This window comes from Lutjanus erythropterus, chromosome 5 (assembly GCF_056507025.1).
Source record: "Lutjanus erythropterus isolate fLutEry1 chromosome 5, fLutEry1.hap2, whole genome shotgun sequence".
NCBI lineage: Eukaryota > Metazoa > Chordata > Actinopteri > Lutjaniformes > Lutjanidae > Lutjanus > Lutjanus erythropterus.
In genome coordinates, this window is record NC_139321.1 from 41,795,081 (window position 1) to 42,058,205 (window position 263,125).

General features: G+C 38.5%; 3 protein-coding genes, 1 long non-coding RNA gene and 1 pseudogene across 5 annotated transcripts; 1 reads left to right on the forward strand and 4 right to left on the reverse strand.

Annotated features, from left to right (window-relative positions):
* Nucleotides 1–18,089: 18,089 nt before the first annotated feature.
* Nucleotides 18,090–18,907, reverse strand: LOC146327297 (uncharacterized). Its single transcript, XR_014770589.1, has 2 exons — nucleotides 18,833–18,907; nucleotides 18,090–18,505 (listed from the first exon to the last, which is right to left on the reverse strand). It is a non-coding gene; the product is annotated as an uncharacterized LOC146327297 (long non-coding RNA).
* A 124-nt stretch (nucleotides 18,908–19,031) lies between these two features.
* Nucleotides 19,032–20,691, reverse strand: LOC146327298 (uncharacterized; annotated as a pseudogene). The gene is made up of 3 exons (XR_014770567.1): nucleotides 19,601–20,691; nucleotides 19,229–19,384; nucleotides 19,032–19,097 (listed from the first exon to the last, which is right to left on the reverse strand). The product of XR_014770567.1 is annotated as an uncharacterized LOC146327298 (transcript).
* LOC146327299 (E3 SUMO-protein ligase ZBED1-like) lies at nucleotides 20,528–27,867 on the reverse strand. Its single transcript, XM_084718304.1, has 3 exons — nucleotides 27,030–27,867; nucleotides 25,746–26,545; nucleotides 20,528–20,623 (listed from the first exon to the last, which is right to left on the reverse strand). The coding sequence occupies exons 1-3, from the start codon at nucleotides 27,865–27,867 to the stop codon at nucleotides 20,528–20,530; spliced, it is 1,734 nt and encodes a 577-aa protein (XP_084574430.1).
* Nucleotides 27,868–44,693: 16,826 nt separating this feature from the next.
* Nucleotides 44,694–226,833, forward strand: LOC146327300 (5-hydroxytryptamine receptor 4-like). The gene is made up of 5 exons (XM_084718306.1): nucleotides 44,694–45,599; nucleotides 148,104–148,182; nucleotides 213,086–213,199; nucleotides 226,499–226,699; nucleotides 226,818–226,833. The coding sequence occupies exons 2-5, from the start codon at nucleotides 148,127–148,129 to the stop codon at nucleotides 226,831–226,833; spliced, it is 387 nt and encodes a 128-aa protein (XP_084574432.1). The 5' UTR covers nucleotides 44,694–45,599; nucleotides 148,104–148,126.
* On the reverse strand, nucleotides 130,687–132,286 carry LOC146327301 (E3 SUMO-protein ligase ZBED1-like). The gene is made up of 3 exons (XM_084718305.1): nucleotides 132,221–132,286; nucleotides 130,962–131,763; nucleotides 130,687–130,898 (listed from the first exon to the last, which is right to left on the reverse strand). Exons 1-3 carry the CDS (start codon nucleotides 132,284–132,286, stop codon nucleotides 130,687–130,689), a joined length of 1,080 nt encoding a protein of 359 aa, XP_084574431.1.
* Nucleotides 226,834–263,125: the final 36,292 nt, after the last annotated feature.

A 263,125-nucleotide genomic window follows, 5' to 3' on the forward strand; every position in this document is an offset into this window, starting at 1 on the left:
TTTAGTCAATGGTATATGTGTAGTGCTAGAGCCAAGACCGCAGTCTTTATTCTAGGGACCTCCCTTGCTATATTCATTTAAGAGGCCTTGGTGCAGCTTCCCTTGGTAAGTATGGAGGAGGAGGTGCAGCAGCTCAGGGACCTAGTGTCACAGCTTAAGGTGGATAATGAGCGGCTCCTGCGGGAGCAGGCTGCTTCCCTGATGGACATGGATAGGGCAGCTCCTGCTTCCTCTGCCTCAGCTAGTCGTGCTTCTGTTGCTGGTGGAACTGCTGTTGTCACAGAGCGGCTGGTTGTCATTCCCAGGGACCGTAGAGGCGAAGGAAGAGATCAGGTTTCGGCCTAGTGGTAAGCGAGGAGACCTAGGCAAAGTTTTGCCATCTTAAAGAAGCTATATGGTTGTGTTCAATCATATGTCACCCTACAGTCTAGCTGAGTTGCTACATCTGTTGAAGCGGCAACAGGAGCAGCTCAATGGTAGCATCCTTGCAGGCCCCTCGCTCCCAAGGTCGGACTGCTCGTAATGGCCCTTTAATCTGTAGGAGGTGCCAGCAGCTCGGGATTGCGATGCCGGGCGGGTCCCACTTCGTGGCCGTGCTAACATGAATGCTGGCATGAACTCAAACACTGCCAGTTGTCCTGATTCCCTCCATCAGTCGGAAAACTGAAGCCCACTGAGTTGCTGAGCCACAGCTCAGTTGGGGAGTCTACAGGCTCACAAGAAGGTGCAGTGGCTGGATTAATTGCCCCTTGTTCAAACATTGATGTCTCAATTGGTGGGGTTACTGTTTCATGCTTGGTGGACACTGGTTCCATGGTGTCCACCATTACTGAAAGCTTCTTTCTTGCACAGTTTGCACCTTGGGGCCATGATCACCTACAGTCTTGTTATTGGCTACAATGCGAGCTGCTAATGGATTAGCTATTCCATACATTTGCATTTGCAAATTTGGCAGGCCCCCTACATCAGTTGGTAGCAAAGGTGGTAGGCACCTCCCAAGAAGGGATCAGGTCAGGCCCTTGGTGCTGCATGGACACCTCAGTGTGAAGGCAGTTTCGAGGCTTTGAAGTTGAAGTTGGTCTCGGCTGGCCTATGCTGACTTCTCGCAGCCATTCATCTTGGAGAGTGATGTGAGCCATAGCGGCCTGGGTGCCGTCCTTTCACAGGAGACTGGTACTGGTGTTAGTCCTGTGGCTTATGCCAGCAGAGGCCTTAGGCCCACCGAGTGTGACATGTCCAGCTACAGCTCTATGAAGCTGGAACTCCTTGCGCTAAAATGGGCCATGACAGAGAAATTCCGTGAGTACTTGCTGGGACACAAATGTACAGTCTACACAGACAATAACCTGTTGAGTTACAATCAGTCTGCCAAACTTGGGGCTACTGAACACCGCTGGGCTGCCCAGCTTGCTGCTTTCGATATCAAGTATCGTTCTGGTCATAGCAATAGGAATGCTGATGCACTTTCACGGCAGCGTGTACCTGGTTCTGACGTAGTTGTACGATCCTTGCTTGGCAACTCTGTGCCCACCAGCCTCCAGAAAGAGTCACAGCCTGATCCGGTGGTGACAGCTAGTCAGGCTATGATCTCCGTGTTTCCATCCCACTCTGTTCCTGACATCGGTTTGTGGCAGGAGGCTGATCCTCTCCTGCGTGAAGTCTTGGGGTTTTGGCGGTGGAAGGCCCTGCCTACTCCAGATGAAAGGCAACATCTTTCCAGGCCAGCTATGGCGCTATTGCGTCAATGGGACCGCCTTGTGGAGAAGGATGCCGTTCTCTTCCATAAGGTTTTCTGCCCAGATGGGGGAGAAGAGTCTCTCAGCACATTTTGCCTGCAGCTCTAATGCAGGAGACTTTGAAGCAGATACACCAAAAGCATGGCCATCAGGGCATTGAGCAGACCACTGAACTGGTCCGGCAGTGCTGCTACTGGCTGGGAATGTCTTCCGACATAAAGAAACGGGTCCAAGAGTGTGGGCATTGTCAAGTCTCCAAGAACTCTGCACCTGTGCCACATAGTTTTATGGGCCACTTGCTTGCTTCCAAGCCCAGCGAGATCCTGGCCATAGACTTTACGCTACTTGAGCCTTCCCAGGGCAGGTTTGAGAATGTCTTGGTCATGACTGATGTTTTCAGTAAGTTTGCTGTAGCTGTCCCTACATGGGATCAACGGGCCTCTACTGTGGCTCAGATCCTGGTTTCCGAGTGGTTTTATAAGTTTGGTGTCCCAAGTCGTCTTCACTCGGATCAAGGGAGGAGCTTTGAGAGCTCCTTGATCCACCAGCTTTGCTGCTTGTATAACGTTGCAAAATCTTGCACTACCCCTTACCATCCTGCGGGCAATGGTCAGTGTGAGCAGTTCAATCTAACACTCCACAACCTGTTACATACTCTTCCCGCATCGAAGAAACAAGACTGGGCCTCCTGTTTGCCACAGGTGCTCTTTTGTTACAACACCACACCTCATTAGGCCACTGGTGAGTCGCCTTTTTACTTGATGTTTGGGCAGGAACCTCGGCTTCCTGTGGACTTTCTCTTGGTTGGGTCCAGGACCCTGTACCAGGTGAGGTACAGGACTGGGTGGTTGAACATCAAGCCAGACTCAAGGTAGCTTTTGAGGGTGCTTGAGAGAGGTTGTTGGCTGTGGCTGGCCGCCAGAAAGAGCAGCATGATCAGTGGGTCCGTGATGCACCTCTGCCGGTGGGTCAGTTGGTGTATCTGCAGGACCATAGTGCTAGGGGCCACCAGAAGATCCAGGATCTCTGGAGCTCCATGGTCTACCAGGTTGTGAAGGCTCCTCCTTGTGATGGGGCAGTGTACACTGTTGCTCCAGTGAATGACCTGCACAAGGTCCGGAATGTGCATTGAAACATGCTGAAGGCCGTAGTTAGGCCAGAGGCTCCTGCTTTATCGCAGGGTGAGTCATCTGCACCTGCACTGGCTGTACCAGATAGTGACTCCTCCAGTGACAGTGATGTTGACTTGTGGCTTGTGGTTCCTGAAACCCACTTGGAACCTGCTGAGGCGCCAAGTTCCTCTCATCTTGCGGGTCCCCTTGTTGCGACCCCATTGGAGACAAAGCCTGGTCAGGGAACATCTCCGGCACAGGGAGCTTCTACAGCCTCTTCACGGTCCCCTACAGACCAGCCCAGTACTAGTCAGCAGGTGCTTGCTCCGCACAGCTCGTTCCACAGCTGGTCATAATCCTAATGTCTTCCTTGGCCTGCTGCTCGCCTGGACAATGTAGTTGCTGCACCCCAGGGGCCTGTGGCTAATGTCCAATTGGCTATATTTAGGCCTTGGTGTTAGCATTGTTTCTTCATTGTTGGGTCAATGATGCAAAAGTGGGGAACAGAGATGTAGCCAGATGGCTTCTCCCTCCTGGCCACTGCATGGCACTGTGCCAAGTTTACCGGCGCAGTGGCTGCAGGGCACCACCTAGTGCTGGTGCATCTATATATACCAGTACCTGTAATTTCCTGGAGTTGAAATTCCCCTGGGTGGCGTTGTCGCAACACCCTTCTATCCAGATTGCGTCACATATCCAACAGAAAAAGTTTGTAAAATAATAGAAAAACACCTATCAGGAAACAATATCAGACAATTATACAGAGAAAAAAAACTAACAAAAGAGTAAAATATCATGAACAAAATATCATCAATACATCTGTAAAATATCCTAAAATATCCTGAAAGATACTGTAATAGTATCCAAAATAAAATAGTAATAAAATGGCTAAATATTTTATTATTAAAAAAATATCCAAATCATTATCAATAAAATATCCATCCACCCATCCATTTTCTTCTGCTCATCTGGGGCAGGGTCGCAGGGGCAGGGACGCCCAGACTTCTCTCTCCCTGGACACTTCCTCCAGGTCTTCCGGGAGGATCCCAAGGCGTTCCCAGGCCAGCTGAGTGACATAGTCACTCCAGCGTGTCCTGGGTCTTCCCCGGGGCCTCCTCCCAGTGGGGCATGCCTGGAACACCTCCCCAGGGAAGCGTCCAGGAGGCATCCAATATAGATGCCCGAGCCACCTCAGCTGGCTCCTCTCGACGTGGAGGAGCAGCAGCTCTACTCCAAGCTCCTCCCAGTTGACAGAGCTCCTCACCCTATCGCTAAGGGAGCGCCCCGCCACCCTGTGGAGGAAACTCATTTTAGCTGCTTGTATCTGACCCAAAGTTCATGACCATAGGTGAGGGTAGGAACATAGATTGACCAGAAAATCGAGAGCTTTGCCTTTCGGCTCACTGATCGTTAACTAATTTTTCTTCTGATTTTTTTTCCCTCTCATCTTGAAAATATGACAAAAATCTGTAAAACAGTCAACCAAAAAAAATTAGTACATGTGACAAGAATTCGTAAATATCTGAGGAAAATCTCAGTAAAATATCAGAAAAAAAGAGCAGACTGTATTGATAAAATGTATTTGATAACACAGAACAGTGGATTATTCCAGGTGCTGGCCCCCCTGGGGCCATGCAGAGCCAACTAACTGAACATTCAAACATGTCCTATTATGATAAACACAGGTGTCATTCATTAACGATGGTTGCCACACATCTGGCTGAACTGCTTCCAGCTGCTGTTGTTCATGCCAGCTCAGGAATCATTAATGTTATTAGTTGATAAGTTACATGGTCTGCTGTCAAATAAAAGTACTGATATCAACCTTTGTATTGTTAGAGTTGTACAATTTAGCATTTTTCACATTTTGTCCATTCATAATCCACCTGAATGATGAATGCAGCAGCTTTTTCAAAAAAGACTGACATTTTCAGGCATGTGAGTATTGTTACCTGGTTCCAAGTCATTCTGCCTGGTGCCAGTCATTAATAGATTAAGCATGACAATCAACTTTACTTCGTCATTATTTGATAACCTCTAATAAATTAAACAATTTGCTGGGGCAAGTTGAGAAAAAATGGGTGATGTCAATTTTAACTTGCCCCAAGGAAATTAAAAGGAAAAAACAATGTTGAACCTTGCCACCTCCTGGGCAAGATAAGCTGGTGCCCCTCACATGGTAGCCAACTGCCATCACACACCAATCACTGTTTTAACATAAAAACTTCTGAACTGTGACACAGACTACACCGCTTTTTATAAAATGTCAGGAGCAAAAATAGTTGGAAACCACTGGTTTCATCTTTATGAACACAATAAATGTGACTCCCTTTGAAGTCAGCAAATAATCATGAACAGTCGTGTTTCGATGCACTGTCTACAGCCTGTGCTACCAACATGGAGAAGGGTGTTCTGAATCTGAAATGATGACAGGCTAAATGAGCAGGGAGGTCATCTATGTTAGAGCAGTGTTTCCCAGACGTTTTTTGTTTTTAATGACAAACCATCATGAACCAATTCACAACAGGCCCTATCAATAAAGAAATAGTTCATTTGTGCATAAATGAGTGATTCTGAACATTTTTACTGCCATTTCCACATCTCCTCATATTATCTGGATGCATGTACAAATGCTAAATTCAAGACAAAACAAGAGTTTTGAGCTGAAGTCAGACTTTTAAGTTTTGCCAACATATCATCTTTAGTTGAAATAATTTACTATTCTTTAGATAAACTTGAATTTTTGAATTTTTGATACTCAAAATAATTGTATTTCAAAAACTGGTGACGTGAGCTGGCAGCCTGATTTGTCATTATTTTGGTACTTGAAAATCGAAATGAAAATTTTAACCAGTGTTCACTTTCACTTTAGTCAATTGTTGTTTGTTTGTTTGTTTTGTTTTTTTTTTTTAAAAACATTTCTGGGGATTTCTAAAACTCAAAGATTTAAATATATCTCAAATTCTCTAAATATATACATACATATATATATATATATATATATATATATATATATATATATATATATATATATATATATTTTAGTGTGTAAACCTTTTTTCAAACTTTTTCAAAAACTCTATTGAGGTATGCTTACTTTAAAATTTTGAGTTTTCTGAATTTATACGTTTTTACAGTACAAGACACATTTTACACATGCTTCATAAAATGTTTACTGCAGATATAAATCTTACATTTGCAGAATTTTTTCTACAGTCTTCTATTTATTTGGTGGCCCAAATAAAATCTCCTTTGACCCACCTGTGGGTCCTGACCCAGTCTTTGGGAATGACTGTGTCAGAACAATCACTTTTTCTTACAGCATTAAAAATCCCATAAAATGAATTCAGATATAACCATGAACACTGATCCAACAGAGAGCCTTCATGTACTGTAAGCAGTAATGAATGTAGTGTGTTCTCTAATGGCTCACAGTGTCCTTTCACACTTAATATGATGTGGATGTGTGATGAGTACCTGTTTGCTGCTGCATTAATTGTGTCCCTGCATTAACCTTATGAATTTCTGTAATTGCATTGCACCAGGTTCATAAAATCAACCTGATGTTTCCTTGAAATTGTAGCTTAGTAGTTGCTGAGTACTTTAAAGGCACTTCAACAAGGTTTCTTTTTCCATTTTTTAACTGAAGGTGAGTTATTTGAGTGCAGACTCTAATTCAAATGTATTAACCTGGTTTTATTATCAGGACCAATGCCATAGCAGAATAGCATAATAGCATTATTCTGCACTAGAGTCATGAAGAATATATTCTACAATATTCCTTCTGCACATGTTGAAACCTTGTAGTGCTACAAAAACACTTGGAGAAAACTGATTACTGCCCCAAGGCCACCAAAAAAATGTATAGTATGTATGCTGGTGCACCTGCTGAGCATAAATACTATTATAGAGGCAGAGCTGGAAGGTCAGAAGACACATAATGTATCATTAAAAATAAAATAGTGGTTCAGATTATTATTTGCCAAAATGTGGAACAGGTTATTTCATTCTGTTTTACTTATTTTCCCATAAAAAAGTTACCTCAGACAAACAGTTCATTTCTCCACCTGATATACAGAACATTGTATATTACTGCAAACCAATGAAAATTATTTGAGTGGTATAGGCTACAGGATGTCACAATGAACTGAAGTAAAAATGGGAAACATACATTACATATAATGATTCTGTGAAAGGAGAGGACAGAAGGAAAATGGTGAGGCAGCAAAGCTCATCACAGGGAGACATTACACCAGACCACAGAGATCCAGGGAGCCCAAAACCATTTGGGGACATCAGAAAAGATGAAAGTTTGGTCACGCTTTCTCTGCACAACTATTCCTATAACTTCTAATGCACCTCACACAGGAGTTGTTAGGATGGAATATGATACTGTTTATCCAAGGGAAGTTAAGTTTATAGGCCAGTACAAAACAACTGTGCACGACAGGAAGCATCCGTATATTTAAACAGCCATACTGTCTGTACTGTACTGTTAAAAACAATGTTCATTTCAATCAAACTGTCAACCCTGAGAGCTCAAGAAGGAAGGATTTCCAAACCAAAGCTGGGGGTGTGGGGATCCTCCCCCAGAACAGCTGGAGTTTCATAGACTTTGTTTCCTGCTGTATCTGTCTGAAAGACATTGAGACGTTGAGATAATTATTTCCTATTTATTTTGATAGTACATGAGGCTTAAGAGCTTTAATTGACCTTAAACTGGAATGAAGGGGTTTTTGGGTTTGATGTCTTAAGGTAGATACCATCAAGGTTTACCTGTTTTGGGTGAAACTTATTTGACCCTTGTAATGAAACTGTAAAACTTTATCCATATTCACTAAGTATTCACTATTTTAAATAACTGACCACAGAGAACTCTTGTGAATTAAAAGAAATATAAATTTATTTAAAAGATTTGTCTTGCTAAGTTATAAAATTACCCTTTAACTTATATGAAACAAAAAAGAAAATTATACATTTAAAAATAATAAATGTACCTTGTAAAAATGTTATTAAACCAAAATTATCTTTACAAAAATTAGCAAATTACTTAAGTACCTTCAAAGTATGCAAAACTGAATGAGCAATACCAAAATATTACACTGTCAAACTCAAATTCCCTATAGTAGTTGGCAATTGCTGCTATTCCCTATAGCAGTTAGCAAATTTGGATACAATTTACTAAATTTAATCATAACACAGCCGTGGGCGCGCACACACTCTCACACAAAAATGTGTCTTTAATGTACAGTGTGGCTGTTTGAATCCTTCTCTTCAGCAGGGTGAAAACAAAGAAGGTTGAAACTCACAGTTTGGGGTAAGTCCTGGTCCTGGAGACACAGTAGGTGGTCTGAAGGATGAAACCAGACAGGAGCGGCAGTGAAATCCTCTGCAGAAATCCTGAGCAGTCCTCAGGAAGCACAAAACAGTCCTCTCTGGTCGGCAATGGCGTCCTCTGCTCCCATGACTCCTCAGCAGTGGTGTCCTCTCACCAAGCATCTTCACTGACCTTAGCTTAAATCCTCCTAGGATTATTAAAGAAACAAACTGAATTTTAACTGCATTTGGAAGAATAAGCACCACTACGCTAAAAAAGGAGATGTGCTCAAAAATTCTGAAAATGGTGGAACTGAAGCGATTGATTTTGAAATTGTGAACAGAGTATTAAAAATCAAATGGCTTTAAACCTTCCTAAGAAAGTAATATAAAAAGAAATATGATAAAAGTAAATGTTAAAGAAATATGATTCTCATTATCGTCACTTGTGTTCAATAAATTGGAAAGTATTGAGTTTCTATCTCAGTCATGCATCTAATGGATGAAAACGGTAATATACTCAAACTGGAGGAGTTTAATGATGATAATAATTTGAATTGCTTTGAAAACTATATTAAGGTTACACAAAACATCCCAACAGCACTTGTTCAATCAATTAAAACCAAATCTAGATAATACCCCAATGCCTAAATTACAAAATATTACTGTAAACTAGATTGATTCGTCTTACTTAGAAAATGCAGTAATACATTTCTGAGACAACATCTGGTAAATACAATGTATCCTGGACCAACAAAGATGACACTTAGACTCAAAGATATAAAGATAGAAATATTACAACCTGTGTTTAATTCCTACATATCAGTGAGTTGAATTAGTGACAACAAATGTTAATGCAAAACACAGATGTGTGTAAAGATTGTATGTATAAAATTATATTAACACATTCAGGTGTTGCTCATTACTACATTGATCCAACACAAGCATGTGTTACTCTACAGAAAAGGTTGAATACATCAAAATTGAAAAGCATCTAATTATTTTTTTTAATTGAAGAAAGTATTTAAACATTTTAAGATGTTAAGCATTTCATGTACATTTCATTAAAGTGAAAAAAGTTTGTTTTTTCAAAACTTACATCTAGGATGAAGGCATTTAAATGACATTTGATGTTCAGTTCATGAAACTGAAAAGTTTTAGGTGTGGTACAGTGTCTTCACCTGTGTGAGGAGATGAGTCATTTCACCAAAGCTGGAACTTCAGTATCTGCTGTAATCACAATATCTCTCTTCTGTTCATCCACACAAAGCCACAGGACAAGAAACACACAGTGTTTCTGAAATGTCCCCTTCAAGGGTGGACCTGGTTTGGCCAAAGCCTGAAGCTTGCCAAGTGAGCTCCACACTCTGGTGTGCTTGGCTGGTCAGATGGTTGATGCACATTAGCTGTGACTGATGGGTCCTCAAGGATCCCTCATCACTGAGGCCAGAAGAGGGGATGCTGGTTTCCTGCTTGAGAAAAGAAAAACATTTTTTTAACGCTGGTTTCAAACCCAAAATATTCCAAATATTGACTGTACTTCACAAACAGCGAATCACACACATCAGACATCAGATGTCAATGCAAACTGGATTTCTGAAAAAGGGCTTCTGCTGATATTGACATGCAGATTGTATTCAGGGATGGGTACTAACCACTTACATTTACATGTACTCAAATAACTTCGAGAGATGGTACTTGTCAGAGTAATTTTAATGTTGCATACTTTTCCAAGTAGATTTTTAGATAAAAATTACTTTTACTGTTACGTTATAGTTGTATCTGGATACATTCACATCGCTACTTTTGATAGATAGCTGAACATTATAATGTTACAGTGAGGTTGACCTTTTTGATAGAAAATTTCATCAGCTCATCATTTTATCTTATTAGACATTGTTTATAATTTTGTCATAATAAGCGTATGAAATCTTGAATTATGGCCAAATGTGTTTAGTAAGGTCACTGTGACCTTGACCTTTGACCACCAAAATCTAATCAGTTCATCCTCAAGTTTGTAGAAATTTCCTCAAGTTGTTCTTGAGATACCAGGTTTATGTTTTTATGGCCTAAGCCATATATTTCCTGGTTAACCCATAAACGAGATAAGGCATAAAGGTCATTTAAAGAAGATTTTTCAAGAATTCAGAATCTCAGGTCCTTCAGCATACAGTTATGAATGTACAATAAAGGTTAGGCTCATCAGTCCAGTAGGATTTGAGACACACACACAGACAAGCAATTACATGATCATGGAAAATTGATGATAATTGACAGTATGATTATAATCAACAGTAGTTAAAATGTCACTATATACACAACCAGCATTTCCCAAACTTTATACTCCATGTACCACCTCAGTAAATATCTCATCAAAATTTTCTCACCAAGTACCACCATTATGACTAAGTACCACAGGCCGAACCTATTCTGCTGCAGACAGTTCACACAGGAGGCAGGTTTAATCCTAATTTATTTATCATTGATGGTTGTCAGCCAGAGCTGCACTGTCTTCACAGTAAGGCTGCTTAGCTCCAAACTAATCATGGTTGATGTATGCACACGCTATGTGCCTGGAGGTTACTTCATAGCAGGCTGATATTGAGCTATAGAAATGACAGGAACTCATTTTAAATTAAAATGCAGTGATCTAAGTTTTTTTCCATTTTAAATTTTGTAGTATTATGATTCTGTGTTTTTGATTGAAGTTTTTCATTTTTAAAATATTAGGAGATTCCTTCAGTGTATCACCAGATGGAGCTGGAGTACAATCAGCAGGGCTGTGTATCGTGTTAAAAACATTACGATAGCAGTACCAATACCAGTACCCTTAATGTGATACCAAATATAAATGAAGTACTTCATTTGATACCAGTTTTTGGAAGTTCCTCTTTATTTAGAACACCTGTGGTGATTGGCCATGTGCAAAACCATGTGAATAGTTTTTTGTTTTTTTTTTTAAATCTGGATACCAAAAGGATCAAACGAAGGGATCATTTGACCAGAGAAGTGTCCATACTACTAACTACTTTAGTACCGAATTATTTCAATCAATACCAAAAAGTTTTTGAGTTCTGATATCCATTTCTAACCACTAGTGGTACTGTTACCGTAGTTTGAGACTCTGCAGTATACAAGAACCCTTGCTGTTGTTTAATTGGGGTTTCATAACAATCAGAGAATTAATTAAATGTGGTAAAAACAAACAAACAACAAAAAAAAAACTTCCGCAATCATATGGAAAAGAATACTTTGTCACATCAGTAGAATTTTTAACACGAAAGAGAAATTCAAACATTTGATAATCAAAATTAAAGATGGATAAAAAAAAGACTTCAAACCAACATATTCAGCGTCATGCTTTGTAGTGCAGTTGTTTTGTGAGAACTGCACTAAATTGAAATTAAAGATGAAAAATGTGTATTTTGTGGCTCTCAACTGCTCATTAATAAAACATCCCTGCTGTGTGGAGTTCTTACATTAGACCTATCAATCAGTCTGCAATTAATAACAGATTTTAAAGCCTGTTTTGAGTGTTGTTAGTTTGGCAGCCATTGATACAAATGTAAGCATTTGCATGTTTGTATTCAAAAATCACAGACTGGGATATTTTAAATGTTAACATACAGAAAAAAAATGGAACTGTACAGATAAAATAAAAAAAAATTAAATTCAAAGATCAAAGGAAACATTCCATTCTCTGCCTCAGATCATTCGGGACCTGCAGGTGACACACTGAGAAAAAGTGAAAGAAACCCCAAAATCTTCAAGAGGCAGACAACTGATTCAGACACATCTGTTCGGAGACAAACTGCAACTGTAAACAATAGCATTTCTTTGAGACTGATTCTACCAGCTAAAGAAAATGAGGTATCCAAGGTATTCAAGAGGTAACCAGCAGAGGACCTCTGGATCGCAGGTCACAGCCTTTAATCAGAGGGAAACTGTGTTCAGCACCAACCGGCAGGAATGCCAAGCAAACCTGCACAGGACCCAGCAGGAAAACCGAGCAGAGATTGACCAGGCCCAAGAGGAATGCAATGAACTTCGTCAAGAAGTTTTAGAACTAAACAATCAGTTGGGTTGGGACAAGGCCAAAGCTGTCTGTCAGGAGAACAAGAGAATCTACTATGGTTAACAGTTGGATGAGACAAGACAGCAGTTGGAAAGGCAGAAAACCCTGAAAGAAATGTTCATCAACGGGGGAAAGAAACAAAGGCAGAGCTGGAGAGCCTGAGAAAGTACAGTGATCCAGAAAGTGTCAAGAATGGCCTCCATGGTGGGGAATAAAATCAAGAGGGAGAAGAAGAAGAAACATCTTCAAGTTGATAATGAGGAGCTCCAAAAAGGAAAAGTTCATAGCTGAACTTCAGGAGAAGAAAAACAACAACAAACTTCTCCATGACGTACTGGCAAGGATCAAATCACACAAGGTTCACGAATCTGAGGTCTTCACTGCCAGACAGCAGGTTGATGCCCCTCAGCATGAGCTTGAAAATAAAAGGATGCAGAAGACAGTTCTGCAGAAAAAGTATGAGGAGCTGCATAAGGCACATACTGACAGCTAGGAGCAGTTCACAACTGATCTGCAGGAAGAGAGACTCAGGAGCAAACTTCTTCAACAAGAACTGGAAAAGTTGAGAGCTTTACACCATGAGATCAGCTGGAAGTATGAAGCTGATGTCATCAGTCAGACAGCAGGCTGAAACCCTACAGTGTGGGCTTCAGAAAGAAATAATGCAGAAGACACTCCTTCAGAAAGAGCATGAGGAGCTGCATAAGGCTCGGAGCAGGTCACAGCTGAGCTGCAGGAGCAGAATGTCAACAACAAACTTCTCCAAGAAGAACTTGACAAAATCAGAGTTTCAGACCACGAGATGTGCCAAAGACATGAAGCTGATGTCATCACAGTCAGACATCAGGCTGACACCCTTCAGTGCGAGCTTCAGAGAGATAAAGAGGCTCACACAGCCATGATTGCAGAGGGGTGGGATGCTTCACAGCTGAGCAGGACTGCCTTCATCAAGAGATGGAGCAGCAGATGAATATTCTGCAGCAAAACACCTTTGAGAAGGAAACACAGCTGGAGGAACTGAAAGCTCAGCTCAACTCAACAATCAGATCTCACTCAACCTAGAGCTGTCCGTTGAGCTTGAAGCTGATCCGCCTCCCCGAAAAAGATCCTGGCGTGAGGAGAAGAGCAAGGGTGAGCCATGTCAGCAGCAACAATCCATCTTTAATGTACTGGCCATCAAAGACTTGAAGGAGGCTCAAATCAGAGAGAGTGAGCTGTGCAAGCAGAAGGAATCCATCCTGACTGAAGCGTCCATTGAATCCCAGGAGCAGGCAGAGGCCTCAGAGGAGAGGCTCCCTCTGACGACAAAGACATCTGGAAAAGAACACGTCACTTCCTGGGGCTGAGGAAACCAGGAAAGTGGAAGAAGAAGAAGGACAAGGAGTAGGAAGATTCGGATCAAAAAAATAAAATTCCTACAGTTTAGTTTCTTGTAGTATTTATGTAGTGAGAACCTATTGTAAAATGTCCGACCATGTCTCAAATTTTTTTTTTTTTTCACATGGTCAGCAAGGTGTGTGGCTGATCCTGATCAACAGGGACATAACATTCATTCACTGATTGAAACTAAGGGACAATAAGACTAAGGGTCTACAGTCATGCCAGCAGCTCTGTTTTTGCTCTGTATGTAGGATCAGCTGTATTATACTAAATGTTAGTGCACCTTGTCACAAAAACAAAGCTATATGCCTAGCTAACATTTTTACTGTATTCACTGTCTTAGTTTACTGTGTTAGCATGCTAACTACTCACTGCACAAGTCCCTCCAATCCGAGTCCCAAGCAAGTATCAAGTAATTCGGTCCAAGTCTCAAGCAAGTCCCAAGTTTTTTTGTCATGGGCAAGTCAAGTCAAGTCAAGTCAAGTCACAAGGTTATGTCGAGTCAAGTCGAGTCAAGTCACAAGGTTGTCAAGTCACAAGGTTGTCGAGTCAAGTCAAGTCACAAGGTTGTCGAGTCAAGGCAAGTCAAGTCGCAGATTATGTCAAGTCAAGTCTCTCACTATTGTTCCTCATCCAAAAAAGAGCATGCAGTCTAGTCTGCATGGATTAAAGCATAAAGCTGTTAATTTGATCTATTCTTACATGTTTGATCATTTAGACCAAGGTAGATGGAGAAAGGTTACATTCAAATAACGATTTGACATGTTTCAAACAAACTTGTAGTTTTTGTATCCAAAGTTGACCATTTTTGGGACACTCGCCGTTGCCATGATTCCCGCCGAAGGGGGGAGACTAACAGTAGTCAGGTCTGTTGTCCTGGGCCCAGGTTGGAGGGTGCAGGGGGTGCCAGGACCATAGATAAAGAAACTATATACTTCTATTTCTATATCTATGGGTGGGACCTCATTAAATTATGGAGTAATTATTTAAAATATTTCAAAACAGGCCTATTTGTGGAAAAAAAAATCCAATATTTGAGTTATCATAATAGCTTTTTCCCTCCTAGTTGTCCTTAATATAGAGAAGACCCCCCCCCAAAACACACACAAATGGTTTGGCCATCAAACTTTGACGTTGTCTTTTTTTTGTTCAGTATGCTCTATGTGCGGTCGGTAGAAGTCCGATGCACAGAGAAGAAAATAAAGGAGAAGAAGAGAAGAAGAAAATAGAGGCTTTAGAGATTTATTAAATATTTTTTAAAAAGGTGATGACCATAAAGCTGAGACCTTTACAGTCTATGGCTGAGACGAGCAAAGTCAACGTAGCGCAGGGTAAAAAAAAACTAACAAAACAAAAACAAACAGCGAAGCTATATGTTTACCAGCCTTGTAACGTAATACTGTCCAGCTCTAATGTTAACATCCACAGGTATAAAAGCCATGACACGTCATGTTTTTGACAGGAACAGCTGACTGACTGTCAGAGAGGAGGCAGAGAGAGGAGGAGAGCAGAGCGCTGCGGTCAGGTGAAGGAGGGGCTCGTTGCACCGTGGCGAAGCGGGCGCGTGGGGGGGAGGAGAGAGAGGAGAGAGCAGCAGTCAGGTGAAAGAGTGATGTGGGAGGGACTCGTTTGTCGTTTCCCCGTTGCGGAGTGGGGGTTGGGGGCGGCAGTCATCTTGTCTCAAGTCGAGTCGAGTCTCGAGTCTCTGACCCTCCAAGTCCGAGTCGAGTTGCAAGTCGTCAAATTTGCGACTCGAGTCGACTCAAGTCCGAGTCCCTATGACTCGAGTCCAATTGTCTGCTGATGGGAATGTCATTAGCTTTTCAAGTATTTAATAACAACTTTTACTTAGAAACAGGTTTGAAGTACTAACTGATAATGATTGTAAACAACAGGGCTGATATGAATTTAGGGTTGTTTAATGTAGTCAGATGAAAAATAAAGCTTAGAATATTTTTAATCATATAGTTGTCTGTAGCAGTATAGCAGGTCTATTCAATCAGCAGCCCGCGTGCTGAATCTATCTCAGTCCAACCCTCTGATCATTCAGAAACATGAAAATCAAGTGAATCATTGTGATTTTTTTAGCATTCTAAATTTATGGACATTTACGTTGTCTATTAGGATATCAGAATTTTATTAGTAAGCTAATTACCCCATTCATTTGTTATGTCTGTTATGTCTGTCTGTCAAGTGCATTACCTGAAGTCTTGTTGCATACCACTGAAACATGCTGTTCAATCCAGAAACTGTAGCAAAACAGACAACATTTTCAGCTTTAACATGTACTGTGCATGCTGCAGCATTTTGGGGTATTTTTGTCCACATATCCTGGTTTTCTTTGGCCCATTTGTGATCAAATCATCTTATTGGCTACAAAAATATAGATGAAAGCTTCGGATATTAATTAAAATTTTACTCAGTACTCAATTGTAATTGTAAAAGTAACAAAGTAGATTACAGTGTAGTGAAGACTAAGGAGAAATGAAAGAAGTACAAAGATACTGCTTAACTACAGTAACTTGAATATTTGTAATTAGTTACTTCCACCACTGGACTGGGTCCCTGTTAAAATTCATGTGGTTCTCCACCTATACTGAAAAGAGTTTGATGCTTTCTATTACAATTTTGTCTCAGACTTGTTGCTGCACCAGTATGTTACCTAAAACCACTAAAGGATTGCTTTACATTATCCAAGTTAATGCTAATAAATAACTTTTCAAACTAATCTGGGTTATTCTATGTCAGTGGTCAGCAACCTCTAAAGAGACATTTTTGGCCAAAAAAGAAATCTGTCTGGAACCACAACTATTAAATTCTCTATTTTCCTGAGACTTTACTTGGATTTAGTAGCTAGCCCAGTTATACTTGAGACTAGCCACCAGCAAAACTTAGAGGAAAGGCTGCTGAGCCAGAAGTGGGCTATGATGCACATTTAAGCTGACGATTTTATTTATTTCTTTATTTTAATTTGGTGTAGGGTACACATTTTATAATTGAAGAATGTTTCAGTTTGATTCCACTGGGAACAGCTGTGTTGCATTACAGCTGTCACAACCGAACTAGGACTGAACCCAAATGCACGACTCTAGAGACGAGGTTCAAATATACAATCTTTTAATATCAAAGTATCGAAGGAAAATCACTCAATCGAGGAAGATCTCAAACTAGCAAAAAAAAAAAAAACTCTGATGAGGAAAAAATACTATGAACACAGAAGAAATCAAAATCACTCTTTCGAGGAAAATAGCTATGGCTGAGAAAAATAACAAGACAAAGTATCAAAATAACATAAGGCAAGTCTAAGGCAAAACAAAGTATCAAAGAATACGAAACCTGAATTGACAAGGGTAGTGGTGCAAACAGGCGTGGGTTCTCTGGCACACAAGACAAGACGAACTGGCACAGGACAAAGGGAAACACAGACTATATACCCACACACATGAGGTAATGGGAAACAGGTGGAAACAATCAGGGCAGGGCAGACAATCAGACCAGTGGGATCACACAAGGGGGAAGGAGCAAGTTACCTGACTTCTTGGACATGACAACAGCTGTGCCGTGGCCCCTCACTTGGGAGAGAATCCAGTAAATTATCAAAGTAAAACACTATGCACAGCAACCATAAAAACAGACACAAAAGAAACTATTTAACTACATACACTGAAAAAAGAAAATAGTTGGACCAACTTAATTGAATTGTTTCAATTGGTAACACCTAAATGAATTAAGTTTGCTGAAATTAAGTTAATAAGTTAGAATAACACAACTGATTTAAGTCACATGTACTTAATAATTTAATTGTTCTCAAATCAACGTTTTGCATTAATCCAACTTAAGTCAACTTAAAGTTTTCAGTTTTTCCAGCTCAATAATTTGCATTACCCCAAAGTAAAATACTGCTTCTTTCTAACCTAATACTATAGTTTCATGTAAATTACTTTTTGTAGTAACCTTAAAATGAAATTTTAGTTTGTTAAATATAACTGAAATTACAATTTTAAGTTGAAAATATATATAACCCCCCCCCTCAAAATCTCATGTTTGTTTTATACTTTATTTTATCAATGTCAGCAAAGTGCAAAATAGTTAAAGTATTACACAAATATGGCTAACAATCTCAACACATACAGTGTTATCACAAATATGAAAAACTGCGAAGAGTATACAAAAACCTTTTAACCAGCTATAGCCATTGAATATTATGCATCTGAACAGTGTTACTGAACAATGGGGATGAAAAAATATGAACACTTATTGTGGAGTTTTAAATCACACTGTTACACACTTTCACAAGTGTTTGTTGTGTAACTGAACACATCAAAACTGAAATGCGACCTTTCCCTACAAACGGGAGGAAATATGTCTGGAGAAAACAACAATAAACTTCTGCCTAAATCTGTGTAAAAGCATTTCAAATTGTGGTTTGAGTTGTTGACTCCCTTCATTGTCTCTTTGTCTCAATTTTTTTTACATGCTAGATGTCCAAACACCATTGTTCTTTCACAATATGGCACTGGGCAATTTGTTGGCCCAGAGGTGGAATACATTGTAGTGTGTCGTTACTGCGAGTTTTGAAGTTTGCTATACAGATTATGGACTTTGGGGGACATCTTCTGCTGATCAAGCTGCATGATGACCTTTTGGAGCACTTCAAAAGTGAAGCGAAGGGGTTTTGGATAAGCTAGGTTGAGTGCATAAATCAAACCTAGAAGCAGGGCACAAGCTGAGGCAACCGAGGTCAGTTCATGCAACACTTCCACGCCCTCAATGACAATCCCAATGTCTTCAGGTGGCTGCTGCAGTCCTTCCCCCTCCTTCCGAATGACAAACACTGCCATGGTGAGCTGCTCCATGTCCCTCTGAGCATCATCTGCTCCAGAGTCCTACAGAGGGGTACAGGACACAAACACAAATCATCATTGGCCTCACTTCTTACTGTGATGGTGTTTTTCGGTGATGTACCAATATGTGTTATGTGCTGGGCTATTTCTTGGCTGGGTGTCATCACACACCACAACCAGCAGAGAGGTTTATCAATCTGACCATCTAACTGTAAGCAAGAAAGATAAGATTTCCCAAAATGTCAAACCATTTCTTTGAACTTGTATAATCATCTATGCCACTTATGACAGTTGAGAAAATCTCTCTTATAGTACACTAAATCTAGGATATTTTGTGTGTCCCTTTGACAAGTAACTGTTGAAACTTACAAGATACTCCTTGATCAGGTCATCTGCATCTTCTCCCAGGAAGATGGTGAGAGCTTTCAGCACACATTCCCTCCAAAGATTAATGTCCACAGTTTAGAACAACAAATGTTGATTTATTTTATTGTTCTAAATCTCATAAGACAGACATCATTACTCTTAAAGCTTATCACTTACACTTACTTTATTTAAAAACAGTCATTTACAAGCCCAGAAATTCATTATAGAAAGAAAAAGTGATGAGCTCGGTGGTGTAGTTTTTGAGTCGCTAAAAACATTCATGCATATGAAATCCATGATGAGCATTGGCCTGCCCATATTAATGTATTTATGAAGGATACAGATATATTGTGACACCCTATTAGTTATGAAGGGTCTCGTTTGATGGTACAGATTTACCTGGTCCAAAATGTCCATGATATCTGCAGTCTTTTGGCGTATTGCCCCTCCTTTGGCACGGATGACTTTGATCAGCGGACTTGAGTGCATGTCTAATTGAGCCATGAACTTCTCCTCAAGAGGAACAGTCATGAGCCTCTGGAACTCTGTATTAATCTAAAAACAAAACACAAAGGACAGTACACAAAGTCAGAAGACACAAAGTAACCACTGAAGCATACCTGCCAAAAGGTCAATACCCCAAAAAGTATAACATATATGGAAATTACAGTTATACAATCTCAACCACATCAAATTATGACCAATTCATGAAAGCTGAATGTAATAAATCCTGAAGCATACAGACTTTGATCACTTCAGTTCCATTCTTACCTCTTTCTGTGAGAAGAGTGCAGGCCATCTGTCCTTGAAGTCCTGAATGCTTGGTTCTTGGTTTACCACCTCATGTCATCTGTAGGCAAACGTGTTAGCCATTTTGTCTGCAATGACCCTTTCGTTGTTCCTTATCCCGATCTCTGTCAGAAGTTCCAGTCTCACTTTTTCCAAGCTATCCAGAGTCTCACCAGTATGAAAGGATGGATAAAAGTTAGCTTCAGACCGTTTTGGCTTCTTCACTTTTTTAGCAGGGAAAGCATCTGTAGTAGCTTTAGATTTCAGGGAGTTCACACAGAGCTCTGGACACCCCTGCAATTTGAGCTGAGTCCTGTACTTTGCCATTTTGTACTTAAGTCGCTGTTTCCAACCGTAGCAGCCATTGAATGAGCCAGGTTCTTTCAAACATGGGTGCTTTTTTATTAGGGCCTCTGCAGCTGCGCAGAAATGTGCTTCCTCTGGGTAGGCCTTGTATCGGTAAATTTCTTCTGCTACTCTTTTCAGGATATCAGACAGCATTCAGGAGCTCACAGTCAACATTTTTTGGCTCACATGGTACTCAGCATTCCCCTTCTCTAGCTGTAGCTCTGTGTCATATGAAAAATGGGGAATTGCAAAGTCCTCTGGCCACTGTTGTTTTCGAGATGACACATACTCAGGGGATGACAGGATTGTTGTATCATTTGAGGCCAATGAAGCAGCGTCATCGGACTCAAATGAAAGAGACAGAGATGAAGAGGACTCAGTGGCACTGATCAAAGTTGGATTTGTTTGCTGGTGGATCACCTTGATTGTCCCCAAATCCTGAAGTTCAGTGGTAGAATTCAGATTGAAGAAGTCGTTGCCAAAATCTTGGTCCATGTATTGCAGTCTCAGGTTACCCTTTAACCCAAAGGTAGTCTTTATCTCGCTGAGAAGGTTATCAAGTCACTCTGGGATGCCATTTGGAAGAGTCAGTTTTTCAGTGTTGTTCTCCCCTAAAATCACCTTCAGTCTTGCAGCTGTCAAACCAGCCATGGTGGTCTGAGAAGAAAGCACAAGCACAATTAGTAAGGATCAACATGTAAAGCAAATTCCTTCTACTACTGACTTATTTCAGATAAGGAGAATTTGGAGAAGAGAAGAGGAGAGAAGAGAGGAGAAGAGGGGAGACAAGAAAAGGAGAAGAAAGAAGGCAATGAGAGGAGAAGGAGAGGGGAGGAGGAGAAGAGAAGGCAGAGAGGAGGGGAGGGGAGGAGACAGGGAGAAGAGAGAAGACAAAGAGAGGAGAAGGAAAGGGAAGGAGAAGAAGAAGAGATGAGGAGGAGAAAAGAGAAGGCAGAGAGGAGAAGGAGAGGGGAGGAGAGCAGAGGATTAGCATTCACTGACTGGAGTCCAGCAACCTACATAAAAAAAAACCAACAACATTATGCCTATGCAAGAGTTGCAACAACTTGGTGAGTAACTGATTAGCTGCCAATCACATCGTCACACCATTTTGGCTTACAGTATGAAATAAATATTTTTTGAGAACACAATAGTATTGTTTGAGTCTGGCTTTTGTTTTCCCACTTAATAAAGTAATTTACACATTCAGAGGCCTCACCCTTTAAACATGGACATATCTTTTCAAAGTGACAAGACGCATCCCTCTAATTCTGTAGTAATTGTCCATATCTGGAGACTTCTGTCTCAGTGCATTTGAGACGTCCTTGTTAAGAACATTCATGTGAACAGTGGAAACATCTGTCACTTCCAATGGTGGTTTGGTAAAGCTACTTGCGTGCAAATGATATGCAATCTGATACTGATGTCTCTGTGAAAGGGAAAGAAGCACATTTTTGAAGCGTCTGATATTCCTCGCAACTCCCCAAACTTACAGATCAAGTATGGATAATGCTCCAAGAAATGGTGCTTTGGTTTAAGCTCACAGTCCGAGAAAACCTCTTGAAATCTAATTCTGTGCTCAGAGATCTTAAAACCAAGATATGCAATGGAGTCCTTAGTATGAACAGGACTGACAACAAGATCAACAATGTCCTTCAGGTCTGTTAAGATCTGCCAAGCAGGTTCCTCACAGGGAACACTCTGCCCAATTAACAAAGGCAAAAATCTGATTAGACTCCAGTTCTCATGTGCATTTCCCCCAACAATTTTTTTGGATACAAAACTGAGAGGCACAGGATGAGGTCGATTTGTTCTGTCAGCCCACTTAAAGTTGAAAGATGATATTGCTTCATTCAATGTACATAATGTGAAATACTTTTTTTGATTAACAAACTGAGACAAAGTGCAAGTTCAAAAGGAACAATTCCTTCAAAAAGATCATGTACAATATCTGGTGGAAACCCAGTGGTAACATCAAAATATGAGAGGTGCTTTGACAAAATACACTTTGATTTCACACCATAATAACTGGGCAATTTGTTTTCCTCAAGGATTCGTAAATGATCTGCATGGATGTCTTTTGTTCTCAAAGTAAAGACTTCACTTCTGACTTCTTTAGTCTGGAACTCTGATCTTTCTGCAGTGCAAAATCTACACACATATGTCCCTGAGAAATTTTCAACAAATCCAGCAATACTGTGCGCACCAAGGTTGTCGGCGACCACACACTGAACTGTTCCTTTTACTGTTCTGCCCAACTTTGACAGAAATATCCCAGTCTGTTCCAAAATTACAAGATCATTAATTACAGGTTTTAACACTTTCTCATACCCATAGCACTTCAGATGATTACTTTTGATTAAAGCAGCCAAATAAGATGGAGCATAAAGCAGAATTACATCCTGGTGGCAAATTACCCAGAATCCAATACAAACCACAAATTTTATGCTTCCTCCTGGATGTGCCAAGGGGATTACATATTTCAAACTCATCAATGTATAATATCAATGAAATGCTTTCCTGCTTAGACAACAGTCCATTTTCACTGAAGAAGGCACCATCGAAGATAGTTTTGTATAAGTGCACACAAGTTCTCTGAGGATGATTATCTACAGTATTCAAATTAACAGCCTGATCCAAGATTGTCTGGCAATGAAGAATATGCTGCAAAGACTTTAAAATTGAAATATATTGGAATGACTTATGATTTTTTCGGTCAAGTATATATTCCACTGGTTCCACTACATTAAAGTGGCTCTTATAGTAAGCTTTTCGCCTCCAAGCACTGGAAAGTGGACCTTTATCTCCAATAGCTTTTTTCACAGGGTTTGTCTCACAGAGAACACTGGCTAGCTTTTCAACAACTGACTGGTCAACCTGGCATCCACTATTTTGTAATACTTGGCTAATAGTCCTTTGGGTGATCGGCAGAGAAAGAGAACCAATCAAATAGTTTAACTCCTGCAAAAGCTTGTCTACAGCTGCATTAGACACAAGAAAGATGTGTTCCAACTTAAGGAGCACTGAAGCAATTTTAAGCTCAACATCCTTCTCCAAGTTTTCAGAATCCCCATTGTCAAAAGCAGAATTTAAATTGATATTACTCTCTGTATTTTCCCCATATAAAATATCACTGGCAACACTGGCACAAGATTCTTCAACAGAACTTATCCCGGGCTTAAAGGTGTTCACTGTACCAGAGTGTTTTCTGTATTTGTGACTCTTGAAGTTCTCATAGACATTGGTTTTATATTCACAGTTTTGGAACACACATGTTACAGTCTCCTTATTTTTAAGATGCTGATAGATATGTTGAAAATATTCCCTTTCTGTGGAGAGTTGATTATGGCCACAAATATGGCATGTGAACGTGGATACAGCTGTGGTGACTGCTTGTTGGGCAGGGTGATTTCTTGATAGATGGCTCAGTAGGGCATTCCAAGTCTTGAACCTACATGCACAATTTAAATAAGTGCATGGATATGAGTAGCCCCGTCCGTAATGCCTATGAATCAGTTTGTAGTGCTTGAGCAGTTCAGATCTTTTTGTTAATGCTGTCCCACAGTCCTTGCATCTCCACATGAAGCACAACACTGGAAAAACAAAGAGATGGGCTTTATTGGCTGTATATAAATAATTTGGGAAAAACGCAGAGTAGGGTTGGGCAATATTACAATACATCAATATGGTGATATGAGACTAGGACAAAGCGAATCATTTATCGTTTAGTCATCAAATGTAGTCAGCCCTCTCTAATTTGATTTTAAGGGACACGTTCACAAGTCTGTCTTAAAGCAAAACCCAAATGCCCATATGTACATTGAAAACCATTTTGTTGCAGTTGTTTCCTCTGTCAATACTAGTTGCTAATCGATCTATTTCCTAAGGCAATTTCACTATAAATAAATACATATAAATACATAAAGCTGATCCTTGTTCTGTGTAAAACTGAATTAAGATAGTTAAACTGAGACATTACTATTTTTACTATTTTGGGCTTACATACCTTTGTTGTTGATGAAGTGAAAGTATGCAGGAGATAAAACAAGCTGCCTCGCACGCCTCCACACAGGACTGTCCCTCTTGAGGTACAAGTAGTCAGAGAGCTGAGAATACAGTAGGCCAGGTGGGGGGAGCTATCACATTGGACACCAAGCCAAAGGTTGTGGAACTGATCAGGGTCCCAACCACAGGTCGTGTAATCCTGCTGCCATCAGCAACCTGGAGAGGTTGACAGGAATGAAAGGAAGCTCTGGAGTACAGAAGTCCTGAGGGTTAGTTTGTGCGATCATCTTATGACAGTGTGTCTTTCACCATGTTTACAGTGTTGATCTGCATCTTTGTACTTAAATATATGTATTCAGACTCATACTGGAAGTGTGCTTGGCCTACACAAAATCTGACAGCTCTATTTTCTGTGTTAAATAGTGTCATACTTTTTTCTATAATTTCTAATTTTGATTTACAGACATTTGTCCTCCATTCTACAAAGACTGAGTTGTGCTGATTATAACAGTATGTGTGTATGTGCTTATCAATTTGTTTCTGTATATTTTCAATTGTTGTGATAATTAGAAAACCATTAATATTAAGGAAAAGGGCATTTTTATTCCAGTGTTAAGTTTTATTTGTGTATGGTTAAGAGTGTAATACAGAACTGTCACTGTTCATGACCACGCCTGATAACTGATTCAGGACAGGGAAGACAGGAGTCTGCAGCAGCAGACACAAACTAACACAGGTGCTTATTAACACACTGGCCCAACAACACAGTAGGGCTGGGCGATATAGCCTAAAAAAGAAATCTCCGATTTTTTCACAAAAAATCCCGATTCACGATTGAAATCGATTTTTTTCACCCCCTACCTAAAATCAATTTGCAGATGACAAAGAAATTGTTCAAAACAAGTTTCAATTTTATTTTGTTTAAATTTTCCCTTTTGGGGTTTAAGTTACATAAACAAACCACAAAAAAAAGAGATGGCAAGCCTTGCCTGCCATTGTAAACTGCCAATGTAACTTTTCAGTAAGCTTTATCTAGTTTCAAAATGACACAATGCACTCTAAAACTAACTTAAAAAAATAAGTAAAACATAAAATTATAAGACCCTTTTTTGAGGTTGATAAAATAAAGTGCAAACAAAACTCAGTTACCTGAACATGTTTTGCATAATAAAGAGGTGCTTGTGTGGTAAACAAAAAGTATTTGGTCACTATTTTAATTCCCTGAATCATGTTAACTAAATTAAACATCTGCATCAAATAAAATTAAAAATTAAATTAAAAATGAAATAGTAGCCTTCCATTGTAAACAACTGTGAAAATGTAACTTTTCAGTAAGCTTTTCTAACTGACAGTGACATAAACATAACATGAAATAAAATGTATGTGACCCTTTTTGACAAAACATTTACAAAAGTTTAACAACTTGCTATTCAGTATTCAGTTACCTTCACATATTTTGCATAATAAAAAAGTGCCTGTTAACAAAATTAAACATCTGCATTCACAGCATTATCAACTGCATCAAATAGTAGTGCATGAGGTGCTTCTTTGCTGTTTCTAAACATTTTTCGCCAGGAAGACAAGCCTGTCCACTACCTCAGGCTTGAGGCATGCACGGTGGCATGTAACAATGCCCCCCCCCAACACTGAAAACCCTCTCAGAGGGGGCACTTGTAGCTGGGACTGAGAGGTATTTCTTTGCCAAATTACTTAGCCTTGGAAAGTTAGGTTGGTGGCGCTTCCACCAGTCAAGTGGATCTGTGTCTGGGTCAACCTCAGGGGTCAATAAGTACGATGTCAGCTCAGTCTCTATTTTCACTGCCTCTGGCTGGTCAGGAGATGACACTGGTGCATTCTTCTTGAAGAAGGCAGCTAAAGTCATTTTTGTCTTGGGCAGAGGCTGTTCTTCTTCACACACCTGCACAGGTGGACCAGGCTGCTGTGGTGTACTCTTGTCAGCAGGAGCAAGAGACATGAGTTCAGTGACAGCTCTTTTTTTGACTTGTTCCACCTTGTCTGGGTCAATGTAGGTTGTACGGAATCTTGGGTCCATCAGTGAGGAAATGTCCAACAGTTCATCCTGCACAGCATTGCTGTATTTGTCATCGAGGTACTGCATTATGTTTCCTTTTATTGTTGCAGTGAGCTCTGTGTCTTCTGCCTCTCGCTGTAGGAGACTGGTTCTGAACAAATGGAGCACTGGTTTAATGCATGAAACGCTGACATATGACTCGCCAGAGAGTGCGTCAGTAAAGTCTTGGAGTGGTTTCACAGCTTTATTTATGGATTCTAAGACTTCAAGATCTTGCCAAGTGGGTACAAGATGGCGACTTCTCTTGTCCGAACCCAGGACACGGACTATGGCCTTCTCCTGTTCGAGAAACCTCTCAATCATCTTTTGGCGTGAGCCCCATCTGGTTGGGGACTCTGTTACTAGCTGATGAGTGGGTAGACCCAGCTCAGCCTGCACTTCAGCCATCTCTTTTCTTTTTTTCCAGCTGTAAGAAAAGGCAGACACAGCCTTTTTACAAACCCCAACTGCACGTTCGACTCGTGGGTCCTTCACACCGTTCTCTGTGATAGATAAAGAATAAACAAGCAAAACAAATTTTAGTGGAACATGACCTACATTCACAAACTTGTCTGTCTTCACATATCTGCGTTTTATTAATGCACACAAAGAGCATGCACACAAGTTATTATAGTTTTGTATTTTTCCATTAGTTTTCTTTTTGTTTTAGTATTTATTTTTTGTTTTCAATTCAGTTTAGTTTCAGTTAGTTTCCAGAGTCTGTTTCCTTGTTTCAGTTTAGTTTTTTATTGTTTAAAAGTATTTAGTAGTTTCAGTGTTTTTATTATGCACACAAATGTATGCATGTGCACAGACACACACACACATACACACACAGTAGCATGTACTGTGTATACCATTATATTTAATCATGCAGATTTTGTGAAAGTATATGTTGGTTTGATCTAATGCATCACTCACATCATGCATTAATTAGGCTTTCCATGTCGTTTTCGAATGGGAAAATAGATATCACTTGATTCTTACCTATAGCACAGTTCAATCTGTGTCCAAAGCACTGAAGGCTGGGCCACTCATTGTCTTTCAGAGCTTTGATCATGTTGGTACCGCTGTCAGTGGTCATACAGGTGAGTCGGTCCTCAGCAAGATTCCACGAGCTCAGAACGTCTTTTAGTCCCTGGGCAATTATTTCCCCTTTGTGATCATCGGGAAAGTAAGCCGTTTGGAGGCAGACGCTTCGCAGAGTCCAGTTGTCGCTTACGAAGTGCACCGTTAAACTTAGGTAGGGCTGCATCACTCTGCTGGACCACAGATCGGTTGTTGCAGAGTAGAACGACACTCCTTCGAGCTCCGTAGCGATCCTTTGGCGTGTACTGTTATACAGCTGAGGCAAGGCAACTTCAGAAAAATGTTTGCGGCCTGGTAGCACGTACCTGGGATCCAAAACTTTCAGCAGGTGAATAAACCCCGGCTTTTCCACGGTGTATATGGGCACCATATCTCTTGCAATATACATCGCGACTGCATCCGTGACAGCTTTCCACCGGGCTCCTTTCTTATCATACGGGATACAGTTTGTCAATGTTTCCAAGACGGTAGGTTGTTTTTTGGTGGCGGTGCTTGGGCTGCCGCGGTCTTGTTCATTTCGTAGGGAGCAACACCTCTCCCACTCGGCAGCATGCCTCTGTTTGAGGTGCTGCAGTAAATTGGTAGTACTGCTACCTTTGGTAGCAACAGCCTTTAAACAGACTTTGCAGCGAGGTGCTGTTTGTTCTGTGTCTGACGCCACAAACCCGAACCAATTCCAAATAACTGAGGATACGTTTCCTTTCTTCGGAGTGAGCTCTGCACCGCATGCGGCCATGTTGTTTGTATATCAAGCATAGGTATCAAGCGCGGAGGGGGGAGGGGAGGGGAGGGGGGGATGCGCAGTCCGCGCTCTCTGAACTACGGGAGCCCAGCAGGCAGGCGCTGGTGGCGGATGTTGATGAGAAAATCGATTTTCATTAAAACAAATCGACATTAAGTACAAATTCGAATTAATCGATAAAATCGATTTATCGCCCAGCCCTACAACACAGAGCCGGGAAACTCTTCACACAGCAAACGTTCATCACCGCTTCTTCGATAATATACAACATAAATACAAGGGCAGCCCTGCCACCGAGGTACCGCGCACCATCAACTCCCTCTCCCAAAGCCGATTTGTACGTGTACTAACGCTGCGCACACCCTCTCTCCTCTCCTCCTCGCCCGCTTAACGTTAAGTACATTGAAAACAACGCAGGTGGCAGTAAATGTAGCTCCCTGGAAGCACCACAGTTAAAGCATAATTAACCTTACCTCCCACATCACCCGTGGCCGTGAGGACAATACAAAAAGTGTGACCATGAACTGTGGGCGCCGACAGGCATATTGCGCAATATCTTGCATATTGCGCTGGAGTAATCCGAAGAGAACCGTGGGCCCAGCTTGCTGTTGTAATGTGCTAATGCTAATGAATAACTAACACTAAGCCAGTACCAACACTCTGCATGAATACACAACTTTTAGCTAACGTTACGATATCAAACCAAAAGAGTCCCGCACGCAAACGACTAACCTACCTGTCCAAAAGCAAACTACCAACTGGTCTGATATTTAAGAGCTAACGTTAACATAGCGTTAGTTCGTTAACAGGACTGAATGATAGCTGGTTTGGTTCAGTTAGTTTACTAAAAATTTAACAATACAATATGACCATTTTATATCTAACATATTAAATTATTTGTTTTACCTTTGACTTACCTTCAAGACGATGGAGAAATTCAGTATATCGGTATCCTTGTTACCATTCCCAAGTTGTTGGCACCAAGAAAATGGCGGCTCAAGTGCAGGTAGAAAATTCTGGAGAAGGCGGAGACGTCATGACGTCAGGCGCACAGCACGAAAAACCTAATTGATGCAGGTTCACTCAAATGAGAATAGCAGGTTAGATGTGTACTGAGGGAACAACATGTAATTCCAAGTTCATATACTCCACAAATGTAGACTGCCTTGACTAAAGCAGAAATCTGAATGAAACTCACTCAGAAGTCTATGTTACTTCAACTACTGCTGAAATACACTATTTAGAGTGTAGCCTACTTACCTATGGTAGAAGCACAAAAATCATAGAAAAATGACCACGTCAGCAAAACCTGAGCAAGTCAACATAAGAAGTGATAGAAATGATGTTCCCAGTGGAATCAATGGGTTAGAATTTCAGTCAACAACAATGATGAATAAAAATGAGAATATTAAAAAAGAAAAATCATATAATTTTTGACCAGAGCCACGGGTTGCAGACTCCTGTTCTAGAGGTTGAGATCTGTGTCCAAACGTGACAGGTTTGGGTCGGGTCAGGTCGGGCCATATATCATATATATTACATGGGCTTACATCAGGTTTGGGCTGTATTATTATTATTATTATTATTATTATTATTATTATTATTATTATCATTATTATTGTAATAGTATTATATATGTCAGTAGTGTTGATCTTTTATTTATTTTTTTATTTTTTTCTATTTTCCTCCCAAATTTAGTCATTGCTGATTCAAATTCCCCCATGTATTGTCCCTGTCACTGCCAACTCCTACAGAAAATGTCAGGCTGTAATCAAGTTTGGACTGAAAAATGCTAATGAGTTTGGACAGAATGTTGTCCGGCTAGGGCCTTTTGGTGCTCAACTTTTCAGGCTGGATTAAAGTTCTACTCTGGTCTATGTGGACACATACTAACAGTTACAACAAACACAGATGATGAAATTACAAAGTGCTTTAATGATGGAATCCCAAATTTGTAAATTTTTGCAGACAAATTTTAGGTTAATTAATAATAAAAAAATATGAATTGCTATTTTATTAAATATCAGGTACCAGTTGGTACTATGTGCCATCCATCTATGATGGACATGCATGCCTTTGTAACTGGTCTAGTCGAACACTTCAGTTTGCTACAAGCTCTACGTTGTGTTGTGGATGATGAGGAAGGAGACGAGGACAACTTCTGCCTTGAACCGGGGGGGATATAATCTGTGCAAAACACATTAAAATCAGTACAGCAATTTCTCATGACCAGTTTTCCACAGCCACACCTCTCCTCACAGCGTCCAGACAACAAGTGAGCTGTCACAATTACCACATTATTCTCTACTTGATAAATAAAACAACAAAATCATCAAAACTGTTAAATAAAATAAAATACGTCTTTCAAACTATATAGTTACAATAACAATGTGCAATTTAAGAGACATTTTCCACCCCATCAACGGCAATGTTTTTTTAATATTTCATAAGAACAAATTTACATGAAAATGACACAAAGAGAGCTCACATACCTCTGTAAAACACATTAAAATCAGTACAGCAATTTCTCATGACCAGTTTTCCACAGCCACACCTTTAAAAACAAGGGAACAACACAACAACCTGAGTGAAAAACTGCTGTCATGCTCCATTAGCTTAACTTGAGATCGTTAACTTAGCATGCTACATAAAAGTTCTGGATTGATAAAAGAAATAAATAAATACAAATGCCAAAATAAATGTGCAGTAGCAAGTAACATGTGTGACCTGTACCATGTGAAGTTTGGACATCTGCTCAGTGTTTTTCCCATATTTTGACACTTTACAAACAGGAACACCCGTAACACTTACGTCCAGAAAATGAGTGAGGAGAATAGTGCGAATCTCCAGGAAGTGATGTCACCGAAGGGTCGGAGGTCACACAACAAAAACACAATTTACCAAAACATAAGCTCCCTAAAATAAATGAAACAGAAACAAGTATAAACACATAAAATAACAACAACAAAACATCTGCAAACACGAACAATGGATTTGGTGAAATGTGAAGCTATTACAATTATACATCGGTTACACTTTCTAATCATAAAGCATCACTTCAGTTTATTGCAGATTTGTACTGGTTCTCTACACAAGCTTTTAACAGGAGCAGAGACTCTGCAGATGAGCCATAAATCCCCACCATCATGGAGATCCAAATCTTTGTATCAAAAGCAGAGATTGTTAATAAGACACCGTGGTTAGCTAGCTAAGAAATTGACATCCGGACATAAAATCTCAAAAGAGGTTAAATGGAAAGTTAATGTTCACAAACCAAGCCTCCACAACACTATTTTTAGAAACACAAACAATAATATTTTTTCTTACTGGAGTTCAAATTCAGTTATGTAGGAGTCAGTCTGCTTTTATGAAATCTCCTCCTGACTGAAATGATCAAATTAACTCACTCAGAAAGAATCATGTATTGTTTTTTTTAGGCTTTTTTAAGAAGCTTGTTAATGGCTGATTAGGATGATTATGGTGAGTTATGAAGAAATGATCTGTGGTCTGACCTGGAAAATGAGAGAGGGAGACAGGAGAAGCTTACAGGCTGCATGCAACTTGTAAATTTCAATGTTTGCCTTTTCTGACTGTACAGTCTGCTACAGAAAGCTGTACTGAGGACTTTCATTTTTCATTTTAGCTGCATTTACTCCTTTGTTATTAAACAACCAAGGAGCCTGAGGGGTGTACTACGAAGTGAGATTAATGTGTTAGCGAGCTATGTTGAGTCTAAATCCAGGATTTTCAGTTTCACGAAGGCGGCTCTCTCTTTATCCTGGCTAGATCACCATGGTAACTGATGCTAAACTCATAACCTGCTCGGGAGCAGGTTATGTTCAGAGTTTATGATTAAATCGTCTGTAAAACGCGCCGTTCTTTAACTAATTATTGTCCTAACAAGGTTGTTTATGAGCGATATAGCTTTTAAACTGAGGGAGGACGTTAACATTGAAAAATTACTGAGCTGTATGTTCGTAATATCACCGAATGAATTCATATAATGTAAAAATGTAATAGCAGCACAAACTGTATACATCACGCTGTCATGCTAACCTCCATTTGGTGATGCAGAGTCATTTTTCCCGTTTGCTCCAGATCATATTAACACTTTAAATTGACATGGTATATAATCCACACAGTAAAATAATGATGAAGCAACTACAGACACTTTGAATACTTTTTACTGTTATCTGTTTTGTCTTTGTGATATTGCAGCTCAGATCACTGATTAGAAAATTCATCATCATTTATCACGGACAATCTTAAATCAGTTACACTCATTTTACGTTGGTTTGGTCAAAAACTTCAGTGATGTCCATGTCTCTGTCATCATAGGACAGTGTCAGACAGACTTCATCATGTTTAAATCTGCTGTATGGAGTTTTATTGTTTAATGTGCAGTTTTCATGTTAGAATAAACAGCAGCATTAAGACCGCATTTAGTCCATCAGTAATTTTCTGACATCATTCTTCTTCTCCTGCTTTATTTGCAGCAACAATGTTGCTTTTTGCCGTAATGTATTTTGTATGTTTTCCACAGCTCTCCCCAGTTTTGTTGTTGCTATCATTGTTATCGTCCCTGTCATTGCTAACTCTGACTGTTTGGTAGAGAACAGAGGGAAGCTTGTTAAATGAAATATGCTAATGAGAGATGGGTTCAGGTTAGGCTGAGGTTAGAGAATTGGTACCTACACTAATGTAGAGTAACTGACTGTTTTTGGAGTTAAACACTTTGTTACACTAACCAGTGTTAGTTTTTCTCAGCTCTTGTGTATAGAGTTGGGCATTAACTCTCTCATGGAGTAACTTAAAATTATAAAGTGTTACCCCACTATTAACACTGGTGTAAATATAGCTTTTCTTAACTTCTAAAAATTACTTGAAAAATAAAATTTGCTAAAATAAAAGAGGTCAAGTTGGGTTAAAACATGTGCACCACATAAACATTTTAAAACATAACTATATGGATCAATACGTACTCTCTCACTTATTTAGGGAGTAAAATAAGTGAGCCTGTCAGAATGGAACAGCATGTTCATTATTTATGTTGAAACACTGCTTAAGTTCACATTAGCTTTCTTAGCTTATTTTACACTCAGTAGTCTCAACCTTTACAATGCAACATTAATGATGGCTCACCACTGAAAAAAGACCAGGTTACGGAAGAGAAATATTGATATATCTACACATAACATTAACTGACAACACCTCATATTACATACTTACTGAAGCTCAGTCAGCAGGTTTAATGAGAAACTCTGGCTTAAGTTGAAGAAGGTGTAGGTAAGACAACGGGGTGTGGTTAATTGAGCATTTTAGGTTATTTGGAGTGAAGTGTATAATATATACTTCCTTGTTAATGTTACTACAATGACACTTACAGTTTTGATTGAAAAACGCTTAATTTTGACTCTCGGTTTTGACACCCACACTATAAGTAGAATTATTTTACTATTTACAGTATGCAACTGTTGACTGCTTTCTGTATAATTATTCATTCTATATTATATCTTTGTACTGAGTATTTCACTTTAGTATTGTATATTTTATTAACAAGTACACTTTTTATTCTGTTACTGTATAATTTATCTTATTATTGTTCTTTTATTACAAAACTTACTGTGCTTTATTTGCTACTTAACCCGTTCTTTTTCTATGGAGCCTGTTAAATTGTGTTAAGTGAAGTGGCGAAACAAAGTATTAAAAAATGCAGACAAAGCAAAGGAAACAATGTATGATGCAAACGTCTGGGGATGTTATATTTTAGCCTGCTGGATGCTAAGATTAGAAGAGCAATCGGACAAAGAAGGCAACTGACCAGGGGCCCAAACTGTCAGGGCACCCAAAGACCCCAGCTTAAGTGTGTTGCAATTTCTTTTTTGCCACTCTCATATCTCCTGCATACAAACTGAAATGGAAAGGGCTTTAAGACAGATTCTGCATATTTATCCAATCTGGACAGCGTGTATTGTACAGGGGTTAAAATCTAATTTAATGCTGACAGTGTCTTAGTTATTATAATGCTTACATGGTACATGTACATAAATAAAATTGCATTTAATCAACTTATAACCAAACTAAGTCCTGTCAATGTTTGAACTGTTTCACTTTGCTTTCAGTCAACACTTGCCCTGCTTAAATGCCCCCCTTCTTGCTTCATGACAGCAAGCAAGTCATTTATTAACAAATGCTGTATTCGCAATGCTATTTTCACTCCACCTGCAGGGTGACAAAGATCCATGCATTCAATTCTGTCGCATAATAGCCTTCATATTTACTGTGCAGGGCCAAGTGCTACATGTTCAGTCTGCACATTTTCATTCAGAAAAATCATGAATTACCATTTGTATTGTATTTATACCATGCTACTCTGCACAAACTAATATTGACCATATGCACTGTATGAGAACAGTTTTATTTATGTATTTTTAGCCTATGCTTTCTCTTTACCTGACAGTATATTTATTTTCATGTCCTTGTGTTAAAGCGAGGAGCAAATACCAATTTAAACTCTCATGTGGACATACAGTTTTTGGCAGATAAATCAGACTGTGACTCAGAGTGAGAGGAGGTTTGTAGCCTCTTCACTGTTCTGTAGCTAGTTCTGCTCAGTGTTTGCTTTCTCTGATGAACAGATCGTGGGCGGGACAATAGATCGGCCTTGAGCCATCTGTCCAGCCGTCACAAACTGGACACCACTGATGAAATTTTGACAAAACTTCAGGGAATAATGTGTCATTGATGTGTTTTATCACTCCTAAAATGACAATTTGGCCTAAAGGATGGAAATTAATTAATCACAGACAATCGGTTTTTCATTCAACATGAATAATGGAGGATTTCATTGCTCTATTGTAGCTCTGAGAGGAGCACAACATTCACTCATTGAATTTTGTCTATATTTCCATACATCATATCTGTTGCATGACACTACCAACTGTATTTGTTCCTTCATGGAGTTTCATGAGCCTCACACACCACTGACTGAATCTGAAAACAAACTTTTGAAAGTCTAAATGCTGCATCTCACTGCTGCAGTCAAGCATTGAAAATGAGGCCGAGAGGCCCGAGGCAGAATTTTAGCTGTGGCTCAAACTAAGGTGACATATTCATTCCCAACCAGCCTGGACACTTAGAAGGGGAGAACCTGATGGGAAAAAGAGCAGAAACAGAGACAGGGGGAGAAAAATAAAAAAGAGTTTCAATCATTTAAAAGATGAGTCAAAGCTGGAGTTTAACACCAGAGCTGTTCTAATGATGACAGAGTAATATCTTGACCTTAAGCAGTGATGCTTTTATCCACTCACTGATATACAGAAAATTGGATTAATGGAAGCATAACATTCATGCTTTATATGTCCAGCTGTAGAAAACAAGTAGAAACTAAGGATGTCACTATAAAAAGAAAATTGATTTGATACCAATACCAGAGAAAATGATTATCAATGATTATCAATCCCTAATTTGATAACACAGAAAAGAACAAAAATTATTAAAGTTGCAAGCAGCATTGAATGGGCCTTCGAACAGACTGGGATGTGCACCCGCTAGGACCCCATCACCAGACCAGACAACAAGAGCTTTAATTGTCATGTGTTTTGTAAGCCGCAGGAAGGAGTTTGATGCCACTTCCTGTCTCCACTGAGTGGCACTACAGAACAGCCACTCATTATGTGTTATGTAGGTAATACTGAAAATTTCATGTATATCAGATGATGACTGTCACAGGAGGCTTGCTACCTGTTGCCAGTAGGTGGCGTAATGAGTATAACTCCTGATTGGATCATTTATACTCAAATTACAGTAACTTCCTGTTTCATGGCGAGACAGCAAAACCCAACACCATGCCACACCCTTCAACAACAGTGCCTACTAATTTTTATACGTGTTGATGAAACGTACCACGGCGGCTGCTTCATTGAAATATGGAAGGGGGCACTGAATATCTGATCAAACAGAGAGAGAGAGATGAACATTATGATGTCACAGTGAAGATGACCTGAAAAACTGCAGTGAGGGGGACACCCTCCTCCCAGCAGCCACCTCAAGATACGCTCTTGAGCTACTTGACTGGCTGCTTCCAACATGGTGGCCAGGCTCAGTTCTTCACTCCAGAATCTTTCACAGCAACTGACACAAGTTGGATGATATTTCTGATGTCAGTGAAACAGACAGTGAGCAGTAGAGATACTTATGCAAATAATTTTGATTACAGTTATTTTCCAATTGTTATGTGAAGTTTTAAATCTGTTATTTTCCACTTCCCCTCAATTTAATTTAATTATACATGATCCAAGACTCAAAAGTGAAGTTATACGTTTGAGTTAATTTGCTAAAGATAAATTTACAATCTTTAGAGCTAACTATTAATAATTTTATGTTCACAACAGTGTCTTTAAAAACATTTAAATTTGCTGAATCTGCCTCAAACATTTACCTCAGTCAACCTCAGTTACTACAGAATTCAAATGAAAGTCAGAGAAACAAGAGAAATCAGTAGAAGCAGAAAGGAGGACATTTGGTCTCACTGGTTTCTAGAGGACATTAATGAAGAAACCTGCTACAAGTGATGTGGACATTGTGGACTACAGGAAATGGTGGGACATGTCTTTTTATATTGTCCAAGATAAACATGAGACACTTAAAACTACACTTCAAACTAAAGGACACTAGACATTAGAGTATGACAAAGTTCGCCTTGTACAGGCCGACAAAACAGCAACAAAACAACAACAAAGCAACTGACAAAAGCTCCTCTAACATTAACACTCAAAAACATTCATACACTTCATTCATTATTCTCTGCATCTCCAGCTGTGTACAGACATGAACCAAAAATCAATTAAAGGGACATTCATCCCCAAATCCCCAACCTCTTTCCTCTCATTTGTTTCTCCATCTAGACCTTTTTGGTGAGTTGCAGTGTTGTGAAAATGTCTGTCTTCTCTTGAATATAATGGAACTAAGTGTCACTCGACTTTTAGTAAAAAATAAGTTTAACAGCAGTGTCTCTTGTTTTCTTTCTGCAGTCATATCTATAGGTTTTGGGAGGATTACTTTAAAAATGTATTTCAAGTTACTAATTACCTATCACAATACTAAATTAATGCAATTACTTTATGTTACTTTTGGATTGCCTCAATATAAAATAGGGTGAAATTGTTTAGTTTGCTGTTTAAAGGGAAATGAAAGTCATATCATATGTTCAGGCCTGGACTGTTATCAACCATGTGAAGTTTCAGGGAGATTTGATCATGTACACTGAAGTTAATACAACTTCCTGTGTTTTGGCAAAACATTGATGTTCGCCATGCCCTCATGGAAGGCCAATATGTCACAGTCTTCACAATATAGCATTTACAAGGTCTTAAGGCCTTTCTGATTAGATTTGAGTTGCTGCTATGAAGAGTGTGTCAAACTCTACAACATTTAATTTCCTGTTGCCAGTGGGTGGTGCTATGACTATCACAGAATATTGTCATGTAGATTTGTTCAGGGCAGGACTCTTATCAAATATGATGTTTAGTGTGCATTGGATCATTTATCCTAAAGGTATAGCAATTTCATATTTCATGATGAGACATCAAAATTCAAAGGCATGCCATGGCCATGCCCTTCAGTGGTAGGTAAATCTTTTAATAACTTTTGATCACAAACTAGTCTAGATGGCACACACCGATTTTGAAATCATTAAATTGAATTCTGTTGGAGGAGTTTGTTAAAATAAAATGCATGGAAAACACCAAAATTGACCACTAAATTCAAAATGGCCGACTTCCTGTTGGGTTTAGACTGTGGGTCCCTACAGACTTTTTTGTGTGTCTGGATACATGCATGTTCTCATTTCCGTGCATGTTGGTGGAACTTGCTGCAGGGGTTAAAAGCTATATCAGACAACATTTTTCACCATGACTGATGTGTTTGCCAAGTTTCATGCCACATCAAGCATGTTTAGCTCCTGAAAAATGAAGAGGACAAAAAAAAGAAGAATCCGAGTAAATCCAATAGGGTCCTTGCACCATTAAGTTTTTATATATAATTATATTATTTTACTTTAACATGTTGCACAATATAGGCTTATTTATTGCAACACTTATGATTAAAAGTTTTGGCATATAGATTTAACAACACACAGGCTTTTGGCTATCGACTTGGTGTTACAATCCCTGAAGATTCAGCACTATGATGATTTTTTTCTTGGAGGTGACCACTACATTGAGCTACCAGTATGACACATAATCAGTTGTGGACCTCACAAGGAGCATAGCCAAGGTCTCTTTTCTTCAGTTGTAGCCATGTCATATGTAGCTCTGATGGTGGAGCTCAGCATACACACATATACATATATATATATATGTATACAAAGCACCTTTGTAGGTTGAGGAAAAGGTCATAGTTAGCAATGTTGGTTTTCACATGGGATACAAACCACAGTGTCCTGGGTGAAAGTTTCTTTGACTCATTCACTTCCTCCATACAGACTTTCTTGCTCTTTATACTGTGTCACCTGACTTTGACATATTAGAACACTACAGCCTCCAGACATGATGCTACAGGATATCTACAGCACTGTAGTCTGAAGCATATATATATACATATACATATATATATATATATATATATATATATATATATGTATATATATGTACCGTCAAGCTGTGCTGCTAATTCAGGTTTTACTGAAGTTAAGAGATCTTCACTGTGGCATGTCCGCTGCCACCCAAATACAATTTCGTCTTAAAACCTTCCAAAAAAACCCCAAAAACATTAAAAATGTTTATTTTTAGATAAAATAGATGATCCACATCCATATATGGACCCGGTGTGCATATAGAATCCAACAGTGTAAAAATTTTCAGAAGTTTTTTTTTTTTTTTTTTTTTCAAGAATCCACTGTAGTGAGATCTGTGGTGCAGCAACAATTCTGAAAATAAATGAAAAGCAAGAGAACATCATGAGCCGTAATCCACACTGACATTTCATACAAATACATTTCTGACATAGATGTCAAAAGAATGATGTCCTAACCCCATGATGTTGACACAAAGAGACAGGACCTGACCAGACAAGCAGACCAAAGAACAAGGAATATTTTTTGAACACTGAGAGCTGTGCCTTCCTCCAGGGGATGCTATCAATCTCTGAATTTTCAAAATGAGTGAAAAAAAATATATATATATATATTCTCGGAACTTAAGATGCAACTAAAAGTGGTGATAATGTATCTTTGCACATAATAATAACAACCTTTATTTATATAGCACTTTTTTGTGTGTTTACACAACAGAGTAATACAAAAAAAGATAAAAAGATAAGACAATAAGTTAAACTGAATAAAACAAAGCCATCAGACAAAGAGATTCTTCAGTTAAAAGCTATCCTGTAAAAGTAACTTTAAAAGACTTTTAAAGGATGACACTGAGGTAGTTTGCCTGATTCTTAAAAGAAGCGTATTCAACAGCCGTGAAGCCCTCATAACAAATGCCCTCTCTGTAAGCCTTGGTCTGGGGAAGGAGAGCAACAGCTGGTCAGTAGGCAAAATCAATTCTGAACACCACAAGTAACCATTGCAGTGAGGCGAGAACAGGAGAAATGTGCATTAATTTTCGGTTTCTAGTTAGGACTCGCACTGCAGTGTTCTGAACAAGTTGGAGGTGATTAATTGTTTTTTGTGGAAGTCAGGCAAATAAGGAGGTGCAGTAGTCTAAGTATCTGGAAACAAAAACATGGATTAAAGTGTCACAAAATGGGAGAAATTATCTAATTTTTGCAATGTTCCTGATTTGCCTGATAGCCGACTTGGTAATAATGTTAAAATGCGTCAAAAAGTAAAGATTACTCTGAGGTTTCTAGACTCATGGGTAAACTGTAGACCTTTGGTAATTAAGGACAGAGTGACAGAATGCCTGTGTATTTTGGGACCAAACACCATTACTCATTGTCCTCAATTCCCATTGTACTCAATTCAACATTTAGACAAGGCAGGGTGTGAGTGTTCTCAGTGAGGTGAGGTCTGAAGATTCTTCGATAAATAGATCTGGGAATCATCAGCGTAAAAATGGAAGGAGATGTCAAAACTGCGGCAAAAACCAGCTTTGTGTGTTCCTCCACTACTGTGATGGCATGTTGTGTCCATGACTCTCTGTGTCTGCTGGTTGGGTCTAGAAGGGAACCCCAAATTTGTGAGAGTCTTGCAAGATTTTTCATGGTTTTGGTCAAAATGTTCATTCTCATGAGATCTTGTGGATCTGGGGTTCCCGTCTAGACACCGTGTCTGATGTTACTTATAGTAATAGTGACAGAACAGTTAATTAGATTGACAGTGGCCCTCAGTAACTGGTGAAGTTTCCTTTTATTAACGTTATTCAAATTTTACATCGTAGTTAGACATTGGTTGTGAGTAGGGAGGGGAATTGATAAGATTTCTGCAATTCCAATTCCATTTTCGATTCCGCTTAACGATTCGGTTCTTTATTGATTCTCTTATCGATTCTCATTTGGAAAAAAGGAGAACAAACAGGAAGCTGGACGTGAACTGGAGCGAGTACTGCCAGCCTCTGAGCCAGTCAGACTCTGTCTCTTGTCATGGTCATCTAAATGTAATGCATGAGAATGCATTCATTTAAGTTAGTAATAGCAGGTTTTACAATGAGGCAAATGGTGCTAACATGATAGGCAGTGTTAGTTGTAATAATAATGACAATAATAATGATAATGGTAATAATATTAAAAACTTCAAACTTATACATTGCTGTACTATGTATATATTATACATATATTAGATCATTATATACTGTACAGTATAATACATAACTACACTCTGTAGTCTGGCTCAATGTCCCGCCTACAGCACATCTGATTGGTTAGAAGTCACGATCAATCAGCAGACACACTGTGTCACAGACGGGGTGAGACAGAGCTGCACTGGTGAGCAGAGAGGAGCTGTGTAGAAGTTAAGACAGCTGATATCACCAAAGTTTCAATGAACATCACAGTTTTATGATCTGTTTCTTTGGTGATAGCAGAGTTACATCAGTGAAAAAAGTTATGGTCTGGATTTCACTCAAGGTGACGTGACGGCTTTTAAATCAGTCGCTCTTCACAGAGATGAGCTGCACACAGCAGCATCTGTCCTGTCCGTTCACTGCAACTCTGCATTGAGATTTCGGGTTTAATAACTTATACAAAAGTAACAGTGACAGTAAAACTATGATGCTCACATGTGGTCTGTGGATCACATGCATGCCGAACCGTAGAGGGCGATCCGTACGGAACACGGATCAACTGCGATCCATTGCACCCCTAGTATTAACAGCAGAGGACATGCTAATGTTGCTGCTGCTGCTGGGTTGAGATTCACTCCGGAACGGATCGAAAACGCGATATTCATTCAAAGTTATCACATGCTGTGTGTGAAAATGTTTCTACATATTGGTAGTATTTCCTCCCTTTGATGAAATATCCACTTTGCAAGTATTGCAAGTTGCCCTGTTGTCATCCCTTCTCTTGAAATGTTACCAAACTTTCAAGCGTTTGTGCCACTTGGGCGCCATGTTTCCTGCTGGCTGCACTGGTGCGTGGTGACGTCATTTGCGCCCACGGGAATTGATAAGGGAATTGTTTGCAAAATTGGGAAATGATTCCAAAGAACTGAAACACTGGGAACCAGTTGTCAACAAGAACCGGTTTTCGATTCCCATCCCTAGTTGTGACAGTAGCCAGAAATGGATAACGGAGAAGAGACTTCTGGTACTTTGCTGGATTTGTCTACAGATAGTGAATAATAAAGGGCCAAGAACCAACACCACATGTGACTTTATTTTTAATTAGAGAGGACATTGTTAATAGATAGAGAAGGTCCTGTCACTCAGGTATGAGGTAAAATAGTCCAGCACGGACCCAGTACCACCTACCAAATTCTCTAGTTGAACAGTTAATATGCCATGACAGTATCAAAATGTAGCAGAGAGGTCCAATAACACCAAGACAGCACAACGCCAGCATCCATGTTCATCCTGATGTCATTAACGACCTGGAAAAGTACAGTTTCTGTGCTGTGATGGATACAAAAACTGGACCGAAATTTTTAAAAAAGTGAGTAACCATTCATGAAGAATAAAAGCTGAGAATACACCATTTTATCCAGCACTGAAGCAAGGAAGGGTAATGTGGATATGGGTCTAAAATTGCTTAAATTGCACATTTGAGATTTAGTATTTTCAGCGATGGTTCAACAACATCTGATTTAAAAATTGAAGGGAAAACCCCTGAAGATGAAGACTTGCAGACAGAACGGAAGAAACCTCTTCTAAGAATCTCGTGGGTAAAACATTTAAAGGAGAGGAGGAAAGTTTTCATGCAACTGATCATCCTCAGTCAACTCTGACTGGGATATTGGATAAAATGAATAAAAAGTCTGATGAACCTCTCTTTGTGGAGATAGAAACAAAGAAGGTACAATCTGGGCTCTAATGCCAAACACCTTATTAACAAAAAAGGATAAAAATGACTCACATCCCTCTAAAGATGTAACTCAATTGGTAACAGGAGGACGGTTGATTAGGAAGTAAATGATCCTAAATAGCAGCTTGGGGTTGTGAGGAAATAACCAAAATTGCCTGCCGTACACAATAAATGTCAGTTGTACACTTGTGAATGATGAATAGTACCAAAAAACTTAAAGCTTTTAAATCACAATGTTACGACTGTAGACGGTTCAGTAGGAGATGACTGTTAACTGTCGCGATGGATGATGGGATTATCTATTGGCACAACCCTTTTTCTTTTGTGTAAATCTAACCAAACTGCGACCATTAACGATTGTGACTTTGGATCTGGTCTCCACAGGAGTAAATAGGAAGAACTGATGTATCAATTACATGCAGAATTTAAAGTGTGAATTCGTGAGGAGACACGTTAAAGCTGATCACAATTTAAATTGGAATTGTTATTTTTTTAAAGGAACAGTTCATTACAAAATAATAATAAAAAAAACAGTTTTGGTGTGAGTTGCAGAGTTGTGTAGCTATTAGCTGTAGAGATGTCTGCCTTCTCTCCAGTATAATGGAACTAGATGGCACTTGACTCGTGGTGCTTAAAGCACCAAAAAATGCATTAAAATAAATTCAAAACCAGTGTCTCTTTCCAAAAATCATGACCCAGTTATTCAATATAATCCACAGACTTTGTTGTGAGCAGTTCTATGTAGGAACTACTTTCTTTCTACTGGAAATAACACAACAGGACCTGAAGGTCATTATAAGTAACTGAGTCATGATTTCTGGAAAGAGACATTATTGTTGAATTTTTCAAATATATTGTTTTGGCAGAAATCTCCATGGCTGAGCTCTCCAAAATAGACAAAGCACTCCAAAACAGTATAGATGGATAAACAGCAGTAAAGGCCAGAATCTGTTTTTGATTTTTGGGTAAACTTTCCCTCTAATCTTTATTAAGCCATCTAGTAATGCAGTGGTACTATTATTTTGCCTCAGACTGCCCAAGGTATTGGGCCGGAGGCATACTGTTCTCCGGTTGTCCGGCTGTACGTAAGTCTGTGCGTCCGTCCTTCCATCCGTCCGTCACAGATTTTTGTTTGCGCGATAACTTTTGAACAGGTGGACGGATTTGCACCAAATCTTGTGTGCTAAGACTCTATAACAGGTACATGAACTGATTAAATTTTGGAGACCAACACTTTCGAGATGGCCGCAAAATGGCCGTCTGACAGACCTGTCTCTAAAAATACACTTATGCCAATAACTCGGTCAATTTTAAAGCTTTTTTATATTTGACTTTGATATATTTTTGAATAACTATGTTGGATACTATTAGGTAATAAAGGTAATAGCTCTTTCCTTGCAATCTTTTCTCATTAACTGTATACTGTATCAATAGAGCCATACTTCTCAAACTCCTGGGACACTTGCAAATAGGATTTATAATGAATCAATGGTTTCAATCAGGTGTAGGGAACACAAAAAGTCACAGTTGTATGAAACTGTTGCAGGTGGAGGCATCAGAATCGACGCTTTAGCGTCGACTTCTACCCATTTTCATTTAAACTGGATCATGGATCATTCAAGCATTTTTCGACAAAAATGACAAAAATGACTGGTTCTGGATTGACTGAACTGTTCAGTATAACCTGATGACTAAAAGAACAAAACAACAGGATAAAAAACATGGTGGAGATGACGTTTTTCAAGTCAACTTGGTATGTTGAGGATTTAGGGGACTTACACCAGATGAGCAGTATGGAGGCACATTTTTTTCCGTTTAAAAACTGCTTACCATTCACTTCCATTATTTTTGAGATTTTCCAATGTTGTTTGTAGACTAGCAAAATAAACCTGACCTGTCAGTCGTTATGAGGGTGAGGAGATAATGATTGAATTTTCATTTATGGGTGAACTATCCCTTAAACAAGGGGGCTGCATTTTTGGTCATTTTGCTAACAAGGGGAATCCCCGCCATACAAATCACTGACTGGTTGCTTTGCACTTCAATAACTCAGCTAGGGCTGAATGTCAAGCAAAGAAATGGAATAGCCTGCAGCTGTCTGTTTGTATGCAACTAAAGATCATTTTCATAGTCCTGTAATCTGTTCATTATTTTCTTGATTAATTGATTGATAGTTGTTTGTCTATAAAATGGTAAATCAGTGTTTCCCAATGCCCAAGATGACGTCCTCAAATACCTTGCTTTGCCCACAGCCCAAAAAGTATTCCTTTACTTTCATAAAGAAGTAAAGAAACCAGAAAATATTCATGTTTAAAGCTGCAATAAGAGAATTTTTACTGTTTCTTAAAAAATGACTCAAACGAGTAATCGATTATCAAAACTGTTGACAATTGATTTATTAATCCATTTAAACTGATTGTTCAATTAATCATCACAGCTCTAAACTAAATGAATCAATTGTCACTTAAAAATTGCCAGTAGCCATAAATGAACAAAGCCACAAAGACCGTCTGCATTCAAGGTCAAATTCAGGTTCAACAGTCAAAGTTAAGGGCAAACTTCATCTTACATCTACTTAAGTAAAGCTTAGGTTTGTTTTAATCTTTCACTGCAGAATCAAAAAGAAGATCACAGCACATCTGTCTCTGCGCCCCTTTGACCTACAGAATCACATCTCTCCTTTCACTCCAGCGCGCACATAAGCAGCGACATAACCACAACCAAATGAACTGTGTTGGACAAATGTAGAGTGACAATGACAGGAGAGAGAAAGAGGGAGGGAGAGATGCTTCCTTCACTTCAGGGCTGAAGAGGAGGGACTACACCACCAGAGCGGGTAAATGTCCTCTGTGAGTTCAGAGAGTGAAGCGGCGTAGCGCAACATCTCCGCTGCTCATTCAGTCCGGTGCTGTCTCTCCAAATATCCACAGGGTCTCCTCCTCACCTCTCCTCGAACCCGCCACACAGCATCCACGAGGTCTCCCCACTCGTGCCCCGGCGCTCCGTCTCCCTTCTGCACCGGCTGTCTCCGGCGTCTCCAGGCGCGCACCGAGCGTGTGCGCACGGACACTTCTCCACATTCCCTGTGGAAGACTCCGGAGCGTCAGCCTCGACCCCGCGCTGCTGCCGTACTTTCCCTCTCAAGGTTCAGTCATTAGTTTCGCGCTGAGCTCGGACTGGAGGACGATGTGACTGTGGCTCATGGGGATTTAGTGTCGTGATATGCTTGCAGGACCCGGTGGCGTCTCAACAAGGAAATGGTGAGTCCAGTCCGTCTTTATTCTCGCAGATTATCAGTCTGTCGTACTGTATGTCCACGATTCTGGCTCGACTGTCTCAGTATGATTGTTTGACCTCTGGACATGAAGTGACGCTCACAGAAAATGTGACCTTCCTCAAAGGAAAATCTATATTAATATCCTGATATTCCTGCTGTAATCTGAAGTTTGTGGAGCTCACATGTGAGTTTGAAGTCACCTCGGAGGTTTCTGGAAATCTCCAAATAGGTAACGGTGCAGTCAGGGTCCAGTACATTCAAATTCTGTCCTCAGTCGGGAGCTTATTCTAAAATTCCCGGCATCCTGACATTACTGTAATATTGTTACATGAACTTGTGGAAATGCCAGAGGATGAGAGTCGGAGTGATGGTATGTCTATGTTCAAACATTATGCAGCGTCCAATCAAAGATTCTAGTTACCAAAGTTTTCAGAGTAAAGCATATAAAGTAAAAGTTCAAGCCTACAGTTATCATGGATTTAGTCTTTTGACCTCCACGTGTAGAAACTCTCATTTCCGCGCTTCATATCGACCTGTTCTAATGTCAGTTTTCCATAGGCTACATGTGATTCCGCTTCGCCTATCTGTTCCGATCATTAATCCATCGATAACGAGGGCTATAGATCCACAGAGTGGACTGACTGTTAGCTGTCACATGTTGTGTGCGTGAAGCAGGAGGCTGCAGGGAGCCGCTGGATGCTGGAAGTGAACAGTCACTGGTGGAAAATCACTGATATGATGGATTACTGGGAGTTACTGTGCTTCTGAGGTTTTCACTTTAGACTAAGCTCGATTTGAGGCTTTTTATGGGCTTTACTCTCATTTTTGCTCTTTTATATGAATATGTGGTTTTATTCCACCCCTCTGCTCTTTTGTGAGGATACTCCTAGCTGTTTTGTGACTGATCTTAAATGGAAATAGTTTCTAAATGAGCTTTTTATTCGAGTTTGCAATAGTAAACTGATATTTCCACTGTCTGAGTCAAAAGAGACCCTGACAACGCCTGCTTTTTGGTTTTTTATTCTATCTCTCTGTTCTTTTGAGAGGCTTCACCTCACTGTTCTTAAATTTAAAGTTCTATGCTTTTTTATTAGAATTTCCACTGGTGTTCAACTGTTTTGTTTTATCTGAAGCTGAGATTTCCACTGTTTGATTCAAGAGACTCTGACAGTGCCCAGGATACTTTTACTGAATGACTTATGTCGTGCAATGAAACATTCTGCAAGATGTTTTAAGACAGTAAAGATTGTAAGACTTCATATTTTTATGTTTGAGGTATGAATTACTGAATGAATCAGCGAGTCTCGCGTCACTATTGACTGCACTCTACTGTCAAATCCGTCTAAAATCTGTCTTGTTGCTTCTTATTTGTTAAATATTTAAATGCGATAAATAGTGATGCAATGATTAATCAGATTTATCAATTGTTAAAATAATTGACAGCTATTTTTTTCAGAAATGCTTAACCAGTTTTAATAATTAAAAAAAAAAAAGTAAAATTCACAGATTCCATAAATGTTGTGAATATTTTCTGATTTCTTTACTCCTTTATGAAACTGAACTGAATATCTCTGGATTGTGGACAAAACAAGACATTTGAGGACGTTATTTTGGGCTTTGGGAAACACTGATTGACACTTTTCATAATTTATTGACCATAAAGCAAATTGATTAATTAATAATCAACAGATTACAATGAAAATGATTATTAGTTGCATACAAAGAGACAGCTGCAGGTTATTTCATTTCTGTGCTTGACATTCAGTGTTTGACAAATCACCAGTCATATAAAATCTCTGAAGTATTTTCAAGCCATTTGTCACAACAACTATTGACTTGTACTTCAAGCTTTGATTATTATGGTTGTGTAATATTTATGGAGCAGATCGATGTGCCTCGATCAAAGGTGCAGGTACAAGGTGCCGCTGCATTGACTGATATGATGATCAGAGGCTCACAGCTGTATCATTCACAGTTCACACTTGCACACTTCAGCTCGCCCACAACCGCTCAGAGCCTGGAGATAAAGAGCCATGTGAGATGGGTTGGAACGCAGCCAGAGTGCTCGCAATTTTACAGTCAATGCAAATCACCTCAGGTGTAAGTTATGGCCTGCATCGATGTGGGCGATGAGGCAACTCAGACTGACTCTGAAACTGGCTTCAAAACACGGCTAAAATCTGTTTTTAAAGTTTTATTTCTGCTTGTGTAAGACATGCAGATGTGCGCATACGCAAGCACACAGCCGTTATATACACTTGAACAATGCACTCAGAGTCAGGAGTGCACACAGGGGCATCAGGAAAACAACATGTCTTATTGTTGAAGGCATAAATAAGAACTAGTAGCTGAGCAGCAGCTCTCCAGTTTTTCTTGAATTGACTTGTGGATGTGAATCTCTCCTCCTACACAATATCAAGGAGAAGTTCTGCCACAGACGTGCCTTTGATTATGTTGATTTTTATCACTTTGCTTTCCTGCACTGAAAAAAAATAGTACTTTGGGCCAGCTTAAAAAAGAATACTGCTGTTTGTTTCACTTGAATTTGTAAGTTTTTCTCAATTATGTTTACAATTTGGTTGAAACCTTTTTTTAGTCACAAGTCAGAATGTTACTAGGAGGTCAATATAAATATCAATATTTTTTTTTTAACAACTTGAATTTGACCAGATTTGACCGAAAACAACTCCAGTTGTGCTGCTGCATTTTGAAAGCTCTGTGTTCAGTGTGTGTTCTTTGTATATTAACCATGAATGTCTTTAAAATATGCTTGGCTGTGTGTATGCATTAATTTGTGTGTCAGTATTTGCATGTGGACTGAGGCTGTGTTTGCACAGGATTTTGAAAAATGCCTTTAAGAAAAAGTATTGACTTTTGAGCCATGAAGTTCCTCATTCGAACTCATATTGTTTAGCTAATTGGCAGAATTTAATTTAAAGCTACACAAGGAATTTTCATGTTTTTTTGATTTTGGAGGCCTCTGCACAAAAGTGGTCATGTTTCCACCATAATAACCACAAAATAGGATGATATATATATGTATATGAAAATTAAATGATCTACTGTAGATGAAAATCTCTTCCTGCTTCCTTTTAACTAAATTCACTGTAACTTTGGCTGGAAAAATGTTAAACAGGCTCATTTCATCTGATTTCAAGGAGAATCTAAGCAGGTGGGAGACACAGACATTAATAATAATAATAGCAGAAATAGCAGATCTCTTCATGACTGGTCTCCTGTAGGTCATATAAAGGCATCAGCATTAAATTAATACTGTTTCATAAGTCATTTAAAACGCCACACAACTTAAACTGAGATAACTGATCATTTATCAGTAAAATACCAAACATTTGTCTGTTAAAGCTTCACTTTTTTTTTTATCTTAGTTTGTATTCAGTACTTTTTCTTTGGCAGCTGATCACAGAGAAATCTTGATGTGAAATATTTGACGCTGGCAACTCTCTAGAGAATCTGTCATTAGTGTGTTGACCTGGGAGGAAACCCCCCAAGGGAAGACCCAGAGCACACTGGACAGATTATATATCTCGTCAGGCCTGGGAATGCCTCAGGATCCCCCAGGAAGATCTGGGAGGACAAGTTATCTAACTGTGTGACCCACATGTAGTGAAGTGGAGGACATATCAAAACATTTTTAAGGTGAAATTCTGTTATTTGAAGAAAAGATATAGTGATATAGTGATAATAATTGAATCACCCTTACCTGGAGTACCATATTTTGCTGGATTAGGCACACACCCCACAATTACCAGTGACCCACAGCTTATAAAGGAGTGTTAGGTGTTAGGTGGATTCATGGATGCACGATTGGTTGGACAGTATCCAACTTTCATTTTCAGCCGATCAGCTGCTCCAATTTATTCTTTTTAGATTTTTTCTTCAATAATAAGCTTAATTTTTGTCCACTAGAGGGCTAAATGTAGAATTTGAAGCAGACTCACCTTGACTATACTTGTCAAGATGTTATAACAGCTTAACAAACAGATTTTCTCGCCACTGTTTCTTGCTGGACAGATTGTGCACCACCAGGTTGTGTATATGCATAAAGTTGTGTGTCAGTGTTTGCACATGGACTGTGGCTGCATCTGCACTGGGTTCTGAAATAAGCTTTTAATTTGTTTTTAGGCCGTAGAGTTTGTCCAGTTGAGTTTGTTTCTGTGGAAGGAAACATGTGAGAAAACAGCATTCTCATAAAGTACTGTAGTGCTGCAAAGATGCCCTTGTTCTCCAGACATAAAAAAATATATTTGTTTGGTACAGACTAGGGGTGGGTGACATAACTTAAAATTTATGCTGCTGAAGTTTGTGATCACTTATTAGGCCAACTGTATCTGACGTGCACGGTGCAGCTGTCTGCTGACTCACGTGCCTGTGGCTCTGACTCTGTCTCAGTTTAATAGAATGACTTTTAAAACACCAAATGACTTGTTTTAACAAAGATCATTAGTATGTAATATGAAGAACTGTAAAGTATCACTGCCATGAGGCTGTTCTGTCAGACAGCGACAAAAACGCAGGTGATAAACTGGGCAGCTGCAGTGAAGTTGAAGTTGTTCATTCTAAAGTTGATTAACATAAATGTCACCAACACACTAAATGTCAGGTTGAACCCACATTTCTCCTTGTTGAATTTAGTGTTACTTGAAATATGACCAGCGTGCTTTGAGTGTAGTTGAGGTTTTACCTTTGGGTTCGGGGTAGAAAATGTCTCATTTTCATCAAGAATATTAATCCCTAGTGTGCAGCCCGTAACCTGCATGTCATAGTAAAGCATGCTAATTTTGTATGCTAAAACATTTATCATGGTAATGATGGTATAACAAAATCTGTGTGGAAACAGTATACTGCCCGCCCCTCGTACAAAACACACGATCATGATCATGATCATGATTTCATTTTTCATTAATTTTTTTCATTTTTCATTTCATTTTTAAGTGAAAATGAAAATCATTATACAAAAATGATCATTCCCATCAATCTTTGATTGATCGATACTTGATTCTTACTTTAATCCCACAGTTCAATTATTTAATCTAAATATTTCTGAGAACATTTAAAGAACGGGCTCACAGTAGCAAACCTTGATTGTAACTTAGGTTATAGAGCTAATGTCTTAGCAAACAGATTTTCTCCACACTGTTTTTTCAAAGATAGGTCATGTGTACCACCAGGTCGTATACATGCATTAATCTGCGCATCAGTGTTTGCATGCAGAGTTTAGTAAAAGCTGTTGGACTTTAACCTGATGGATCAGCACACCACAACACTGTGATGAAATTGGTTGAGAACTCTGAAAAGCTGTGAACTGGGGGCGGGGTGGTCATGAGTAATGTATGTCTCTTGGGAGCTTAAAGCTGAGTGCTGACTCACACTGTTTGGGGATAATTCAAGGTTATCTGAACAGTGAAGTGAATTGATTGGTGTGCTCTTTACACTGACACGAGCCCTTTATCACTCCTCTTTAACATCCCATTTATGAGCTGTATTTGGAGTCTGTTAATGTGTTAGTGCTGTATAGAACAGTCAATACGGTCATCAAAGACAGTGATTCCAGGATTGATCAGAGTGGTAACACACTGGCTGGGACAGAGCAGCTGACATGCAGGACAGTACATCACTGAACATGTTGACACTCATCACTTGGTCACTACGTACTGTCAGGGACTTGATGCACACATATATATGTATATATATATATATATATATATATATATATATATATATATATACATACATATATATATATATACGAGGGGCATTCAAAAAGTTCTAAGACAAATGACATAAATTCAAACTGAGTCAAAATAGTGTAACAAAATGACCTTGAATCGTACCACTGATGACTTATAAACAAATTTGACAAGTTACAGCATTCTAACTTTGTTATTCAATGTTCAAGGTTACATATTACAAAACCAACTTTTTTGACCGTCCAAAATGAGCCAATTTGAAGTTCGAGCAAACATCAAATTTCTAACAAAACTTCAATGGAAAACTACAGAAATCATTGAAGCTTTGCAAAATGTTTATGGAGACTCTTCACCTTCTAGAGCCGTATTTCCAAAGTTGAAGGAACGTTTGAAAGGAACAAGATTTCAGTCCATACTTGAAGCGAAGAGGGAGGTTGTGACCTGGTTGACTAGACAAGCTCCAGAATTCTATCAAGAAGGAATTTCTCGGTTGAAACATCGCTTGCAGAAGTGTATTGAGTTAGGTGGATCTTATGTTGAAAAATAATTTTGTATCTTTCATAAATAAAGTTTTTTTTCAATTTGTCTCAGAACTTTGTATATATATATATGTATGTATATATATATATATATATATATATATATATATATATATATATATATATATATATATATATATATATATATATATATATAAATATACACACACATATGTCCATTTTCTGTAAAATAACACACTGTCTCTCAAATAGTACAGACATATGTTGGTCATACATGTAGATATGTATATGCACAATATTGTAGGGATGACTACTACTACTACTATGAGAGTTTTGATAATCATAATATGGATATAATAATTAAGTGGGTAAGGCAAATAATAGAACAACTAGCACCATCTGATTAGTTCATCACTGTAATATACTGCCGTTAAAACCAGGAAAAGAGAACACCTCATATCATGATATGATATTAATGAACTGAATCCAAAATCTTAGATGATATCAAGACTCACAACACAATATCAATATAATATTGATACATTACCCAGTCTGAAGTTAAATTAACACTTTTCACAATGGTTGAAGAAATGTGTTAAGTGAAGAGTTCCTCTGTCTCCATCAGCTGGTTCACACTACATGTTTGAGCAGTGTGTGTGTGTGTGTGTGTGTGTGTGTGTGTGTGTGGTGTTTCATTTTGATGCCCACATTAACCGGTTACAGCGTCCTCACAGCCTGCTTGAACAGTGCAACTCATGCTGCTGTCAGGCACTGCTCTTGCCACTCTTCATCTAGAGATTTGGAGGCTCACCTAATTTTTCTGCGAGATACACCTCTTGATATCAGCAACAGGACACCTCTCACTGCAGTTTCATGGTCTACATCTATGCAATATGTCACAGACATGAAAACATCGGGTGCAGGGCAGTGTGTTTCTTTTCTTTCTCTCTTTTCTCTTCTCCCTCTATCCCTTCATCCCTCCCTGCCTCCATCTCTGAATGAGGGGGGAAATCACTGATTGTGTTCAGGAGAGAACTATTTTCTTCTCTTCAAACTCTTCTCCAAACTCTGTGTAGAAAGACAGAACTTTTGGCAGCTGCCTTGCAGCAGAAACGCAGCCTTTGTGGACACCACAGTATGGGTGGTGTCCACAATGGGCCACAGACGGAAGTTGAAGCAGCGGCTGCTGCAGAGGACTGACAACCTCAATACACACTCTACCAGCTGAGCTACAGGGGGGTGCCCCTGAATTCTTCTTTCAACTGTATGGGATGTTATAAACATTGTCCAAAATTTAATTGTTCTCTTTTTTTAATTCTGAATTTTTTCAGGCGAGACAATAACCATTTAAATTCCAAATATGTGGTCAGTTTATCCAAATAACCCTTGTAATGACATGTTCCTCTACTGTCCCAGAATTGTCACACCATAACACCATATCTTTGTGCTTTTTTTATTGCCCACACTTTTCAGCCATATGGCCCAGGACAAGCTAATGCAAACAGGTCTGAAATGGCTTACATAGACAATTACTGTAAATGTATTCAATGTATGTATAGACCCACACTGAATCTGCAAGTATTGTGGAAGGTGAGTCAGAAAACAGCCTTGTGCTGCTTGGTGATCATTTATTCTTGACTTTATCCTGACGTGTCTTCATCCACATTTATACAGAGACCATAAAAAGAAAAAAAGTACACGTTTACGCAGCTGAAGAGGACTAAAGGTTAAGATGTGAGGTTGCAAGGTTTTCATATGACAATGTGCTTACACAAGCATCTGCTGAGAATCAATAGCCACCTCTCTCTCTCTGTCTGCTGTAGTCTTCACACCTGGCAGTAATGTGTTTAAGCTGCCAAACTAATTGTATTAAAATCACAAGTTTAATCAATTACAGCATTTGCATTTACATAACCTGCACTAAAATCAAACAGACTCCAGCAGTAACCAGTGACAGCAGATGAACATGAGGCAGCAAAGTGGAGGGGGAACAAAACTGTAGGGAAGGTTACATTAATGCATCCATAATATATTCATGATGTGATTAAAAATGAATAATCAGAGATGAGGAAACCGATTTGCTTAAACGGCCTGCTGTTGTGTTAGCACCAATAATTTGCAACAAACATTAGCAAAAGTAACGAGGGCTCTGTTATATGAACATATTGCTAAAGTCACCAGTGAAGCAGTGATGTTGAATCATAAATGAAAGTGCTGCGCGATGATCAGCAGGTGTGTATTTATGCTTGTAACACTGGCCGCTGAAGAATAGATGCTCCCCACACTGATGTTCTGCAGAGCCTTGACATTATATCCGGGGGATAATATCAATAAAATTGAGTTTGTTTTTTTAAAATCACAAGGTCCTCTGTTAATACTAGTCCTGTGCTAGCAGGGCTTTAGTCTGTATGACCTGTAGTTTTGTGCAGTGGGATTATTACCCACATTTCAGCCGTCCTCACTTCACTTTCAGTTTCATCCTCAAATAACATGGTTTAGATCATCTGCATGAACTGTTTACGACCTGTCTGATAATGTTTCCTTGGACTTTGGACTTTATTGTAGGCATGTCACCATGTTTTCAAGACTTTAGTTACTTACTAAGCTAGTTAGTACTGGAATGGGCAAAACTCTACAAAATAAGACCCAGCCTCTAAATCCAAAACTTTCCTTTAAGCCTCATTTGGTGTTTGGGTCTGTGGCAACAGTTTCACTGTTTACTAAAAGAAAAAATATGTTATAAATTATTTTTTTCAACTGAAACTCATTGGCCTTGGATCATATAAAAGAACACATTTTTATGTATATGTTTGTGTATAAATAAGACAAGTATTGTTTTTCTTTCAATTATTGAAAAATGTGATCTAACAGAGGTAAATATTAGCCGTATATGCAGTGTATACTGCTTGTAATTGAGATGAAGTAAACATCTGTTAAATATTTTTATGTAAATTGTAATGGCTGTAGTGGTCAGCCCAATAATGCAGTGGGTCCACCAGACCCACAAACATTGGCTGAGTAACAAAAAACATGTATGCCACACAAGGGTTAAAGGGATAGTTCACTCAAAAATGAAAACTCAGTCATTATCTACTCCCCCTCATGCCAACTGAAGCTCAGGTTTATTTTGTTAGTCCACAAAACACTGCTGGAGTTTCACAGGAAAACAGTGTTGCAGAATCTCCCAAACAATGGAAGTGAATGGTGACCATTCAAATGTTAAAAACAGTCCCAACATTCCATTTACACACTGACACAAAACACACACCCAGTTCAGACAGTGTGCATGTGCACATGGATGTGGCTCCAAGCTAAGGATCTACAGTGAAGATTCAGGCTAAAAATATGGTGTGTGTTGGTGTTGGTGCTGTAGAAGACTTGATTACACCATGGGAGCAGTATGGAGGCATTTTATGTTTATGAACATTTGAAAACTGGTCACCATTCATTTCCATTGTTTGGGAGATTCTGTGGCACTGTTTTGCGGTGAAACTCCAGCAATATTTTGTGACTGACTAAATTTTCATTTTTGGATGAACTATCTCTTTAAAAAAAACTATAAGCAAATGACTGTTATTGCTACTTCTGATCATTATCATGAGAGATAAGCACCCGGGGGCACTGAAAAAGTTTGTCCATCAAATTTGGGCCCAAATAAGTTCCAGTGGTTTATTTTGTTGATGTACTGATGGAAATAATGCTCTGGAAATCTAGTACAATATGGTGCAGGTATTTGTATTTACAATGCAATATACACCCTGCCCATATTTCTTCTCTCATCTTGAAGGTTGATGTGAACAAAGCAGGTATTATTTGAATGCTGCTGGAATACCAGCTTTTATATGAGAATTTATAAGTTATAATAAATCTGTTCCACATGGGTTAACTGCCTGAAATGCTCAGCCAGCACTTGACTTCATATGAGGCAGTATTTTGTATAGAGAAATAAACCATGCATACATCGACACATAGCGACCAATTCAAACACGAGAATGTGGTGTTGGAGCAAAAGATGTGATTTGCATATTGTTCAGCAGCGTCAGACTCTCACGATCCTCTCAGCCCGTTGTGTGCAGACGAGCTGCTGAATAGAAGTAATTTCCTACAGTCCTTGATGCACTCCGCTGTCAGATCTGCTCCTGAGCGAAGCTTCAGCTGAACACAGCAAGGCTCTGATATCACGCCAACCTCGCAGGATTCGGGGTGGTGAGAGCTGACAGGGTGGGAGGAATCAGGACGTCTCCAGAGATGATGAGGATAAAAAGAAAAGAAAAAAACAGAATTAGGTGTGAGGAGGAGTCTGTCTGTGATGAAGTCAGTTTGATTTTTAATGATCAGCCTCAGTATCACTGTGAATTTCAGTACTTTGTGTGTGCAGTAGTAGAATCTGTTGATACGGGCTAAATTCATAAATTTAACGCAATACAGACCATAGAGAGAGACGAGATGGAAATTCAAGATTAAAGAGATTTATTGTCATGACATTGACATGCGTTGTGCAAATTCAATCAGGTGCCATGAGCTGGGCAGGGCTGCAGAGAATGCCATTATCATTATAATCTTGAAATTAATTATTCAAAATCAAGTCAAGCGTTAAAGGGGCAGTTCACCCAAAATCAAAAGTTCAAAATCAAAAATGAGTTTTGGAGATATTGGCCATGAAGATGTCCAGCTAAAAAATGTACAAAGTGTCAAAAAATGCATTTGAAAAACTCAACAGCAATGGCTCTTTCAAAAAGATAAACCACAGACCTTGTTTTGAGCAGTGTCATGTAGGACCTGCTTTTTTTCAGTGGTAGCATCACCCAAAACTACTTCCTTTTACTGCAGCAGAATTAACTGCAACTTCTTTCTTTCTACTAAATAAAGTAGTTCTGCCATGAAACTGCTCACCATCAGGTCTGTGGATTGTCTTGACTAGAGAGAGAGACTACAGAATTATTCAACTGTCTTTTTTGACGCTGTGATTACCACAAGCCATTTAGTCCCATTATATTAGAAGGCAGGCATCTCTATGGTTGAAACTCTGCAACTCACACAAAAAACAATCTAGATGAATATATAGCACTACAGGCCAGGGGAAAAATATGTATTTTGCAACTTTGGGGTGAACTGTCCCTTTAAATCCAAGAGATATAGGAAAATAATTATGGCTGGCTGAAATGCTTTTAAGTTTTTACAATTGCCATGATAATCAGTGTCCTAATCAGTATTCAAATGCTTGATATGGAGCTCTTTTATGGTGTTAAAGGAGTCTCAAAGCCCTCACACATTAAAAACAGCCTCCTGCATGTTATACGAGCACACAATAAAAGTATCCACTTCTGCTCCACATGCTCGAATGTGTGAGGTTAAGCCTCAGTATGTGCTGTGGCTGATGTCTGTCTTAAGTCTCATAATTACAGTAATAGCAAAGGATATAAGTACATAAGTGTGTCCAAAGTATGATAGATTGGGCTGTGGGAACCATTTCTTATTACTAAACACAAAATCTTTTCCCCTATATTAACCAAGTCCCTTTAGTAGCCTAAAGGGAGTCAGCGGGTAAATCATAAGGAACTCTTGAGACATGTTACTGAAGATTTTGGAAGAAAAAAAATTTGCATTATTGTCCCAAACAACCACCCTTGGAGGCTTGCTGAAAAACCTGCAATCACAGTCTTTCATGCAGGGCATTAAGGCTGTACAACATAAAATCATCAGAAAAACATCATATTGCATTTTTTGACAGACACTGCGATTGTGATATAATTCACAATAAGTGGGAATAATTTTTTTTGCATTACAACTTTAATAAATATATAAAAACACCTAGTGAAAGCATGATTATGTGAGATTTGTTTGGATCTCTACCAAAAAACGTGCTTCTTGCATCAGAAAAATAAAGATTTGTTGGTCAGGGCATCTCTGCAGCACTACAGTCTACAGTACTTCACAAGAAAGTGTTGTGTTACACATTTTACCATTATCAAAAACATACAGATTTGGATATTGTACCCGGCCAAGTGCAATTTTTTTAATATCATCGTGCAGCCCAAGAAAACATTCATAGTTGTACAAAGAACACTTGCTTCCTCACTTCCACACACCTTCCCAATCGCTGCATAAAGTTAGTGTAAATCTTGGCTTGTCGGTTTCGGAAAGTTACTGAAAATGTCAGAGCCCCCAATTTTGAATTCAGAGAATTTTGCGGTATCAAGGTATTTTTGCCCATAATGTTGTGCCTTAAAAGGCCCAAGCCTGACAAAACCCTGTCTGAACCCGACTCGAACCTGTCCTTCATTAGCATATTTCAGCCCAAAACCGATTACAGCCTGACATTCTTCTTCACAAGCTTCCCTCTCTGTACCAAACAGTAGGCGCTGACAGTGACAGGGAGAATACATGGGGGGAATCTGAATTTGCAACGACTAAATTGGGGTCTTAAAAAAAAAAAAAGAGAGAGATACAGCCCAACCCGACCCAAACCTGTCAGGTCCCATCAGGTTTGGGCACAGATCTCAAGCTCCATATCAGGATATTTAGAAATCCCAAAGGTATGATTTTTGATACTGTCATTGTCAAGTTATCTGAAACACAGAAGTTGCTGTTTTTTTACTAATGGAAAATAACAATATAAAGCAAAATTAATTTATCACAATGGACTTAACCAGCAGAATGATGAAAATATTGCCACATATGACTTTATTTTGACATGACTTCTTCCAACTATATACAACTATATCTATAAATCATCTCTATTCAGACAAATGATGTGTTGTATCCACAGCAGTAAGTGTCATCAGGTCCTTTAGCAACAATCTATGGAATACAGGTGTTTAAGTCCTGTGTAGTCATTTATCTATGGGCTGTACATATTTACACCCAGTAAGAGCTGTTTATAAAGACTACTGCATATCAAACACAAACCATTGTAAGCTAGACAATGTCATATATATTACGATGACCTCTTTCACCAGCTTTTAATAATTTGTTTTTTCACACAAATACTGTCATATACCGTACACCCTGGTGAAATGCAGGCTTAAGTCTTTTTGGGTCCAGTGTGCCTGCAGGGAATTACTGCCATGACATGTTAAAGTGTTATACCTTCAGAGACAACAAAAGAACATACAGAAGAGGAAAGAAGAGAAAGTAGGCGGATAATAAATAGGCATTATGGAGCAGTCAGAAGGGAGACAAAGATGAGCTGAGGGCAGTGAGAGTTCATGAACAAGAAAGAAGGATGTGAGAGAGTGCAAGAACTGAGGACAGAAAAAGGAAACAAAGAGTGAGAGAAAGGGTTGAAGAGAGACAGTGGATTTATTTTTGGTGTTCTCCCTCCGGCAGTCAGTCTGAGAACACAGGGACGTTCTGTGTGAGTAGTGACAACTTCATTCAGCCAAAACTCTACAGAGAGGCTTCATGACAGCATGTTAGAAAATGTCAAAACTCCATTAATGGATGGGCTTTCGTCCTCTCTAATACATTTCTGCTGCTGTTATCTTTATGTGTAAAAATATATTTGTCTTTATTTGTGTGTGTTCTTGTACCTAACTGTGAGGACAAATTTAAGTTTGACACCTTGTTCACACCAGCAGTGTAATGTCAGCAGTTTATCTGAACTGTCACAAAACAGAGTCCAGTGTGAGATCGATGACTGAAAAATGCAGTGGAAAGACACGTCCAGCATAGACAGGGTGCCTGACCCCTGTGGTGAACTCCACTGTCATCCTGCTGGGTGCAGTTAGCACATTTCTGACTGACTTTGTTGATTCTGGTTTCTGTTTTTTTTTTTTTAAATCTGACCTACTGGTTCACACTTTTGGCAGATTGTTATTTTTAACATTCTTATAACCTTTTGTAACAGTAATTAAAAGTAACCAGGTAAAAAGGAAGAAAGGAAAACTGAGACAAAAATGTAAACAAAGGTTCTTTTTTGAATAAATTAAGTCCAAACAAAATTATGGTCAAATTAGGTCAAATACTAATCAAACAACTAGTAGTGCTAGCCAGTGAGGCTAGCACTACTAGTTGGAATTACTTTTTAACATTTTGATTTTTATTTCATGACCTGTAAGGAGTAGAAAAAAGTTTTTTCCACAGTAGCTTCCTTGGATGAAACAGATTCACGCTCATTTTCACCTTTTTTTCCCTGCCATTTTGAATTTTTCTGTAAAAATAGTTTTTGCTTCTTTTTGCACATATCTCATCCAATTTTCACCAAGTTCGGTACAAATCATATTTAGACCACCCCCAAAAACTTTGTTATCAAAATTTTGGAGGTGTGGCCTAATGCACTTGACATATCATAACTCTTCAATGCTAAATTGGATTGTGACCAAATTTGACATACAACCACACCGAACAATTCTAGCCACAGGGGGCGCTACAGTAAAATGTGAACTTTCTTCAATTCTGAATGCAGAATTGTCTTTAATGAGATGAAACTTGATACACAACTACTCCATAAGCATGTCCACAACATATCGAAGCATGGCACGTGCCACTTTCAGCCCCATTACTGAAATACTATCATATCTCTTGAACGGATTACTCAGTTACCACCAATTGTGAATCACCAACACTTCTTACTGGGACTCTTCAGAAAATGCAAATATTCTAGTTTTAATATGCACACAAAAAATGCATAGTGTTTGTAATTGTGTGTGTGAGATCACCAGAACAGGTGAGGTAGTGGTGGTGGTGGGGGTGCTTGTGTTTTTCCTCCAATGCCAGTATAGAGTGTTGACAGAAAAGACGATGCTGAGCAAGCTGAATAAAGGCTCAGTAATAATCTCCTTTTCATCAACACAAAATATTAACCCATTCTGTTGCAAACCTCCTGCACACTCTCTATCCCAGCATGGCTGTAAGAGCGTAAACATGGTTATGGATATATAATTAAAATATGAGCTGTCCACCCAAATGTTCTGGAGTTACTATGAACAGGTGAAATCTGGTGCTGAACTACAATCTCATAATGTCAGAGAAAATTGAATAATGTTAATAATTGTCCTCACAAGTATAGATGTGAATATGGATGTTTTACTTGTCTAAGCATGGACACAAAACCATGAACGCACTTTGTGATTTATAATTTTTGGTGAGACTGTCAGAGCTGTTGATTCTGTTAAGTGTTTGGATGCATCACAGGTTTGTATCTGTCTGTATCTTCTTTTATTGTGTGTATGTATGTGTGTGGTTGTGTGTCCCTAAAAGGCTGCGATAATGAATCCAGCAGAGCTTAACTTCTAAAATGACTTTCAGATGCAGATTAATTGGATCTTTCCGCCTAAACGTTTTCATGCTCTCCTCTGGCAGTAAATTAGCCGGCGATAATTTTTTTTCTTTTAAAGCTGTTTACATCAAACTCTACACACAGATTTGATTTAGTAATGCAGATAGTTCTCGGAGGCAGAGCTGCTCTGGAGGCAGAAATAATCTCATCGGTTCTGGTAATCTTCAGTGGGCGGAGCCAAATAAAGGTCTTTCGGCAAAGCAACATCAAACTGGAACTCAATGTACTGTTAAAGACCGAATTTACAGGGATGGAGATTAGGGGTGTTTTTACTGTTGTAGTTCATTCCTAATCTCAAAGTTTGTTATATGAACAGTTTTTCCGCATGTGGTTCACCTGAATGAGTTGATCTGAAATCAGAACTTTGGTACAGTTACTGTGCAGTAGGAAGACAGTTTGTATTCCCACGTCATGATATCATTAATGGCATTTTTGCATTGTTAGAAAAAGGATGGGACAGAAAAAATGCTTCAGAGATCATTGTTCCTCTATGAGCACTGGAGCAGCTGCTCTCATTTTTAATTCTTTAGCACCTGTCTATTTATTTTATTTTCTGCCTGCCTTTTCTATGTATCTGCATCTATTCTATCTGCAAATGCCAAAACAGGCACCAACATCATGTCCTAGCAGTCAACACTTATACTTTAATACAGTGGTTCACAACAATTTTTCCTCTGAGCCCCCTTGTGTGTAAGGAAAGCTGACCCCCCCAGTCAGAACACAAGCATGCTACAAGAATAAGTGATTCATTCCAAAACTTTACTGTCCAGAATAAAGCCCCAGTAGGCAACACTGTTTTAGAATAATTGAGAAATAATTTCATAAAAACCTTTCAGCATATTGTAAATCAGGTGTTCTGAGAGAGCTACACTCCTGCACCTCCTCTATGCCTCTGTTTTCAGCATTTAGAGAATCTGCCCCGTGACGGTAGACTCTAGCCAATCACAAGTCTTTTAGCACCTGGGGGACTCCTCCTACTGGTGCAGCTGCGCGTGCACGTTCCCTCGGTGAGACTCTGAATCAGTGATGGAAACTACAGCAGGAAAAGTTGCTTGAAAACGGCATGATAATAAAGAGAAAAGAGCCTAATGAGCAACATGCTCAACCCAGGAGTTAGTCAGCTCACTCAGTTACTTGTGAGTTCACCCTCTGTTGTGTTCATTCACGTGTGTCATGGAGCTTTGCTGAGTGCCGAGAGGACCGGACGGAGCTGAGACATAGAGCCTACAGACAACTGCTCAGAGCCGGGGAGCTCTTCAGAGGAGGGTCAGCAGCAGACTGGTGCTTCTGGAGGAAAAAAACACCAGAGTTGTTTTTGATACCACTGTGATACTACTTTACTGGCAGGAGAGGAGCTCAGGGTGAGCATTTCAAACTTTTGGGATTAAAAAGAGGACTTATCCTCACTGCTACTTCAACCTTCTGCGGCAGCAATGAAGAAGTCATGGAGCCGCAGATCAGCCAGAGGAGCCATCAGCGTTTGTTTTTGAAACGTTTTAGATGAAAAAGCAGATTTATTTTTACTCCTGTCTCTCAGTCCCTCTGCAGCAGCGATTCACGAAACGTTATGGATGTGCTGACCAACCAGATGAGAGCTCAGAGTTTGTTTTTTAAAGTTTGGGATTAAAAATGGATTTACCTTCATGTTTGCTTGTAAATATGTGTGCAGCAGCACCATGGAGGAGCTAGCTGCGCCATTTACAGGTAAATTCCACACAATTGTAGATACCGTGCTTTTGTGCTGACATTTTTGGCTGTGCCAGTCAAACCACGTTGCCACCGAGTTGCATTTTCATGGCCACTTATATCGCAGCAAGCTGCGCCCGACATGACCCGCCAGCCCAACTCACCTCTAACCCTGCATTTACACCAGGCGCAGCTACGCCGCGGAACGGCTGCGCTGCGGCACGCAAGCAAATAGATCCCATTCTAGTCAATGCTGTAATTTACACCAGAAGTGCCACGGTGCGTCTCAGCAGCGTCCCAGAAGCGTCTCGGCGCTCCGCTCCGCGGAGAATACACAGCTAGTCTATTTTCGACGGATGGCGCATCAATTGACACAGAGCTGGTCGAACGGGCAGGAAGTCAGGCACGGAAAACAGGGGAGAAATCCGGTTGAACGTGCAGATTCGCGATCATAAAGACAGGCAGAAAATAAACAATTTAACTACGTAGCCTGCTTATCCATGGTAGAAGCACAAAGAGCAAGGAAAGAGGACTTAATGAACAAAATCAGAGCAAGTAAACATAATCAGATGGGCAAAACGCTCCGCTGCTGAAACGCTTCTGAAACGCTGCTGGTGTAAATTGAAGTCGTGTGCGTGACGGAGCAAAACTGCGGCGCAGCCGTTCCGCGGCGCAGGCGCGCCTGGTGTAAATCCCGGGTAAGCGTTGGCGAGCCTCCTTTCCCCCACCAACAAGCGAGTGTTGTGATACTGAGCTCCTGTGTGCAGGAGAGCAGAGAGAAAGACATTTTTAAAAATCTGTTCAGTCATGTTCAGCTCTCAGTACTTTTTTATCTTCACCCTGAATCTTTATGTTTGTGTAGTTTCTCTCCTCTGTTGGTGTTTTATACTCTCAGTTGTCTGTTTATTACACTCAGTTGATGTCTGTCGGTCTGTGCTCGCTCACAATAGCCTCCATAAACTGTTACTTTTGCTCATGAAGGTTGTGCTGCTCATCTAGTGGGAGGGGCTCAGGACACAGAAAACGAAACCTAACTCAGATGAGACTCAAAAACCAACTGTTTTCAGCCTGTCTACCTACTGCAGCTTAGAACCATTACCTTTGGTACATGTGTCTGTTGAAACTGCTTGAAACTGTAATCACATTATTTTCATAATAAATTGCTGCCTGACTGAATTAGTTTAACTTTTTAGATAAAGAAATAAAACAAGTCAGATATTTGCTGAGCCAGATTGTACAGGAACTTAATTATTAATTGATTAACTGCCAAATAAGAATTTAACCAATTAAACTCATATTAATCAATAATTAACACATAGTCTAGAAATGGCATTGACTGTGTCAAAGAAATGTCTGCTTACAGACAGGTGACACAGTTGTTGCATTAATTTGTCTCCCGTCTGTAGAAGTCGCCAAACATAAATTTGGTTGATAACAGCACAACAACATCTGATTTGATTTGATTTAATAGGAAGAAGAGGTGAAATAATCACTTTTTATTAGGGGTGGTTAGTCTGTCTGATTTCCTGATCCGATTCGATTTCGATTATTGAGGTCCCAATTTGATTACCAACTGATTTTCGATTATTAACGATTCTTGATTCGGGATTATTGATTTTCCATTTCACAACAGTAACCCAAAATACACCATAAAGTTATTGCACCGTTTAAAAAAACAGTCAGTTGCTGAATTACTTAACTCTTTTATTGAGTAACAACTCAAAGCACTTCCTGTGAAAAAAGTGGTGGGATTAGTAAATTATTTTAAAAATGCACTTGTCTTTGATCTTTGTCTGTCTGTAATTATCACCATAGTTATGTAATGTAATAATAATGATAATAGTAATGATAATGGTAATATATTAAAAACTTTAAACTTATACACTGGTGTACTTTGTATACACTATACATATATTAGATCATTATACACTGTACAGTATAACACACAACTATGCTCTGTAGTCTGGTTCAATGTCCCGCCTACAGCACATCTGATTGGTTAGAAGTCATGATCAATCAATCAGCAGCCACACTGTCACAGACGGGGTGAGACAGAGCTGCTCTGGTGAGCAGAGAGGAGCTGTGTAGAAGTTAAGACAGTTGATATAACCAAAGTTTCAATGAACATCACAGTTTTATGATCTGTTTCTTTGGTGATAGCATAGTTACATCAGTGAAAAAAGTTATGGTCTGGATTTCACTCAAGGTGATGTGACGGATTTCAAATCAGTTACTCTTCACAGAGATGAGCTGCATACAGCAGCATCAGTCCTCTCTGTTCACTGCAACTCTGCATTGAGATTATGGGTATTATAACTTATACAAAAGTAAAAGTGACAGTAAAACTATGATGCTCACATGTGGTCCACGGATCACATGCGTGCCGAACCGTAGAGGACGAGGACACGGGTCAACTGCGATCCGTTGCAGCCCTAGTTGGTTGCTCGTTGCTGGTTGATCCTCGTCCATTTTACACACCTGCTTGTACGGCTCACTTGCTCTGGCCGCTGCACGCACTTGCGAATTGGAACTGGGCGCACTCGCGTGATGTTCAACTTCCATTGACCGCATTTTTGCAAAATAAAATAATGCGAAAAATAATCGATTTTTGAAAATTTTATAATCGATTCATACTCGTCCATCACATAATCGTGATTAATTAATAATCAATTTTTTTCACCGCCCCTAGTTTTTATATAAATATGTCATTTACCAGCTGTATGCTGCTGGAAAATACATGAAAAATGCTTGAATTTCATTCTGGAAAAGGTGGACAAACCCTGAAAACTGTGATTTTAGATTTTAGTTAACATGCAAATCTGAGTTTGAGGATGTCAGAGCAGACAAATTTTCCGGGGCCCCCTGTGATTTCTGACACCTCAAGGGGGGCCCGGAGCCCAGGTTGGGAACCAATGGTTTCATAAATGAAATCCTGTTATCTTTTGTTATGCTTAACATTTGTTTTATAGTTTTTCTCAGTCCCTTTGGCTTAATTTTCAAATGAGAATTACATTTTTCAGAAGTGCAGTAACTTTAATGTGGTTAAAAAGTGGGATAGTCAAACTCAGGTTCAGACTGAAACACACCCAGTTTGAAAATAGTTTAATATTATCATTGCTGTTGCTGTGAAAAATACATTATACTGATAATAAGCCTAACTTATTTTAAAGGGACAGTTCACACCAAAATCAAAAATACATATTTTTCCTCTGGCCTGTAGTGCACTTATCAATCTAGATATTTTTACTTTTTTACTTAGTTTTGGAGATATCAACTAAATGGCACGAAAAATACACAGAAATAAATTCCAATCTGTGTCTCCTTCCAAAAATCAGGATCCAGTTACTCAAGATAATCCATAAACATTGTTTTGAGCAGTTTCACATAATAACTATTTTCGTTCTATTAGAAAGTAGTTCTGGTAGATTCTATTTCAGAGAGAAAGTAGTTCCTACATGAAACTGCTCACAACATTGTCTGTGGATTATCTTGAGTAACCAGGTAATGATCTTTGGAAAGAGAGTTTTTCAAATGTATTTTTTGGTGCTTTTCATTTAGTCCCATTATATTGGAGAGAAGGGAGACATCTCTATGCTCTATAGCTCCCACCCCAAAAAACTACAGGCCAGAGGCAAATGTATGCAGGAAAATAATGTATTTTTGATTTTGGGTCGAACTGTCTCTTTAAATCTAATCTAGACAGCCACCTTGCCTAACTTCCAAATATTATAATACTATATTATAATAGTTTAAGCGACAGTATGAGTTTGCCAGTTAGCTAACTTTTACTGTCAACAGCTGTTGTTCCAAATCAAATTATGTGGAGATGACGTGAAAAATGCCTTTTTCAACCCTCTTAGATCACATCGTCAGTCAGATCATGCAGGTTTGACAATATATTGCAAAAATATTAAAAATCAATAAAGTTTTGTTTTCATGTAAAACAAAATATGGCGTGTGCTTATGTAGGCCAAACAGTTTCGACCAGTATTATCATGACATTAACCCATCAGTTGATCTGTAGCTAGCTGACAATAACAAGTTCTGACGCCCACTTTTCAACATTCAAATCAGATTCCTCCTAATGTTATGTCCTGCTTGCCTGTCCTGTTTCACTCGGAAATACGTCACAAAATGGAAGCTAGATACTCTTGAAATACTCTTTCATCTGAACTATAATCCAACCAATCAGATCAATTCTACCTCTACAGCAGCTCTGGTATGGTATAAGATTAATGATAAATTAAAAATGATGTAGTTTAGTCTTTGTTCCAACAATAACTCTATTTGTATAAAAATCCTTTCAATTGAAGCAAAACTTTTCAGATAAAATATGATAAATCAAAAAGCAAGTTTGTACTTGTTTTTATGTTTTAAGGTAAAATCTTACAGCCACAAACCCACTTCTCTGGCAGCATCTTCTGAGTATAAATAATGAATGGTGCAGTTCAACTTTTAACTTCTCATCCTGTTCAAATTACCAGATAAACTATCTTTTACCTCAGGAAAATGAACTCTCCCACCCCGTGAAGGTCCTACAGCCTGGAACCTTTCTTCGTTGTCCATATTCTCAGCTTTTGCAAGAATATTATTATTATTGTTGTTGTTGTTGTTGTTGTTGTTGTTATTATTATTGTTATCATCATTATTATTATTATTATTACCACTTTAATCTCTGACGTGAGCACACTTTGACCTTGTTTTGGCATTATTGGAGTTGAATTCATAGTGCACTATAAGTCACTCCAGATAAGAGCGTCAGCTAAATTCCCAAAATGTGAGAAAGCAAAATGTATTCTCTCATTATTTATGCATGCAGGCTGCAGGCTGGTGGAGTCTGCCTTCATCTTCAATAAGACTCAGACGCTTTCTTCAAACTGAAACACAGACAACAATACCTCTTAAGTCTTTGTGTTTGCTCTTCCCAACTTGTTCTTTTTTAGAAGGTCTACAACCTCTTTTTATTTTACTGTGTTTTTTCTCTTTTGGGACATAAGAGACAGGCCTCTGTAGTGTCACTTCATTTTTGGTTTACACCATCTCTGTCTTTGAATGTCAATAACATGAAGTTGCAGATCATGTTGGAAATTCTTAGTTTGTAGCAGATCGTGAGGGACTTATTTTAGTCACCTTGTACTGTGTGGTTGTGCAAGTGCTATTGGAAGTGCAAGTGCTAATGTTCTTGTGCACACAAAATAAGTTCCCATGTACACTCACCATCTGATTCATGAAACATGCATACCAGCCAAGTTTGTTCTTACCACCTTGTGTATGTTTGTGAATTAGAATCATTCTAAACTGACAGGCCCCCTCCCCCTGCCTGTAATCTGCATACTGATACACAACCTTTTCTCTATATAAAGAAATATGTTTACATAGAGAAGTATCATAGAGGAAGCGGTGAAGTCGTTCTGACTTCACATGCAGACAGAATCAGGTATTGCTACAGTGTACAGGGGTGTGTATTTGTAATAAGAGCTTAATTGCAGTGAAAGAATCAGGAAATAACTTTTATTTCTCTGATTTACCTGCTTCCTACCAGCGCTGAGCCCTGCCTCGCCACATTCTCCTCAGACACGCTGCTGCCCTGCCGTGTATGAGGAGGAAGACAGGAAAGGCACTTTTTGCGACTCATTATAATTTCTTGGGCTGCAATAACTGGAGCAGTTCATGTTGTGTCCAAGGGGAAACGGACTGTGTCTCAGGTGAAAAAGAAATAGTTTAACATTAAGGTTCATGCGGAAAAAAGAAAAACAGACCAGGAGAAAAATAAGGAAACTAGTGAAGGAGCATGTGATCTGTCAGGCCAAGGTGAGAAATTATTCTAAATATTCATAAGTGAAATAAGAAATTAAGGTGAAAGTGATGATATCCAGCAACGATATTCATCAATTAATAATAATACTGATAATAATAATAATAATAATAATGATACTAATAATAATAATAATAATAATAATAATAATAATAATAATAATAATAATAATGATAATAATAGTAATAATAATAATAATAATAATAATAATAATAATTAGGGATGCACCGATCGACTGGCCAGAGACTGGAACTGTTCTGTTTTCAGCGTGACTGGTGACCGGTCGGTCAGCGTCACATATCCGATTCTGTGCCTGTCATTGTCACACACATGTTCTGCACGATGGTCACATCATGCACGCAGCAGACAAACTGACTGTGATATCAACACAGCACTGATAACAGCTACACACTCTGACACATGCTTGCATGAAGTTGGTGTCAGCAACAGATTCCAAGAACAGGATAAAGAGAAGACAGACAGTCTACAACGAGACAGAGCAGCTGACAATGTTACAGAACAGCCGTAAACTTTGTAGCTCTTCATGCTAATGTTAGCCAGCAGCAGACTGCTGTTCACAGACTGACAGTTAAAATCTCACCTCCTGTTCTGTCTGAAGAATAAACAACCTGTGTTGATGTGTCTCCTCAGATATTTTCTCATCCGGACTCGTTTAACTTCTGCGTCTGTTTTTTTTATGACAACGTTTTACTGCAGCAAACTGTTGCACCATGTCTGTCTGGGGTTTGTTTACATCTGCTTCCACAGGAGATCACGTGAAATCGCAAGATGACCATGATCTTGCGAGATCGAGTTCGCCCGATTCATAATCTTAATATAAAACTATAATAAGGCCTGGCTGTAACCTGGAGGACTTTGGAGAAAATTTAAATAGTATTTAATGAATATTTAATAGTCAGTGTTTTATTATGAACATCCAATTTAATTTTTACAAGAAAAGTTGCAAAAATGTTGCACAGAACAGCGATGTTATACAACTATTTATTCATTTAATAACTTTAAATGTTTGGCTTAAGACAGATCTGACTAATCCCTCTGCACCCCAGACAGACAAACGTCTCAGATGATGGCTGCGCTGTGCTTATCCATGTCTGATTAAATCACAGAGCATTTTGAGGAGGATCTGTGCATTAGGGGGACTTGGACTGATGACCTCACATCTGAAATCATTGCTATGACCAGACTGCCAGCATAAAAGACATGTTAGTTTCAAAACAGAAGTTTTTTTGGAAACAGTCTGGTGGCTTTTCAGAGTTTTGGTATTCATTGTTTGTTTCTGAGACTCCAGCTAAATCATCAATGCAACAGCCTCAAATGTGGCAGTGATAAGTAGGCTATGTATAATAGGGACAGACTGAAGAACAGACTGAGGCAGGATCAAGTCAGAGCAGCTTTATTGACTGGACCTGTGACTCAGCCTTTCTGTTTGTCAAAACCTGCCTCATTATTCAAGTTATGCTGATGAAGGGAATCACAGCACTGAAGGCGTGGACACGAGATTGATTTTGATGTGATTTCCAAGGTTTTTTTCCAGCTGGAACACCGATTTACAAACCCAGACTGCTGCTGCTGACCTTATCTCTCTCTCATTTAGTAAAAATATGCAAACAAACACACATTTCCATTTTACTGCCACCTCAGTCTGCTCACTTACATTTGCATTTTACCCATTTAGCTGTTGCTCTCATCCTCAATTTGCATTTAGATTCTGTAATGTGTTATTATCTAAAGTTACTTACGATGGCTGTAACTCCAAAGTCAATATGTTCAGCAGACCCATTCTGAAAAGGTTAAGAGTCCTTTTAGGCTGTGAACCAAAAATGTTGTAGACGTGTGACTCTGATGTGTTTTATGAAGTCAGACTTGAGCAGTTTGCTTCAGTCACAGAGTAAATGTTACTCGGTGACGTGACCTGAGCAATGATCCGTGATCCCCACTCCATTTCCAAGAAGATGTTCACCCAGGGGAGCAGAAGCTGAGGTACACTTTGACGTTAACAAGCTTCTAACATCAAACCCAAAAATCGTACAGAGCAGGATGGAGCCACAGGGGGAGAAAGGTTGAAAAATGTCAGCAAGACGAGCACAAGTTATATCTTGAAGCTGTGAAAATGTTCTTTGCTCTTAAATCTCATAAAATCTTTACAAACACAAAAAAACAGAACCTGCTCGATGCAGAGAGGTTATTAAATGTCTACAGTAGGATATTGACAGTTAGTCACCAGAATGCAACTTGATGATATTGACTGCAGGGTTGTGTTCAAAGTATATAGTATATAGTAATATGTTGAATTGTTTGCTTGTCTCTAGATTAATTTCACAATTCTAAATGCGAGTAATGCTGGAGGCTGAAGAAACTTAGAAACAAGTGGGGGATTCTGTCACAACTTCACTTACTTACAAGATGCAAGGAGAAAAGGAAAAGGACTAAACAAAGGCAAAACAGCTGCAGTACTTTGAACAACTTTATTTGTAGATCAATGCATTTTGCTGCTGACTTTCATCAGAGTCAACATGAAACACATTAAAATGATAGTTCACCCTAAATGAAAATTCAGTCATTATCTTGTCACCCTCAAGCTGACTGAAGGTCAGGTTTAGTTTTTTAGTCGACAAAACACTGCTTGAGTTTCACAGGAAAACAGTTGCAGAATCTTCCAAACAATAGACATGAATGATGACTAGTTTTCAAATTTAAAAAAACAAAAAAAATAATAATAAAATGCCTCCATACTGCTTGTCTGGTGTAATCCAAGTCCCCACATTCCAAGTAGACTAAAAAAATGTTATTTACACCATGTTTTATCCTGAATCTTCACTGTTGATCCTTAGCTTGGAGCCACGTTCACATACACATTCACACTGTCTGAACTGAGTGTATGTGGTATGATGGTGTGCAAATGGTATGTCAGGATTTAAGGAAGAAATTTTATGATTTTTTTTTTTTTGTTTGTTTGTTTGAAAACTGGTCACCATTCACCTCCATTGTTTGGGAGATTCTACAACACAGTTTTCCTGTGAAAGTCCAGCAGACTTTTGTGCACTAACAAAATAAACAGGACCTGACTCGGCCTGAGGGTGAGTAGATAATAACTGAATGTTTTTTTGGATGGACTATCACTTTATAAATGGTATGAAGGAGAGAAAGGAATTCAAAAGAATAAAAAACTATATGTATATAAAAGACATTCATTGTAAATCCAAACACAAATCAGCCAATAGGGCATTTTTAAAGATAGGTTTTGCATAGTGTCATGTGGCTTCAGGCCAGTCATCACCCCAGACTACCAGAGAAGCCAGGGAAGTCCAATTATGGACATGAGTGATGCCATATTTGGTCCATAAGCTGAAAAAGTGCAGCCAAGGGGTTTTCATCTAAAAGACTTTAACCCAAATTGTGTCTATTCAATGTGGCATACTTAAAAAACACTGTAATTTACAGACTTTTATACAGTGTTATATACAGAATAGAGAAAGTTGCAAGATACATCACAAACATAATGAATGCATTAAAAATGAATGAGTCAAAATATCCATAATAAAGATTAATCACTATAAAATCTCCTGAATGCAGGAGACTCTATTAAAACTCATTAATTGAGATGTCCTTATTCATGCCCCCTGAAAATAAACTTTTGAGACAGAAAATGCTTCTCTCTTTATCCTGAGAAAATTGAAAATTGAATGCCCTCTTTAGATCCAGTGTTTGGTTTGTCCACTCTGGGCTACTGTACAAACATGGCAGTGCAAGAGTAGCTCTGCCCCTGTAGATCTAAACAGCTCTTTTTTTACGTAACTAAAAAATGATCATATTCAGGTGACTAATGAAAACATACTTATGTAATATTTAATTTTTGCCTTATTCTGCCAATAGAGCCCCCTAAATGTTACACACTGGACCATTTCAAATTATGAAACTTTACTTCTTTTGGTACCTCAGATTTGGAATTTTTGGCTTAAATTGGAAAATGTTTCCTGTTTCATGCAAGCATGTACCAGAACAAACCCTTACAATTTGTAATCATATGTTTGATCTTGATCCTTATGCATGTTTCAGGGAATTAACCCAAGGAATCAAAGTTGTTGCCAGGGTAACCGCTCATCAACATCAACCATGATAAAGAAACAGATTAGAGTATAAAGAGACAGAATTGAAAATGAAATGTAGATGTACGTAAGATCTAACGTGTGTGTGTGTGTGTGTGTGCGTGTGTGTTGTAAAGCAAGAGCCCTCTGGCCAAATGAAATATCAGTGTAATCCTTAAGTGTGTTTCACAGCTGCTCTACATCAAAGCTCACTTCAAAGAGACTGAAGAGTGTGTGAACATTGTTCTGAAGGCTGCCCACCTGCAGTCAACACTCAGGGAACACACACACACTGATAGTGGTAAGATAGCATTCAAACACACTGTGATTCAAACTCACAAAATAAGCACAGATCTCACACATAAAGTGTCTTTTGGAAATGTTTGATAGGCTGCTTAAATCTGTAACAAGCAATTTATGTTATGTTGAGTGGGTGGTGTGTGTGTGTGTAAAGGAATCTGGATTTATTCTTTTGACCTGATGACCCCTGACACTGTTTAATCCTGTGGCTCTCAAATGTGTTCTGCCATGCCCCTTTAGAAGCTAGTTCACTCCTCCTCCCACTCCACAATTATTATCAATCATTAACAATAACTGGGGAAGCAACTGATAAAAAAGGACCCCCCCTCCCCACAGAGGCTCTAGCCCCCCCACTGTTTTATTTCGTTTGCAGTTACAAGCACACATGCAGGCACATCAGTCAAAAATGTTAAGCAAACAATGTAAAAAAAACAAAAAAACAACTGCATCCATACTGATCCTCTGGCATAATCCAAGTCTCCAAAATCCCCAACATGCCATTTGTACACTCGCACACCACACACATCCAATTCAGAGAGTGTGCATGTGAACGTGGCCTTAAGATAAGGATCTACAGTGAAGATTCAGGCTAAAAACATTGTGTAAATAACATTTTTTAGTCAACTTGGCATATTTTAACAATACTGAGCCCTATTAACCTACTAAATCAGTGTGTGGTTTCTCAAGCTAGGGGGTGCATGGCCTAAAAAACAAGAAGGACCATGGCTCTAAATACTTATAGGGCTGTACATCAGTTTTGTAATGAAACGCAAAAGTGAACACTACATAAATACATTTACTGAAGTACTGTCTGCAAGTACAGTTCTTATGTTCTTGTTCTGTATTTTAAACTATTTTACTATTTTACTACTTTTATTTTAGAGCTTTACTCAAATTACAATTTAACACACAAATATATGATCAGTTTACAAACCATAACAGATTAAGTACCAAACATTTGAGGACACAGTTAAATGAGCAAAAATGATCTCAATAAAATGGATAATAATGACATAATAACATGAAAAACACTGAAAGGGGCCATTTTGCAAAACAGTGCTTTTACTTTTGATACTTCTTGATATTGTGAGCTAATACTTAAGTACTTATTAAAATATTGACTAGAGCACAAGGGAGGAATTTCACAGTGGCCATGACAGCCACGGCCGCTGTGCCTCTCCAGTTTGGCCTGATGCTTCTCCTCAAAAAATGATCTGCCCTGCAGCCACAGTGACCTTGATACCCCGCCCACACCGCCCCAATTGATTTCACAGTTTTGTCCACTGATTCTTTCCTTTCAATACAGGTTTTAGACAACAGTGGTTTTTGTTGAGATTTGGGTTGGTCAACATCAAGTGAAACGTTGCACACATAACTAATTGTGGGTTAGATTTTGAGCCTGGTATAAACTGCTGGAAAACTGAGATATTTAACTGTGAGAACTTGCAGTAAAGAAACAGTGGGAGAAACGGAGCGTGTGAATATGAAAAGGAGTGTGATATAAACTGTCTTTGATGTCAGGGCTTTAGGAGACACCACACGAGCAATATGGAGGCATTTTACTCTGGTGTTTTTTTCCATTTAAAAACTGGTCACCATTCACTTCCATTGTTCCATTGTTCCATTCTGCAACACTGTTTTCCTGTCAAACTCCAGCAGTGTTTTTTGTAGACTCACTGGACTTAAAATCATTTATTTGTTTGATGGCCTTGTTGCTCTGGCACTTGGCCTTTGTGCATCACTTGCCATGGTGTATTTTCATACTGTTTGCATATGAAGAAGAATCATCTGGGATGCAGTGTTGTTTTTGGCAGCCATTTTTGATTTAGTTTAAGTCTTAGTCTTGTGGATGAAATGCTTATTAGTTTTAGTTACATTTTAGTCATTTCTATTCTTGATAGTTTTAGTCGACAATAACTAAAAGGGTTTTAGTCTAGTTTTAGTCATTAATTGTAGTCCAAAAAAAAAAAAAAGACTTTAAAACAGGGGTGTCAAACTCAGAAGGGGCCAAAATTTAAAACATAGTCGAAGTCGTGGGCCAAACAGGATTAACATTTATTCAACAGTCTAAAACTGACTATGTTTTATTCAGAAATATGAATTTGAACAGCCAGACTGCAACAACTTTGTCCTCAATAAAATAAATAAGATTTAAAATATTTTTTTTTCTTCAACAATAACAAAGGAAAACGAGAATATTTCAGCTCAGAATATTTCAGCTCACATATCCAGGTGGGGGTTACATTTGAAAATGCTTGCTTTTTGTTTGGACACAAGATATCGCAAACTTTAATCATGCAAACCCTCAATGGCACTGCATTTGACATAAAAATATATGCTCATATAATATTACAAACCCATCAGCCCATCAGGTACAGATGAACATATTGACCTGCTCAATTTAACATTAAGGTCAAAACGCACTGAGAACTTCAATAGAAAAGTCAACTGTAGCTTCTCTGGTGCACTGCAGGCTTCAGATTTAAAATTTAACACCACAGAACCAGCAGTGTTTTAGGAAAAGGTTAAACTGCACACTGACACACACTGAGGAGATGAAGAGGAGAGGCAGAGTCTGGACTCTTCATCATGACTTACAATAATGCAGAAATTAAGTATTTAAAAGTACACAAATCAGACTTGGAGTAAAAAAAATCAGGCACCACAGAAGTGTACATTAATATTATGATTCATTATCATAAAAAGTTTTTTATATCAAGTCGACAGGTGAAGCTGCAGCTCCATCAGCAGTCGCTGATCTCCCTCCTCATATACTTGTGTTTCTTTGCACTGAGCCAGTTGCCTAAACAGATAAGCCTGTTTACATTGTTGTTTGACAGAAGCTTGTGTCTTCGCGACTGCGACATGATTTATTTCTCGAGTTGCGCGGCAGCTGTCGCAGTGCGTTGTGGGACTTGTAGTATGAGTGATGGGAGCGCTATTTACCGACGGGCCATTCATGATAGGCACATGAAATTATCTCACGGGCCGTATATAATTTGAATTGCGGGCCGCGGGTCATCACTCCTTTTCCACCCACCAAGCCCTTGTGCTGACATTGCCACCATGGTCCATGAACTGTGTGTGACTGCCCCGGTGTGCACTGTGCCCGGTGGTGGGTGTGATCAAACAAGGACAGGAGGTGCAGGTGCACTGCTGATATCTTCAGCATTTGACAGATTGCATGTACAATTGGAGGAAATGCCATACATTTTGATAGTCCTAAAGCCAACCCACTAACATTTTCGTCTCGTCTCGTCAACAAAAACAACAGATATGTCTCGTCATATTTTTGTCATCACAGAACTATGTTTAGCTCGTCACCATCTCGCTTTAGTAATGAAAAAAAGGTGAGTTAACGAAAACATTTCGTCATCGTCATCATTAACAAAAACACTGCTGGGATGAGCCCCCCTAAATGATTTACTTGATCTTTAGTTGACTTGACCAGCTTAGTTGTTGTACTGGTCCTCCCCTATAAAACATGTAACCTTTACAGGATAGGTAAAGGTTTAGAAACCAAAATGTGTTGTCTCAGAGTCGTCAATCGGTCGGAAAAGTGCAGAAGTGCCACACTGTCTGAAGAACTGTTGGACATATTTGGTCTATACTGGACTGACTGTTTACCCAGACGCTTTAAAGAGGCCGGGAGTCAAGCGCTAAGCCCTGCACTGTTTATTTTTCATAAACGTCTGACCAGTGCAGATAGATGGATGAGAACATGTTGAAGAACCAAGGCGGTTCACATTGAGTCTGAGTACTTCTATTTTCATTCAGATAAGATGAGGTAGGGTTGGGGGTGTTGGAGTTACGAGTTACAGTTGTTGTACTTGTAGGTTTTCAGTGTTTTTTCCAATTTTAATGTGTGTAAGCAGCGCAGACAGGGATTTTAGTGTGAAACTCAAGCCGGTGTTAAAACGCCTCCCTGAGAGCTGTTTATACCAGACTGATTTAACCAGCACAGACTAGGGCTCTTACTGGGAGAGAGGAAGACAGAAGGTGAAGGCAAAGAGTAAATAAAACACTGGCACCTCTCTTTTCCTTTTTAACAAACTTTCCAGGAATAGGGTGGTAGCTTAGTTCTGTGGAAAAGGAAATGCTGATCAGATTTGTGTTTTCTTTCAGGGGAAATTTTTTTTTTTTTTTCATGATTAACCATTTAACTCCAATTTAGATTTTCCTTTGAAGATATCAAGGTAGAAAACAACAAGACAAGTAAATGAAAGTTTTGGGAAGTTCTAATGATTCACATTCATGTATTCTGTGATTGTCCATCAAAATGCATTTTGTCACAGATCTGGATGCAGATGCAAAAAAACCCACTGCAAATCGGGCAACACAGTCTGCTAAATAAGAAATGTAGTGGAGTGTGTGGTCATGGCAGAGAAATGCACTCTGAGTGCTCTCTAATTTAGCTGTAGAGGGGCTTCAAGGAAAATGATACAATACTCATCAAAAGTCATTTAAACTGAACATAAAAAACTGAGAAAGAGCCAAGGAGAACCTGTAACATATTTTCAGATACATACACAAAAGAACAGGAATATACACCAATCAGGCATAATATTATGACCACCTCCCTAATATGTGTTGGTCTCCCTTATGCTGCCAAAACAGCGCTGACTGTTAAGGCATGGACTCCGCTAGACCCCTGAAAGTGTGCTGTGGTATCTGGCACCAAGATGTTAGCAGCAGATCTTTTAAGTCCTGTAAGTTACGAGGTGGGGCCTCCATGGATCAGACTTGTTTGTCCAGCACATCCAACAGATACTCGATTGGATTGAGATCTGGGCAATTTGGAGGCCAAGTCAACCCCTCAAACTCCTCAAACCATTCCTGAACCATTTTTGCTTTGTGGCACAGTGCATTATCCTGCTAAAAGAGACCACAGCCATCAGGGAATACTGTTTCCATGAAAGGATGTTCATGGTTCATGTTTCCCAGCAGAACATTGCCCAAAGCATCACAGTGCCTCCGCCTGCTTGCCTTCTTCCCATAGTGCATCCTGGTGCCATGTGCTCCACAGGTAAGCAACACACACACACATGGCCATCCATGTGATGTAAAAGAAAACATGTTTCATCAGACCAGGCCACCTTCTTCCATTGCTCCGTGGTCCAGTTCTGATGCTCACGTGCCCATTGTTGGAGCTTTCTGCGGTTCACAAGGGTCAGCATGGGCACCCTGACTGGTCTGCAGCTATGCAGCCCCATATGTAACAAACTGTGATACAGTGTTTATTCTGACACCTTTCTATCAGAACCAGCATTAAGTAAACAGCATTATTTGAGCAACAGTAGCTCATCTGTTGGATTGGACCACACGGTCCAGCCTTCACTCCTCACGTGCATCAGTGAGTCTTGGCTGCCCATGACCCTGTTACTGGTTCACCACTGATCCTTCCTTGGACCACTTTTGATAGATACTGACCACTGCAGACCAGGAACACCCCACAAGAGCTGCAGTTTTGGAGATGCTCTGAACCAGTTGTCTAGTCATCACAGTTTGGTCCTTGTCAAACTCACTCAAATCCTTACACTAGCCCATTTTTCCTGCTTCTAACACATCAGCTTTGAGGACAAAATGTTGACTTGCTACCTAATATATCCCACCCACTAACAGGAGCCATGATGAAGAGATAATCGGTGTTATTCACTTCACCTGTCAGTGGTCAGAATGTTATGCCTGATCAGTGTAGAGATTAATGATAGAAAGAGAGCTTGTGTGTGTGTGTGTGTGTGTGTGTGTGTGTGTGTGTGTGTGTGTGTGTGTGTAGTGAGTGTTCAACAACTATAAACCTAAAACTCTGTCCTGTTTGCACCTGCTGTCATGCAGCTATGCACACAAGACCCATCAAGGATTATAATCAAATCAATCTAACCAGCTGTAGAAGCAACCAAGGATTCATTTGGTCCTTGTTTTTTTTTTGGAACAATATTTTTATTGTCTTTTTTCACACTGTTCACACATACAAACACACATATTTAAAGAGAAAAAAAAAGAAATCATTGAATAACAACAAAACAGACTAAATTAAATAAAACATACTGGATTTAAATTAAAAAGAAACGGAAAAAAAGGCAAAATGAAGAATTTTAGCAGCAAATACACTCCACACACAACTATTTCATAGTGATTATGTAGCCCAATGTCAAAAAGTCCAATAAAGGTTCCCATATTTTTCCAAATTCTCCCATCCTTCCTCTGGTTATGTAAGTTAGCTTTTCTAATACAACATAAAGTGCCATCTCCCTCACCCACATGCCTCTCGAAGGTATATCTATTTTTCTCCAGGATAGAGCGATCATTCTCCTGGCCTGCAGGAGTCCAAAGTCTAGTAATGTTGTTTGTTGTGAACTAGTAACAAAGTTCTTTGGATATATGCCGAGCACACACAATTTTGCCTCGTACGGTATCTTCATTCCAACTATCTCAGATATGGTCTCAACAACTGTTTCCCAGTATTCTTGCAATTTTGAACACTCCCATACACAGTGGAACAGAGTCCCCTTTACTTCTGAACATTTCACACAAGTGTCTGGGATGTCAGGGGACCAACGGTTCAATTTAACCGGGGTAACTTGTCTTTAACCTTTCAGGTTTTGAATTATGAGATTTTCAAGATGTGATGAAGGTGGTTCAGATGTTAAATTCTTACACTTAGATAATATGAAATGCTTCAACTGTAAATATTTAAAAAAGTGTTTTTTAGGGATATGGTATTTCTGACACAGTTTATCAAAAGAAAGACGATTACCATTCATGTAAATGTCCCCTATTTTCTGTACTCCTTTGTCTGCCCAGATTCTGAACCCACCGTCCGCCTTATACCAAATGTCAATAGTATTTTTGAGGAAAGTGTTCTCTGTTGTTCTTGTCAGAGTTCTTGGGTCTGCAGAGTATAGATCCAGTTTTAGTGGGAGGCTTAGTATTGATGCCTGTTCAATATTAACCCAAGCTGGAGGGTTCTCCATTAAAAAATAAAACATTGCAGAATGTAACTGAGCATAGCAGTAGTACAATTTTAAGTTTGGAAGTCATAGCCCTCCTCTTTCATAAGGCAGGTAAAGCAACCTACGTCTCAGTCTGGATTTTTTATTATTTCATATGAATTTATTAAAAATGCTGTTAAGTTTATCAAAGTACGATTGGGGTAGTGGTAGAGGGAGTGATTGAAAGAGATATAAAAATTTAGGTAATATGTTCATTTTGATCAAATTTATATGGCCAATCATTGATATAGGCATTGCCATCCATTGATCTAATGTATCCTTCACCCACAAGTGGGTCATAATTTGTTGGGATGATAGTTTAAATTTTGGGGGTAATTTTGACACCAAGGTAGGTAAATCCTTCCTTTGCATTAATAAATGGAGTTTTTATGACTGGCTGCAGTCTGTCTTCTCTATTCAAAAATAATGTTGATGATTTTGAATTATTGATACTGTAACCTGAAAACCGACCAAACAATTCAACCTGTTGGATTAAGTTTGGAATGCTGACAGACAGTTTTGTTAAAAAAAGAATCACGTCGTCAGCATATAAGGATATTCTATGTTCCTCTTCTCCTATCTGGATGCCCAACAGGCCTGTCTTTGTTCTTACTGCCATAGCCAGGGGCTCTATAGCTAACAAAAATAATATTGGTGACAGAGGGCATCCCTGGCGAGTAGATCGTTCCAAGATTATTGGTCTAGAGACCACACCATTTGTTAAGACAGTGGCTGTTGGGTTTGTATATAAAATCTTAATCCATTTAAGAAAGTTATTTCCTAATGCAAATCTAGGCAAAACATTAAATAAGTATGGCCAATCTATTCTGTCAAAGGCCTGCCAGGCATCCAGCGATAATATTGCTGTATCTTTAGTGTCAGATTTTTTATAAATTATGTTAAGGACTCTTCTTATATTATGAAACCCTTGACATTTTTGCACAAAACCATTCTGATCATTATGAACTAAATGTGGCGTATAAGGATCTAATCTTTTTGCTAGGACTTTACAGAGTATTTTTATATCAGATCCAAGTAAACTTATTGGTCTAAATGATGAACATTCTACTTTGTCAGGATTCTGTTCTCTCCATACTTCAACCAAATTTATATCCACCATGAACTGTTTTAATAGGTTTCTAGTTTGTACCTTATAGGTATCACAACCTGTAGAATGATCTAATGTTGGATTTAAAGTGCAATTAAAGTCTCCTCCAATTATATAAAAGCCGCATAAGGTGGACATGGTGAGAAATAAATTAAAAAAAAAATTTGGATTATCCTCATTTGGACCATATATACTGACTAGGTTTAATGTCAGAGAAAGGACACTACCCTGAATAACAACATACCTACTTGTTATATGATGCATATATCACTTGGCCAGGCCATCTGTTTTGAACTGATTTTATATCTGAAGCTATCATGTGGGTTTCTTGAAGAAAAATTATTTTAGATTTAAGCTGTTTAATCCTGTTGATAACCTGTTTTAGTTTGGTCAACTTCCTTAGTCCCCTGACATTCCAACTAGTGACTTTTATATTAAAGACATTCTGAGTGTTGCTTTGTTCCATACGTATTTGATATACATATTAGTTATATAGGAGTAAGGAGTAAGAGATAGATGTGGTGAGTGTAAGAGATACATAAAGAAGAAGAAGAAGAGATAAAGAAAAAACCCCAAAAAAACATACATTTATACATATAAACATTTAAACACTTCAGTTCCCCCTCCCTTACTTACAAGAACTGGAGGGCTTTTACTGATCCGCCCTAAGGGGGAGCAACTGAACTATGCGAACCTAGCTCAACAAGCAACCAGTGATGTCTATCAACCCTACACATTGTTACATCTTGAAATATTATATGCTCAACCCAAAATAAAATCCCCCAAAAGCCACCAAGGTGTACTGCCTAGGTCTGTTCTCATCACATTAGGATTAAGGTGTCAAAAGAATTCAAACTAACCATAAATCAATAAATAAACAATTATTTATATAAAAATAAAATCTGGTGGCATTCTAAAATACAGTGTGTTTTCAAAAAATAAAATTAGAGAAGAAAACAAGAAAAAGGAAGAAAACACATTAAGATTATAATAATCTTCTTGGACCGTTTAGTGAAGCTGTACTGGCCTGAGTGTCACTGATATAGTCAAAGTAAGTTGCATGCCAATATTGTGTCTTGCAAATGTTCATTCAGGTCCATGGAGTCCCAGCTCAGTACAGTTTTCTGATTTTAGAAGTAACAACAATAACAACAATGAAAGAAAAAAAAAAAAAAAAAACTTCTGGGACCCACTTAGCAAAAGCTTATTGGCTAATCAGACCATCATCTAATTCTCAAGGGTAAGAAAGTAAACATTTCTCACCATTATCTTCTGACCTGTCACACCTGACTATGGTGAAAATCCTCCGCTTCTTTTGGTGATGAGAGCAGATGTATTTTTCCATTATGGAGGACCCTCATCTTGCAGGGATTATACTGAAATCCACGGAAAGTTCCTTTTTCGACAAACACCTTCTTGATCGTATTAAACTCGTACCGCTGATGCATGGTCTCAGCCGAGAGGTCCTGGACGAAGAAGAGCTTCTTTCCATCATGCGTGGTGGTACGCTGTTTCATAGAGCGGAAAACAAACTCCCGGTCTTGAAAGTTCAGGAATCGAATGAGAACCGCTCTGTCCTGACCTGGCTTCGGCTGTGCTAGAGTTCGATGAACTCTCTCTAGGACGAAGGATCTGTCAGTGCCCAACTCCAGCCAGCGCGGCAGCACCTCTTGAATGTAATGACCGGCCACCTTCAGCTCCCTCCCAGAGACCGAACAGCCTCAGATTTTTCCTTCGACCTCGGTTCTCCAGGTCTTCAGTCTTGGACTCCAAGTAAGCGATTCGTTTCATAGCGGTAATTAGCTCAAGCTGGCTCCTTTCCAAGTGCTCCTCTGTTGACATTATCCTGTTCTCAGCTTCTTCCATCCATGTGCTATTTGTAGCCACATTGCGCTTCACCTCGGACATATTTTCCAAGGTAGCAACAGAGCTGGCCATCTTACTCAGACAGTCATCTATGCTGTCCAGTTTGGATCCGAATCCCCCGAACTCTGAATGAAGCGACTTTAGTCCAGTTAACACCACCGTTAGGTCCACCATGCTGCTGGCAGTGTTTGCTTCTTCGTGGTTCGCCGTCAGCGTAGTGTTGTTTTTTGGCTTTTGGGAGCTACGTTTTCGGGTGAAGAGTTCACACTCCTTGATTGCGGTCGTTTCTGACATAGTTTCACTTAAATTGGAGCAGGCGACATGGGTTTTTTAAAGTCTTTTAGTGCAGGGCTGTATAGAGCTTACACACTAAGCTGCCATCTTGGTCCGTGGCTCCATAGCGCCCCGTCCTTGTTAACACTGAATTATACCACGGTCTCTCTTTGTTGATTGGCCAGCAGGTGTGCGTTACAACCATTAAACACAGTCATCCCCAACACTGGGTCGTGACACACACACACACACACACACACACACACACACACACACACACACACACACATATATATGTATGTATGCACTTATTTGGTCTCATTTATGAACTAGCTAAAAATGTCCTGTATTGGTTTCCTGATGAGGGGAAATAAAAACAGTGAGATGGCCTGTTAATACTACAGCTCCAGCAATTATTCAATTATGAATCAAGTATTAAATTAATCAGATTTCAGATTCTTAAATGTGAATATTTCCTGGTTTCTTTACTCCTCTCTGACTGTAAACTGAATATCTTGAGTTGTGAACAAAACAACTCAACCACTCGCCTCCATATTATTCCTTAAAACTGTTTAACACACACCTACAAGATGATTATCCCCTACATGTAAATCAACGAGGAATGCTATTGGAAATGTTTACATAAACACACTTAGATACTGTATCCGTCCAGCACAGCAGGCAGAAGGCAGCACAGACAAAGTTTTCTCTTGTTGCAGAATGGTAGATGCTTTCATTTCCATTTTTCTGAGCACATTAGTGACTTTTCATTTATGTTTGAAATTTATCTGAAATTTATCTGACTCTCCACTGTCTGTGATTTGTGATCACGGAGAACCTTGGAGACAACAAAATGCTTTCTTAACTTCAGGCCACACAGCTCACCACCTTGACTCGGCAGTCAAAGCCCAGCTACTCTGCTGAGTTTCAGCTTGTTAAACCTCCATTCAGTCACCCCTGCTCTCTGTCATCATATCTAATGCAGCAAATCATTTTTTGTTCTTATTGGCATATAGAAAAAATAAAGTTATCACAATGACTAAATTCTACAGATTAATCAGGAAGTCATCATTTTGCAGAAGTTCTCTTTTTTCATTGCATTAAGGAAAAGTTCATTTTTAGGGAGAAAAACACTGGCCGAGTCAGGATGGAAGATAAAACACAAACAAAACAAGATGCAATTGAGTATTTAGCCAGTTTAATATGGACATGCTCTAATATAAACTATTTAGACCAGTGGTCCCCAACCCTGGTCCTCAGGGACCCCTGTCCTACATGTTTTAGATGTTTCCCCGCTCCAACACGCATGATTCAAATGATCAGGCTGTTGTCAGGCTTCTACAGAGGCTTGATGATTTGAATCATGTGTGTTGGAGCAGGGAAACATCTAAAACATGTAGGACAGGGGTCCCTGAGGACCATGGTTGGGCACCACTGATTTAGACAATATGATTATGGGACATTGTTGGGTAGGACAGTAATTGAATTGAGTGAAGTACAACCACAGTGTATTTATTACTACATCTAAATCCACTGCAAACAACTCTAAACTTTATCAGAAACATTTATGCTGTGACAGAAATAGGACAGAGTTACCAGAAAGCATCAGCTGTGACCACATCCAGAGAACAACTGGGGTTGGATGTCAGCTTATTTTCGATCTTGCTGCTCAATGCATAAAGCAGAGCAAAATGTTGATGATTGTAGTGACTTGACTTCTTTGGTACCTGGACTTCTGGACTCATGGAAGAGAATGAGATTAATGTGACATGTGTTGGGAGAAGAGCAGGGATGTACCGATTGATTGGCCAGAGACTGGAACTGTCTGGTTTTCAGCATGACTGGCCATGACGGGTGTCCAGTCGCTCAGAGTCAAATATCAGATTCTTCACATTCATATTCACATACATGTTCTGCACAATGACCACAACATCACAGCCAACAGCACTGATCACAGCCACACACACTCAGACACATGTTTGCATGAAGTCAGAGTTAGCGACAGAGAAGACAGACAGTCTACACCGAGACAGAGCAGCTGACGGAGTCACCAAACAACAATAAACTTTGTAGCTCTTCAGGCTAATGTTAGCCAGCAGCAGACTGCTGTTCACAGAGGGACAGTTAAAATCTCTTAAAATCCAGCTCTGACTGAGCAATAAACAACCTGTGTTGATGTGTCTCCTCAAACATTTTCTCATTCATACTAGTTTAACTTCTGCTTCTGGTTTTCTCACTGCAAAGTTTTACTACAGCAAACTGTTTGCGCCACGTCTATCTGGGGTCTGTTTACATCTACTTCCACATGAGATCACATGAAATTTGAATCTCACTTCCCCCTGCACTAACTTTTTGTCTTATTTAGAACACATTGAACTGCCACCTAATTTGTACATGTTAAATAATTAAAAGAATCTTTAAACTGCGGTGGAGATGCTGCAGTGCAGGATTATAAGTCGGTCAGCTCTCCTGCAGATAAACACGTAAATCTTCGGGAAGCTCAGCAGTGGGAATGAGATGTAGCTGAGTGATACAATCGCTGTGGGAGCCACTGCAGAGTAAACACACCACAAGTGGTGGAGTAGAGAGAGAGAGAGAGAGAGAGAGAGAGAGAGAGAGAGAGAGAGAGAGAGAGTGTGTGTGTGTGGCTTTGTATGAGTGTGGTCCGTACTCACAAAAATGGATTTATAATTTTTTCTTCATGAAGATTTGCACTTCACTTAACTTCAGGAACATGTTGATAAGTGGGCTGTTTGTGTCTTATGAGTGTGAACTTTACAGCATGTGGTTGTCAGTTTTTAAGGCCTACATGTGTGTCTGTTCGCATGTTTCAGTTGTGTTCCGATGCATCGACTGTGTTTATTGTATTGTTGACAGATTTGAGTTTATTAACCAGTCTTTTGCTGAAGCTGTGGCTGGTGATAAGCAGCTCTGAGGAGACGCTGTAAAGTTTAGATCTCCCAGCTGATCTCAGATATGTTCCTCTAAACAAAAACACTTGTGCTGCAGTAGGCGCTGCTGTATGATGACCCTCGTCTCCTCTCAAGCTGCACATAATGACTTGTTTCTAGTGATATATTCTTTAACACCTGATTATTTTATTTGGACACCAAACTCTCACAGTTTTTAGCTAGTTCCCTAACATTTCCACCCCAATTTCTTTTTTTTCCCCAAATAATTTCCTCTATAGCTATATTTCCAGCAAGTGCAACTCAGCCTGATAGTAATATTATTCTTTTTGTGTATGTAATATGTATTATGTAAGTATTGGAGAAATTAAAATTTTAATCTGATGATAGTGCTAGAGTTAAGGGACCACCAAAGTTATTGCAGTTGATTTAATTATTTTGAAGATTTAAAAAAGTAAAATGTACAGGTATTTCTTCACCCAAATGACCTTACAAACATGATCTGCACATGCTTTTTTGAGTGGTGCGAAAACGTTTTTTCAAATTTAATTTTTTAATATAATTTAATTAAACCCCCCTTCTCTCCATTAATTCTGCCTGCTAAATTCTGTTTTGGTCTTCACCATCAGCAGGAAACATCATTAGAATAAGTGAAAATGTTGGCCTGTTGTTGGTTCCAAAGGAAAAGTCAAAAGTATGGCATAATATGGCATATAAGTGTTGTCTTTTCCTGGTTTTAAAGACTGCATTACAGTAAAATTATGACATTTTCTGAATTTACCAGACTGTGAAAGCACCAATAGATATCCTGAAAATATTGATATTTAGGTATTTGATCAAAAATATTGTGATATTTGATTTTATCTATAACACCCAGCCCCACTGTCAGTGTTTTGTGATTACTGGATATTGCTGCCTTTAATGTTGCATTTTTCTGCTATAGATGTAGGTTGTGCTAATTTTAAGTACTTTATATTCTTCTTGGGTAATTTACCACAATGCACCGTATTCTGATCATCATATGTTTGCCCCATTTGAGCATTTATGGTATATTATTTTAGAGAAAATGTGTATATTATATTGTTTTTAAACCGTATCACCAGCTCTAGTCAGGGTGTTTTATCCCTAAAACTGACTGGATGCTGTATGCCATTCCTGCCTGGCTCGATCTGCTCTGTGCAGCTTGATTTAGCTTCCATCAAAAATAGAGTAGACCTGTATTTGAAGTGGAGCTGAGCAGAGAACCACTCCTGGGATGCTTCTGAAAAGCACGGCAGCACTTCTGATATCACCAGCATCATCTTGAATGGTCATTTTTCAGAATAATTAGAAACAATATACTTGTATATGCCTGTCCTACATTCTTATTTTAACCTGCCCTCCAGAAATACAAATAAAGATTAAACATAAATAAAGAAAAAAAATCATGCCCACGTATAACCCTTGTAACACAACCTCTTGAAACATTCTTATGAAAACCAAGAGTTACACATTTTTAAATTTACATTAGCTTTGTTTCATAATTAAACCCAAACAAAAGTATATTTTTTAATTCATTTGTTTAGCTTTTTGTGCAGTGAACTTACAAAGATCTCTCAAATCAGTTTTGTCAACCAGGAACAAGAACAGGTCAATGATATTTAATAAGAAAACCAAACACAAAAAACTTACAGAGATGGCAAAAAGGTGAAACAAAGGCAACCAACAAAACCAAAAGGAAAGTCTAGAATCCAGAACAGTCCACATTCAAAAGCACACAGGAAAAACACTGAGATTTCAGACAAACTGATAAGGATGAACTAACAACTAAGGAGGTAAAGACACAGGACTGAATACACGGGGAGGGGAGGATAACAAGACACAGGTGAGAGAAACCAAGAACAGATGAAAATAATAAGTCATCAAAAAGAGCAGAAAAACAGACAAAGACAGGAAGTAAAAACAACCAAGACACATAAAGGAAAACCTACCAAAATAAAACAGGAAGTGATGAAGAAAAACATAAACTGTGACAATATATAACTTTGTGTGCAGTCAAGGAGTGACTTTAATTCATCTCTTAACATTATTTGCATTGTTTTATAATAAACCAAATCATTCAATTCTATAACAGCATTTTATAAACAAGGGCATTAGTGTGATCATAGTAACCAGTCTTGTCAGTAATACATATTGCTCATTTTTGTACACAGCTATTGAATTAAAAGTCTTTTTAAAAGTTGACCCCCCCAGTTTGACACAATAAGATGGATAACGTAACATCAGTCATAAACAAAGGGGGATGAACAATCTAGTTCCTTTTTGTTCCATGTAGAAGTCATATCCTTAATACATTAAATTCTTCTCTTCTGCTTTAGAACCACCAGGGCTCTTGAATCTTTAGAAGCATTTTCAGATGAGTAGATTTTAATGTCAACAGTCTGTGGTTATCAGCTGAAAATAGACCCTTGAATTTTCCAAACAGCTCCTCTTGTGGTTGGAGCCAAAGTACATGAGCAGGTAGAGGAGCAGTACAAAGTCTGCCTCTCACTTACTGTTTGGATTCAGGCTTTAATGTCAGTGTCTGATGGGAGATGTTAAATAAAGATTAAAATTTAGACTATAATGAATGTGAAATTTATCATTCATCATAGACATGCTGTAATTTAATATCTGTAACTTAATTTAATGAAAGCTTAATCAAGAACAGCATTTTATGAATAGATAACACTACCTGGCAGACGTTCTTCACTGCCTGGGGAACGTTAGCTTATGGAGTTTTACACGTTTTAATTCACTGCTGCTGTTCCTGATGCAATATATGTCATTTCTGTGCATGCTGATGAATGACTTTGATTATTTCAATCTCTGCAAGGTGACAGATACTCACCCACACTAACCATCAGCTCCCCAGGTGAACATTGACTCAGATGAAGTAAAATCAACTTTTAATTAGGAAATTTACAGTTTTGCTGAAGCCTAATTGGATTTTTGTCCAGGGAGAGATAAACGTGGACAAAAAATCTCACATCAGCCCAAACAGCCACCACAGCCTTTTCCTTCCTGTTGAAAACAGCTAAATGGACATATTATAACCTCACATCTGCTCCTGATGCACCATCAGGATATAAATGTGTGTGTAGGCGACTGCAAGCACTTTGTTCTCAGAAAAAAAAAAATAATATAAATGTGACCCATCCAGTGAAACTACCACATAAAAGCTCAAAAATATATAAGTTTCCTCTGGCCTGTTGTGCTACTTATCCAGGGTTTATCAGCCTTTTAGATGTCTACCTTTTCTTTAGTATAAAACTTTTGAAGACTTTTGAAGGATGTTGTTGCTTATATTTGAAAATAAAATAACAGGAAACCCCAGAATCTTATTTTGTTATGTTCCTCTTTGTTTCATGATACTCCCTACCAAATTTTATAATTGTAGGAGTATCTATGCAATTGTGGTATCTTAATATTTGTATATACATAATTTCGCTAGAAACCTGTCCCAAGAAAGAGGTTTTGGACTCTTTGGACCAAACAGTTCCCAGTTGAGGGTGTTGGTTCTGAACTTGTGTATTATTTCCAACAGGAAATACAAGTGAAAAAAGGTAGCAGAAAACATCTAGAGGGGTGGACCTGGCTTACAGACTAATTTAAGACAGAACTGTGTCAGACAAATCAGAATGCGTGCAGGATGTGCGTCTCCTTCAGCAGCTGCTGCTTCAGGGATTTGCAGATACAAACTCATCCGGCTGTGCACATACAGAATATTTGCCAAACTCCTGGTTTGGAGAGGCTGGCGGGGCAGGCAGACTGGCATGTTGTGCAGGGGCTCAGCCCTGTGCCACCTGGCTCCATTCTTCACCAATCCTCCAAACTGTTCTGGCCCCGTTGAACAGAAACCCTGTCCAAGTGTTTGCTTTTCTGAGTTGGTGTGAAGGAGCCTGGAAAGTAAGGCAGAAAGATAAGTGGTTTCAAACAGAGCAAGCAAAGAGGGACTGACATTTTATCATGGAGATGTTAGTCTGATTTGCCTTGTTTTTTTCAGATGGTTCTTTTTTGTCTGCTCCAAAAATTTAAAAAAGTCCCAATATACCTGTGAAACCTGTGTATGCCTGGACGGAGAACAGAACTGGGCCGCGTTTCCCAGTTTCGATGTATCTTAGCGTTCTACGAAGGTCTCTAAGATATACCTTAGCAAAGGAACTTCTTTTCCTACAAGTGTTTCCCAAACTGTCCCTTAGCGGGTGCTCTTACGAGGAGCTGTTAAGGTACATCATAAGTTGGAGCTGTTCTTCGCCACAGTGCTGAAAGTGTATTAATCGATGCTGCACGCATGGATTGATCACTTTTAAAGGTAAATAAATGATGTTGTAATATTTCAAGCCTTGCCATAATAATTTTATTTCCATCAAATATTAAATCATAAATGCGGCTATGCCTCCGAGCGATCATCTGCTCAATTATATGAAACCTAGTCCACACGTACGCGGGTATTTTTAAAAACAGTGTTTTAGAAACAAATCTCCGTCCAGATGAGTGTGTTGGCACCGTTTCATGCAAAATCCCCATCCTACTTATGTCCTACATCATGTTGTCCTCTCTCTATATGTATGGTAAAACTGATAACAGTGAGCTTGTTGTGGGGAGAAATGAGGTTGCCTGTGCAGTAGGGCAAACATTTGGGGTCAAACTCTTGAAGTTACAGTAAAACCATGCTGCTTTTCATTATTAAAATGAAGGACAACACTTGATATGTGATTACATCTTTGCAACTTTTCATTTATTTAAAACTTAACTTTAGAGAATGGGAACAAAGGCTATGGAGAGTCTTTTGAGCGCACTTCTGTAGCTCAGCTTTTTCTTCAAGAGACAAAGTTGAGCTGCAGAAGCGTGCCAAGTGCGCTCACTCATGTCCATATAAGGAAAGGTCCGTCACACAGCAGGTGGAGTTGACTCCCCTTATTATAGCTAATAACAGACGTATCCCCTTAGCCAACATGTTGTCTGTCTCCCTCAGATATGTCGAATACAAGTTTTGCCTATCTTGGCCGCCCTACATTTTATTGTAATTGTTTTTAAAAATGAATTTAAATAAATTAAAAAATTGTGATGCTTTGGTGAGTGTGGGACATGGACTGTTTGCACAGGAAAAGTGGAGGAGAAAAAAATCAGGAACTTCAGGCAAAGGTGTTGATGTTTTGTCTTGTTTGAAAACTTGTTGTACAATGCTGCATGATGTTCGGGCGGGGGGTTGACACCATCGTCGTCGTCATCATCTTCTTCTTCATTCTCCTCCGGAGGAAGACGTGCTCGTGCACGCACAGCAATGTTGTGTCACAACGATGACAGCACAGCATTTTGCAACATTTTGCATTTTGAACTTCAGTCCTCCTGTCGACTGATGGATGAATCGGAACCAGAGCTTCCAATGGCCAGTGGTGAGTTCAACCAAGCCCTTAGTGAGGATGTGGGCAGAGTTGTACTCCTGCTCAGAGTGCGTTACAGGAACCGCCACTGGTGTCAGCAGGTAGCTTCGGAGCAGGTATCCCCAAGGAAAAAACCTCGAAGCATGTTGTTCTACAGCCGAGTCGGCCCAGATGTAACTGTTGTGCGTGCTGCCAGGCCACTTGGCAACGACATCCACAAAGAAACTACCCACTGCGTAAAAACACAAAGCTGCCAGAAGCTGTACCTCTGGGCTGAGAGTGAAGTTGCACTTGGTAGCTCTGGAAATGTACAGGGACACAAGTGCAAGCAGATTCAGGATCTCCTCACGTGGCAGCGGCGGACAGCAAGGCCTTTGGTTCATTTGATTGAGCGCATTGATACACTGTATTACAGCCATAATATAGTCTACAATGAAGCAAGCAGAGGCAGTGCGCACGGTCTCTTATATAGCTGGTGTTGCCCGCTTGATTAGTTTCTGGCTGTTCTTATCAGACGAATCAATTTGTCAAGTATCTGTCAGATATCCAGTATAAAGTGGTGGGGAACAGGCTGTAGCCTAGTCAGAAAAAAACATACAGTCAGTTAGTCAGCTCAATTAAATGAATAAATGAATGAATTTTTCATATTATTATATATTGATTATTATTTTTCATGAGGTTAATTTTAAACTAATGATGTAATTTGCACAAGGAGTCTAAATGTGAATTATACTGAAACTGTCCCTTTAAAAAGCATCATTTTGGCCTAATAAAGGTAAAACTCTGTTAGGATGAACGGAGCGCATCACTAAGATACAGCATACGAGTGGTTCAGACCGCCCTTCTTAAGATATACCTTCAGAAGATATATCTTAGCTAAGGAGACTCTGGGAAACAGCCCGTAAGCTTAAGGGAGACCTTAAGATACAACCTACAATGCACGTAGTGCTACGAAGGCTCTGGGAAACAGGGCCCTGATCAATAGGAAGGCACACATCTATCCAGTCTGTGTATGTGCTGGACACTGCAATATCTTTCCCAAATTGTATTTTATTCTACATGGATATAACAACATTTCAACTTTTGCAAAAAAAATCTAGTTAAAAGGGCCATATTATGCTTTTTGCATTTTTTCCCTTTCCCTCTAACTTCAAAATTACAAAAGTGAACACGGTTTACACAAAATTGAGGTACTCACTCCCACAGAAAACACTGCCGCTGAAGTTCCTCATAGTTTTCATTTGTAATCCATCCGTTTTTCCTGCTCCTTGTCTGTGTCAATATCTCAAGAACGCCTTGAGGAAATTTCTTCAAACTTGTTACAAATTTTGGACTCAAGAAAGAACTGGTTTGATTTTGGTGACTGAAAATCAAGGGTCAAGGTTACTGTGACCTCAAGTCCATCCCATTCTCATGAACATAGTATCTGAAGAACACCTTGAAGGACTTTTTTCAAACTTGGTACAAACATCATTGGGTCTTGTGGATAAACTGATTAGAATTAGGATGTCAAAGGTCAAGTTTTTTTTTTATTTTTTTTTTTTTTCAATAGCTCAAGAATTAATTTGCTACTTTATCACAAAATTTCACAGAAATATCTAATTGGATAAAATGGTCAAGTGATGACATTTTATATTATGACATTTTAAGGTCAGCTTCAATCTGATAATCACCTCTCTATCATTCTGCTTCCCTCCTCTGTAAAAGTAGTCTTGAAGTGAAGACAGCATACGTCTCACTTGAAATTACTCACTGGAATCATACAAATCAATACAGTGATAACTTCCATTTTGCCAAAATTTCCCCTAACTTTTAATAAATTCCATCTAAAACTGTATTATATATACTATATGACTCAGGACAGACATGGATATTAACAGCACTTGACTGGTTAACAGAGGCCTTGCAGGCATGGCAAATAAGCATTATATGGTTGTTTTAACTTTTCTGATATTTGCTTGTTTTTGTGCTGATTACTTGAACCTCTTTTGGCCTCTAAAAATTATTCAGATGAACTGCGCCTGCAATCAAAGTTTATAAGTTGACAATACTGTGATATAATAATAATAAGGGATCACATGCAAAAGAATGTTGTAAGTCACAGATTTAATCAACAAAAGGCCAACCTTAATCAAGCTCTTTATCAATCTCTTTGTTTTACTTTTTTCTATCTCTTTGGTCCCCTTGTTCAGCTCAGCTTTAGTAGTCATGCATGCCACAGGAAATGTAGAGGGAGTAGAGGGAAAGAAGGGGTGGAGACGGAGAAAAGGAGAAAACTTTTCAGATGGATTTGGGCAAAACAGAAGAAGTAGAATTAGGGCTGAAAAAGTAGGCAGATGGAAGGCAAAGGTTAAAAGTTGAAAGGAAAGTGTGATAGAGGGAAGAGAAAAGAATCTGGTGTCCTAGTTGTGTGTAGTACCAATGCACTTTGCCTGGAAGGGCCATCTATTTGCCTGGATGCACCAGCTGGATTTCCGCTCCATCTGAGAGGAAGGCGGACAGTCATCACCACCCACAGACAACTCTCTGCTCTCACATGTAAAAGAAGGGGATTTGAGAGAACGAATCAGTCCAAGGAGTGAGTTAGCTCATCTCTCAGCTCTGTAGGACCCTGGAAAGGAGAGAGACAGTCAAACAGAAAAAGAGCACAACATGGAGCTGACACTTGAACATCAGTCAACGGACTCCCGTCTGCAAACTGCCCGACTATTTACCTTAGGTTGTGAGGTTGGTGAGAACTCATCAGTTTATCCTGGCAGGGTTGCCTCAGCAGTCAATAACAGCAGGCTGAGATGGCACCAATGAGACCTCAGGACCTGACTCCCTGGAAATAACACACTGCCTGAAATCACAAGATGTCTTCAGTTTTATGTACTTCACTTGAACTCTCACTTAGCTAGACTAACAAGGACTGTAGCAGTTAGATAAACATAAGTTCCAAAATCATCAGCATTAAAAAGGGCCTGACAGCATAAAGCTTAAGATCACATCAGAGTCAAGACAAAATAAAAAGTCAGAGTCATTTTTATCACAGGTTTTTACCTAAATATACCTTAAGGTTTTAACCACCCATATTTTATATTTGTATTTTATATACTGTAATGCCATCACATTCCATTGATAATTCTGGTTAATTTTATAATGTTTCAAACTAAAATTCTTACATAAAGCACCTTTAAGATTATATGTTAATATCAGGTATGAGTGGGCTCTCAGTTGTTAGACACCACTGTTTAAATCAATATACAATAGATGAATTACAGTAAGAATTAAAAATAGATGCAAAAATGTAATTTGTTGAAGTGAAGACACTGACGTGCCTGAAAAATGTCAAAGTGTTTTGTAGTTTGCTCAGAGTGAGAACATAAAACCAACCAACCAAACGAATAAACCAACCAACCAAACGAATAAACCAACCAAATGAATAAAAACAACCAACCAACCAGTCAAATAAGCCAACCAAACAACCAATCCACCAACCCAACCAGCCAACCAGTATCTACTGAAACAGAAGTCTGGACTGTTGCTCAGATTCTCCTCCATTCTCTCTTAACTGTTGAACTAACAATCTAGATTGATTTAGACCCCATTCTGTTCCTGTATGACATCACAGTTCTATTCGTAGTAAATATTTTTCCTTCAACCAGCACATGTTGTTCCTCAACAGCGTCCCGTCTGCATCCTGCTGTACGTGAACCAGACTGAGGCGCTGTGTGGGAGGGCTTATTTTTAGCAGTGCTCCAATAGGAGATGATTGAAGAGGACATAGTTCCCATCACACACTGCTCCCTGGGAGAGCTAACTGTCGTCTGCTAATATATTAGCAACTATCTGGTGAATTAGTCCTCTGATTTAATAGTGGGATATCTGCGACCTGAGAGCCTGTTTGGTTGTAAATAATGAGTGACCTGTTTTGTTTTCTTTGAAATTATACTCATTACTGGTGAGAAACTAAAAAGGAGACAACTTTCTTTGTTATTTTAATCCTGTGAAGCCATTCCTTTCTAAAATTAGAGTTTATTTCCCCTTAGTGAGGAACTCCATGAAGCAGTACTTGGATTTATGACTGTTTGCTTGTTTCCAAAGCCTGCAGAAGCAGTAAAACATTTTGTCTGGAAAAAGACGCCAGACAAACAGGACTAAGTACTGCTTTAACTGACATGCATTATAAAAAGTGTAGGATAACAAAAATGCATGATATATATTTATTTATTACATACCTAATAGCAGAAGGAGGAGCTGGAAATATCCAATACTCTGCATACACTTGAATTAGAAGCTGACAAAAAAAAAAAAAGAAAAGAAAACATTTGAAAGCATTTGACTTTTCTTATGTAACCAGATGAATGTACCCTCATTTGTGGTTATTTACTGATTGAAGTTTGTAACACTGCAGGATCCCACAGATACCCATCAATTATAATCAAGTACAATTTGTATCATTTGGAAAACAGTGCTGGGAAAGTGACTTTTTGGAAGTTTTATTCACAATAAAGACGGACATCTTCATAACGAAGCTCAACCTCTTGCCTCTTCCTCTCCTTTTGCAGTCTTGCAAGCTATAGTTTTTTGAGATCAAATATTTTTTCAAGCTCTAATTATGCATGGCAAATAGTAATATAATTTACAATGATGTGATCTTAACGTTAACATAACATTATAATGTTACAGTTTTCCTCATTCGCTTTGGCTCAACTCTGAAATGAGAATTGTGTTTTTCAAAACATTAAGTTCAAGTCTCTGAACAAATAGTATTTTGTTCACAAAAACTATTTGCACGTTTCATTCATGTGTTGAAAAGAGTCAGGCGACTCTCAACAAATTTGCATAATAAACACATGGCTTATTGATTAAAACTGATGAGTTGATTCTCACTGAAACTATCTGACTCTTCACAACTTCTAAACATTCTTTCATCATTGTGCCGTCACACACAAAATGATCCCTCCAACTATTAAAATCTATCAGACATACATCTATATCCCATAAATATCTATGACATAATAATGTTTGTGATGGCAAATGAGCTGGCAGGTGACAGAAATGAACTCGGAATCACATGGAGGTCATTTTGTGGCACCAATTCAACAGACATCACCAACATTATATGTCATTGATGTTTATGGAATAAACATGTCTGTATGAAAGATTTTGATAACTGAATGGATCACTTTGCATGTGACGGCTCAAATGATGATAAAACATTTAGAAGTAGTGGAGAGTCTGACCGTTTCAGCTCATCAATTTTGATCAGCAGTCATGTGCAGGTGGTTTATTGTGCAAATTGTAGACAATTGTACTTAGTCTTTTGCACACGTGCCAAGACGTGCAGTTTGCAATTTATTCACTCTGTTGTGAACAACAAACTAACTGTTCTGAGAATCGAACTTATACTTTTGAAAAATGTAATTCTCATTTGAAAATTAAGCTAAAGGGAATGAGAAAAATTGGGGGGGTTCCATATATACAAGTAGAGGGGGCTCCAAGGAAAACAGGCTGGGAGTCACTGCACTAAACAACATATATTCTGCAGTTTTGCTTGAGCATTTTGTAAAAAAAAAAAAAGACCCACCTTAAGTCCTTCAAAATATCCCTCTTCATCCTGTTACATATTAGTTGGACATGCAGATACATAGCTGGTGGCACATTTGTATCCTGCTTGAATTAGGTTGTACAAGGATGTTTTCAAGGTTCCCCCTCCCAGAGAAGAAGTGTAGCTACAGACAGATGTCATTTCCTGCTTACTTACTGCTTTCATTGTGAGTGACACTAACAACATCTGCCAGCCGTCATCCTGCTCAGCTCCGAGCGCATAACAGTCAAGTCAGAGATGGGACATTAGCATAAAAATAGGATATTCTTGCCAGAAAATAACAGAAATTCCATGTTTTGCTTTGTAGGTCAACTTATCCCTCTGCATGCCTTCTAATGTGTTTTCCCATTAAGTGCACATATTAGACAGGTTAAATCTAAATTTTATTGGGCCACCACAATATGCTGATGCTTAAAGATGTTTTTTTTTTTATTGTAAATTTTTAAAATTACATTTTATTTCAGCTGTCAGTCTTTAATATGTCTTTGTCTTGTCCTGTTTTGACCTTTTTATCCTTTACTGGTGAAATCCTACTTAGGTTTTCACAGATCTGGTATTTTTCTAATATATACATTATTATAATGTACAGAATGACACACTGAATTAAATTTAAATCTTAAACTCACTGATTTCAGCCAGTCACCACTCAATACATACAAAAAACAAAAAAAACAGGTTGATCTTTTTATTGCACTTGTTAATCTATTAATTTTTTTAACAAGCGGTTATTTATTTTATGATTATTCAACCATGATTTTATAAGCCAGAAAACATTTCTTTTTCCTCCTTTTTTAATAATTTAGCTGAGTTGTTCCTGTATTAGTCTGTAATCTGATGCAGCTAGTGTGTTTTGAATAAGAGAAGAAACCTGTTTTCCTTCCTCTGGTAACACTCTTCCTCATTTGGTCAATATTGTTCTTGATCTTTTGACCTCCTTGTAAAACAGAGAACATGATGCAACAAATTGACGCAAGCTCTCTGGATGTTGTTGTAATTCTTGAAAATGTAGGTAATTGACAAATGGAGTTTAAATAGACAACAGCAGGTTTAAGGTGTCTGTAATGATGAGATAAATTACACCGTTTTATCATAGCAAAAGTCCTGGAATGTCTTGAACATAACAGTGTGAGAGCGTCTGCGGGTGATATTTACTTAAAGTGTGCAGGATGGAGTTTTAGTTATGCAAACTTCCCTCCGAGGCATAGCTGCTCTGGAGGCATATTTAATCTCTGGTGGAGTTAAACCTCAACGAGTGAAGCTGAAGAATCAACCTTTCAAAACATTGGGATGAAGACTAATAAGAGAGCAGTTTGTAGGTAGAGCTGCGTCCCTACGACTTCGCTTTGCTTTGCTGAGTGTGCGTTTGATTCAAGGCCCAGCGAGTTGTGTCTCATTACTGACCCGAATGAGTCAGCCTGCCAGCCCAGCCCAGTCACTGCACTTGTGATGAGCTAATGTAATGGATCCTATTTTTAGCTGAGCCCCCACTGTGTTGACTAGTCTACTTTAAAGACTGTTTCCTCCTACAAACATCTGAGCTGGTTCAGGTTATGACAGAAAAGGCCCTTGTTTTGTTTGACCAGGGGCAAAAATCAATGTGTTAACACTTATGCTGGATTCCACAACCAAAGATTAATTTTTAAACCTGATTAAATGATGGCTTAACTTTAAATTATGTTGCACAAAACATTAAAACTGAATGAAATTTAAAGCTGTCTTGAAACCTTAGTTTAGTTCTACCCCAAACCTAGATTAAATTTCATTCTGTCGGCCACAACTTTAAAATGTGACACAGAATAAATTTTAAACTTACATTTGTGTAGGTTTAATTTATGAAATAGCTACCTTTCAAAACAGATTGAACAAAATTATGAATTTTCTCAAGTTCAGGCACAGACTCAATTGAGTTTTATGATGCATCTCTTCTTTATTTCACTCCAGTTGATCTGTAATCAGTCTGACAGCTTTTGTTAAAGGAGGATAGATTACCTTAGCTTCTCTGCTGAACAATCATGAGGCTAACTAGGCTAACTGACTTTTGAGCTAGCTAACAAACAGTATGACAGTTGAACTGTAAGCCCAGTTAGCAAACAATGTAAGGTTTTGTTAACTTTTTAGCTAACTAGCAAACAATGCAGTGTTTTCTTAAGAAATATCAGGCAGCTGAAATTTAGGTTTTCCCCCCTCTTTTATTCTTCCTTGGTCCCAACAACACTCAAATTAGTATATATTTATTTGAATTTTGGGAAACATGAATCACCATATTGATTGAACTCTTGTGCAATGGAGTTCTGCTTAATTTTAAATCTGCATTCACTTACTTTAAGCCCAGATTTTGCTAAATTAATCTTAGAACTAATCTTGCTTTAAATTAATCTTTTAATTAATCTCTGGATACACAATGTTCTAAAGTACAATTTTAGACAAGTAAGGAAACCAATCATTCAGATGCTAATTTTGAGCCAAAATAGTTTGTCCTACAGCATATTTTGATGTGTTGGGGAAAAATGATGAATGTTAAACATATGTCACACTACCATTAAAATTGTATGTAAAGTCATGGGAAACTACAATTGCTAATATCTTCCACTAAAATGTCATCGAAACAGATTATTGTACTTGTACTTGGCAGTTGAACTTCTGCATTGGACACCAAACAGGAGCAAGTTGTGTTTTTTTATGGTGCCTGCAAATTTATCTAGGACATAACAATGTGTTGTATTAGAGCTCCATAAATTAGCAATAAATAAGATGAGGTGTAATTTCAAAGGGTTCAGTATCAAACCCTACAGAAAATCATTAGCCCATTTTACAGTTCCAACTTTTGTAGTTTTGGGTTTGTGGCATGTTTACTGTATGTTTATGAAGAGATCTGCAAGTCATAATACACTCTTCAGAAAGTGTAATACTGTTTTAACAGCAGAGTCTTGATTTTCCATTCTGTGTGAAATTAAGTGATGAATTTGGAACACTGAAAAAAAAAGAGAAAAGTCACAATTTCAAGGTAACTGCCTTTACTAGATTTTTGAGTTTTGAAACTCAGTTTGGAAATAAGCTAAACAAACTTTTACTGACTTATAATCTTCTCATGAGATGATTTACTTTTCTGTTTAGATTAACCTGAATCTTTGAGTTTTAGAAAGAACCCAAAATTTGTATTTCAGAAATTGTTACGAGTGTGCTTTGAACCTGATTCATCGCTCTTTGGGTGCTTTGAAATTAAACAGTTGTGAGTGAAAATATTAAATAATTAACCATCATTCACTTCCACTTCAATGAGTTTACTCAGTACTTTTTAAATGCATTTTTGTGGGTTTCTAAAATTCAACGATTCAAACTTAAATAACTCAACATAATTTTACCAGCTGGTTAAACTTTTTCAAAATTTTGTTTGAATTGGGCACAAATTCTATTGAAGTAAGTTGTCTTGAAATTTTCAGATTTCTCAACTTAAGTTGCATCTCCATCTGTAGTTTTGGACCTGCACAGTATTTGAAGGCAGATAAAATTGTCTTTGGTATCTTTTCACAGCTGGAGCTCAGTAACATTAGTTTTTCATGATTCTCTTCTGCAGCTTGACTGGATGCTACTGGATTGGTTCAGATTGAATCTGGGGAATTAACTTGCAGAGAATGAATAGCATTATGTTTCCAAAATGAACTTTTTAGTGAATGACCAAGCGGACTGGTAAACAAAAAACAAAAAAACAAAACAAAAAAATATTTAAAATATTTTTACATGCAATGTTAAAAAGCAATGTTAAATCTAAAGTTCAAAACTGCATAACTGCATATTTTAAATTTAACGTCTAGAGTCATTTTCTTAAAGTGGGCTTTTATCATTTTTGTTCAAGAGCTAGAACTTTATTTATTATGATAAGACACTTCTTGAATTATCTTTGCTGGTTTTCTTTAAGCTATCAGAGTTGCGATAAGGTCAAGGTTTGTCCTCAGTTGATGATCAACTTGTCACATGAACATTATGACCAGTTGTGGCTTCCAGCTCAGTCTGAAAGTGTTCGCCTCCCTGCAGTTCATTAAAGCTTTCCTGGCAAGTATGAGAAGAGCCGCATAACATTTTTTTTTTTATCTTTTTATTGTTCCAAGTTTCCAGCTCTCAGCAGAATAAAGCATCTAATCTGGTAGATAGATGAGAGTTGCTTTGTAGATATGTAGTTTATAATACTGCTGCGGTGGACTCTGAGGTCAAGTCAGTTCATCAACTGTGTGGTGCCACTGAGCCAGGAACTGCCTTACTACCAGGATTATGGCATGGCCATAAAAAGCCATACACACACACACACACACACACACACACACACACACACACACACACCCATTTCCATTTGATTGTCAGTATCCCTGAATTTAGAAAATTAACTTTCTTCTACTGACAGGTAGCACAGATAGATAGTGTAATTTCTATCATAAGAGTTTCATTTCATCAAAGTGAGTGACCAAAGTTTTTTAAGATAATATTTGGACATCATGATGCTTGTGGTCTACTTGAACTTGCATGGTTATGCAGGCTTGGGTGACATTTCCTGCAGACCTTACATAAATCATTCATTTTCACTTCCATTTTTGGTTAACAGAAGCTAGACACCTTATTCCCATCCATGAAGGAGTGTGAATATCGCCACACAGTATTCAACAGTGGACCTGTATTGTTTCATTCAAGCAAAGAGGGAACTTCTTTTTTGTTTATAGCGAGGGTTTTAGACATTACTTAAGCATGGTTTAAAGCAGTGTTTCTCAACCCTGGTCCTCAGAGCTCACTGCCCTGGGCCCCGTTTCCCAGAGCCTTCGTAGCGCTACGTGCATCGTAAGTTGTATCTTAAGGTCTCCCTTAAGCTTGCGGGAGACCTTAAAATAAAACTTGTGACACGCATAGTGCTATGAAGGCTCTGGGAAACTGGGCCCTGATCATTTGAATTAGGTGTGTTGGAGCAGGGAAACATCTAAAACATGCAGGACAGTGAGCTCTGAGGACCAGGGTTGAGAAACACTGGTTAAAAGCATGACCAACAAGGACTTAAAAAATGTCCCCTGGTAGGTGAAGAGTCTCCTGTTGGTGGTGTAAGTAGATACACAAGTGTGTACACACACACATATATATATATACACACATACACAGCGTGTCTGTTAAACAATCCTGCAAAGAAGCACACACAGAGAGATTAATCTAAATACATACATCCATGCACAGATAAATATCCACACATATAAATCTACACAGACGCTATTATTATTAAATGATACACGATTTGTCATGCGTGGGAATGTGTACACACATGCACTTAGACATATGCGCATACACACAGAGGGCAAACAAGGGGATCACGATTTGACAGATATATAGTTTAAATATATTTCTTTAAAGCCCATATGAACACAAATAATGGGCGGCACAGTGGTGCAGTGTTTAGCACTGCTGCCTCACAGCAAGAAGGTCCTGAGTTCGATCTCCAGCTTGCTCGGGGAGCTTTCTGTGCGGAGTTTGCATGTTCTCCCCATGTCTGTGTGGGTTCTCTCCGGGTTCTACGGCTTCCTCCCAAAGACATGCATGCTAGGTTAATTGGTGACTCTAAATTGCCCGTACGTGTGAATGTGAGTGTGAGTGGGTGTCAGACCTGCGATGAACTGGCGACTTGTCCAGGGTGAACCCTGCCTCTCACCCAATGTTAGCTGGGATAGACTCCAGCAGCCCGCGACTCTTACGGAATAAGTGGTTACAGAAAATGAGTGAATGAATGGATGAACACAAATATCTCCTGAATAATCTTGAATTACTTGAAGCTGCCAAGAAATAATTTAGTGGCCTTAAAAACATATTTTCTTAACCAGTTTTTGACCGAAAGCAATGTAGGAATAAGAAACTGTTGACAGTTTATATATCATCACTGTTCAAAGAAAATATCTCCGAATTTGGTGATTTTGAATTTATCAAGTACTGCAAACTGAGGAATGAAGTGTTGCTCTCTATTTGAGAAACTTCCTCAAAACCATATGTAGGCCTATATGTAGAAATGCATTAGCGCTACAATGATCAATCAGTTATTAATCGATTATTAAATAATAGCCAACTATTTTGATAACTGTAATGTAATGTAATTAGTTTGAGCAATTTTTGAAGAAAAAAAGTCCAAATTCTCTGATTTCAGCTTCTTAAATGTGATTATTTTCTGGTTTCTTTACTCCTCTCTGGCAGTAAACTGAATATCTTTGAGTTGTGGACAAAACAAGACATTTGAAGATGTCACCCTGGGCTTTGGGAAACTTTTTCATCAGTTTCTGACTAACACACACCCACTCACATTACCACAATAATCTTGGTCTATGTGGGTAATGAGTTATGCGTGTTGTGTTTGCAGAAGTGCACTGCAGGAATTTCCTCTGCTGTGTTTGCTGTCAGCTTCTTATCTCTGTCTGTTTTGCAGAGAACAGGTAGCAACGTCCACTGATTAATGAGCTGCTACAGTGATGTACAGCCACGTCTGTGACCTACATGCTCGTAGCTCATATTGATGCTGCTTAGCAGAAACAACCATTAAGGTTAATGGGACTGGGGACACATGCTGGCTCTGGTGGAGTCATCCCCGCTGCTCCGCCATGTCTCTGAGAGTTCACTTTGTGTTTAGAGGACTTAACGTCATTTTTAATGACCACCTTTAATAAAGTCTTTATTGGATTTTCAGTTTACAAACAAATCCTCTGAGGCAGAGCTGCTCTGGAGACAGAATTTATCTTACTGGTTGGGTAAAGCCTGTATTCACACTCAAGGGGCCTTCACATGATAAGAAATTTGTCCTGGACTCACCGTGAGCTGGGTGCAGAGAGGCAAAGCACAGCGGTACAACAACTACATCCTGTCTGCCTGGTATACAAACAGCTATAGCTCTGGATGTAGCTAATTTCATAAGTTCATGTACAAGTTAACTAGGCCTTAACCAATGAGGTGCCAGGTTCAAAATGCTCACAATGTGTTATGGAAGGCAATGGCAAATGATGTAATTTGTTGTCTAGTTATGATTGCTGTTTGTTTGTGTGGTGTCATGGTTTTTATTGCATTATATTTCACTTGCACTGTCAGTGCATCTTTTCCAGATGTTATTTGTGTTAAAAGGGAAGAGGTTCTTTGCCAGTTGGCAGTCACAGGTGTTCATGCACTGGTCAAGGCTGAACACTGTTTCCTGATCATTCACAACACACCCAAGTCTGGTGCCATCAAGACACTTGGTGAACACAGTGTACCTGATTTTGCCATCAAACTAAAACTTAAGTTTTGTTTATCTCTCCTGTACTGGAAGCAGCTCTGATTATAAAAACTGGTAATAAAAATCCAGTGACTGTTAACTGTGTATTCATACATTACAGCCTAAAGTGTTTGCAAATGAATGGTTTGGGAAAGCAGCTCTGGCCTTGGACTTTGCCCTAGACAACCTGAATGAGAGGAATCAGGGCTGTCAGCCAGGACGTGTAAATTGTTGGGGGTGTTAGGTTGTAAAAATATGGCTTATGTTAAATAATGCAACAAGAGGTTGCATTGTTCACAGTTGAGAGAAATAGTTGTGTTCAGATGGTGACCTGACTAGAAGTTGTTGCTTTATTATGTTATAAACTAGGGCTGCACGATATTGGAAATAACTGACATTGCGAATTTTTTAACCCTGCGATATATATTGCGATATGAAAAAATACAGGATTTTTTTTTTTTCGGATCGTATCACGGTTTTGAGTCACGGATCGGATCATTTTTCGGATCAGCAAAAAAGAAAAAAGTGGTGGGATTAGGGTTAAATTATTTTAAAAATGCACTTGTCTTTGATCTTTGTCTGTCTGTAATTATCACCATAGTTATGTAATGTAATAATAATGATAATAGTAATGATAATGGTAATAATATTAAAACTTCAAACTTATACAGTGCTGTACTATGTATATACTATACATATATTAGATCATTATACACTGTACAGTATAATACACAACTATGCTCTGTAGTCTGGCTCAATGTCCCGCCTACAGCAGCACATCTGATTGGTTAGAAGTCATGAGTCAGACACACTGTGTCACAGACGGGGCGAGACAGAGCTGCACCGGTGAACAGAGAGGAGCTGTGTAGAAGTTAAGACAGCTGATATCACCGAAGTTTCAATGAACATCACAGTTTTATGATCTGTTTCTTTGGTGATAGCATAGTTACATCAGTGAAAAAAGTTATGGTCTGGATTTCACTCAAGGCGATGTGACGGCTTTTAAATCAGAGATGAGCTGCACACAGCAGCATCTGTCCTGTCTGTTCACTGCAACTCTGCATTGAGATGTCGAGTATTATAACTTATACAAAAGTAACAGTGACAGTAAAACTATGATGCTCACTTGTGGTCCGATTCAGATCTGGCTTTGCATTTGTCGTACTGAGCTGTGTGGTGCCAACGTATATGGTCAAACAAATTAGTTGTGTTACCTCTCGTTGTGGCAACAGGTGCAAGGCACTGTCGACACAGAACACGTGTTTGGTCAATATCATCCTTCTTGTAGCCGAAATAACTCCAGATAACTGACGTTGCTTTTCTTTTGGCACCAAGTCTTCGTTTTCGGCGATTTTCTCTTGTTCGTTGCTCATTTTTCAATGTTGTTACCAGCGACTCACTCCATATGCAGGGGCGTGGTCCGCTTTGGCAAACTGATTAAGAACGATTGTGATTGGTGGATCGCTGTGCGCAGTGTGTGTCAGGTACCCTTGAAATTAGATGAGAACACGTTTGCCTCCCACATCGCAGGACCTGCGATGTGACTATTGCGCACACGTACATTGCGATGACGATGCTCAAACGATATATCGTGCGGTTCTATTATAAACTGTAAATTGTATTCTACTTTAAAATCCCTTCTTTAAACTGAACATGGATATTTGGTTGCATCTTATAAGTCAAATTCTTTTGGACACTACAGTTTAAAATCAAAGTGTGATTTATCTGAAACATTGGACAAATCAACCTCTTGTTTGAATCAAACATTTGATCATTTCAGTCCTGCATAAATTCTCATAATCTTTTAGCTACATGATTTCCATGTTCCTGTTGAGTTGAGAACTTTAAAGAAGCTTCAGTTCAGTTGACACATGACAGCATCATCAAAATTGGTTGGGACTTAAATGAACTAGATCTTATAACACAATGACAACTAAATAACACTCTTTTAGTGATTAGCTAGTGTAAATTACAGTGTGGAGAATTAGCTCTCAGGGCAACACGCTCAATTTTTACCTCACTGTGACTCATTACATGAAGCTCCAACATAATGAAACAGAGCTAAAGACTTAAAGTTGTTTCATCTGAACAGTACATCTATGTTTTTTAAATTACTTGGTATCAGAACTACTCACAAGGTTCATTAGGGTTTAATTATGCATTTGCTATTGGGACCCACAAACCTTGGCACAACCCCAGCGAATTCCTTCAAATCTCTCCTGAGAAGTCATTTTTATTAGAAATGCTAGTGGCATGGGTCTCGGGATTGCAGTGTGTGGCTGTCAGCTGTTCAGTCCACAACTTTGTTCCACACTAAAATATGTCAACTGTTGGATGGATTGCCATTAGTTTTTCTTCAGAAATTGGTCCCCTGATGTTTCTTTGCTAGGCAGTAGTAGTTCGCAGAATCCATCTTGCCAGGCTCCAAGCTATCAATTTGTGTCTGCAACCGGAAGTGGTGTGAGCCAATCAGTGTCCTCAGAGGGACTACTGGCAGCTTCGGGCATGGTTTTAGGTGCACTGACCCCTGGAAACGACTCGTCTCGAACAAACACTGGTGGCTCCTGAAGAGGGTAGCGTATATACTGTTATAGCATCAGTTCTATCAGAACTGGAGAGGATTTCTTCACTGAAAGAAGAGCAAAGAATGACACTAAAGGCCTTTATTGATGATAAACATGTGTGTGCTCTTCTTCTGGGTTGCTTCAGCTTCGGTTCAGTGAGTTTATCTGATTGGTTGAAGTTAGATGTTAATGTGTTAATGTTAAATGTGACAGATGGTTCATCCAATCACCTGCCAAGTGTTTTTTTCTTTTGAAAACGCCTGCCTTTTTTAACCAGCCTCTATAGATGGCTTCCCAGATGGTCCTGTGCAACAAACCATCTGGTGTATGATGTGATTCTGATGTGTTTGATATGTAGTTTTTGCTGTCAATCATCAAGATTAATGGTCTGCTAAATGGTTTAGGGAAATGTTGCCTGTCAATAGGACGTAGACTATTGTAGGAATAAAAGCTACCGTGAGAGTTCGAGGTTACTGAACTTGTTATATTTCCATAATTGAGAAATGCTGCTGTGTTGTCCTTTCTGTCCCCTGCAGGCCTGAAACCTGCAGAAATGACACAGTTTTCAGGGAAGAAGGCACAGAGGCAATATGAGGTTACTGACACAAGTGTAATAAGTAATAAACTGTGTGTGTTTGCATTTGAACTCAAGGAGACTTATTACATAATCAAGAGTTTTAGGAGTGCTTTATTAAATTATCATCAGTGCTCTTCCCATTTGTCCTCCGTCTGATGTTTTCTTCTTCTTCTTCTTCTTCTTCTTCTCTTTTCTGTTCCTCATTAAACTCTGTACCAACTTTGCTTTTAAGCAGTGGCTGTTCCTGACATTTATATCTTTGGCCTGATATTTTAAAGGTGTGTGTGTGTGTGAGGTCTTTGGCCATAGATTTTACTATCATTGTGTGTGTGTGTGTGTGTGTGTGTGTGTGTGTGTGTGTGTGTGTGTGTGTGTGTGTGTGTGTGTGTGTGTTTGTGACCAGGTTTATACAGTTGTGAGTCACTTTCTCTCCAGGTGCTCTTTGGACAGTCCAGCAGGTTTTTATGGCTTTTTCCATTGAATTCTCCACTGAGTCACCCTCAAAGGCTCCTGTGGACATATAGAGAAAGGACAGACATACATACAGACAGACAGGACATTCAGCATCGAAAGGTCAGTTTTTGATGACTACTCAGAGTGCAGAGACCAGTCCTGATTGCTTGTTTTTGAGTGTTCTGACATTCGGTGGACGTTTAATTATCTACTCAGACGTTTGCTCTGTGGCCTGTGTACTGACATTATTGAGTATTTAGGTGGGTTTCTTTCCTTAAGAATGGCATCTACTTAAGGCTGCACTGTAAATTCTAACAAGTTTACTTAAAAAAAGAAACTAATTACCGTTGGAAAACTAAGTAAAAGAACTGTGCCAAGTTGTGATTGTTGCTACCAACTTACTCAGAAAAAGAAAGTAAATATTAAAGAATGAAACAAGTATGAAGGCAAAAACTGGAAACTTAAAATTAAAAGATTAGTATAGATTAAGTGAGGACAATGTTTGCATTTACAATGTGCAACTAACAATGTTCTGCATTCATTAACCTGCTGATTATTTTTATAATTAATCAAGTAATTATTCTATATAAATGAAAAATGATAGTCAGTCCCTCCAGAAGTTGCCATTGCAACAGTTCATGGAAATTCAACTGATCCCTGTGAATTCTGTGTGACCTTACAATTCTGCCTAAAGTCCGCTTCTTTTCTGCAAATTTGACCAATCATGGTAGCTCCCCATGAGCTCTGCCAATCACAGCAGTGAATCAACCGAGTTTTTTTGTTTTATTACTCACTATTGTCTTGTATTTTTATATTTTTAATTTTGTCATGGGTACTGAAAAGAACACATTTGTTCTTGTAAGTGACATTTATCAGTGCTTTGGGTACTCTTATTTGTATAATTTATAATTTTGAGTAGGGCTGGGCGGTATACCGTTTCGTACCAAAAACCGGTCTTTTTTTTCGTTATGATATTAATTTTTCATATACCGCCATACTGGTGAATAGCCCAAACAACGTCCGGAATGTGCGCAGCGGGAAAGTGTTTCAGCGGGGACCCATTTCACTGCTGCACACCAACACTACAGGCGTGCTGGCTTGAGCGTGTGCACTAGGGATGTTCCTGGCAACTAATTTCTCTGTTGATTAAATGCAAAATTTAATTTAGACTAGTCACTAAGAAAATACAAGGCAGAATTTATTAATTTATAATGTTAAACACTGTCAGAAAAAATACTGTGTGTATTAAGAGCCAATTGAAGACGTTAATCACAGTCTACAATTGCCAAATTGTACTTGAAATGCCGCTGAAATGCACGCTACTTCGCGCTGTGCAATACAAACCTTACACACTTACGCTTCACCTTTTCAGACTGAAGAGGGTCACAGTGTCTGCGGGTAAAGGACCCAGAGCTAAACGTTAGCTTCCAGCCTGACACACAGTGTGGCTAATGTTAGCTGCCAGCCTGACACACAGTGTGGCTAACGTTAGCTGCCAGCCTGACACACAGTGTGGCTAAGGTTAGCTGCTAGTAGTAGTAGCAGAATCTCCACCTGCAAGTTTATGTCTGTGTCTGTGCTTAATGTGGTCATGTTTCTCCAGTCGAGTGAATATATATCAGCTTATTCTGTCACAGTTTACGTTCATCTGTCCGACTTCGCTGATGTAAACATCTGGTGTTACCACGGCGATCGGTTCATACCCGCTGGGTGAGAGGGGCTGCCGTCTGACAGAGCCGCAGCCCCGACTAGTGCTGTGCGGCAACAGATAACTGGCATCATGCATGAATAAAATATTGACAAATATTTCATTTTTTAAATATTTCAAACAACTAGTATTTCTGGTGCCGACTAGCGTGGATGGGGACGTTTAATTGTATAGTCGTCCATGTGATGGTAACCATACTTTGAAGGGGTCATGCTTTGCTGTGTCTGGACATGAAAAAAACATGATACAGTCCTTATGACAGTAAAATAGGCTATTTAAAGACAATCAACTGCAGTAATTCTGTTCTCAGTAGAAGAAAATGTGGGTAAGAACACTGTTGCATGAAAAAAAAATAATACCGTCAAATACCGTGAAACCGATATGATTTTTAAAAAAAAACGTGATATGAAAATTTTGTCATACCGCCCAGCCCTAATTTTGAGCTGTTTTTGAGTTTGAGCTCCAAAAACATTTTTGGTGAGGTTACTTTGATCAGTGCAGTTTTGTTCTCCCTGGAACATGTTACCTTTGATTTTTAATGAAATAGAAAAGCTGCCATGAAATCAGGCATTTTAGGCCACAACAATCCAAAAAAAGGCCTGCAAAATCCCGGAGGGACTGAATAGTGCAAAAACACCCATCGCAACTTCCCAGCTTATCTTGTTTACACTGAAATATAACAAAGAAGAGCAGCAAATCCTCTCCTTTGAGAGCCTTGTTGAGAGAATGAGAATGTTTGACATTTTTTAAAAATAATTAAAATGTTTTATCAATTATCAAAATAATTGACAATTATTTTTCTGTTGCTTGAATATTCTAATCGACAAATCATTTTAAATCTCTACTTTTTTGTGAATATGAATAGTAAAAGCTTGAGTCTATATCAATACCTTATGAAGAGATAAAAATAAGGTGTGGCTTATCCTTTGCAAATAACGATCTCTAGTAAAAAGCCAAAAGATAAAACTGGACTTCTACCTCACCTTCTAATTTTGGGATCCAGGTTTTATTTTCATTCCATTTCATGCAAGTTTAATTTACTGGGAGTGCTTTTGTCTTTCCAAACAGAATAAAAGCTTTTCTAAATGTGACCTTGGAAAGATCCAGGCACACCTGCCATGTTCTTTTAATCAGTTTCAGTGCAAGAACTGTAGCTTAAACATAACCTCACAAATACTGGTGGACCTGTGTTGTGGCCACAGCTAGTCCCAAATAATACTTGACTGAGCAAACTAATTTTTGTGCACATTCATAACTGTATGCTGAAGGCCACTGTGATTCACAATTTTTGAAAAAAACTCAAAATTCTACTTAATGGCTCCACAGTGGTAACAGCCTTAGCCTGAGGCTTCATGATTTCAGTTCATCCCACTGTTCTGAATGCAATTTCTCAAGAGCACCTAAAGGGGATTTCTTCAGACTTAGTATAAATGACCACTTAGATTCAAGGATGAACTGAGGGAATCAAAGGTCAAAGGGGAAAATCACAGTGAACTTACAAAATGAGTTTTTGGCAATAATTTGAGAATTATATTCTAATTCTGACAAAATTACACAAAAATATCTAACAGGATAAAATGATGAGGTGATGACATTTTACATCCAAAAGGTCAAAGGTCAACTTCACTGTGTCATAATGTTTAGCTCTCTATCAGTCTTCTGTACTCTGTACTGGACACAGATCTAAAGTGTAACTTGACTGGTTGGTTGGTGGAGATTGACACCATTGACAGCTGATTCTCACTCTTCTCAACCGGCCGCAAGTGATCAACGACTGCTTCAGTTTGAAATTTTATTTTAGCTCGGGACAACATATATGGAGTTCATGCTAATGAGAGCATAACTCTCCGCTGGGTGCATTCAGCAGTTGCAGTTGTTTTGCAGTAGGTGCTTCATCATCTGGCGGTTGCACCAAGCAGACTTATGCCTAGTCTTAACCACGCCCAGCGATGTCCCTGTGAATCCTCACATTACTGCAGCTACTCCCTAGCAGCGTGTGTTGCCATGATACAGTTTAATAATCTCTCGCTGACTCTCTACTTCATAATCATGAGGTGCAACTTGACTTTACGCCTGCTCCTGACTTTATGCCCATTCTTAGCAGGACAAAGCCTTAGGCCTATTTTGTGCAACAGGCATAAATATGAGGTAATGACCGGCTTAGCTTAAGACCAGATGTAAGTCCTGTCGGTGCAACCTGCTCCTGTTGCCTGGTGGGGATCTGTATTCTACTGTCTGTACTGTGGTACAAATAGTGAATGATCCATTGCACTAATCAGTTACTGTAGTGATAAGCACATGCAAAAATGTAGTCACAACACAAAAATGTGGTATTTTGAGAGCACCCTGCCCCCTTACTTTGGAACATTTTGCATTGAAACAGGATGTTGATAGACTTTGGAGGGATCATTCAAAGGTTTAACCAACTTATGAAATCACTTATGAGGAAATGAAAGTGAAGACCCAAACTGTCTGTTCTCAAACATTCATTTGATCCTGCAGAGCTACTTCCTTCTTTATCTTTGACCCACTGTATTCACTGTGTCTACACATGCAGTTTCATAGTGCGAAGGAGACTCAAACTGATTTATCAGGCACGCTGCCCTTTGGTTTCTCTACACATTCATAGTTCAGCTTATTGGATTAAACTTGACTTGTCTGAACTTCTGCTGGTTGCTTGACTTGTTGGAGTGTTGTTCAGCTACGTCGAGTGACGTCGTCACATCGGCAGTTCTCAGCAATGAAACCAGTAAGTAAAATGTTACATAACTAAGAGGAGAGGGATCAAGATCCATGTGGGTAATAAGCAAAAAGAACAGAATGACAGAATTCACCTTTCAGGAGTTGTGTCTTAAGATTCCTTCCACTCTTCTTTACCAGTATTTATAGGGTTTATTTTCAGGCGGAGGCCTTGAACTGAGACCATACTGACATTTAGCAGGGCAAATGTACAAGAAATACCATCCTGTGTCAGTTGGTATTAGGAATCAATAACATGATGAGACACAGAGTCAAATAACCCACAGTATGGTCCAAAGAGCTTCTTTCTTTCTGTCTCTTCATTTTGTTCTTTATTTCTTATTCTTTTTCATCTCTTACTCTTTTTCTAAATCTGTCTATAATTGAGGATCAGTGACGTAGTTAAAGTGAGGCGCCTGCACAGAGCCCAAAGGATACTAAAAGACAATACCCACCCCAGTTACAGCCTCCTCACTCTGTTGCTGTCTGGCAGCAGATACAGAAGTATAGTAAATAGTATAGTAAATATCACCAGAATGAAGAGCAGCTTCTTTCCTCAGGCTAGGAGACTTTTAAACTCATTCCTTTATGGCTGTCCCATGAAAGTTGAAGATTTGAATGATCTATCAGAGACCGACCCCTCGGTCAACTGATCAAAGTTGAGTTTGTTTTAATTTAATTATTATTATTTATTTTTTTTTGCAAAGAATAGAGTAGGAAACAATAATTATTGTTAGGGTTGCCCGACTATGTCACCTACATTTGTAAGAGCCAAAGAACTCTCAAGCTTCAGTTTACTAATTCAAGAATGCAGTAATTCAGTAAATGAGGTTCAACAAGGGAGAGCAGTGTGTAGTAATCCAGGACATAGACTGGAGCAGAGTAGCAGGAAAAGGCAATTTATTTCTCTTCATTTTCTTTTTTCCTTGGGCAGTCAGTGATGGACAGTCAGAAAGATAAAGTAGCTTAAAACCCGAAGTAAACAAATTACTTCAAAGCCAGGATACTAAACAGTTAATGGGGATAAAATGACTTCAGACCGAGGGGAATTAAGTCATTCTAAAACCAGGCAATAAAAAAAATTAACAAATAGAAAGCCTAAAATCTAATAGAACTGAAATATTTTAAGCTAGACAAACAAAACACAGTTAACTAGTAAAATACATGAAAACCGATCATAAAAAGATATTTTACAGTCAGGGAATAAAGTCTCAAGAGTGTCAAAAATTAAAAATACACAATAAAAAGAAAGTGCTGAGAAGCCAGAATGCAGTACCCCACACTCCAGTGTTTGTGATAAAGCACACTAATAAATATACATGCATAACAAAATGGTAAGCAAGGCACAACAATAGTAAGTATGCATGCAAAAACAAAAAACATTCTGCCATGTGACAAACAAGTTTTGTTAGCACATAGCCATGAAACAGCTTGACAGGCCTGATGGTTTGTTACACAGAACCATCTGAGAAGCTGTCCTGACAAACTGTTTGGAAAAGGGCAGCCACTTTCAAAAAAAACACTTTGCAGGTGATTGGATGAACCATCTGTCACATGTAACACGGGCTAATTTCACACAATCATATCAACTCACTGAAGCCAAAGCTGGCCAAAATAAGAGCGAAAACAATGAAAGCCTTCAGTGTCATTCTTGCTCTTCTTTCAATGAAGTATGAACGAATGCCAGTGGTCTTTACAAACTGGATCTCAAAATCACCACAAACAACAAAATTTACTGATTGTACAGCCAGTGCATCACCTGCTCTGCATGCTTGGTTGTTTTGTACCTGAACTATGAACAGGGACAGGGACACACACTCTTACTTTCTACAACTGTGTGGATATTTGATGTTTTCACATCACAGATGATGAAGAGAGATATTAAAATGAGTCATATTGGTAGAACATACTCATATACTCAAACGAGTATTGCCCTATATCTCCTTCACTTCACCAACATTAATAGCTTTTGTTATTGTTTGCTGTGTTATGTGTAGCTATATAACCTTGTGTAAAATGACTTTTAAATGAACCCTTGAACCATAATTCCCTCCCTTTGCTTCTTTTTTAAAATTTCTCTTAATTTTTCATGCTCCTTTCGTAGCACCTTTTTTGCTGTTCTCTCCACCATTACAGCACACATGAATGATTCAAGGCATCATCCCAGATCCTCAGTTGATATCTTGATGGGGCTGCAATATCAGTTTGGGTGAAGTATGCAAATGAAAACTGCCAAAAAGCCTTGGTGGGTTTCAGCAATGGAGAGTAAATAGACTATCTTAGCTGCGCAGCGTTCTTGCATGTGTACTCAGAAACCAAAGGATGTTCATTATCATCAGTTAAGCAAATTGGGCGTAACATTCTGACTGCTGGATTAGCTGAGCCCTCCATGTGTTGGAGCCATACTGAAACAGTCATAAGAATGCACAGGAGCTTACAGAGGCTATATGCAACACGGGAACTAAAGGAGAGGCATCCAGCTTGCTATTGAGAGAGAAGAGCCCCGAGACTGCCATCAAACTTAAATTAGCATTTAAATTAAATTGGAAAATTCATCAAGAAGTACAGAGTGTGTCCTCGTCTGGTGGGTGCAGGAAAATGTAGTCCTCTCTGCCAGAATGACGATGGTTTTTCCCTCACCCACCTCGAGTCACGGGAGCTCCACTCTCTCACAGTGAAGTATTTCCTCTGCCTGGAGATCCACACAGTTGGCAGCTGGATTGTACCTCACCAACAGACAGGCAAATTTGATTACAGCTGTCAAATAAAACCAAACAGAGTCATCTGTGTGCCTGCACTTGGAAAGAAACTCAAGACCGAGTCTGTCCAGATGTCTAAAGGGTAATTTCTGTTGCTCCTTAAAACACAGCGAAGGGGAAACTTATGAGTAATGAGGGGTTTGCTGAGGGGCCCTCGGAACACAGGAGCAGGCAGATAATTGGAGTGAATTGAAACAGAAGGGGGGAATTCAAGGTAGGACGGCAGCTGGTGTGAAGATAGAGGCTGGCAAGGACAAACTTTAATCCCCCTTGAGCAGAGACAGTGGAGTAAAGATTTAAATCAGCGTGTTCTAAATTAGGAACATGCATTTACCCCCTAACCCTGAATGATAATTAGCAATGTTAAACTCCTTTAAGTGAAATGAAGCAGGATAATTCATATATTATGTCAAGGTTTTAGATCTTCCTCTGAAGTGCTTTAAGATACTGAAAATAAGATGAATTAAAGGACATCTCTTAATTTGACAAAATAATCTTAAATCATGGTTGAATTACTCGCTCTTTCCAGTGTTTCCCTTAAATCTTAAGTGTGAGCAAACTCCATCCACTGATGAAGATGATGAGCTGTTCATTTGTAATCTCATCGCAAACTCTTACAAATGATGATCATGAGATGCTGTTAAGAGGTTTGGAAAATGATAGTAATTTGACCTTGATTTGAGATTTTGTTAAACTGTTCTTTGTCAAGAACTTTCCTGCTCATTATCAAGTTTGAAGAACTTTAATCTGGGATTTCTGTACTTTCATTATGATGATTTGAGATTTTTTCAGTTCAGTGCACCATGCTAACCTTATATATCAGTCTACAGTAAAACATCTTAATACCTTTTTTCTTCATATGTGATGTGAAAATATCAGATTTTCACACAGCCAGAGAAAGTAAAAGTGTGCGTCCTCCAGCTTATCACTCAGGTATATAATCCCATCGCACTGCTGAGCATCACTCTCCTGTCAGGTTGCTGACAGCGCTCTTAGCCACTGCAGTGCAGCTCTTGCCCTCCTTTTCTATCACTGTACAATGACACAAACTTGTTTACCAACCACTCATTTCACCTTCTCTCATCAGTTTACCAGCCAATATAAAACTAGATTTATGATTCCCCTTATTTGCAATTCCTTATCAAAATGTTATTGCATCTTCTATATCTACATCTTTCAGGGAGCAGCCCTAATAAAAAAAAAGTTTTTGTTTTACTAGGTATAGGGGTTGTGTCTATTAACACATGTTTTTCTCTGCTGAAAATGCCAGGAAGTCTTTCCAAAATGCTCAGCAAAGAGTGCTTGAAAGCACTTTGATTCATTCAGCGGAAGCACTTTTGTTGCTACGATACAGAGTATCCATGCACATAATGGTTGATTTTTGTATTTCAAGTACCTAATTTTTGCAGATATTTTGTGTTAACAACAGGGGTGGCAATAACTAATTACAAATACTAAAACTACTGTCAATAAATAGTTGGTACTTATAATCAGAGCTGAGTACTGAGTACAATTTGAGTTAATATCAAAACCTTTCATCTGCCTTTTTGAAGCCAATAAGGCGATCTGATCACAAATACAAATAAAGATTACAGATCCTGCCTAGTTTGCGGGAGAGTCTTAAGTCTTTTGGAAAACATGCCAAAGGATTCCATATAGTAGGGAATTTTTCTGTTGATCCTCTGATTTACTATTTAATCTTTTCTAATTTAAGGAATAACATCAAGTCATTCCTCTGAGCAGAAACTTTGCGTGTATATTTTGACTTCCATTCCAACAAAATCCTTTTCTGTGCCAAGAGTGTAGCGAAGACAAAGAAAACTTTTATTTTATTCATTGCTAATATACCCTCCCCAGGGACTCCAAACATTGCCAGTCCAACAATGGGTTGAATGTCCTTGTGAAATGCTTCAGATAAAGTCTGAAATACAGTAGCCCAATAGTTGTTCAGCCTATGACAAGACCAGATCATATGGATTAGGTCTGCCTTTTCTCTGTAGGGTAGATCTTAGACAGTCTGGCCTTATTGATAATGAGTTTGATGAAGAACCTTTGGACATTGAACCCTAATGCTTGCAGTGTATACTCTGCTCCACCTGCTGAGCTTTAATTACTGTTATAAAGCACTGGTAACATAATACAGTATATACAGTATTTGGTCATTTTGCACAGAAGGGGTAGAAAGTGTTGTGGGACACATCAGCAGGTTTCTAAATTGCTTGCACAGGATTTCGGTGGGCTTCTTTGGCATCCTTAAAGCATAATGCAGCAAAACAGCCTTAATTTATGTAAGTGATGGCAGTTGTGGACTGTGCCCAAATGGAGAATGTCATTAGCTTATCTATACGAAAAATAACATTAAATAAAGTGTGGTTGGGGTCTAATCAAATCATCTTGACTCAGACGGTGGAGTAGTTAGAAATAGTTGGCAGGTGACTTCAGGTGTTTTGTCCCTCTGCTGCATCTTTGTCCCTCTTACTCCGTGGGGTCTCCATAGTACAGGTTCACAGTGTGGGGGTCATACTCACTGTCAGAGGTCCTGATTGAGGTCTTTGGTTGCCCGGCTCAGGTCGCCTCCCTCAACAGTGTGTTCTGAACTAAAGCTTAATGGGCCTCTAAGTGGGGAGACAGACAACAGATGGTGTGGAAACAAAACCACACAGCTGGATCATTACAATCACACACTGCACTCACTCATCTGGCTAATATTGGAGAGACTTTCAACATTAGAAGTGAGGGTGTGTAGGGGTGGGCACATTCACATCTTTTTTGGTACTTTACTCTCTCTGTAGTAACAAAAATTGCATTTTTGTAAAAAAAAACAAGTAAAAACTTCCTAAATTCAACATTGTTATTTATTTCAAAGATTTTGTTATTGATTTAGAGCATTTGTTCTTTATTTCAAGCATTAGAGCACAAAATAAAATCGCTCCCTCTCCTCTCCCAAACCCATCCCTACAACCTGCAGCCTGTCAGTCTATCCCCAGGGCATTTAACACAGTGACTGTGGGTAATGTAAATCAGCACTTCAAAGTACCAACATAATTCTGAGTGTGTGTGTTTATGCATTCTTCAGTATTTGCAGAATCTGGCTTTGCTCCTTCTTCTTTTGGCCAGTTATCCATTAGTTTGTCAACACTTTATATGCCGAGAGGAAATTGATACCAGTTTCTTCTTGTATTTTTCATTTTTGCTGCATTTGATTTGCCATAAAAAGAAAAATCATGAAAATTCACAGAGTACCAAAATGCACCAGTGTCATTCTACCATAATCCAAATTGCCCTTTCACAGTAAGACTGACATTTTACATATTATATACACCTGTGATGTAATTTCATTTAAGTATGTTGTCCAATCTCTTCTATCTACACGCTTGTGAGTCTTCTTCTTTTGGCTGCTCCACGATTGGTGTCCCAACAGCAGACCATCTGTCCACAGTGGATCATCTGTGTCTCCCTGGCAATGTGGAATGTGAATCTGACTTTATGATCTGCATATGTGATTTGGTATAGGCTTTTTACGCTGGATGCCCTTCCTGATGCAAATCTCCCCATTTATCTGGATTTGGGACAGGCACTTAGGAATGCACTCGCCTGTGCATCTCCTGTGGCTGGGAAGCCTAGAAGTTTGTATTTGTAACTTTCTCTACTGACAGAAATTTTAAAGCTAAACCCCTTTAAAACAAACACCCTTAGTGCTGATACACCATGGCCAACATGTAACACAGCCAAACTAACAGTTGACTGTTTACACATTCAGCAGACACAGACCAACATTATCATCCTGGTAAGTCATGTTTATAAGCACTCTATAGGGCTTTTCACACTGCATTTTCATAACCCTGAGCCAGGGTTAACCTAAGCACAGGGCTATGTGATTGACACTGCACTTTATCTAACCCTGGGTTACATGTCTGTTGGTACACCAAAGGGCTTTTCACACTGCATTTAGCCCCTGATTAAGAAAGCAGTTAGCTCCAGGGTAAGGGAGCTATTAGCTTAAAGGCTTAAAGAGCTTTCACACTGGCACAATCCTGGTATGTTTCATAGTGGGCGTCGCCTAGGGCTAGTTGGACCTGCTCTGGAGCAGGGTTAGCTCTGAGTCTGTGGGGTCATCGTTTTTGTTTTTGTTTTTTTTTTGTTTTTTTTATGATGAAAAACAAAAACAAAAAAAAAAGACTAAACCAGGGCTAAAAAGTGCTGGTATGAAAAAGGGATAAAAGATTAGAAGACAATGATAATCAGCCAGGTACACCTGTGTGGGTGTACAGAGGCTTTGACCTGCAGCTAAAAGAAGGGCAGTGTGAACCATATAGCCTTGGGCTTAGATTAACCCAGGGTTAACAATATGTGTGTGAAAAGGGGCTAAGTTAGCCCAGGGCTAAGGATAGCCCTCGGCTAAGAATATGCAATGTGAAAAGCCCTCAACCAATATGAAAATTTTGGAATGTTCCATGACTATTCTGCTCTTTTAGCCATGGGTTTAGTGGGATTTTCAGTGGATAACCCCACAGACTCAGGGCTAACCCTGTGCTGGACCATGGCCAGCAAACCCTAAATTAAAGTTATAGTTAGCCAATTTTGGAATGGGCCAGGATTGTGCCAGTGTGAAAGCTTTCCTAGCTTCAGGCTAAGAGAGTTCTAAGAGAGTTCTTAACCTGGGGCCAGCTATTTTAGCCTGTAGCTAAGTGCAGTGTGAAAAGTCCTAATGACTTAAAGTCCAGTATTCACTCTGTTTTTTGTTCCCATTTGGTCTCCACCAACTCCTGAGAAAAATATCTTCTCTTTAGTTGCTACATGTTCCACTTTGTTCACCAGCTCTTCAGTCTTACACAACCAAAGAACCAAACCAGTTAGATCAACAAGATAAAAATCTCAATGCTGATTCACAGTCTGTTTAATGCTAGAGACCTTTTCACATTATCTTGAGTTCAATCTATGTTAACATCAAAATATCCCAGAATTGAGCAGCACCCGCTTCAACAGTATTTCCAATGAACAAGATTTGAAATGTGGCCCTGTATGTGTTTTAAACTGAATCTAAAATGTAAACTTTTCATGCACTGTGTTAAATTTACACATCAGAGTTGTTGCTGTACTAAATGAAAGCAGAATCAGTTTGTGTCCTTGGTTCTATTCTGTGTTTGCCTATTGCACAATGCTAAAAAATGCATGAGAGCGGTAGAGAGCAGAGAAAATGAAGAAAGGGAGCATTTCCATGGCCTAAATGTCATTTGACTCATCTCATTAATGCAGTTTGACACCCATTGCACATGAAAGTAGCAGAGCTGTGCCATGTCTCAGTCATGCCGCTTGACTCTGAAGCATCCGAACTGCAGGACTCCCTGCTGGTGTGAGGAAATTTAAAACGATACGGTCAGGTCAGCAGGTTACTGGATGGGAGATAAAAATTTACCAAGAACAGTATTTTATTTTCTTCTGTCACAAAGTTCACACTCTAAATCTCAAAAACACTTAATGAAAGACAAGTTAATTTGAAGTTTGTTAACTGAAGTTTGGTATTGAGTTCCTTTGGAAATGGAAAGAATACTTAAAGGTCTAGTGTTTGATTTAGGGGGATCCGTTGGCAGAATATGGCAGCAGTGGAATGATATTCATAAGTACTGTATGTTTTTATTCATGTTAAACCACCTTTTTAAACCATCTGTTTTCGTTACCTTAGATTGGGACATTTATATCTACAGAAAGTACAGGTCCTTTTCCATGGAGGCTGCCATGTTGCACCATCTTGTTTCTACAGTAGTCCAGAACAGATAAACCAAAGACTGGTTGTAGAGAGGGCCTTTGATGTTTTTGTGCGAGGTTTGCACCCACTTTAGGTTCTCTTATACACTTTTGGAAGGGGAAGGTGAGGTGGGCCTGGCCAATATAGCTGAAAGGTCTATCACAAAAGTGAAGTTTCACATTGGTCAGTATTGTTAATTATCAATCATAATCTACATCGTCTGAATTTGAATGCACATCAAAACATAACACTAGATGGGCGCCTCTGGAAATGACACCTAAAGGTATAACTATAGCATCAGAGTTTGAGAGTTTGTCACTAAGTCAGAACCAACAGATTATTTTCATTTTCAAACCAGTATTCTTCAGCCCCAAATGATGCTGACTGAAGTGAAATCACTTGAGGACATTTATCTTTCTTCACACAGCATTTTGTGCAGTCATACTCTCCAGCACCTTTAATCAGACTTTGATGTGTAAAGTTGATGCAGTTCACTGAAAATAGGAGCCACTGAGCAAGTTTTTTTTTCTTGTGTTTACCTAATTGAAAGAATGGATCTCAGATTCACTTTCTCAGCTAACTTTCATAAATAATTACATTTAAAATATTAATTGATTATTAACATTAGACTAATCATGACCTAAATGAAATCTAATTGACATTGCGCTGCTTTGTCTGTGCTAAGTAGTTAAATTTCCCTTCCTGGTTAATTAACGTGCGTCTGACTCTGAGAGGCTGAAGAATGACCTTCAGATCCACAGATCCATGGAGTATTGATCACAGATGCTCTTCTCACATCCTCCTCTCCCTCTGTGGCTCAGTGAAGGCTGATGTTATCATCAGACTGAAGATGGAAAGAGTAACATTCTTTATGTACACGACTGAACAATAAAAATCATTTATATTTTCTTGTATTGTCACTGAAGAGAATTTGCCGAAACAGGAGTTAGCCGCCATCAAAAACTCCTCAGTAAAAAATTAAAATTATTTATTATTATTATTATTATTATTATTATTATTATTATTATTATTATTAATAATAATAATAATAATAATAATAATAATAATAATAATAATAATATATATTAATATTATTATATTATTTAAGTTTACATTTTAAAGGGATAGTAGGGATTTATTTGAAGTGGGGTTGGTATGAGGGACTTATCCAGAGTCAGTCAGCACGCCCCCAGTTTGGAGAAGCAGTGTAGGAAGTTAAGCAATCTACTACTGTGGTCAATAAGAAAATGTATTTTAGCAACCTTAAAAAGACCTGCTTAAAAAATAATTTAAGTGTATGTTATATTTTGAATTTTATCACATTTTAGCCTTGCTGTTAGACAGCCTTATCTGGCAAGAAACTGTTATCACTGTTATGTAGTCATAATATAAGTCAAATATTTCTCTCTCTTGCTCTTGCACTCCATTGATAAAATAAGCAATTTTACCTCACAGAACATGGACTTTGTGGTCTCAGGCTGCCTCAGTTGGTTAGTTTGTTTGTGTTAAAATTAGTTATTTCACCAGTGAAGATTGTTTGGAGAGAAGGATATTTGGCTTCTGCAGCAGTGATTTCCTGTAAGAAAAAACTGTCTGATGACAAAATAAACCAGTGAAAATATTCTAAATATAGTTTATACTGATATTGATTTTTTTTAGGTGGCACTTTTTTCTTTTTTCTTTTTTTATAGAACTTGATGCAGATTGCTCTTATTTTTAAGTCTTATAGGCAGCATGTTATGTTTAATTTATCATTTTTCTTTATTCATGTTTGATATATAAATAGAATTTTTTAAAAATACCAGCAAAAGTGCTCATAGCCCTTTCAGTGCTCTTATATCATTTTGGCCAATAAAGTTTACTGTTACACTATACCATAGTCTGCCTATGTTAGCTATCTTTTTCACATAACCACATTTGCGAAAATTGTATGTTTATATATGTATTCTAAATTCTATGTATTGTGTTCTGTATAAAGACTGTCGGTTGATATATCTGAATTTCTCTGCTGCTTAATCAAAGATTGGTTGGGCTCTAGTAGGTAATATAGTGACTATGGATAAGTACCTCATACAACCTGAACTATTTCTTTAAGTGTACACAAGCTGTTAGTTTAGACTGAAAGATGACTGAACATTTTGTTTAACAGTCACAACCCAAACCATACGGGCACATTTCAAACTAAAATAAACGTGTGCATCGATGGTCCACAGACCAACAACCTACTGTGCGTACACCTACCATTAATCTAGTGGCAGGTTTCAGCTACTTGTCCCTCTGATTGTGGTCCTTCAAGTTGAGGACACTTTATGTTGTAATTTGTGACTCAGAGCTCCTGATTTGAGAGGAGCTTCTCTTTCCTGTTAGTTAATGTATTCTGATATGATTGGATGATAAGTCTGTCTTTGGAAAGAAGTTTGATCTCTCTGTCTCTGGTGCACTTAACAGAGTTTCCAACAAATTTTAACACAGAAATTCATGTGAAGTCTGAAAAAGGATTTTTTTGTTATCTCTGTCCATTATTTCCACCCCGTAGTTATCTCCACCAGAGATGGTATACGTAAGATTGTGTCTGTTTGTTTCTCTGTGTGTTTGTATGTTTTTCAGCAGATTATCCTGGAAAAACCCAGTGGATTTCTTTCGTTTACTGTGGAGCTTTTTCTAAGGAAGTGGATGTTGTTACTTCTCCATTTAAATAAACTTGACTAAGTTTGGTGGAAATTTGGTCCAAGGAACAAAGTCATTAGCTTTTGTGTGCAGAAAACAATTTCCATGTAAGCAAGGCTTTTTTGATTTTGCCATTTTCTTAAAATCTGAAACATGTATCTTGAAGGTTTGGACCTTAATGCAGACCTAGATTCAGATGAAAAATAAAAAAATGAAAAATCAAATTAAAACTGTAAATCTTGAGGGTTGTGCAGCCTTGGTGAATCACTCACAGGGTGCTCTCTGGATTTGAGTGTGGTCTTTCTTTACACAGTCTGCTAATTAGTTCCAGTCTATCTGTGTGTGTGTGTGTGTGTGTGTGTGTGTGTGTGTGTGTGTGTGTGTGTGTGTGAGTGGGTGTGTGTGTGTGTGTGTTCCTGCATGGATGTAGCCTTAATGCTTGAGGTCACTCAGTGCGAAAAGTTGCTCTGCTCAATACATGTCAATACAGAAATATCTCACCAATGTTTTATATGTTTTTGTAAATTCTCTGTGTGCGTGTGTGTGTGTGTGTGTGTGTGTGTGTGTGTGTCCGCTTAAGCCCTTCAGTTTTTGTGAGGATCACTTTAAATGTTATACCTGGATAGAGAGGACATTTTTGAACAACTATTTTTATTATCAACAAGTTTAATGATTTTTGACAAAACAGCTCAATCATTTTGTTTCCATAACTTCACACAATACTGATAGATGTCCATCCCTATCAGCCCAAGCTGATGTCCTCAAATGTCTTGTTTTGTCTGAGCAACAGTCCAAAGGCATTTAGTTAAGTTGTTTAAAATGTTGCTGACTTTTTTTCTGACAACAAATTAATTAACCAAATAATTAGGAGTGTGTATCTCACTGACTGAGACCGATTTGATTCTTATCTCGATACACGTTCAACAACACGATATATCATAACATTTTTAAATGGCCAATGATTCGGTTTGGTACGATTCAGGTCTGTCACGATATGATACGATATGATACAATACAGACAATGCAATGTGTGAATCTTTACATTTTGATTCAATTAATGCTACATTTGTAGAGTGCTGTTAGTTTCAAAAAGACATCCTGATAGTTTTACTAAATGTAGTAACAGACAGAGACAGAGAGAAGGAGACATCACAGTGGTGTTAACATCTTATTATGAGTCTCGTGTAAATGAGATCCTGTAGCCTAAATGAGAATCTGTGAACAAACTTTAAAACTGTTTAAAATATTAGTATTTCTGCAGTAAGATGATGTGCTGCTCTGTTTCATATGAAGAGTGTTGTGGTTTTGATCAGTGTGGAGGAACAGTGAAGTGTTACCTGTTCTCACAGTGACATGACGTCTCTGTGGGTCAGACTCATGTCTCTGTTCTCTGCTGTCAGACATGTTTTACATAAATGATCTGCAGCAGTGTTTCTCATCTTTCTTATAAAACACAAACTTACTCTACACTTGCACGTTATGAAAGTTTGGTGGTGCGACGTGGTACAATGTCACTTCTGTCGCTGTTTTCAGCGCTGCCTATTTTGAGTAAATGAAGAGGACACACAGGAGAGGGAGGAGGGAGCACTTGTTTTGCGTGATCGCGGCAGCAGGCGTCCTGATGACAAAAATGAAACATGTGCATGCTAATAAGATGTACCAATACGTGAATGCTGCACTGATTTGTTTTCGAATCATGTTCAGCTTTTTACTGATACATGCCATCTGAACCGATGCACTCGTATCTTAGACATTAAAGTCTGATGCATCGGATGCATGAGTGAATCATTACACCCCTATAACTAATCATTTCAGCTCAACTTGTACTCCTCACAAGTATGGAACTATAGTGTGAGGGTGTGAGATCCTGCAGGCACATACCATACTGGGCCCTGTTTCCCAGAGCCTTCGTAGCGCTATGTGTGTCGTAAGTTGTATCTTAAGGTCTCCCTTAAGCTTACGGGCTGTTTCCCAGAGTCTCCTTAGCTAAGATATATCTTCTGAAGGTATATCTTAAGAAGGGCGGTCTGAACCACTCGTAAGCTGTCTCTTAGTGATGCGCTCCATTCATCCTAACAGAGTTTTAGCTTTATTAGGCCAAAATGATGCTTTTTAAAGGGACAGTTTCAGTATAATTCACATATAGACTCCTTGGGCAAATTATATCATTAGTTTAAAATTAACCTCATGAAAAATAATAATGAATAATGAATATTATGAAAAAAATTGTTTATTTATTCATGCATTTATTTATTTATTTATTTATTTATTTATTCATTTATTCATTTAATGGAGCTGACTAACTGACGATATGTTTTTTTCTGACTAGGCTACAGCCTGTTCCCCACCACTTTATACTGGATATCTGACAGATACTTGACAAATTGATTCGGCTAATGAAGCCGGCTAGAAACTAATCAAGCGGGCATCACCAGCTATATAAGAGACCATGCGCATCGCCTCTGTTTGCTTCATTGTGGACTAGATTATTACTGCAATACAGCGTATCGTTGCGCTCAATCAAATGAACCAAAGGCGTTGCCGTCCGCGTAGCCATTTGGTTCATGTCAACCATTTTATAAGGACAAACTTCAGTCCGCTTAATGTCCTCTCAGACAGTGCCATCCTGTCCCAAGTACCGGCTGCCATGTGAGGAGATCCTGAATCTGCTTGCACTTGTGTCCCTGTACATTTCCAGAGCTACCAAGTGCAACTTCGCTCTCAGCCCAGAGGTACAGCTTCTGGCAGCTTTGCGTTTTTACGCAGTGGGTAGTTTCTTGGAGGTGGTGGGAGACGGATTCGGGCTGAGCAAGGCATTGGTTTCACAAAGTGTGGAGGCAGTGACCAGTGTCCTTGTGTGTCATGCACAAGAGTATATCAAGATGCCTGCGAGGAGAGAGGACATCATAGAGGCACACCAGGGCTTCCACGTTATGGCTGGCATTCCCCAGGTGATTGGACTGGTGGATGGGACCCTTTTTCCCTGTGTCCAACTCGTCCATGGATGACCAGGCCTTCATATTTTCATCCTGCGTAAGGGATATTCCGCCATTAACACCCAAGTAGTGGTGGACCACAGAGGGCTCTTTGGGGATGTTGTTGTCAAGTGGCCTGGCAGCACGCACGACAGTTACATCTGGGCCGACTCGGCTGTGGGACAAGATGCTGCCAGAGGAGCGTTCGGCAGAGGTTTTTTCCTTGGGGATAGTGGCTACCCGCTCCGAAGCTACCTGCTGTCATCGTTGTCACACAACATTGCTGTGCGTGCGCGAGCACGTCTTCCTCCGGAGGAGAATGAAGGAGAAGATGAGGATGCATGATGGTGTCAACCCCCCGCCCGAACATCGTGCAGCACTGTACAGTGCCGGTTTTCAAACAAGACAAAACATCATAAACATTTTTGCCTGAAGTTCCTTATTTTTTTCTCCTCCACTTTTCTTGTACAAACGGTCCATGTCACACAGTCACCAAAGCATCACATCTACCCTTTATTTCTCCCCACAACAAGCCCGCCATTATCAGTTTTACCATATATAGAGAGAGAGGGGACAACATGATGTAGAACATAAGTAGGACAGGGATTTTGCATGAAATGGTGCCAAAACACTCGTCTGGATGGAGATTTGGTTTTAAAACGCTGTTTTTTAAAAAATACCTGTGTATGTGTGGGCTAGGTTTCAAATAGTTTAGCAGATGATCTCTGGGAAGCAGAGCATTTATGATACAATATTTGATGGAGGTAAAATTAAAAAGGCTTGTAATATTACAACATCATTTATTTACCTTTATAAGTGATCAATCGATGCGTGCAGCATCGTGGCGAAGAACAGCTCCAACTTAAGATGTACCTTAACAGCTCTTCGTAAGAGCACCCGCTAAGGGACAGTTTGGGAAACACTCGTAGGAAAAGAAGCTCCTTTGCTAAGGTATATCTTAGAGACCTAAGATACATCGAAACTGGGAAACACGGCCCTGGTCAGTTACAACCTGGCATTAGTTCAAGTTGCATTTATGTTAAAGCCCCATGTGGATGTGCATTAGCACACATGAAGCCAGCTGAAAGGTCGAGTGTGTATTATTATTCTTATTACATTTTGCTAAACGAGGTTGGTGATGTTTGAGAGTTATAGGGACCAGTCTATGGGAGACTTAACAAAACAGAATTTTCTGGTCCAAGTCAAAGTTTTCATATCCAAACAACATTAATGTGAATGACTCTGTTCTGTCATGTTTGTTCTCCTCCATGTTTGTTCGTGTTGCCTTCATACAGACTAAGGCTGGAGATATACTTGCTGTTTAACCATGCGTTTGCGTTCACGTGTGCGTAGCGTTAATTTCTGAGGACGTGCACAACCATCGCTCCAATGGACACAGGATACGCAAGGCAGCCATGAAGTGTAGGGATACGTAGGGGTGCGTATGCGAACGCGTAGTTAAAAGCAAGTATATTTCCAGCATAAGTGCCTGCATCCATGTCATGTAAAAGAATATGAAGTGTCTTTCAAATTATGAAAAGTATTGCTGTAAAGAGTAGGGCTGTGCAATGAATTGAAACAGTTACTAGAATTTTCAGATTGCAGGAGGATCAATATTGAAGGCAAAATATGTATCTAAATATAATTTTAAAGTAAATATCGTGCTGCAGAGATGTTGTGGCCTACACATCATATTCACAGACATAAGAAAACATCCTTATTCAGTACAGATTCCAACATAAACATAATGATGTAAAAACTCGCTCCATAATTACTCCGTCTAATGTTACACATCATATCGCAATTACAATACCAGTCAAAATAATGCTGATTATATTTTGCTTAAAAATTCTTCAGCCCTAGAGAATGTGATTTGTGACACAATAGGTATGTTCGAGATGAACTGCGCCTCGCCTGAAGAGTAGACGAGATCAGGCGGCCACAGCAGGAAGTGGAGACAAAAATCTGCAGTCAAGTCGGACAGTTTTCCACAGACTTAGGAGAGACTAGAGGAGGAGACACGAACATCCTGTTAGATCACCTGTAGGTTACCTGTAGTCTGCAGATCATGCTCATAGCTGAAGAAATAAAGTGCGTTTTTGATTGTTGATTGAAGTTAAAATAGAAGAGATCCTCGTTTTGACGCTTCTTACATCTGTTCTTTTATCTGCCTTGTAAAGCACTAAACTGTTCTTTTGATAAGTCATATATATAACCTTTATTATTATCAGACACAAAATATCTGCTTGCTGACAGATTAAAACTTCATTGCACAACAGAAGACTGATATGTCCAGCATTAAATATTACAATTACACAGAAAATTTGTATTTTATACAACACGTGGTGTTTGTTGTCAAAATTAAAAGCCAATCAGAGCCTGTCAGCTTGTCGATCAGGTGACAGCCAGGTGTTTGCAGTCGGTGGAGAGCAGCTGCGGTGCCTCGATCTCGTGAGGTTATCGTTGCCCACGTGTGCATGACGTCAGAGGAAGTCGGGATCACGTCAGACACAAATCTAACCGGCATGCATTGTGCGCCGACCGCCGCTGATCGATTCTGTGCAGGCCTGGCTCATCTTGAACGTACTTAGTGTCACAGTTCTGCAGTTTCCCTCCTCTCACTCTCCCTTGGTAAATTTCCACTCTCCCTGCCTCTGCTCCACTCTACCTGCCAGCCACTCCCACCTCATCAGCCCAACTCTACCCACCTGCAAGCTCAGCTGCAGCTCATCCACAATCAGCCCAGTATAAAGCCTCTCCAGCACTCACACTCCTTGCCAGACCATTCTTCTGTATTCCCTGCAAGACTCTCCAGCCTTTTTTCCTGGATTATTTCCCTGATTACTTACCCTGCCCGTCTGACTCTCCTGCCTTGCCTGGTTCCCGGATATTCACCTCAGCCTTCTGTCCCTGACCGTAAGATCTGTCTCTACATTACTGTTTTCTGCCTGCCTGTCCCTGTGGCTGTTTGGTGTATCCTTCTGTCATCACAGTCTCTTCTGGTCCTGACTTCTCCTCCTGGTCCTGATTTACCATCTGCTCATCCCTTGTCGGTTCTCCTGCTTCTTCAGCCTGCCCTCCTGGTTCTGGACTCCACAATTCGTCTCCCTTGTCTCCCACCAGCTCCTCTCTAGGGCTGCAACTAACGACTATGTTAATAGTTGACTAGTCACGACTACTGAAACGATTAGTGGACTAATCGGATAATTATTAATTTTTTCTTAAATTTAGCATGAAGTTGATTTAATTCTGTGGCAAATGATAATAAACACAAGAAAGATGGGTACAATGAAAAATACATCTTTTATTGAACATACATTCGTACAAAAATTAAATAAAAATGTCCTATCTAAAACCAATTAGGCACAGCGCTCGGTCAGTAGAGACATAAATCCACAAATAAATAAACCTCTGTCCATTTTTTAGGGACAGGCAAATACATAATAAATAATAAATTAAAATCAAGTAAACATTTTTTTTTTCCTGTAAACCAAGAACAGGCTCATTAGCAGCAGTAGAACAGTAAATAAAACAAATATTATGTGCACTTTGTGAAGTATATTCAGTGGTCAACTGCACAGTCTGTTGCAAAAGAACTTTACAATTCTCAACAGTCTGAAATCTAACGGTTTTAGCAACTGATGTTTGTAGATACACGGCTGAAAATAAGCATTCAGAGTTGTCCATATTCAAGTTGTAAACATGGACTGTGTGATAACCTGGACACAAACCTGTCATGGTGGACAGACCAGGTTTAAAATCAACATGAGGCTCAGGCTATGTCGTTCAGTTTATTCATACTAAGAAAAGTCAGCATATCAACATGGTCTCGTGTGAGACTTGCTCTCTTCTGGGAGCAGATGTTTCCTGCTGCTGCGAAGATTCGCTCTGCTGGAGTAGATGTTGCAGGAATGCACAAAAGGGATCTTGCTACGTTGGACAGTGTGGGAAAACGCCCCTCATTTTCTCTCCACCAGCTGAGCGGGTCATCCTTTTTGGCCATTGGTGCCTCTGTGAAGAACATCTGAACTTCCCTCCTCACCATTTGGATTTTTTTGATCTCCTGGGTTTCCTCCTCTTCCTCACTCAGGCTGTCAGTGTCGGACTGAAGCAGGTTATCCAGCGCTGACTTCCCCCTGAGACATTGCCCCTCCTCTTCGGCTGTAGCTCAGGGTCATCATGTATCCCAGTCTCAGCCTTTGCTTCTTTTATGGCAAGAACTTCAATTGTGCTTTGCACCCTTGTGCCATCTTCAGGAGAGATGAACTTCATCTTTCGGAATCTTGGGTCGATGGCAGCTGCAAGAACAAGTGGGTTGTCTTTCTCTGCAGACACAGTGTTAAGATTCTCTCACCTCTCACTTATTCCTTTTCCTGCGCTCGTCTCAAACTGTGTTTGCTGTATGGACCGTTGCAGGCCTTTGACCAGCTGTGGAAGACATGAAGCAGTAGCATACTCCGGTCCACTGAGGAAAACGGTTGCACATTCAAAAGGCCCCAACCCTTGCACCAGCTCTTCAAGTAGCACCCACTGCTCTGGTTTGAGGTCAGAGTAGTGCTTGCCTCTTGGTGTTACCTCAGGTTCAGAGAGGGTTGCAGTGACTAGCCACAGCTGCTCCAGGAGTCTCTCCACCATGTAATACGTACTATTCCATCGCGTATTTACGTCCTGGATCAGCTTGTGCTCTGTGGTGTTCATTTGCTGCTGCTTCTTCTTCAGTTTTGAATTTGCCAGCTCACTTCTCCTAAAGTGCTCCACTAAGTTTCTTGCAGCACCAGTAGCTTTGTTGATGCTGGGCTCTGTGAGGGCACTGTTTACGATAAGTTGGAGAGTGTGCCCAGCACAGCGGACTGAAAACCAACCATGTTTTTCTTCCAGGAGTCGAGCTGCCGCCACCATGTTAGACCCGTTGTCGTGTACTACTGCTTTAATTATGCTAGGCAAGATGTCAAATTTCTCTATCACCTCTTCCATCCATAACATGATGTTGGCAGCAGTATGCCTCTCCTCCAGAGGTAGAGTGGTGAGGTTCAAAGTCTTCATTTGCCAGTCTTTGGTAATGAAGTGACACGAAACTCCAATATATGCCTCTGTGGCACGGCTGGTCCAAACATCACACGTCAGTGTGAGGGAGCTGTTGACCTCTTTTAGGATCTCCTTTACCTTTAAACACAAAAGTTGATTTTTGTAAATATTTAAAGTGCAAAAACCTACATGTCAACAGAAACTATTCAGCATACAAGTTTTACAGTTTTAATAATTGCAGCTACTCTATGATTTTACCAAAATTAAGTTATGTATTTCAGCTATTTTAATATATATGTAAATATGTAATATATGAATTAAATATATAATTGCTTTTAAATGACATTTGTGATTGCTTGTATGAAATGTGTGATTGCTTATATGAACCGTGTGTGTGTGTGTGTGTGTGTGTGTGTGTGTGTATTTTAAACAATTACCTTCAGAAATGTTGTACTGTATTTCTGCTCCATCAAGTGCGTGAAATGGGTCCTGGATGGCAGGATGTAGTCGGGGTTGAACTGGGCTATCATCTGTTGAAACCTGGCACCATCGACCATAGAGAGCGGCCTATATCATAGATCAGCATCTGCAGTACTGACTCAGTGAGGGCAGTCGCCTGTTGCGGGGTGCACGTCTGCCTCTTTTGCAGGAAGGGGTCCATGGTGCCTCTCTTCTTCGGACTGCATGCATTTAATTTAAAATACGTTTGTCAGGCACAGTCTGGCATAACGCTTTGCAAACCTTGCAAGTAGTCTTTTTATTCACTGTATCCAGTAGGGCTGAACGATGTATCGTTTTCTGATCGAAATTGCGATTTCAGACAACGCGATCACGTGATCACCAAAGCTGCGGTTTTTTGCAGTGCTTCTGAGGGCTGTACTACGAAAAAGGCTCAACACAGCCAGGCTTTCTTTGCATGATCTGGATCGACAAAGCCTAAAACTGCAATCAGAGATAACGGGTATCACGGCGGTGGTTATCAACTCACTTTGTTAATCCAGGCTTTCGTCTTCAGACTCTGTGCGCGCTCACATAAAAGGGCCGTTTGTTGGACTTACACTCAACATAGCTCGCTAACACATTTATCTCGCTTCGTAGTTACACTCCTCTGACGTGCATCACAACCGACAATGCAGCGAACGTCATATGGAACTTAATGAATGGACCAGACCTGTGTGTGTGCGCGTGTGTGTGTGTGTGTGTGTTTGTTTATTAATTTATTTATTTATACGGATTTAATATGATGATGTGTGCGAATTGTCTTCAGTATAGTCAGTAGTTTTTCTCTTAATGTTATTTTTCTTTGAAGCCCTCACAAATACCTAGTTTGAATAATTAATGATGATTGTAAATGTTACTATACATTGTGAATATTGCACTGAAGCTTGATTTGAAGAAAAAATCGCGAATCAAATTGAAATCGCAATATCTGCCAGAAAAATCGCAATTAGATCTTTTCCAAAAATCGTTCAGCCCAAGTATCCAGGCTAAAATGCTCCCAAACTTTAGAAGTTTTGGTACGCGTACCTGATGTTGACGCCACCATTTCTGTATGTTACCACTCAGAGACAGAGATGCTATTGCACATGAGCGACTCTTGGCAGAGATTATAATCAAGTGAGATGCCTCACTCTGTTGGAACAACGCGTCTGGCAACAATAGTCGACAATGGAATTCATTGTCGACTATTTCTATTATCGATTTTTGTCGACAACCTCGACTAATGGTTGCAGCCCTACTCCTCTCAGGTACCGACGCCTATTTTTGTATTGAACTGTCCGGTTCTGAGGACTCTCGATCCTGTCGATGGTCCTGCTTCCGGGTGTGGCTCAACATTCCCACTTTGGCTTTGAACGGTTCCCTGCGTTTCTGTGGCCGCACAAGTTCCTGCTTTTCCTGTTTAAAATAAAGGTCATTACCAACTGTCCCAGATTTCAGTGTGCTGCTTTTGGGTCCTGAGAACACCCATTACACACAGTGAAGTAAAGGATAGAGCATGAAATGATATTTTTCTATTATTGCACAATATATTATCATACGCTCAGTCATATTGTGTATTTTGTCTCTTTAAAGTGAATAAAGCAGAGCAGTCTTCACACCAGCATACACATAACTTTACTAATTTGAATTGACATAACATTAGAATTTATTTCTAAATGTCACCATTTATTTTTAGATTCTAATTATTTAATCATTTATATTGCAGTTTTTTAAAAACGTTTTTGCAGCAACACAGACTGAACTTTTTTAGGACCACATGCTTGCGCTAAACCTTATATTCCCAAATCTACATTTACAGCAGGCCTCTCTGGTAATTAGAGCCACTGTGCACTTGAACTAAAGAGATTACATCAGATTCATCCAATAGAAACTATTGTTGTTATGTTATCCGATCCTGGGTCACTGTAAATAACCCATAAATAAATCTCTGCTGTACTTTGCTGCTTCCATCTACTGCACCTACATCTTTCTAAAGTTATTATACATCACTGAGCCTAAAATTCAGTTTATACAGCTGCAGCTGCAGCAGTTGGGTAAAATTGTGACGTTGCTTCAAATAAAGTTAAGAAGCTTAACTGTTCTTCTGTGCTGGAGTCAATAAATAGAATGTTTGTAATTCACTGTAATAAGGAAGACAGTGGTTTGACCTCCCTGCAGGCTGGAGTTAGACTGAATTAACCGGCACAATAGATTTTGTTTGTGGTGTTTTGAATCAACACAGGTTAAAGTGAGCCATTTTCAGCAGGTTTTATTGTGTCCATTCACCTCCCTTTTGAAGACAACTTATTCTGGGTGTTGTATCTAGTAATACTTTTCAAGAAAAATCCAGAGGAAATATTTGTTCTTCAATATGTGTGTGATTTGAGTAGCAATAGAGTTTACAGAGATACTGAGGTATATAAAAATGACTAACAGGTCTTGATGAATAAATGGCTTGGGAATGACATGCAGCTACTGTTTCACAGTGGAGAGGGATTCAAAAAGAAAAAGTTCAGTGAAGACATGATACAAATCTCTACACAGTCACTGTCAGTGGCTGTTTGTTCTAAAGAGTGTTTTGAGAGCCAGAAATGTATGCAGCTGGTTAATTAAAACCTAATCATTGTGTTGTAACCTTTTGCTTCTTTTGTGCAGTAAATAGCTTGTTTAATGCTTGAAAACTGCTAATGAGTTTGCTGATTCTGGTATTTCAGACAGACAAATTTTTATTCACTTTCCTTACAGGCTGCCAAGCCCCTAAATTTGGTGGCCAAAGTACTTTTTTTGTGGTCCTTTCTTTCTCTGTATCACCTATTATGAGATACAGCATCCTGGGTCCTTTAACTTAACCACACATTACTTTCATGTTAAATAAGGCATTAAAACTTCTGCTAACTAAAAGTATTTTGATGCAAATGTGTACCTTTAAATCTTTTATTTTATTACTCTTAACCCCTCTGTTCTTAACCACTTCTATTTATTACCTATTTATTACCACAATAAATAAAAAAGTGAAATGACTTTATATGAAATGATGTTCTTTATTAAACAAAATATTTAAATCACCTTTTTTAGTGTTCTTTTAAGGCATTTGATATATTTATACAACAAAAAATATAGGAATTAGCCCTTTTTTAGCCCTTTTTAAAAAAAAAAAATTTCATCCCCACCTTCCACAATGTGTAAGCTGCATAGTACATTCACTATGCCCAATAACAAAGTGTCAATAAATTTAAAATAAAGTTTCTCTCTTTTACAGAACTAAGATGAGCTTAATTGGTTCATTAACTCCTCATAAAACACACCTCAGTCAAATTCTACTAAAAAAATATTTTTAAAAACTCACCAAAATTTTATTTGTTAGTCTGTGCACTCTTCCAACAACCGCCAACATTTGTTTGGTCAAATTTAATTCTGAATTCAACAAGTGAAAAAATGCAAATATTCAGTCTCTGCAGGCTGTTTATCTCTCACTCCTCACTCAGCTCAGCTCACTCATGGTCCGGCTGAGTGGGTGTGTACTGCGCCACTCGAGGAGAGTACGTTGTGGAGCAGTGGCTGTCACTCTGCAGACCATTACATCAGCAAAATACAATGACAAATATCACCTCAAAAACCAGCCAAAAAAACAACTGGCGATGGATTCAAGCCATCATCGATGGACAATATATTCATCGCCCGACCATAACCCATACTTCAGTAGCCAGACATATTGGTGGCTGGTAACGAGTACTGTTCACTGTTTTTGTGTAATGTTGAATTAAAACATACAAAGTAATCAGGATGTTTGTGGAACTGTAACGTCTTGGTGACAGCCCGTAGTGTGAGGATTTATCTTTGTGGCCACACTGGGCCACCTACATGGAATATTTGGCAGCCACAAACCTACTTGCGGCCATAGGGCCATGATTAATGTACTTCTTTTCAAAAAAAAAAAGTTTGCAGTCAGAGGACAAACTTTAGTCTAATTAATGTCTTTCCTGTTGTTGTTTGCTCTTTAGCTGTATCGTATGTCTGCACTGTAAGTGCACCAATCTCTGTTTGTCATCGTTTGGGCTATACAACAAATTTATATCACACTTACAGTAATGCTTTTTTTATTATATTTTACGTGTGTATACACTATTCTGGGAGTACTTTAATGCGCTTAGAGGACATACACACTTACAATAAAGCTACTTTCTCTAAAGTCCCCAAACAAAGCTTGAAGCAGAGGTGATACTAAATTTAACATTCTGCTACTTTAAGTAGGTCTAGAAAATGTGGTCTTCATTTTAGCAAACATAAAAGCCTGTATAGTGCACACTTCTTAAATATGATACTATTTCAGAGACACAGCATTTTTGCCCCATCCACAGTTAAATATATATATTTTTTTTTCTGGTGCTCAGTTTATTACCTCTGGGGGTCCACTGTGCTGACAGCACACAGGAGCTTAGTTCTGAAGATTAGCCCCACCTTGACTAAAACCTTTGGCTGAACCTCAGGAGACCTGAACCAGCTCCACCACACAGTTCAACAAACACAGTCGAACCCTCCACCCCCATGATGCTCCAGTCACTTAGTCTGGAGTTTGTCTGCCAGTATTGATGTGTCTGTCTCACTCACAGTTTATTTCTGACATTAGTTTGCTCATCTTTTTACTTTGCTGTTTTTTGGGGGGGGTTTTTTGTGACAAATCTGTCACCCCCCATCCTTCACTATCATCTTTATTATTTCTCCATATTTTAATTTCACATCTTTCCTCTCATTAGTGGACAGACAGCTCTGTCCAGAATTGGTCTCTTCATTGTTTAACGTGAGAAACACAAAGAAAATATTGCCAGTGCACTCTTGCAACCAGGCTGTTGTGTTTTATCACTTTCTGATTTGGGTTTTGCTCTAAGATCAGACTTCAGTGTCTCCCAGTACAAACCCCTGTAAGAGAAGAACAGGAACCATTGATTTTTCCTGGTTCCTTTTGTTTGCAGAGCAGGAACACTCAGCAGTGAGATGTTCAGCTGCTCTGTCCTTTAAGGAACAAAATCATAGACATACATACCTAGACGTTGCATTGACCACTTTGGCCCATTGCTGTGATTCATCATCATTTCTGTCATACTGGACTAATCAAGACCGGCCTGTGAATACATGTATGTAAATTAAGGAGCAGTGTTTTTTCTGGAAAAAACAGCACTGTAATCTTTACATTTCATAACTGATTTTAGTAAGTTATGTTATATTTAAGGTTTTATACTTTACATGGAGTAGCCTGAACCTGACAGGACCTGACGGTTTGAGTTGGACCAGGCCATATTTCTCACATATTTCATAGTCTTACGACAGGTTGGGCTGTACTACTACTACTACTACTACTGCTACTACTACTACTATTATTATTATTATTATTATTAGTAGTAGTAGTAGTATTATTATTGTTATTTTTATTATTATTATCATTATTATCAGTTGTAGTATTAGTAATTTCTTTTCACTTTTGTCCCCAGTTTTGTCATTGCCATGGAGGGAAGCTTGTTAAGAAAAATGTTGGGCTGTAATTGGGTTCGGACTGAAATATGCTAGGGATGTTTTTTTTTTTTTTCAGGATTAACTTTTCAAGCCTGATTAACCTTCTACTCCACATAGATCATGAACCTAGGAATGAATGATAACTGAAAATATTATAGTGCATTTTATGCAGAAAAAATCGTGGCCCTCCTGTAGTAGCAAAGTAAGTATTTGTTAACAGGTCAGTGCTGCCCTGTTCAGTATGGTGGCAACACTGACATTGTTGATGTCTACAGAGTACAGTGGCCAACTCCACTGTGAGTAATATAAAGAAAATAGACCGGTAATATTTCAACATGGTAACATCCATTAGGACTGTAACATGGATGAATGAATGAATGATTATTATAGGATTTTAGCTTCCTAACCAACTTTACTATGTGCTGAGAGTATTAATCCAGTTTTATAAGGAATTAGTGATCCAAGTTTCATAACAATCAGACTTTGGGTCCTGCAAGAGGTCAGTTAAGAATCCAGGACCAGCGCCAGGCTGTGCTGCTGAAACTGGTCATGTGGGACCCAGAAAAAAGTTTCTACACACTGTAACAAGATTTTTCTGAGCATCACACAGATTCTAAGTGTACCCTTTAGAATTATCACAGTTCTGAGTCATTATGTCCATTAAAAGTTTAAAACTAATAAAAACTTTTACCTATATATTTTTTTGTGCCATTAGTGCATACTGGGAGTTTGCAGGCTTAGCCTCCTAAGTTGTTACAGTTTAGTTCAAAAGTGGATCCAAGCACAGAACACAGTGTAGGGGTCGGATAAAAACTTAATTTATTGAAACATTACTTATATAGGCAATGTGGAGGAGATGGGATGGGCCGGCGGAGGTGGGGGGGGGGGGGGGGCTTTGGTTGGTGAGCAGGCAGGCAGGGATTCAGAGGCACAGGAGACAAAACAAGCATTGATGACTGACATAAGAATGCAGGAAAAGTAAACAATCAAAGTCAAAAATGAAAGTTAGTGCTCAAGCTTCACAGAACCAAAATGCATAAAACCTTAATAATTTTGTGGGTATATGAAATGAGTGAGCATCTTAAGTATTCTGTTTACCCTTTTAGTGCCTTTTATCTGCCTCTCAAAAGCCTGTGGCATATGTCAAAATTAAGATGTTGACTGTGCATTAATATACCTGGTGAAAAATGTTTAAATTAATGTTGTAAACTAATGTCTCTCCTGTCTTTTGCTGTTGCTCATGAGCTCTATAGTATTTCTGCATATATTTTATATACACCAATCTCTGTAATGTTTGTCATGATATATGCTTTTCTTTGAGTAAATTGTCATCACACTTAGTATGTACTTCAAAACTTACAGAGACTTTAAGTTTGTATACACTACATTGGATGCATTTTAAACGCACACACTTTTATAACAAAGTTACTTTAACTAAAATTCTCCATAGAAAGCCTGAAGTAAAGGTAGTACTTCGTTTAACATACTGCTGCTTTAAGAAGCAGAAGTGGGATTAGAAAATGTGATCTTCATATTAACAAAAAAGCCTCTACAGTACATACCATTTGAATATGAATCTGCTTCATGGATTCAGTGTTTTTACCCCATCCTGCTGGTTTACTGTACTTATTTTGTCAAACTTTTAATAAGTCTTTTAAAAAGCCTGGCAGTCAACAGGTAGAGCAGACTGGGGTTAATGCTGATCACCACATGAACAACCCACATGACTCCATTCAGACACCCTTCCAAAACTGAGGGGCAGTTGGTGGCTGGACTTTAAATATTTGATGAGACTCAGTCAGGAATGTTCTGTCAGCTGATTTCTTAATGGCTGTAGGGAGACCTAGACTGAGTAAACAGACTGTATTGTAGCTCCATGAGGACCAATCCTCATTTTATTTCATAGATGTAAACATAACCATTGACACATTCTCATATTGTCAGTGGCTGTGTTTATATTTATGTATGTTAACTGTGCTACAGGTTGTACTGTGGTTCAGGACAGTAATGTTACACTGTTATGATGCACTTCTGATACCCTGCAGCTGAGTCTCCCATTCATGCTGCCATGAATAAACCTCTTAACAGAATATTTCTGTCCACTTGTGATGTCCCGCCCACTGCTTGAACAGCCTGCCAGCTATAAACCGGTGTGGCTTTTCTGGCTCCTCTGCCTCTGCTTGTTGTCATGGCTTCTGTTGATATCAGGATGCACCCAGAATGCTGTGAAAGTCAAAACGTTTAGATATTTTTATGCTACAGTGACAGGAAGAAACCAGGCATCTGAATAGTGGGTCTTATTACTCAAGTCTTGGCTTTTCTAACTTGACTGTTATGTTGTCACTGGATTAAAGGGGTAGTCGAAATTATTTGATGTAGGGTTTTATGAGATATCTGTAGTCAGTGTATAACCTACAGCAGATTGCGGTCTGCACACCTCCAGTTAGGAGAATCAGATAGGGGCAGCAGCACTGAAGCTAAGCAATGAACTGCTGTGGATGGTTTCAGTAGCAAAATGAATTTTATCCACTTAAAAAAGGTCCACCTAAAAAAATCAATATCACTTTAAGTGTACACTATATTTAGAATATTTTCACTGCTGTACTGACAGTCTTTTTTGATGGGAAACTGCTCTTATAAAAGTCAAATATCACTTTCTCCACACCAACCAAACTCTGTAGGCGAAATCAGCAACTATCAGCTGGTCTGTCGCTGCCTTGATTTGTTAGTTTTGTTTGTGTTATTGTGACTTTGGTCAACCAAACTATCCTTTTTAAAACACTGAGGTCTCACAATGACAGACAAACTAAGAGATCGAGGCAGTAGTAGACAAGCAACTTCCATGTTCTGCTAGTAAAATTACTGATTTTGCATATGGAGTTTGGTTGATTGGAAAACTGATTGGAAAACTGATATAGATTTTTTTTGGGTGGACTTTTTTTAGTAGTTAAAATGCCTTTTGATGTTAATCCTGTCCATACAGTGCAGTCCAGTTCAAAGCTTAAGTAAAATTTTGCTTAAATTTAAACACTCTTTCAAACTTGAGCTTAAAAATTAAACACTTTTTCTTATTACTCGAGTATGAGCTTACCTGGGCTTCTCTCACTCAGCTTTCATGGTGAGTGAGAGAAGCATTTACCCAAAATTCCTTTGCATGAGTCACCAGATTAATAAACTGTCAGTGCATGAAAGTGCAGAAATTTGCTGTATCATGTCTGCCACCACCTGACTCTTTGTTGCTCAGTATTTCTTCGTCTTTTTCCTTTTCTTCAATTACCTTTCTCTTTCTTTCACTTGGCCTCATCAGTTTCTCACACCATCATCATTTCCCTTGTATTTCTGCTTCCTCCCTCTCTATGTGACTGGATGAGAGCTGACAGACTCCAGTAAACCCTCTCAGTGGCCTTGCCCATTAGCTCTGTCATGCGTTCAGCTCGCCTCACCTCCCCGACTGTGTCTATTATAGAACAGAGTCAGCAGGCCTGCCGCGAACCGAAGACAGTGCCAAGGAGATTTCAGACTGGTGGCCAGTCAGTCTTATGATAATATGATAATCTGTTCTGGATTAATGAATGCCCAGTTACACCGGTGCCATGACCTGCATTGTACATGTGTAGGAAGGAGGTGCGAAAATCTGCAACAGTATGTACCTACGTTGCCATGTGAGCTCATGTTTTGCCCCACAAATTCTTGTGCATTCAGGTTCCTGGTGACTGCATTTTTTTTTTTTTTTTTTTGCTTATTTGAAGGTGATGAGGTGCTCCAGTCGAGTTTATAGGTCAGAGAACAGCAGCATGAAAAATGAGATAAAACATAATCAAGAGCAACAAATGTACAGAGATTTGTGAGGCAGAATTACAAGTACAATTACTACCCCCCAAAATTACTTAATCACAATACTTTGAGTAGATGTAATTAGTTATTTTCACCCTTGCTGTTGAGTTTTATAAAGCATTAAGTTGGTTGTGAGAATCTCTTGGATATAAACTCTGTATTTTCAGAGACTCGCCTGCATTGTTGGTCATCAAGTGAAATTGGCTCTACTTTCAGATCTTGTTCTGTGCAGATAATAGATTCTTTTGTCTTGGGCACATTGATTTCTAGCTGGCTGATGCCACACACCATGTTTGAAGGGTTTCAATGTGGGCAGGGTCCATTCTCCAAATTCAGTCATGTCTTGCTCTTGTTTGCTGTCTTAAAAGGAGTTGGACTAAAGAATTCATTTTAATTTAGTCCCTGTGCATTCAGCGGAGAAACTGTTTTGACATATTAGTTTGGCACAGCTAGCCTTTACTGAAAGCACAGAAACACTTGTTTTACTTGTCTGGCTAGCTAGCTGCTGGTAAGCCTCCATCCTGGAATCACCTGGTTTTTGTTGGGACATGGAGAGTGTGAATCAGTTGCTTTACTGTAAGGATGAGACCTGAGTGCGCTAGCTGCTAGCTGGTGATGGATGGTACAGGTTCTCTGAAGAGTCAGCACTATAGTGGGGTTGTTCTTGGAGCTGCCAGTATGACACATCATCAGTTGTGGACTTTTTATCACAAGACACCCTCAGTCAAGGCAGGCCCCGACCAGGTGGATCAAGTCTGGGTGTGTCTCATGGCTGGCTGCCTGTTAAAACACAATAATTTCTATTTATTCAGCATTAAATGCAGATGACATGATATGTGGAAGAGTTGTTGAAAGGCACCTTTTGACCTCAGTTACTGAGGTCATATAATTATGTAACAATTACTTCTGCTGATGAATAATTAGAAAAATAATTCCTAACACATAAAACCTGCCTATGAATGACTAAATGAATGTCATCAAACCACCAGCATGTGTGAACTTGCCAAATAGACAGCTGCCCTAATTATTCAGAGGAGATGATGGAAACACCATAATGGATTTATCATAGTGTGGAGATTCTGATCCATGGTGGAGTCTGCAGAGTTCATTACATCATGTGTTGTGCAGGGAGCCAAATTTAACGTTTAGACACAGTCTCATTAGTGGGTACCAGGTGGGCCAAACAGATTGTGTGTGTGTGTGTGTGTGTGTGTGTGTGTGTGTGTGTGTGTCTGTGTGTGCATGTGTGTGTGATGGAACTGTATAGTTTGATCAAATACTGTTTCTAGAGTCACAAGTCAATCTGAAAGCGAGGTAAGTTTATTTCTATTGCACATTTCATCAACACAGAAGACATTTTAACACATATAAGTAAATTAATCTGCTTGCCAGTAATGTGAACCCACAAATGTTGAGAACCCAAAAGTTTTTTGTCAGAAATGTAAAGTATGGGTTCCCAGCATTATGAAACTGTCAGATGCTAACTTGTATATGCAATTTGTGTAACTATTTGGGGCTTATTGGGGATGTTGAAGTAATTGTCAAAATTCAAAATGGCCATTTATACCAAAAGTATAACTCCTGGAGTTGGAACATGGATCATTTTTGGGTTAACTATCCATTTAATATACACTGCTTTTTAATCCCAGGTCCAGTTTATCAAAAACGTAGATACGAGAGCTGAACACTCAATGATAAAAGAATGCAGGCAAGCTTTAAGCATGTAAGTGTTTATCTGTGTGTACACGCTTTTTCTTTGCATTTACTATTTGGAGGATGCATCGATCTAAAGCACCTTACAATACTGTATGAATCCAGTTGCATAAGTAAACACAAACATGCATGCTTGTTTGGTTTGGTGTGTTGGATGGATTTGCTTGTGTGTGTGAGAGTTTGTGTATAAATATGAAATGACACACCAGCACAGAACTGTACACTTGTGTATTCATGTGACACGTGAATAAGGCCATCTCCTTTATACTCAGTGTATGGTGCATGTATGTGAGGATAAATCTTTGTGACAGGCACACATATAGGCTCGTACATGAAGATTATACACCAGGACACTTTCATATGTCATTGTCCTCAGATAGTCTATAAAGATGACCTTTGACCTCTTATCTCCAGTGACCTCTGACTCTCTCTAGCAAACTTATCATGGAAACAGTGCCTGACATTAGACTCAATTGAGAAAGAATTGTGTTTGTGATTTATACTCTCATTATATTGATTTATTTTGCTGTTTGCCAGTGGTGGACAAAGTACTCAACCCCAGTACTTGAGTCAAAGTATAGATACTCCTGGTCAATAGTTACTCAACTACAAGTGAAAGTTGTTCAGTCAAAATTTTTCTCAAGTTAAAGTACTAGAGTACTTGTTTTTTAAAAAACCTAAGTATTCAAAAGTACATACTTTTAAAAATACTTAAGTATTCAAAAGTACAAATTACAAAGTACATTTTCTAATATAAATACATAGCTGTATTGTTTTCATGATGCATTTACAGAACCTGTAAATGAATGAATGTAGAACCACTCTGCTACACAAAGCCTATAGAAACACATATAAAAACTTCAGCATAGAAATACAATCAAAAACAAAAAGGACAGCTGTTGACATTTTTTGACAAAACTGTATTAAAATCAATGCATATAGTTTAATTGAAGCCAACTGTTAGAAGTCTGTTAAATAACTGAGATTTCTTCCTGCCTTCAGGATATATATGTATACACACACACACACATATATGTAATTATGTGGTATTTTTCACCCTGATAAAAAAATCCAAGATTAAATACCTACCTGGAATTATTTTTCTTTTTCTTATCATAATAACATCTTGAGCTTTAATTATGTCTCTTTCCTGCTGTCACTATTACTGAGTTTTGTTTGAATGAAAGAGGGAGAGCTTGCTTGTTCTTGTTACAGAGCGCCTGGATGATGTATCTCTGCTTTTACATCAGTCCCAGTTGAGAGCGGGTACTGTGATTGGTTCCCTTCTGTGAGGAACACAGCGTGTGGCCAACTGCATTTTAGAAAAGAAAAAACAGTAACAGATGACTTCAAAGCTGTGCTTAGTCTAAAAGTAATGAGTAACAACATCCTTCCTAGAAATGTAGTGGAGTCAAGAGTCCAATATTTATCTTTGAGACGAGCAGTATGGAGGCATTTTATGATTTTATTCTGTTGTTTTTTCCATTTAAAAACTGGTCACCATTCACTTCCATTGTTTGGGAGATTTAGCAACTCTGTTTTCCTGTGAAACTCCAGCAGTGTTTTGTTGAGTACAAAACTAAAAAGTAACTAAAACTAAACTAAATATAAGTCCTGCAGCCTGAGCCTGCAGCTGTGCCTCTGCAGCAGAGCTTTCTGCTTTTAAAAGCTAAATTGTTTTGGCATTTTTCTTAAGCAGCAAAGCCAAAACCAAATTTCTCCCAAATGTCTTGACCTCAAACGATGAATTGTCTAAATGTGACACATACTGCATATATCATTTCTGATTTCTCAGAAAAAACAAAAACAAAACAAATGTATTGCCTCTGTTGTATTATTATTCTCACATACTGTCCACAAGCAGTTAGTTCATTTTTACCCATGCAGGTACCTGTGAATTTATAAATACCCCTGGGTACCCGCCTCTGTGCATGTTGTGAGGTCTAAACTACAGAGCTGGACTGTATAGTGTTTCTGTTAGTGTCCAGGAATAAATACAGTGTGACCAAATGCCATGTTCACAAGATGCTGATGCCAAAAAGGCTGAAAATTACTAACAGTTCTAATCTTTACCACTTCCAAGAGCTTGGCAGAGTTTGTGTCTAAAAGCAGTATAAAGAAATATGTCTTCCTAACCACACATGAAAACAGTTGTATCGGCTACATAAAGGCTACATAAAGGCTACATCAAATAGCTTAAAACAAAGATGTTTTTCAGGTTAAAATGAGTTAAATGTGAACACAGTGTGTTCATCTTGAGTTAATGAGGTGTGAATATGACAAAGTAATGGTTTGGTAACTCAAGATAACAGGCCTAAAATCAGGGTTTGAATTACACAGTGGCGTCTGGGGGAGCCTTTTTTCCCGATGCACGCTGCTACTAAAACGTGACACACACAAGCATACATGGAAGTGTGCAGCAGCGTCGTCACATTCTACTGTCACTCTGATACTGTTAATAACATTTAATAGATGCAACAAAACAAAATAAGGCTACTGTTTCAAAATCTCATCATGTGGTAATACAATAAAGCTGGACATTTCTTTAACAAAGTTGTGTTTTTGAGCTATAAATAGACTTCTTGTACTGTTTAAATAAAAAGAAAAAGAAAATATAAGACAAAAACCTAGTCTGTAACATTGTAAATGAGCCATGTTTTGGAGCTCCCCTTAAATGTCTCAAAATAAAGCTTCAGGGGAGCTCATGGACTTTCCACTGGAGCTTAGCTCCCCTTAGCTCTACCATAATTCAAACTATGCCTAAAATATATTAGATATTATATTAAATATATATATTATATAGATTATATTTCTGTTTGTTGTTTTTGATGTTTTGTACTGATATTTATTTGGTTATAGTTGTATCTAGAATCATGGTTGTATTGGGTAACATCTGTCACATTGTCTCTCACTTACTGTGGTTTCTCTTTTGTTGACCACCCCATAGGTTTTGTACGTAAACAAAATTATATTTATATATATTATATATTTTAATCAATACACAACAGTGTGCAGACATTATCAGATGAAGATGAAAGAGCTTCCAACTTTGACAAGTGAATTTGCAATATGAACAGTAAGTTGAGGCTCTGTTGTTAAAGATGTTACATTTGAGTGCACTATCATTTGTTTAGGACTCAAAACTCAAGTTGGGACTTGTCAGTCGTGACTTGGGACTTGAGTTGAAAGACTTGAGACTTACATGTGATTTGCAAAACAATGACTAAGTCCCACCTCTAAATATGTATTACTTATATTACAAACACTGAAGATGATTTAAGTTACTATTGAGGATTTTGTTGGTTCTGTGGTTGGATTTGTGTGGAGAGCTATAAATGTCTGCAGGTCAGGTCAGATTTCCTCCTGACCTCTCTGTGAGATCTTCACTGTCCATCCTCTCTGCATCATCATGTGTCTGTTTTTGCAAACAAATTCCTCCTTATTTTTTTTTTAAACGTAGGTAGCAGTGATGCATCATTTCCTCTTATTAGCTACTGAAGATTGTCTCGAGTTTAGGAATGTCTTGATGTTTTACTTCACAAAATTAGAATAATGAATTAATCCTGCAGCTTAGGTCAGAAGAAACTGTTTTCATTTGTAAAGTAAAAGCTCTAACACTGCACTCTAGGTACAAATGAACAACCGATTGCCTTTGAAATATTAGATCTAAGATAAGATAAGATATTCCTTTTTTAGTCCCACAGTGGGGAAATTTCCATAAACATTCAAAAGTTCGTCATATAAAAGATCATAGTAGTGGAACCCACTTGAAGAGTACAACAAAATTTGTTTTTAGTCCCACACCAAGTAATACCAGGCCCAGGAACACCAATGTCAGTACCAATATATCAGTAATTACATCACATTACTGTAATACAGGCTGAACCAATACTTAAAAAAAAAAAGTATACTTAAGCACTATATCAATAAATGCTGGATGGATAAAGCAACAGCATCAACTGATACATGTTGATCAAGACCTCTCTGTTCTTCAGGAAGGACTACTGGGATTATTTTTGGTCCCACCCACTGTAAATCAAAATGTGATTGGTTACCTGTCACTTTCTAAACACTTTCTGTCCCAGTGATGAAGTCCTAACCAATGAGTGAGCCAGATCTGACCTTTCTCTGCCTAGAGACAAACACAAAAAAATCTGATTGGAAAACTATTTGTCTGTTTTCAGGACAGTAACCCTTTCATTTCAAAGTTGATAGAAAATGGGGTTTAGTTTAGAATTAGAAGAGAATAACCTAATAATTAAATGCAATCATTCAAATATAATATATTTAAATATAACATTTGAAATCCTGATATGTTACACCTTCTCTGAAGGCCTAAAAGACCCTCAGGGTTCCCCTCTGCCTGATGGTAAAACTCCATGGTTATCACAGTGAAGTATAGCAGCAAATAAAGTGGTGGATATCTTCCAGCTGCTGATTGGAAACATGTTTCTTTATCTATTGATTTGTTTTATACTTACCTTTATTTAACCAGGAGATCTCTTGGGAAACATTACACCTTTTACAAAAGACTCAAGGCCAAAAATACCTAGTGGCAACGTTTTCAAGTTTTTCTTTTTGATTATTGTTATTCCTGGGTACTGCATGAGATGAAAAGGCAGTTTTGTGTAAATTGAATTTGTCTGACTTGCTAAAATTTGGTAAACAAAATACTTTTTTCTCTACTAAAGCCAACATTGTTCACCCCAAAATCTGATGCTGCCCACACAGTACACACAGTCCACATGGCAGCAGACTTCAAATGTCAAAGAAAATGGTTTCATTTGCATAATTCTGATTTGGCTTAATAAGTTTATGTTAATGTAATCCACTGAGCATGTTGACTGCATGAATTGTTTTATATTTGTTATTAAAAGTTCAACCTATAATAATATAAATGATTATGTTAATTAATTGTGTTAATTGTGATCTTGTGTCTGCAGGGACTCTCTGCATTTATGGTTACATGAATGTCAGCGCTGCAGGCCAGATGCCGGTGATGGAGGAGTTTGTCAGTGAGAGGTGAGTTATTAATCAACTTTAATATAGAATAATTACTGTATTTGTGATTGAAAGCTTCCTGACAATAATACACAACATATCAAAACTTTTGTAGTAGTTTCTCAAGTTAGATATGAGTTAGTTTTTCTGTTTTTTTAAAAAGGAGATAGACTGTTCTATTATATGTGATCTTAAATGTCATATTTGGACTCAAGCAGCACAGTGTTCAATTTGTCCTTCAAATTTCAACTGATGTCACTTGAGTTCAACACTTTTGGACTTGTTTATCTGGAAGTTGGATGTGTCATTGTGCATTCCCAAAGGCTTTGTCCAAGCTGCAGGCAAATCAGATTAGTTTATCAAATTCAGTCTTTAAGACAGACACACACCATGTAGGCATCACTAATGACATATATTACATTTGATATCCCTTGATAAATTGTCTTGATCCAGTGGCTTCCTCCCAGCTTTGCCTTTGCAAAAACCTCCTCCTAAGGTACAAATGTACAATGTATTTCTCTTGCTAGTAGTAGCCCGGATCCCGCTCAGCTGCTCTGATGTACTCCCGTCACTCTGGATTTGACATCTTTGTGTGTTGCATTGTGAGTGACGGAAATCCTATTTGAGCATCCAGAGAGTTCAGAGTGAGACACATATGTGGAAATCTGAATGGGATCAGATTTCAAACCACCTCCAAATGTGTCTTGGAACTTATTTCAAAAATTGCATTTTTCTTTTTTCTTTTCTCTGTACAAACTTTTTTGAGATTTTTTTAATGCAGGCCCTACAAGTGAGCTTTCAAAAACATTCTTGAACACGGTATGGTATGAAAGCTCCAAAACCCTGCGAAAGGAAAAAGAAAAACCCTAGACTTTTTGCACATTGTCAGGTACATGTGCTCACTTTTTGTTACAACCCTACTTTTTTATATTGTCCTTGTAACTGCTGGACTAAAGAAAACTAGAGGCTACATCTGAAATTCCTCAAGTACATTTTAAAATTTAAAATGTCCACTTGTAACAATATGATATATGAAGAGCTAGGAGGATATCCACTATGTATGAGTATTAAAAAGAGAGTTATTGGTTAGTGAGGAAGTTTGCTGAAAGGAAAGGAAACAAAACTCTGCATGTGACTGGAATATATGTATCACAATGGATCACATTGGTTCAGTGAATATTAGATGAATGTGGCTTCTCAGATCTTTGCCTGGACCAGAGGTGTGATCATATCAACTGGCTGCTCAGTTGAGCAGAGGTTAAAAGATCAGTTTCTACAGAAGTTGCATCATGAACTCCAGAGTTTGTCATCATGTGATCTATACTGTGGTTTTAAAGAGGACTTTAAGATTGAGAAGTGTCTGCTCTGTGAAAAAAACAGGAAGTATTCCCATGCTATTTGTAACTTTCAAGTCTCAAATAGTGGAATCCCACAGGTAACTGGAAGATACAAAGATCTGGAAAGGGATAAAAGATTTTGTACTTTATGTAATGATAAATTGTTGGGGGATGAATATCATGTTTTGTTTGAATATAAAAATTCAACCATTGTTGAGGTACCTGCCAAAATACTTTGTAATTCATCTGTCTGTGTTTAGACTTATACTGTATTATTACTGCAGACACATAAATCAAGAGTAGTACGTAAATGAGGTGCTTTTTGGAGCAATGTCCTGCCTTTATTTAAATGACCTAGCTTGTTATATGGATCTGTTTAGGTCATTTACCACTGTATTGTTTTTGTTTTATGTTTGTGATCTCAAGTATTTACTGAAACTGAAACTAAGTATACCTTCTGTCAGTATATTATCAATTTTGTTAATGGAGACTGCTTGGTAGGTGGTTAGTAGCATACAGTCATTTACTTGAATTCCTATTGTTTTCTTGTATTTATAAATGATTGCACTATTTTTGCTTCTTTACAGTGACCACAGCTAATAAAGATGAGGTATTGTTAGCATTCTCTGGTGGTAGGACCCTCAGGCTTTATGGATGATGTTTCTACACAGATTAAAGGAAAAAACAACATATCCTGGTCGGTGTTGTTGTACCCTGAACTTTCAGAACAGCTTCAATGTCAGCTGGTATTGAACCACTCACAATGAATATTTACAATAACCGGTGTGAAACCTGTGTGCCACATACGTCTAATTTAATGGAAGAACACTATCACTAACTTTAGGTTAAAGCTACTACTAAAACAGTTTCTACTTGATACTAGTGATGGATCTATATGACCTACATAATCCCATAACTTATTTCTGCTTTTCTTAATGGCTGCCACCAGATCAGATTTTCCATATGATCAGATGAAACGAACCTGTGTCTACATCTCATGAGACAAAGTTACAGTGAGTATTGCAATAGCTAGTTAAAAAGAAGGAGGACATTTTCCTTTACATAATTTTATATTTTGTGGTTATGTTGTTGAAAACACTACCGGTTTTATCCACAAGAGGCGCTAATATCAGGGTTCGAATAACTCAGTCGCTGCCTGTAGATGTTTATGCAGTTAAAACACTGAAACAAAATCCAAAATGAAGTTACAGTGTGCACAATTTCTAGTTTCTTCTCAGTTTATTGAGCGAGCCCTGAAGTCGCCTGCTAAATGATGAGAAGATGAATTTTCTGAAATCAAGTGGAAACAAAACATATTGAAATTATGAGTTGTTTTTTTTTGCTACTTGTCAGGATTGTTCATCTATTCTTCCACAAAAACTGTTCTATGAAAAAAAAAAAAAACCTCTTGGCTGCTGCGTTGTGTAATAAACTGGACTCAAAGTTGTGCAGATCAAAAACTGAATTGACTGCTCTGATTTCTGGTTGAGCTGAGGAAACAATATTTAGTGTGGGATTTCCACTGTGCTGTTCACTGTCTCAGTAGCTGTCTTTGCCTCAGGCTTGATGCTTTGATTAAAGCAGGGGTCCTGCTGAAGCTGCTGGGTGGTCTTTCTCGCTGCTTTGGAATGTAAAGAGTCATTTTATTGCTCCGTCTGCCTGGCTAACGTCCTTTAGCCCTGAGGATAAGAGAAATATTTGAATTTTTCTTAAATCATTACTGTGGAGGCACAGTTGGATCACTTTTTTCTTGCTTTGACTTCCAGACTGCAAAGAGAAAGAGATGCAAAAGAACAAAGAGACAGAAGGACAGATGGGAATATCTCAGACAGACTGAACACAAGTTGTGTGTCTCTGTTGTTATATTTCTACGCAGTGATGAGAAAACCTCCTGTTGTCGACATATTGTTCTCTCTCACTGTCTGACAGAGAAAAGTTTGATGTAAAAACTTTCTGTTAGTTTATTTGGATTACCATTCATTGTTACCTTAGAAACAGCAAGCCTCCTTCTAAAGTAACTATGAAAAATAAGAGCTGGAGGTTGGTGAGAGAGCACAAACATTCCTAACACATTCCTCCTTTCATTGATGATTAGTTTTAAATTCTTGCAAACATTTAATTAGATTTTAGAATTTAGTGTCTGTCTTTTAAAATTCATTCTCATAAGTCAGTCATTCAATTATCAATAAGCCAGCTCTTGTGAGAAATTTGCACTTATTTTTACATAAGTAGACATGTTGTTCTTATGAAAGCCAAAATGTGGACATTGTGGGTTTAAACATAAAATATTTTTATGTCAAACAATCCAAATTTTTTAGTCATTTTACAAAAATACATTATAAATACACAATTGGGCATCGTAGATGGAAACAACCACCCTCCTCTCAGTGCTTGGGATCCGTGCCAGGTATCAAACCAGTGACCTTTCAGGTATTGGTCAGCCTGTTTTACATTTAAGCCATCCTGCCTTTGGCTGATGGACCACTAAGATATCCCTCTCTGATAACAGTACTATTAATAGTACAGTGTATGAACAGTAACAGTATTTAACCTCATCACATCAGTAAGGATGTGTAGGTTTGGTAAAAAAAGAGTTGTAAAGTATTCATGTGGAAGATTTTTAAAACTATAATAAGACAAGCTTTGTAATGAGCTGGTGAGGTTAATCTAACCCACATGACCCATTTTTTGCTTTAAAATACGAGATCCATACCTGTTAGGTGGCAGTAATATGGAGCCTCAGCAGCCTTCAGCAGCAGGTAGTAATGATTAATGATGCAGGTTCACACCGGCCCACGCAGCGCCCTACATACATACATCTTAGTGCCACACAACATGAGGTGATGGACAAGTGACACACAAACACAAATACAAAGATTGGCTGCATCTGTTACCTTTTTTAATGACAAATTATCATCATTAGCATAGTTCTTAATCTTCAACCCCATATTTCTTGATTAGTGGAGGCACTATCTGCTGTTGACATACCACCAGGCAAAAATCTATATTTGTCACATCACACATGTTGCACTGCATGTTCTGTTGGTATGTTATCACATTACTGCCTTATCTCTCATTTACCATACATCCAGCCTATGCAGTATATATGCTGGAGTTTGTCCCCTGGCAAGGATTATCCCCAGTTACACCTTTTAACATCAGCTCCTGAGCCAAATGTGATCCACATTATCTACACTCTACATTTTTACATGAGCAACAGTAGCATCACTCTGAAACAGGTTTACTTTCAGGATCTTAGTGTACATATCAACATGAAATTGTTTGAAATGTATCTTTACTATCATTTTCAAAAAGACAACATTTTATGTGCAATAAAAGAAGAAATACAGCCACAAGCAGCAATGAACAGGGTCTAAGCAGGCTGCAAAGATCTGGATGCATGTATGAAACAGGTATTGATAAGATACACAGTCATGCAGAAGTCCATACACATTGTTGGCAAGTGAGGCTTGGTCACATGTGGACTTGAACCATTGACTTTTGGATCCCTAGAGAAAGTGACTTACAGACTGCACCACTGAGGGGACGTGGTTTCTATACACCTTCCTACAAGGTGACCAATCACATCAGAGGACAGATGGCAAAAAACTGGAACATTTTTATGTTTAAACTTAAAACCCTTACAAAAGTCAAACTGTTAGAAAAAAAATCTAAAAAAATCACACATCATTCTGCTGGTTTATTTTATATTATTACATTTTGGTGATGTTTCGATTGTAGACTGTGATTAACGTCTTCAAATGGCTCTTAATACCCACAGTATTTTTGGACAGTGTTTAACATTATAAATTAATAAATTCTACTAAATTTTAACTGCTTTATGAGTGTTTTCTTAGTGTTAGACTAGTCGACCAGTCTAAATTAAATTTTGCATTTAATCGACAGGAAAATTAGTCGCCAGGACCATCCCTTGTCTAAATGTTTATGCTGATATCTCATTGCAAACACATTTTAGAAAATTAGCAATTTTGACAAAAAAATATTGGCTTATAAAATCCAAATGAACTGACAAATCAAAATTTCTTTGGTAACAGTTAATCAGCAAAGTCTGTAGATGATGCTGACTCATTTTCCTGCTGATTGGAACAACAGTCTGGGAGTTTGCAGAAATATGTTTTTGATAAAATTGAAAGAAAATCATAAAAGTTGACAATTTTAAAGCAGAAGGCTAATTGGGAAAAGCTGCAGATGGACTGAGTGATTAAAATGGTGACAGAATTTTGAGTCTAGGCTAAGCTGTTTTCAAGATTGAATTGAAATGTGATTGAAAAACTTGAAACTTGATTGATCACTGAAAACTTCATTTTTGTTGTCTGAGTAATGGGTGGACTTTGTAACCTACCTTACAATATTATTTTTGCTGCACAAATACTATTAGCTGAGAAAAATGATGAAGAAGAAGAAGAAAAAGAAGGAAAAAAATAATCAGAACAACTAGTCTTTCTTCTTTGTTTAGTACATTACACAATATTTGCTATGTGTAATGCCTTCAGAGCAAAGAATCTTAATATTTAATCAGCTACAGTGGCTCTTAATGCATAACCCAGTTCTTCCACGTCCATTGGAAAGATTTGATTGGTTAGCAACACTTTGTCAAGGGGATGAGGTGGGACATTTTTCATGTCACGTGTTTTATTTTGTATATTTATATTTTATGTAACAATTGCGTGTAGGAATATGTAGATGATTTGGAGTCATGTCACGTTTGATCTTGGTCGTCAGAATCACCCATTTAATTAGCTCTTTTGATTGGTAAACTCATTACACAATACAGAGCACCAGATTTTTTTTTTTTAAAGATTATTTTTTGGGGCTTTTGCCTTTATTTGGATAGGGACAGCTGAAGAAATGACAGGAAAGGGGGTAGAGAGAGGGAGAATGACACGCAGCAAATTGGCCACAGGCCGGAATCAAACCAGTGACCACAGCAGAGGACCAACAGCCTCAATACATGTGGTGAACGCTCTACCAACTGAGCTATGGGGGCACCCACTGAGACCCTTTTTAAAGAAAAAAATCATTTAAGAATGTGTACATCAGCACTACTGTATAGACACCCAGTGGCGTAAAATAGTCATAGTGTGCCCCAGTGCAAGCACACACACACCATTAAGCATCTATATATTATATAGTATACAGACATAACTGTATTGCATTTGATCATATATTATAACATTGTGTTGGATTTTAGAGCATATTCTCAACTTTCAACTAGCTACCGTATATTGTATATTCTTGTCACATGATCAGATAGACTTGAAATTGGATGACATTAACATATGTTATTGTGTATCTGTTTATGATAAAAAACACCAAAGACAAGAAGTTATTAAATAATTAATTGAATTTTTTTTTTATTTTCATACCTAGGAAGAATAAACATTAGAAATTGTTCTTTGAGGTTATGCCCAACTCATTGGGCAAAACAAAAGGGAAATCCACGCAGTAACAGCTTTTATATAAATTATTAATTTATTTAAGATAAGTCAGCATAACGAAACTAATGGTTAAATAAGCAATCAGTAGTGTGCTAAGGGTGTTGGCTGCTGTGAGTAGGTGTGTTAACATAAACTATGTGTAGAAGGAAACCAAGGCTAAACTAAACACAATCAAATCAAACAAAACCAAAGGTTGTCTGAAAGGCACCAGCTTTCCAGGAGGGAGAGAGAGAAACCATCTTGGATTCCCTAAGCTTTTAAAGGCCTGGAGCAGGTGACAGCAATCCCCCAACAAGGAGGGGGAGGATTTGCACAGACAAACCAGGAAAACATTCTGACCTAAGGCCTATGACCATTACACTGGACACAGGCATATTTTTGAGGCAACCAGAATCACTTGCAAGGGCCGTGTTCTGCAATTAACACACTGTGTCTGGCTTTTTACTGTAGATGTACCATTAAAAAACAAGAAAATGTCTTTTTTCCCACCTCCCACACATTGTAAATTAACAAAATAAATACCCATGTTTTGAATTACAGGACTAAGTCCAGGTAATGAGCTGCCAGTACGTTTTGTGTTATTTTAGATTCATTTCGTGTACAGGGTGTGATGCAAGCCAAAACCTTTCCTAATATATTATTTGCTGTTTTATTTGGTTAAAAAATGTACACACAGTTTCACCATGCATTGTAGTGTGTGCAGTGCTGCAGATTTACACTTAGTGAACATGACTGTTTAAATATATCAACTCTGACAGTGACATATTTACAGCATTATAAGTATGTCATAATGCAGATGGAACACAAACTGTCTTTCCACCATGGTGCACTGTTGAATTGAAACCAAAGGGATGTCCAGTGCACACGCTGTATCTAAAATTGATCTTTCCTCAGTTTGATTGTATTTTGAGTTTTATTTAGTTTATCCTGCAGTGCAGGTTTGAATCATAATTAGAGGAGTCTGGAGCTAAAAAATTAAGTTGCTCAAGGTGTGCCTCAAATACACAGTTAGAGCTTCAATGACAATTCTGCCTCTAGTTTCATGTTGAGAGACAATCTTTGTTCACATTTTTCATCTTGTGTTTACAGTTTTTCTCATTCGCTTTGGCTCAATTCTCAAATGAGAATTACGTTTTTCAAAACAGTAAGTTCAATTCTCAGAATTCTCATTAGTTTGTTGTTCACAGCAGTGTTATTTGTCATTTGCTCAATAAACCATCTGCACATGACTGCTGATCAAAACTGGTGGGTTGATTCTCACTGAAACTGTCCGACTCTTCACGACTTCTAAACATTCTTTCATCATTTGGACCATCACCTAACCCTTAACTATCATTTGCATATCTGTCTGTGTACTACAGTACTGTACAGTATGAATTTTTCCCAGTAAACTTTTACCTGATGTTGGAGAATGATACAAAATATAGTGTTTCCCCTATCCTGGTCCTCAGAGCTCACTGATGATCAGCTCGTCATGAAGCCTCTGTCTGACAGCCTGAAGCCTGATAATGAGCAGATCATGTGAATCAGGTGTGTTTGAGCAGGGAAACATCTAAAACGTGCAGGGCAGTGAGCTCTGAGGACCAGGATAGGGGAAACACTGGAATAAAACAGCAACAGGCAAGACAAAATGGACATTCTGGTATAGAACAAGTGTCGTGTCAAGAAAAAAGTAGAACGAGACAGAGATTTGTATATTAGAAACATTTCCAGAGTTCATCTTGAGCAGTACAGCTCACACAAACAGATTTTCATTTTGGTGGCACTGACCAATTTACTAACATAATAACTTGGTTTTGAATGAAATATTTTGGGTAACTTATGACCTTTTTCAAACATATAATAAAGTGTTGATGTTCCATCAAACAGTTGTGACAACTGCACTTACAGTTTAGAGAAAGTTAAGACTGTTTCAAAAAATGAGCCAAAGCGATTGAGAAATATGAATAGTAGTAAACTATAGTATAGTATAGTATAGTATAGTAGTAGTATAGAGTTATAAGTACCTGTTTCATTGGAAACAAAACTGTTTCTTGTCAAGGACCCTGACAGTAGATGTACATTAGCCCACAGACCACAAGTCTGAGATGATTTTGTCTCAAAGATTTCCCTCTGAGTATTTTTTTTCCTTTTGTGTTTGAAGATAATAAAGTCTTCATAGTCAATGATCAAACCTGGATCACTATAAATTGCAATCAATCAAAAAGACTGCATTTTCTCCCTTGTGGTTCCAACTTCCAATTAATGTGATATAGTAACAATATTATGTTACTCCTTTTGCTGGAGTGGGAACACCCTACAACCCATGCAACCTGTTGGTTCTAATAACCCAGTTTGAAAACCATCACATCAGAGAATTGTGTGGCAAATGGTGCCTCTGTCCCCTGTCTGTTTTGGTTGCCAGCAGCAATAGTCAACAGTCAACTACTTTGTTTAACAGACACTTAGCTGATATGAAAATATGCAGCTCCATTGGGATGGCCAAAAGATTATAAGTCACCGCACGTGTTCCAACAGCAAAAGTCATTATGGCAGCCATGATAACAACTCTGCCAGCAAGCACCGTATGAAAGAATGTCCCTACAAATATTCATAGTGTCACACTGTATCTATCTTTAACCAACAATCAATATTTCACATGTCAAACACATCCTGAAATATAATAGCTCATGACGGGGACTTTTCTGTGTGATCGTCCCGGAACAGGCCTCTGTGTTGGAGCCATAAGTCAATATGAAGCAGTCAGTCTGACTCAGAGCGATCAGATAGCAGCTTTTCTTTCCTCTCCTTGAATCAGCTTTCCCTCTCACTCTGCTGTTTACCTTCCCCCTGCTCACCACCTCAGGTGTCCTGTGACAGGTCCTGTTTTCTGGATGATTGCTTTCAGTGGGAGAGTTCAGCCTCAGACAGCATGAAACCAAACAGAAAGATGGAAAGAGCAGGTCGCCTCTGAACGCTCATGTTGTTACAGTATGTTAGTCAATTGTTTGCTCATTCACTCTTTTGTTTGCTTGGTTCTTCACTTCATTCAGCTGTTTATTCAAGTTCTTCACCTGTGACCATCATATATCATGAGACTAACAAAACAAGAGTTGGACAAAATTAACTAAATTTTAATAATGAATATTAGGAATTCTTGTCTTTTTAAGATTTATAAAATTATAAATTATTAAGAATTAACTTTCATGCTCAAAAACAGGCATTGAAATAGAACAAAATCTTAATTTTATGTTATTATCCTGTACAACATACCATTAATAATAAAAACATACCTGACATATATTTCCAGTAAATAAGACACATTATGTAGGCCTATTTTATAGGGATAGATTTATTTGTTGGTGACATGAAATAGCTGCCCTTGATTGATATAACAATAATCATGCTACTTGGCCTTTGTTACAAGAAGACAATCCACATGGCCATAAGAGGCTGCTTTTTAGAACAACATACAAAACATGTATGCTCTGAAAACCACACTCAGAAGGTAAGAAAACCCATCTGCATCACAGTTTCATTCTGTAGCAAAAAGCTAAAAAGCTAACACGATGCCTGTGGCTAGATAGAGACATTAGATTTCAGCATGTCAAAGACAAAGATTTCTTGTAAGTAGAGTTAAGATCTGTGGTGACCTCTGAAGATACTGAATGAAAGGTTAACAAATGACATCAAATAAATTCACATGATCATTCCTAATAAATCAGATCCTTTCCACCTCATGAGTTTGACGAGGTCATTTATGTTATAAACAAGGCTATTTATTGAGTTTTAGTGAGGATGAGTCAGCGTCAGCAACTGCAGTTGGCAATCTGACCATCACCCCTCGGCTTAAAAGTTAGCATATGGAAGAAGAAGAAAGAAGGAATTTATTTGCAATGCACTTTTCAGAGTCACAAATTGCTGTACATCAGTAAATAGCATACAAAAGAGGAATCTAAAAAGTGCAAATATTAAAATACAATACACAATGCAAAAGATACAATATGCAACAAAAATGCACCATAAATACATGAAATGCAGACCAAATGTTCGATCACCATGGCTCATGTGACAGATGGAAAATTAAGTTCATTAGACCTAAGAGGGCGAGTGAAGAGTAAGGATGGAGTAGTTCAGTGGCATATTCAGGAGCCTTAGGAGGTGTGCAATGCTCCATCAGTAAGAATGAAAATTTTAAACTGTAATGGATTGAAATGAAAATTGGAGCGCAATATCATCCGCAAATAAATTATATGTAATATCAGATGTGCTTATAATCTGCCTCAAGGGCAGCAAATAAAAGGAAAACAACAGGGGCCCCACTGAGCCTGGTGGGCCACCACAAGACGGTAGAGAGGAGTCACTCTCCAATAAAGATGGTGAAACTTCTGTCAGTGAGAACATGAACATGAAAACCAGTCTAGTGCCTGATATATAGTTTGGCTTCCATGAAGTTGAGGAAAAAAGGGATCTGGACAAGAGCCACACTGTATGAAAGATGTGTCTGCCTAAACCAATGAACAATTACAGATATGATATGTTTTAAGTCACACGGTGAAAAAAAATCATAAATCATGGAAATCACAGTGTAGCACAGTCACACAATATGGTTAAATTTCCACACAACCATCATCAGCCCATTAATCAGTGACTGGTGATATCTTCGTCCCCCGCCTCACCTCCTCCTGTCCTCTCGAGTCTCAGCTGGGAAATATGCACAAGCAGCAGATTCACTATGTTACCTATAGTGTGTATGTTCATGTCTTATGTCCAATAAACTAATTAAACTCACAAGTGTCAATATAAAACTAAGATGAGCTTAACTGGCTTGTTAACTCCTCGTAATCACATTGGCAAAATAAAGTGACAAATATCAACCTAAAAATTGGCCATAAAAAGTAATTGGTGGTGAACATATTGGATATTTGATGTATTCATCCAATTGGCCAAGCTACAGCGTAGCCCTCTGACTCAGAGGCAGATCATGAGATTCCCACACCTAGTTCTGTGTTCTTTACCCTCTTGATTGTGCATCCTGCCACACAGCAGCTTTTAGGAATGTTTCTGCCGTTTGCCAGTAAATGGGAATGACATGGAGATACCTTCACACTGTACAGTCAATGAAGAACAATGAACTGTTTTCCGCTCTGGTGAGAGCAGAATTTAATTTCGCTCTGTCTGTATTTGTGATTAGTCCAGCAGCTTCTGTTGTGTGAGAGTAAATAAACCCTCTGCACCCCGGCATCTTTTCATAACTTCCAGGGATCCATGAATCATCTTTTACCCCAAGCCAACTGCAGATAATTTTGACACATTGATTCTTCACTGCAGCATTGGCAGCAGCTCATAACACAATCTGAGTCTATTCTATTTTTCTCTATCCCTCCATTCAAGCCTGACTTATGGCATTTGGTGGCTGTGTTGCAGAGTGCAGACTTGGCAGCCAACACAGTGCGCTGTCTTTTTTAAATCACAGACTGAATAATACATTCAGCAACTGCTTACGTAATCTCAATAAGAAATCCTCCATTCATACAAAAAAAGCATTTGCTGATGCATGAAGCTGAGCGTGCACACACACAAACCCGGGCACTGAACGAATGTCTAGGTTGCCATTCAACTCAGGCAGGATCATATCAGAATCGAAGCACGTTAAAGATGCCGTCAAAATCTACAGTGATGAACTGACATCTGAGCTGAGTCTGTTATCCTTGTAGATGGACAGGAGTCAGTGTGTGTGCGCGGTGGGTGACTTGAGTGCTCCATTAGACTGCATTTCCAACCTGTTTCCATTCATGCCTGACAAGGTTATTTATCCCACCTGTCACTGATAGCTCTTGCAGGCTCAGCCTCCAGTGCCTCCTCCTGCTCTCTGATCCTCTCCTTTTAGAAAAAGACACACAATCCTGCAAAGATCCTCAGTCAGTCTGTTTTTATCACACATCTCATGGTGTCTCTTCCAAAAAGATTCTGCAGAGGTGTGGTTACCACTGAGGAAAAAGATTGTGTCCTCCTTTTTAAGTGGGAAATTAGTAGGCATGAACATACTGAGGCACAGAACAGAAGTTTTTTAAAGGCTAAACTGTTTAAGGGCTAACAACAATGTTGTTACACCCAAGGTTGAGTAAAAAAAAAAAGAAAAAAAAACTATATGTCTGTTACCTACTGGACTGAATCACAACTCAGATTTAGAGCTTGAGCTCTGTGCCCAAACCTGATTGGGTTTGGGTCGGGTCAGGCCATATTTCTCACATATTTCATGGGCTTACAATAGATTTGGGCTGTATGATTATTATTATCAGTAGGAATAGTAGGTTTGTTTGTTTTTTCTCCCCGATTTAGTTGTTACAGACTCAAATTACCCCCATGTATTGTCTCTGTCACTGCCAGCTCCTAATGTTTGGTACACAGAGGGAAGCTTGTTAAGAAAATGTTGGGCTGTAATTGGGTTCGGGCTGAGATATGCTAATGAGGGTTGGGTTCGGGTCAGGTTTGGACAGAATTTTGTCTTTTCAGGCTCAACTTTTCAGGCCCAAATTAATTTCTACTCAGATTACATTGACACATCCCTAGACATGCCTCATTAACATTACAGCAACACCAAAATGATATCCAAACCTAGTTATGCTTCTGTGCCAGAAACAGCCATAGCATTATGTTTCAGGTTGTTCATCTGTCCCATCCCTGTGAATGTGATATCTCAAGAACGTTTTGATGGAATTTCCTCAAACTCTGCACAAATGTCTACTTGGACTCAAGTAGAATTTGGATGTCAAAAGTCAAAGTCACTGTGATGTCATGTCTGTCCCATTCTCATGAACACGATATCTCAGGAACAACTGCATAGAATTTCAAACTTGGTATGAACATCCACTTGAACTCAAGGATGAACTTATTACTAGGGCTAAGAGTGTTCTGCACAGGTAACAATTTCACACTCACCCTCTGAATAAAATTTGAGGTATCGTTCAGAAGATTACTCTGCAGCACTATTACAGGATAGAACCTGGATAAATCAAAGGGGGAAGAACCTCTTCTATAGCTACCTTCCTAAAAATGTCATTCATGCTTTGGAGACAGAGATGATTTCAACTTGAGTTTTTTTCACACATAGAGGAGAAAAAATTTAATTCAACTTGAAAGGGAGGGGAGGGGGAAGAAAGTTTCTTTGCCAGCTTCTCCATTGAAACAAATATGTCATATTTTATGTTGGAGTGCAGAACAATTAGCTAATTTGTGCTGACATGTGGCTCAGAGAAAGTCTGCCCAGTGTTTTCACACGGTGCTGTTCTCTTTGATACACACATGTGAAGGACAGCTTCAGAGAGTGCTTATGATTTTATCAAGACACACACACACACACACACACACTCGTGTCCACAGTGACCATGTCTTTTATTCTTTTTCTTTGATACACAATCACATTTTCATCCATACACAGTGACAAGATTGTGCATGGACCCACACACACACACAGTGCAGCCATGCAGCACCAGTCAGCAGTGTATTTTAATGATGTGGAGGAAAACAGTGAAACTCAGCTGTTTCCTTTGGGTTCCTGCATTGTGGCTTTAGTCGCCACTACCTCCACACCGCTGATTAAAGCCACAGCAGCTGCTTCTCTGTGTGGTGGGGATTAGAGCAGGAGAGGGAAATTACAGCTGCAGGACACACACAGGATAGGCAAAACTAAATATGTAAAGGAATATCCTCCACATGCTTAGTTGAACTCTGTCCCTGTGCATCAGATGGAGTTTTAAAATGCAGCAGTATATGGGTTACATTTTTTTTTTTTGTTCAAAGGAAGACATTTTACACATACTTTGTAAAAAAAAAACATATACTGAAATTCTTATAATTAAATGTTTTTTTTTTTTTTAACAACAACAACAAAGCCTTCTATTTTCATTCCTTGAAAGGTTATTGTAATTGATGAATATTACTGTTATGAAAATGCGTTAGGTCATTTATTTTGCAAAGATGACAAGATTGATAAGCAAATATAATGCTGGTGGCAAAAAATCCATAAGAGTAAATGAACACCAAACAGTAATCCCTGAGGGGACTGACAGAAAATTATTTTTCACATTTGACTCACGATAGAAAAAATCACAATAATAAAAATAATACTTAATAGCAGCTGTAGTTTTCCTTCAGAACAGATAAAGAAAGTGAACATGATGTTTGCATTATGAGACATGAATACTGGACAAGATGACGCCCATTTATTTGAATGAGAATCGCTCACCCAGTACATAAGTTAAAAAGTTTTCTTGCTTTCTTGTTTGCTTCAGTGTTGTGTAGCTCACTTCACATGTTATCTCTATGGGAAAAGGACAAACTTTTGGTATCAGAAGAATTCTGGTTTCAGTTTGTAGTCTGTTTGTAGTCTTGGTTGCATGCAAGTAAACAGTCATGATATCCAGTGGGAAAGGGGAAACAACTTCCATTTTCCCAAATAATACAATTAATGCCTTTTATTAAAGTCTTTCACAGTCTTCACTACAGACAGATAGACATGGATGTAAACTGTAACTTGACTGGTGGGGACAAACAACTGTGAGACTGTAATTCTATTTTTTGACTGCTCTGTTTTATACGAGCATTGACAGCTGACTTCTCACTCTTCTTAACCGGCCACTAGGGGACACAAGTGATCAACAAGTGCTTCAGGTTGAAATCTTGTTTCAGACTTTAAACAGTCTCCACTGGTTACACTTAGCAGTTGTGGTGACATTGCAGTAGGTGCTTCATCATCTGTTGCCTGTTGAGGATCTGCCCTCTACTGAGTGACCTCCGCTAGTTTGTCTTGTCTACAGTTTGTAGCATCCCTTCAACAGTTTTCTCAACAGTTTAAAGGAGAAAATGCTGTTTAGATGGAACATAAATGTGGAAATAATATTTTTTCCCCTTCTGTTTTATATGACAGTATCTGTAGCTCAAGTTGCTGGTGAATCACAACATCTTCTAAACCAACAGACTTTCCTTCAAATCCAGCATGGTGACACTTAAAAATTCAGCAGAGTCCCAAGAGGTTGACAATCTAAAGGTTTGTTTGCTGAAATTTCACATCCCACTGAGCACAGAGTGTCCACACAAGTTGTTATTGCTCGCTAAATCTGGTGCACTGGCTGTGATTTAGCTGAATAAGAGTGACAGTTTGGTTGGAACATGGACCTGAGCATTGTGACTTCAAAAATGAAAACATTGAAGTGAAATACACCTAAACTCTGTCTACAGAGACATCACTTTTGATCTATTTCATTACCTTCAGACTCTAACCTTGTCAAGACAAAGAATGGATAATTAAATCCTCACTGTGTTCTCTTCATCTGACACATCTTTTCAACTTTCTCTTTCAACGGATCTCTTTCAGCAACTCTTTATCAATTAAAACTAATCTTTTCAACATCTTTTCAATGTCATTTTGCTTGTTGTTTTCAGAAATTAATATGCCCATTTGTTACTGATGTTAAAATAACAAAACAGATTCTTTTTAACCAGAGTTCTTCTTCTGTTGTCATCTGCCCTTCATGACTTACTGACTTACAAGATGAAATGTACATTTACTCTGCACAGTGCAGTGTTTTAGTTGTGTGTGTGGTTGTGTGTATTGGAGACTCATGAGTCACTTTTGATCTTCCATGGAAATAAGAAAATAAGCATGCTGATTTCCTTCCTGATGATTATCAGGTCGATATGACAGACATGTTCAGTCCAGCTGTGACAACCCAAATCTTATCTATAACATGCAGAGAGACCACAAAGACATTAAAATTAGATGTGCAGAATGTTAATGAGCGCTGCAGGAAAGATAAGTGTCTCGCATACAGATCAGCAGCATAGAAAATGCACCGCTGATACCTGTAAGCTGTCAAAACAGCATGAAAATTTAGCTGAAATTTGATTCATCTGCCAGGTTGTGTCACTGTTACTTTGATTTTTCCTGCAGCAGTATCATCGTATCGAATCCCTCGACATTCACTGTGAAAACATGACTCTGATAGTGTTCACAGGCCTGTGAAGTGAAGAAAAAGAACTGTGAAAGTAGGTGTAGTGTTTCCTCAAGACATCCAGTTCAGAAAAACAGGATACAGGTGCTCTTTTATTACATGAAGTGTGATGACACTGTAGACGGGGTCATAGTTTATCTTAAACCAGGTCCTCTGATCACATGACACTGCTGACTGTATCATTTGTTTAATCACTCTTTTATTTATGGCAGATCTCAGCTTGAGATGTTTTAACACTTGTGCTTGTAGTCGATCATCCACTGTAGAATGAAACTAGTGATTTTGCTGGCTGACTTTGCTGACTGGATCAAGAAAGCCTAAAACCCCAGTCAGAGATAACGGGTATCAGTACAGTGGTGTTTTGTTAACAAGGCTTTTTTCCCTCAGACTCTATACACATTATAAAAAAAGGGCGTTTGGTGCATCACTTGACCCTTCTTCTGCACAATCTGGACTAATTGCCTGATGCCTTCCTCAGTCAAGAGTGACAGATCATTATAATGGAGAGCTATGAAGAATATAAACAATATATCACAGCAAAAAGCAACTCTGTTGCTGCAAAATAAGGCAAGAGAGGAATGCTGGAAGAAAATTTGTAGAGATGCACTGATTCCAATTTTCTTGGTCGATTCTGATTTCTGATGTTTTAAGGGTCCGACCTGCCAATATCAATTTTCTGATTGGTCTTCCGATTTTCAGTCTTTGTAAGAACTATAATTGACTGTATTCACAAACATTTTTGCAACGTTTCTTATGAAATTAAATTGGATGTTCATAATAAAACACTTGCTATTAAATATTTATTAAATAAAAACTATTTTATTTTTATTTTAAGATTATGTAGTAGAAGGAACACAATCTAGCGAGATCTCATGGAATCTCGCATGACATAATTTCATATGATCTTGTGTGGAAGCAGATGTAAAGAAACCGGAGACAGACGCGGTGCAACAGTCTGCTGTAGTAAACCTTCGCACTGAGAAAAACAGATGCAGAAGTTAAATGGGTGTGGATGAGAAAATGTTTGAGGAGACACATCAACACAGGTTGTTTATTCTTCAGCCAGAACAGGAGGTGAGATTTTAACTGTCAGTCTGTAAACAGCAGTCTGCTGCTGCTACTGTTACTGCTGTTCTGTGACTCTGTCAGCTGCTCAGCTACTGTGTCTCCTTGTAGACTGTCTGTCTTCTCTTTATCTTGTTCTTGGAATCTATCACTTACACCATCTTCATGCAAGCATGTGTTTGATTGTGTGCTGCTGTGATCAGCGCTGTTGTAGCTGTGATGTTACAGTCAGTTTGCCTGCTGCACACATGACGTGAGCATTGTGCAGAACATGTGTGTGAATATGACTGACACAGAGTTGAATATGTGACGCTGAGTGGTCACTGGTCAGGCCAGTCATGCTGAAAACTAGCTGGTTCTGGTCTCTAGAGAGTCTCTCAGTGTGCACTTTAAATTTAGTAATCAACTTAAAGCACTCTCAATCTCTGCACTTTATTTTTTGAATGTTCATCTGCAAAATTGTTTTGACTCCAAGTACATATACTCATATAGTGATTTCTACTAAAAATATGTACAGCACATTTGAATAAGAATCTCATCATGATATAAAGTAAACATCTTTCTCATCACACACATGGACACATTATTACTGACAATATACTGTACACTGGTGTGTGATGGACTATATCCTCACAAGGTTAAACAGGATGTGTTAACATCCCTCTGTGTAGAGGGAAAAAGCTTTGCCCATGTGCACATAATTTTGAAATGATGTCTACACAGCTTTTCTGACCTCAGTATGTGTGTTTCTGCATGTGAAGCAGGGTGTGAATAAAAACCAATCAACACTGTGGTTAGTCAAACTTGCGTGAGATGAAATTCAAAATTGCTGATGTGATGTAATTCCAAAACACTGTATGAAAAGTCCCATGTTTATCACAAAGGTCCCAAGAGGATGCACAATAATTTGTCTTGGAGTTATATTTTCATGCCCTTTGGCTGACAGCACTTTGCAACAGTACGTGTCAGTTTTTTAAAATTACAAATCTGAAAGGCAAATTAATTTTTTTTCTGCAGTGGAAAGAGCAGCTGGGTTGTTAACCTGAAATTAAGACTAATTTTCCAGATCTATTTAACATTTCTGTAGGGAGGCTGTCCTTTAACTGGAGGACCATTTTATAAGAATCTGCTGAAGTGTCCTCAAGCAAGACACTGAGGTCCTAAAGTCTGAAGGTGTGCTACTCTGGTTCTGACACTATCCTCCAATACAGGGGTGGGCAATTATTTTTCCTAGGGGGCCACACGAGAAGCCCTAATTGATGCCGGGGGTCGCACAAATTTTTGTCACACTGTACCTCAATTTTATTGCTAAGACTAAATATATAAAACATACTGCACACTTACTCTTAGTCTTCAGCATTTGTTATATTGAAAATCATTCCAAACAGCATCTTATTACAGTTTTTCTCAGTCGCTTTGGTACATTTCTCGAATCATCCTCGACATTTGCAAAACAGTAAGTGCATTTCTCAAAACAATTCGTACAAATAGCAAAACACCATGGATTACCTGCAAAAGCCAGTTTCTTGCTCAAAATACTTAGTTCATCTCTCAAAAGTAAATATCTGTGTCAATGAACATGTCAGTGCATCAGAATGACAAGTCCTTGTGTCACTGTGTACAGATAAGACAGTCAAATTGCTTAGTCATGTTGTCAATATAACAGTGTACTCTGGAGGGATGTTCTGATGTAAACTATGACTAAAGTTTTGATGACAATTATTGTAAATTGTAAGTTACACCTTAGTGTATGTGGGAGATTGATTGCAAGAGACTGGACAAGATTCACATTTACGCTTTTACTGTTTGTACTGTAATTTATTGACGGACCATGTCAAAAGATGATGTCGTTCACTCCATAGCACAAAGAAAAAAAACAAAAAACAACAGTAGAAATGTGAACATAGGACAATCTCCTTAGGGAAAACTATACATGCAATGCTGTAGGAATTACAGTGCATATATATGTGTGCATATATATGTGTGTATATATATATATATATACACACATGTATATATATATATATATACACACATATATATGTATATATATATATATATATATATATATATATACACACTTGCCAGTTGATGGTTCATGAGATGCACCTTTGAGCTATTTCAGAAAACTGGTTGATCATTGGTTGATCTAATGCTTCACACATTTCCCTTTGTTAGAGAAAGTCAAGATTCACCTGGGAGCAATTTACCAATTCAGGACAGATTTAGAAAAAAAGTATGGAAATGTATAGAAATATGCTTGACATATTATGACAACTTGTTCAACCATTTTGCATGTAAAGACTTAAGCGATGAACTAATGCCTAAATGTTGTGGGGGGTGAGACTATTCAACAGAGACCCATTATAATACATTTTGATCAACATGACATAAGCAATTGATAATGTAGGAAACAGCAGAGAACTGTACATAATCATTTACATGGATGTACCAAAGCATTTGCAACTTGTTCAAAGAAATGAAAAACTACTTTTTTGATGTGCACAAGTGACACAATGATGTGAAGATTGAACAAGTAGTTTTGAGAATTTCACTTCTGATCTGAGACATGTACCAAAGCGACAGAGAAAAACTGTAAGAACATTAAATTATGCAGGAGTCTTTGAAAATACTGTACAGGTGATCTAAAGCAGCACACCAGGGATGCTGTGGACACAACCCATCCTGTATACCTGTTTTATCTTTGGCAAGAAGTGTTAGCTGCATAACAGCCAGATATAAAATATACCAAAAATGCACAAATGACTGTTTTCAGATGAGAAGATTAGATTGTTTTTTTAATAACCCACTGTGGATTCTCAGTGCCAAAAACAAATAACATGACAAAATAAATTTGAGTGGTCACATTTGAATACATGAAAAACCAGGAGGATACAGAATGATATAAATACCTAAATAAATTAACATAACATAAATAATTGTTAAAAAATAAATAAAAATAATGCCCTTTAAACAATGCCTGGGGCAACATTTTAGAAAAGTAATAAAAAACGTATTTCAGAAATATATTACTTACAGCAATAACAAAGTAGCATAATGTGCTATTAATATGCAGTAATGCAGTATTGCTACATTTGCTATGTCAAGTACTGCATTATCAAGAGCACCAGTGTTCTGTCAATTTATGCTGCCTTGCAAAGTCTCTATTTTTTGTTGACAAACAGGGTTAAGTGTGCTGTAAGAATATGGAACATATATTTTGATACTCTATTATTGGGTTACGATGGTATGCATCTTTCACCACAGTGATAAAGCCATATATTCCTGCGGGATGGCATTTTACTGCAGTCCCCTTAATAATTACATTTTATTGAACTTTATTGAAGCATGCTGTCATTAGTGTAGTGTAGCTCCTTTAAGGAGGCAATGCATAAGTGTGTGCAGTGTGCAATGAGGTAGAGCCAATAGCAGACAAGTGACGATACTACTCATAGTGGAGCAGAAACTTAAACTTAAGACAAAGTTGTCACTCTGGTAAATGTTCAGCTCAGGTTACAGTGTGTCACTCAATAAACACTGCAGCTTCTCAAGACCAAGAAAAGTCCCATCTGTTACTTCCAAACTGCTGGAAAAGTCACAGGGTTAGCCATCAAGTAAGCTGGAGTTAAACAAATCCTGCCATATACCTCAGTAAAATGACAGGAGGGTATGAAGGTATGAAAAAATGGATACTGCCCAAGCCTAAATAATAGATCAATGCACTAATCTGAAAACGAGCTTGAATCTTCAAAATACAATTTACGGTGCTGATGGTAATGAGCTGAAGCCCATGCTGGGCATCACATGACCATGGTAATGCAGGTATTGTTACAGATCTACTCTTTTATAACATCTTTATTTAAGATTCCAGGGGTAACATATTTCAATAGACCAATATCCTTTATCGAATAACGCTCCCACTAAAGAATCATGCAATTTTTCCTTAGCCCTTTCCCCAGCCATGTACAACCTATGCCGAAAACCATTTACGTACTCGACCAGGTTTTGAGGAGGTTCAGGCTGTATCAACGAGTCATGCAGCAGAGTCAACGGCCCTTGCACCGTATGCCCAAACACAAGCTCATTGGGGCTAAAACCGGTGGTCTCCTGCACAACTTCTCTGGCAGCTAGCAACAACCAAGATAGTCCCTCCTCTCAATCCTGACCCAGCTCAACACAATACCCGCGCAACAACGACTTGAGAGTTTGGTGGAACCTCTCTAAGGCCCCTTGACTCTGAGCATGATATGCAGAAGCCTGATTATGTTTTATCTTAAGTTGCTTCAGAACCTGGGCAAACAAATTACTGCCTTGGTCACTCTGGATCACTTTTGGGATCCCAAAGAATGAAATAAACTGTGATAATGCTTTGACCACCGACTTGGCAGTAATAGTTCGCAACGGATATGCGGCTGGATATCTGGTTGTTTGACACATCACAGTAAGCAAGTAGTTACTCCCAGATTTTGACCGCGGCAAAGGACCGACACAATCAATTATGAGATACTCAAATGGTTGTGCGATCACTGGAATGGGGGACAGAGGAGCTGGCTTAATGGTTTGATTAGGTTTCCCTGTCAGCTGGCTTGTATGACATGTCCTGATGTAACTAGCCACATCCCTCTTCACCCGAGGCCAGAAGAAATACCTGAGAAGGTGGTCGTACGTCTTACGGACCCCCAAGTGCCCCAACTGATCATGTGACGTTCTCAGTACCTCTTCCCGAAATTTGGATGGGACTATAACTTGAAACACAGGCTTACCCACAAAGCTCTCCCCATGTGGCACCCATTTCCTCACCAGCAACCCGTTCTGGAGAAAATACCCGTTCACAGCACTCTTCACGTCAACATCTGAAAGCACCATATCAAACAGCCCACTCAGCATCGGATCAACCCGCTGCTCCACTGCCAGGTCACTGCAGGAAACAGACAAAAGAGAATCAGGTATGGACACAGTAAGAACCCCACTCTCCTCTGTGCTACTCTGCTCAAGCTCTGCTTCACCACGGGTCATAGCCCACGTAACTGCACAAGCTGTAAAAACACTTGGAAAGCGTTGTGCACTCTCATCAGGCAACCCAGTCACAGAGGGTGAAGACGTTACCACCAAAGGAGGCGGACCATCAGCCCACACACAACTACCAGCCAGGTCATTCCCCAGGATGACATCCACGCCCCTGATCGGCAGTGCAGGATGCACCCCCATGGTCACCTCACCCTGAACCAACCCACAGTCAAGCTCCAACTTATGCAGCGGAACTGGCAACACATTTAAACCCATTCCCCGCATCAGGATGCAATCACCGGTGTCGGTACTCTGAGAAAAAGGAAGCACAGAACTCAAAATGAATGAATTAAAGGCTCCAGTATCCCTCAAGATTTTTACTGGTACCTTGACATCACTGCTCACCAGCGACACATGGCCGTCAGAGACAAAAGCTGAAAAGTCAGGCTGCTCCAGCTCACAGTCCACATCAGGCCCCACATCAGCCTCCACCTGCTCACAAGGGAATGCAACACAAGTAGTTACACAGGGAGGAATGACACATGGAGAGTTAGCAAGATTGACTTTACTAACAAGTGCTACAGGCTTAGCAAACGCCACTTTCCCGCTGGATCTAACAGGACATTCAGCTTTCCAATGACCCCTACTTTTACAGTAGTTACAGACCTTACTTGGATCAAACTGTACCTGACTGTATGCAGCTCTGTCCAGCTTACCATGGTGTGGACTGGCTTCCTCAACACCCCATTTACCTGCTGGATGAAGCCTGCCACCCCGGTAATGAGTGTCATCCCATCCCTCTCACGGTCACCACGGTGTCTCAACATGTACTCATCAGCTAGAGTAGCAGCTTCCGATGCCATCTTCACTTTATGCTCATTAATGTAAGTGGCAATGCGACTGGGGACAGAGTTTTTAAACTGCTCCAAAACAACCAAATCACACAATGCAGCATAAGTGTTAACTCCTAGTGAAGTACACCAACGCCTAAAATGATTTGTTAACTCCCTGGCAAACTCAAGGTGTGTTTGCTTACCTGACTTCTCCCATGACCGAAACCTCTGGCGATATGCCTCAGGCACCAACTCATAAGCCTTCAACACTGCAGACTTGACTGACAAATAAACTTTACTTTCAGCCAGACTGAGTACAGAGTACGCTTCCTGTGCCTTACCTGTCAACACACATTGCAGCAGCAAAGTACGTTCTACATCAGACCAATCTCTGCAACGCGCTCAAAAAGTGAAAAAAAAATGTATCCGGGTCACGTTCTCAAAATAGAGGAACTAAACGCAGACTACTGGCAATATCAAAAGAACAGGAAGGCCCAGACAACACAGCAGGAGCCTGACCCCCACCACCAGCACTCTGCAACGTTAACCTACGCTCCTCTAACTCAAGCCTTTTAATTTCAACCTGTAACAAGAGTAACTCTTGACGCTGCTCAAAAGTTAACTCTGAACTTACCCCAGCTACACTAGAGGCAGATGCACCAACCGTGTACAATAATTAATTTATTTAACCAAAGCACCCGAACAAGTCAACAAAACACATAAGAAATCAGTAGATCAGTGGGGTAGTGCAGGTATGGGTGCATGTGGATGTGTATGTGCATGAGAAAACAAAAAAAAGGGAACAGCATGCTGGGCTCATGCTGCTGCGGTGTTAACCCTCTGAGTGCTGGCAGGAGAAGAGCAGAAGAAGAGAGGGGGACTGCAGGCTTTGGCAGCTATTTAAAGGAAGGAGCACATCGGGCCCAGGTGTGGCCCATCCTACTAACAACCCTCCTGCAAGAGAGAGAGAAAGAAACAGCAGCAATAGGGGCAGGAAGAAACTAGTGGCAGGGAGGAGGGGTCGTCACACTCTACTCACTCCACAAATACTGTAAGGAGAGCCTGTTGAAATACTCTAACAACCTCTACATAGTGCATCTTGATAGATAGCATATATTGTCAGAACACTAGATTAATTTCTGAAGGGCTGCCAAAAAGTGTAGAAAACCGTACCAAAATACAGCTGATATCAAGAAATATAACAGCCACCTCAGTAATGGTTAAAACTGTACATTAGCACGAAAATGGGGTGGACATGAATGATATATTTATCCTGTAAGCATAACAGTATAGGCACATTTGCAGGGATGCCACTATAAAACATTACCTGATTCTATTTTGTATGTACAGTTATTTTGGTCACAATAAGTCACAGCAGTGTAATGCATGACTCTGCATAGATAAGAATAATACTTACAAATGAAACTAACTGGTAATACATATTTCTTTTTGAACTTGCCCAGCACTGCCTTTAAATAATGAATCGTTTTGTTTGTTTGAATGTACTTGGTGCAGATGGGTGAAGTTTACTGATTAAGTAGCATCTTGTGAATTTTCAGTTAGTCAGGATCTAAAAATGTTGTATTGTAGATTCATTTGTTTGAAATAAGCAGGGAGCAAATGTGAAACTGTCAGCCATGACATCCAAGACAGCTAAAGGTTGTCTTTGCACATAGCTGGTATTTCAAGGAATTCCATATGTTTTTTTGGCAGTTTTGCACCCACAGTCTGTCAGTCTGGTGAGTGGGCTGCATTGCATCATATAAAGTGGAGGGCAAAATTTCATCAGTCCGTATGTTGGTGTGACCAGATGGTGTATGAATAACAATGTCTTAAGTCATTTTGTGAGTTATCAGAATTCCTCTTTTTGCCTTTCAGGTCATTTCATACCATTTAGTATATACACACTTATGCAGAGACGGCATGTCATTTTACACACAAATGATATGAAAACAGAAATGTCAGTTAATGTGTTAAGATCCACATATTGAGGAAGACAGGTGGATAAACTAGGGTTGTCATGATATCAGAATTTCAAAATTTGCTATAATACTAGTATAAAAATACAATATTTGATACTTCTTTGATACTATGCCAAAAGCAAAATAGGATATTTCTTTTTTTTTTTTTTAAAGAGCAACCTGTATACAGAGCTGGCACACACACACACACACACACACACACACACACACATACACACAAAAAAATAAAATAAAATAAATCATTGAACACTGTCTGGTTTTGCTGCAAACCAAAGTTCAGGTGGGACAATAAAGACTGAGCTGAACTGAGGTCTTCATGGAGCACTTAGCCCAGTTTTTTACAGTTTTTCTCTGTCGCTTTGGTACATGTCTCAGATCAGAAGTGAAATTCTCAAAACTACTTGTTCAATCTTCACATCATTGTGTCACTTGTGCACATCAAAAAAGTAGTTTCTCATTCCTTTGAACAAGTTGCAAATGCTTTGGTACATCCATGTAAATGATTATGTACAATTCTCTGCTGTTTCCTACATTATCAATTGCTTATGTCATGTTGATCAAAATGTATTATAATGGGTCTCTATTGAATAGTCTCACCCCCCACAACATTTAGGCATTAGTTCATCGCTTAACTCTTTACATGCAAAATGGTTGAACAAGTTGTCATAATATGTCAAGCATATTTCTATACATTTCCATTAGACTTTTTTTCTAAATCTGTCCTGAATTGGTAAATTGCTCCCAGGTGAATCTTGACTTTCTCTAACAAAGGGAAATGTGTGAAGCATTAGATCAACCAATGATCAACCAGTTTTCTGAAAGGTGCATCTCATGAACCATCAGCTGGCATATATATATATATATATATATATATATATATATATATATATATATATATATATATATATATATATATATATATATATATATAGCACAACACAATGTTACGATATCTGACAATGGAAGGCTGAGGAATTGGATGGGGTCAACAGCCAGAGAGAAGAAGAAGAGGAAGAGGAGCGAGGCTGCGTGACAGAGGAGTTGGGAGGCAAAACAGAGGAAGAGGTAGAGGACATATGCACGTTCCTGATGAGAACTTCATCTACATGGATGAGGCTGGCTTCAACCTAATGAAACGCAGAAGGCGTGGTCGAAATGTCATCGGCCACAGAGCTACAGTTGATGTGCCAGGCCAACAGGGCAGGAACATAACCATGGGTGCTGCTATCTCTGAGAATGGTGTGCTAACGCATATTCCCAATTATTGGGCCATACATAGAGCATCTTGTCACCTTTTTAGACACTCTTTACAGGGATCTCATCCCTGAACAAGAGAGGGGTCAGACTGGAAATGACTTGCCAAAGTACGTGATAGTTTGGGACAATGTCAGTTTCCATCGCTCCAGCATCATCAGGCAATGGTTTGCGACCCACAACAGGATGCTGATGGAGTTCCTCTCACCCTACTCCCCATTCCTTAACCCCATTGAGGAATTTTTCTCAGCATGGAGATGGAAAGTATATGATCGCCAGCCACATACACAGATGACCCTTCTGGCTGCCATGGATGCAGCGTGTGATGACATCACAGCAGATGCCTGCAGAGGCTGGATAAGACACTCTAAAAGATTCTTTCCACGCTGCATCGCAAGAGAAGATATTTGATGTGGATGAGAATTTGTGGCCCAACAGACAGGAACATCAGGAAGTGTAGGAAGACTGCACTGTAATTCCTACAGCATTGCATGTATAGTTTTCCATAAGGAGATTCCATAAGCACATTTCTACTGTTGTTATTTTGTTTTTTTCTTTGTGCTATGGAGTGAACGACATCGTCTTTTGACATGGTCTGTCAACAAATTACAGTACAAACAGTAAAAGCGTAAATGTGAATCTTGTCCAGTCTCTTGCAATCAATCTCCCACATACACTAAGGTGTAACTTACAATTTACAATAATTGTCATCAAAACTTTAGTCATAGTTTACATCAGAACATCCCTCCAGAGTACACTGTTATATTGACAACATGACTAAGCAATTTGACTGTCTTATCTGTACACAGTGACACAAGGACTTGTCATTCTGATGCACTGACATGTTCATTGACACAGATATTTACTTTTGAGAGATGAACTAAGGATTTTGAGCAAGAGACTGGCTTTTGCAGGTAATCCATGGTGTTTTGCTATTTGTACGAATTGTTTTGAGAAATGCACTTACTGTTTTGCAAATGTCGAGGATGATTCGAGAAATGTACCAAAGCGACTGAGAAAAACTGTAATAGCTTCTGTTCTTTCAGTACTTTATTTAACAGACATTGTATCATTTATACATTATATTATTGGAGAGTAATGAAGTATTGATACTTAGGACAACCTTAAAACTAACACAAGACTTTTAATCTAAGAGTTTGTGTCCCATTGAAACCAAGAGTCAACACTGACTATTTCAGGTGTTGGCTACTTGCAGATAGGTAGGTAGGTAAGTAGGTAGGAAGGTAGATTAAATGCTTGTTCAAACATGCAGTGGACAGAAATAATGGCATTTATGAATCTCACATTTTAGATTTTTACTTTACTTGATTTTATTTAAATAACAAAAATGCAGTTTATGCAAATATAATGGTTCATTTGCTGATTTTATGTAGAGTTATTCATGAATTAAATGATTACAAAAGCTCATTAGAAAATCCATTAGAGGGACAGAAGCAGACTTTGCCAGATAAGCAAACAAAGTAATGAAGGGAACAAAAATACTCACACAAATATTGAAACAGTGACAAACGCACATTATCCGCTTTTTATACAAACAGTATCTCACACGTTTGTGTCTCTTCTATACACAGATGAAAAGCTGTTTTTCTTGATCTCGGCTCATTAATAGTCAGACATTCCATCTCTAAATCAGGACGGCTGTGTGTGTCTGTATCCTGCCAGTTTACCATTCTGCTCCATGTTTTCCTCACAGTGCACAGTGAAGCTTCAAGCCAGCAAAGTGGCATTTTCGTCTGGCATAAACTCCAGGTTTGTGTCTCACCTGCGTCTGTTTGGTATTTTGGTGACTGGCTGTCAGCTCAACTGTGGCTGAGTGGGAGGGGAGCTGCTGGGGGAGTGTCAGGAGGAATCTGTGCAGAGCAGCTCTGCTGTCACGTTGTTCCTGCTCAGACCAGATCAAGATGCTCAGTGCAAAGTGCATTATTATTTTTATGTCTCTACCAAGTGATGCACAGATCCTATAAATCCATTGTAAAGCTTTTTGTTGATAGGTGGAATTCTTTAAAGATGGAAATGACTAAATATGATGCTGTGGAGTGTAAGCCAGACACTGTGACTCTGTTAAGCAGTCCCTCCAGGTCTTCGTGGGTCCTTTTTTGGATTGTTTCAGCCTAACATGACTCATTTCACAGCAGCTTTTCTAAAAAAAATTGTGATGCATGTTGTGATCCGTGTAGGCATTTTTTGCAATGAAAGTGTGGGACCGGGAGAAAATTGCAAGAAGGAGAAGGATGGAGAATAAAACCACACTCTGTTCTGAGTGCTCAGAATAAAAAAAATAAATGAATAACAAAGTAAATAAAAATCTGCTTTCTGTTTAAATGAAGAAGGGCACCTAAGGGGTGCACCTAAGTAAAATGTTTCTGGAGCTCAAATTCAAAAACACAAAAGCAGAAAACGAAAGTGCAGAGACACAGACACAGAGTTGATGAATGTCAATTGCAACAACAAACGTGTTATTTTCAGTAGCCATGGCAAAATAAGAAATATATAATTGCCAAAAAATTGTGAATAATAAAATAAAACATTGAGTTGGTTCATTGAGACATACATGTATGATGTTTGTGCAGGGGACTGTTGTGATTGGTGGAGATCATGGGAAGCTACAATGATTGGTCAAATTTGTAGAAAATTTACAGTTTGGACAGTTTGTAAGGTCACACAGAATTCAAAGGGGTTGGCTGAATTTGCGGGAATTGTTGCGATCATGACATCGCAACTCCGTGGAGGGACTGTTTGAGGAGGTGTACTGTATATGTACAGTATGTGTGACACATTCTAATCAGCTCATTCTACAGATGCTGTAATGAATCAGTTGAATCAGCTCTCTCCATCTTCAACTTGCTTGAGAATAGAAAAAAAGAAGGAATCACGTTGAGCAGCACCATTTTGCCGATGTGTGTGTTTCTGCTCTTCCTTTTAATTAACCGGCCAGATGTTGGCTTTGTGATGTCATGTCCAGATATTTTTCAGCATTTCTGATCTGAATATGAAAGAAGAAAATGTTTTTGGCAATCTCAAATATTGCACAGGATTTGGTGAGAGTCCCTTAGGAGAAGTGTGAGTTTGGGTATTTTTAATCATTTACTTACTGTTTCATCAGATATTTCTAAATTTAAGTCATACTTTTCCTAATTATAGACTGTATTTTCTGCAGACAAAATCCTTATATGGACAGAATTATGTGAAGAGAGGAGACTTATTAAACCTGAGATTCCCAAACTATGGTACAAGTACTGCTAAAAAATGAACATGAACTGTAAACTCAAAAAAAGTAGCAAAATTAAAAAAAAATTGAAGCAATCAGTTGCCACAGTTTTCTTGAGTTCATAAACCCAAAAGTTGGAGGATATCAGAGCTTTATTTTCATCAGATGTTCAATTTCTAAATGTAACAAGTCATTATTGCTGTTTCTTGCTGTAAGTGTAACTACAGTAACTGTATACATTTCATTGTTGGGTTATTTGCGGTCAGTTACTTTACTAATTTTGTGTTCCTTATTAAGCTGTAGTTTAATATGTACATGATATATTTCAGTATAATAATTTCACAACATTGAACAGAATTAAATTTACAGTTACAAATGTTTTTACATGTGATAATCATTTCAATATCATTTACAGCACTTAGTATTTTAATTACACATTTACATACTGTATGTAGTATTTATTTGTATTAAGTTTCTTCTTCATGTCCCTCTTGTCTAAGAGCTAATTAGTTCCTACCTGTCATTGTTTAGGGGGGACAGGTATGAGTGTGACGCCATGTGTGCAACAGTTTAATTGACCCTGCTGTGAACCACAAAGAGTGAAGTTGTGTGTACTGTGCTGTCAGGCTGTTGTGGAGAAGATTAAGTACACAAAGAGAAGTTGTAGCAGCTTATTATGAAGAACAGATGGTTACAGACTGGTGGTAGTGGTGTTTTTTATTTGTCTTCATATTAATTAGTGGAGACATTCAACTAGTTTACACCCACCAGGACTTATTGGACAGCAGCTGGCTGCGGTCTACAGCTGCACTCTGTACATTTATTACAGTTTTACATCGATTGACATGGAATTTTACAGACAGTTTCCAAAGTTGCTGTGGTCATTAGTGGATGATGTTGAGGACAGTGAGTCTCTTGCTGATGATGACGACGATGACCAAAAAAAGATAGTAAGCATCAGAAAATGCTTTGAGCTCTACATTGTGTTTGTTCTTTAGGTGTTTTATCAATTTGCTTGTGTCGAGTAGCTGTTTTACATGACGTTGTATTGGGTGTGGGGTATTGGAGTAGTTTTATGAGTACAAGTATGAGTACGTGAGGACAGTATTGGACCGATACCTGGTGCTGGTATTGGTATCAGTGCATCCCTACTTATTTGTCTCATTAATCAAAGTTTAATAAACACAAAAGAAAGAAAATTCTACTGGCGCTCAACATATTTAAGTTAGAAGAACCTCTACACAACTCGCACTACGACTACTTCACTACTTACTACAAATAATTATTTTGAGCATTCGGTTTTTACAGTGTGTGATCAAAATAGTACACGATTGAGATGCTGAAATGTAATTCAAATAAGTTTGTCTCTTCTGTAATATTTTTTGTAATAATCATTCATAATTATTTCCAAACTAAACTGACAGTCAACAACAAATCTGATTATTAGAAATAAATTTGCCTCTGCATGAGCTGTCTGTAGGTAAATACAGCAGACCCTACGAAACACTATTAAAATTAAACCAGTGGTACTGACAATTAACCCAGTCCCACCCACAGCAGCAGAACACTGCACTGCAGCAAAAATACCAAGACAACTTCCATCAAATTCCATCGTTCATGAATCATCTTTGACTCATGATTGATGTAATAGGTGAAGAAGATTCAATTCTTAGGTTTTCATTAATGCAATTTGGCACAAAACTGCAAATTTGTTAACTCTAACAATTAAGATAAGTCACTTTAATTCACGGAAATGTTCATGAATGTGCATTTGATCTGACCACTACTGTTAACAGTAGCAAAGAAACAAAAAAGTATAGCACACGTTCTTCTCCTCTTACACACACACTCTCACCACGATGATGATGTCTCCTGTCCAGGTGTGTGAAGTGAAACCCCTCTGGCTTACATTCTACCAGATACATGAATATTTTTTGTCAGCATGCTTCAGCTTTTTAACTAGCGGCCCTTTACTGAAGAAAATAAGTAACCAAGCAACAGAGAAGACATGTCTAATCAAGAGCAGAGGGAGAAACAAAGTGCTATATTTATGTGAAGTTTATAAGAAAAAGAAAATAACAGGAATATGGTCACTGTATGTATTAAGGCTGACAGTTCTTGATAATTTTGAGCAAAGTCCTACATATAAACAATTGACTGTTGTATATCCAACACAGCTATGTCAACCCTCTGATAAAACAAAGATAAAGGTGATTTGATTAGCGGAGTGATTGATTGATTGATAAAAATTCTGGGGTGGGGGGCCTGAAGTACTTTTGTCTTCTGAACAGGAGACAGGCCATTTTCAGACATACTGCTCAACAAGTATCACGCAACTTCCTGAGAGCCTCTTTGTGGGTTTTAGTTGTGTAACCATGGTAACCTATGTAACCAATTTAAATAATAATTTAGACTTAGCAAATTGAAACCTTACCTCCATTTAAATTATTGATGTCACCAGAGCTGCCTGCCTCACAGGTTGCCTTTTATTGTTGTATGTTTTTGTTGCCACCACTGCTGCATTGCATTGTGGGATATTCATGCCTGCATGGTGTCCAGTGTTCATATACTGCAATATTTCTCTGGATATAGTAGTATGCAGCAATTAATTGATTATAATTGACTATTAAATGACTTGTCAATTATGTTGATTATTTATTGATTGTTTTGTGTAATTTTTAAGAAAAAAAAGTAAAACGAAAAACACGTTTTGATTTCAGCTTCTTAAATGTGAATATTTTCTGGTTTCTTTACTCTTCTCTGACAGTAAAATTAATATGTTTGGTTGTGGACAAAACAAGTCAACAACAAATCATTACAGGAAAGAGCTTTGAGATTTTCTGCTGTTACCTCAATATAACCTGGGTGAAAAATACTAGAAACTTTTCAAGAAATAGTGTAAAAAACATTTATGAGAATGATTCAGAGACCAACATCACTGTCAACAGCTTTCATTTCATTTTCAGAACTGCCTTTTATTGAAAATAGTGCAGATGGTAACAGTCTTCAAAGCTAGAGAGTCTGTCCAATTCCAGCAACACAGACTCACAGTTCCTAACCAAAAGTGAAATGAATTCTTTTGGAAAAATACACATACAATTCTTTGTATGTATATTGTTGTTACATATTTAAAAAGCCATAGACTTTAATGATTGTGTTTCAATGTGAAGAGTGCTGACTGCACGTTGAAGTAGTGTCACTGAAATCCTGTTGACACAATATGATCTCATGAGATAGCTTATAAATAGCACGCCACTTTTAAGGACATTTGCATGTCATGTCTACATGTTTTAAGCTTTTTTGCATGTCATTCAAAGCTAGAATATGTAACATTTCTACATTAAAATGTCTAAAAAGAACAAACATATAGTATATATTTTGTTAAAGCCTGTACAATGTTCAAATGCAGAGAAATTCCTAATTTATTCAAAGTAATGGTGTGTTCCTGCTAGCTGTTGCTAGCTAGTTGCTTTTTGCCACAACTTCTGGGACTTGTTGTCCATGAACTTTATTTTAGCCCAAGTCATGTCAGATAGATTTTCATCAGCTATGGGGGTTGATTAAAAGTGAAGACACCTCCCATGATCACACGCTACTTTATGATGTCATCAAATTGCAACTTTTAGTACTGATTTAATGTGAGAGAGAGTGAGAGAGACAGAGACAGAGAGAGAGAGAAAGACCCCTGGTGGCAGAAAAGGCAAGAAAAGATTAAAAGATTATGTTAGGTAAATTAAATATATTAGGCAAGTCAACTTAGAATAAATCACTGTTGACTTTTTATTTCACACTGGATACAAACAGCTGTTTTCCTGAGTGACAGTAGAGCTTGATATCTGTTCTGGGACCTGACAGGACCCGACAGGTTGGGTCAGCTTGGGTTCATTTGTCCCTGTCATTGAAAACTCCTACTGTTTGTATAGAGGGCAGCTTATTAAGAAAAATGTCGAGCTGTTATCAGGTTCAGGCTGAAATATGCTAATGAGGGATTGGTTTGGGACAGTTTTGTCGGCATCAGGCCTCGATGGGCTCAACTTTTCAGGCATGATAATAGTGCCAGGTTTTTTATCTCTTTGACATTTGTGCAGAAAATGACACATCATCTCTGCACAATGAAAGTTTGTAGAGACTAAATGGACTGAAATGCCATGCAAAAAGCAAAAAATGCATGGTTATGAGGCTTTGGCGTATTATTGCTGCATCATTTTTTGAGACCAGGGTGGGTGATGCCATGCTCATATATAACTTAGACATTAGTCTAAGTCTAAGTCTAAGTTAGTCTAAGCCCTTCTATTCACAGATCATAAGATCATCGGGCCTCTTGCAAGAACCACTCATATGAACAGACTTGTTCTTACATGGTGTGTACGAGTGTTTTAGGAGAACTTCAACATTGCATTCATCGGTTTTCTTGTATTTTGAATTTTCTGTCAGATATGAACACGGTTTATGAGCTCCAGACCTGACATAGAGTCATGTGCAGTCAGTCTGTTGGTATCCAATCCAAAGTTTTTCACTAACAACTGCAAATTTCATTAGTTTGAAGACATTTTTTTTTGAAAAATAAATTACACTTAATAATAATCTCAACATTAGTTTGACTACATTTCAAATTATAACATAATTGTAAACTGACGCATAAAGTCTCTCATCATTAATTTAATGATGTATTATAACCTGCTGTCAGGTGTTTTGGCTGTATGTCTTCACATGCAGGTTCATGAAGTCTCTGTCCAGGCGTATTCTGTCCTCTGTCTCCATGATGGAAACTTCCCCTTTGACCCCCTCCCCCTTGCAGTCATCCTTCACCCCTTGCTGTGGGGAGGTGTTTTTTTTTCTATTAAGCCATTTTCATATTGAGACATGTCTTCTTCATTTCAGTGACAGTCTGATCCTCAGGTAACATGACATTAACAGCACTCCGTTTACCCATTGTTTTGTTTTATCAGGTCCCTTAGTTCCACTGCTGTTAACAGATTTTCCTTTATGGATCTCTGAGAGCAAGACGTTAAACTCTGAACTCCTAAAGTTCTTCTTTTTACTCTCTGATGTCATTTTCATGAATGAACACTTCCCTATAGCCTTATATGTTATTATTGGGGTGTTAATTATGCTGATTTACTAGTCTCACGCACGTGCGCTCAGATACACACAGGCGGATCATTTCCACAGTTATCTATAGTTACCAGTGTATGTTCTTACGAGCCCTTCATACAAGAACAGTCAGAAAAATTTAAGATAAGAATACAAAAATGTTCTTGCATGAGGCTAATTGCTTTTGAACTTCATGTATTTCTGTGTAAGAACTTTATTTGTGCTGTGCTGATGGAGCAGGGGAGAACTGCAATGTGGCTGTGTGCTTCCCGTGGAGCACAAAGTGAATATGTTTAAAATAGTTCATAAAGTAAATGGAAGTGTAGACAGTGTTGTACTTTACATACACTTGGTCATATTATGTGATCTAACTCAACAAATCACAAACTAAAGACTTAAAAAGCTGTCTGACACAAACTCAAAGATAGATGATTATAAACTTAATAAAGGTTGATTTGTTACATTATATTGCACAGAGTTGGCTTCATTGAGTCCACCCCCTGCAGTTTCTCTATCAGAAGAAGCAACATTTCACACTTTGTCTGTGTGGCTCAGCAGTAGGGATGTGTGGTCTCTGTAGGTGGTGTAGCAGCTTACATTGATTACTGTGGCAAAGCTCAGCTGCTACATGCTGCGAGTAGATGTTTCATGTCTCTGAAGCGTCCTGTGTGCAGCTTCCAAAAATTCAGCTATTCCCCCAGCTCTGTAAACTTAACAGGCTCTGCGTGGTAGCGACATAAAACACAGTCTGAGACACAGCCAAGCCTCCATCACTGCACCATGCTCATTAAAATGTTATTTCACATTATCATAAGATCGTTGCTTCTCACGTACAGTCGTTTAACTTTCATATTACCTGAAGAAAAAGGAAGAAAAACGGGTTTAATTAGTCAATATTTTTTGACAGATATTTGAAAGGGCTATAAAGAAATAGTTCAACATTTAGATCAAATATTCTTCAGTCAGATGGGAAGATTGAAGCACTGTAAACCCAAATAAATTAGCTTACTTAAAAGACTGAGACAATTGGTTGCCACAGTATTTTTGAGTTGATCAGTTTAAAAGTTGGAGGTTATCAGAGCTTAAATATAGTTAGTGCTGCATGTACTCTTTGATTACAGTTCACTTAAAATATATGACAAATATTGTCAGTAAATGCAACTCAGAATTTTCATCTCCACCTCTCATCGCAGCAAGTTAACACAATATAAAAGTGAAAACTCTGAGAAAACTCAAAATTTTAAGGCAACTTAATTCATTAGATTTTTGAAGAAGCCAACTAATAATATTTTGTCGAGATTATTTCTAATTTAATTTTCAAGCATCCATTTGTCCGAGTTTGAGTTTTTGGCTGAATTCAAGTTTAGAAAAAGTTTTACCAGCTAATAATATTTTATTGAGATCATTTTAAATGTAATTTTCAGGTTTAAAGTTCACAAACAATTTTTAAAATACTTTTTTGGTATATTTGATTATACTAAAACTCACAAGACTCAATTTTATCTAAAGAAGAAAAGTAAATTATCTCAATCAAAGATTATAGGTTGGCAAAACTTTATTTAGTTTGTTTCAAAACTTTAAAAGTTTCCAAACTTAAATCTCAAAGTTTTGAGAGTTTGAGTTTACCTCAAAACTCAAAAATTTAGTAAATGCAACTGCCTTAAAATGATGAGTTTTCTCAACTTTTTTTTTTATAGGACAGAACTGATTGATTTTAAGAATAAAAAACAATGTCAGCAATATCTAATCATGTCCTCTGCAGACTCAGAGCAACATGGTTATTGCTCAAATTAAATCAGCCTAAGCTATGCTTAATTCAGCTTTGAACTGTGCTAAATGCTAACAATTGCATGTTAACATTTTAACATGCTCACAGTTGACACCTACAACTGGTTCATTAACTTTCAGTAGCTTAGCTTGTTTGCATTAAAATCCAGTTTGCATGAAGGTGCGTGCAAAGGAGTTTCAGGCTCAGTTACACACCATTTTTTGTAGTGAAACAAATTTGAACAAAATATATGATTAATTGACTCTTTATGTCCTAAGAGCTACTTTCAAAGTTTACCACATCCTGACTTACTGCAGTGTCTGGACAACCAATAGCAGATGACTGGAGGTCAGTATGTGGATGTGAATGAATGTGAAACAGGGCAAGTGCTGAAAAACAGAAAAATTCTTACAGTCGAACTCCTCTGGAAAAATGAAATTGAACAAGTTCCTGAACAAGGTTCAGAAGACATTAATAGACAGTTTGGGCAGGAGGCCTGAGCAGTATATAGAGACATTTTTCACATTAGTTTGACCCTGATTCTTCTTGCCTAAAGTGAAGTTTGAAGCTGTCTGAGCTCAGCAAATGTAATGACACAGAATGATGGATTAATGTGGGTCACTCATACCAAGGTGAGATTTGGATGAAGTCTGCAGACACCGCTCCACCTCTTCTTCTTTCCATCATCTCTCTATTTGTTCATGTGCGGCTTTTTCTAACTGTCTGTTTCACTCAGTTTGTGGCCGTCTGTTTCTTTTTTGGCTATTTTCTCTTTACTCTCTGTCTGCTTGCCTTTCCATTTCTGTCTCTTCATCCTTTTATAACCTTCTCAGCGTCTCTGACTCTTGGACATACACTTAGTTACTTTTCTGAGCTAGTGCGGGAATCCCTTCAGCTATATATGCACTCAACATTGCACTCACACCAGATGTTAAGCGTTTTAGTGGAAGTCCACATCCATCCCAAGGTAGGAGACTCCACTCCAACACATAGTAACCTAAAGTTACATTTTCAAATAGGTAGACCGTTACACTACAATTTGAACACATTTTCACTGTCAGATCATAAGGACAATATAAACAACCTGCACAAAGAAGCCCAAAGTGATTTTTGGTAATGCAGATAGCACGCATACATCTCGCCGACGTTGGCTTCAGATCGTGCGTCGGCATTCTACTCCTGACGTCTGTAAATGCATCTGAGAAGCATCGGCCCATAGCAGGGACATGGTTTGCCAGAGGGCGGGTTTATGTGCTCCATTTCAAAGTCTGCGATAGGTCGGCTATGGATCGATACATTACACGTTATCCAACTGGTGCCAACGGAACTGAGAGCAGGTGTTTGAGACGGAGAGGCTACTTCATGTCAGCTATGACTGGTCTTCAGGTAAGCTCATTTTAAGCAAATATATTTAAAAAATTTTATAAATATGACATGCAGGGTTAGGAACATAAGTTGGATTTAGCAGCATAAGTTGTTAAGCCCTGACTGGGTATGTTAGCACAGATGAAGAGCCCAGATGCAGACTCCTAGCTCGCTAGCTTAGCAAACGTTAGTTGCTTATAAGTCACAGATCTGACCAGCAAATGTATCAACTAACTTAATTTAGCCATTGCTAGGTAGCCATAGTCTAAGTCTTTCCAGCATGTGAACAATCTCCATCTGGACAACAAATCAATGTTGAATTTGTGAAAGGGTCAGGTAACGTTAGTTAGCATTAGCTGTTATCTAGTAGCTGGTGGGCTTCAGTGTTTTTACAGCTGTGGAGCTAACTTTAGCGGTTAACTGGCAGCTAATGAAGGGAAGCTCAGCTCTGCTCTATTTGTAAATATGGCTCGGTGTAACATTTTCTCATAGTTCAGTACTGGTTATGGGCTGTTGTTGGTGTGTTTGTACTGTAAGTGAAGTTAATATCCACCTCACGTAGGTGTGTCTGAGTTTAGTGCAGCGTCTCTGGAAAACACAACAGACTCCAGTTGTTTCTGTCATGTCCCTCCAGTCACCCCCCCTCCGCCTCTCCTGTAGAGCTGTCCAGAGTTCAGCAGCCATCTGTGGTCAAGCCGGGGCTGTCAGACCGCACCGCTAAATAATACACACAAACTTTTTGTGGTTCATATTTTCAAGTCATGTGTTCGGCTGGTGCTTCATACAGTGTTGCCTGTGACACTGTATTAAGCATGGGTTATTTGGAGGTCTTGTTGTGGTGCTTTTTAACATGTTTAATAGCTAAAGAGCATAGGGCTAATACTATTAACTACAGGTCTTTTATAAACTACGGTGGCTCTGTAAGGTCAGACAGCGGCTGGGAAAAAAGGCACAACGATGTTTTCCTTCCTTGGTGTGTCTATTTGTACATGTTTATTTGTGAAGTATGAGTATAGTATTGTATAGTATAAGTTAATTGAACAACCTGGGCTCATGTGTTTTATCTTTTTTTCTCCCTCTTGCAGGCTCATAAGTCTGCCAGCAGTCCAGACCGTGCTGTCTGTGTGCGTCTCCCGACTGGCCACCTGTATATTTTTATCTGTTCTGTCTTGTTTATCTTTTCTGTGCTGGAGTTGTTTTGACTATGCAGTCCGAAATAAACGTATGATCATTAACTTGAATCGTTCGTGTCTCTTTATTTCATTCACACACTAAATTAGGAAGCTATTTTGATGGTCAAGCATATTGTTTTTTTTGTTGTCATATTGCCATATTCCTATCACATTTTAAGTAAATACGTGCTAATTTGGACCATAGATAGTGAGATATTTGCCAAATCAAAGTGGGTCAATGACAGTGCATCTCACTCTGGCTCACTGTCTCAGGTCCAAGCTGAGTTAGCTTAGCTCTTATCCGGGCTGTCTTATGCGATCACGGTCTGGCTCATCTGGCTGGGTGACCTGTCTCCAAGTCCACTGCACTAATTTCATCCCTAAGCTTCCTTTTCCAATGTTAATGAGTGTATTTGTGTCATCTATCATGTAGATATACCTGCTGTATTTCACCATCTGACTACTGTTTGCTGAGATGTAAGCTAGCTTTAGCCTCAGTCTTTTAGCATTAATGCTATACCATGTGCACAGCTGTCACAGCTTTATATTTACACTTTCACAGGGTTCTTGTTTTAAAACACATCAGATGTTAACATTAAAACAGATTTAACAGCCAAGTCAAGGAGTTAGCGTTAGCTTACCTCAGCCAGCAGCAGTTATAAAATCTGCTTGTGTGTCATTTTAGCTGACTAAATTCAGCTAGAAATGAGAAGCTACTTTTGTTTACATCTCTAAGGCATCAGAGACCTCGTGTTTCAACAATTACTCCAGTTTCATTGTTATATCTTTCACTGCTATCACTGTAAATGCAGTGCGACAATGGAAAGTTTGGCAGACTTAGCAACAGTGACTAAGGAGGGCTGGGCTCAGCAAAGGGTCAATTGTTGTTGTGTTTGTACAAAACATTAAAAAAATAAATGTATTTTTATTAATTCTAACGAGAATTAATAAAAATAAATGAACTTTAATGTTTTTTATATTAACAAACAGGAAATAATCCAAAATTAAAAGCAAATAGAGCGTTTTTTTCCCACATGTTGTCGACACTAAGGCAAAGTAAACAACATATGCAACCAACAGCATAGCATAATTGTTATTGGTCCTGGTGAAAATACAACCAAATGCAAACAAAACTGTACACTTATGCACACACAAACGCATGGGCACACACAACGTTGCTAAGCAGACAATAATCTCACCGTGGAGGGGCTTACCATGTAACTGTCATCCTGCAAGCCGATCAGTGCTGAGATAACATAACTTAAGTCAACAACTATCATAAGAAAAGTTTGTTCATGTACAACTGAGAAGCAGTTGAAAAAAAGGGTGTGACTTTGAGAAGTTGACAGAGCTGTGATTAAATGATATTCTTCCTTTGTCTTTCACTCCAAATGTGATTAAACAATAACATATAAACACATATACAACATGAAGCAAAGTAAAACATGTAAAAAAAATAAAAAATGTATTGCATCCATAGTGATAAGAACTACTGTACAGAATGAATGGAAAATGGAATTAAGCTGTGTATTGACTGTCCTACTTTGGGGTCAGTGTGTGTGGACACTGTTTTTGCTATACTTCTATTACAATTGAACACTTCCTACCTTTTTCTTTAGTAATCAGGAGTTGTAAATAATAAGAGAGGTTGGTTGAGAGCCACTACAAACATGAGAGGTTTAGAGTTGAGAATAAATTCTGTTGTCTAATTGCCTGTAGCACTAATACAGGACACACAACAATAAATACCACTTCTACAGTGGCTCCCACTGTAAGTATATTCAGCTAACTATACAGTAAAAATCATGACTACTTCAATAATTATCTGTTTTCACATAAACATCACTGACTTTGACTCGCTCAACATATAGTAAGGCTTGTTCAACCTCAGTGCGACTGGCAATCCTCTTTTTTTTTTTTTTTTTTTTTTCAGTGGTGTTTATTGTGAGCCTCTAATCATCAGACTGGTCTCTCTGCTGGTGTGATTGGACCAAACAAAAGAAGACATTTACACTTGGTAAAAACATGTTGCCAAGCAACTCAAATTGGTGTTTGACTGCTGCTGTCACAAGCTTAAATTTCCCCAGGAGCCCTCAGAAGATGAATGTGTGACTTTATTAAAACCAAAGTATTCCAGTCTGTCAGTATGTAAATAACACAGTGTGGGACTCTGATTCATGCTCTCTAACTGTGATTGTTTGAAGGTTTTGGACTTAAAATGTTTTCTACTGTTGTATAATATGTCTCTATGTGGGTCACATCTTCCATTAGGTATGCTCTGCTGTGTGTGTGTTAGTAGTGACAGTACTGCAGCAGACTAATATGGCATCAGAAGGGGATTAATGTCATTCTCTCACTCTTACACACTTAAACACACATACATTTGTACTTCTATATTTGTGAGGACCTGCAGTTTGTAGACACCCAAGTGTTACACCTGTATGTGGTTGTTGTGCATGTCATTCCAAAACGTCAGGCATTAGTGTGTTAGTAGGAAGGGCTGCAGGGATTTATTCCCATTCAGTCGCAAGAGTTTCAGTGAGGTCCAACACTGATGTTGGCTGATACAGCCTGGCTTTGTGCACAGGGAGCATCAGGTTGAAACAGAAGAGGGCTTTTCCCAAACTATGGTCACAAATGTGATCACATGCTGTGGAATTAAAATTGCCATGAAATTGTGTTACACATTCATGGTCTGCTGGTGATGTACCCTAATAATCCCTTAAAGGAGAAATCTGTAATATATTTAATGTAATAACTCAGAAAATGAGGAAATGTTCTAAGTTCCCTTTCTTCTCTGATGGTCAGCATTACAGCTGCAGTGTTCCCCTTTGAAATTTCTATTCCAGGATGGAATAACTGTTTTTGTTTTCTCGTTTCATCTTAATTACACTGTAGAACCAAAGGCTCACATAAATTAATTGTAATACTAGCAAAAAACAGAAAGTATTATTTTTCATTTTTAAAATTAATCAAGCTCTGTCCTCTAAAAAATAAGTTGACAAAACATTTTGAAGGCAGTTCCCTTCATTAGAAGTTTTCAATCAAAATAAAAATTTTAAATAGAAAGTTTTGAAGTAAACTAAACAAAGTTTTGCCAACCTATAATGTTTTGTTGAGATAATTAACTTTTCTTCTTTAGATTAAACTGAATCTTGCGAGTTTTAGATTTTAAGAATAGTTCACGGTGAACAGTGACCCAGATTTGAATTAGTTGGATGCTTGAAAATTAAATTAGAAATAATCTCGACAAAATATTATTAGTTGGCTTCTTCAAAACTTGAGTTGGGCTCAAAACTCAAATCTAATGAATGTAAGTTGCCTTAAAATTTTGAGTTTTCTCAGAGTTTTCATTTTTACATTGTGTTAACTTGTTGCAGTGAAAGGTGTGAATGAAAATTGTGAGTTGCATTTAATGAAAATATTTTAATTGGCTTAATCAAATATTTTAATTGAACTGTAATCAAAGAGGACATGTAACACTAATTATATTTAAGCTGAGATAACCTCCAACATTTATCTACTCAAAAAAATTGTTGCAATTGATAGCCTCAATTTTTTAAAGTATTGCTTACTTTTTTGGGTTTATATGTAGAGTTCAAATTAATGCCAAATGTTCATTGAATGAGTAAGTGTTGGAAGAAATAATTTATTATCTTTTAGAGGAAGAAGATGTATATAATAGATAAATTACTGGAGTCTTCTTTCAGAGGGAGTATGTCTTCTGCCATGACTTTGGCAAAGCATGAACAGTGAGCTCATAACAGCAGCACAGTGACATGCTCCCTATTCAACATTATGGAAAAATCATTCAGACAATTCAGACTTTGAAATAAGTGAATAATTTCAATGCAAAGAAACGTCAATCATAGTCTCAAACTTGACAGTAATTTAGTCATTTAGCCTCACTTCTGAAGCATGTCTTTGTGTCAGGGGCTGTGGGTGAAGGCAGGGGGTCACATGTGGCGGACCTGGCCCCAGGTGCAACCCATTTCCAGATTTCCCCTGTTGCATTCTGGGCCGAGCCGACATCAGAATGAGGCCAATAAATGATTGATAATTGGAGGGGAAATGGATGTACCAGCAGAGAAAGTGATGTAAAGTAATTGGATGAAGCTGAGTTCATATTGAGTGGCCAGTCGTGTCTTTCTTCGACATGAGGATCTGTGTGTTTGTGTGTGTGTGGGAAGCTGCCAGAATCACTCCTTGTGCCTCCGGGAAACTGTTATGAAGACAATTAGCTTCAAATGACTTGCAGCGTTTCTTATTCCACATTAACACAAACGGTTGTCTGATGCCACACACTGATCTGTCACTAATTTGAGTTTAAATCATACGAGGAATTAGTCAATGGCTCTGGGAAAAAGAAGAAATTGGATGTCTTGTTCACTTCTGACTGAATTCAGAGCTGTGACTGACTCTTTTTTCACAGGATGTCTGTGAATTCACAGGAGGCGAGATGAAGATGAAAAAGCCTGATCCTCATTATTTCTCAGGTTTTTAAAGGTGCATTATGACCTTTACTGACCCCTTTGAGTGGCAAGTATTTATAGAAGCCACAGCATGTCCTCTTTCACAAGTTTATGGTACAGCCAACTCAGTGTGTCAGTTAGATAATTGTATTAGACAGTTAAGTAATGTTTTCACAGCTGAGGGATGTGTGCAGGTAAATTAGAGATCAATTAATTACATACGATTTGATACAGCAGGGGTGCACAAGAAAGATTTAGTACATCATCATGTTAGATTTTGAAACTCTGTTTAACATTTTCTTCTTTCTTCTTTTGAAACTGAAATCTGTCCCAATATTTACCTTTGGCTGAGAAATTAATTATCATACTTGTCACTGCATTCATAATAATTATAATAATTACATTTTGGCTTCCAATACTTACTTTGATCAGGTGCAGTGTTGGCTCTCACATCTTGCATTTTATACAACAGTTACTTGAGACCAAGTGATATGTCAGATACATTTATCAGTCCTTACAGGAATTGGTGATGAGGTCACAACAATTCATGCAAATTCAGCCATTTCCTGTTAATTCTGTGCGACCTTGCAATATTGTCCAAACACTGGAACTTTTTCACAAATTTGACCAATCATTGTAGCTTTCTGTGAGTTTTACCAATCACAGCAGCCCCCTCACCCGCAAACATCATACATGCATGTTTCAATCCAGCGACTCAATGTTTTATTTTATTATTCACTATTTTTTTTCAGTTGTATAATTTTTACTTTGTCACAGGTACTGAATAGAACACATTTGTATTTGTTATTGACATTTATGACTGTGCATTTTTATTTTATAATTTTGTGCTGTTTTGACTGATTTTGAGCTCCAAAATGTTTCTGCTTCTCTGTGAGGTATCCCCTGGTGCATTTCTTCATTTATAATTTTCTAATTCTGATCCTTTTTGATAAGGTTCATGAGAACACAGTGCTGTTTTGTTCATCCCGGAACAAGTTGCCTTTGATTTTTAATGAATTCTATTTGAAAAAAATTCACAATTTTCTTTTGCAATTTTCTTGTTCCTGCAATTTCATTTCAAAAAGTGTCTAACATCATTGCAACATGCATCCTAATTTTGCTGTGAAATCTGATTTATTATGAACATCAGAGAAGGGAAATTACAGTGAAGAAATCTGTAATTGTGTTTGACTTTTCTTCACAAACTGTACATCACTTATATCTGGCCACATCAATTTAAATACAACAAACACAAAAACGTAGCAAAGTTTATGCTGACACTTGTGTTTCAGTTAAAAGGAACCAGTAGGTGTGACTGCATCTTTACCTCACCACACCAACTGACCGTCTCAGGCTTCACTGACTTTTATCACACAGCAGATTTCACTCTGACACACACACACACACACACACACACACACACACACACACACACACACACACACACACACGTGACTCTGAGGTACTTTTCTATTTTGAGCCCTCTCTGGTGTATTTAGTGTCAGGACAGTTTGTGGACACTGCCTGAGCCATTGGTCACACATCATTAACTGTCCCATTCAGAAAGATGGGGTCGCCACATTACGTTCAGGCAACAATCTCAGCAGTACAGACGAGTTTCACCTGCCTGAAATGGGCTAAGCTATTCCTGGTGTGTTAGTACATTACACTGTCAGGGAAACAGGAAGTCCTCATGTTGGAAAACTGGAAAATAATAACTTCCTAACTTACTAAGAGCTTTGTGAAAATCACAACTGTGAATCCAGAAGTTCTATTACTTTACTAAAACTTTTGGAACACTCAATATTAAAATGTTGCTCAAGTCAAGATTTATGTTTCTTCTGGTGAAGAACTGGTTAGAACCTTGTTATCCTTGTAGTCAATGGGCACTGTTAAAAAAGCAACGAATAATCTGCACACACTGTAAACCCAAATAAGTCAGTAACACTATGAAAAATTGAGGCCATTGGTTTAGCTGATAAACTTAAAAGTTGAAGGTTATTAGAGCTTAAATATAATCAGTATTACATGTACTCTGTGATTACAGTTAAATTAAAATATTTCATTACTGTGAGCCAACTCAAATACTTTCAGTAAATGCAACTCTGAGAACACCTCTCATTGCAACAAGTTAACACACTGCAAAAATTAAAAAGTTGAGAAGGTCAAGGCAACATAATTTAATAATGCAACTTAAGTTTAGAAAAAGTTTCACCAACTAATAATGTTTAGTTGAGATAATCTCTAATTCAGTTTTCAAGCATTTAAATAAACACAAATCAGGTTTGTAGTTCACTGTGAACAATTTTTAAAATTCCATTTTTGGATGGTTTCTACAACTCACAAAATTCAATTGTATCCAAAGAAAAGAAAAATCCTATATAACACAAGATTGTTTCAAAGTTTTGAAAGTCTGATTCAAAACTCTAAAATCTAGTGAAGACAGTTTTCTCTCTCTCTCTCTCTCTCTCTCTCTCTCTCTCTCTCTCTCTCTCCCTCTCTCTCTCTCTCTCTCTTTTTTTTTTTTTTTACAAGACAGAACTGATTAATTTTAAGAATAAAAAACAATCATTTCATGTTTGGTAAGGTTTAAACTTAAAAGTTTAAGTTTTTAAGTTTTTCTTACTTATTCAATTAATTAATCTGAGCATTTGGTTTAACAGTGCACTGTTAGTTGCTTTTACTACTACTTTTTACTACTTTATTGCTTCTTTGAACAGTAACAGTTTAAAGTTTTGGATGCTCAACATGGCAGTGAAAACAGGCTTTCCAGACCAGCAAGTGGGCAGCAGTTCAAAGGTCTGTAACAAGACTATGCTAGTGCAGCAAAAAACAGTAGTACGGTTTCTATGGTTACTCAGTTTCATATATCTTACAGCAGAGCTTGAGATCTGTGCCCAAACCCGACGGGACCCAACGGGACCTGATGGGTTCAAGTCAGGTCAGGCCTTATTTCTCACATATTTCACAGGCTCACGTCGAGTTTGGCTGCACTACATTTATGTATTTGTTTGTTTGTTTATTTTCAGTTTGTCCCCAATTTAGACTGAAATATGCTAATGAGGGTTGGGTCTGGGTCAGGTTCGGACAGAATTTTGTCAGCATTGGGCCTTGTCCAGCTCAACCTTTTTTTCTGGGGGCCCACTTTTTAAAAATGACAAACATCATGACCCAATTCAATGCATACCTTATTAATAAATCTTGGTAAATGAAAAAATGTTTCTGACCATTTTTACTTCCATTTCTGCATCCCCTTTTATTATCTGGACAAGAGCTGCAACGATTAATCAATTGTTAAATTAATTGCCAAAAATTTTGTTGATTAGTTGACGGGTTTAAGTCATTTTCTAAAGGAACAAAAACAAATAAACAAAGAACAGACAAACAATATATATGTATATATATATATATATGTATATATGTGTTTTTTCAGTTTCTTAAATGAGACGCTGGTCAGTATTTATCTGATTTAGATTAATCAGCAAAGAAAATTATTATTAGCAGCCTTTATCTTGACACATGTCATTGCAAACATGCACATGTTAAATACTTAATGTGTGAGTTAAAGGGAGGAGCTGATGTTGATGTTTGAGCAGAGAGGAGCTCTTGTCAGTCATCTGTCAGTTGATTAAAAGTTGGTCAAATCACCTGACACATGTTCATGTCTGGTCTCAGTCAGGGAAACCAACCTTTTCTCTTGTTATTCTTGTTTATGAAACAGTTTGCATTTCACCTGTGAATTTTGATGTACCGCTTCCTCTAAACAGAAGAGCGGCCTCAACTGCCTCCAGAATTTAAATTCATCTGCATCTGAGTCAGCTGCTTGTCTCTGCTGCAGTTTAGCAGTGATTTAGAGTGAAAAGTGCTTTTTTTTGTTTGCTTGTTTTTCATAAAAATCCAGCCTGGCTTCAAAAATGATGCACATGTTTGAGTCAGAGAGGTAGAAACATTGTCAAAAGACTGGCGTTGTACTTGATGTGTGCATTTGTGTGTGTGTGTGTGAGAGGGAGAGAGAGAGTTAGGGAGAGGTAGTGTGATTATTGAACAAGGGGTGAGGCTGCATCATCAAGAGAAAAATACAAAACAGAGGGAGTGAATAGGTTTTGATTGATAAAAATGAATCGGTGTGTATGCACGTTTGTGAGTTTGAGGAGTCTTGTGAAACTGTGTGTGTTTGTGTGTGCTTGTCTGAATGATTGCAATTGTGTACTGCTGATGATGATGATTGCTTCCCTTGTGTATTCTGCTGTTCATCTCGCGCAGGTGGTGTTTTCCTCTTTTTGAGAGATCTGTCAAATTTTGTCTAATTTTCATCTTTGTGTGTATTTTATCTCTTTTGTTTGTGAGTATCGTTCCCTTAAATGCATAATTTGGTCCAAATACAGCATTGCATTTGCACAAACAGTCTCAACTCTGTTTTGGGAAGTGAAAAAATGAGTGTTTGTGTTTGGGAAGTTGTTGAAAACCGATGGCTGGAACCAATTGGAGGAATGCTGTGTTTCACAGACTGATTCTGAGATTTGAAGTTTAAAAGCTGGAGGGATTTACTGGGTTTTTAGTCAATGAGTTTAGCAAAGTTGTGAGCTACATGGAAATTGAAGGAGTAACACAAACTTGACATTTACAATCATAATGATGGGTGCACATAGTGAGCTTTAATAGGCTTCATCTGGTTGTGTAAACAATCTGATGAAGGCTGTGCTTATTTAAACCATCATAACAATCAAAAATATCCTGTTAATGTATTGTGGTAAATGTCAGGTCAAGTCAGATCGTCACCTCGGTTGCACTTCCTTCTGTTTCAATTTGCTGCATTGCTTTGCTTTGTGACTGAATATTGATTAGATCTGTAGAAGTGCAGGGCTGTAGAAACATTGTGGAAATGGCAGGCAGTAGAAATAAACTTGACTTTTACATGGGCTCTAATTTCCTTATATATTCCTTAAATCATTGTATGTTAGAGTTCTTTGTTTTGCTTTCCAGTGTCTCTTTCCGTTGAATTGTTTTGCAAAAAGTGTAGTTTTGCCCACACTGTGTACCACAAGTAAACAAGCCACCATTGCTGCGGTTGCATCTCCCCACTGTGCGTACATGAATGCAAGCTGTACTTGTACTTTATATGTAAAATTACTTTTGACATTGGCTGCTCCAACAGTGAAGTTGAACTTTAACTTTAGAAAAAAACTGAACGTGAAATACTCAAACCTTTTCTTCATGAAGAGTGCTGCTGTCTGAGAGCAGTGGTCCTTTTTTCTCTCTTTCTCCATGATCTATTTCTGGTTATTCTTTCAACCGATAACTAACTACTATGTAAAATTTAAAGAATGTTGACATTCACAAAGGAACCTTCATCAGTTACTGAGGGCTGCTGTCTGACATTGTTGTCACTGTCAGCAGGCCACAGCAGACACAGTGTTTAGAAGATCTCTCTAGAGGGAACGTGTCATTGAAACAATGAAAAAATCTCAGAGGAGTTTTGCAGACCCTGAGTTCCCTTGTAGACACAGGTCAGAAAGAGGAGCAGTCAGCTAGTCTTGCATAGCCACACCTCTCTCTACAGCACTCAGCGCTAGAAAAGTGCTATTGTATGTGGCTGCAAAAAGTTTGTGTGTATTATTTAGCGATGCGGTCTGACAGCCCCGGCTTGACCGCGGATAGCTGCTGAACTCCGGCCAGCTCTACAGGAGAGGCGGAGGGGGGGTGACTGAAGGGATGATACATTTGCTGGTCAGGTCTAAGCAACTAACGTTTGCTAAGCTAGCTAGCTAGCCTGTTAGGAGTCGGCATCTGGGCTCTTCACCTGTGCTAAATCCCGACTTATCTTGCTAACCCAGTATGTCATATTTATAAAACAGCTATTTTTTATATATTTACTTTAAGTGAGCTTCCCTGAAGACCAGTCATAGCTGACATGAAGTAGCCTCTCTGTCTCCAACGCCTGCTCTCCGTTCTGTGCAATGTATCGATCCATAGCCGACCTATCGCCGACTTTGAAATGGAGCACATAAACCCGCCCTCTGGCAAACCATGTCCCTGCTATGGGCTGATGCTTCTCAGATGCATTTACAGACGTCAGGAAAAGAGGTAGTGTCAGGAAAAGACATATGCGTTCTATCTGGGTTTTTTAATGTGTATCTTTTCTCCCTTTGGTTGTTCTGTTTTTCTCTGTGATGGTTTCTAATTCTGATGATCTTAAGCTGCCCTGTGTTGTTTTTTCTTTTATTTGCCCATTTCATTTACGATTTTTAACACTGTCTGTATGCCTGACAGGCCAATCAGCTTGAAAGGACACAGGATTCTTCTGGTGCTCCCACTGGCCAATCCTTCTCTAGCGTTCTCATTACAAAGAGAAATGATGCCAAAACAATGAAAATAAGACACAGGTTTTCTATTTTTCCCTCATTAGCAATCCACTAACACCAGCAGGCAAATAAAAAGTAATAAATCCAGCTCTTTTCTTTCATATTAGACCAACTGTCGCTTCCAATGTTCATCACACTACGAGCTACGAAAGCAGCAACTGGCTTTAAATTATAGTCGCTGGAACTGTCACAAACGCTTCAGAACTCTTTCAAGGTCTGGGACTGCCAATACTTTCAAACCAGATTGTGTTTCATACCTTTTCATTGCTTCTCTCTGGAGCTGTATCGTGCTGTAAAGCCTCTCTTTCCGAGGTGAGGTAAAGATAACAGCCTAATTAGAACAAAACTCCAGTTTGACCCTTTGGCTCAGTGCAGAAACAGAAACCTGTCGCTCAGAGGCAAAACCTTAGCCGCAGTGGTTTGCTTAAAGAGCCCTTGTCACAGCAAAGAAAACAATCTACTGAGACTGGAAAAATATAAGTCAGGTAGAAGGGCCAATCACAGAGCAGCGGTTTAGAGGTGGACGCCTTCACTGTGACTAAAACATCTCGTCAAAACTTGATTGGCAATTTTATACATCTACAAAGGAGTGTAATTCCAGATTTGAAACTAAAAGGCTATAATTGATGTTTCATTTATTGATCCTGGAGCTGGTAGGAATTCTTAGTTTATTTAAAAAGATTGCACACAGGTGTGAAGTTGAACAGTTTCCATGCTTGTGTCCTCAGACCTTATTTTTATGTCGTGATCAGAACAAAAATGAGTAGATTTCCAAACATTTGAGATTTTATGTGGATACAGATGTGAAGGATTCTCTTTTTTTGACAAAACTTCATGAGTAAAAACAAATAAACATCAGAATGTTCTCTCAACTGAACTCTTTCACTTAAAATAAAAAAGAAGGGAAAAAAACAGGAAAGAAAGGGATTGATAGACAGATAACATGTGGGTGAAAAGTAGAAAAAAACATCGACCAAAAATAAATAAATTCCAATGCTCTTATGTCACAAAGCACTTATGTATAAATTATGACGGTATTTCCCAAACTTTTAAAAAATGACAAACATCACAACCCAATTCACAACAGTCCTTATTAATAAATCTTGGTTATTAAATGAATGGTTCTGACCATTTTTCCATTTCTGCATCCCCTTATATTATCTTGAGTAGACCTGCAACGCTTAATCAATTGTTAAATTAATCACCAACTATTTTGATGATCACTAAATGAGTTTGAATAATTTTCTAAAGAAAAAAAAATATCTGATTTAGATTAATCTCCAAAGAAAATGATTGTTTGCAGCCTTAATACTGACACGTTATTGCAAACATACACATGTTAAATACTTAATAAATGAGAAATAAATGCATTCAGGCTGAGCTAACAGGACATCTCATTGTTTTTATTTCTTCTCATCAGGAAAATGATATAGAACATTTTAGACTACTGAATTATAATAATATAATTACAATGCTGCTAAATTTCTTTCATATTCCCTTTATTCATTTGGTTGACATATTTTTGATCAAAAAAATGTAAACACCAGAGAGAGGACTAACTCACTAAAAGAAATGACATGAAGCCAGAAAGGTTCCTAAGTTTTGACAAACTCATTCCTCCTTGTGTATCTACACTACTACTCTCCAGGTGCAAAGAGCTCATCAGGTCTCTCATCCATTAAATAAGTGGGGGGATTCTGTTGTTTCCTATTTTGAAGAATAAGACGCCTAGCTAGTAGTGTAGTAGAGTCTGGTCTTGGAGGAACTGAAGAGCCCTCGGGCATAATACCAAAAAGTGCTACAACAGAGCAAGGGTCAGTGTATTTATTTAAAAAAAAGAGGAAGCAGATGGACCAACTTTTACTGAAGTTCAAGAGTCAGTTTCTGTAAATAATGGGGTTTTAAATGATTGAGCTGTTCATTAAAAAAGAAATGGAGTAAAAGAAAAATTTCTGCATGCATGTGGGAGAAAGCTCATTTCTTCTCATTCTCCCATAATAAAACAATATCATCAACAAGGCCTCTTACTGTAATGCATTGATTTATTGTCCTTTGTCACAATTTTCCAGCTGAGTGAACCACCTGCTTTCATAATTTATTTTTACTCCCAAGCTTTCAAGCGTAATTATTCTCTTTTTTTGGCCTCCATGTTCGCTCTCTTGTGGTTGGTGCCAGCAGGAGACTCTGTTATGACCCAGCCCCTGTTCCAACACATTTTTCCCTGTTTATGACGCTGAGAAGCAGCATCTGACAACAGTTTGGAAAGCACCCATCGCCCCTGGTGCCAGTCTGCATAATGGCAGGCTTGTCTTTGCCTGCTGAGAGGGAACGCCAGTGTCCAGACAGCCATTGTTTGCAATTAGGGATTCCCATTGAGGCCTTCTGCGCCAGCCAAAATGTTTTTTTGTGTTTTTTTATGAGAGACAATGTAAAGCTGGATGCCGTCCCTGTCGATAAGATATTTACCCACATGAGGGGTCTGATGGATGAATTAGATGCTGACATGTTTTGGTGAGCATGAACAGAGAAAACAGACTTGAATGAATGAATGGAGGGATGGGATAAGCGTTAGATCTGAGGCCTGTACAAAGTAAGATCAATATAGCCAGGATATCTTTTCATTATTTGTCATCACTTAGTCTAACAACTGGTGGTTATCAACTTGGCAAGTCAACTAAGGTTTAAAATGACATTAGTGATATTAAGACGATAAAGTGCAGATTTTGTGGCCAGCCCCAAAATTCAGGTAAATCACTGTGAAAGAAAGGTTTACTGTGATTGAGGAAATTTCAGGGGACCTTATTGAAGATTGATTGGGGAGAATAGAAGAGTAACATAAAGTAAATCATCATAAAACTGCCACCCAATTCTGAAGATGTCCTCTTGTTGAAGCATGTTTAAAACTGTGCTTTCCTTTGGTCACATTTGCATGTCACATGCAGCACCGCTGGCCGCTTGTATCTGTGAATACAAGCATCCCAAATGGGTTTTCTCAGGAAGGAGGCTGGCATCTCCCTTAGGGATAGGATAAGAAGCTCAGTCGCCCATGACGGACTCATAATAGAGCCACTACTCCTTTGCGTAGAAAGGAGCCAGTTGAGGTGGTTTGGGCATCTCATTAGGATGCCACCAGGTCGCCTCCCTAGGGAGGTGTTCCAGGCATGTCCAAAGGGGCAGACCAAGGACTAGGTGGAGGGATTATATCTCCACCCTGGCCTGGGAACGCCTCAGAAACCCCCAGTCAGAGCTGGTTAATGTAACGAGGGAAAGGAATGTCTGGGGTCACCTGCTGGAACGGTTACCTCTGCGACCTGACTAGAGATAAGCAGTTGAAGATGGATGGATGGATGGATGGATGGATGGATGCAGCACCACCACCTTCTTCTCCAGTTCTGTTTCAGTGACTGGTCTAATGTAAACACAACTTTCCTATGGCTATGGTCTTTGAAAGACAGAGTCATCGGGACAGCATGTGCCGGCCCACTGACAGATTGAAGACAGGGATAGTTGTAATATGTTTTTAGGGTTTGTATCTAACCCCATGGTGACCTAGTCATGTTACCATCAACATCTTACCTTATGGAGGAAAATTTCATCACACTCACAACTGAAACGCTTCTAAGGCTTGAATTGAAATGAAACTTTAATGAAAATCATGACTACAAAAGATGAACAGATGTTAAAAAACACCTGCTTCTTCTGCTTCTTTGATGAAAAGTCAAAGGTTACCAGCCTGGCTAGATAAAAGAGAGGGGTCATGTCTGACTCCACCTCTGACTGGATTCTCTAGCAATGCAGGCTTTTGATCATCAGTAGGTTATGATATTTGCAGCTGACAGTCATAACAAACAGAAAAAAACATAACCTCTCAAGCTGAAGTAATTAAAATTTATGGGAATTACATAAACCATTGCTATGAGAGCGGCTCTGTGGTATGTCAAGCCAGCTTCTGTACAGAATCTTCCCTGTATGCTTCAGCATTGTGCAACCCATAGAGCAAGCACACCCAGAGACTTCCACCAACCAAGCAGCTAACCCACAGTTTAGACCTCGCTAACTCTAATAGGAACAAAATGATTTTATTGTGCAATGTCAAGGTTTTCCAAATGTCATTGGACCAAATGGATTCAGAATATAAGATTGTAGGAAAAAAGATATTTTGGGCTGCGGTGCATTGGTGTGTGTCATTACATGGTTTGGCCACTATGTCAAATTCCTGGAGGCTTGCCTCCTTTACAGAGCAGCTAGGTGTCACCCAGCCTCTTCTGTGAAAAATAATTAGGAAAAAAAAGGCCTCAAAAATGGTTACATGCATAAAGCAACAGCTGTAGCTGAATGTGAAGGAACTTGAAAAAGGATCTCTTAAAAAAAAGCTCCAAGTGACCACTACCACAGCTTCTGTGTCAGCTGAATAAGCTTATGACATGATCGATCTGGGAACCCACTGGCTATCATCTGATGATGGTTTAGCCTCTGAGGACAATGGCCAGTGTTTTAGAGCTTCTGGTGCAGGCAGCGGCTTTCTGGGTCAAGACTTCCCTTTCCATGTACTTGCCATTGTTTATAGTCCGATTTAGCAACTTGAGACATTAGAATGTAGTCAGAGACTAATTTATCTGTAAATGCAGATAGGTAAAAAAGCTAAAGGTAATTAAAAGCTAAGTCATCCTCAGACCATAGCTCTTGGGGCCTGAGATTGCTTTTGGGTCAATGCACTGTACCTCCACACAAACTCTTTACCCACATGCAACCAAAGCCTGCTGTACTGCTAGACTGGTTCATACTACTTGGACTACAAATGGAAACCAGAACAATATCAAAATCTTGTCTCTACCTACAGTTATCTACATGAACCTATACAAATGTTGATTTATCAAGATTGGCTTATGCCAAAAAAAGACAGTATCAGTTAGTTTCTTTGCAAAGTCTTTTAACCTTTTTTGTATATCCTGTGAGACAAAGCAGTGATCATTCTTCTGTTTCCTCCTCATAAATGCCCAGAAAATTATGGTCAGCCAATCCCACCCTGCTGGCTCTGTTAAATTCTCCCCTCTTAAAGGATAGCTCTGTCCTGTAGTACCTCTCACTGAGGAATAGTAAGTTTCCTGGTGCTGTTGTGTCCTCAGATAAACAAGAACTTTCTAGGACTATAAAGAGAGAGGAAGCACTTAAATCATGTATCAGCTCTGGGTGTGCTGGATGTGCACTCTGCTGCTCTAGTGATTTAGCAATCTGCCAGTTTCACCCTTTGGGTTATCACTTTTTCCTCGGTCTTTTCTGCTTGTAACGGTGCTTTCATGTGCGCTTTTATGCTCTTATGTCCTCTGTTGTCTGCTTCTATGACGCTCCACCACAGCAATTTCCTACTAACGGACGGACAGATAAAAATTACTGAATAAAAAGATTAAAAAATAAATGTTGTTTATTGTTTTTATACTCCAGACTAGCTGCATTCACCAAAGCCTGTGGCATTTCTGCACCTTGTCATCACGTCATCTACAGTCAAGTGCTGAAGTAGTAAACAACCGAGCCAAGGTTGAACAGCCAACACACCCCTACTCTGACTTGAGGAGAAAAGTTGTATTTTAGAACCTTAAACTTTAATGCAACAGCAGATACTTTCACCATACTCCCTGTAAGTTTGCAGAGCCCCCCGAAAGATGACAACTTCTGTGCAATCAGTTCTCCACAGCTGACTCGATGGTTCATGCAGAATCACTGAAGTGTGCCGTAGGACACATGATTTCTCACACAACCAGCTCTCTGCCTGCAGCATCAACTCTTCCAGGACTTCTGTGTGGACCACCGAGGCTCCCGACTGCCATTCATCAGGACTGAAAAAAAAGCCTGCTCTTTAGATCCAATCAGCAGCACTTCAGCAGCTCGTTCAGCACAGCCACCTGATATGCAGCCACTCTAAAGGCTAAAGCCACACTCGGGAATAGCTGCCAAAGCAGAGATGCAAAGGATAATATGAGGTAGTGTAGGTGATTCAGGTGGGATCTTCTTTTTTACACTTCCTGACACAATGAAGGTGACAACTATCAAAACATTTTCACTTATTTAGAAAAGATTTTGCCTCTTGTTTAACAGAGGCATCAAAATCCATCAGACCCTCAAAACTATGTGGAAATTAAGCCAAGAACGTGTATCCTGTCTTCATGGGTCAGCAAAGGAAACCAGCTGTTCATGACGGATTGGAGCTTTAAAGCTTCATGTCTGGATGAGGTATTTCCCCAGATACCCCCCATCTGTCTCTAAATGGCTAATTGAGACTGCTGCTTGCTGATTGCCCACCAGAAGTTCAGCTCAGCTGCAGGTCAAAGTCTGTGTGTATCAGATGTCAGCAAAGTTACAACTTTGCTGTTTTGCTCAACCCTTTGCTTTTACCTCTGGTTCTGTGTTTCTGCAATCTGTCTATTTATCTTTCAAATGCTCATAGATATATGAAGTAGGATTTAAGAGAAAATGACAGATTGCAGGAGTTTCTCTTATGGAAAGTCAGTTTAGAACCTGTGTTGTGGTGCAAAAGAAGCCAATAGAAAAGAAAAGATGGATAGAACATATTAGCTGCCACAAATGGTTCTAATATCCTTTCACTTACTAATTTAGCTACACTTACAATATTGGACAATATTTCTTCAATCCGATGAAATCATTCTGATTAAAAATTCCAACTGAAATCTTTACATGGTAGCTAAATAAAGTTTAAAAAAAAGGTGTATTTACATGCTTACATGCAAACTTTGTTGACATGTGCAAAATGGTCACTGTCATCTAATCTGCCAGAAATATAACAAAAGAAAAAGTTTCAGTGTGCCAACAGTCAGTAATCAAAGGAGGTGTTTCTGCCTAATCATTTTCAAGATGGACCCAAATTGTATCCTGGGAAGATGATTAGCTTCTTAAAATCTTTTCAGGTTTCTAACAGATAATTTGTTTTGCTACAGCCATGTTTCTGTCCTCCTGGAAACGATCAGAATAAGTGTTTACATGTTATTATTCTCCTATTAAAATCATTCTGATCTGGCCGGATCGGGCCAGTTTCTTCTGATTGAGATGTTTACATGAGGCATTTTTATTCTGATTGGGCCATTATTCAGATTAATTGTGGAATATTAGGGTCCATATAAATGCAGATAGTAGGTTTTACAACAATCACAACACACCACTATTTGTTATTCTGCTGCATCTCAGCTCTTAAAGATTGTGGGCAGCTGTTGTTTCTACATGCACATTAAATATACAGGAGCCTACAGAGGTGTGTGTCTACACTGACTAATGTATTGTACTCAGGGTGAAAATGAGGTCTAAGGTCTTTTTGTTGTGTTTATTTAGGGAGTATGTAGAGTCTTTAGGCTGGTAAGGAATGGTCAGCGCAAGACCCCTTTTAGACATTTTATGTAATACTGCGCTATAAAAATAAACTTGACTTGACATTTCACCTTTTGAGATGCATGTAATCATGGAAACTCAGTAAGCTGGTGCTGCGCACGTCAAAACATGTCTCGTACCAAGGACCTTGTGGTCGCTCATCTTTGTCAAGGCTCTTGTTCTGCCCTGGCCCTTCAGCAGTGGAATGAACTCCTCACTGAGGTCAGGACAGCAGAGTCATAGATACCTGGACACCCCATGCTAGCACTTATTGATGTCTCATTTTTTGATTAAATAAAGAAATTGTGAACACTGGTACTGCAGCACTGAATCTGATTTAGTTGGATTTCATGAGGGATGCACTCACAGCTTTTGGTGTCATATAGCTCCTGGTTGAATGTACTTATTAAAGGTTGCTTTGGATTTAATAATGATAATAATAATAATAATAATAATAATAATAATAATAATAATAATAATATAATAAGCTTTATTTATAGAGCACTTTTCAAAATTCATTCATTACAAAGTGCTTCACAAAGGCAACAAAATAAAACAGACAGGATCAAGTGTCACACAACAACTCAAACAGATAAAATAAGATGGTACAGAGCAAGAATAGGAATGTAAAAACATTTTTAAGAAAAGCAGTGCACAACAGTTCAAGCTTAGATAAAATCAGGAAAGGCTCTCCGATAAAAGTATGTCTTAAGAAGAGATTTAAAGGAGATCACTGACTTGGCTGTCCTAATTTCCTCAGGCAGTTTGTTCCAGAGCTTTGGGGCCCTGACTGAAAAGGCCCTATCCCCTTTAGTTTTCAGCTGGGCATATGGAACAGACAAGAGACCTCTGCCTGAGGATCTCAAGGTACGTCGTGGAGTGTAAGGTACTAACAGGTCAGAGATATACGGGGGTGCGAGGCCATTGAGAACTTTAAAAGTCATCAGTAAAATCTTAAAATCTATTCTAAAACATACAGGGAGCCAATGTAGAGATGCTAAAACATGATATGATCATGTTTCCTAGTTCTGGTTAAAAGCCTGGCAGCTGAGTTTTGAACATTCTGAAGTCTGTTAATAGATTTTTGGTTCAGGCAGGTAAAAAGGCTGTTGCAGAAATCCAGGCGTGATGAGATAAAAGCATGAAAAATGGTTTCTGTGTCTTTAAAAGATAGTGTAGAACGTATTTTTGAAATATTTCTTGGATGATAAAAACATGACTGCACAAGCTTTGTCGTATGATGTTCAAAATTTAGGTTTCCATCAAACCACACTCCCAGATTTCTAGCAACAGGCTTGATATGATTTGTTAGGGGACCAGCAAATGGTGGGATTTGTGTGATCATTTGCTGGGGCCCAATCAACACGATTTCAGTTTTGTCAGCGTTTAGTTGGAGAAAATTTTGTGACATCCAATCCTTTACTTCAGATAGGCAGCCATTTAGTGAATCAAACATATTAGGGTCAGAGGATCTCAGAGGTAGGTACATTTGTGAATCATCTGCATAAAAATGGTAAGACACACCATGTTTTTGTAAAATATGCCCAAGAGGAAGCATCTAGTCAAAAAAAGAGAGAAAAACAATGTCTGACACTTTTCCAACCACTCCTGCCAACGTCTTCTGTTTGAATTGAATATGCTGCATCACCTCATCAACAATACTAGTATGAAAAATGCTACTCGATACTCCCTATGATACGGTGGCAAAAAGAAAAAATCCAAGTCAAAAAAGTAGAGAAATTATTCCTTTAAAAAAAATAAATAACGAACACACAGTGCTAATATAGAAAGTTACTGAACACTGTTCAAGTTTTGCTGATGCATATTATGCTGCTATTATGATATTAAATGAGCACTTTGATCAGTGTTTCTCAAAATGATATGTGCCAGTTAGACGCTTCACTGGTGCTTCTTAAGTAGCCACTAACACTTGTTCTCATTTTCAGTGACTTATTATCTTACCATCCCAGTTTAGCTCTTAACTTCAGGTAATCAGGCTGATATTGAAACAAAAATACAGAAAAAAATAAATTTATAATTTATAATTTAATTTTTAAATTGAATTTCAGTGATCTAATATATACTTCCATTCACTTTTTGTAGTATTTCATTTTTTAGATTAATTTATTTGATTTAAATAAAAAACAGTTTTCAGAATACCACTAAAGAGAGGTCAGGTACTGCCAGTGGTACATGTACCCCAGTTTGAGAATCTAGGACTTAGATAATTATTTTTAGAGCTTCAGTACTTTTTGATACTATTAAATATTAATATTGTATTGGTTGTAGTAGTGGTATTGAAGAAGTATCAATACTTGGATTCTTCTGATAGCTTTATGGCTGGTTCCTACATGCTTGAGCAGCATGTGTGCATCGTGTTACCTGCTGGTTTTCGTTTCGGCACCCATTTCAACTGGTTAGAGCGTTCATACAGCCTGCTTGAGCAGCACAACTCCAGGCCATGCTTCATCCAGAGATTCAGATACTTGCCTATTTTTTGCGCGTGATGCACATGGTTCTTGGCAAACATACACATTAAAAATGATCTGTTGACAGTCATGTCATCTTTATATCAGCAACAGGACACCTCTCACTGCAGTTTCATTGTCTACATCTGTGCAGTATGAAAATAATCAGGTGTAGTGCAGTGTTTTTCTGTACATTCATCCATCCCTCCCTCCCTGAACGAAGGGGAATTACTGATTGCGTTCAGAAAACAGCTATTTTCTTCTCTTCAAACTCTTCTCCAAACACTGTGTAGAAAGATAGAATTTTGCAGCCACCTCGCAGCAGACATGCAGCCTGTGTGCACACCAAACACTGCACACACCACACCACAGTGTGTGCGAGCCACAGCAGTTTGGTGACAGTGCCGTCATGTACTGCTCCAGTGTGTGGTGTGAACAAGTACCATTAGTGCCAATACTTGTTTCAGTGCCAATGCAACTTCTTCCATTTTATTTTTTCCATCTATTTCAATTTTATATGTACTGCTAAGATTTAATGTCACTCTTCTAGCCCCACAAAAGTGCAACAACTGCTGTGTAACTGTGTAGCTGCCAGTATTGTTGCTGAGTAAGGAGGAAGGAGTTTGGAGCCCAATTTCTCTAAAACTTTTACAGCAGACAGCCGGATGCTGGGCTTAATTGTTCCTTAAGAATTTTGGAAACAGATGCCAGCAGCTTTAAAGTCTGAAGCTGACAGGCAACTGATGATCAGTGAGTTTGAGGTGAGTCTCTTTCTTAAAAGAGGAAATTTGTATGCTGCTTATCTCACCCTCTGCTGTGTTAAATGGAACTACAATACCATGGATATCAATGGCTCATTCAGGGGAAAGGTCAGACTGTGTAACCGACAAATTCAAGATGAAGGAAGATTATTGTGTATTACTGAGCCCTTTCTAACTTTTTTGGGGTAATGATGCTTCTGTTCAGAACCTGTCAGCATTCCCATTTGATCTGATTAGTGTGTTGGCACAGCTGATCAAAGAACAAGCCTCATTTGCACACTATCACATCGCCTTTGAACCTCAGATGGTGAGAGTAAAATAATTTGGCAGATAGGGACGGTGTACTGCTCCTGACTCCAGCAGTGAGTCATACAGTAAAGGGGTGTATTAACATATTACACAACATAAAAGCCACACATAAATCGCCCCCAAACTTGTGATTTTCTGTAGACCTACAGGAGAAAGACACAGGAAAAGAAAGTTGAAATTATGCCAGTGTAATGGAGTTGTTTTCACTCCTGCTGCTCTTGCCCTGTCAAACCTTCAAGTACAAGAGACCGCAAACCTCAGGAGGATTACTGTAATGCATTACCAATGTCAAACAAGTCTGAGATTAAACAAGTCATTTTCAGAGGCCTCTTAACCACACAGCTCACTATGAGGGCTTTGATTCATTAACTTATGCTGGCGTCTTTGGTGTACCTTGAAACATTTTGTCGAAGCCATGCCAAGGTTATATGTATATGTAGCAGAGAAAATGCAAAGTCTGCAGTTTTATGCCATATATGTCATCTTCCCCATGGTGGATAGTGAATTAGCATTGGAGAAGAATGACACTTGTGCATTTTTCTTAACACTATACAAAGAGGTGTCCTTGAAAAATGAATGGAAGTTTTGTCAAAATGCCAAAGATATCAACTGTGGAAACTTTAAATTGAATGTTCAGAAATGTTGAGTTTTATGCCACTCAGCACTTGCAACAGTGCTGAAGAGGTGAGAAGATAAAGACATCAGTAAAAAAAAAATAAAAAAGCCAAAAAAAAGACAGGCGTTAAAAGACAGAATGGGTTTAAGAAGTGACTTAGTGAGGATAGAGAGTTTAGGGAGGTTGTTTAGGGAGAGTTTGAGCCTGAGCAGACAGAAAACTAACAAAGCCCTGACTGAGGACTTCAGGTTACTGCAGCACACATGTGATATCAGAACATCTGAAATGTATTTAGGTGCAAGTCCAGAGTGGTGCTTAAAAGTTAAATGATAATAAAATCAAAAATTCTAACCTGGAGCCAGTGAAGACAAGTTGAAATAGTACTGTCTGGCTGCTGCATTTAGAACAAGCCATCATTTTAGTAAGCTCTGTTAATTAAGACAGGTGTACAGAGAATTACAGTCATCTACATGAGAGGAGATAACAGCATCTCTAGATTTCTTCTTGGGAAACATTGATAAACTGATTTTTGAGCATTTCCTGAACTAAAGCAAGACTCAGCAATCCTATTTAAATGTTTGCTGAGACTGAGGTTACTGTCAAGATGACACCAAGATCTTTGGAGAAAAATGAGCACTTGAATATCAGCGTGATAACAACTATCTAAAATGACAGAAACCATATTTGGGAAAGATTTTACTTGACGTGTACATGTACTGATCTTTTAATCTGGACCATGTTCCCTCTGCTAACATAGAAGGGGTGGGGTTTATGGGAGAGCTGTCAGTCATCCATTTTTATGCTTGGCATCTACATGTGAATGCTGGGGTGGAGGCGGATCTCATGAGATGCTATATGAACAGCAGCAGCGTGCCAGCAGCCATGGTAACAGGAGAGTAACATTATAACATTATATCCAAAACAGAGAGTAAAAAGTCAGCATATTGAGTTTTCACCTCAGAAATCAAGACAATTAAGACATGAAGCTGAAATGAAATGAAATTTTTCCAGACGTTAGCTACTATGCTCCAAGACTCTGGAACACTCTACCCAGTTACCTCAGACATGTGAGCTCTGTTGGCACTTTTAAAACTCAACTGAAAACCTACTTGTTCAGGCAAGCTTTTAGTTAGTGTAATAGATTTCTACCCTGGTCTGTCATTTTTTTACTATCTGCATTTGCCTGCTAATTTATTAGACCTTATATTACTAAGAATCATTTCTATTTTTATTTTATATTTAGTCATTTACTTATTCTTATATTTTTCCTCTTTCTTTGTGATCCTACATTATGTCTTTTAATGCCTGTTTTTAATGTTTTTACTCTGATTTTATGTTATTACTGTGATTTTATGTATTTCTGTCTTGTCTCTTTTTGCCTATGTTGTCATTTTTAATGCCACATTGTAAAGCACTTTGAGTTGCATGTTATGTATGAAAGGTGCTATATAAATAAAGTTATTATTATTATTATTATTATTATTATTATTATTATTATTATTATTATTATTATTGTTATTATTATTGTTGTTGTTGTTGTTGTTAGTGCTGCCCACAGCAGAAATTTTTTCACAGATTTGGGAGGTCAAAAAGGAAAAATAACAACCAGCAAAATAGGAGTTTCAAAACTAATTTGACATTTTGAATTTGATTTCTTTTATTGCTGCTCCTAACAACGACTACTACAAACCAGTCAATAGTGCCTGATGTGTTATCAAATGGTCAAATAGTATGGGTGGGAATATGGATGGCAAAACATTTCTGAGCTGAAAAGGTGGTTGCATGTGTTTTTTTTATACTTTATTTTAGTTTCTTACTTTATTTGACAGGAACAGTACATATTTTCATTTGGTACAGAGAGGGAAGCTTGTTTAGAAAAATGTGGGGCCATAATCAAGCTTGACGGGGGGGGGGGGGGTTGAGTCAGGTTTGAGCAGAATTTTGTTGGATGTGGGGCTTTTCAGGCTCAACTTTTCAGGCCCACTTAAAGTTCTAGTCCCCAGGCAGGCGACAGCTGAAAGCCTGCACGTTAAAGGTCTCATAAAACATTTAGCATGCTTATTTCTTACATATATTAGGTGTTTTCTGTAAAACGAGGCAGCTTGGGAGGGACTTTTAATGAATATTTAACATTGATTATTGACATTTATGGTAGCCATGCAGCTCTTCCGTGGATGTAGGAAACTAATCCTATTAGCTAACCCCTCCCGGACTTCTCAGAGCTTCTCAGAGAACATCAGAGGCCAGTTTGTTGACAGGAAATAGGCCCCAGTACCAAGCTGGTGTTCTTGCTGGAAATTGTATTACTTCCTGTGATAGAGAGTAAATCTTTGGAGCACTTGTCATGTAGGTTGAATCACAACCATTTAAAGCAATCAGTAAGTACAGAAAACTTACATTTACTTAAATAACCATGGTCCTTACATTATACGAAGTATTAGGTCACAGATTCTGTGTCTGTGTCTCTGATGTTCGTGCTGTTGATTGTAGAAAGGCTTTTGCTGCTTGGCAGATTGCTCTCAAGCAGGCTACCTTGGAGATGGAGGACGCAGATATAAATTACTGAACAGTTTCATGACGACATTCAGAAAGCCACAGATACCAAAACTCTTATTATTTTGTAACATTTCACTGTGGATATGGAAGATAAATGGATGAGCAAAAGAAACTTCATTACATAATATTTTTTTTCTTCCCTGGTGGATTGCTCAGTCTCATTAAAAGTTTTTCTGCCAATGACTGCACCAATACCTGAACTTAATTTGGAAATGATGAGTCAAGCAATTAGTGGGAAGGTATTACTTTTTTGCTGATGCAGCTCCACTTGATGATATAGGCTGATAAAGGAAAGTTTAATTTTTACATAAAAATATCATCTCAAGGCAGCTAAAACTAAAGGTTTCCTTCTCTTCATCACTCTCACAAGTTAAGGATACAGACCGTAGCTTCACTCTGCAGATTTGAAGTGACATGTATTTGTTTTTGTCTTTTTGCCATTTCCATAGCGACAGCATGCCAAAGCGGATGGCCCTGATCTGCTTCCTGTCTCTGGTTATGCTGATGAGCATCCTGGGAAACATGCTGGTCATGGTGGCTGTCTGCAAGGACAGACAACTCAGGTAGGACGGCACTTTCATTCCTTTTTTCCTACATATATTAATTTCTCTCCTGTAGTACATTCACATAGATACAATTAACCAGAACTACTAGTGAAACTATATTATGTAACACACTGGCAACGGCAGTTTAGGTTTGGTATACTAGCAAAAAAATGAATTCGGAGTGTTTGTGCATATTTAAGTGACAAAAAGATGACACAGTGTGCTGTACAGTTGTTCGGTTGTTTGTGTATTTTAGTAATCAAATTACTCGAATTACTCCAGGAATCGTTTCAACCCTAAAATTAATGTCTTCTCTGTAATATTCACACTCTGCAAAGTCATCCAGACTGGACCCTCTGGTGGGCCAGTTTTGGCCAGCGGGCTGTACGTTTGACACCCCTGATTTAAAATATATACACCTTTTACTGTAAACTTCGTTGCCTTGCAGAGGCAGATTGCACAAGGGGGGTATGGTGGATTACACAAAAAAAATACATATTAGCAGCAATATAAAGATTTAACAAAATGAACATACAATACAATACAATATTGCACAAGGATGGGAATTTATGCAGCAGACCTAACAGTGCTATATTAAGTCATGCTGGTGTTGAAAAGTCTGACAGGTGATGGGATGAAAGACCTGTGGTAGCACTCCCTCTTGCACTGTGGGTGCAGCAGTCTGTAAAAAGAAAATGTCCTTTTGTGTTTAAAGGTATAGTTTAGCTTATTTGATGGTATCTCTTGGTGTTTTAGTGACTTGCGAAAAGGCCCATCTAAGAAAATCAATATCAGTCTATGTGTATGCTATATTTAGAATGATTTCACCATTTTACTTCGCTAATAGACAGCCTTTTCTGATGGAAAACCACTTTTATATTAGCCAAATACCGCTCTCTATAAACCAACCAACTCCACAGGCAAAGTCAGTTATTTTACCTTGTAGGACACAGGGTTGCTAGACTACTACTGCCTCGATTGGTTAGTTTGTTTGTGTTATTGTGTGACTTTCAGTGAATCTGAACCATCCTTTTAAACCACAGAAACCACACAATAGCACTAACTAACTAACCAATCCAGGCAGTGATACACTAGCAACTTCAGTGTTTTGCATGATCAAATTTCTGATTTTGTCTATGGAGTCAGGCTGGTTTGGAGAGAACAATATTTATATTTGGTTTATATAAAGGTGGCTCCATGTGAGAAAAGGCTGCCTGATCATAAAGTATAGAGTGAAAATATTCTTAATATAGTATTTTTAAGTGACTAAAGTTATTGTTATTATTTAGTTGCTGATCCTGTCCGCAGAAATCCATTGCTTAGCTTCCATGCTGATGCCCCTCTCTGCTTCTCCAAACTGGGGCCCTGCCAACAGGCATCTACTGTAGCTACTTACACTGACTACCTCATACAGCCTTCCATTCAGTAATCCAAACTATCCCTTTAAGTGGGACAAAAATGGAAAGAATGTTTGCAAGAGAAAAACTGCTCAAGGGAACTAGAGTGAGGAAGCCACAGTTAAGTAACACATTAACTGCTTCTAAAAAACATGGATTCCACTGACACCGAACACACAACCTCAGCAGAATATACTTCAAAAATTAAATGAAGAAAATATATCTGTATGTAACATAATACATGAATACACTGTACAAAGAATTTTTTGTCCACTGTGAAGCAAACAACACGTGCAACACGGGCAGAGCTGCTGGTAGGTCATCCTGAGGACGGCTGGTCATGTGGGAGCAGCTGTCACCGCAATAATTCATTCGTCTTCTTCTCCTCCTGTCCTCTGCACCTTTCCTTCCTCTCTCTTTCTCTATCGCTTACTGTCTCTCTGATAGTTGGATCCTCTGTCTCTCTCTTTGTCTCTTTCTATCTTGTGACACCTGAGATCTCAGGGTGACCTTTGTCCCAAGGATGTTGACTTGGTGCTTTTGTGTGTGTGTGTGTGTGTGTGTGTGTGTGTGTGTGTGTGTGTGTGTGTGTGTGTGTTGGGTTGAGTGGCTGAGTGCATGCAAACAAAACAGTTAACGTAAGCAGGTGTGTGTCAGTTGTGAGTCTGATGGTGGAAATGAAAGTAATTGAAGTGAGGTCTCATTTCTGTGTTTAACTGCATACATGCAGTGTGTTTATTTGTGTGGGTGTTTGTATTGTTTGTGTGTATTTAAGAACACTGGTGAGTGACAAAGTCACTGCTGTGATGCTTCACCTCCCTGAGGAGAGAACCATGACACATCATATTTGTTGCTTCCTGCCTCACTGTCTTCCTATCCACTGGGGAAACACACACAAAGACACACACACACACACACACACACACACACACACACACACACACACACACACACTGTTTTTATTTGCAGTACACATGAACTGACATGCAAATATAAGTTTAGAGCAAACTGTGAAAAATTCACCTCCTCAGTGGGAGTGTCCCATGGGTGACTGTTCGTGACAAAAAGTAAATCATAACTTTGAGCACATCATTAAAAACTGACAAAACTGTTCAGTGTTGGCAAAACTAAAACTACTACTGGCTACTAAAACTAGAAAAGAGTCGACCACAGTGTCAGTCAGTCAGGTCAATCAGTTAGTAAAGAAACAACCAGTCAGTATTTTTAACTTTACTATATTTATTTACTTTTTGACAGTATCCTAATTTTCCTCCTTAAATCCTCCTTAAAAATGTCACTCCACTGATTTAGCATTTCACTCTAATAACAGACCTTTTTCACAGCAGCAATATTGATATGAAATAAATGATACCAATGATACCAGTTAAGATCCTGTTCCATGTAGTGTGGCAGGGCCTTTCCAGTCAGCCACCATGCGCAATAGCAGAACCTTGTTTTACTTGAACAGAAGGTGAGGACCCTCCCTTTCCATTGTGCTCTATAGGACCTGATTTGGGGAAAAAAAATATTTTCATAGTAGTCTACGGTGAGAGACTATTGTGAAAATATTTTTTTAATTGTTTGAACTGTGCCACAAAATACACATATGATGTTTGTTCATTTAAAGGACAAGTTTAAAAGACAAGTTGTAATTTGTGGTAGGTTTGTCATAGATTAGCTTTTGTGTAAAAACGTTCAGTGAACTACAGCTCTGGTCTCACACAATATACACCACCAACATAATTATTGCTGCCCCTAGTACTGACATAAGTAAAGACATAGTTCATGCAAAAATGAAAATTCAGTCATTATCTGCTCACCCTGGTTTAGTTTTTTAGTCCACAAAACACTGCAAAACAGTGGAAAACAGAGTTGCAGAATCTCCCAAACAATGGAAGTGAATGGTGACCAGTTTTCAAATGTAAAAAAACAACAGAATAAAAACTAAAAATGTCTCCATGCTGCTCATGTGGTGTAATCCAAGTCACCTAAAGCCCACACCATCATACCACACACACCCAGTTCAGACTGTGCATGTGAACGTGGCTCCAAGCTAAAGATCTACAGTGAAGATTCAAGATAAAACCATGGTGTAAATGACTTTCAAGTCAACTTGGCATGTCAGGCTTTAGGGGACTTGGTTTACACCAGACCAGTGGTATGGAGGTATTTTATTTTTTATTTTTTTGCATGATCTCAGGTCATGACTCAGTTGATGTATGAATTTTAGTAACTGCTTAAAGTGAGCATGATTTGACTGGGCAGCAAGTAAAGTCTGTATAGCCTGCAATAGAGGAAAGCTGCGAGGCAAACTTACAGGCATTTCACATACACACCTAACACACATACACACCCACACCCGCACACACACACTCGCTCTCTCTGTCTTCGTAGGGAGTTGACACCAGCAGAGGGTGATTCAGAGGGTGCTAAACCGCTCATCAATAACCACCACACAAACACAACCACTGTTACCAACCACCTCTTGTTTTTCTCAATGTGTCATGTCAAGTGTGTGAACAAGAAAACCACACACAGACACACACCTACACACTCACATGCTGCCACACAGTCTGTGTGCTGTTTATACTGGACATTGGGCAGATCTGTAAGCTATTGAGGTGATAAATCTGTGGTCATGCAGCTTCCCGTACTTCTTTATTATGACCAGGAACTGAGTGTTTGTAGTTTGTCATTTTGTATCTCATATGTGCACATGTGCATGAAAACTGCAAACAGCATGAAGATCTGTTTCAAAACCAGTTAAAAAACCTCCTGTTGTAGCTTTAATAAATGCAATTATTATATAAATAAATATTACCATAATGGCTTCAAAGGAATCAAAAAAGTTTTACATTAGTAATCTGAGTATCGTGTGTTGTTGCAGAGGCATTTCCAGCCTCAGGCCACATTTAACAAAAACTGAAAATACTCTCTTAATGCCTTTAATTGGCAGTGGAGTTGTGTTGTTGTTACTTCCTTAGGGGTCACTTCATTTCCATGTTTCTAGCCTTGAAATTTCTCCAGCTGGAGACGACCCAACGAGCCACACAAACTGTCAAACATGGGAATAGTTTGATTACACAAGACTATATCAAATTAACATTTTCAAATTAAATTCCCAACACTGGTACAAAATTTCTGCTATAACAGCAATTAAACTTAATAAAAAAAAAACAGGACAGGGTGCTGTTGATCATGCTCTTTCTAGTCAGTCTACTCACCAAATTTGTAATGAGGGATTTTTAATTTACTCTCCTATGTCAGTGTCTTCATCCCTCTTCTCTCCGCTGCATTTTCTTGTTAAATGCCCTCATATCTCCTCTTCTATTCATTTTACACAGTAGACACCCTGTGTGTCTGTAAATTACACCAACCTTGCAGTAACACAATCCCTTTTAATAAAGTTTATTTATTCTCAGCACTTTAAGCTAAACTTGATATGTCATCCTAGCGAAACATGATGCCTCCTGCCTCTGGGTATTTTAATAGTTTCTAAACTCTTCTGAATTACAGCCTGTGTGTGTGCGTGTGTGTGTGTCATGTGTTTTAGCATACATTATACAGTATGTCTGTGTCTATAAGCCTGTGCTCATTCATCTACAGGATTTGTGTGTGTATATACTGTATTTATAGGTGCTTGTGTGTTTCAGCATACAATATGTGTGTGTGTGTCCATGTCCAACATGGTTTACATGTGCCCCACATGCAGCAGTGGGAGCAGACAGCTGGTTGTTTCCAGCACTAACAGCCTGTTTTAAGGGGCTGTTTGGGTTAGCGACAGGCAGATGGAAAACCCTCACAGCCATCTGCTCTCACTGAGGCTATTTATAGACCACAGACCATCCACGCCACTGAAAGCGTGGAGAACAGGCTGGCTGAGTGACCAACTCTTTCACTGATGAGCTGGTTGGCCATTGTGGTTCATCTTTGAATGTAAAAGTTTACTGACCTGATGAGGAAAGTGTTTTCCAGTTGATTGCTGACCTGTCAGTTCTTTGTAATGTGACAGCTCATTGACTTGATGAGACGACTGGTCAGATGACTAGCTGGGGCTGAGCTGTCCATCAAGTTGGCAGTAACCCTAACCCTAACCCTAACCCTTTGACAGTACTTTCAACCTCTGTTTGGCTACTGCTCACAGGTTTATAGGGCTAAAAGTGACAACTGACCCTTCACAAAGCCCAGCCCTCCTTACTGCTTATTCCTTACTCCTATTGTTCCTACACCTGCCAAACTTTCCATTCTCACACTCAGTTTATGTAGCTTATAGTGATAACAGTGGTAGAGTTAACATTGAAATTGTGAATAGTTGTTGAAACACAAGTACTGTGATTCCTTGGAAAAAGTAAATAAAAGTAGATTCTCATTTCTAGCTTAAGAGGGTGGATTTTGTCAGCTAAATAATGTCTCACAAGCAGATTTCATAAGTGTGGCTGGCTGATGTAAGTTAATGCTAACTCCTTGAATCAGCAGAGAAGTCTCCAGCTCAGATTTTAAAGTTTCCATTTGACACAAGAGATGGGTCACCCAGCCAGACCAGCCAGACCATGATTGTTGAAGACAGCTGTGATAAGCGCTAAGCTAACCAGGCTTCAACCTGAGACAACGAGCCAGAACAAGATGCATTGTCGTCGATCCACTTTGATTCTGCATCAGCCCACATCCTCCTCCTCAAACCTCCACAGAACAAATGCAGATGCAGTGGGATCTAACAAGTTTATCTGTAGGTTAGTAAGTAAGTTACTGCAGCTAGTAAGCTAGTGTAAGTTAGCCAGACATGCTAACATTTGCTTATGTTAGAGCAGATGAAGACAGAGTTTAATCCATTCAAGACATGTGTGCTCTTGTGTTTCACATTTTTGAGAGACAACAAAGAGATGCCACCATGCAGACTCATGAAACTCATGTATCGCTCTCCTCAGAGCCTCCTGCACACCTTCAACATGAAGAGGAATGGAAAGCTTGACAGCTACATATGGTTACTAAGCTATGATTGGACAGTTGCTGTTGGAGGTGGGGGTTAGTGGGTCGATTATATTGATTAATCTATTAAAAATCAGTCAATCAGTTTGGCTTATCAGAGGAGTTACAAATGCAGCCCCTGACTTCACAGCTGGCTGACAGAGCTGTATTCAGTCACTATGTATCAGCACTTCTGGTCTTTGTCAGGCAGAATGCTGCACCAGAGGAATCCCTCTCTGTGTGTGTGTGTGTGTGTGTGTGTGTGTGTGTGTGTGTGTGTGTGTGTGTGTGTGTGTGTGTGTGTGAGAGAGAGAGAGAGAGAGAGAGAGAGAGAGAGAGAGAGAGAGAGAGAGTGACGGTTACAAAGACAGCGCAGGATGTGCAATGCATGTGTGTGGGGGACAGTCTGTGTGTCCCCACTGCATGATGTACTGTACATATATCAGATGTAACCTTTTTTTGAAAAACAACATGAGATACAGTTTGAAATGCCAGCCTGTTTGGTTTTTGAATGTGGTATTGATCTGTAATTCAGTGCATGACAGAAATAAAAGACCCTCTGGCAGCTGAATAAACATGTGAAATTTTGGACTAGATGCTTAAAAAAAATAGAATAAATAAATAAATAATGATAATAATAATAATAATAATAATAATAATAATAATAATAAATAAGTAAGTAATAAATCAGTGGAAAAGGATTTTGAAAGTTACAGGACAGTTAAACAAAGTTAAGCTAATATCTTATGGCCTCATCTTATCATGCTCATGTTCACATTATCTGTTTGAGGAGGCAATAGGGACATTTTGTCTTCACCAATCAGCAGTGAGTGTTAGTCAGTTAATCTGTCAGTTTGACTGATACTTTGCATCATCTCCTGTTGTTTAATTACATATTTTTTACTGTCTATGAACAGAGAGCCGGAGCAATAAGTGGGCTGGTAGTTTATTGTGTATATTTAGGTATTGATGTCAGTCACTGACTGTAAATAAAGATGAATGGCATAGCTCCTCTTCCTCCCACTGTACAAAAATAAAGCCAAAATATACCACGTATGAGCACTGCCATCTAATGCTGCTGATGTCATTCAGAGTCTGTGCAGCAATGATTGGTGATAGAGCCATGGTATTGAAGTCCCGCCCATACACCCAACCAACTGAATTGCGAGCAGTGCACAGCTGTCATAGCATAATGCCCCCTGTTTATTTACAGGATCAAATAACTAATTAAAACCAAACTTACCGGAAAAATTAACTCTTATCAGCTGTATAAGACTTAAATAAAATGAAAAAAAAAAAAAATTTGTGGCGTACTTTAATTTTTATTTAGTTTAGGCCCATGTCCCATCTGTTAACATGGAGGGGGCGGGGTTTATGACCTATGCTGCAGCCAGCCAGCAGGGGGAAGTCATCTTTATTATATACATATATATATATATATATATATATATATATATATATATGTGGTGGCAACCTTTCTTCCATTCAGTGTTCTTATAATTACCACCACTATTAAGCAGTCCCTTGGCAATAAGCTTGACATAAAAAGAATCTTCTGAGGCAGTAACTTCGTTCAAAAACTTTACTTGAAAAAGTATAAACAAAGGTACAAGATTCTCTTTCAGCTCAACTAGGCTCATCGTCAAAAAACTGTGTTGCTCCTGAGGCTGCTTAAACTGGTCGGAGAACTAAGTGGCTGTGATGTCACCTGCAGCGTCATTAAAGGAGCGCTTCAACATTTTTTAAAGGAAAATTACTAAAACAGTATTAGCAATAGCAATAACAATATCCATGTCCATATCAGTATCAATATGGCTCTTACAATATATATATATATATATATATACATATTGGGAATAACAGTTAATTTGAAAGCTGTTGTATGACAGAACAAATTTATCGCCTTGCCATTTTTAAATTGGATCAGCTTAACAAAATTAAATTAATACAACTAAATTTTAAGAAAACTTAAAGGTCCAGTGTGTAAGGCTTATGGGAATTTATCGGCAGAATATGGCATGAATGCAATATAATATTCACAAGTATGTTTTCATTTGTGTATAAACACCTGAAAATAAGAACATAAGTTTCAGACTGTTTATATCTACAGAGAGCATGGTTCTCCTTCCACAGGAGCTGTCATGTTTCTGCCGTGTTTCTGTTCCATAGCTGCAAATAGACAAACCAAATGCTGGCTCTAGATTCTGCCTTCATTTTGTGTGAGTTTCATGGCCACTGTAGTAGAGGGCTGCATGGGGATCAGGATCTCACAGATGGGAGCGGGCAGTCAAGAATAAGCTGCAGGTGCCAGGATTTAGCCAGTGTTGCCAACTTGGCGACTTTCTCACCAGTTTTAATGACTTTTCAGACCCTCTTCAGAGTAATCAGTATACAGTTCTTCTGCCAACAGCACTGATGTAGGTGCCCTTACACCAGGGTCTTTCCCTCCCCCTCCCGTCATGCTGTGCTGCAGGTAGTCAGTGTGTGGTGCAGGCAGCAGCTTCTCCCTCTCTCTCAATCAATGGATTAAACGTTTGTATAACTTTAAAATATTTTGTTTGATCTTTTCTCTCCCTTTTTACATTTTTTAAAAACTTGTTAACTGTAAATAATACAGCATCTCTGTAGTGAGTAGATGTGAGGACAATCATTTGCTATTCCATTTATTGAGTAACTGGAATTATTATTTTTTTTAATTGCATTTTTTTTATTATTTAACATACATATCAAGAACAAATAGGAAAAGGTGAAGAAGGAAAATATAAACATATATATATATAACAAAAGCAAACAAAAATGAGACCAACATCAGAAAATAAGTAATATGATAATGATAAAAATAATAAAATTTAAAAAATAGCTAATTACCCGTTCATCATGGGATATAATGAAACAAATAAATAGATTTATGTTTAAGTGAGAGGATACATTATATAACAGCTGGGTACCACAGGTACACACAAATATACACACACGATACCCACATACCTATTTGTACGTACACGCATGCGTGAGTGTGTGTGTACCCAAACGTGGACACGTAGTTACAGACACATTCATGTGAATGATAATTTAAACCAACAACAAAAAACACCCCTATACTGTCTGTCTCATTTCTTTAGCCGTCCTAAGAAACCTCATCTGTTATAAATCTCAGCTGTTTTTCCATCTGTCTTCAAAGATCTGCTCTTGATTTCTAATTCTTGTGGTGAGTATTAAGTAATTAAGACAATTGCGTTTTTATTTAAGGAAAAAACAAAGATATTTGATAATTCTGTAATGTGCTGTGGAAAAGAGTGAATGTGTGTGTGTGTTTAAAGATGAGTTTAAAGAGCATGGTTCAGGTTGTAGTTACTCACTGCCTTCATTGAGCTGCACTGATAATACATGATTCTCATTCACACAGCAGCTGTGACTTTGTCTCAGCTCACTTTCTCCCACTCTGAACCACTATCTGTTCATATACACTGAGTACAAATGATGTACTTCACCTGAGCTAACCAGTTCCAAATGGGGCAGTTCATTCATAGACAAGACAGAAAAGAAAATCAACACTTGAATGAACACATGAATAAAATATAAATAAATAAATAGTTTAAGTGACTGGTATTCCTGGTACTGACTAGCGTTTAATCATGTAGTCGACTAATCTCACACATCCCTGCCCTGAACTGGCTGAACCAGACCTCTGTTGTAAAAAATAATATATTCCATAAATGTAAAACATGTCTATTTTATTCCATTAATCCATTCCATTATTTACTGTAATGTTTGTCTAATGTTTGTTGGTCTCAGCAGTACTTTGTAGAAACAGCACGGCCGTCGCCTGTGACAGCTGTGTTGGTTAGATAAAGAAAATCACTTTTTATCACAGAGGGAGGGATAAAGACTCTGCAGCAATCAAAGTGGATTCACTCCTCAAGTCTCTTTTTTATCCTTAAATTTGATTTATTTACAGAATGAATCTACCTTAATCTCTTTGTCTTTCTCTTGTTTTACTTCATTTCAGTTTTTTGTGTGTTTGAGAGGAGTTGAGCTTTTGGTGACTGTTCTCAACTTTTTCACTTTCACACCTCAGCATCGCTCTCTGTCCTCCTCCCTCTGCGATGAAAGGGAAGATGGATGTTTCCTCTCCCCTTTCTGTTTTCATTTCATTGTCCAGTTCTGCTGAAATCTATTGTCTTGTTAGTAATGGAACCAATATTTGATTTCCTTTTCTATTTTGCTGGTATTGGAAGGCAAACATAAAACCTGAACTTTCCTCACCTACCTCTGTGTGCCTTTGATTGCCAAGTGAACTTTTCAAGTAAAAAAATAACTCTTTCTGCATGAGCTGTTTTGAGCCTCTTTCCTCTATTCAATGCATAATAACTTCTTATATAAACATCACAGAGCCATGGTCAGTGACTGAAGTCCAAGAAGACACTTGTACCATTAAGTAGGTTTGGGCGATGTCTACCTATTTGGCATATTACAATGTTCCCAGTGAAACAAATACACTAACAGTGGCAAGTATCTCCCTCAACACAGGTGATAGAAACAATAATACAGAAATACAATGTCAGGAACAATACAAGGGCTGGCCTTTTGGCACCACCTGAAAAGATCTGCACTACACTTTACTACACACACCAGTGGCAAACCATGACTATTAGAGCTGGGACTTCAGTTCGGCCAGAACTCAGCCAGACACAAAAATGCAGCAAAATGGAAAAAGATTTTTGCTGGAATAAGCAGCAGACAGCAGGTAGCTTGTGATGTGTTTGTAGTGTGTAGTTGCCACATATAAAAAACCCAGTAGAGGGCAGCAAAGACCACACAATGATAGCAGAATAAGTCATGTTTTTTCTGGACTTAAATTTGTATTAACCAGTAGATAACTGCCATTTACTCTTACTCTGAGTTTCTTATTTCTCTGTTTCAGTACCACACACACAGTTACATGTAACATAGATCTCCAGTCCTATTATTTCTGTCTACCAACACAGCTTTATCTGCTGTGCTGCACTGATGGAAGTAACTTTAAAAAAGAAGAATCAAGTGTGCGAAAATTGTTTTCTAACAGATTCAAGGACGAGTGCAATCTTAGTCTCCTAAATAACACAGTCCTTTGCTGATCCTCCGCTATGCTGCAAAAGTCCACCTTGAAAAAGGCGGTGCTATCAAGTTAGACACCTAGCAACAGCATCGGTCTTGACTGCTTCATCTCGAGCATTTATTCAGTGATGAAGTCCTAACCAATGAGTGAGCCAGCTCTAACCTTTCTCTGCCTAGAGACAACAACAAAAGATCTGATCGGATAACTTTATATTGCTGTTTTCAGAACAGTAACCCTTTTCTTTTCTGAAACAAAGCTGATGAAATGAATCAAATATAATATATTTCAATATAATATAATATATATATAATATAAATAGTGATATGTTAGACCATCTCTGAAGGCCTACAAGTCCCTTAGTGTTTCCCTCTGTTACTCACAGTACAGGTATTAAAAGAAAATAGTGCACATTCTTCCAAAAACCATTGTATTAATATGCTGCTCCAACAGACTCTCCTGGAAAGGCTTTCAGATATTTCCTCCCATTTGGCTCAAAGAGCATTAGTGAGGTCCAGTACTGATGTTGGATGATCAGCTCTGGCTTGTTCAGGTTCATCCGGTTCAGTGTGAATACAGACCGTGAAAGCGGGGCCTCACGATCCTTCTGACTTTTTGGGTTTTAAGCCAGAGGTGTCAGAAAAGTTACCACAGGGATAACTGGCTTGTGGCGGCCAAGCGTTAATGGGTGAGGTTTAAGTCAGGACTGTGTGCCAGTCAGTGAAGTTCTTCCTCACCATACTGGGAAAACCATTTCACTGGTATGAGGACACTGCCGTATTGAAACAGAAAAGAGTCCAACACAGCAGTGGAAAAACATTATTCTCTAAATTATCACTATATGTTACAGCATTAGGAGTTCTCTCAAAATGGCCAACTTCCTGTTGGGTCCCTTTAGACTTTTTTGTGCATCTGGGCATGATACATGTGTATATTGATTTTTGTACATGTCAGTGAAATGTGCTGTGGGGGCTGCGATTTAGAGCGATGGCCATGGGCATGGCCAAGCCATTTGGCCATACCCATTGTAAATTCAGAAATCCAATAGGGTCCTCACAGCATTTGGTGCCCAGGCCCTAATTATTCAATTAAATTAATTTTTAATATAATAAATTAATAACTCGATTTTTTTGTTTGTTTTTACAAATACATTGTGGCTGTTATTGGTTGCTGCTCTACAGTATAACTGTTTTTTCATGCAACCGCCAATCTCTCTCACACCCTTTTAAATTCAGTTACGTGTGACTTGACATCACTGACAAACATTCATTCATCCATTTTCTGTAACCACTTATTCCCGAAGGGTCGCGGGGGGCTGGAGTCTATCCCAGCTGATATTCGGCGAGAGGCGGGGTTCACCCTGGACAAGTCACCAGTTCATCACAGGGCTGACACATAGACAGACAACCACTCACACTCATATTCACACCTACAGGCAATTTAGAGTCACCAATTAACCTAGAATGCATGTCTTTGGACTGTGGGAGGAAGCTGGAGAAGCCGGAGAGAACCCACACAGACACGGGGAGAACATGCAAACTCCGCACAGAAAGGCTCTGACCCAGCCAGCTGGAGGATTTGAACTCAGGACCTTCTTGCTGTGAGGCAGCAGTGTTAACCACTGCACCACCGTGCCGCCCTCACTGAGAAACATCAATGCCAAAATCATTATTTTAAAATTTTAAACTAAGCCTATTATATTTTTAGATCATTTTTCTGGAGTGAAGTCTTGTTTCCAATAAAGCTATTCACTATTATTCATTATTGATTCATTGATCAAAAAGTGGTGTGACACAGTACTCCTGCCTTTTGTTGTTCTTTCTTCAAAACCATTAAACCCTCATTCTTTCCCTCCATCAGGAAAATCAAGACCAACTACTTCATCGTGTCTCTGGCGTTTGCCGACCTACTGGTGTCGGTGCTGGTTATGCCATTTGGTGCCATCGAGCTGGTCCACCAGCACTGGATCTACGGTGAGACCTTCTGCCTGGTCCGGACCTCGCTGGATGTCCTGCTGACCACTGCGTCCATTCTGCATCTGTGCTGCATCGCCCTGGACAGGTGAGACTCTGTGGTCCACTGGTGTGTTGTGTTTTAACCTGCACAGATTTACCTTGTATTTTTAATTCTTTTAAAATACTTTTTAATACTTTGCTGTGTTTTGTCATTTAATGCTCAGGTTTATGAGTGTGTGAAGATTTCTCTGCACTGTTTGTTGCTAAAGGACTCCCACACGCTGTCTAACTTGCAATATACAATTTATTTATTAGACCATCAGGCAAACAGTCCCAGTCCAAATTCCACAATAAATCAGTGTGTCCCAAACTTTTTTCCTGGTGATCCACTTTTGAAGAATGACAAACCATCACGGCCCAATCCAAAACAGACCTTCTTAATTAAACTGGGTAAGACTTTGTGCATATATGAAAGTTCTTGACCATTTTTACTTACGTTTCCACATCACCTTATCTTGCTGCAACAATTCATCAATTAAATAATTAAACAACAGCTATTTTCACAATTAGTCAATCAGTTTGAGTCATTTTTTAAAGAAAAAAGTCCAACTTCTCTGATTTCAGCTTCTTAAATATGAATATGAAACAAGACATCTGAAGACGTCATCTTGGAGTTTGGGAGACACTGATCAACATTTTTTGACATTTTATGGACCAAACAATTAATCGATTAGAGAAAAAATTATTGCCAGATTGATCACTGGTTGAAAAATAGGTCGAAACATAAAAATGTATGTCTGTGTGCTCTACCTATTTTCACGTTGGACCTGTTTTTCAATTGTTAAGACTGTGACAGGATCAATTAATTGATTTTCATTATTTTCTGACAATTTATGGACTAAAACAATTAATCAATCAGTGGTAAAAGTATTGCCAGATTGATATTTTTCACCATTTTTCACCAACAACTGATCGATCAGCCATGAATATAATGGACAGATTGTTCAGCAATAAATTATTGCAGCCCTAATCTTGACGCATGTTTATTGCAAACATATCCACATGTTAAATGCAACATTTTGGACTACTGAAGTATAAAAATATAATTAAAATACTACTAAATTTCTTCCATAGTCTTTTATTTATAAGGCAACCCAAATAAACTCTCCTGTGACTCACCTGTGGGTCCTGACCCAGTGTTTGGGAATGACCGCAATAAATGATTGCAGTAAAAAAAAAGTACTCATTCAGATTCAAACATTTGTGAGTGAATCTGATATCTGGAAAAATGCCATCTAAAAAGATCATAAATGATATTTAATGATATAAAACCCCCTGCAGTCACTGAAAGGGCTTCAAAAATCATGCAGCAGGGATGCATACATATACGTATAAATGACACAGTCAGCAGGTCACATTACTAAATGAACCTGATGATATATGCAAATATTCATATGTATTCAGGGCCTATTTAAGATGGCTTCTTATTGACACAAACTGTTTGCCTGATGAGGGTTTAGTACCAACACGTCGCAAATAAATGTTATATTGCTAAGTTAGAGAGTGTGCTGGAGTCCTTTTGCAACTTTTTGGTCTACTCTTCTCGCTGGTGGACCTGTCTCATCTAAGAGATGTGCAAAGTTTCTCCTTTGTTTCTTCTGCACTGTTTGTAAAGCGGTTGGTATTGCCCCTTTGGTGGAACTCACATCTCATCTCTGAGGACTTTTCTGCCTTTTCTCTCTCATCTCTCCGTTTGGGTAAAATGGGGTCTCTTCTTCCCCCAAAACAGAAGAAAGCCATTTTCATTTTCAGACAGAACAGTTCGGAGAGTTCAGAACAGAGTTCCCTCTTTTCTTCAAACAAAAAAGAAAAATCAGTCACTTTATATTGTTCAGGTATGTCACTGTAGACAGAGGGTTCTAAGAGAATCACCTGAAAATGCTAAGTGGAAGCAAATTCTTAAAATTTGTCAATATTTAGATATGTAAGCAGTATATAGTGTTGACTCCTTGTGTATGTGGAGGCTCTGCTGATGTAGTCGGTCTAAATCTTTGTTGTTTTGTGTAGAGACACTCCTCACACTGCCCAGTGATATCAGACTGCAACTGTACCTGAACTGTAATTCTCTCATATTCAGCAGATTACTGCATTAGTACAATAAAAGAAATTATTATTTTCAAAATGTTCACTGTAGATTTTTCAACAATTGATCCAAGATAGCCTAATGTTGCTGTTTTATATCATGTCACAGTCACCAAATCCATGACAAAGGCATTTATTAGTTTCTGACTCTGACTCTGAGAAAGTGGGGAAAATGTAAAAGTATCCAATACTGTATCTGAACTGAATCTGTTTAACCAGATCACACATATTTGGGCAAAGACTTCCTTCTCAGAACTAAAGTAATACAACTAATAAGTCATAATAAGGCAAGTAGAGTTGGTTAAAACAGGATAAAAAGAAAAATAGAGAATAAACAACAAGACATGAAAAAACATAAATGTACAAAACAGTAGAAACAGTATTTACAAGTGTGGCTGTTTGTCCAATAGTTGAAGAGGCAGTGCAGACTACATGTTAATTCACCAACAAATTCAAACAAAGCCATTTTTTGACTGTCCTTGCACAGCTGCTGTGTAGCCAATGCTAAATTAGCTTGTGTGATGCTATCTTAGCTGGCTAGCAAGTGTTAATTATAGGCAGGCAACACTTCCTTATGATGAGCAAACAACACTTCTAAAAACTGAACTTGAAACACATTGCACAGCAGCTCATTAGCTGCTATCTTGACTCACAACTTACTTGTTTTTTAGGACTTTTAGAGAAATGGTGCCCTGATATCTCACCTCCTCCTTTTTCTCGTCTGGCTTCCCCATGCTTCATTAACTGTGGATAGTTTCATCTTTCTATTTTACTGCAAATTGCAACCATAGTGCCCCACTGCAACCACCAACGTTACCAGAGGTGCTGTTGCCTCCGTGAGTCACACCGTAGTGGTTCATCAAAATGATAGTCCTCTGCCACTTTCATCTTTTCATTGAGGGGTGGGGCAAATGTATAAGGGCCATGTTTCTCCTGCATCCCCCTACAATGTACACCTATAAAGTCATTTCTGCTTAACGTTAGATATGCATGTAGACGATGCGGTCTACAGTCTCTTTCTTAAGATCACCTCCTCCGGCATTGCCATGTTTGTTATTGTCAGAAATCTTTGAATCTTCTTCTTCTTCAGGGTACTTTTTGACCATGAACAGTGCCCTTTAATGGATGTATTGCTTAAAATCCATGCCAGGGTTACATCAGTTGAAACGGACAAATGTATGTATTTTCATATGTAAAGGGGGGATAAATATATATAATATGGCTCTTTCAACAGTCCCATAATCTCCATCCTAACAGATAACAGATAACACAAGTCTCGAATATAAAAGTCTTTGCCTCTTCACTGTAGATTCTACATGAATGACCAATATTCAGTTAATAGTCTAGCTCAGAGGAATCACTCTGGCATGAAACACTGTTCATCTGCAGCATTACACTGGACATGTGTGAGACCTTGACATACTGTATGTGGAAACTGTGAGTGACTCAGTGGTGTTCACTGTCACTGATGCAGTGGGTGAGGAAGGTGATGCAGTGATTCAATCACATTTACTGTGCAGTTGGGATAAATTACTCCAGGGTAAAGTTCAGGATCACCAGTGCATTGAAGCTTACAACACATGGGTTCACCCAGTTCACAGAAACATTGCTGTATTTTCCTGCTTCCCACAATGTTATCTTTTCTTCAGTTTATTTGGAAAGGTTGTGAGAATGAAGAAAATACTGAAAAGTTTCCTGCAAAAAATACATTTTTACCCTGAAAACATCATTTAACATTTTGTAAGCAAACTCATGAAAAAGATTTATCAGTGTAACACTCCAGGGATGAAACTTTAGTTAATAAATCTCTTATAAGAGTCAGTCAGGATTCAGTGCAATACAATGTCATCTGATTAAAGCAATGTCTTTCCATTGTACAGCTTTGATATTAACTCAGGGAGAGGACTTCCAGACAGATAGTACGGATTGTGTGAGGATATAGACTGGATAAATTCTTTTTTACTGCCTCCGCAGCCAAAATGATGGAATTAATTTCAACACAGAGGAGGAAAAACACTTTGGCATTTACAGCACCTGAAGAATTTCAGCCAGCAGCAGACATAAACAAAACAGACAATTCAAACTGCAGGAGAGCTCTGTAAGTTATTCAGTCAGCCTCTCTGAGGTTCACACACACGCTGCTTATATACAAGTGAAAATCATGCTTATTGGTTCACCTTTGGTCACTTCATGCTGTGGTATTAAGAAGTGTTGTAACCCAACAGCAGGAATGGAAGTAATTAATTACAAATACTCAAGTTACTGTAATTAAATTCTTTCTTTTGGGGCTGCTTGTAGTTTTATGAGCAGATTTTCAAGTTTTAATCATACTTAAGTTTGCATGACACTATGTAATCTATTTAGTTACTTTTAAAATCATAATTGAGTACTGAGTACAATTCGAATTAATATCCAAACCTTTCATTTGCATTTATGTAGCCAATCGGGTGACCTGATCGCAAAACGAGCCAATGAAAACCAGGACATGTGGATGAAAAACTAAACACTGCAGCAGCACAGGTTTGGAGGACGGATGTTAATGATTAATCATTAATTAATTCATTAGCATTGAAATTTTAAGCCATTAAATATATTTACATGGATATTTAATCATTAGAAATAATAGAAATGGCAGTAACTGTTTTGTCTGGTGGAGACATTTGTTGAAAAAGGAAACTTAAAATGAAAAAAAAAAGACAAAATAACCCAGAAATAAACTGAAAATGAGAAAAATAAATAAAAAAATTCTAAATGATAAATAATTAATGATTAATCAACTGGAAGCATTTTCAACTATAAAATGCACAAAATCTGTAGAGGTGAGTGTGAACTCTGAGCAGAACAGAGAAGGAGAGATTCACACCAAAGATTCAAAGAAACACAAACACCTCTGATAGAAAGCTGCTGTAGATAATTCATGTATATTCAATAGTTGAATACTAACTAACATTTGAGTAGTCGGGTAATTTTTTAAATGAGTACTTAAAAATTTCACTGAAGTGTTTTTCTAACACCAGTATGTTTACTTAAAATTGAATAATATTTTTGTGAAGTAACAGTACTTGTACTTGAGTACAGATTTTCAGTACTCTTTTCACTTGTTTTTGTTCAGGACTCTGGGGGGATTTTAAAGTACTGATACTTCAAGCATTCCAACGTAAACAAAAAACATGGCTGACTGTGACAAACTGATGATTATTTGGCAAGTGTACACAAAAATGATGAATGAGTTAACAGATACCATTAGTCATGATATTTTATGCCACTGTTATATTTGTAAATGTATCTAAATGCTCCATCTCATAATAACACTGGCAAAGATATTTAATCTGAATTTACTGCTTTTACTATAGTTTCTATTATTTGAATTAAATACAGGCAAATTTATGTTGCCTTTTAGCTGATGGTTTACCATTTACAATGTGTACTTCCATAGGTGTCCATTGACATGTACACTCACTGGCCACTTTATAAGATACACCTTGCTAGTACCAGGTTGGACCCCCTTTCGCCTTGAGAACTGCCTTCATTCTTCATTCCTCAGAGATGTTGGTCCATATTGACATGATAGCATCACACAGTTGCTGTAGATTTGTTGGCTGCACATCCATGATGCGGATCTCCCGTTCTGCCACATCCCGAACTTTTTTCTAATCTTCTATTGTCCTGTTTTGGTGAGTCTGTGTGAACTGTAGCCTCAGTTTCTTAGCTGACAGGAGTGGTACCCGGTGTGGTCTTCTGCTGCTGTAGTCCATCTGCTTCAAGGATGCCTTTCTATCATCTTGAACCAGTCAGGTCATTCTCCTCTGACCTCTGGCATCAACTAGACAATTCTCTCAGAGAACTGCTGCTCACTGAATATTTTCTCTTTTTCAGACTACTCTCTGTAAACACTAGAGATGGTTGTGTGTGAAAATCTCAGTAGATCAGCAAGTGAAATACTTAGACCAGCCTGTCTAGCACCAACAACCAGTCACTTAAATCACCTTTCTATTCCATTTAGATGCTTGATTTGAACTTCAGCAGGTTGTCTTGACCATGTCTACATGGCTAAATACAATGAGTTGCTATCATGTGGTTGGCTAATTATATATTTGTGTTAACAAGCAGTTGAACAGGTGTACCTAATGAAGTGGCTGGTGGGTGTATATATACATGGACAACATGACAGCTCCCCAAAAGTGAAGCCAAAAATCTCAATTGCCCCCTGGTGGTGGGCTGCAGTATAGACCGTAAATCTTGCCTCCTCAGTGTTAATAGATAGGACATGGACAAAACTATAATATCAAAGTACACATAAAATACATTTTTCCCAAAAATGGTTTCTGTCATTTTAGGTAGTTCTTATCACACTGACGTTTGTTCAAATGCTTATTTTTTGGAACAGTTTGGCTTTAATCAGTTATTTGATTCTATAAAAAGGGCTTTTCATGCCATGATTGACAGCTGATTGAGTCGCCAGCTGTGTGGGCTGGAACTCCAAAGCTCCAAATGATGTCACCGGTGTAAGATGGCAGTGTTTGTATCTGGGAGATTTTGACTTCAGTCTTGTACAGTGGGAGGAGGTGGAGCTGCACCTTCCATCTTTATTTATGTCAGCGGTGCTGCCAGTCTTGTTTGATGTCAGACAGCTGCCTCCTCATGATGTCATTGTAGCAGGATTTTGCTGCAGTCCCTGCAAAAAAGGACTTGGACACAGAAAAATGCAATGGAATGGTCATTCAATTTACTCTATGTAGTGTTTGTGTTGTAAAATGTGCTGTAACTACTTGTAGTTGCCATTTCCATTGTCTTTTTGACCATGTGGTACTAGCCTAACTAACTATGACTCCATCAGTTTGCTGCAGGCGTCCATGTTTTCCCCAGCAGATATGGTGCTTGGAACTATTGACTTCCAACTTGCAATGGACTGCAATATTTACCTGAAATTTACTGGTAGGAACTCAGAATTTTAGTTGATTTCAATTGTACTTTTTTGAGTAGCGCTGTCAGAAACAGAATTAAAGTCCAGTATATACTGTATAGCCTAGTATTAATTAGTTTTTCCTCTGTATATATTTAGTACATTATTAAGTGTTACTTTTGGAGGTTGTGTCTGCTTCAGGAATTGGTCTTGAGGAATATTTATGCTTATTGCCTCCCCAACAGTGAAATGAAATATCCACTCTCACTGATATGAATGTAAATTTTTTGCTCTCCCTCAGGTGAATGTATAGTTTACTAGTGAGTAAACAAACTGGGACTTGTTTGGAAAGTTCCTGTGATTATTTTTCTGTTGCTCACTTCATATGGTTGGGAGGCCTATCTGTCATGTGCTGAGGGTGAGGGTGACAGCCTGTGATGTGAGACCAGACAGCATGAGCCTTATCATGCAGACAGCTGGATTAAACTTCACCTCCACCCGACAATGCCCAAATGGAAACAGGTGGGAGCAAAACTCACAGTCTTATCACTCACTCTGATTTGTGTTCAGTGACTTTTCAAACACAAAGCAGTATTGTAAGCCCCTCCAAAAAATAGAGGAATTAAATAATGCTAGAGAGACTTTATTTGTAAGAAGTTTCTTAAAGTCTGAGTTCATGAAAAATGTATTTGCTATTAAGGATTTCTGCAGGAACTTTTAGAGTAAAACGAGTGTTGTGTAACAGTGGTGGATACTGGAACCACCCTCGCCATGTACTGAGAGAATATTATGCTGTGATCTTCAGACTTTTACTGTTTATCATGCAGTAATGATGTATCCACAGTAAGAAAACAGGGAACAAACCTCAATGAGGCCTCAATGCAGCATGGATAGTAGTCATTGGTTGAGGGCAACATAAATATCTAATGGCCATGATCATTAGAAATCTATTCCATTGAACTCGGCTCTATCTCGCATGTATGGACATGTACTCATGGAGAAATTACCAAAGCTGCAAAGCTCAGCAACAGCGAAGCAGGAGATAGTCTCTTCATTCAATTATCTGGCTGGACGAGCTTTGTAGTCTTCTGTACATACAGCTGCCTCTGCATCCTGGAACTTCCATTTCCAGTTTATAGTGAGGCAATCACCCCTCATTACACCCAAGTCCCCACCTCTCCAGTGAATTATATATCCCATAGGCTGCATCTTCCTCCTCCACTCACTTTAAGGCTAATGTTTTTATTTAAATATTGCAAATGTTATACATTTGCCTTTTTTAAATTGCTTGCTATTTGTAATGATGTTGATAAAATGTACTTGCTTACTTATATGTTCTTATTCTGTAAAGAAAAACTCAGCTTATACAACAAGTTTGTCAGTGTGTCTGCGTTTCAAATATGAAGATAGTGCCATAGTTTAAAACATCCTTAAACATCATTTCTGGATTGAGCGGCTCCAGAAATGATGCTAGAGGACGGTGTACTGTATGCAGGTAATGCAGTTGCATTGCGACCTGTGACCCATCAGGGCCAGTGTGCACGAGCCTCCAATAATGTACTACACAGAGGTGGGCCATTATCTTCATAGGATATAAGACTGCTGTTGGCTTTAACATTGCACTGTCTCTGTCACCACATTTATTTTGTGAAAATGGTGTGGAAGGAATTCATATTCAGTCAAGACATGTAGCTCATGGTGTCATAACACTGCAAGAACACAAAATAAGGTTTACATATACAAACTTATAGTTTATTGATGCAACCATCTATGTCATATTTCCAAATTAAGTATAAACAAAGATTTATGGATGATTAGATGTTCGAAAACATACACACACAAGTGAAAATAAATGGAAAAGTTAGTGAACTGTTAAGACAGCAAGTAAGTGAGAAACAAGTAACACAAAAGTAAGTTTCAGAGGCCAGAATTGAAAGAAGCAGCAGAGAAAGAAACAGCAGAGAGTGCGCCTATGACGTAAGTGGAACCTATTTATTATTTTATTTGACAAATAATCAACAGGGCTCCAGACTGCGACAAAATGGTCCCATTTTGCGACTAAAATTTGAGACAGTGCGAGTAAATTTTTCATCTACTTGCGCATGTGCGACCAGTAAATTTGCCGATTTTTTTTTATTTTTTTATATTTTTATTATTATTGCAAATTTTTTGTTGCTGACAAACTTCTGCTCCACACTTCAGCCCAGTAGTTGACAGTAATGCGCAAATGAGCTGGTTTGCCAACCGACATTAAGTCGAGAAGAAATGAGATGAACACCAAAGAAGAAGAAGGCGGACCAATGTGTGTGAGAGCGGGGGGGATGACCACTGCAGTCTTTCCCCTATAGTGTATTTGGCAGGGTGCCCTGCCCCCCCAACAGATGCCCCCTGCCCTGCCAACAGGACCCCCACCCAGAAATTCAAGTTGTAGATTTATTCTATTATTTAATTTTTATTTTAATCAAAAGGGCCTATAATGTGTTCAAATAAAAAAACTCTACTTTGTGCAATTTCAGAGTCGAATGCGTTGCTATCATTTCATTACATTCATTACAATGCATTTCTCCTCTCCTCTGTGACGGGCGGGTCTCCCCCCCTCGCTCCTCTCTCACCCATGAACCGGTACAGACACACCCACCCACACTCATATAGTGGAGGAGAGAGAGTTTCAGACTGTTACGGTAAAAAACAACAACAAACAAACAAAAGCTGTAAATGGACGACCGGAGGTTCCCCAACTGTTTGCCCCACCAAGCAAAAATATTGGCGTTTTTTAAACGAACTGTATGTGGCGAGGCGGGAAGCACAGGTAGCTCTGCGGCCGGTGTTAGCCAAAATGAGAGCATCTCTCCCAGCCCTGACCACAGCGCTTGTCAATCTCCTGCCCCTGTTAACGTCGCCACGACTAGACCCAAACACACCTGTTCAGCCCCGCCACCGAAGCACGCAGTAAAACGCTGCAGACAGGTCACCACCGTTAGTCTGGCTTTGATCCAGCATGGCTGTCAGACTGTAGATACTCCGCATGGCTGTACAAGACCGAACTTGGTGAGTGAATTGATTAATGAAGATGGATGGATGGATGGATGGATGGATGGATGGATGGATGGCAGGCGGCGCCAAGATTTTAATTTTGGGTGGGCCGCAGTAACTTCGGTTGGGCCTTTAAATTACAAAAGTTAACACTGTTTCCAACTGGTAATCCCACTTTAACAAAAATCACTGGTATCATACTGTGGATGGCGACGAGCACTTCCAGTTGATTATGACACTTAAAATCTTTTTAACAGTTTCAGTCGGCAGTTTATATTTATTTCAAATGGCACAGGATATCTCCTTATCTATGTTTTCACTACGGATCAAGTAGATCAGTATATCAGTTCATTTTATTCCTTTTAATGCATTTTCATTTGATCTGGCTGGATTACTCTTTAAATTGATTGTAAGGAGAGAGAGAAACAAAGTGATCAGAATGATGGGTGAGCTACAATGACTTTTAACAGGAGAGAGAGAGCGCTGCGATGTGCTGTTCATTCATAAACTTAAGTATCTGTGCTGTGAAGGTCATCTGAAGACATCAAGTCAGGCAGCAATATTCAGCTCTACCTCTGTATTGTCTACATTTTATAGACGTTCTAGTTTTGATGAAAAATGCATTTGCAGATATAAAATAAAACAATGATATGCTTTCCTCAGTACACCAGTCATCATTTCTGCTGAACAACCGCCGTAGTGTGACATGCGTGCGCAAGCGTAACATATCTGGTGTGACGAATTATGGCCCACTGTGATTGGTCCAGACCTCACATGTGATACTAGCCAAATAAATGTTGTCTTTTTGTCAAATGGAAACTTTTTTGTCTTAAGGGTGTATTAAAATCCTGATTTTAATAATTAAAAATAAAAGTTAAGAAAATAGATGTTCTCCCAGTCATTTAAGGTGGGCCAGTTGTAGAAGTGGGTGGGCCCAGGCCCATTAGGCCCACCCATAATGCTGCACCTGATGGATGGATGGATAGATGGTAATGGGGTCCTATGGTGAGAGGGTCCCCAACGACGGACCACGTTCTTTCCAGCCCAGTCACCCCCCCCCCCCCACACACACACACAAAGCAAAAAAGCTAGGGGAAACACTGCACTGTGATTGGCTTATGTGTGAAAAGAGGCGGGTCTTGCGGTTATTGCACGAATCCACAGGTTTCATATAACTCTTGCAAACAATGAACAATGGCGAAGAGGACTATCAGTTCTTACTTTCTCCCCAGTAAACCTCGTGTTCCAGAGGAGACAAATGCTGATAATGAGTCCAACTCAGATTGCGAGGAAAGGTCGTGGCGAAAAAAGCCAGGAAATTCTGTTTTCACGATGAGTGACTGCGCGAATTTACCTGGCTGAGGTATTTCAAGGAGACGAATTCAATGAACTGCAAATTCTGCTGTCGATACCCACAACATGCGGGGAACATGAAATTCGCTGATAATACTGGCACCACACAATTAAAACACGACACTTTGAGCAAACACAGTGCCAGTCTGAAACATAAAATGTGTAATGAAAGTGATATAATATGATATAATACAGTAAAAATGAGAGGAAATGTGAATATTTGCTTTGAAAGTCGATTTCGGTGTGTGCCCTAAATTTTCTGCTTGCGCTCCTAAAATTTTAAGTTAGGGGCCACTGTGCTCCTAGTAAAAAAAGTTAGTCTGGAGCCCTGATCAACCGACACTCCTATGTATTTTGTTTATTTGCTAATGCAACATGTAGACATGAAGGGGCCAAAGTGGCCAGTACAGAGTCTACATATGTATATCAATAGGACTTTTTACTCTGCATATTTTTATCCCAGGGCTATCTTTAGATCTGGGTTAAGATTTAACCCTGCAAGACCTTAGCCCCTTTTCACACACACATTGTTAACCCAGGGTTAAGTTAAAGCCAGGGATATATCATTCACACTGTCCTTCTAGGTCTGTGTAAAAACCACTGTACACCCACACAGGAGTTTTCCATTAACCTGGCTGATTATCTTCTCTCTCTAATCTTTTAGTCCTGTTTCACACTGGCAAGTTTTAGCCCAGAGTTTAGTCGATTTTCAGGAGACAACTCTGAGAAAACTCAGGGCTAACCATGCTCTGGAGCAGTGCCAGCTAGCCCTAGGCTAGTGTGAAAGCTCTTTTAGCCTAGGGTAACAGCTCTCCTGGTCTGGGCTAACTGCTCTTTTAACCCTTCTGGTGCATAAAGCATCATAGTTTGAGACGTTTCCACTGACCAAGCTGCTGTATTTGATGAATTAGGAGCAAGAAGCAACATACAAGGTCTCAATATATCTGCAAAAGCTTTATTCAGAAGAATTATGTTTCTAAAAGCCAAAATAAAATTGCACACAATTGATACATAATGCATAATAGAACTTAATTAAAGTACCCTTTATTATACAACATTTCTGTCCTAATGAATAATTATTTGCTTTAAAAATATATATAAAATGAAAATAAAATTGGTGTATCTGGACCACAGTCACACACATGTAGCTCTATAATGTGAGATTATATGTGCTAATTTCTAATTAAAATGGAGGTCTGGTAATGTGATAGATAATTAAATTGGGCCCTAAGCCATAATAAAATGTAATTATTTTAAGAACACCTATAGTTAAGTAGACCAACAACATGCCTATCATTGACTTAATGATTTACTTTCATGTGTTGAGTAGCTTGTAAAAAGTCGAGCTGTAATTATGGGTTGTTAGGCCATTTGAGATGATGTATGTGGTTGTTTTTAAAGCAGCAGACTGACAGACACAGAGAATGGAAGTTGGTCCTTCTGTAAAACTGCAGGATGAGGCTAAGAATTAATGAAACTGTAAGAAAGAGTCTGCAGTTCCATATGGTACAAAGTCCAGATTAACAATGTGTGTTCTCTGCCGTATAATTTAAATATTCACATCGAAACTCATATTCTGCAGAACAAGAAAAACAAAGGCACTGAAGATTAAAACAAACATTGGCAGATTTAACACTAGCTTTGTTGTAATCCTCATGACCATAACTTGGAACCGTTCTCTACTTCCCTGTTTATATACCAGGATGAGATAAACGCTATCACTGAGATACACAAGCAAAGTATTATTAAGAGCTTGTTTTCATGCAAAAACATTTTTCAGACTTTTTTTTAACTAGGGAGTGTTTGCTGAACTCTGTAAATTAATTTATTGTTGACCATTGAGCTTAATGTGACTCTCTGAAGTGATCCTGTGTTAGACATGACAGAACCATCTGTCATGTCTAACACAGGATGTCTTCAACCAATACAGTCACAGAATTAAACTCACTCAAAATCACATTCACAGACTTTAGTTCATGTGATAATGCCTCACTTCTATATGCATTACAAAGAACACTGTCATCTCCTAAATCATATTTTGATTCTTATTCAGTTCTGAATTAAATTCTTCTTTATTTTTATTTTATTTATTTAATATCTAATTTTTCCTGAAAAACATGCAGAGGAGTTTAGGTGGTTTTCTCAACCTTGAGTAGTGTTAATGCATCTCAGGCTCCATCATCCAGAGGGGTAGACCAATCTTTATATCACCTCGGGGGCAAAACCCAGGGGGAAAAAGCACACGCAACTCTTACTCCTGCTCATCAGTTTGCTGCTGTAAGCTCAATGTAGTCATTAAAGGTGACCAAGGTGAGCATATCATCATTTTTACTGACTCAAAACTTCTCCCATCTCTCTCTGGAATGCAGCCACAGAACATAAGAACATTGTTAAAACCAGTGTTGGGGAAAGTTACTTTTAAAAGTAACTCATTACATTACAAGATTACTGCAGTTTCTAAGTTACATTACAGTGTTACCTGCTGCAAAAAGTAACTTGCTTTTCAAATCACGTAGTGTTCCCTCTGGTTTATTCTTTTATAAGGCGGGAGAAGTTTTTCGAAATGTGTTGAATAGTGGGTTCCTCTGACAAGGCTTGACAGGCTAAAAAGCCTCTCCACAGGTGCACTAGCCTCAGTGGTGTTGCAGTGTTGACTAAAGGACAGATTTGATCAAAGGGAATTTGTTCAGTACATCCATCTCAAGACCCGTCTGACAGGTGCAGGCAGCAGTAGTTCTTGCAGTGGTGAAAATGCAGTAAAATTGTAACGTTGGGTTGCTTACTTGAAAATTTAAATAACTGAGTATTTGAAATACAACACAATTTATGTTGCTTTTTTACAACAAAAAAGTAATCTGAGTACTTGAACATTAGCCCCAATGGTGGTTAAAACTGAAACTGGAAAGTGATAGAACATGTCTAAACCAGTTTCCAATTGGAATTTCAATCTTGCGTGTTTAACTGATATTTTGCAAGTTCCAAGAGACCAGTAATTGATTTCCATACTACATAGAAATTATTGGAATGGAGATGAACCAATGGATGCCTGCAGGAATGAAAGGGAATGAAATACTTGAAGTGCTTATTCAGTCAAGACACTTAGCTCACAGTGTCACATACTTGATGTCTTTCACCAAATAAATAACATGACAATTACACAAAATAAGTTTTACATATACAAGCATATAGTTTATTGACTTACACATCTATGTCATGTTTCTGAATTAAGTTTAAAAAAGGATTAATGGGTGATTTGATGTTAGAAATATACAGTACAGAGGGAACATTAAAGAAAAGTTAGAAATGTCAAGTAACATACAAACACAAAAGTAAGTTTGACAAGCCAGAATTGAAAGAAACAGCTGAGAGAGAAAAAGCAGCTTCCAAAGTCAGTTTTCTTCCAAAATATTCAGAAAGACTAAGTGTTTTTTTCAATTGTGCTGAGGTGTGCTGTCACCTGTTATACTGTATTTTCATCTGTTGTAGGGTGTGTCATCACCAGTTCATTTTCATCTGTGTGCAGGTGACCTGTCACCTGTTAACCTTTACATTTTTCATCCATATAAAAAGTACAGTGTCACCAGCTCGTTTTTATAAGTAAGAGGCTGCGCTGACTGCAATTATGTTTTAATCTGCAGCGGGGCCTGGCTTGATGATCTTGCACTGGGGCCCGGTGCAGACTCGTTATGTCAGTGTGCACATCATTTATCGATTAACTGAGCCCCTCAAGGCAGAACCTGTCAGGCTGTTCTGTTTATGGCTTTAGTGGAGTCTTAGGTCTGTCAATCCTAGTGAAAGAGGCTTTGGAGGTACTTTTGCCCCAGAGGCACAGTCACCGCAAAACGCACTAATTACTAACACCACTGGGTTGCTCCATAGGAACAACAGGGGTTCAGTGCTTTGGGTGTTGGCACATTGACCATACAGAAAAGGACACATGCATTGATTTCCCCATACAATCTGAAATTGATTCTTTCGTTGTCCATTTATTCCTGTCTGTTTTCAGTTTGTTGTGTGTTGCTGTGTTTTTTGTTCTGTTTTCTGTCCCCATCTCTTTTATATGAAACCTTTTTTATTTTATTTTTGCTGCCAATCTTGACCAGAACTTCCTGGCAGAAGAGATGTTGTATCTCAGTGGAACCTTTCTGGTTAAATAAAGGATAAATAAAATAGAATTAAATAACATACTTCCTTCTGTTAGCTCTGTAAACAGTCCTGTAAAGAAAGTACAGGCTGTTGCAGTTGTACTAAGCAGTTTAGTTTATTTTAATTGAAAGGAAATTCTTCTTCGCTCACAGTGCATGCAATAAACACTCTAGAGTTAGACTTATTCACAAAAGAGCAGTTACAAAACCCTTAAGCAGCAAACAGAAATATTACACCAGTAGCAACAGAGGTCAGCAGAAGCAGGCGACTCAGTCACACTGTGACCACGACATAAGAGAGAACAGAAAGAAAAGAACACACAGAGAGAAAGACAGAATAAGATTACAATATTGATGTTGTATACAATTTCCTCAAAGATGTATTTCTTAGATTCTCTTTCTAGACAAACCTCTGGATATTAGAAACTTCTTTAAGTGAGTAGCCTTCCTTCAAAATTCATGAAAGGTTGGTGTTCCTCAAGAATCCTTCCTGGGCTCCACTTTTGTTGCAATCTACAGTTTCATTTCCCTGAAGGACCAACATGAAAAGACTCTCTAAGGAGCTGTCTTTGAGCTCTATATGGTTCCTCAAAGTGTTTTCAGTTTTTGTGTCAACGGAGTGTCTGCAGGTAGCGATAGCCTTGAGGTTAGAGAAGCTGTACAGACAAGAAAAAGTTTGACAGGATGAGTGAAAGAAACTTTCTCTTCACTCAACTTTTAGGATGCCTTTTAGGTTTTAATGTTTGACCTTTTGTGGAGATATTGAACAAAGAATCCACTCCCTCCTGCACTTACTATTCTCAAGATGCCCAGAAGCAAGGTGAAGAATCACTGCATATATCAGTGAGACACCTTATGGGTGTGTTGCACCTTTCCTTTCCCGGCCAAAGTAAAGTTAAAAAGCTGAGATAAAGGTGGAATGAGAAGGTTTTGGGCCTGTAATAAATAGTCCGTCACCACAAATGCTCACCTCTGTGGTTGTAGGCAGAACTGTAGTTGAAAGCCTTAGCCTCTAGACTGCTTTTGGCATTTTGCATTCTGGCTGCTGATGGGCTCTGGGTTCGGTGGGACAGGGAAAAGACACATACGTCTTTAAAGAGGGTGTTTAGCAGAGAACAAGCATTTTGTAAGGTGTTTTTTGGAATCATAGGTGTTATTTAAATGATGTTGAAGCATGAAGCTGCACTCTGCAATTCTTTGCTAACTTTGAAACCTCATGCACATACCTGCTAACATTTGAAAAATATGGAAATTTTGCAGTACCCTGTCCCAGGCCGTCCCACTACCCTTACCACTGTTAACAAACCCTTCATATTTAGACAAGGCTGTACAAAGTGAATCACTGCTACCATTAAAATACTGCAATTTGAACTATTTCTTCTTCTTTTAACATTTTATTTTGCTAATTGATTGACTGACCTCTCATCAGTATATGTTACAGTTAATGTCAGATTATGTGTCAGGAATATGAGGTTATAAAAACTTCCAGAAAAACAAACACACCCACAACAGAGCAATTCAATTCTTTTTGGGGCTTCACAGGCAGGTACCTGTATTGGCAGCTAATGGAGATATGGGCTGGGACCCCTGTGAAGTTAGATGGAAAGCCAACATGGTGAGCCTGTGGAACAGGTTGCTGTGCTCACCATCCAACAAGGGAACAGTGAAATATTTCACTGGAATCTGTCTACTGGGGGTGAACGGGCACCAGAAATATTGGATGTATTAGAAGAGTGTGGACTTGAGGTACATTATTTTGAAAGAGCAAAGGTGGAGTTGGAGGAGTTTAAATATCAAGCCTGGTATAAATGCCGACAAACATGGGCAGAAGAAATCTCAAAAGCCTAAACTGAGATCTTATTGTTTATTCCAGAAAGCCTACTGTGGAAAATATCTTAAGTGTAATTTGCCCAAAAGTCTTGAAGTCATGATTTGAGACAAACATTGTTTGAAAAAGTTGATGCTATTGATTTTGATTTGGAAAATGGAACTTTTATTGAATTTCTTTTTGATAATGCATTTTCTAAGTTTCTTTTTAAAGTATGGAGAAAAGTAACGTGATCGATTAATTCCTCAGAATTTACTTTATATAAATGTGGACTATGAATTATTGGTTCATGAGCTGGATCAAATATAGAGTGTTTGGTTGTTTTGTGTTTGTGGGGCTGTGCTTGTGTGTTTGTACAGTGCCTTGAGTGGTATTTGAGTGAGATTATAATTTATATTGAAAAGTGTTTATGCTTGGATGATGCTGATGTATTGTGCTGTTCAATGACAACAGAGTAGCATCCCATGTGGGATGGATCATGAAGAATGACCACACAGGAAAATGAAATATTTGTTCATTCATTCATACTACCACCTTCTTTACAAAAGGGGAATGTAGCAAACACATCGAATGTATGTAGACAGGTAAAAAATGCAGTAGGGTTACAGGAACATATTTATGATACATTACAATACAATACGACATGATTCCAATTATATACAGGAGAATCCCAGGAAAAACGAGACAGTTGTGACAGGCAAAATTTTATGTTATGTAACAACTGGAAAAACTGATGGTATTTAGCATACAAGTTTTTAATGACTTCAGGGTCTGAATTGTACAGCCAACATAGATGTTTTTGGTGGTCTTTGGATATGTTTTATCAAAGGACAGATGAAGGCATCAGTATGCCTTAAACAAAGTGGTGTATGGGTTTCATGAACAGTGTCTAAAACTGTTTCCCTTTTCACCTTTCTGATAGTGGAGGTTAGGGATGCTGTGTCCACAGAATTTTACTCCTCCTCAGTCTCTCTCTTTCATTCTTCATCCTATTACTGTCACTTTTGGTGTGTACAGCACAACCAAGTGGAACGCCATTTATGCCTTGGTCACACTACATGACTCTCATAGTCGTCAGATCACTATCCTGTTCACACTACACAACTTTCTGTCTTAGAATTGGGAATCTTGACAGGAGGTCTTTTAGTAGGAGGAATCCCAGACAAGTTTGTTTGGTCTCCAAACTACATTTTGTCTCAAAAATACATGCGAGAGGTGATATTATTTTGTGATAAGTGACATGTTACATGCTGTGCATACTAGAGCTGGAGCTACTTTAAATTACTTTATAGCTACTTGTTGTTCATTTTTATTTTTGGACTTTTCTGGCCACTCCTCCCCAAGCCTGTGTCTGCTCTCATTGGATGTAGCAGGTTGCATGACCTGTGCCAGCAAGACCAGATACGAAATCCGCTTGATATCTTTCAGCTCTGCCTGGTCCTCTTGGCCCTCAGCAAAGCCCTGTGATAGATGTGAATGAACACAACTGAAGGTGAAGTAAAAAGTAACTGAGTGAGCTGACAGACTCCTGGGCTGTGCACATTACTAATTAGCTGCACTCTTTTTAAGATTCTCTGTCTGATAATTCAGTTTTATAGCAACTTTACTTGCAAGAGTTTCTGTCATTGATTCAGGGTCTCACCTAAGGAACACATTCATGTGCAGCTGCACCAGTAGAATAGCCAGTCAAAAACCTGGTCTGAGATGACCTGTGATTGGTTTAAGTCCACTGTCATTGGCCAGATTCCCTATAGACTGAAAACAGAGCCAAGAGGAGCTGCAGAAATCTAGTTCTGTCTCAGACCACTTGATTTACAATATGCTGAAAGGTTAGAAATTATTTCTCAATGATACCAAAACAATGTTGCCTACATCAGCTTTAAGACCAATAACTCTGACAGCCAATCAACATACAAGTAGATAAAGAATAATTGTCGTTAATAATTGTGTTAGTAATTAGTTAGTAATTGTGTTAATGAACCTGTAACAACTTGTTTCAGTGAAGTTTGAGGTGAGCTCTTAACTCACTTTTGGTGAAACCAAGCAAAGCATAATGAAAAAATAAAACTTCGCCAATATGATTCATAGTATATCAGTATTCATACAAATTTGTCACATAAATTTGTGCCAGCTCTTTTGGAATACAGCGAAATGCAAGAATGGATAATAGATCTGTGCTGTTATCTGCGGACTCCTCTAGCACTACCTCACCTTGTGATTGTCACAAAAGCTCCACAGTCCCATTAGATTAGTTGCCTTCAGTGAGAAAGAAACCGTGTCGTTTGTTACACCAGAAAATCAATATCTTATTCATTTTGAGAGATTAATCTATTTTGTCACAAATGATCAATACCACAACTAAGAGGATAATAAGATTTGATTAGGAATGTGTTAGACTGCTCCTCCAGCACAAATAGACCAAAAAGTTTAGTTTCTTGTGACAACTTAGTCAAAGAATGATTGAAAAAAACACACTTTCAATGTGTTTTTACTTTTCGAGAAAGAGGAGAGGGGAAGGTAATGATAACTGTTGATGTCATACTTAGCTTCCAGCATCCTGAATAAAACAGATTTTATGAGAAAAGAACAAAACAAGACAATAGACCAGGAACAAAACAACTTATTTCTGAATATATCCTGAATCTCTGAGAGGAGACATCTGTTCACTGGAAGACAAAGAGCATAAACACAGAAGGAAACAATGAGAAAGCTTAACATAAAAGAATTTAGAAGAAAGAAAAACACACAAAATATGACAAACACTTCCTTCACATTTCTACCTGCGGATAAATTCTGTCAAGTCTAATTTCTACGTCTGTCAAACATTGTCACTGAATTCGGTATGTAGAAAATATTTCTTGACCCAAAAACAAATGCTCTGTTGAGCTGTTGACAGAGTGTTGCAGAAACACAACATGGTGTAAACATCAACGAGAAAAAATCTGATCAGATGGTTTGTATTGGGATGCATAAGGTTTGTCATGTTTGTGGTGGTGGCAGCCATCTTTTTCTTTCAGAGCAACAAAGTGAGTATTTTAATCATTTTGACTCGGTCGGCTGTTGAAGAAATTCAGTTAGAGATCTCATCTTGTTTAACTGCCAAAAACCTGCTCACTAACACATATCACTGAGATCATTTTCTTTTAAATTATTTTTTTTGTTTGTTCCTTATCAGAACCATGTCTTCTCGGGTGTTTCTTAGATATTCCTGATAACTTCCCTGAGGAAAAAATCATTTCTGTTTCATGAAGTTTTCATGTTTTCATGTTTCATGTCTTGATCAAGGACACAAAGACAGGAGGGACAGGGGATTGAACTGTCCTGAGTTTGAATCCCCCAGTCAGCTGGGGAGTTTGTGGCTGAGGCAGGGCCTTTCTGTGGAGAGTTTGCATGTTCTCCTTGTGTCCGCATGGGTTCTTTCCAGGTTTGTCTTTCTCCCACAGTCCACAGACATGCATTAATTAGGTGAATTGGTGACTCTAAATTGTCCCTAAGTGTGAATGTGAGTGTGAGTGCTTGTGTCTCTATGTGTCAGCCCTGCGATGAACTGACAGACTGTCCAGGGTGAACCCCGCCTCTCACCCAGTGTCTGCTGGGATAGGTTTGCTGAGATAATTTACTTTTCTTCTTTGGATAAACTTGAATCATATAGAACCCCCAAAAATATATTTCAAAAGTTATTGAGTAAACTTGTAGAAGTGAAAGTGAATGATGGTTAATTTCAGTATTTTCAATTAAACCATTTAATTTTCAAGCAACCGAATGACAAAACAGCTTCACAGCTCACTGTGAATAGTTTTTGAAATATGTTATGTATATTTATCTGAAGAATCTAAACTAGGTTGGCAAATCTTAAAAAAAAATACTTAACTATAAACTTAAGAGATTGATTCAAAACTTAAAAATCTATTAGAGAAAGTTGCCTTGAAATTTTGAGTTGTCTCAAAATTGGTTTGTTTTCTTGTTGAGAGGAAATAAAAACAATGAGATGACCTGTTAACTCAGCCTGAATGCCTTTATTTCTCATTTGTAAAGTATTTAACATGTGTAAATGCATGTCTCAACTTAATATAAAATGTTGAGGAAATAGCAGTAAAAAATGGTTAGAAAAATTTATTAATGTACATTTAACTCTCCCAAGATTTATTGATAATGCCTGTTGTGAACTGCGTCACCAGTTTAAACTCCGATTTATTGGAGACATTAAACTAACAAGATAAACTAAATCATGAATATATGCTCTTGGTTTGAGGAGGAGATACTGTGCACTCACAATCACTGTAGTTACATATGTAAAAGAGTTGTGTTTACTAGGGATGTGCACGATTAGTTGACTACACAATTAAATGGCGTCACCCTTGCTAATCAGCACCGGATATATTAGTCATTTAAACTATTTATCAACATTTCATTCATGCACAACACCAGGTAACTGTTGCCTCTAAGATGTTATGCAGCCACCTACCACTATTCGGGGCTGCAGCCTCATCAGACAGCAGCCCCTCTCGCTGTACGCTGTAAGCACGTGTACGTGCCCCAATGGCTCAGGCAACACCAGGTGTTAATGTCAGCAAAGTCAGACAGATGACAGCTCGTAAAACCAGTGCAGTTTGGCAGTGATTTAATATAGAAAATGGAAATAATGTTGAATGTAGACTGTTACAGAAGAAACTGATATATAATCATTCGACTGAGCAACATGTGATCACATTCAGCACAGACACGGACATTAACCTGCAAGTAGAGCTGCTGCTGCTGCTAACACTGCTAACATTAGCCACACTGTGTGTCAGGCTGCAGCTAACATCAGCATCGGGATGTTTACACATAGACACTGTGATCCTCTTCAGTCTGAAAGGTAGAAGCATTTAGTGAGTTGTTGTCATGTTTTGTACATTAATGTGTAATGACTTTATTGTACAGCACAATGTAGCGCACATTTCAGCAGCAAGTACGACAGCTTCAAATGGCTCTTAATATGCACAGTTTTTTTTGGACAGTGTTTAACATTAGAAATTAAGAAATTGTGCTCGATTTTAACTGCTTTCTGAGTGTTTTCTTAGTGTTAGACTAGTTGACTAGTCTAAATTAAATTTTGTGTTTTATTGAAAGGGAAATTTGTCATCAGGAACATCCCTAGTGTTTACCTGTGTATAATGTGAGTGAAATGTGATCCATAGAGTGCTGCAGGAATGAGTCCTAAATCCTGAAAAAGAGTTAGCATATTAACACCTCCTGTCCCCTCATCTTGAAGTCAGTTGGTTTTTTGAATGGGTTTTGGTGCCTGAAACAAGATCTGTTATTAACACAAGCTTAAAAAATGTTCATGTTTTATTCTACAATATAAAAGACATCAGTACATCTTCCACTTGTGAATTCTATTAAATTAAAATAGGCAGTTGTTTACAAGTGGCTAAATGAAATTGCAAAGACTGTCAGAGATACTAAACATCATCAGTCTGTTTGTCTACACCTTAAAAAAAACAGTGGTGTTCATTTTTGAAGATCTTTCAGATCAAAATGTGTGAGTATCATGAACTTTTGTTTGCTAGCAAGTTTATTTTCTGCACAAATGTGATGCTAACTTCACCACAACCTGGCCACAGAGCGAGGCTACTCTCGCTGCAGCCCCTGGGAATCACTCTGCAGTCAGGGCAGAGAGCGCTCTAGCCTCTTGTGATTTGGGTTGGGGGGTGGGGGACACACAGGTAATGTTAGCCAGACAGGTGACAGTGACGTCACACATGTATTATGAAGTGATTAAAAAAACAAAAATTAAATCATGAAGTAGATATTCAGCTTTTAAATGTCTCTTTCACTGAAACATCATTCTCTCAGTTTTATGTCTCAAAAGTGGAATTTTTGATGCAACCAAACAACATTCAGGTGCTTATAAAAAAGAATTAATGAAGCTCCGACAAAACATTTTTGTGTCTAAGACTAGAAGATCTGTTCTTTCTTTTGATATATTCCATGATATGTTCATGGAACTGAACATTCTGTGGGTCCTGAAAAATCTGTGAATTTTGTCAAAAATGCTGGTGCTGGTTGGCAACTTTTTTAAATAACACCAATGGGGAAAGAGTTAAGGTTAGTTAAGGTTAAGAAGTGTTTAAAAAAGCAAGCTAAACAAACATGAAAAAACAAAGAAGTTTAGGTGTTAGTGTATGATCTTGTTTTGACATAAGTGAGTAAATTGATTATTTAATTACCTCTTGTCCACCCTGTAAGGTAATAGCCTGGACGATGTTCAGATCAGGCAGCTGGTCCCTTCAGTGCCTTGGCTGTGAAGAAAGTAAAAAAAACATAAAACAAAAAGTCCCAAATCCACAATTGTAAGTAACATATTTTGGTGTTTCCAAGGTAACAAAGTGCTATTCCATTGCTATTTATATCATTTCAGGCCCTTGCAGCATTTTGCTCTCAAGGACTTACAAGGTGACATTAGTGAAGTCTGTGAGAGTTCAGAGCTTCAGGCTACAGGGGGACACTGGGATTGGACCTTATAGCATCTTGTGACTTTCCTCTCAACAGACCTTGAAGAAGGTCAGGGGTCAGAATAAAAACACTAAATTAAAAAAATAACAACACTGAAAGCAGAAGAAGAAAAGCTGCAGCTTGAAACGTCACTTGAAGCTTGTAGTGCACAAAAGAAACATCTGTCGCCTGCGGTGTATTTCTGCTATAAGTGCTTGGCTGACAGACAACACAAGCTTGTGTATGTGAGGGAGAAAGAGAGAGAAAAGAGATGGATATGGAGAGAAAAGAAGGGGAAATGGAGAAGAAAACAGAGAAAGTGAGAGAACATAGAACACAAGTGAACAGCTGCAGGATAAAGCTTCTCATTCATCCACAATAAGCTGAAGATGCTGAAAAGGGCGGAATGGAAGTGAATTAAGACTAAAAATATCAGAACCGCCACAAGGAGGATGCTCCAACACAAAGGCATTCAGTGAAGAGGCTAACACAGACAAGAGAAATTTAGACTGCAGACAGACAGCTGGATAAAGAGACAGTGGGAGAGAGGAAAATAGGTAGATGGAGAAGAATAAAGTGACACAAAGAGCTTGAAGAGCATTTCATGGTTTCATATTTGGAATCACTCTTGATTACAGATATTGATATTACATTATTACATGCCTGACTCTAAAGCAAATAATTCTTTAAATGAATTTGATATTTGTAACCTGATGTTTGTTTGTTTTTGCAAGTTTGCAAGATGGACCCTGCTTTGTAGCACAATTTCTGAGGAAATACACATTACAAAACATTTATACAAAACATTATAACAGTATTCCAATATGTTCTAATTTCATTTATTCTGAAGTAAAGGATGGATTACCAGGCACGTAAATTTGATATCTGCCCCAGGCTCCAAATTCTCAAGTTCAATGCATATTAATTGGTTCTGGTAACGAAGATAAATCCACTTTTAAATCCCAAAAGTTTAAAAAAAAACAAAGGCTGAGCTCTCGTCTGGCTGGTCCACGGGTCTGTAATTTCATGGTTGCTACTGCAGAGGGTTGAGAAGCAGAAGTGAAAATAAATCCACTTTTTCGTCTCAAATTTAAAAAATAAGCACTTAGTCTTGTCTGGCCTGTCTGCACATCTGTGATTTCTTCATCACTGCTGCAGTGGGTTGAAACGCAGGAGTGAAAATAAATCCACTCTTTGATCCTAAAAGTTCAGAAACATATACTCTGAGCTGCCCTCCTGCCAATACAGGAGTTGGCATCGAAGCAACTCCAGTGTTTGTTCCTCCAGAAGCTCCAGTCTGCCAACGACTCTCTCACCCAGGACTCCCCGGCTCTGAGCACATGACTGTTTGTACTGTATTGCAGCTCCATCCGGTCCTCTCAGCCCTCAGCAAAGCCCCGTGATAGACATGAATGAACTCAACTGATGGTGAAGTTACTGGGTGAGCTGATAAACTCCTGGGCTGTGCATGTCACTCATTACCTGGACTCTGTTCAAGATTCTCTTTATGATAATTCAGTTTTAGAGCAACTTTTCTTGCAGGAGTTTCCATCATTGATTCAGAGTCTCACTGAAGTAATGTGCAGCTGCACTAGTAGCCAGTAAGCCAGTAGGAACCAAGTAATTTAAATCATCTTTCTTCACCATTCTGATGCTTGGTTTGAACTTCAGCAGGTCGTCTTGACCATGTCTACGTGGCTAAATGCAATGAGTTGCTGCCATGTTATGGGTTGATTTGATATTTGTGTTAACAAGCAGTTGAACAGGTGTACCTAATGAAGTGGCCGGTGAGCGTATGTAAAGCTACTTAACAGCTACATACATGATATAATGTTAATGTTGAAAGACTGAGGCTGAAACTAGCTTACATCCCAGCAAACATTGGCCAGATGTTGAAATATAACGTGTATACAACAGATGACAGAAATACACTCATGAACTTAGAAACAGGAAACGCATGGATTAGAATAAGTGCAGCAGACCTTGAGACAGTCACCCAGCCAGACCAGCCGGACTGCATTCGCCTCAGGAAGAGAGCTGTGATAAGAGCTAAGCTAACGCAGCTTAGAAAAGAGCAAACCAGAGAGAGATGCTTCATCATCGGCCCACATCCTCCTCCTCAAACCCCCACATAAATCCCAGTGTAGCCCCTGGGAATAAGCTATGAGTTCATTGAATGCAGTGGTATCTAACACAAGTCTCACTGGATGTAATGTGACTGTAGGTAGTAAACTGGTTACAGACAAGTTTAATCCACATCACATCACAATCACATTTGCTCGTGTTTTACATTTTTGAAAGACTACACTACCACATCATACACATCCAAACTGATGAGACCCACTCTTTGTAGAGCCCCATGCACACCACTTCTTTATGCTACTGCTACTTTTTTGTTTAGAGTTGCTGTCTGGAGGAGGGGCTTAGCAAACGCTCCATAGGGACATAATACTTTGTCATAATATTGAGCCTTGAACTTTGACTCTCTTGCTCACACATTTGTCTACATCCATAGCACAACACTTGCAATAACCAGAAGAAGCATGCAATGTGGACTGCAGTTAATGAGTTGTCATCTGTCTGTTCTGTCTCTGCGCAGAGGATTGTGGGTCAGAAAAACTAGGAAAACGTGCACACATTGCAAAATTGTGACTGGATTCACATATTTTTGCATACTGCATTTGACATACTGTCTATATGGACATTTCAAATTATTTTCCTAAATAGCAGGGCTGCAATTCACAATTATTTTCATAGTTGATTAATTGGGCAGTTATATTCTCTGCATGATTTTATATTTGAAATCATCACACATTATTATAGATGTACAGCAGCTGTTGATATGCATGCCTGTTTTTGCAAGTTTGCAAGATGGATACTGCTGTGACATTACTATCTGATAAAGAACTGTGTTAGTGAAGTAAGACAGACAAGCTTTAAGTCGAAAAAGAAAGGACATAGACATAGGAAACAAGAGTCATTAGGGAATACAAATGAAATCATGGCGATTATGTAAGGATTCATTGACCCAAAAGAGAGTCAGAGAACTACAGGAAGGAGAAGAAAAAAAGAAATACGATACGACACGATACAAAATACTTTATTGTGCCCATAGGGAAATTTGTTTTGGACTTGGAGGAAGATGCTGATGACTGACAAGTTAGAGCAACGCTGTTTCAAGTCAGTGTAATTAATTGTTTGACATGTTTCACATTTTGACGCAGTGTCTTGAGGATGAGGATATAGATCTGAATTATTAGCACTGGGGCTTTGTCCTAACATGGCATTAATTGCATTTGATTGCATCCACCTGTCACCTCAAGTCTGATCAGCCAGACACCATCATACAAGAATTAAGTGGAAGTAACTCATCTTTTCTAATTAAATTCATGTAAATATACAAGTTTTATTTCTTGAAAATAATTCAACTTAAAATTGTTTTTATTTTCAGAACACTTCAGAACTAATGAACATGAGTTCTTCTAACTTGAAGTCTTTTGGATGTGTTAAATAAATGTACTGTACAGAGTTCAATCCACTCATTAGATTAACTTTCAAAAGAAACATGATCAGCTTGTTAGCAGACTTCCCAGCACTGAATCTTGTTTTATAGAGTGTGAAGAAACATATATGATGAAAACTTGGTGTGTGTCTCTGATACACTCAGTATCATGATCATGGTTGTTTTCACTATAATGAAAACACTGTGAACCATGATAAGGCTTAATATTAAATTCAGTCTTAGAGACTTAGACTCAAACTTAAAATGAGAAAATGTAAACTTAAATCAAACTTAATAAAGGCAATACGTAATATTTGTCAGTGTGACTGAACAGTTGTTGGTTCAACTTAATATGTGGGATTTATTGAACATATTTTGTCATGTTATAATTTATTAATAACTTTCATTGACTATAAAAGTTTATTTTGAATCATCACAAAATGACCTCAGCTTGTCTTTTAAAATCCAGTAAACTTAACATTTCAACGCAGCCTGGACACAAGTTAAAACTTTTTTTCTTTTCAAAAAATAAATAAAAAGGTTGTAATGTTGTAGTGTAGTGTTTTTGATGATGTAGCTACTGTGTAATGTGTTTAATAGAGAAACAAAGCTATTGTAGAGAAAAGAAACATAGAGAAAATTCTCAGTAGAATCAGTCTCAGACATGACTGAATGTGTTTAATGTATATTAAGACCTCCCTTGTACCAGCTCCTGTACAAAATGAAGTAAATTTATTGTATACTTACTGAAGACTGAAAAGATTATTATATAGACTGGTACATACTGCATTTTAATTGTATTTATTTTTCATTCTCGTGTGTGGGTTTTTTGTGATTTATATGAAGCTGGAGTGCTATTTTCCAGCCCTTTTTCATGTATTTTGAAAAACGTGATGGATGTCTGGTCTGGATTTGAACGGGTCACTCTATTCTGAGGTGAAGACAAATCTAATGTCCTGCAGCCGCGTGTGAACGTGGAATGTAACAACATTCTTTGGGTTCAGCTGTTCTCAGAAACCAGCTTCCATATAAATAATGTCTGAATAAAAATGTCAGAAATAAACAGAGAAAGACGTTTTGTAGATCAAAAGGAAACAGGGTCCATTTAAAGTGCTCGGAACACACTGCCAGTCAACCGTGCTCCGTCTGCTTCTAATCTTCCCCAGGTTAATGTGTGTCAGTGTGTGTGTGTGTGTGTGTGTCTTTGTGCATCTATGTGTACTATTGAATCTTTGTACGTATTTAAACATCTGTGGTGGTGCATGCATACTGGGCTTTTGTGGATATGTGTATTTGTGTCTGTATGCACATCTGTATTCAGACAAAGTACTTGTTAGAAATGCTGAGGGGCTGTGTCATTCAGACTTCCACATCCACATTTAAAGAATCCATTTGCAACCTTTCAACACAACTATTTTGGCAATTCAAACAGAAAGGGTCTCTTGACCTTTCTTAATGCCACAGCACATGTAGACCACACACAGTATACACACAGCCACTCCAAATTACTGATGGCTGTGAAATGCCACGCACCGCAAGTAGGTAATGAGGTAGGACCTAGCAGGGGAGACTGCAAAATATCAACAGGCACTGACAACGGGATAAACTGGATTAGCTTTAATACTGCAGCAGCAGAGCACGGTGTTCAGTCATCCTTCTGAGGATAAGCAAAGGTTAGAAAAATGTGGAAATTCAGCTGCTGTGGAGGGAATCAGATTTGAGTTAGACACAAACAGAGGAAAGCTGTGACTATAGCACTGATTATTATTGAATTAAACTGTCTAATTACTGTTTTTAGGATTAATGAAGTGTTTGGATAAGAGTTTTTAATGCTGCAGTAACTCCTTTCTGCCAGTGTTTTTTTTTTTTAAGTTGCCAGGGTTGCACCAGCAGGTAAGGCAAAATTCACTGACTTTACAACATTCAGTTCTGTGTCCATGTTAACATGGAATATATCAAAAGAAAGAACAGATCTTCTTGTCTTCTTCCATTTTTGTGAAAGAGAAATTTTCAAGTCGAATATCGACTTCACATTTTTATTTTTGTCTTTTATTACTTCTTATGACATGTGTGACATCACTGTGACCACTGTGGCTAACATTAGCTGTGCGTCCCTGGTCCCTGCCTGAAACACAGTCCAAGAGGCCCGGGATCTGGAGAGCTGTCTACCCCAGCTGTGGTGTGAGTCCCAGGGACTGCAGTCTCACTGTGTCCCGGCTGCTTTGGAGGTCGGGGGGGCTGCAGTATGAGCAGCCCCGCTCTGTGCCTGGGGCATGGTGGTCTCTGCCCAACGGATCTGAGAACCAATGTTTTCATGTAGACAACACCATCTTCTTTTTTCACTCAATTCCAGTTGCTCGCTTCTTCTTGTATGGCAATTTTTTTGTCAGATGAGCTGTCACAGCGTCTCCTACCACCTCACAGTGAAAATAGCAATTGATGAGATATCTCATCAATGGCGGGGAAAGACACCAGACATTTTACCAGTGGTGGAAGGAGTACTGAAAATCTGTACTCAACTACAATTAGTATTACATTGCTAAAATATTACTCAACTACAAGTAAAAGTACAAAGTATTTGTCAAAAAAACTACTCAGAGTATTAGTTACTTTTAACTAATGATGTCACCATCACCTCTCCAGACTAGGGCTCTAAATTTTGCTTTACCAATAGTTAAAACACTAACAAACAATTAATCATTAATAATCGATTTGATGCAAAATAAGTGTTTTTCCCCCCTCATTTTGATTGGCTGTTTTTTTCTTTTTGTCTTTTTTTTTGATTAAATATAAATGAATACATTTTTAACTGGTTAAATTCTTAATGAAAAATCAATTAAAGATCAGTCATTAAATATACTTTTTTTTTGTTTTGTTTTGTTTTTTGTCCTCATGTCCTGGTTTTCATTGGCTTTTCTTTGCTATCAAATCACTTTATTGGCTACAAAAATGCAGGTAAAAGGTCTGGATATGAATTCAAAGTGTACTCAGTACTCAACTATGATTTTAAAAGTAACTAAGTAGATTATATGGCATAATGAATACTTACGTATAAGTAAAAGTACAGACTTGAAAATCTACTCATAAAAATACAAGTACCCCAAAAAACTACTTAATTACAGTAATCTGAGTATTTGTAATTAATTACTTCCACCCCCACATTTTACAAGAAAAGATATCTGTCCATGATGCTCAAAATCTGTGACGCTAGAGTGCTTGTATTAATCTTTAATGTTACACCTTCAGTTTTATCCCTTAACTTTGAACCAGAACTCCTGTTGTATGAGCCCAGCTTAAGGTAACAATATGTTTGAAATCTCTTTCTTGTCTGAGCAGACAAGACATTTATAACTGTATCATCCATTGTCAGGCAAAGTATTGATAACCCACCAGACCAGTAGTATAACTTTCTGGCATGTCCCCATTAACAGGGCCGTTTATCATAATTTTATCAAAATCTGCAACTGTCAAATCTCAGGACGTGCAGTATTTGTTAAAGGTAAAATGTGTTAAAAAAACATTGAAGTGAATGAATGTTGTGCAGCAGAGATGTCCTGTACTAATGCAGTCGACACATGGCCTCACACAGATTTACCAAAAGCTTAATGCAGCTCTGCGCACACATGCACAGAAAATCATAAACACACTGAAGCATGACATGGATGTGCACACACAGGGCAAAAACACACACTCCCATGTAGACACATCAGGTTAGAGGGTAATGGAGGTCTGAGTGGCTTGGTTGGTCGACCTCATCTGTTTCCTATCACGCAGGAACAGATCAGAGTGCTCAGTGTACACACACACACACACACACACACACACACACACACACACACACACACACACACACACACACAGAATTACATACACACACAGTCATTGACCAGGCAGGTAAAATTGCAGATGTAGAGGATTTGTTACAGTAAGCAATGCAGCATCTGTTATTTGAGCTCCTCTATAAAGGGATTATTCTCTTTAATCTCTCTGTTTTCTGATACTGATTCTGTTCATTATCCTCCTCTTCCTGCCCCCCTTCTCTACTCTTTTCTTTTCTTTCTTTTTTCATCTTTTTCCTCTTCCTGTTTCTCCATTTTCCTATTGTATTTTTCTTTCCTTCTATCCCTCCTCCATCCAGGCTACTCTTTCTCATTTCCTCTTCTTCCCTATCTCTTCTTCCTCTCTTTTTGCTCTTCATCCCTCTCAGTTCCTCTCCCTCTCCCTGCTCTCATTCATAGAATTTCTCTGTCATCCGTTCTTCCAGTTTAGCACCAGCATCAGTTTAGCGATATCACTGCCCAACAGCATGCTGAGAATTCCTGCTGTAGTGTTTGATATCACACACAGGCACACACATGCACATGCTTGTGGCAAGAAAGCTAGAGTGTCTGTGTGTGATAGGTTATGAGTAAGTCACAAATGAATGTCAGATAGACATAGATATACAAAGAGAAATATGAATTAAAAAGTGCTCATTCAGTTTCTCTTGTTTCAAGATAATCAGGATCAAACAAGCATGATCAAGTCTGTTTCCCTGATTTGAAAAGACAGAGTGTTACAGTAAAACCCAAGTTGCTCGGCTTTTTGGCGTCAAAGAGAGAAAGATAGCAGGCAAGGCCAAAATATATAAGGAGGATGTTAAAAAAGGGAAGAAAGTGGACAATAGAGGAGACAGATCTGGGTCAGAGAGAGTGCAATTGTTCTTTAAAGGAATTCTCCACAAAATATCAAACACTCAGAACTTTAATCGAGTCTGACAAATTGAGCCTGAAAAGGCCCAAGCCTGACAAATATTCTCTGAACCTAACCCGAACCCATGCCTCATTAGAATATTTCAGCCCAAACCCTATTATAGCCCAACATTTTTTTTAACACGCTTCCCTCCTGTACCAAACAGTAGGCATTTCTATCTGTTACTGTCCCATCCATTTAGGTTGAAATCAGTCTTGATTTTGGGAAGGTAATGTGCAATCATGCAAAAAAAAATATAAATAATTAATAATGCCCCTCAAATGCATTAACAAGCCTGTTTTGAAACTGTGAGGAGTAGAAAGTATAGAAATTTGTGTGAAAAAAGTAGGGTGTAAAAAGAAAAAACAACTCAACTTAAATCAGAATAAAAAGAAAAAAAAACTACTTAAGTAATGAAACAATACTTGTATCTTCCCATCACTGCACATAAGAACAAATATTTTTGTTTCCACCGGCAAAAAATGGGAATACTACCAATAGAAACACTCCATTCTGTCCTGCTTTTTGTTACCACTCTGTTACTAAAAGGTGAAGTTAAAAGCACTGCAGACCACTGATTGGTCAGAAGGAAGAGTTGTCTTGTTGAGTGATTTCCCAAACTCTCCTGCTTTTTCCAGCAGTCTTTTGTCTTGCTGCCTGCAGCCTTTTTTTTTTTTTACAAACACAGCTTGGTGTAATAAACAACCAATACAGGGAAGAAAGAACACAAAACATTTATGTGTGTAGGGAGTGTGTGGTTGACAGAGGTGGCAAAAGTCGAGTGCTTGAGTAGAAGAACAGATACTTGTCTAAAAAAACACTCTGGTAAAAGTGGACAACTTATTTATACACGTAGGAGTGAAAAAATACAGTCTTAGAAATGTATTATTCAAAGTTTAAAGGTACAAAGTCGCCCTCTGAATAACATTTCTATCAGCTGCTTCTGTGCAAAGCTGACTAAACCTCACCTTTTCTCCATGGTCCAGTCTCTCTGTCTTTTACGCCATGTTATGTCTTGTTAGTCTTTTCTGTTTCTCTTCTGTCTTTCTTGTTATGTATTGTCATGTCAATTTTGTCTTGTTACGTCATTTTAGTTGTGTTATGTATTGTTATGTCATTTTTGTCTTATGTGTTGTTATGTTGTTTTGATTGTGTTACATAATTTTTGTCTTGTTATGTCTTTTACATAATTTTTGTCTTGTTATGTATTGTTATGTCATTGTTATGTCTTGTTACACCTTTTACATCATTTTCCTCTTGTTACGTGTTTTAGTTGTTTTCGTCTTGATATGTCATGTTCTCCATGTTATGTCTTGTTACGGTGTTCTCTTCTTGTATGTCTTTTTGTATTGGCAAAACAAAAATAATTCACACTAATAGAATGAGACTCTTTTGAGAATGTAAGGAGTAGAAAGTACAGATATCTGTGCTGAAATCTAGGAAGTAAAAGTAAAAAGTTGTCAGAAAAAGACATATCCAAGTAAAGTACAGATACCTGAAAAGTACAGTAACAAAGTATTTGTATTTTGTTAACTCCTATCTCTGGTGGTAGAGTGAGTGAGAGAGAGTGTCAGGAAAGTGATGAGAAAAAGAGGGGAAAAGTTTAGCAGTCACTCTGGCAGTAAATGGACAGTACAGCTTCCATTGTGTCAGTTAATAAACACTGCAGCTTCTCAAGACCAAGAAAAGTGTTGTGTGTGGTTTCTCACTGCTGGAAAAGTGAAAGGGGTTTGCTCCGAAGCCCTGGTAGCAGTCCCCCTGACATTTAAGAGTACTGCCTTTGGTGGAAACGACAAACAGATCTGAAGTTTAGATTGCCACAGATAGAGATGTGATGTGTGTCTCAAATGGAGTATTACTGTAAAAATACAAGGTGGCTATAGCAAAACACAGATATTAAAGAAGAGAGAACAGAGAAAAAAGGAAAAAAGGATGCGCAGAATTAAGATATTTATGACAGACAAGAGACAATGGCACAGAGAGAGATTTCATGGAAATGATACAGGGGTGAAGGAACAAAAAGAGGCCTAGAGGAGACAGAGAAGAGAAAGAGACATGTAGAAAGTGAGGGAGACATTTGATGTTTGAAATTGCTCAAGTGCTTAATTATTGGTGTTTAGCATATTTTTTGCAAATGCATTGGCAGAGAATACCCTCTTGTCTTGCCAAAAAAGCTCATTTAAAATGGAAAGGAGAGACAAAAACAAAGCAACTGAGTGAATACATTGGAAATAAACAAATATTTTAACTGAGTCCCCTTGTGCAATCATGAACATAACTGGTTCCATGGTTTTTAGTGATACATGAATTAAATCTTCTGTTCTCTGCTGTTCAATTACAGCATGTTTGGTATGTTAAAAAGAAAAAAACCTTAAAACAAAAATAAAAGGGAACAAAAAAAGCCTCTTAGTCCATTCCATCACTCCTTTTGTTGATAGTTTCAATCACAAATTTATTTTATGTACAAATTGTAACTTTTTATCTACAGCTTTTTTTTTATTGCAAGACAACATACCAACACACAAAACATTAACAACAACACAAAGCAACATGGGAGAGACAACAATAACAGTGGATACAGAGATACAGGAAAGTTAGACCAGAGCACGCATGTGTGTGTGTGTGTGTGTGTGTGTGTGTGTGTGTGTGTGTGTGTGTGTGCGTGTGTGTGTGCATGCATGTGCGTGTGTGTGTGTGTGTGTGTGTGTGTGTGTGTGTGTGTGTGTGTGTGTGCGTGTGTGTGTGCATGTGTGTGCGTGTGTGTGTGTGTGTGTGTGGAGAGAGAAAGACGAGAGAGAAGATGTTGCAGAGGGGAGAGTATGTGGTGTGAGGGTAATAATAATAAATTACTATCTGTGCTATCAAATTAAATTAAGGAATAAATAAAGGGGGTTATGCTAATAATAACAGTTGATAATAATAATCTATAATAATAACACTTGACGAAGATTGTGACAGTACTGGGGAGTACTGTTGTTGTTGTTTCATAAGCAATTAATTGACCATTTATCGCTTAATGCTAAAATGTCAGAAAATGGTGAAAAATGATGATCAGGGTTCCCCTAAGCACAAGCTGACATCCTCTTGTATCTCGCTTTATTCACACCCCAAAGACTTTCAGCCCACAGAGGAGCAAAGAAAGAAAGAAAGAAAGAAAGAGAGAAAGAAAAAGTAAATTAATCGACCATCAAAACCAAAACAGCTGGCGATTAATCTAACAATCAACTAATAATTGATTAATTGACTAATTATCACAGCTCTAGACAGTAATAATTAGGGATATACGCAATTAGTCAACTACATGATTAAACATACCACCCTCACTAGTCGGCACCACAAATACTAGTTGTTTAAAATATTTCATTCATGCACATTAGGGGTGTGCAATATTGCAAAATTTGGTATTGATCCGATACCACATAAATACAGGGCCAGTATTGCAGATACTGATACTTTTTACTTAGAAAAGCAGCTTATCTACTTTTGTGTAGGGGAGAGTAATGTGTAATAGTTTATGAAGTGAATGCATCATCAATGTGCAAATTTGAATGAAAATTGAAAATTTGAATTTTCATGATCATTGAATGAATTTGTGATTTTTCCTTTAATTAGTTAGTTAGTAACACAGGACAAATAAAAAAAATACTTTGTATTAACTAACTCAATATTTGCAATTTTATCAACAAACTCAATTTGCAAACATGAAATCTGCACAAAATTATCACTGGAGAACCGAACACCGAGAAATGTTTTAAATTTAAATTTTACTTTTTCAGTTAAGAGTTTTGTTCAGTTTTTGTTCATAAACAATATAACAGAAAAAATCACTTTCATTACACACAATTGTTTGTGAAAAATAAAGTCAATAGGGCAAATTAAAAAAAGTGCAAATAACTGAAGAAAAGCAAAAACTACTATTGGCTCTCTTTCACGACCCCCAAACCCCCAAAGCCCTCCTGTGTCCAAGGAATTATTCCCTGAGGTCCCCTTCTGGGCCCTGTCCCCATATTGAGAACTACAGATTTATAGGTTTTTGTTCAGAAATAATAACATGTTTACATTTTTCCCTTTTATTGCACTTCTTCTTTGACTTCCTAACTGTCCTGCCTTTGAGAAAACTCTTTCAGCTTGCAGTATTTTTGTCTGCAGCTGTAAAATAACTCCAAACGGCGCTCCTCTTCCTCTCTGCCATCATACAGCCAGCAGCGCTCTGCTGAGTCGTGTATCTGCACGACGGCAACAACTCACAGCAGGGGAGGAGGGGGAGGGGCAAAGTGAGCATGAGTGAAGTGACACAAACACTATGATGTAACGGGAGTTGTGTACTGAACATAGAGAGGAGAAACTAAAAGTTAACTATTGATCTCATCACGCAAGTATTGATCAATACTGATACCAATGTTGGTATCGATACCATC

What these genes read in the sequence shown, in the direction of transcription:
- LOC146327299 (XM_084718304.1), bottom strand. Translation starts at nt 27,867, where the DNA reads ATGGCCGCATGCGGTGCAGAGCTCACTCCGAAGAAAGGAAACGTATCC. An exon ending in CAGATTGAACTGTGCTATAG is followed by an intron (nt 26,546 to 27,029) that starts GTAAGAATCAAG and finishes TATCTATCACAG; the next exon opens with AGAACGGTGTGAAGGACCCA. An exon ending in CGTACTTATTGACCCCTGAG is followed by an intron (nt 20,624 to 25,745) that starts GTTGACCCAGAC and finishes CTTTCTTCTCAG; the next exon opens with ACCACCATGGCTGGTTTGAC.
- LOC146327301 (XM_084718305.1), bottom strand. Translation starts at nt 132,286, where the DNA reads ATGGACCCCTTCCTGCAAAAGAGGCAGACGTGCACCCCGCAACAGGCG. An exon ending in CGACTGCCCTCACTGAGTCA is followed by an intron (nt 131,764 to 132,220) that starts GTACTGCAGATG and finishes TTGTGTTTAAAG; the next exon opens with GTAAAGGAGATCCTAAAAGA. An exon ending in GAGCGCAGGAAAAGGAATAA is followed by an intron (nt 130,899 to 130,961) that starts GTGAGAGGTGAG and finishes TTGTTCTTGCAG; the next exon opens with CTGCCATCGACCCAAGATTC.
- LOC146327300 (XM_084718306.1), top strand. Translation starts at nt 148,127, where the DNA reads ATGAATGTCAGCGCTGCAGGCCAGATGCCGGTGATGGAGGAGTTTGTC. An exon ending in GAGGAGTTTGTCAGTGAGAG is followed by an intron (nt 148,183 to 213,085) that starts GTGAGTTATTAA and finishes CCATTTCCATAG; the next exon opens with CGACAGCATGCCAAAGCGGA. An exon ending in TGCAAGGACAGACAACTCAG is followed by an intron (nt 213,200 to 226,498) that starts GTAGGACGGCAC and finishes TCCCTCCATCAG; the next exon opens with GAAAATCAAGACCAACTACT.